The 270,029-nt window shown below is 45.9% G+C and overlaps 1 protein-coding gene across 1 annotated transcript; it reads right to left on the bottom strand.

The window, feature by feature from the left end:
* Nucleotides 1-68,408: 68,408 nt before the first annotated feature.
* On the bottom strand, nt 68,409-212,035 carry F13A1 (coagulation factor XIII A chain). The gene is made up of 15 exons (XM_086370908.1): nt 211,963-212,035; nt 209,836-209,983; nt 196,463-196,651; nt 165,231-165,482; nt 149,953-150,071; nt 147,646-147,753; nt 131,549-131,723; nt 128,689-128,827; nt 109,891-109,994; nt 108,253-108,341; nt 98,414-98,567; nt 92,515-92,802; nt 86,496-86,656; nt 75,145-75,281; nt 68,409-70,173 (listed from the first exon to the last, which is right to left on the bottom strand). Exons 2-15 carry the CDS (start codon nt 209,963-209,965, stop codon nt 70,020-70,022), a joined length of 2,199 nt encoding a protein of 732 aa, XP_086227034.1. The 5' UTR covers nt 209,966-209,983; nt 211,963-212,035; the 3' UTR covers nt 68,409-70,019.
* Nucleotides 212,036-270,029: the final 57,994 nt, after the last annotated feature.

The raw sequence follows: 270,029 nt of genomic DNA, 5'->3' as shown, positions 1-270,029 counted from the left end.
GCTCCCGCGCCCAGCCCAGATTGCTGCGGGGCCCACTGTGGGGGGCGGCGGGAAAAGGATGTATTTGTCCTCAACGTCCTTGCCTTTTTTCCTGCCCACCCACTCAGGAGCTTCCAAGAGTGCCCTGGGATTTCCCCCACCCTGCCCCCTGTCATCAGAACTTGGGGCGCTGGGGACGTATGAGCAGGCAGAGCTGAAGGCCTAAATAAAGCAGAGTGAAGTCGGGGGTGCGGGCGGTCTGCGCATGCGCACAGCCGCCAGCGTCAGGTGGGCGCGTGCTGAGGGGGGAGGGGCGCCGCCCCTGGGACCCCCCGCGGGCCTTCTCTGCACTTTCGTCCACTTGCAGCCCAGCGTCCCCTCGCTGCTGTAGGTCGTTTGGAAAGTGAGAGTAGAGTCAGTACCACGCATAAATGATATGGGGTGAATGGCTGAAAGCAGATGCTGTTTTGTTTTATTTTTAAATTATTTTTATTTTTAAAAGTCCAGGTCGTTCTGCAATTGGTACTGCTTGCGAGGTTGTTTCCCCCTAATCCCTTAGTTAAAGGATAATGAAATTCCTAGTTACCAACGCATGCTGGCTTTTTGCGAACATTGCGGGCAAAACCCATGGTTGAAGGTGGACTTGGAGAAAGTTTACTCCTTTCTTTTTTTAATTTGAAACGTCCACTCCACATCATACTTGAGGCGAAAGAACGGTGGACTAGAGTGGGAAGCGCAGGTAACCAGGCCTTGTGTTGTCAGTACTGTGATGACCGGCCCTTGTCGGTCCCCCGGCCCCCCTCCCCCACCCCTGCTTCTCTGAGTTGAGGTCTGGTGATCTGAAAAACAGAGGAGATCGGACTAGGTGATCTCCAAGATGGTTTTCACCTTCGGGGTTTTGTGAACAGGAGGTTTTCCAAAATACTGTGGAGGTGCCGCCCAAGGAATAAACGATGCTAGTTCCAGGCGCCTTCTTGCAGAGGACATGTTTCCTTTTGATAAATCATTTCATTTAAACTTAAAGAAACAAATACTATTCAGGATAAGAGAAAAAAAAGTCAGTGGTGCTGTTTGGATCTACATATCAAATTGAACCAGAGGTACCCCTGGAAGCCGGTCTGCATAATTAAGATGTGAATATACAAAACTCCTTGTCCCCAAGTCTACCAGGAAGAGACCATGGTCTCTAAGTCTGGTTGGCACTGCCTTTCCTTCTCGGTTGGTGGTCCTGAAGCCCCCATCTCAGCGGCAGGCAGTGTTCCACATACACGTAGGCACCTGATGAGGGTGCATGTGTTCCTGCATTGGCAACAGGGCAAAACACGGAGCAGTCCATTTCCCAACTCTCTCTACCAATCCATCCTAAGTGGGCCTTCAAGATGCTGCCACTTAAAACAAACAAAAAAAGCCTTTGAAATTATTTGCAAGAGCAATTGCTAGGGCTAACTAGGAAATACTACCTTTTCTTGGGTCAGAAAAAAACCCACTGCTATACTAAAATGGATTGGTCTAACAATACCTGCCGCTCATAAATTTAGTCTGTCATATTTATGCTGTTTGCTGTTGCTTACTCGCTAAGTCATGTCTGACTCTTCTGCAACCCTGTGGACTGTAGCCCGTCTCTGTCCATGGTATTTGTCTGTAGGCTCCTCTGTCCATGGGATTGATTCTCCAGGCAAGAACACTGGAGTGGGTTGCCATTCCCTTCTCCAGAGGATCTTCCTGACCCAGGGACTGAACCCCTGGTCTCCTGCATTAGCAGGTGGATTGTTTACCACTGAGCCACCAAGGAAGCTTTGTCATTTTTATACCTTCAACTAAAGTCCCTAATTAAAACACAACTATGAATGTATCGAAATAGGAAAAGGAGTACGTCAAGGCTGTATATTGTCACCCTACTTATTTAACTTCTATGCAGAGTACATCATGAGAAACGCTGGGCTGGAAGAAGCACAAGCTGGAATCAAGATTGCTGGGAGAAATATCAATAACCTCAGATATGCAGATGACACCACCCTTATGGCAGAAAGTGAAGAGGAACTCAAAAACCTCTTGATGAAAGTGAAAGTGGAGAGTGAAAAAGTTGGCTTAAAGCTCAACATTCAGAAAACGAAGATCATGGCATCCGGTCCCATCACTTCATGGGAAATAGATGGGGAAACAGTGGAAACAGTGTCAGACTTTATTTTTGGGGGGGCTCCAAAATCACTGCAGATGGTGACTGCAGCCATGAAATTAAGACACTTACTCCTTGGAAGGACAGTTATGACCAACCTAGATAGCATATTGAAAAGCAGAGACATTACTTTGCCAACAAAGGTCCGTCTAGTCAAGGCTATGGTTTTTCCTGTGGCCACGTATGGATGTGAGAGTTGGACTGTGAAGAAGGCTGAGCGCCGAAGAATTGATGCTTTTGAACTGTGGTGTTGGAGAAGACTCTTGAGAGTCCCTTGGACTGCAAGGAGATGCAACCAGTCCATTCTGAAGGAGATCAGCCCTGGGATTTCTTTGGAAGGAATAATGCTAAAGCTCAAACTCCAGTACTTTGGCCACCTCATGCGAAGAGTTGACTCATTGGAAAAGACTCTGATGCTGGAAGGGATTGGGGGCAGGAGGAGAAGGGGATGACAGAGGATGAGATGGCTGGATGGCCTCACTGACTCGATGGACGTGAGTCTGGGTGAACTCTGGGAGTTGGTGATGGACAGGGAGGCCTGGTGTGCTGCGATTCATGGGGTCGCAAAGAGTCAGACAGGACTGAGCGACTGAACTGAACTGAAATGATGAATGTATATGTCTTTTTTATTCAAAACGTCGACACCTATACCATATTGAAATATGCATATGAATTAAGAGGGGGAGGGAATTTTTGCAGTCTTCTGTTGCTAGGGGTCCTAATAAAAATCAGCTTTGAGAGGCTTGACTCTCCCTTTGCATCTACTGCTTGGTAAGGTGATTTTTCATGTTTGATCACCACTTTAAAGTTAGTTGAAACGTCTAGGGCTTAAATATATGACTGGCTGAAGAAATTTGACTTTAGTGCAGAAATCTGAATCCCGGGAGCAAATGTTATGTTTGAAATGTATGCGTGTGATTAGCTTCATACTGAATAAGACATTTTATTTTTAAAAATCAACATTTTTATTATGAAATATACACACAGAGCCATGCACAAAACAAAGATGCAGAGGTCACAAAACAAAGGTGTGCTTGATCACAAATTGAATTATCTATGTGGTCCCCATTCACACTGAAACAGTACAGACAACCAAAATGCAAGCTGTCTTCCTAGGTACGATCCTACGTCAAAAAAGTCAGAGACATTGTTGGGACAGTTAGCAACATTTGATTGCGGTTTGTGAATTGGACATCAGTTGGTACTGATGTTGACTTCCTAGTTGGAGAGTTGTGTGGTGATCACAGACAAGATCGTCCTCGCTTTGGGGGGTTCACACACTGGAGTACTTAGGGGAGATGAGACATCATATCTGTAGCTTGTTCTCTTAAGGTTCAGAAAAGGAATCGCAATAATGGGGATGAATAGACAGTCGTGGAAGAACACAGCCAAGTGTTAAACCCGGGGATCTTTGGATGAAGGCATGTGGGAGCTTTTTGTAATGCTCTGGCAATTTTTCTTTATGTCTAAAGTTATTTCAAATTAGTTATTTAAAAAATCTATTCTAGGTGGTTTAAGGACTTGAATAGTCTCCCCCCAATCTTTTAAAACTAAATGAAATATATAGATGAATATTCTTAAATTTTTATTTATGTATTTAGCTGCATCAGGATCATAAGTTGCAGCATCTGAATGCTTAGTTGGAGCAAGTGGGATTTAATTCCCTGGCCAGGGGTCCAACCTGTGCCCCCTGCACTGGAAGCGTGGGGTCCTAACCACTGGACCACCAGGAAAGCCCCTCCTGAAACTTAAATAAGCGTACAAAGCGTGGACTGGAAGAGATTCATACATTTGACCGTAATAAATGAAAAACTTGTGTTCACAAAGTAACGCCTTAAAGGAAATGAAAGGATACATTACCAAAATCATCAAGATTGGTATCAAGAACTAAAGAATTCCCTAAACCAGTTTTTCAAAGCCTGAGTGTGCTCACGTGCACGCGCGCACACACACACACACATACACACACACACACACCCCTTGAAATAAAACCGAGCAAAGGACATGAAAAGGCATTTCATAGAAGAGGAAGCCTGTATGGTTTATCTCAGGAATGTAAGCCAAACTGGCTTAATGTCCAGAGTGCTCAGTGTCTCTGGGCCTTTGGCCTCCTGAGAGCCCTTCCTTCTGGGATGACCTCACGCTGGTCCATCTGATGTTTTCTCACCACCGCACTTACACCAAACAGTTTTTTGGGGGGCACCTCAGAAACGAGGGGCCTTCTTCTCAGCGAGTCTTCATGGGGAGTGACAGCGTGTGACCCGTTCCACCCCTGGGGGATGTCAGCCTGGTTTGCCTGGCTGGCCAGGTGACTCTTCCTCAAATTCATCGCTCCCAATTTGTAACTGGTGAGTGTTTGGGGGGAAGCATTCTCAGAGTACGTGGACTTCCTAGCCCTTCTCATGACTGCACAGGAAGGCCCTAGCGTCCACCGACCACTCCTGTCTAAGTCAGCCACCTGAGTGGTGGTCGGCAAATGGTGGGTCTCTATTTTCTTCATTTCTTCTACACTTGCTACTTGACGTTCTACAGTAGGAAGATCTCCTTCCTTCCCTTCTTTCCTTGCACACTTCCTTTCCTCCTTCTTTCCTTTCTTCCCTCCTTCCCTCCCTCCTTCCTTATTTCCTTCAGTGGAATATGCTTTGGCTCCATTATTTCCTTTTACACCTGGAGGAAGGAATGTTTGAAAGTGACATTTACAAGGTAGTTATTTGTTGTCAGAGAGAGAACGCTCCACCTGCCCGTTAGGACCTTGTGCCCAACACGAGAAAGGCCAGCTCTTTTCCCCAAGGCCTCTGGCTGTCACCTCTCCTCCTCTTAAAGTATTATCTGATTTTTAAAAACTGTGTTCAATTAGTTCATCTGTTTATAGTGTCATTTTACCAGATGCATATTTTTGCCAACTGTGCTTTTGAACAATGTGGTTTTGTCAAGGGTTCAAACATGGAGACAGCCCTGACCTGGGGGCGAGGCTGGCTGCAAATGTCATCCGTTATTTTGTGAGCTCACTGGAGGGGCGCTTGGCTGGCAGCCTGCACAAGCGTCCTCTCCTCGTCTCCATCCTGGTGAGAGGCTCCAGGACGCTGTTTATGAGCACACTTTTGGATAGACTTCCTTTCCGCTTGTGGGTATAAAGAGGCTTCTGGCGATAAGCTTTTCGATGTCAATCTGTCTCGCCCTGACAAACCAGCAAATCCAGCCTCATGGGTTTCAACCAGTAAGTTCCTGATGATCGTGAATCATTTATTAACAGAGTGGAAATGATCACACTGCAGGTCACTCTTGGAGTCAGACAGATCGACGTGGGATTTGCATTCTGGCTTCCTTCCTGAACTTATTTGCTGTAAAAATACGGTCCAGTAATTTACTTCCTTAGCTTCAGTTTCCTTATCTTTAAAATGGGTGTAAAAATATTGACCAGATGGGAGTTGTTGAGAAGAAAGCGCAGTGTTGTATTTAACCAGCTCACTGTGGGGAAGCGGGGCATGGAACCTTTTCTGCCCCCTGGGCTCCTGTTTTCAGACCATAGAGAGAGATCTTACCCTCCTCCTTTGGCAGGGGTGTGGTTTGGGGGGTGGCGGATGCTCTGGAGTGGCACTGCATCTCCATTTCCTCCTAGTTCTTCAGCGCCTGTTTTCCTGGAGTCACTTCTCCCCCGTGGGTCTAGTCACTGTGCTGTCAGTCACCTCTTACGCTGGACGACGCCTTTGTCTCTAGGAGCCTCTGAAGTCGGTCTGCCTCTAGGAGGCTTGCTGTGTTCGTGAACTTGGAATCTGCTCTGGACTCTTCTTACCCCTCTCTCCTTCCAGAGGCACGTTGGCCCCAGGACCTAATTTGGAGAGGGAAGTGGGGGACCCATTTTAGCCTCAAGATTAAGCCATCTTCGTGGCTACAGGGATGTATTATACAGCACAGGAAATATAGCGAATATTTTGTAATTACTGTAAATAGAGCATAAACTTTAAAAATCGTGTAAAAGTTAAATAAATTTTTTAACAAAGCACTACATGCAGAAAAAAGAGATTATGCCATCTTCTCTACTCAAGTTTGACCTCTACTCAACTTAGAGGTTGGCACCCCACTCCAGTACTCTTGCCTGGAAAGTCCCATGGATGCAGGAGCCTGGTGGGCTGCAGTCCGAGGGGTCATTGGGAGTCGGACATGACTGAGCGACTTCACTTTCACTTTTCACTTTCATGCGTTGGAGAAGGAAATGGCAACCCACTCCAGTGTTCTTGCCTGGAGAATCCCAGGGACAGTGGAGCCTGGTGGACTGCCATCTATGGGATCTCGAAGAGTCGGACACGACTAAAGCGACTTAGCAGCAGCAATTTAGAGGTTTGCTCTGAGATGTCAAGCATTTGCTCAGATGGATAAAGCTCTTCTCTGTTTCTCATCAGATTTGTGTTTCTGTGTGTGCTCTGTGCAGAACCTTGGGCCAAGGGAGGGGTAACCAAACCCCTGATATGTTACAGATAATCACTGATCAAAGCATCATGTGTGTGTGTATTAAACACATAACCCTGGGTTAACCTGGACCCCAAGCTTTCTTGAGGGAGACTGAAGAATTTGAATGAGCTTGAAGCAGACAAAGCTGGATTGTAGTTGATAAACCTTTACGTCAAAATGAATAACGCACAGTCTGAGATGGATGTTAAGCTGCTCTGTGGTTGCCTCATTGGGATTATAGGTTATAAGTTGAATCGTGTTCTTCCAGAGAGATGTGTTGAAGTCTTAACCCCAGGACCTCAGAATGGGATCTTATTTATAGAGGTAATCAAGTTAAAGTGAGGTGGTTAGTGTGGGCCTTACTCTAATACCATCCCTACCTTTACAGAAGGGAAAATTTAAATACAGCGACCGGCACGCCCAGAAAGAAGATGGTTTGAAGACAGCCGTGCGACGATGGAGTCAGGATTAGATGTGACATCTTTAAAACAAGAAATTCCAAGGATTTCTGGAAAAACCACAGTCTCCCTCACAGACCCTTCCTCAGAAGGAACCACCCTGATGACACCATGAGCTTATACTTACAGCTTCCAGAGTGTTGAGACAATGAATCTCTGTCTTTCAAGCCACCCAGTCGGTGGCACTTGGTTATGGCAGCCTTAGCAAACTAACCCACGGGACCAGACGACACTGGTGGCGGTGGGGTGTTTCCCTAGAGGGAGCAGAATTTGGGGCAGAATCAGCCTTGGATCAGCAGGTGAGGTGGGCCTTAGCCTGAGCTGAAGGAAGGGCTTCCCACCTTCTCTGGGACCAGAGGTCCACTGGGCGGAGATGCTGAGGCCTGGGGAAGCCTGGAGTGCTTCCTCTCCTGGTGGAAGTCCATCGGCTGCTCTGACCGCAGGAACAGCGGGAGCCAGACAGAGCCCAGGACAGTAGCTGGCGGCGCCATGGTTGCATATTGTGTTCTGTGTTGTAGTTCCCTTCCATAACTCCTGATCCTAGGAGGGTGTCACAGGAGTCTACAGCTGTGTTGTGAGCTGCGATGCTCTCCATCCAGGATGAAGGAGACAAGAGGTGCATAGGAGGTACCACCAGAGGCACAGGTGCTGTCCTGGGGCCCCGGCAGGCCCCTGGACGGGGTTCGAGCAGGCAAGCTTGAGGGCCTTGTCCCTGGCCCATTGGGGGGTGACCTTTCGGGAAATGCTCAGAAATATCTGGGGGAACTTTCTGAGGATGGATAATTCACAGCGAGAAATCCTGCCACATTTGAAGTGAATATAACTGGTAGTGGTGGTTTAGTCGCTCAGTTGCGTTTGACTCTTTGCAACCCTCTGGACTGTAGCCCACCAGGCTCCTCTGTCCATGGGATTCTCCAGGCAAGAATACTGGAGTGGGTTGCCGTTTCCTGCTCCAGGGGAACTTCCCGACCCAGGAATTGCACCTGGGTCTCCTGTATTTCAGGGAGAATCCGCACTGCAGGCGGATTCTTTACTTACTGAGCCGCCAGGAAAGCCCATGTATAAATGAGACATATTCAGTTGAATGAGGGCATGTCGCATGTCTTTGCCCAAATGATGTCCAAGGAGAATGATTCCAGGCTTACACTTCCCCTATTCTAATTAAACAAAGCTGCCCCCGAGCAGTGGCCAGATTCTGCAGCTGAAGGAGGGCCACCTTCACACCCTCAGGCAAGGAGGTCGAAGCCAGTCCAGGGCGGCTGCTCAGGAGCAGGAATTACTGGCCACTGTGAGGAGTGACAGCTGGCCGCACGTGCAGGAGGCCCAGTTTCTGCACCTAAAAAATCCTTGGGGGCCGGCAGTAGTGGGGAGCTGGGTGATTTCTAAGACTCTTTTCAGCACTATAATTCCAAGCTTCTGGGAGGACAGAACTAGTAGATATCAGACCAAGAATCTGAGGCTATTCGATTCGAGGACAAACCACCCAAAACAGTAAGAGCCCAACAGAGGATAAACATCCGTGGGTAAAGTCAGAGAGCCCTGGGGCTTCCCTGGTGCTGCAGTGGGTAAGAATCTGCTTGCCAGTGCAGAGGACACGGGGGGCTCAATCCCTGGTCTGGGACCCCCCACACGCCGCAGAGTGACTAAGCGCTGTGCCACAACTCCTGAGCCCTAGTGCTGCAACTGCTGAAGTCCATGCGCTTAGATCCTGCTGATTCTCCGGAAACAAGAGAAGCCATGGCCTTGAGAAGCCCAAACACTGCAGAGAAGAGCGGCCCCTGCTCACAGCACCCAGAGCAAGCCCGCACGGCAACGAAGACCCAGCCCAGCCAGAAGTAACTAAATAATGAAATAAAAAGTTATTTAAAAATATTTTCTGCTAAAAAAAAATCACAGAGCCTTTACAGAGCATCTTCTATAAGACAGCTGCCCTCCAGGTGTAACAGGGGAGCAAAATGGACCTGGTTTCCAACCGCAGGCCTCTTAGGGTTTAGAAAGACACAGGCAAACACACTGAGGAATAACTCTGAGCTGTGAAAGGACCTCACACTCCTGGCGTGGGAAAGAAGCAGTCGCAGAAGGAACCTACTCTACATTGGGGAATGTATCAGTCCCCTAGGGCTTCGGTAATAAACTACCACAAGCTTGGTCTGTTGGCTCACGGTTCTGGAAGCTAGAGGCCTAAGGTCAAGGTGTCACAGGGCCGTGCTCCCTCTGAGGGCTGACAGCAGGTCCTTCCACACGCTCTCCTGGCTCCCGGTGGCGGCTGCATCGCAGGCAGGCCTTGGCCCGTAGTTCCCCTCCACCTCTGTCTTCATGTGGTAGTCTTCCCTCTGCGTTGTCAGATCTCTCTTTTTTTATAAGGACTCTCATCATTAGATTTAGCAACCACCCTAATAAAGCACAAGGGCCACCCTGGTGGCTCAGATGGCAAAGAATCCTCCTGCAATGCAGGAGACCAGGGTTCGATCCCTGGATCGGGAAGATCCTCTGGAGAAGGGAAAGGCTCCAGTATTCTTGGCTGGAGAACCCCATGGACAGAGGAGCCTGGTGGGCTACAGTCCACGGGTTTGCAAAGAGTCAGACACAACTGAGTGACTAACTCTGACCCAGCATGACTTCATCTTATCTTGATTATATCTGCGAAGGCCAAATTTCCACATCCATGAGTATCTGGGTTAGGACTTGAACAAACCCTTTCTTGAGACACTTCAGCGATCAAGGATGTTTTCTCTGAGGAGTTGATACTTAGGTTGAGACCTGAAAGAGAGACAGTGACAGCTGGGCAAAGAACCAGGATAGAAAATAGAACTTGAGGCAGGAAAGAGCTTGCATGTGTGAGTCTCGGTGAATCCAGCTGGGGAAGGTGGAGTAAAGCGAGGAGACAGCGGTACAAGGTGAGTTTGGACAGAGGTTGTGGCTATGTAGGCCACCTTCAGGAATTTGAATTTTATTCCAGACATCCTGGGAAGCCACTGCAGGGTTTCAAAGGAGGGGAGTGTCCCAGGAGGGTGAGGTGGTGACCTGGTCTGGACAGGACCTGGTCTGTGCATCATAGAGTGAAAGGGGCCAGGAGGAGTGGGGAGTTGGTGCAGGCAGCTCTCAAGGTGGCAGGTGAGACAAGATGGAAAGAAATGGATCCATTCTTGAGACTTTAGGAGAGAAAATCAACAGGATGGATCTGGATCGATTGACTTCTGATATAGGTCCTTGTCCAGAGGCACAAAGTGAGATTTTAGTGACTTGCACATAGGTTAAGTTAGGTCATCAACTTGACTTATAAAAATTAAGTAGTAGCCACATTAGAGCTTGAGTCCAACACCTTTTACTCACTGTTGACAAAAGATGGTCTTAGGCCTCTCAGATGGTTTGACCTGAGATAATCTTTGTGTATATTCTGCACAGTGTGTGAATAGCGGGGATAGGTCACATGACCACCTAGAGCTCCAGTTGCTCTTGCAAAGTCAGGGAAGCTGGCAGCAAAGGGGCTTGCAGACTTGCCTGGTCCAATTATCTGGAATTGAACACAGCATGCCCTTCAGACAGACTGCTCTCGGGTCTCCCAGTCTGCTACTGGGTTCTGATATATAGCCAATGTTGTTGTTGTTCAGCTGCTGAGCTGCATCCGACACTTTTATGATCCCATGGCCTATAGCCTGCCAGGCTCCTCCATCCATGGGGTTTCCCTGTTGCCACTTCCTTCTCCAAGGGGTCTTCTCAATCCAGGGATGGAACCCGTATCTCCTGCACTAGAGGCAGATTCTCTACTGCTGAGCCACCAGGGAAGCCTGTGCATTTTATGTCCTTCTCTTATTACCTCCCTGGCCCCTCTGGGGCTTGAGTTGGCTCCTCTGCTGATTATAATATACAGAGTGGTTTTGCTTTGTGTGGCCCTTGTGAGCTTGTGTGGCAGTGGGCGGGTGGGTGATAGAGTATTTGGGATTCAGGCTCAACGTCTTCCTCTCTAGAGACGTTGTAAACTTGATGAGAAGTATGACAAATCCAGAAAGTGGTCTGACTGATTCTCACATGAAGATTCAAGGACTGAATCTGATGACTCTCTTGCTTCTCCAGGTTGTGGTCCTTCCCCCAGTGCTATCTGGAATTGGTAATGCCAGCCTTTCAAATCACCAAGGACAGTAGACACATTGCCTTCTGTTTAAGAAAGCAGGCAAATGTATAATATATTTTGAGGGGATTTTCACAAACATAATGAAATCTTAAAAAAGAAAGCTTGTTTACAGCTCCAGTTTTCAAGGAGATTAATCTTGGTAGAACACGTTTTTTTCCCCAAGTATTATTGGAAAGAAGGCATTTCAGTAATTATAAGTGCCTTAGAAAATTAACTTGGACATCTCCCCCATGAACTGATTACTAAATTATGAAACCTCGAGGGACTGCACATTGCTTAAAACTTCAGCATGGGAACAAATGGCTTCTTAGCAAAGGCCACCCAAGGTCTAACATTTATTTCTTTGAGTATGTCTAAAGCTGACATGAGATGATCTCTTACCAGGCTTTTACAAGCGTGCTGGCTACATAGGTAAGTGGGCTTTCGTTCACAGGTGAGCAGCTAAAAGGGAATTCTTGTTTCTGCTCATGAAGAAGTAATGACCAGCTCCAGGAGAGTCGCAAAAAGGAAATCGGTGTTTCCACTTACATGTCCTCCGAACAACAATAAAATATTTATCAGCCGCCAAATAAAAGGACAGATTATTCTGTAAATTCTGAGAACCTCACTGAGCTTTCCTCCCTGTACCCTTTGGCTTAATTGCTTAGTGTCTTGTCACAAAACAAGATAAAAATGTTCCAGACACATACGACAGAGTGTTCCTAGTTCGAATATGCCTTGAATCAAGCCTGAAGTTGAGGTGACATTTATAGTCTCCATGAAATGAAGGCAAAAGTTGGAAGAAGTTGGAAGGTGCTTGTTATTAATGTGTGTGTCTCAGTTTGGTTAGAAGCAGAACTCCTTCCTCATATTTATGTTGGAAGACAGGATCCGTCTGGTTGGAGTCCCTTGCTTCTCAAGGAGTTACGCGGACAGAAGGTGGAGATGGTATGACTTGCCCAGCGGTTTATCTAAGTGTCTTTCATTCGTTAGAAGCCAAGGAGTTGTTGACGATTCTGTTTCCAGCCTGAGTTGGTTGTAAGGAAAGGTTTTTCCTTCCTCCTTCCCTTCCTCCCGTGTTCTCTCCCTCCTCCTTCCCTTGCCTCCTTCCTTCCTTTAATATAATGCTTGAGTTAATTACATTAAATACACACATAAATGGATGAATAAATACCAGCTACCGGGAAGTCTCCCTGTAACCTAGAAAGTTGTCTTTAGTAATACGTCATGAAATTCGGCAGCCGAAGAATAATTTATAATGGAGTTGACCAGTCAGTGAAGGTGCAACCTTGGGTTAGGCAGGGAAGAGAATATTCTCGGACTTGTCCGTGAAAAGTCGGTGTTCGCTTGACATTCAAATCCAAAGACCCACTGTGAGTGGCCAGAGATTCCCTCTCCTGCCTGTGGCATTCCTGTCTGAGTCCAGGCACCTACCCCGGCACATTTCACTGGTTTTTCCCAACCATCATCACCCCATCTGCCGTCTGGAGAGCCAAAGAGGTGATTTTGCATCAGTCTACGCCCCCCGCCCCAACCAGTGCCAGAAAGTTGCTGGCGCCCTAGGCAAGCTGCTAAGGCAGTGTGCGGTGTGGGTTGCCTGGGTCCTGGGTTTTCCATCACATCACACTGAATTTAACTGAATAAGAAGGATGGTCTGTTTTCTCTCGGATCCTGCCCACCGGTCACAGAATGGCCTTTGAAATGCTGTCCTCAAGCCATCTAGCACACCCTCAGAGTAGATTAGGGGTGGAGGGAGGAAAGGGGTGGTGAGCGCCGTGAGCCTTGTTCTTTCCAGAGCTGAAGACAGATAGGGTTTTCCTCCACTTGGCAGTGAAGGTGTATGGATATATTGGACTCTTAAGCCATGTTTGGGGGTGTTGGGGAAGCCTGGTAAATGAGACTCGAGTTCACTCTTATCTCTATTAATCAAAAGTGGACACGTATGCCTGCTGGCCTGAAAGCATGGACAGCAGACTCGGGCCCACCACTGAGCATGTGCTCAGAGGCCATTATGAAACAACTGGAAAACGAGTGGACACCCCTAGTCTGGGGGAGGAAGGCTGCTCAGACAACTTGTATTTACTGCACTCCTTTTTTCTGCACTTCACCTACTGCCCAGAATTTTTGATGTGTAGGAAAATGATGCTCTTTTCTTTCCTCCTTTTGGTGATGCTAAAGACTGACGTTTTACATTTTTTTAAACTGTTTTCTGATTACTGGCAAAAATTAGCCATTAACAGGAGAAAGGGTGTAATTTAGATGATACAGAGTGTTTAATTCAGAAGAGAGAAAGCTCACAGTAGGCCCTTGGAGTTGGAAAGACCTTCTTCTCCAGATATTTTCTCCTCTCTTGCCACTCGCTGGGTAAGATGCTTATCCTTTGGGCCCCAAAGTCGTCCTGGCTCATGACACCCCTCCACTTGCCACATTTTGTAATGAGTGTAGCTAGGGCGACTGGACGTCCTGATTTGTCCAGCACAGTCCTGACTTCTGTCTGCTATTCCAGAATGATTATGAACGGCTCTCCCTTTTGCGTCCCAAGGTCCAAGTTAGATTACAGACAGCACTGAAATGTAAACTGAGCACAGCATAATCCAGGGTTTTTATGCCCTTGCAGTCAAATAAACATGATCTAGTAACTAAAAGTAATTTAAAATGTTTCTTGTGTCTCAGGAGGAACGTGGAAGACTATCTAAATTGCAATCTACCAGGACATTCTTCCTCTCCTTTCTTCCCTAAGTGCCCCCAGGACAGTGCCTGCTCTAAAAATTTGCAAACAAAACAGCCCGACTTTCCTAACACAAATGTGCACCTTTTATTTTATCTTCTCTCTCCCTCTCTGTCTGTGTGGTTTCCCTTTTCTTTCTCCATTCCCTTAATTCTGCTTCATGAAGCTGCCGAATGCAATGTGGCAAAGGGAGAACTCTCTTTCCTGGGTGAGGCGGGGTAAGATTCCTAACCTGCCAGAGCCGTCTTGAGCAGCTGGAAGCGAGAGGAGGGAAGGCTGAGGAGTCTTGTCGGCGACTAGAGGTCGTCTCTGTCACAAGTTCTCTGAGAGGCTGGCTGAGTTCTGCATCCGTGCTCGGCACAGAGAGCTCCTCAGGATGTATTCGATTTGCTGAAGTAGATCCAGGAGGACTTTACCTGGCTGTGAAGGAAAAGCAATATTTGAGTGGGGGTGGAGGCGGTAGGAGGAATTCCAGGGAAATAAGCATTAGGGTGCGTGGTTGCGGTTCACGTGTCGTGTGGTGGGATGTGACGAGCCGGGAGATGGCATCGGATGCTCACGGGCGGTAAAGTGGAGAAGTCCATGGGCTCAGACGGCTCCGGACGTGCTCCTGAAGCCTGGGGGAGGGCGGTGCTGCAGAGAGCCGGGTTAGGCTCACGAGCTAGGGCGAGACAAGGTGGGAATCATAGTTCAGATCGACCCGCCAGTTTCTTCTGGGGGAGGTTACTATGTTTGCCCTTTGGATGGCAAGGAGGTCAAACCAGTAGATTGTAAAGGAAGCCGACCCTGAATATTCACTGGACGGACTGTTGCTGAAGCTGAAGCTTCAATCCTTTGGCCACCTGATGTGAAGAACCGACTCATTGGAAAAGACCCTGATGCTGGGAAAGATTGAGGGCAGGAGGAGAAGGGGGTGACAGAGGATGAGATGGTTAGAGAGTATCACCAACTCAGCGGAGATGAATTTGAGCAAACTGCAGAAGATCATGGAGTTCAGAGGACCCTGATGTGCTGCTGTCCATGGGGTCGCAAAGAGTTGGACACAACTTAGTGACTGAAGAACAACAACAGTTACTGTGTTTGGTACATTGGATGGCATTGTAATGGATAAAGATGAAAGTGAAAAGTGAAAGGGAAGTCGCTCAGTTGTGTCCGACTCTTCTCGACCCCATGGACTGCAGCCTACCAGGCTCCTCCATCCATGGGATTTTCCAGGCAAGAGTACTGGAGTGGGGTGCCATCACCTTCTCCGAGCACATGGAAGGAACTCTATAAATGATGGTTAACACCATCACCGTCTTCCTCATTGTCATCATCATCACCATAATCATTTTGATTATTGGGAAAGTCTTGAGGTGGAGAGACACGCTGGTGGATTAAGACAGGTGTTGTGGAAGGAAACAAGGGAGTTTCTCTGGGAAGAAAGGAGGCTCTGTGCATAAGGGCAGAGTAGTAGCAGAGGAGGAGATACTTTCCTCAGTGCCCCTTGGGTGAAGTTAGGACGGAAGCTTATTTGTGCTCAGCATTAAAGACGTCCTCATATTCAAAGTGCCAACCATTAAAGAGACTGTGTCGAGAGGAAGTGAGCTCCTGGTGTCTGAAGAGAAGCGAAATCCGGATGATCACCCGCCGGGGATGTTGTTGTTGTTGTTCAGCTGCTCAGTCGTGTCCGACTCTTTGCAACTCCATGGACTGCAGCATGCCAGGCTTCCCCGTCCTCTACCATCTCCTGGAGTTTGCTCAAACTCATGTCTGTTGAGTTCATGATGCCAGCCTACCATCTCATCCTCTGTTGCCTTCTCCTCCTGCCCCAAGTCTTTCCCAGCATCAGGCTCTTTGCATCAGGTGGCCAAAGTATTGGTGCTTCAGCTTCAGCCTCAGTCCTTCCAATGGTGGGAATGTTACAGGGGCTTTAATAAACATGTGGAAGAGAGGAGTCATTTCCTTTGAGATCTCTTCCTGCTGAAAGATTGAGGATTTGTACACCTTTAGAGCATGGGCCAAGTTAGTAGCAAATAAAATGGCACAGAGAGGTTGTGGTCTGCACCAGTGGTTCTCAATTGTGGGCCCTTTCATCCCCAGGGAACACTTAGCAATGGCTGGAGACATTTTGGATCATTAAAACTCAGAGGAAGGTGCTATTGGCAACTAGTGAGTAGAGGTCAAGGAAGCTGTTAAACGCTATAATGCACAGGTCAGCCTCCCTCCAACAAAGGACTATCTGGCTCCAATTTCGCTATTGGTGAGGTTGAGGAACGCTGGCCTGTAGTTTAACTTCTTCTGTTGAAGAGTGGTGAGAGTTGCTGAATGGATAAACGCTGACTCTCATTCACCGGGTAGTATTTTCCTAAGCGATGAGCCAGAAATGCTGCCAAATATGCCCTTTCTGTTGTGGTTTTCACACACATCTCAAAGGTTCTTCTTTTTTCTTCAAAGCTTCTTTGAAGTCAGTGAAACTGGTTAAGAAATGCAGTGGGCGATAAGGACAAATGCTCTGTAAGAACTTGTTTGAAACCTAATTCTGGCTCCCATCCAGGAGGCTCTGTGGAGTGCAGTCTTGTATTCATCATACTTTCTGGAGGGTAAATGACTTCCCTGAAGGCTGAAGATGAATAAAGAAGGTTCAGGTTTCACAGATTTTTTTCCTTGGTAACCTGGTCATTTCTTCATTTTGTACATGGCTCACAAATGGCTGTGGTGACCATAGGTCCAGATTTGCTGTAAACAGTCACGGTTTGCCCATAATGTATTGGGGTGATTATTAATAGTATCTTTTTTTTTAATCAACAAGTGTCCTAGTTTAGATAATAAATTAATATTAATATTATAAACTTAATATTATTTGACCAATGGGTATTTTAACCATGCATCCACACCATTTATATAATATGCGTTACTCAACTTCAGTGCTACCAGTTTAAAAATAACTCCTCAATAATGGCTAGTTTGATTATCACCATCATCACGATAGCTACTTTGAATTACTTGTCTCAAATGGTGATGACCTCTGTCCTTCAAGCCACATCCCAGCCCACTTCCCGCTGTGACCCACTACCCACATTTATGACTTGCTTGGGCAGACCATGGACCCGAAATCAGTGGCCACTGGGAAAGGTGAGTCACTTGCAGAAGGTCAGCTGATCTTGCTTTGATCAACCCAGGAACACGTTTCTATAAGACACACAGCCCTTCTCTAAGCTGTTAAGCAAATCCTTTCTAAATCATGACCCCTCTGTGTTAATTTTAAATCCGCTTTTGTCTTTTATGTCCACTTCTCAGATCCATTTCCTAAACCACTGGCTTTTCCTCAACTCTGATTTCCAAAGAGCTGGTTCTGAAATGCGGTTTCATCGGTTTCCTGAAGAAGGTAAAAACGATAGGTTTGATCAGGCAAATCTGTGTTTTACAAACACAGTGCACAGAGTCTCAGCACTGAATACCTAAACAGAGAGTGATTTCTGCTCCATGAAGCTTTCTGGCCAGAAAAGCCACAGACTCCCTTCTACTTGGCTAAGATTGTATTTTTCCTGCATTGTTTTGTCCTATATTGTACTTCCCTCAGCTCTTTGGGGGAGAGGAATGTTTGTTCAGCAGGTGCTATGTATGGTAAATTGCCAGATGCACTCACATTGCTGTATAAATAATGAACATTTCTGCATTCACAGACACTTTGATAGCAACAGTGATAATATATCTCCCTTATTTTAGCAAAAAAAACCCCCAAAACCATGTAGGTAAGAGTTTTACCTTGCTTCAGCAGATAAGACATATCGGGCTGGCACATGACCTTATTTTTCTTCGTCAAAACTGTTAGTGGAGCAGTCCATGAAACTGTTATCGAAAGGTGTGGGGTCCGCCTGCTCACTGCTCAAAAACCAGTAAGCAGACCAAGCTGGTGGAAAGGAAATTGGCTTTATTTCAGATGCCGGCAACTGTGGTGGGGGACATCTGTCCAAGGGCCGACTCCCCCACACTGGCCACCACTGGGGCAAGAACGTTTATACACGGAGTGGGGGGGTACATGCAGAAACAGCACAGTCATCTCTGCCGGTCGTCAGTGGTCTGCCCAGAGTCATCTTGGTTGTTTTAGGTTCAGTTAATCTTCAGTTCCATGGTTCGTTTGTTCCATTCTCTGAGGCCCGTTCTCAGAATTGTAGCAGCTCATGTCACGCATACAGTATGGTCATCGTGTAGTTAATGTCTCCATTTGATGTTTTAGTATCTATATGACAGCTCATAGGATATGGCTCTGACTATTATCTATAGCCCTTGAGAAGGAGCTAAATGTCCTTGTTTATGCTTAATGACTACATTATTATTATTTGGTCTCCTTTGACTGTTTTCCTTTGTTCCTGCATTTCTCATTTCTCTGATTAAGCTTATTCTTCGACTAAAGCTTTCCATAGACAAAAGAGAGGCAAAGGACGTTGAGGGGGTAAGGACCACAGGGTCCTGCTCTTTTTCGAGACTGCTCCTAAAATATGCCAATTGCTTAGAATGCGAAGCTCACTGGGCTCCATCTGAGCACAACCCATCCGCCTTCCCAGTTGACTTCCCACTGTGGGATTCCCAGGTTGAGTTATCAGGGTGCTTCTTTTCCTGTGCCTTCTCCTTGCCCTCCCAGCATAACGCGTGACAGCACCTGTGTGGTCAGAAGCACGGACTTGGGGCTCTGTTAGGAAACCAGACCTCCAGCCGTGTGGCCGCCAGCAAGTCCGCTGATCTCGGTGGGTCCCGTACGCGTCACTGTTGTCTAGTTGCTCAGTCGTGTCCCACTCTTTTCGACTGTGTGGACTGTGCCTGCCAGGCTCCCCTGTCCATGAGATTCTCCAGGCAAGAATACTGGAGTGGGTTGCCATTCCCTCCTTCAGGGGATCTTCCTGACCCAGGGATCAAACTCAGATCTCCTGCATTGGCTTTTGCAGCAGAGCTTCTTGACGGAAGTAATGGTGATCTCCTTGCACACGCGCTCGTTGGTGTGGAAGTCGTCGCTCGGGCACGTGCAGTTCTCCTCAGTGATAACCCGGGCCGACTTCGTCACGGAGCTGTGGGAACGCAGCCCATGTAGGTGGGTCCCTGGTACGAGAGCAAGGCGGCCATTCTCCCCTGTAGGCGCCCCTGCATCCCTGCCGTCACACATCTCGGGGTCAACAGTCATCGTGTGTTCCCACGGTCACCCTCCCAAGAGACAGCGAGCAACTTAAGGGCAGGGGCAAGGCGTCTTCATCTCTGCAGCTCCACAGTCGGCTTAGAAGATAGTAGGCGCTCAGTACATATTTTCTGAATCAATCAACTCGGGGAAGAACTTGACAGCTTCCAAGGGTAGCAGTTTATTGTTACCCTCTCTTCCTACTTTAAAAAAAAAACAACTCACAAAATTCTCAACTGGGAAGCGCTGTGGCTCTCCCGCGAGTTTGAGCACAGGGTTCGCGTTGGCCTTGGGAGGATGGTCCCTCTGTCCCCACAGCCCTGGAGGAGATGGGCGGCAGCCTCTCTGGGGCGGAGGCGTCGGGGCTTTGCCCGGGTCATGGTACTGGGCAGGGCCTCCAGCATCTGTCGTCTGCTGACGGCACACGGCTACAGCCTCGTCTCAGCCTTCCCTCCACTGACAGGAGCCCCTTGTCCACAGATTAGGGACAGTATGTCCACCCTCCCTGCCAGCTAACCTGCTGCTGCCAAGTCGTATCCGACTCTTAGCACGCCAGGCTTCCCTGTCCTTCACTATCTCCTGGAGTTTGCTCAAATTCATGTCCATTGAGTCAGTGAAGCTATCTAACCATCTCATCCTCTTCTGCCCTCTTCTCCTCCTGCCCTCAGTCTTTCCCAGCATCAGGGTCTTTTCCAAGGAGTCAGCTCTTTGCATCAGATGGCCCAAGTGCCTCAGCAACAGTCCTTTCAGTGAATATGCAGGGTTGGTTGTCTTTAGCATTGACTGGTTTGATCTCCTTGCTGTCCAAGGGATTCTCTAGGTACAGGGATGCAAAAGCATGGCGCCTGTGGGATCATAATTATGTGAAAACCAAGTCCGATTGATGGCATTGTAGATCTGGTCAGTTATAAGACTGTCAATGAGGGGGTTGTATGGCTCAGTCTTCAATCAATACACATATAACAGGACAGAATCAAAGCCTTTCTGCAGAGTTTTTCTTTTTTTAATTTAATTTTTTTCTCATGAAGCATGTGAGATCTTAGTTCCCCAGTCAGGAATCAAAACCAAACTTCCTGCTTTGGAAGCACAGAGTCTTACCCACTGGACCACCAGGGAAGACCCTAGAGCTTTTTTTATAAGGGGCCTGTCCAGTGAGAGTCTTCAGACCCTTTGCAACTTTGGGCAGGTTCCCACTGCTATTCTTAGTACTTTGTTCACATTTGTAAAAGATAGGTCATATTTTAGTATTTCAGATTTGAAGCTTATTAGACTTATCAAAATTTTCCAGTTTATGGCAAAGGATCAAAATGAGTTTCCTGTGAATGTTTAATAATTCTTGACATTTGATAGGGAAAAGCTTATTATCAAAAAGTAGTCTTAAAGACCTAATTCCAGAATGCCAAAATGTTCTAATTGCATCACTGATAGAAGTACAGGTTAACTTATTTGTGGTAACTAGCTGTTTTCCAGAATCCTTAAAATAAAACATCCTGATAGTATAGAGAAGACAGAACTGATCTTCCAAAGACCATATTCAAGTCTAACAAAACTAAACTGAATGTATTTTCCCCCTGACCATGTCAAGATTTTGTCGTGCTTCAAGTTGGAAATTATGAACATTTGTTAACTTAGCATTAGAGATATGTAGAAAAAGCCCCCTAATAATAGAGATTGTTTACTTATTACGACAGAGAGCTTGAGGGCAACGCGTAAGCTAAGTTGACTTGGTTTGCACGTTGTCCAGAAGTTTCCAGAAATGGGTCCTGTGACCACACACAGCATCTTCACTCACAAAAAGGTCCGTGTGGGTGGTGTTGGAAATGATATTAAATATCATTTATTCTAATTCACTTATTTTATTTTGCAGAGGAAGAAACTGGGGACTGGGAAATGGAGTGGTCATGATTGCCGTTGGCCCTCAACTTCAAGAGTGTGAGTCAACTGCTAGGTGGATTTTTTCAGTAGTAAACACCACAATACCATGTGGTCTGGTGTTGGTAGAGTCTGTGGGTGCTGCGCTGTGGATACCAGGGCCTTCGAGAATTTGCATGCAGAGTTTTGACAGCATGGGGGGTCGGCACCTCTAAGTTTGGCAGTGTTCAAAGGTCAACTGTATACATTTAAAAAACGTGTAGCAGCTCCTTTCATTGTGCCCTTGAGCTGGAAAGGCTGCCGCAGCCCCTTGCCGCCAGTCGTTCTGCACTGGTCAGCCTGAGAACGAGCCAGAGGGGACAGCAGGGTATGAGGGCATCGAGGGGCATGTTTTTGCCCGTCTCTGCAGTTGGAGGGAACAGCTGTTTTGCAGTCGTGGCCAATGAGAGGGGAAGTGGGCTGTGACCCGACCTGTTGGCAGGGAGTGCCCTACACTCCGGCACCCCGGCTGGTTCTCGATATTCTAGGGCCACCTGCGGCTGCTGGTGTTCCCATTAGCCCATATGAGGCCAGAAGTGGCCTGGAGTAGGGGGAGAAGCTTGTGTATGGGTTATGAACACCTCTGAGAGGTGTGTGGGTGTCACATTCTCCCCTCCTTTCAGTCTCAGGGGAGCCCATCATTATTTCAGAAATAAGGAAATGTGGAGAAGGTTCAGAATTTCAGAAATAAGGAAATGAGGAGAAGGTGCAGAATTGGGGTTTTTAAGGGGGCCCTGTGCAAGGAGACTGGGCATCTTGAGTGACTCCAAGTGGATGTTCAAACCGACTGAAGGCTTGAAGAGGTGGGGACCAAAGCCGAGTGGGATTCACCAGACCCTGTGGGTGGACCCTGAGCAGAACATGGGCACTGGAGCATCGCTGTACCGAGTCATAGACCACCAGGCACTGCTCAGACCTCAGGCGCAGCCCACACCAATGATCAAATTATTTTGGAGGACTCAGAACATTCAGGGATCATTGACAAAGCTGGGCGAGGCAAGGCGATGAAGACGGAGGAAGATAAACTGAAGGCCAGTGTGGTTCTGTGTGCAGACTGGATCCTAAACTTAGCCCCCCATTTGCTTTTGCTATTGGCAGAGCTGCTTACTGAAGTGCATCTATCAGGAGATCTGAAATACTGCAGAGAAGCAGCCTCCAATGGCTCTGGCACCAGGGACTGGTTTTGTGGAAGACAATTTTGCCACGGACTGGGGAGGGGGTGCGATGGCTTGGGGATGACCCAAGCACATTGCATGTATTATGCACTTTATTTCTATTATTATTGCATCAGCTGCACCTCAGATCATCAGGCATTAGATGGCGGAGGTTGGGGACCCCTGCTGCAGAGGGCTGTTCATACAGGCAACACGTGTGTCACAGGGGAGCTGAAAGGAAGGGCAAAAGAGTAACCGATAAATAAATCACCCCCAAGCAAAGAAACAAACTCCCCCGTCACCACTGCTTGAAATGGCCTCATTTTTAAAAACAACAAACACAGAAGTGAAAAAACAAAACAAACTCTTCCTGTGCCATTTTTCTCTCAGGAGCTCTAAGCAGCTGGAGGAGATGGAAAATAGATTGTGTTGGTAACAAAACAATTGCCCATGACATTTTCAGGAGGAATGGAATATTAGCTGAGAAATGATGGAGACGGTGGTGAGAAAACAGTGCTTAACGCCTTACGTTTATTTCATAAACTTATTTTTAATCCCAGCAGAATGCTCAGTTGATTTATTCATGTCTGACTCTTTGTGACTCCCATGGACTGTAGTCCATCAGGCTCCTCTGTCCGTGGGGATTTCTTGGCAAGAATACTGGAGTGGGTTGTCATCCCCTCCTCCAGGAGATCTTCCTGACCCAAGGATCGAACCCACACCTTCTGCATTGCAGGCAGATCCTTTACTGCTAAGCCACTGGGGAAGCCCTATACCAGCAGGCAGAGATTTAACAAAAATGGCTCTACCCTTCCTAAGCTCTGAAGTCACCCTGCTTAGGATTTACAGCTATTGGTGATCAGGACGATCACTGTTGTCACTGTGGGTATTTGGACGGGGGGCAGGTGGCACATGGATCCATGGTGCCTTTTCCCCAAGTCTACAGGGAGCTGTTCCACCACCAGATTCATAACTAAGGTCAGATCAAGGGCTCCCTCTGGGCACAAGCCTCCAGTCTCTGTAGGCAAAAACCCAATGTGTGTGTAATCCTTTAGAGGATCTTTAAAGCAACTGCTTTGATGCTGCAATGTTGGCATTATGACCATATATTGATGGAGGGAAAAGAACCGTAGAATTTCAGCTTTCTAGAAGTCAGTCATGGAACTGGTACCAAGGTCAAGATGCCAAATGTGTAGCTTTGACCTCTGCTTGTTAGACTAGCAGCAGTTCTGAAGCCCCCTCCCTTTCTCGGCTGTGTATATGTGATGGTGATGGCACGCATTGCCATGTATCCTTCTGGATTTTGATGAATCCCCACAGAATGTTGCAGAGAAGTAAAGCAAATGACATCACGTTTCTATGGCCTTCGTAAAATATGTTGTATAAGCATGTGAGTAATGAATCAGTCTTTTCAAGATCTCAAAACTTGTCCTTTTACAAAGAAAATATGGCTTATCTAATTTTGAAAACAGGACTGAATTTCTAAAAAGAGACTTTAAGCGTCCAGATTGTCTCACTCCGTAAGTAATTTTAACAAAATAGAAAGTATGTGTCATTAAAGAATAAGAACAAGTAAAAATTGTTTCACGCAAAAGTTGCCGGAGAATTTATTAATTTTCAGAATGCTCTTATGATGATGATGTCACTGACCATTTCATTCATTTCATCGTTTGTCTGCCTTTGACTCTGAAATAAGAGCTGGCGTATGGCTGGCCAGCGTGCGGGTGGGACCCTTCTCCCTGGTGTGCTCTGAAGAGGTGGGCACGCCTGTCAAGCATGTTTCTTTACCTACAGCTGCATCCCTTCCTCCTCAGGCCAACAGAAAAATCTAACAGCATGAACTGTGAAACTGCAGCCTGGAAGCACCACAAAACTGCAGAATCTAAATGCATTTTATATGGGATCAAATGTTGTCTTTATTACAAAACACGGTACATGTTTATTGTATAATCTAAGGACAGTATATGAAGAATGAAGAAAAATGATTCCCCCCTAAAGAAACACATCCACAAAGAAAACACAATTAACAGTTTGGAGACTCTCAGATATATACTATATACTATGTAATAGCATATACCGTAAAATATAATATGCAGCATATAAAATATAACATATACTATACATTACCTACCATATAACATATAATATATTATACATTATCTATCTCTCTAAATCTTTTTTTCCAGTGGGATCATCCTGTTCAGTTCAGTTCAGTCGCTCAGTCATGTCCGACTCTTAGCGACCCATGGACTGCAGCACGCCAGGCTTCCCTGTCCATCACCAGCTCCTGGAGCCTGCTCAAATTCATGTCCATCGAGTTGGTAATGCCATCCAACCATCTCATCCTCTGTGGTCCCCTTCTCCCACCCTCAATCTTTCCCAGCATCAGGGTCTTTTCAAACGAGTCAGCTCTTCGCATCAAGTGGCCGAAGTATTGGAGTTTCAGCTTCAGCATCAATCCTTCCAATGAACATTCAAGACTGATCTCCTTTAGGATGGACTGGTTGGATCTTTTTGCTGTCCAAGGGACTCTCAGGAGTCTTATCCAAAAGTAACCTGCTTTTAAAACTTGGAAACAGCACGAATCAGTCTCTGTATCAATATATACAGAGCTACCACATCCTTTGACTCAGCTCCAAGCACAGCAGTTTGAGAGGAGGCCATGGCGGCAGGTGGGCACCAGCTCCTGCAGGGCCTGGTAGCAAGTCTGGATTCTACTCTAAGAACAATGAGAAGCCACAGGAGGAATTCAATCAGAGGAGGCACAGGATCAGATCTACATTCCTAAAGCCGAGGGCCACCATGTGAAGACTGCGTGGACAGAAGACAAGAAGGAATCTGGGGAATGAACGGGGCTCCGGGTGTTTCCACAGCTTAGACCAGCTGTTCCTTGCTGACTTGAAATGCAAAAATGCCTATCTGAATTCAAGTTCTCTAAGGCTCTGAGCGTTGTTTGGTTTATTTTTTAGAGAATGCATTGTTTGTACATTTTGCTTGTGTTTTTTCCTTCTCTTCAGGTGTTTATTTTTTTCTCTTCTTTAGTATAGAGATTTATGCATATCGAGTTAAACTCTTTGTCATCCAGGGGATGTTTTCTCTTCTGCCACTTGTTTATTCAATTTGTTTATAATATGTTATGAAAATATTTTTTCATGTATTTACTTCTCTAATTTTTGAGATGGGCAATACACTGATGGAATTCAAAAATTAAAAACAAAGTGAAATTGTATAGTGAAAAATCTTTCTCCCAGTCCTGCCATCCCCTATTCAGAACCTATTCACAACTCCCAAGTTGTAACAGATACTATTATTAGTACCTTAAGTTTTTTTCCAGAGTTTATTTTTGTGTGTAGAAATGAATGGGCTTTCTGGGTGATACAGTGATAAAGAATCCACCTGACAATGCAGGAGATGCAGGTTTGATCCTGGGTCGGGAAGATCCCTGGAGGAGGAAATGGCAACCCACTCCAGTATTCTTGCCTAGATCCCAAGGACAGAGAAGAACTATAGTTCATTGGGTTGCAAAGAGTCAGACATGACCAAGTGACTTAGCACACATAGAACCAAACAAATATAGATAATAGAGATGTCTATTTTTCCTCTTTTTATACACAAATGGTAGTAAGTTATATACATTATTCTGTACCTTTTTTTTTTTTAATTAACAGTACATCTTGGAGTTCTTTCCATACCAGTACATAGAACCTTAAAGCTGCAGAGTGTCTTGGTGAGAAAAGATTTCCATCTTTTAGAATTATAAAAATAACTTCTCATATTTTGAGAGTTTTAACTTTTGTATTTGTATATTTAATGTCTGGAAATTATTTTTGCAGAGGATTGAATTTAACATTATTTCTTTCTCAAAAGGAGATCCAGTGGTACCAACAGGGCTGATTGAATAATCCATCCTTTTTCCACTGATTTGAAATGCCATCTTTACTCTATAATAAATTCTTATAAATGACCGTGTCTCTTTCCAAAATCTCTGCTCTGTTTCACTGCTGGATTTGTCCAGGCCAAAACAGCACAGCGCCACTCTAATTTCTCCAATGTCGCAATGTATTTTGTTAACTGGTAATTCAAATATTCTTTCTCCTTAATTCTTTTCCAAAAATTTCTCCTCATTTTATCTTTTATTTTATAGGTGAACTTTATAACTAATTGGTCCAGTTAAAAAAATCTAGTTAAATATTGATTGGAGTTGTATTACATTTATAGATACATTTGTGGAAAAATCTTTAAATGGTGATGTCCCATTTGGAGCATAAAATGTCTCTTTATTGATTAAGCTCTTCTATGTTTTTCCCTCATAGGTCTTTTCTACTTCTTAAGTTAATTTCTAGATGTTTTATATATATATTTATATATATATTTATATATATATATATTGCTACTACTAAGATGGCTGCCTCCCTTTCTCATAATATTACCCAAATGATAATTTGTGGATTAGTATTTGTCTCTGATTTTTAAGAATTTATCTATTTTTGTTTTTCTGATTGTTTTTAACATAGAAAATTCCAAAGATACACAGAACCCAAGTGGCTCAATGTATAAAGAATCCACCTGCCATACAAGAGATGCAGGAGACGTGGGTTTGATCCCTGGGTCGGGAAGATCCCCTGGAGAAGGGCATGGCAGCCCACTCCAGTATTCTTGCCTGGAGAATCCCATGGACAGAGCATCCTGGTGGTCTACAGCCCATGGGGTCGCAAACAGTTAAACACGACTGAAGTGACTTAGCACACGTGCAATTTCAACACGTGGTGATTATTTGGTGTTTTTTAATCTATAGGTTCACCCCCACTTCTTTTTTTGTTTGTTGCTGTTGACAAATTCACCCCCTTTTCTATGGAGTTCCCGTATCTTGATTTTTATGTTTGAATCCAATGGTGTCATTTACCATGTTCCTCTGTTGCCTGCATCCCTTCCAGTCCCGTCGTCAAGGTCTCGTGAGTCATTTTTGGTTGATAGTAGCTCATTGTCCTGTGTGTTTCTAGGGAGGGATCATGGGAACGCATACCAGAGTTCCCAAATGTACACAGCAGCTTCTCTGCAGAGTTTATGTTTGAAGGTCAGTTTGAATGATGGCAAGTTCTTGGTGACTGTGGTGGCGTTCTTCTGTTCTGAGGCTGGCAGACACCTGTTCCCTCCCTCTGGGTCCTTCTGCACAGTTGCTGATGCCACATGGATCTTGTGGCCCTATTTGTTCCCACTGGCTCCTGCTGGAGGTTCTTGGGGGTATCATATCATCTAGTTTTGTTGCACACGTTATCACTGTCTTCTTCGTTATGTGATCCTTGTTTCTCTTTTTCTGTGGTGGTGGGGAGGTGGGATTCAGGGAGATTTAAAAAGCTCTATAATCACCTCTACTCAACAATTTGCCAAAACACGTGACTTTAAAAAGTTTCTTCCAGCTAGCCTTTATGATTCTTCTAGGTGGAAAGTCATACCATCTGGTTTTCATTCTGTATTCCCAAGAGTTTGTTCTTGTTCTCATATTGTTTCTCTGTTGATCTTGTTTCGTCTTCCCAACTTCTCAAGTCTCACTGTGGGTTCAATCTGGACTGTTTCAGAAGTTGTGTCCATCACTGCTTTAGTTCAACTTTGGAGGGAGCCAATTGTCTCCATGACTCAGATGTTTGAGTTTTAAAGATTATCATCTAGGTTGGCAAGTTTTGGAAGATGGCGTGTTCTCTGTTGGTAGTTATGGGGATGACTGTCTATTTCCCAAAGGGCTTCCTTCCCTTCCACATGCCCAGCAGTGGCAGGCAGCACCTTGAGCCTATGGTTGGCGTCTCCCTCAGATGTGGGGGCTGTGAGAGCAGCTGGGAGCTGCTTTCCTTTGGGGCATACTAGCAAGGACCAGCAGGTGAGAGACGGCCTCCTGGATAAGATGGTAATTAGAGGAGCTCGTTTGAAAGTATTATTGGAGGCAATTACAATGGTCGCTGACCGTTAGTTATACTCCTTTTTGACTCAATAGTTATTTCTCCAATATCACTCTTTTCTCTCTCTTTTTTGAGCAATTCGAAGGGAATATGTATGGGAGTAGTGGCATTAGAGATGCACACACACACACACAAATGGTAATTTATAAACATGGCCAATATACAAGGCAAATTACTTAAAAACCCAACTAGTTCAATAATCAAAATCACAGCATCTTGCACGAACATAAGTGATTTCATACGACACAGCGCACTTTCCATAACACATTTTATGTGTTGTGTTGCGACACATCGACATAAATGCCATCAATTAGAGAACGCTTGAGATTCTTCTGTGGAACTTGAGTCTAGTCAACATCAAGTAAAAGTTATAAGTGTTATACCTTATGACTGACTTATTTAACAGCTCGCTAGTTGGTTTGCTTTGAATTTGATCAAATATGATTAATCACTAAATCCTCTTTATTCATGCTATGCATGCAAGGTTGAACTAGGAGGAAATATCTTTATGGCTTTTGTGACATCTTTGTGACTTAGTGACTTCTGTGGGGAGGACACTTTTAAGGACAGAGCTCATTTTAAATGAATCTGTTACAATGAATGACAATCAAGTTTATTCTCTGTTAAATTAGGAAAGACCTAGTTAGGGCTTTTGGCTGTAGAAATTCTCTCAGCTTTAACTTGGTGTTATAACCTCGAATTATGATCCACATTAGTTAGAGTATTTAGAGGCCATGGTGGAAATGGGATCTAAAAATAGCTTAGTAGGTGTTCTCAAAGCCAAGTGGGAGATTATTTCACAGGCAACGGCAGAGGAGGGGACTGTACCCGTGCTGCTTCTAGATAAACTGATTTTCCAGTGACCCATGAGAAGGACACATTCTGACCATCAGCTCTTTCTCTGGAAAGGCTGCTGAAATGAGGACACTTTATTTGCCTTTTAACCAGACAGCATGCCAAGCGCCGTTAAAGATGGTTCTGCTCCTGAATCATTAAAGGGCAGTGGAGAAGCAGCCGTGAAATATGCCGTTTGCTGACATTCCGTAGCACTGCCCTTCAAGGCAGCTGCCAACGGCGAGCAGCTGCCTCTCACATTCCCCTGCCACTTCCTCGCTTTGCTGAAAGAGGTCAGCTCTGTTTCCTCATTACCGATCTTTCTACTGGCTGGACATCTGGATCCACAGTCCTCGTGTATCCTAACTCAATATTTTCTTGGCTTCATAAATGACATGGTGGACAGCTTGGGCAACCTATGGCAAGAAGCATCTTTAGTTTGGTCCCAGTGACTCAGCCCCAGCAAGTTAAGGCGAGAGATCCAGCCCACGTGACGCAAGAATCGCTGTACTTTTCCACTGAGCTGAGTCGGAGGAGTGCTCTGGAGGACACAGAGAGAAGGAAGGTGAGGGAACAGAGGGCAGCTATGTGTCCCTGCTTCCCCAAGCCTGAGCACCTTTGGCAAAAGTCAAGCACTTAAAGATGAAGAATAAACAGAGGGCCTTCCTTTCGGTTGTAGCAAAATCTGACGTTCTAGAGTTAGAAGATTTCATGTAGAGGGATTTCCTCTAGATTAGGGATTTCCTCTAATTCCCTCTAGAGGGATTACCAGGCAACTTGGTAAACATAAGTAAATAAATTTGAGATTGAAAATTCCCATCCTAAATGGAATGAATTTATTTGGGTTGAATGACAGGCATAGACCCTGGAAAAGACCCTGATGCTGGGAAAGACTGAGGGCAGGAGGAGAAAGGGGCAAGAAAGGATGAGATGGTTGGACGGCATCACCAACTCGATGGACATGAGTCTGAGCAAACTCCGGGAAATAGTGAAACACAGGGAAGCCTGGCGTACTGCAGTCCATGGGATTGCAAAGAGCTGGACATGACTGAGCGACTGAACAACAACAAACAGAGATATAATATCCAACAAGGCATTAGATGCCCTCATAAAACCAACCCTGAGTTGGCCTGGGGTCTGCTTGGACCATGGTGACCCAAGGCCAGGTTCTAGGACACTCTGGGGCAGAGGCTTCTTCTGGGGTAGGTGTGAGGGGTTCTACACCACAGGAGAGTCTAGAAGGAGACTGAGAGATGCTGGGATGGACGTTCCCCGGACCACTGCTCCCCTCTGGATGGGGTTTGAAATCTCTACCACTGGAGACACATGCTCTTGACTTAGCTAACATCTCCTTAGGCTGTCATTATTGACATGTGAGTGAGTTAGATTTTCATCCTGGAAGATGTTTTTGTGGGGTTGGGGGTCGGGGATCAGGATTGGAGAGGGTTCAGATGAAGGACAGGGGCAAGGCTGGGGGGCACAGATGATGCAGAGGAGGAGATGGGCACCATGAGACAAGGAAAGGGTGCCCAATACGAGTGAGTTCAATGCTCTACGTAAACACCTTTTTTATCAGTTTGCTTATGGGTAGCCTTGGTGAGAATCCAAAATCAGATTTGCTTGAACAATTGTGTAGGAAACTGTGATGACCTGTAACCCACGTGTGGGTCTAAGAGAATGCGTGCATGCTCAGTTGTTCTGACTCTTTGTGACCTCATGGACTGTAGCCCTCCAGGCTCCTCTGTCCGTGGGATCTTCCAGGCAAGAATATTGGAGTGGGTTGCCATTCCCTTCTCCAGGGGATCTTCCTGACCCAGGGATCAAACCTGCATCTCCTGCATTGGCAGGCTGATTCTTTACCACTTGAGCCTGAGAGATGTTGGGGACAAAAGGAGATCACCACACATTTCAGACACTCCAGGGTGATTCAACATCTTAATTCTCCCGGCTTGACATCTCTGTCACCACTGACACATCTCAGAAACACTGCTGTCTCAGTTTCTGAGTATGTTCTAAGGCCCTGGGGCCCCAAGGGTGGCCTGTGGGCCCACAGCACAGGCCTCACTGAGAAGCCTGTTGGAGACGCTCAGGCCCCGTCCCAGACCTAGTGAGTGCATGTGAACAAGAGCCCCTGCTTTCCAGAGCGCGTCTCAGGGAGGGCTGCACAGACATGACTTGTCAGAGTAAGACTGGGTAACCTTTGTAGAGAGATCCAGAGGCAGTTGTAATTCTCACTACCAGAGTTGAACTCCTTCCTGACGTGGCCCTGAGCGGGCTCTGGCTAATGTGGTTCATTTAGGCTACATCTGGCCTTCCTGGTAGAGGGATTAAGAGCTTCAGAAGGGAAACAACATCACAATGTATCTGCTATGGAGACTCCTTAGTGCTTGGATAAAGATATTTCCCTCTAAATTCCGGAGCAAACCCAAATACTTGTTTGATTTGTGATGTTTTTGTTCACGAGCAGAAAAATGACTGGGCGCATTTGGCAGCTGGGAGGTCCTAGTCCAGCCCAGCAATGACTCACAGCCCCCTTTCCCAGCCAGAATAGCTGGGAACTGACCCTTCCATTGGCTCCCTTGATGATGCGGATGACTTTAGGTGAGTGCCTATCAGGGCCCCATGACAGTCTACTGTAGAACTTAATATGACGTGCAGAACCTTTTCATAAACATATCAGGATTTCCTTGTACCTAAAAAAAAATCACAACACACCTTGTGTCTTTAAGATCTTAGTAACTCAGTCTGTTTCATCGTTTAACACTGAAGAAGAAAAAAAAAGGTTGATCAAGTAAGCATTGTGGTCAATATCATAAACAATATCTTGAAAGATTACATCTTGCCTTTCAAGAAGCTACTATTTTGGTTTGAGCTTTTTATTTTGTTTTGGGGGTATAGCCAACTAACAATGCTGTGATAGTTTCAGGAGAACAGTGAAGGAACTCAGCAGTATATATACATGTATTCACTCTCCTCCAAAGCCCTCTCTCATCCAGGAGGCCACGCAACACTGAGCAGTTACCTGTGCTGCACAGCAGGCCCTTGTTGGTGACCTGTTTTAAATACTGCGGTGAGTACGTGTCCGTCTGAAATTCCCTAACTATCCCTTCCCCACTGGCAACCATCAGTTCATTCTCTAAGTCTGAGACTCTTTCTGTCTTGTAAGTAAGTTCACGCGTATAATTTCCTTTTAGATTCCACATATAAGGGATATCATATCTCTCTGTCTGACTTACTTCACTCAGTATGACGCTCTCTAGGTCCATCTGTGTCGCTGCAAATGGCATCATTTCATTCTTTTTAATGGCTGAGTAATAATATATGTGTGTGTGTGCACACACCACATCGTCTTTATCCATTCCTCTGTCAACAGACAGTTAGGTGGCTTCCACGTCTCAGCTCTTGTAAACATGCTGCAATGAGCACTGGCGTGCATGTATCCTTTCGGGTCATGTTTTTCTCCAGATACAGGCCCAGGAGTGGGATTGCTGGGTCATATGGTAGCCCGATTTTTAGTTTTTAAAGGAACCTCCATACTGTTCTCCATGGTGGCTGTACCAATTTACGTTCCCACCAACAGTGTAAGAGAGTTCCTTTCCCTCCACATGCTCTTCAGCATTTACTGTTTGTGAGTTTTCTGATGATAACCATTCTGGCTGGTGTGATGTCTCATTTAGTTCTGATCTGCATTTCTGTAATAATTAGCAACGTTGAAGGTCTTTTCATGAACCTACTGGCCATCTGTATGACTTTCAAGAAGCTATTATGGTTTAAATTGAGCAACCACCTGGGAGAAGAAAAGAACTTAGTGCATCTGAGTTTCGCCCCCAAGTAGCTGGACTCACAGTGTTTAAATTCAAAGCGGGTGAAGCTCTTAAGATGAAGACTTTCTCACCAAGAGGAGGAAGATACGAGTCACGGAACCGTCCACCTGAGCCGGGACACCCTGTGGTCAGAGCAGTCATCTTTCTGGGTTGTCCTGGACACACCAGGCTTGTGTCTGCTATGCTGGAGTAATAATTATGAGGCCCATCTCTTCTTTCTACCAACTTGGGATGGACCTTAAATTTTTTAATAACCATAATTGATTTAGTCACATTTCCAAAGACTTTTAACAGAAATGCTTTAATAAAGAAAACAGATTTGTAGTGAGAAAATGACTCATGTCCAAGCTGGGATGATGCTGAGTGCTAGGATGCTTCAGATTATATGACCAGAATGTATACAGATATTTTGAGTATTGTCTATGTTTCAAATATAAATTAAAATTTACTAAATTTTAGACTTACAAAATTGTGAGTTTTGTAGCTTTTGAAAGTCTCAGTGGTCATTTCTACACGGTTAATAAGATGGTCACTCTTTGACCCACATGGTCCTTCATGAGCTGGTCCTGCCTACCAGTCCAGTCTAATTTCCAGGAACTCCTTCTCAGAAGACGGCGTGCTTTATTTTCTGAGGCTTTGTGTGGGGCTCTTCTCTCCTCTGAAGGGAGTTCATTTCCTTAACAATCTGCTCAGCCGATGGTCCTTTCTTCCCGTCTCTTCTCACGCTAACCCTCGTGACGCCTCCCTTGGAAACCTCCATTCTTTGGTGCGGCCCCAGCACTTTGATGCATTTGTGGGGTATGTGGGCAGTGTGCCCTCAAGCCCAGAGTGCCAGGCTGTACAAGCACGAGCCAGGGGGAGGGGGACGGAGGGAGGAAGACGGAAAGAAGGGAGGGGGAAGGAAAGAAGGTGGGGCGGAAGGAAGGAAGGGAAGAAGGAAGGGGTAACGCAGGTGTAGAGTCAACAGGTGATCAAGGGAAAAGCTGGATCGGGGGCACATTTACATGCAGCTGAGATTTCTCTCTAGTTCTGAGTGCATGTTTATCCCCCCTGTCTTTTCCTCAGTGTTACTTGCTATAAGCCTTCAAGGAAAGCCTGCGACGTCTTGTGCACTTTTTCAGGGACATTGTCCGGTGGGGAGGACCCACGTGCTTTCTTCCTCTGCAGCACTTCGAGGAGAGGACTCTGGTCAGAAGGAATAGGTGGAGACAGTTTTAAGGAAGGAGCAGAAAACCCAGTTCCTGAAACTGGCGCATAAAATAAAAGGGGCTAGTCGAGGGCTCAGAAGGGTTTCAGGGGTTCTACATGCTTGTGTGTACTGTCATAAGGTTGAATCTCAAAGTAATTGCTACATTTATTATAACACTGCTTATGTAAGGACAAAAATGAGTCTGAGGGGGTTCTTATTCCACGAGGATCTCATTAAAATGTGGATGCTCGTAAGCAGAAGGTCTTAAGATGTCAGTGCATTTGGCTAACTGTACGTTTCCTCACTTCCTGAGGCAGTGTTTCTAACGTGTGGTCCAGGGACTGCTTGTACCAGAGCCACCCGGGCTGCTTGCTAAAATGCAGAGGCTTGGGTATTTCTCCAGCCTCAATGAACCAGAGTGAGGGGGCTTCTTTGGACTTTCCGGGGGCAGCTGTGGACTCCAGATTTTTGCACCAGTCCACCAGGGGATCCCTATACTCATGGGAGGGTGAGAACACAACCCTGGTGGGGGTCGTGGCCTGTCCTCACTGTTTCTGACCTTGGACAGAATTGAGTTTCCTAGGAGAGTAAACACTTTGATGTGATGGCTGGAGTAAAGCTAAAAATAGCCCATGTGGCTGCCTGAGCCTCCCTGGGAAGCCTGGGTGGGTAGGGGGCAACCTCACCGCCAGCCATGGATCTTCTTTCGGGCCCAGACTTCTCCTCTGTGTTACTAACAGGTCCTCTCCCATGTTTCTGAGCATCAGAGGTTGAAAGCTATCTGCCTGGCGGTGGTGGTGGTGTTCAGTCAATAAGTTGTGTCCGACTCTGCGACCCCATGGACTGACGCACGCCAGGCTCCCCTTTCCTCCACTATCTCCTGGAGTCTGCTTAAATTCATGCCCACTGAGTCAGTGATGGACATCTTTTCCTCTGCCACGCCCTTCTCCTTTGCCTTCAATCTTTCCCAGAGTGGTATCTTCTCTTTAAATGTCCTGCATCTAGTTTTCCAGCTAGCTTATTCTGGCTGGGTTTTGAACTTCCATAGCAAGCTCTGTCCAGCTTCTGAATATCTGCAGAGGGTTAACCGTGTGGAGCTTTGCCCTCGGTGGCCAGGAGATGAGATTCAGGTCAGGACAAGGGTCTCCTCCAGAAAAAGAAATGTTGGCAGTGGAGACTCTTACAGGGCAATTGTAGCCCCTGTGTTTTAAGAATCCTTCTGCTTCCAGCTGGTCCTCAATGTTGCATGCATGTTAAATTGTGGAGTTTTTGAAACTATTCTTATTTTAAAATAATCTTTCTGTGATTTTTAATGGTTTCCCACAAACTTCTAAACCCATCATTAGTCTCAATTTTCAAAAATCCATATAAGAGATTGGATTGCTAGTTTTGAGGAGCAGATGTGTCTTACCATGGGGTCTCTGTGCTACTCAAGAACAAATTATTCAAAATGATGATTTCTGTATTATTTAAGCTGTCTGGATAATGTTGCTTTTAAACCAGTACTTCTCAATTTGCCTAATGTCTTGAGTTGTTCAACTTTTAAAAACATTTATTTTTTTCCACTTTTTAGAGTCTATTCCAGTAGAAGTCATTACAGAATATTGAGTAGAGTTCCCTGTGCTATGCAGTGGGTCCTGTTATCTATTTTATATTTTGTAGTGTGTATATGTGGAGAAGGCGATGGCACCCCACTCCAGTACTCTTGCCTGGAAAATCCCATGGATGGAGGAGCCTGGTGGGCTGCAGTCCATGAGGTCCCTAAGAGTCAGACACGACTGAGCGACTTCCCTTTCACTTTTCACCTTCATGCATTGCAGAAGGCAATGGCGACCCACTCCAGTGTTCCTGCCTGGAGAATCCCAGGGACGGGGGAGCCTGCTGGGCTGCCGTCTATGGGGTCGCACAGAGTCGGACACGACTGAAGCGACTTAGCAGCAGCAGCAGCAGCAGCAGTGTGTATATGCCCATCCCAACCTCCTGTTTACCCCTCCCCACCATCCAGCACTTTGGACATGGACACTGTGCTTGAACCCCTCTCTGTCTGGTTCTTAAAGTTACATCTGATTAGTTCAAGTAGCACACACTAAAGAAAGCTTGTGTTTGGTTTGGGACTCACAGAGCCTGGATTATCTGCTTAGGTGACTCAAATCAATTAGTCAGATTTCCCCTGGCTTTGTCCTGTGCACTGTTCTGTAGACATCAGAGAGAGTCACACAAATGCACCTTTAGCATAAATTTGAATACCCTTTGTGAACCTAAGGCGTTGGGACACAAAGCCTGGTCAGCAAGCATCGTTAAGACAAGCAGCATGTGAAAGGCAGTTTTCTTGTTGCTAGTATGAGCCAGGGAGGAACTGCCAGATGTGAAGAATCACTAACATTAGGGTTTATATTCTGGTGTTGATAGTCACTTGGAGGAAAAGTTACATTAACTATTTCAAGGGAGGGGTTAACCTAGTTGAATTTGATCCAGTAGAGGGCACTGTATCTCTGTCCTTATGTATATACATGTACGTGAATATTACATACTATTAAATATGCCCTGTATTGCAACATTGTAAGATAATATGGGGCATATGTGTATATTTTACATTTTCCTTTAAGAACCTCTTTCCCCCAAGGATGAGAGGCTGCTAAGACATGAAAACATGGCCTGTAGATGAGTGGTACATGGTGAAGCGTTTAAATGAAAAGCGGGCACTGCAGTGCTGTATGTATACTTACCATCCTTATTAACGCACTTCTGCAGTCAGATATATATTTTTTCTTGTCAGAATCACTGTTTTTCTTGATTCTGGCTTTTAAGGGAAGGGATGACTACATTTTCTTTATCTTCAAGGAGAAGGTTAATTTCTTGAAAACGACTTCACGGCTCAACATGTCAGGATAACTGCTGATTTTAGGCTTTGTTTTTCGCTTGCTGCGGCCCTTGGAGCACTGCCGGTCAGCCTGGGCGCAGGCGCGGGAGGTCCGCGGTGCCGCGCTCCCCGGCCTGCGCGCAGTGCAGGCGCGCTGACAGGTGCTGGCGAGGCCCCAGAAGACATCGCAGGGAGATGCTGCGGCAGAAGAACGCCCCCCGCCCCTGCTCAGGCTCTTTGTCTTGGCGATCACTGCTGCCCCCTCCTCCTTTCCAATCATTCCTGTTCAAATGCGCAGGCTGCCCAGCAAGTTGAAACAGCCAGAGTACTCCGCCCAGCCAAGCAGCTCCTTAGAGTTGAGGACTGGCTTCTAAAAGCAGGGCAAGGAGGCTTTGCAGTGCTGGGCTCATTTAGCAGCAGGCAGCACGGAAGGGAACGGTCCTTTCTCTCCAGTTAACCTGGAACAGGCGTTATTGCTCGCCCGGTGGTAAACATTATGGTTTCTGCAGAATAGGAGTCTGAATTTCAGCCCCACTGGAAAATGAAGATGTCTTCTGTCTTTGTTAAAGGCGAGCTTGCTTTTTAATTCTTCAGGAAGAGTTTGCTAGAGAAATCTGCTGCTGCAGAAAGGGCTATCCATTGTGACAGTGTGCTAACGTGTAACAAGATACAGGAAAATATTGGATGTCACCGATCTTGATATGTATTGAGGGATATTTTGTCGCCAAAGTTCTCCTGGCCAGAGAGCATTGAGGGAAGGCCTGGGAGAGAGAGGAAAGATGTAGGCTGGACTCCACGGAATGCTAGATATTCCAGAAAGTCTGCAGAAGGGCACTCTCCTTCCTGGAAAACTGCCAGCTTTTAAAAGAAGCATCCCCCCTCGTTTCTTCTTACTTTATAAGGAATAAAGCTTTGATTAGTTACCAGTATACTTTTTCTTCCCGTTTTATTGAGATACAGGTGGCATACCGCACTCTGTAGGGCGCACAGCAACGTGATTTGACTTATGAACATCGTGAAATAATTACCATGATGTGTCTAGTGAACATCCATCACCTTATGTAGATAAAAAAAGAAAAGTTTTTTTCTTGTGATAAGAACTTAGAGTTTACTCTTAACCACCTTCATGTATAACATACAGCAGAGTTAATCGTCCTAGTCACGATGTGTATTATATCCCTCGTGATTATTTATCTTACAGTTGGAAGTTTTACCCTTTGACCACCTTCATCCAGTTCCCCTTCCCCCACCCCCTACTTTTGGCCACCGCAAATCTGATCGCTTTTCCTATGAGTTTGTTTGGGTTTTTTTAAGTCTAATGGACTGACCTATGACACTGTTAGTTCCTGGTATACAACATAGTGATCTGATATTTCTGTACATTACAAAATGATCACCACGACAAGTCTAGTTACCGTCTGTCACCATGCAAACACACTACATTGTTATTGACTATTTCCCCCTGTGCTGTACATTCCATCCTGTGACTCATTTATTTTGTAAGCTACAAATATATTTTTAACTAATGCCATTAATATCCATTTAAATACAGAGGCTCTGGGCAAATAAATATTTGCTAAATGAGTGAGCTCTGGTAACACAGGACTAGAGAAATAAGATCATTTTCCTACTTCTGTGCCTTTGGTGCTGTTTCTTCGGCCTTAAGGGACCTCCCCCCTTGACCAAGCCAGGTTCAATCCTATTTATCTTTCTACATCACACTTATAAGAGGTTATTTTAAAAGACAACAACCCCGTGTTGGCTAAAGTGTGTGTGGTGGAGAAGGCACGTTGCTCACTACTAGACAGGATGTACCTGGTCTTGTATTCTTGCTCAGCCACTCAGTCATGTGTGACTCTGTGAGATTCCATGGACGGTAGCTCTCCAAGCTCCTCTGTCGATGGGATTTCCCAGGCAAGAATACCAGAGTAGGTTGCCATTTCCTACTCTAGGGGATTTCCCCAGGTTTTACCTTTCTGAAAAAAAATCAGTATGAGCAAGAAAGTACCCTTAAATAAACTTGTTGTACCAAGAAGCACAGACAAAGATTTAGGTACCAGTGAATTAACTGAAATGCTAGTTCTTAATGGATTTTGGCTGGACTCCACCTAGACTAGGAAATGAGTGGAGCTTCGCCCAGGTAAGCAAGCCCTGTCTTGGTGTCTATTTAGCATCTGATGAAATGGAAATTCAGAGATTTTCTGAAGGAGCCGTGTGCATAGAATTAAAGAAAGTCATCATGAAAAATTTCAAACACACACAGAAGTAGAGTAATAGAATAAAGTTCCATATACCTCTCACCCAGATTTAACAACTCTCAGAATTTTGCAACTTTTGTGCCTATTCCTTCATGTTTTTGCTGAAGTATCTTCAAGCAAATCCCATTTATCATGCCATTTCTCCCAGCGCAAATTTAATATCTTTCATATTTTATTGAGCTTTCATGTTATTTACCTTTGTTTAGCCTTATTATAAACCATTTGGCAATATCTATCAAGACAGAAATTCATATGTCCTTTGAACAGCAATTCTACTTTTAGAAACTTCTTTGGAAGAAGTACTCACGTGTGTAAGAAACATATGTACGTCTTTTTTGTTCACTGCAGCATTATTTGTAATAGTGAAAAATAAAAAGTGTTCATTAGTGACCACTCCATGCTATGGAGTGATGCTAAGCGATCATTGAAAAGAACGAGTAGGCCTGCATGTCCTGGCTTAGAATGATCTCCAGGAGTTATAGATAGATGGGAAAAAATAAAGAAAAAAGAACTTAGCTCTTCAATGTAACTTCTAATTTTCAAATTTTGTTTTTGATGTCTCAAAACATTCTTAATAGAGTAGTAGTAGCTATATTATATGCCCAAAATAATAAAAAATAATAATTTGCTCTGCTGAATGCCTTTCATCTCTAGATTTCAAAGAGCATATATTATCATACCATTGAAGCCTTAATAGACTAAATATTTATTACATGCACAAGATAAGATCATTTAAAAATTTGAAACTAGACTATTAATTTTATAAAGGGATTTTTGAACCAAAATCTATCTAATCTTTCAGAATTTTTTGAGGGTTAGATAATTTCATCCACTGTAATATTTTCCCTAAAGTCCTCAGAGACTATATACTTTTTACAAAGGACTTTAATTTTGCCTAGCATTATGGCTAACTTTTGAGTGACTACACTAGAATAATTTCTTCTGCTAAACATTTTAAGATTATTAGCATAGTGAAATCCAGATGCCATATTATACCTACTGGGAGGAAACGATATTTAGTTAGGTAGGTAGGTTAGGTATTTAGTTAGGTAGATATTTAGTTAGTTAGGTAGGTAGATAGTTAGGTAACTAACACTTGGAAGGAGACAAACAATCTCTGTTCTCTAGGTAATTGTCATGTAACTAAAGGAAGTCATCATGAAGTATGCAGAAAATTTTGTGGAACAGTTTGATTTAAAAGAGAAAGAAATGGGAAAAGATGCAATCATCTTGATTTTTGTTGTTGTTGTTCAGTCATTAAGTCATATACATCTCATTGCAACCCCATGCTGCTGCTGCTAAGTCACTTCAGTCGTGTCTGACTCTGTGCCACCCCATAGACAGCAGCCCAGCAGGCTCCCCCGTCCCTGGGATTCTCCAGGCAAGAACACTGGAGTGGGTTGCCATTTCCTTCTCCAATGCATGAAAGTGAAAAGTGAAAGTGAAGTTGCTCAGTCATGTCCAACTCTTCTCGACCCCATGGACTGCAGCCTATCAGTCTCCTCTGTCTATGTGGTTTTCCAGGCAAGAGTACTGGAGTGGGGTGCCATCACCTTCTCTGATTCTAATTCCTGCTGCTGCTGCTGCTGCTAAGTCACTTCAGTCGTGTCCGACTCTGTGCAACCCCATAGATGGCAGCCCACCAGGCTCCCCCATCCCTGGGATTCTCCAGGCAAGAACACTGGAGTGGGTTGCCATTTCCTTCTCCAAGGTGTGAAAGTGAAAAGTGAAAGTGAAGTCACTCAGTCTTGTCTGACCCTCAGTGACCCCATGGACTGCAGCCTTCCAGGCTCCTCAGTCCATGGAATTTTATAGGCAAGAGTACTGGAGTGGGGTGCCATTGCCTTCTCTGTGCAACCCCATGGACTGCAGCATACCAGGCTTCTCTGTCCCTCACTATCTCCCAGAGTTTGTTCAGACTCGTGTTCGTTGAATCGGTGACGCCATCCAACCATCTCATCCTCGGTCGTCCCCTTCTCCTCCTGCCTTCAGTCTTTCCCAGAATCAGGGTCTTTTCAAATGAGTCGGCTCTTCAACTCAATATCAAAAGCCACTCTGGCCAAGGTATTGCAGCTTCAGCTTCAGTATCAGTCCTTCCAATGAATATTCAGGATTGATTTCTTTAGGATTGACAATCTTGATTAATCACCTTTGAACAGATGAAACTAAATATTTTAACTAGACACCCAGAACTTTTGATAATAAGAAAGGAAAAAACCACTAGATTGCTATTATTATGAGAGAGAAACTAACAGTTTTGGAATGAATATAAATTTGAACCAGTTTGTCCCTCAATGAAAGTCATATTGAACAGTCCCCTTCTTTAATGTGTCATGTGAAACACTAGTAACCTGAGAAGCGCAGAACCCTAATGAAAGTTCCGTTTACACCTGAGTGGGACTCAGTGCTCAAGAGTGAGAGCAGCGTTATCAGAAAGAGTTAAGAAACTCTCAACCTAGTAATAACACAGGCTGATAATAACTCTGTGACACTTCCATGATTGATTTGTATAGAATAACACTGGCAGCACATACATCAGAATATACTAACAATATTGTCCATATTAAGTTTAGTTTTATAGCTTCTCCAGTCTCTAGCTTTTGAAACCATTTGGAGTGTCCCCTTTTGACTTTTCTAGGTTCAAAAACTGCTTATATAGTTTGGGAATTTTACTTCTTAAACATTTGAAAACCTTAATTGTCAAACATTCTGAGCCTGAAGTCTTTTGAGGAGATGCTTCCTTTTCCCAGATATCCCCAAAGCTCCTAAGTTATGCTGGTTTCGACGTCTTCTTGTGCCATTTTGGCAGCTTTCATTTTTTGCATAAAGTGGTTTATTTTGTTGTGATTTTAATTTTTTAAGCAAAAACTCTACATTGTGCTCCATTATACTTTTAGTCTCTTCCGTACCTCTGTTTTGTGTTTATTTATTTACACTTTTGTGGGCTTTTTTTTTTAACACTTTCGCAGAATTTTTATTTAAATATAAGTAAGGGATGGTGCAGAGTACATCATGAGAAATGCTGGGCTGGAAGAAGCACAAGCTGGAATCAAGACTGCCGGGAGAAATATCAATAACCTCAGATATGCAGATGACACCACCCTTATGGCAGAAAGTGAAGAGGAATTCAAAAGCCTCTTGATGAAGGTGAAAGAGGAGAGTAAAAAAGTTGGCTTAAAGCTCAATATTCAGAAAACAAAGATCATGGCATCCGGTCCCATCACTTCATGGGAAATAGATGGGGAAACAGTGGAAACAGTGTCAGACTTTATTTTTTTGGGCTCCAAAATCACTGCAGATGGTGACTGCAGCCATGAAATTAAAAGACACTTACTCCTTGGAAGGACAGTTATGACCAACCAGATAGCATATTGAAAAGCAGAGACGTTACTTTGCCAACAAAGGTCCATCTAGTCAAGGCTATGGTTTTTCCTGTGGCCATGTATGGATGTGAGAGTTAGACTGTGAAGAAAGCTGAGTGCCGGAGAACTGATCTTTTTGAACTGTGGTGTTGGAGAAGACTCTTGAGAGTCCCTTGGACTGCAAAGAGATGCAACCAGTCCATTCTGAAGGAGATCAGCCCTGAGATTTCTTTGGAAGGAATGATGCTAAAGCTGAAACTCCAGTACTTTGGCCACCTCATTAGAAGAGTTGACTCATTGGCAAAGACCCTGATGCTGGGAGGGATTGGGGGCAGGAGGAGAAGGGGACAACAGAGGATGAGATGGCTGGATGGCATCACTGACTTGATGGACGTGAGCTTGAATGAACTCTGGGAGTTGGTGATGGACAGGGAGGCCTGGCGTGCTGTGATTCATGGGGTCGCAAAGAGTCGGACACGACTGAGCGACTGAACTGAACTGAACTGAAGGGATAGTGAGGGCTTCCCTGGTGGCTCAGAGGTAAAGTGTCTGCCTGCAATGCGGGAGACCCAGCTTTGATCCCTGGGTTGGGAAGATGTCCTGGAGAAGGAAATGGCAACCCACTCCAGTATTCTTGCCTGGAAAATCCCATGGACAGAGGAGCCTGGAGGGGGACAGTTCATAGGGACTCAAAGAGTCGGACATGACTGAGCAACTTCACTTTCTCTCACCTTTCAAGGGATAGTGCATATACCTGGATAGGTATCCCTGGGTTGTTGGATTATGAGTGAGTCCTTCTTTACTCATATTTTCAATGCATTGTGAATGCATTAATTTTTTTCAGACTTCACATTTTATTAACCCTCTTTCAAATTAAAAAGGGAAGTCCCAGACTTTGAAATGATTGCTTTGGAGGTTCATTCAATCATTTTATTTGATAAAGCTATGCACTCCACCTATTATCCTGGGCACTTTTCTCTTGTCAGTGGTGTGGATTTTCACAGAACTGAAATTCTTCAGTAAACTTTACTCGTATCAGATTTGAGCAGTTCCTCATGAGACTGGCATGAGGGAAAAGTGCTCCAAGCCCCAGGAGCCAGCCTGTGCTTCTGCAACATTCTCTTAGAGGTGGCCTCTCGTGGAGTCTCCTTCAAGAGTTCCTTTCAACTACATTTAGAAATATTATCATTATCCATTATTATTTATTATCCATTTCATTAACTCTATCTTCATAATGGTCATAATTATTATTTTATATATACAAAGAGGGTTTTTTAATTAAGTGGCTATATCATTAAATTCTAGAACTTGAATTAGTACCTTTGCAAATCCGCTTTTTCACTTCTCAAGCACCGATAGTTTTTTTGTTTCTTTTACTATTTTGTGCGAGTGTGCTCAGTTGTCTCTGACTCTTTGTGACCCTGTAGCCCCCCAGGCTCCTCTGTCCATGGTATCGTCCCACAAGAAAACGAGCAGGTTACCATTGCCTCCTCCAGGGGATTTCCCCTACCCAGGGATCGAACCGGCTTATTTAATGTATATTGTTTCTTGCTGCTGCTAAGTCACTTCAGTTGTGTCTGACTCTGTGTGACCCCATAGAGGGAAGCCCACCAGGCTCCCCCGCCCCTGGGATTCTCCAGGCAAGAACACTGGAGTGGGTTGCCATTTCCTTCTCCAATGCATGAAAGTGAAAAGTGAAAGTGAAGTCGCTCAGTCGTGTCTGACGCTTAGGGACCCAATGAACTGCAACCTACCAGGCTCCTCCATCCATGGGATTTTCCAGGCAAGAGTACTGGAGTGGGGTGCCATTGCCTTCTCCGATATTCTTTCTTAGATCATCTATTATCTTATATGCTTGAGAGTTCTAAACCTACTGTCTATGTCTGCTGACTCTTGGCCATGATGAATTACTTTCTCATCAGCTTTGTAACTTTTATGTGGACTTATTTTATTTGGACTTTTTCCCTGTGAAACACCCCGTGGTCTGGCTGTGGACACACCCTTCCAGAGTGATTTTTGGGTTTGGCTCTGGCATAACTTGAGGGGTATCTGTATCCCAAGATGAATTTTGTCTTATTATATCTTGGTTTGGCCTGAGGCTCTGACCACAAGGATAGTGAAACTGGAGTCTCCAACTTGTTTGGTACCCAAGGTTGGGTTTTAGAAATCTCAGAAAAGACTTTTTTTTTTTTAGTTGGAACCCATTAGGTGCAAACAAGTTTTATTTTCCTGTTCTAATTCACACTTTAACTGAGGCTGCAAATCTTCAAAAGTTCTAATTCAGGCAAAAGAAGTTGAATCCAACAGTTAGGGGTGGTGTGCAGGAGCAAAGATAAGTAAATGGAAAACACGGGGTTAAACGTGGTCTGTCTCCACCACAATAGCAATATCAGACGTGTCTCGGTGGCAGGATACAGTCGTCGGCTATCGCTCTGTCTACCGAATGTTACCTGGAGGTCATTACCAAGCAGTGAGGTTGGACACTGGAACACAACACATAAAGGCTGAAAAGGAAGCAGGAAACTGTTACTTTTGCTGATAACAAATTTCTATGGAAATTCAAGAAACTCTACAGGTAAACTCTGGGAACTCATAAAAGCATTTGGCAAAGTTGTTAGATACTGATCAATATGCAGAAATCAACAGTGTTCTTCAACAGCACTACCAACTGATTGACAAGGTGAATTTAAGAAAGACAACATTTACCTATTATCCCAAACTGTAAGGCTATCAGGAATACAACCACAAAACATATGACATTGTCATGGAGAATAGGAAAAACATTTACTATAAGACATAAAGGAAGGTGTAAATAAATGTCAGAACACAGTACATCTCTGGGTGAAAAGCTAATGTTGCAGGAGCTTTAATTCTTCCCAAACAATTTATAAATTCAATATAATTCCAATAAAAATCTAACTCAACAATAAAATGCTCTTAAAATTATTTGTGAAATTCAATATGCTTTTCCTAAAATTCATGTGAGAAAGTAAAGAGCCAAGAACAGTAATTTTTTTTTTTTTGAAAAGCAGTAGCATCAGTGGTAAAAGTGAAAGCAGAAGCTGAAAAAGGAGGATGGAGATACAAGAGAAATGGAGATGTTATGTAACCATAGTAATTAAAATGGACACAAGACTTTCCTGGTGTCCAGCAGTCAAGACGCCACCTTCCATGGCACGGGGCACAGGTTTCATCCCTGGTGGGGGAACCAAGATCCCACGTGCCTTGGGGCCAAAAAGCCAAAGCAGAAGCAGTATTGTAGCAAATTCAATAAAGACCTCAAAAAAAAAAAAAAAAGGTTCACATCAAAATACTCTTTAAATAAATAAAATGGACAGTAATGTAAGCGGGTGTCATCAGACAAAACAATCTAGAAACAGGCACACAAGTGTTAGGTAACTTAAAGGACAAAGATGGTATTACAAATCACTGGGAGAAAAGATGGATCCTTAATACATGGCATAGCTACCATGGATTATTTACATGAAAAAGGATGCAATTAGATCTTAACTCCTTACTAGGCAGAAAAACTACAAAGAAAAAAAAAAAAAATTCCTGGTGGGTTAAAGACCTATTGTGAAAAATAAGCTGTAAGCATTGTAGAAAGAAACCCAAGATGTCTGTTATTTTTAGTACTTTTCTATAAGCTTAAGATATTTCATAGTTACACATTATTTAATAAAGAAGTAAGTAAACCAGATATTTGGAGAATTATACTATTTGCAGGGGGAGGTTTCAGAAAATTTAAGGGGCAAAATATTTATGATGACCATAAAATAAACATTTTCCAATTTCTCTTGATTTAAATGGCCCTGAAGACCAACCCGAATATTCTGGACTGCCAAAGAATATTACTTGGCTTCACTAACTCCCCATAAAATGGAGGGAAATAAAGCCTGCAGCGCAGGGCTGTCTTTTATGCCTTTTATGATCTTTATAGCCAGGTCTTTTATGGAGAGAGGAAAAGAACCCAACTCAAATTTCCTTCAGCAAATAGAGGAAGTTTGGCTCATGGAGCTGGGAGGTTCAGGGGTCATGAGAGCAAACCCATGCAGGGCCAGACATTGGTCTGAGGGCATCACACCCGTCTACCCACTTAAGCCTCATGACAACCGCAGTGAAATGGGTTCTGTTTCCTGCTCTCATCTTGCAGATGAGCAAAGGGATGCAGAGAAGTAAACAGATCATTGAGTGATAACTTGTGTCTTCATGGACATGGCCTAGAAAGGAGCTGGGAAACACAGTTCTAATACAAATTTCCATATGTTTGTTCAGCGGTGTGCAGGGTTAACTGTCGTTCCAAGTCTACGAAACCTTCAAGGTCTGAATTGCTCAATAACACTTCGGAATGTTTGGGGAAGATGCAAAGAAGGGCTAAATGTTTAACCTGGTTTGATCCGGAGCAAACACAGAGACTGCCTACCTGGAGGAAAGAACCCACGGGAAAAGGGCAGGATGGCCTCTGGGTCACACAGCGGTCTGGAGCGTACTCTGTGGTTAGGGAGCCCACCTCAAGTTTATGAGCAGAGGCTGATACTAAAACAGCGAAAAAAGCCTGGTGGGCATTTTAAGTGATAAGCCCAGGAAATAAAAGGTGGAAAACTTGAAGGCAGGGCCAGCAGGTAGAACACTGTGCGGTGCCTTAGGATGACCCTAGATAAAGTTAGACTAGCTCAGAAGCACAGGATCGTGGCTGTAAAAGTAACAAGAAGAGACAGAGGAGGAAGGTATCATCGTAGAACAACCAAACTGCATCTGACGACACAGTGGCGCAGGAGAGTGGGCGGGGGGGGCGGGGGGGGGGGTGGCAGTTCTGCAGTTTCAGGCTAGGCGCTGGTGAGAATGATGCCACTGGAAAGCAGAGTTCCAATAAATAGCAGGTTCTAGGGGGAAAAGGCCAGAATTCAATTTTAGACAAGTTGAATTCGAGATGATGGATAAGAAACTGTATCAGTTAGGATTCTTCCTTGGAAGCAACCAAAATCAATTCTGACTTAAGTGGACAAGGAACTTTCCAGAGTAGGTTTGGGTAGTTTTCGGAGTCTTCAGGAGATCTACAGAACCAGGCTGAGGCCCACCCTGGGACAACGCCCCAATTCAGGGTCCCCATGGCACTGCCCCTCAGCCCTGCGGGTCACTGACGCTGGGTTCTGCTTTCCTTAGTCTCTTTGCCACTGCTTCAGTCACTAGTGCGGCCTGCTTCTCAGCCCCTGCCTCCCTACACCCCAGGCTCCTGACTCAAGGGCAGCTGGGAGAGCAAGCGTCTGGGTTTTCCAGCTTAAGTGGATATAGCCTCTGTCCCCTACTGAAGCTCATTAGGTCTTGCAAGTTTCCCAAGGTATTAATAGGAAGAGAGTCATATGCTAGAAACCAAGAGAGCAAACAGGTACAAGTTCCTATAAGGCAGTGGTCCTCAATCTTTTGGGCAGCAGGGATCAGTTTTACGGAAGACAAATTTTCCACGGGTGGGAGATGTTCAGGGGATGCAAGCAATGGGGAGTGATGGGGAGTGGCAGATGAAGCTTCACCTGCTTGCCCACAGCTCCTCTCCTGCTGTGCACCCCCATTCCTAACAAGCTGGAGACTGGCACCAGTCCACGGCAGACTGGGGGTTGAGGACCCCTGCTATTAGGGGTTCAACAAGTTTGGACTGGAGCTCAGGGGAGAGGCTAGGGTTAGTGATATAGAGCTGAGTTTTTCCCCAGAGTAGAGCATCTTGGGCATGATGTATTAGATAGATAGAAGAAAGGAAGAAAGCTGAGCACGGAAAAATTGATGCTTTTGAACTGTGGTATTGGAGAAGACTCTTGAGCATCCCTTGGACTGCAAGGAGATCCAACCAGTCCTGAACATTCATTGGAAGGACAGATGCTGAAGCTGAAACTCCAATACTTTGGCCACCTGATGCAAAGAGCTGACTCATTGGAAAAGACCCTGATGCTGGGAAAGATTGAGGGCAGGAGGAGAAGGGGATGACAGAGGATGAGATGGTTGGATGGCATCACTGACTCAATGGACCTGAGTTTAAGTAAACTCTGGGAGTTGGTGATGGACAGGGAGGCCTGGCGTGCTGCAGTCCATGGGGTCACAAAGAATCGGACACGACTGAGTGACTGAACTGAACTGAGATAGATATATGATAGATAAAAAGATAGATGATAGATAACTAGATAGATGGATGATAGAAAATAGATGATCAATAGATGATAGGTAGATAGATGATAGATAGATGGTAGATAGAAGACGGCTGAGAACTGAAACTTGGAGAAACTTTGGAGGTGTCTGGAGGAGGGAAAAAAAGAGGTATCAGGTAAGTCGGAAAATTCATCAAAGGGAGAGAGAGCGTCTGTGGAGTGGAGTGTGCTAAGCAAGTGTGGCACAAGGTGGGAACCACCACTCCCCGGGAAAATATCCAGATCTTTTCTAAAGATGTCAGAGTTGGCTGTCCCAGCCATTGAAACAGCTACAGAGAAGTAGTGAGTGGGTGGAAAAGAAGGAAGGAAGGGAGTATGGTCAGCCCATTAGTCTGCCCTATGGCGTACACACTGCACAATCCCAGACCATGCTATTTGTGCTGTAAAATGATTCACATGGAGAGCCCAGCTCTGGAGTGCTGCTTAGCAATTAGCTTTATGCACTTTCCTGAATTCTTAATGGTTTTTGGCCAGGGCCTGGGCAATGAGGGGGCAGCCTCTATCAATACATGAGATCTCTGGTTAAGTATAGAACTTGTGCATGAGCTTCTGCTGATGTCTGCCTGTTGGTAAACCCTGATCGTGGCTTGTTGGAGGCTGGTTCCCAGGGGAGGCACCCAACATGCAGTCAGGCGGATGGACTTCTTCACGGTCCAGGGAACTGGGTCTAGTTCTCCTGGATTCTGGTTGAGTCAGAAATTTCATTTGAACCCAAGATGTGGCAGTTAGCTGTGCTCTCTGGAATGGGCCAGAAAGGGGATGAGGTCCTGGGGACAGACTTCGATCCCCTAGGGGTTTTCTGTTCATAGGACAGAGGGTGTGTCTGGGTCTGAGGTTTGGCCAGGATTTTGACCTTTAACTTGATATTTGAAGACTGTTCCTCTAACAAAAGTGGACCAAAATCTTTTTGTTATCTAAGAGGACCTGGAGAGGTGCTGAGTCCTGCAGGAGATTTCATCCAGGGGCCAGGAACACACTGCTGCTGCTGCTAAGTCGCTTCAGTCGTGTCTGACTCTGTGCGACCCCATAGACGGCAGCCCACCAGACTCCCCCGTCCCTGGGATCCTCCAGGCAAGAACACTGGAGTGGGTTGCCATTGCCTTCTCCAATGCATGAAAGTGAAAAGTGAAAATGAAGTTGCTCAGTCGTGTCCGACTCTTCCTGACCCCATGGACTGCAGCCTACCAGGCTCCTCTGCCCATGGGATTTTCCAGGCAAGAGTACTGGAGTGGGGTGCCATCGCCTTCTCCGAGGAACACACTAGCCCAGGGTTAGATTTGAGCTGCCCTTCAAGGCACAGTGGGAGAAGGAAAAAAACTCCCCTTGCCTGGAAAATCCCATGGACAGAGGAGCCTGGCAGGCGGCAGTCCACGGGATCGCTAAGAGTCGGGCACGACTGAGCAACTAACACTTACACTTACTAACTTAAAGGCACAGTGGGAGGACGAATACGGTTTTCTGAGGGGACCCTATAAAAGTGCCACCGGCTCAGACAAGTGGTTGCCACAGACTCCTCAAGGGCGGGCAGCATGTCAGAGTCAGCTTTCTATCCTTCATTGCCAGAATGGATAGCTCTTTTTCTAAAATTATTTAATGTGTTTATTCAGCTGGGGTCTTAGCTGCAGAGCTCAAGGGCTCAGTAGCTGTGGCGTGAGGGCTTCGTTGCCTCTCGACACGTGGGGTCTTAGTTTCCAGACCAGAGCTGGAACGCATGTCCCCTGCATTGCGTGGCAGATTCTCTACCACTGAGCCACCAGGGAAGTCCCGAGAGTGGGTAGTTCTTGAGGGGACGATCTCGTGGCTGAGCCCTGGGCTTTGCGTGGAGCGTGTAGGGGGCACAGAGAACGCAGCTCCGCTGGGCCCGCGCTCAGAACTGCTGATTCTGCTGTTCTGTGAGCTCTGAGGAGGGGGCTCTTGTAATGGACACGCTCTCAGCTGATGCCGATGCTGCTGCTCTGGGGTCCACACTCGGAAAGTCCTGGCCTAAAGGAAAGAGACCAGGGAGGGCAGGGAGGTTCGTCAATGAATGTGTCCATTCACAGTTCTTGAACTAGCTCGGCCAGTGCTCGCGGCAGCCAGTCGTGTGCTCTGGGCCCGGGACCACCCATGTACCTGATTTGCTGGGTGACCCGCAGCGTTCCCGCCCGGCAGGAAGCAATGAGCGAGCTCGGCTCAGAAACGCTCCTCCGTCACCCTCACCTCCGCCTTGCGGGGTGGTTTCGGTTTCCTCGCTTGGCCTAGTTCTGGTTGGAATTGAAGCCCTGCTTCATATTTAATAGAGGCTTCTGTTCTCCCTTCACACAATATATTGATTCTTATAATTGGGCCTTTTTGCTTTCTCCCAAACTACATTACCCGCATTAACAGCTGGCTTAAAATGCCATTAGAAAACCATACGGGCCTTAGTGGAGGAGAAAAAAGGGAAATGCAGCTCGGAGAGCGCCAGCCCTTCCCGTAAGACACTCACGGATGGGGAAGTCGGCAGGGCTGGCTTTTCTGCCTCTCGCTGGCTGCCACCCCCAGAGCTCTCTATCCAGCAGGCCAGCTGCTTATTCAGCTCTGCTCTACAGACCAGGACAGTCAGGATGCAGTCGGACGGGGGGTCCCCCTATGTTCTTAGTCTACTCTTGCTAATGAGACGGCCATCCTGTGAGTCTGGGTACACATCTGTGTACCACCCTGGGCCTTAGCTCATTGCACTGCAAAGTCAGAAAGGCTACACAGCCCTGTGGAAATTCTCGGGCTCCCAAGTCAGATCTCATTTTCGTAGCTCTCTCGTTATTCAGCCTCCCTGGACTTACTTGTGGTTTAGTCGCTCAGCTGTGTCTGACTCTGCAACCCCATGGACTGTAAACCTGTCAGGCGCGTTTGTGCATGGGATTTCCCAGGCAAGAATACTGGAGCAGGTTGCCATTTCCTTTTCCAGGGGATCTTCCCGACCCAGGGATTGAACCCACCTCTCCTGCTTTATGGGCTACCCTGATAGTTCAGTTGGTAAAGAATCCACCTGTAATGCAGGAGACCCCAGTTTGATTCCTGGGTGGGGAAGATCTGCTGGAGAAGGGATAGGCTACCCATTCCAGGATTCCAGCCTGGAGAATTCCATGGACTGTACAGTCCATGGGGTCACAGAGAGTCTGACATGACTGAGCGACTTCCACTCCCTCCTGCCTTATGGAAGGTCCCCACTCGCTATCTACTTTGCACACTGTGGTGTGTGGACATCAGTCCTACGCTCCCTATTTGTCTGACCCTCACCTTCCCTCCTCGGCGTCCATACGTTTGTTCCCTGTGTCTGTGTCTCTGTTCCTGCCCTGCAAATGGGTTCATCTGTACCATCTTTTCTAGATTCCACATTTATGCATTAATATAAAAGATGTGTTTTTCTCTTTCTGACTTACTTCACTCTGTGTGACAGACTCTAGGTCCATCCACATTTCTATAATAAATAAATAAATAATCTTCAAACTAGAAAACAATAAAAGCCCCTGGATGACTCTAGTGTGAAGCCCTGGTTGAGGCCCATCGCTTTAGACCTCTGCTGTCCAGTTTGGGAGCTGGACATGTGGCTGTGGGACAGCTGGTATGTGGCTGGTTGGAACTGAGATGTGCTCTAAGTGCAAAATACACTCCGAATTTTGGAGTAGGAAAGCAAGACTGTAGAATAATATCTCATGGATGAATAAATGGTCAGAGCTCATTCTCAGTGACAGCTTCCCAAGTTTGTAGACACTATGAAATAGGCCCATTCAAATAAATTATAGAGTTTTTGTGAGAAATAAACATGGATTAGCATACCTGTTTGCTGTGTGTGTGTGTTAGTCGCTCAGTCGTGTCTGACTCTTTGTGACCTCATGGACTGTAGCCCGCCAGGCTCCTCTGTCCATGGGATTCTCCAGGCAAGAATACTGGAGTGGGTTGCCATGCCCTCCTCCAGGGGATCTTCCTGACCCAGAGACTGAACCCAGGTCTCCTGCATTGCAGGCAGATTCTTTACCATCTGAGCCACCAGGGGTAATAAATTTCATATTTAGATAATAAAGATGGTTGCTTTTGCTTTAAGCAAACACAAGAAAAGTCAACCTACAACCTCTATAAGGGGAGAGATTAGGAGTAAAATCAGAGGAACAGCAAGCCTTGATTCCTTAGCACCCTGTCCTGGCAAGAGAAAGGCAGGGGGCTGCATAGAGGAGTAAGAGTCACGCCAAGATGGACACGGCAGGGCCCCTCAAGCACCCAGGGGACACTGTGAAAGAAAACCGGGGGGAAGTCGACACCCTGAGGCAAAGAGCCTCCACATTTTCATTTGTCACGAAATAATGGTTGCTTCGGAAGATGCAAACCTAGAGTGTTGCAGAGGTTGTAAGAGCTCTGAACCTTCACAATCAGTGTTACTGCTTCTGGAGAGTCTAATGCCAACGCTTGGAGCCATTTCGGGAGTCGAAGGATTTAGTCCCGGGGAAAACAGTCCCCAACACACGTGAAGTTCATAGTGCGAAATGATCACGCCCCTGGGAGTGAGGAACCGGCATGCGGAGCACCACCTCTGTAAGGCTCCGCCCTCGGGGGTCTACTCAGAATGCCTACTAGTGTCCTGCCATTGGATGGAATCCGGGAAACGAGTCTTCCAGTTTCAGCTTTCCCCCCCACCCCCCACGTCCTGATTGTGCCGTGTGAAACGGTGAAGCAGGGCAAGATCAAGGTATGCATCATCCCCACGGCCGCGTGCCAGGACACAACACCCTTACGCCACGTGCTGTACGTTCCTGGCCAACCCCTGCAGCCCACTTCCGATAGATTTCTGAGCCGTCCTCAGGGTGCACGCCCTGCTTCCGGCACCAGCAGTGACAGACGTGTCCTCCACGGGTAACGAAAGCAGCAAGGTGATTGGGACTCTCTTCGTAGGAGCTCTTTTGATGAGCAGTCACCATACCAGGGACAGGAGACATCTGATGGTCTCAAGCCCTAAAGGCGTCTCTCCAGCGCGGGGAAAGTACCTACGATGAATGAGCGCTTCTCCCCTAGAGACTCCTGCCCGCGTGTCTCTTGCTGGTTTTGTGTAAGATCACGGTGCTGGACCTACCGGGTATATCCGCGGCGCTTTAATTTCCCAGCTTCAAGACGCCACCCAAACTCGAAGGGCCTTTCAGGGGCGTGATGTTGAGCTTGATTACCTTCCAGCAGTTTTCTCTCCCTTTCCTTGTAGCTAATGGGTCAGTGCTGCTCACAAAGCCCGGCTCTTCTTCTAGGGTCAGCTTCCTAATGGAACTGAGTCATAGGATTTCCTTTCATCCTTCTACACCCTTCTGGGAACATCTCTCCTACTTTATAAGTCACCTTCCTGACTCCCTTTGGTTAATTTTAGGAAACTTTTCTCTCCTTCTGAATTCATGGGTCCAGAGGAGGCCAGTGGAGTCCCGCCCATCACCGAATCATTCCTCCGACTCCCAGACCGTCATGTGTGAAGAAAAAAGTGCTGCCATGTCGGTGCATCGGGCTGTTCGGCTAAAAAGACAAGTAGAGGTGAAGCCATGATTCTTCACATTTTCTTTTTCTGCTTATCCTTCTCATTTTTGCATGACTTCTTGCCAAGAAACAAGGTAGACTTGCTTTGATTTTTTTTTTTTTTTTAGTTATTTCCTTCCTATGATAATTTCTTAACTGATGTGTATAAACTTGAGGGCCAGAGGCTGAAGCAATGACATCTCCAGTCAAACCATGCACTCTCATTGCATTTGATGAGACATCATTAGTCTTCCTGCATCATAAAGAGGTTATTATGAGGAATTATATGCCAAAAAATTACACAACCTAGAAGAAATGGATAAATTCCTATAAACATACAATCTACCAAGGATGAGTCATAAAGCAACAGAAAACTTGAACAGACCACCAGGAGTTAATAAAAAGAAAAAAGAAGCATATCTTTGCCACTGAACTTTGAAATAGCTTTTCACTCATCTTTTTTATGTCTTTTCTTTCTCTCCATATATGAGACAGAATTAAATGTAACAGAATCAGGGGGAAACGATCATAAAAGTCAATGAAATCAGGTCCCGTTAAGAGGGGCTGCAGGCTTCCCAGGTGGCACGAGTGGTAAAGAGCCCACTTGCCAGTACACGAGACACGGAGATGTGCGTTCAATCCCTGGATCCCGAAGATCCCCTGGAGGAGGGGAGGCCATGGCAACCCACTCCAGTATTCTTGCCTGGAGAATCCCATGGACAAAGGAGCCTGGTGGGCTACAGTCCATGAGGTCACAAAGAGTCAGACACAACTGAAATGACTTAGCACACACACAAGAGGGACTACATCTCCAGTTCAGTTCACTTCAGTTCAGTCGCTCAGTCGTGTCCGACTCTTTGCGACCCCACGGACTGCAGCACGCCAGGCCTCCCTGTCTATCACCAACTCCCAGAGTTTACCAAAACTCATGTCCATTGAGTTGGTGATGCCATCCAACCATCTCATCCTCTGTCATCCCCTTCTCCTCCCACCTTCAATCTTTCCCAGCATCAGGGTCTTTTCCAATGAGTCAGTTCTTTGCATCAGGTGGCCAAAGTGTTGGAGTTTCAGCTTCAACAGCTCCAGAGAGAAGGACTATTGTCTTTATCTTAATCCCTAAACCTGGGATCCTTTCAGTGACCTCTGAAGCTGAGATGCTTTGGTGTTCACACTGCCCACAGTTTAATTTGGATTCCAGACCACCTGACCTGCCTCTTGAGAAACCTGTATGCAGGTCAGGAAGCAACAGTTAGAACTAGACATGGAAAAATAGACTGGTTCCAAATAGGAAAAGGAGTACATCAAGGCTGTATATTGTCACCCTGCTTATTTAACTTCTATGCAGAGTACATCATGAGAAACGCTGGGCTGGAAGAAGCACAAGCTGGAATCAAGACTGCCGGGAGAAATATCAATAACCTCAGATATGCAGATGACACCACCCTTATGACAGAAAGTGAAGAGGAACTCAAAAGCCTCTTGATGAAAGTGAAAGAGGAGAGTGAAAAAGTTGGCTTAAAGCTCAACATTCAGAAAACGAAGATCATGGCATCCGGTCCCATCACTTCATGGGAAATAGATGGGGAAACAGTGGAAACAGTGTCAGACTTTATTTTTTGGGGGGGCTCCAAAATCACTGCAGATGGTGATTGCAGCCATGAAATTAAAAGAAGCTTATTCCTTGGAAGGAAAGTTATGACCAACCTAGATAGCATATTGAAAAGCAGAGACATTACTTTGCCAACAAAGATCCGTCTAGTCAAGGCTATGGTTTTTCCAGTGGTCATGTATGGATGTGAGAGTTGGACTGTGAAGAAAGCTGAGTGCCAAAAAATTGATGCTTTGGAACTGTGGTGTTGGAGAAAACTCTTGAGAGTCCCTTGGACTGCAAGGAGATCCAACCAGTCCATTCTGAAGGAGATCAGCCCTGGGATTTCTTTGGAAGGAATGATGCTAAAGCTGAAACTCCAGTACTTTGGCCACCTCACGTGAAGAGTTGACTCATTGGCAAAGACCCTGATGCTGGAAGGGATTGGGGGCAGGAGGAGAAGGGGATGACAGAGGATGAGATGGCTGGATGGCATCACTGACTTGATGGACATGAGTTTGAGTGAACTCTGGGAGTTGTGATGGACAGGGAGGCCTGGCGTGCTGCGATTCATGGGATCACAAAGAGTCAGACACGACTGAGTGACTGAACTGAACTGAAGGATCAGCCGCTGAGAGGCCTTCCGTCTACTTTCATCATCCTTTCCTAGAATTCGAGCTCTAATGTCATGTGCACCTGTAAATGAGCCAAAGTAGAGAGGGGATGAGCAGGCAGGTGAGGATGCTGAGGGTCTCTGAGGGCCGGTGGGGGAGAGAGGAGAGGGCCACGTGAGCCTGGGGTGGGGTCTGCAGAGGGCCCGGAGTAGTCGTGGGTCAGTCCTCAAGCCCTCCCATCCTTTCTGATGAGTTGGTGTCAAAGCTATAACTTTACTATCAGGAGACTCGGTGTCAGCACTGATCTTTTTCAGATCTAACACATTTTGTTTTTTCATAGCATCATTTCTTTTAATTCATATTTCTCTGAGAACGTAGGTTCTCATACATGTAGAGCCCTAAGAATTTGGAAATGATCAACACCTGTATTTCATTCTAAATCGGAACTCCACGTACCTGGAATGACAGGCTTTTTCTTTTCCGGAAAAATACTTCAGGGGCGGCAAAGAGACACAAGAATGGAGTTTGAACATCACTCTCTTTTGTTCTGGAGCTGGTGTGTTTCCTGTGCCCTGTTAAGACGAGTGACGCAGAAAGTGGGAATTGTGTCATCAACCCAAATGCCTTGTTCTTTGCAGAACAGATCATCCTAGTTTTCTGCCCGCTTTGGTGGGACTGTAGATGGTGGGGACTGAACCACTTCGGACCAAGAGCCCAGCCCAGCTCCGCAGCATGGGAGACTCTTTACCGCCCCCTGGTGGAAGAAGTAAGAGGAACATGGTCTCGAAGGGCTAAGGATGAAAAACCGACAAATGAGTTAACTGGTCCCAGGGTGGAGGCTGGGACGCTGGGAGGAGGGGCATTATGGGGTGGACGGGGCGCAAGGAAATAGGGGGTAAAGTCGGTCTCTCCCTTGTCGGACCCAGGTCTTTCACAGTCGTGTTCACTCCTTTGGCCTTCCACTTTGGCATACCCTTCTTACCCCAGGATCCCCGGCACCTCCACGTCAAAGGACGGGTTCCTCTCCCAGTTAACCGATGCGGGATAAGCCTCCAGCTCGTCACACGTGGTCCAGCTGTCTTGCTCCTGACAGCATCGCCTCCCAGGCCTGTCTTCCCACTCCCAGCCATCTCACAGCTTATCCGTCTTCTGGATGGTGGTTGGCTAGGAGAGTCAATGAGCTTCCCAATGAATTTATGTCTCTCTCTATATATGCAGTGTTTCTTGAAAACTTGATCTCTTCCAACCTTCTGATATAATTGTCATTTTTGGAGCCTAGATTACTCATTGCTGAGTCCTAAACATATCTTTGCTTCCAGATCTTTATTTACCTGCTTTTATAATATCCCATTGATGTTAACTGGAAGGCAATTGACATTAAAAATTGGGCCTCGGGTGCTGTGGAAAAGCCTGGGATTCCAGCTAATAAACTGGTAAACCTCTCTTTTTTTGGGCACTTTTACCCTCTTTCATTACCGGCAGGCAGTCCAGGAGCGTGTTGTCTTTATCTGATAAAAAGCACTGGCTAGAACGGTGTCCCGATGAGGCTCAAGTTATGGGCTAAGAATGAAGTAGTGACATTTTTATCTATGGACACACTGCTACACGCAATGCATATAACTATCTCGGTCACAGGAAGGACAATGACACAGTGAGTGTTTCAGAGTAGTTTATGGGGAAAGTCAGGTGCTACATCAAACGCAGATCTTATAATATAGATGCTTAGATTTGGAACTAACTTTAGAAATTGCAGGGCTTCCCTAGTGGCTGAAACAGTAAAGAATCTTCCTGCAATGCAGGAGACCTGGGTTCAATTTCTGGGTTAGGAAGATCCCCTGGAGAAGGGAATAGCAATCCATTCCAGTATTCTTGCCTGGAGAATCCCATGGACAGAGGAGCCTGGCGGGCTACAGCCCGTGGGGTCGCAAACAGTCAGATACTACTGAGTGATTATCACTTTCATGTTTTAGAAATCACCTTATCTATTCTCACTTCTAGTTTAGGACCTCATGCAAAACTCTTCCTGGTTGGGGTCTGGCCACCCAGCCTCCACTTTGGGGACCAAGTTGAGGGCTCAGCTCCTTGGCTGGTTGTTCGGTCCATTGTGGGAAATTATATTTTAGGGAAGGAAGTGGCAACCTACTCCAGTATTCTTGCCTGGAAAATCCCATGGACGGAGGAGCCTGGTGGGCTACAGTCCATGGGGTCATAAGAAGTTGGACACGACTGAGCAACTGAACATGTTCAGCCCATGGGGCCTCATTTTGAGACAGAGAGCAAAAGCTCATCTTTTTCTCCCTTCTGTAACCATCATCTCTGAATTCCCTAAACCCAGCCTCATCCTGAACTCCAGCAGCAGAAAGCGCTGTAGGGTGACTGATACTTTGAGTTGTTTCAAGTCACTTTGGCAGTAAGAGGAAGAGGGAATGGGGCTATTTCTGACTCTCTGATTATTGTCTTGAAGGCGCTTGTATACGGGAAAATGGGAGGCGGTTTCTGGGAAAACTAGGTTAGGGCAACTCAGGTTTGAATGCTTCAGATGCTTCATTCCCAGGAAGAGCAGACAGACAACGGGCTATGCTCAAACAGGCTGTGTTCAACGGCCGAGTTCTAAGCCCTGCTCCCTTTAATATTATTTTGGCTTTAATGCTTATGTCAACTCCAGAAGGTGAAATGGCGAGAAGGAAATGGACTGCCTGGAGACAAAGCACGTTAGGATTTTACTGGCAGGAAAAATGAATAGGAGTAACAGAGATGAGAGGGGAGCCCGAACTCTGAGCATCAGGGAAGGTAGCTCTGCCTCCTTTCTCCGCTGGGTGGCCATTGTCATCATTCATTCATTCATTTAACAATGCTTATTGACAGATTATTCTGAACGAGGTACACAGCGATGTATGCCACGGAGTCACAGAGCTCCTTTTATAAGATGAAAGTGGACGGTTGCCTAGATGGGATCTATTTTAATCATTTGAAACTGTTAGTCATTTTTGGCAAAGGAAATCGTCGTGATGGGTCAGCCAGATACTACAGCGTCTTTCAACATTTGGTAGAAATTGTCAGGGAAGCCATGCCAAGGCACAACAGAGATGGAGAGAGAGAAAAATCTACTTTAAGCTTAAAGGTTATCCTTTTCCCATGTGTTAACATATGGTCTGCCATGCGATCTCTACTGTATCTGTTGCCTTCGGTGTACAATGACGTGAACCCCAGTTGAGGTGGCCCAAATATTAACCATGAAGGATGTTGGTTTTCCAGGGTATTTTCTAAGCTGTGTCTGTAATGTGAGATCGAAGTGAAAACAGCAACTCCCCCTGTCTCTGGCATCCAGATCTTGCCTTTGCAGCTAGAGAAGGAGATGAGTGAGCAGGTTAAAGGTGCTCATTTGAGGGACTTCCCTGGCGGTCCAGTGGTTCATGCTTCTACTGCAGGGGGCGTGGGTTCAATCTCTAGTTGGGGAACTAATATCCTGCATGCTGCATGGTATGGCCAAAGAAAGTTAACAATTAAATTAAAAAAAAAAAGATGTTTATTTGGGTCTGATCAGATAGTGGTCTGTCAAGAAGTAAATCTGGAAGCTTGAAGTCTTCCATTAAGCAGGAAAAAAAAAAAAAAAAACCCTAAAAAACTGAATTAGAATGTAAGAAGTATTCATGGACAGCTTCTTAGGCCAAAGAAAAAAGACAGCATGAAACCAAAAAACCTTGTGTATTTCAGGCCCTGTGACTCCACTTGGCAGTTCTAAGAATAGGTTTTTATTTTTTTATCATAGATTATATTATAGCATAAGATGGCCCCAGTGATCCTTACCTTCCGATAGTTACTTTCTATGGGATTCCCTCCCCTTGACCTTTGGCTAGACCCAGTGAATTGCTTTTTACAGATGTGACATTTCTACAGAAATGGTGGGTGTCTCTTCAGAGGTTAGGTTCCAAGGAGAGTCGGACTTCTGCCTTGCTCTCTCGTGTTCTCATCACTGTGGAAGCCAGACGTCCAGGTGTGAGCTTCCCTGCAGATGGCCCAACGTAAGGAGAAGCCAGAGGAGGCCAATGGCCAGCAAGGAACTAAGATCCGCAGGCCGGCATCTGTGAGGGGCGCCCACACGAGCTCGAAACCAGAGCCTCTGGGCTGAGCCTTCGGATAAGACCTGAGCCCTGGCTGACTTTGACGGCAGCCAGTCCTGAGCCGAAGCACCCAGCTAAGCCTTGCCTGGCCTGCTGAAGTTATCTGGTTCTGTGGCTGCTGTGGGCATTTTTGAGCACTCATCTTTTGGTGACTATACGCATCCTGTCTCTGTTCAGTATGTACCTACGGATGGCATTGCCAGGTCATGGCGTGTATTAAGATTCAGGAGACGCTGCCCAAAGCTTTCCAAGGGGCCAGCAGTACCCAGGGCCGGGCTCTCATCTCACTGTTTCGGCAGGACTCTGCTGCATTTCGGTTCAGCACAGGGCCAGGTGTGCCGTGAGATTTTAATGGCATTTTTTATTAATAGTAATACTAATAGGAAGAATAATAACAGCAAAGGTAACCTTTTGCATACCTAATTATCTGATGTTTTAATTTTCAAAAAGCAATATATAGCCAGAGCTTCATTATGCATTAGCATTTTATGTGCGGTTAGCACTAATAGAACAAAATATTAAGCGCTGCTGAGAATGCAGAGGTGCTATGGCTGTCCTTAAATTAGATTTCTTAGGGGATAACCAGGATTAACGGAGAGAACCGGTTGAAGTAGAACACTTTTATATTATGCTTTCAATATTTAGGCTATTTAAGTGAGCTTGGGCTTTTTTTTTTTTTTAAGCTTAAATTTCCCAGATAATGGCCTTCATTTTCTGCTTAACACTGCTGGTCAGGAGATCCTGGAAGCCTATTGTTTCTCATCACAGACAGTGCTGTTCTCACATTCTACCTGTTTTTCAATTTTATATCAGTAATAACATTTTGTTGATCTATATGAGTTTTTAGCATTGTATACGCGATAAAGCTAATTGGGATATTATCGAAGATATCTAGCATTTCTTTTAATGATCTGCGTAAAAGCAGATTTCTTTATTAGAGTCATATTTTGTGAATTCACGGTTATAGCCAAGAAAAAGAATTACACTCATGAGCTCAGCCTTAATAAAAGCAGTGCACAGAAAATCAAGTTTGGCAGCGGTGGTCAAACACTGCGGGCATTTCAGCCTGGACAGGCCTCGTCTGGGCACCGAAACACTCGGTGGGAGTGTGAACCTGTCACTGAACAGTCCCCGGGAGAGGGGACTGCCCTGGTGATCCAGTGGTAAGACTTCACTTCCAACGCAGCGGGTGTGCGTTTGATCCCCGGGTGGGGTGCCTTGTGGCCACAAAGCCGAAACAGAAGCAATATTGTAACAAATTCAATAAAGACTTAAAAAAACACAAAACCCTGCAAAATACAGATGTTCAAATTCGAAATAGGGCAATGTAAGCCACGAGAAACTAGCCCCAGAAAACAGTAAAGGAGAGGCAAATGATAAAGTATCACTAAAAGCAGGAGCACATTAAAAGTCAAAGTGTCGGTCGTGTCGGACTCTTTGTGACCCTTTGGGCTTCAGCCTGTCGGGTTCCTCGTTCCCTGGGATTTTTTCGGGCAAGAATACTGGAGTGGGTTGCCCCGTTTCCTTCTCCAGGGGAATCTTTCCAACCTAGGGATTGAAACTGCGTCTCCTGTGTCTCCTGCACTGGAGGCAGATTCTTTACCCGTTGAGACATCAGGGAAGCCCCTCCACAAAATGTAAAGGAAAAGCAAATGATGAAAAATCATCCAAAGTAGGAGACGAAGCATGTCATTATGGTAGGAAAATAGTCAAAATCCACATTAATGCCATGGTTTGTAACATAAGGGCATGCTCTGATAAGTTTAGGAATCTTTTCTGGGGAAAGGTATACACAGAGACACAACGATGTCCTCTGCTTTCTGAGGAAGTGGTCGTGTGTGGGGTTGGGGAACGTGGCCAGGACCTCCCAGACTGTCCCGCCAGGGACCCTGAGGAGTCACCTGGAAATGGCTGGGTTTTGGATGGTGCTTTGATGCAAGATTCTGCGCAAAAACCCGGCACCCAGCTATGGCGCAAAGGCCTTTGCACACAAGAGTCTGGACAGGAGGAAGGCCACTCACTGTGACCACTGGTGGAGTCCTCAGGACACAGCTCTGGGAGGCAAGAACGGTCCAGAGCCACCTACATCAGCTGTGGCAAGAGAGGGACATTCCTTTCTTCATGGATAATTTCCAGCTCATCTTGGACAAGATACTCCAGGTTTTAAGCTGTTACTGGACTTAAACCTGTAACAGTGGCCACAAATTTGGGGTTTAGGTATAGCTGGAATAGGAAATGGCAACCCTCTCCAGTATTCTTGCCTGGAAAATTCCATGGGCGGAGGAGCCTGGCCGTAAACGGTGGGACACGACTGAGCAACTAAGCACATAGCTAACAGAAAAATGAGTTACTTTATTCCACGTGGTTAGAGATAAATCAGTACAGATCTGTGTGCAAATCAAGGCATTTTTGAGTGTTCAAGGGGAAAAAATGGCATGTAGTTTCATGATCAGGCTACTAACTGTCCCTGGTGCTTCATGGGAAAGATGGGTTCGGAGGTGATAGGGAACTGACGTCTCGTTGAGGTTCTCCGTGGAATCGTCTTATTTCCCAAGTTTTTGAGAAAGAACAAAGCCATCCTCACCTTCGTGACTTCTCTCTCAACTTCAAGTTATCCCTAATGGCATCCAACCAAATGCTGATGGGATGAGGGTGAGGAAGGGCCTAGAAAACCATAGCTTGAAAGTCCAGGTCACCTGCAATGCAGCATCACATAAGCAGAGCACAGTCCAACAGTCTCAGAAAGGAGAGCAATCGACGCCCTTCCTGCTGGAAGGAAGTGCTCGGTGCTGGAACTTCATCTTTTCTACCTGAAAATTGTGTAGAGTTGCACAGTGTGTTGTTAACAACCTCTGTATATTTGAGGAGATCTAGCATGTGTCCTCTCAGGTCTAACAGGTTAAATATTGCCGATTCCTTTAACTCTTCCTTTTAGGCTATGATGCCTTTGTTTTCATGTCTAGGGCCTTGGTGGAAGGACCTGGAAGCTGAATCCAGCTAGGATGGTTGACAGAAACATCTGCTTGTGGCTTCTCCAGTTCGGCAGTCCCAAAGAAGCTGAGCTTTTATACAGAAGCTCACGACTTCTGTGGAAAGGATTTCAAGAGACAATGAGTGAAAGCTGCCCATCTCCCTGGGTCTGAGAACCAACAGAGCTCTTACTACCACACTCCATTGGTCAGAGCACCAGAGAGCTAGCCTAGAATCAAGGGGAGAGAAGGAAAGACGACCAGCTTTGATGAAAGGAGCGGCAGTGATCTTATGGCTATTCATAGTTCACTGCTTTAACATAAGGAATTCTAAGTCTGATTGTAATTTTCATCGTGTAGTACTTTCCACTGTCCAAACTTTTTTAAACCAGAAAGAAGAGGAAAGAACCCTTTCTTGGGTATTCTAGGCACATGCTTTAGTAATAGGAAGTACTCATTAGTACCTCTTACGTTTGAATTAGTTTGGGGGTGGTAAAACATTGCTTAGGTAATTACTGAAGTCCTAGAACCATGATTAGCTTGAAAATTAACGGGAGTTCACGAATTGTATTAGCAGCACGCTTACCAACCATCTTCTAAAAATGTCCATTGTCTTTAAAGCTAAAAAATGCTCCCGAGCTCTTGACAAGAGGTAAACACAGTCTCCTAGTAACTTTTCTTGTTGCAACTGAGGTGCTTTGTCTTTCTTCTCACTTATTTATGTGTTGTGGGTTTCTTGTTTTCATGCTTCTGTAGAGATTTATAAAGGCAAAACCAAGTCCAAATGAGGTGGAAAGCTTTGCCTGTAAGAGAGAGATGAGCACAGCGCTAGGAATAAGCTCCTGGGTCTTTAGCAGTCCCTGCCCATGGTAGTTGGATTCTCCAAGTTGAGTTTCTGGGAGCTTGTCTGTCCCCCACTGGTATCTGTTTGTGTGAGAGATGGCTCCCCTGGCCTGCTTCCTCTCCCACTTTATCTCCTGGGAACTTGTTGTTAGATCACTGAGTTGTGTCCAACTCTTTGTGACCCCATGGGCTGCAGCTCACCAGGCTTCCCTGTCCTTCACTATCTCCAGAGCTTGCTTATATTCATGTCCGTCGCGTCAGTGATACTATCTAACCACCTCATCATCTGCTGCCCCCTTCTCCTCCTGCCTTCAATCTTTCCCAGCATCAGGGTCTTTTCCAAAGAGTCAGTTCTTCACATCAGGTGGTCAAGGCACTGGAGCTTTGGCTTAAGCATCAGTCCTTCCAATGAATATTCAGGACTGATTTCCTTTAGGATTAATTGCTTTGATCTCCTTGCAGGCCAAGGGACTCTCAGGAGTCTTCTCCTGGGCCCTAAAACATTTCATTTCCGGTCCCTGAACCAACCATAGGCCCACCCTCATCATCTATCCTGAGACTCAACCCCTTAGTTAGGCACACTACTCTCTTGTCCCTCCTGGATCTGCCTGTAGTTTTCAGTTCTGGATCCAGTTTTAAAATCAGCAGCCACTTTTAGCCTTTCTCCACCACACAGCCTAGAAGAAACAAATTCTTGTTCCTGGAAGTGCTCCAGCTCTGACTCATACCTGCACTTCTGTGGCTAAAGTCTCCATAGATACTTTCAATGAATGATCCCACGAATCATTCTGATGGGGACTACGAAGAGCCGCCCCTCCTTGCTGAATACTCACCATGTCCTCAGGCCGCAGCAGCTGCAGTTGCCCGGGAGGGCTGGCCTTTCTCTCCCCTACACGAGCTCGTCTCTGTCAGATGTTCTCCACCTTACCTCCCAGTCTCTTCTTCAAGATGCACCTTAAATCTTCCCTCCAGTATGCTTGGAGAATTACGGGGGGCTTTTCCAGGCATCTTTTTCTTTTTATTTCCATGGTACTCTGGACATACCTCTATTAACATACCTATCCCCATCTAATTGCAGATTTATAAATACATACTTTATGCATACTTTATTTATATATCTGGCTCTGCATCTGGCTTGTGAACAGGGAGCAGAAACTTTTTATCTTTGAATCTCTACTATGATGCTTAATGGTCAATAAATACTTGTTGAATTCATGCTTGCATACAATCATTAATTAATGAATAATGGATGGTTAAACAAATGGCTGGAATAAAGGATGGATAGATGGTTGGAAGGCTGGCTGGATATTGAGAGAATGGAGGGGGTAGAAAAGCTGAATAAGTGATTGTGTGGACTATTACTTTTTACAAATAACATTGGAAGGATATTCATAAATGATGAACTTATATGTGGAATTTTATGACTTTTGATTGCCAATGAGTCTAGCACAAACTCCATTTTCCTTCATATTCCTATCATAAATCTGTATAAGTTTTGTTACTATACTGCACCTATACTGCATACTATATATATAGTATAGTATATTCTATACCGTACTGTGGACAATTCTTCAAGAGATGGGAATACCAGACCACCTGATCTGCCTCTTGAGAAATGTGTATGCAGGTCAGGAAGCAACAGTTAGAACTGGACATGGAACAACAGACCGGTTCCAAATAGGAAAAGGAGTACGTCAAGGCTATATATTGTCACCCTGTTTATTTAACTTCTATGCAGAGTACATCATGAGAAACGCTGGACTGGAAGAAGCACAAGCTGGAATCAAGATTGCCAGGAGAAATATCAATAACCTCAGATATGCAGATGACACCACACTTATGGCAGAAAGTGAAGAGGAACTCAAAAGCCTCTTGATGAAAGTGAAAGAGGAGAGTGAAAAAGTTGGCTTAAAGCTCAACATTCAGAAAACGAAGATCATGGCATCCAGTCCCATCACTTCATGGGAAATAGATGGGGAAACAGTGGAAACAGTGTCAGACTTTATTTTTGGGGGCTCCAAAATCACTGCAGATGGTGACAGCAGCCATGAAATTAAAAGATGCTTACTCCTTGGAAGGAAAGTTATGACCAACCTAGATAGCATATTGAAAAGCAGAGACATTACTTTGCCAACAAAGGTTTGTCTAGTCAAGGCTATGGTTTTTCCTGTGGTCATGTATGGATGTGAGAGTTGGACTGTGAAGTGGGCTGAGCCCCGAAGAATTGATGCTTTTGAACTGTGGTGTTGGAGAAGACTCTTGAGAGTCCCTTGGACTGCAAGGAGATGCAACCAGTCCATTCTGAAGGAGATCAGCCCTGGGATTTCTTTGGAAGGAATGATGCTAAAGCTGAAACTCCAGTACTTCGCCACCTCATGCGAAGAGTTGACTCATTGGCAAAGACTCTGATGCTGGGAGGGATTGGGGGCAGGAGGAGAAGGGGATGACAGAGAATGAGATGGCTGGATGGCATCACTGACTCGATGGACGTGAGTCTCAGTGAACTCCGGGAGTTGGTGATGGACAGGGAGGCCTGGCGTGCTGGGATCCATGGGGTCGCAAAGAGTCGGACATGACTGAGTGACTGATCTGAACAGAACTGAACTGATACTGCACCTCTTCAAAGAGTCTTGAAAATAAAGTGAAAGTTGCTCAGTCATGTCCAACTCTTTGTGACTCCATGGACTCTACAGTTCACAGAATTCTCCAGGCCAGAATACAGGAGTGGGTAGCCTTTCCCTTCTCCAGGGGATCTTCCAACCCAGGGATCAAACCCAGTTCTCCCGTATTGCAGGCAGATTCTTTACCAGCTGAGCCACAAGGGAAGCTCTCGAAGAGTCTTGAGTTGGTTTTAATTCAGCGTTCTTTAAACTCTGAGAGACATAATGAGATTTAAAGAATGCACAGCAAAGCAGAGACTGACTTCCTTTCAACTCCTACCCACTTGATTTACCCTGATGTGTGGCTACCAGGTCCCTTTAGTTTCTTCATCAAAGGTTGGAAATGATTATTTATTTTAAAGGGTTGATAGAGTAAAATTATTTGAAATACACATATTTATACAATCTCTTTCATCTCTTCCTCTCTTGCTCAACTGTCATCTCTCTCTATCATCTGTCTATATATCTATCTATTATCTATCTCTTTGCATGTGTTGTTATGTCTTGCTTGAAATATCCCCAGAAGAACCTTGTGGACATAAAAGTACTGTTACCCCTCTTTAGTCATCAAAGATTAACACCTATAAACACACATAAGGATTTGTTCAAAGCATAGAGGGCCTGCACAGGTGAAAGCTGGACTTCAGAGTCTCTGCTGCTGCCTGGGATGTTGCTGTTTGTTGTTGTTCGGTCGCTCAGTCGTGTCCGATTCTTTTCGACCCCATGGATGTTGCCCACCAGGCTCCTCTGTCCATGGGATTCTCCAGGCAAGAATACCGGAGTGGGTTGCCCTTTCCTTTTCCAGGGGATCTTCCTGACCCAGGGAGAGAACCTAAGCCTTCTGCACCTCCTGCATTGGCAGGTGGCTTCTTTACCACTGAGCCAGCATGGAAGCCCACGTTGTTTGTTACCAGTGCTAAACTGTGATTTTTTAGAGCCGTGGCATCATTGCACAGTCTAGAGTCTCAGCTGTCAATGGGCGTGGGCTGACTCAAACGTAGGTAGAATAGGTTTTATTCTGAATGCCAACTCCATATCAGTTTGTAACAGCTGGTTGGAGTTCTGCGTGGAGAAGGATTGTGAGGCCCTAAGATGCAGTTGCTCAGTGATGTCAGCCATGAATCTGGGACCTCCTATACATATTTTTCATATAGTTTCCATCTCTGTTCTAAGATGACAAAAGGTGTTCGTCATGATAGGTGTTCATGCTGGCTTGTCCACTGAGTCATTATAATGATTCATGAGATTACTCATGAAAAAAGTGTCTGCACAGATTTTGAAGTTTCTGGAAGCTGATTTTTGAACCAAACTTCCTCCTTAGTTGAGTGAGGTTAATAAAATGTAGAGAGAGCCATGAGGAAGGCTAAGTGTAACGTCATTCCCCATTTGAGTTATTTTCCCTCAAGGAGAGATGCTTGTTTCACTCTCCAGGGTGAACCACCTGCTGCCAAGGAAGGGTGGTTTCTCAAGCAGCCGTGGTTAGTAGTATGTTGTATTGAAAAGCAAAAGCCTTCACTTCTGTACAGGTGCAAATACAATCAGATTAGCTTTATTTTAAGCTTTGATTACATTCTAGTTAATAAGAATATACTACAGTAAGCCGGTTTAACAGTCCAGCAAAATGCATTTCATTTTAGAACTGAGCATTGGAAGCCTTGGCAAATGCTGGGAGATTACTTAGTAGAGTTAGGTACGAGGCGTCTGTGAAGGGGACTGGCTAACCCTCATGGATTCCAGTGCCGAAGGCTCAGGAGCCGTCTCAAAGGCCTAGAAATGTGGTTGTAGAGACCACACACAATTCCATTCTGGCGTTCCCCCGGTTCCTCCTCGCTATTCGTCTTTCCTTTCTTCTGCTAAGAATCACAATTTACCGACCTAAATCACACTCTAGGCATATCAGTTTGGTAATCTGGACAAAAAAAATCAGCCTTGCAGATAAATATTTGGTCGCCTTGCCTGTTGGAGCCTTAGAGCCGAACTCCAGTGGCATCCGCGTCCTCTGCCATGGGCTGCACAGCCCCACTGGCTGTTTGCAGGGTGGAGTCTGTCTCAGCCTCTACCACTTGTGTGCGGAGCTGAGGTCTCAACCCGGGGGATGTGAAGCGTGAGAGAAGTAGTGGCTGCCCTTCCACATCTGGTCACTAAATCTGCCAGCGTCTCCAGCTTGTTGGGTTTATTCTGTCTCTAAAACTGTACCTGGACCTGGGTCATTGTGCCAAAGAGATGCTTCCAGGGAGACAGGTGAAGTACAATCACTACTAAAGGAGGTTAATTCCTCATCCCCACTGTCTTAAGTCGGTCTGGTTAACTTCTAATACTACAGCCCCCAAAGGGTTAAAGTCAGGGCCGTTGGTGCCTCCCGTTCGGGCCATGGTGTGACACCTCCTAAAAAAAGCACTATAAAACTACATTATTTAATAGATCTGAGATTGCACCTGCTTTCGTATCTCGTCTTCGGGGATTAAGTTCCCCGCAAATGCAATTTGTTAATATGGAGCCACCTCTTCTCACAACGTAAATCTGTGAAATTTGGCAGGCGGTCGCTTTGCCGCAGGTGCAAGATGGAAGACCTTTCCCTGGCTTTGCCAAGAAGAAAAATGATGCTGCACTCAATTCCTGGGGAAGATATTCTGATATGGAGGCTGAAACCTGATTCCAAGAAAGGGGAATGGAATTCTAGGGCCCAAATCATGTCCTTCCCTCCCATTTGGGGAGTATGTGATCCCCAAAAGGCTGAGTAGGGGGATGAGAAGCCCTGTTTTACATGAGGCCACGTATTGAGCAAATCCCCAGGCAAGGGAAGTCCTCTGATGTTGGAGCTGCAGCCATTTGAGATGATAAATGATGACTTTTACTCTTATGAGCTCCGAGAGCCTAATTAGGGCTTAATTAAAGCTAATGCTCAGAATCCTTTGGAAGGTGGGCTGATTAAAAACTACCTTGCGCATTGAATAGCCACACTGAAAAGCGTGTCTTTGAAATACACGCCGTCACCACTCTGGGAGCCTATCCAGTCCTGTCCAGGGCTTCACAGCTAAGTTAAAGCAAGAGCTGACTATTTTTGCATTAGAACTTCCTCAGCCAAGACTACAAGAGGCCAGGTGCCTGGGTCCAGCTCGGCCCCCCGTGCGTCTACATCGAAGGTCGTCTCTGAATCTGCAAGTCCAGCTCGCCGTACACGTGCCTCAGGGAGTCGCTGGTCAGGCTGGCGATCAGCTTCCGGGGGCCGGAGACCCAGGGCCGACACAGCTCTTCCCACTGCACGGTGGAGTTGGGCCGGATTTCCCTGAAAGGATGGAAGAGGCAGGAAAGGTTTTACTCCCGAGAGGCAGATCGCGTTTCCCACTGTGAAGGTCTGGGTCACTGGCGCTCTTTCTCTCACTTGATGGTGATTGGAAGACAGAAGGGCCTGGTCGGCCGGTTTCCCAGTCACCACCCGATCAGGGCTCCTATCCGAGGCTCGGTCAGCCACAGCCCCATGGGTCATGGTTCCTTCCGCTTGGATGCATCTGCCTGCCTCCTGGTGGACGTGGCCCATGCCGAGAACCCCCAAGCCTCTGCAGTAGCCTCATGAACATGCTCTCAGTTCATGTGGGGGCTAAAGGTCCCTCCTGGGATCAGACTTCTATCTGAATCCACAGCTTCCTATACTGAGGTCGTGATGCTCTTCACTCGTTCTGGCCCATCCCCTTGGGACAGACCTGTTCTTGGGCTCGGGATCTGGCCCGCCCTGTTATTCTCGACCCTGCCTCACCCAGCGTGGGTCACTTGCCCACGCACCTTCCTGCTGTGTGTTTGTCATCTGTGGCCGGTGACCTGGGAAATGCCTCTGAGGCTTGGGGGCGTCTCTCTCTGGGGCTCCTCTAGGCATTGGTTTTGAGAATCTCGGTGTCTCCATTAATCTGGCATTTGTTCTTTAGAAATGTGGCTATATACATGATCTCACTGAGTTACAGAAAAGCCATATTATGTGACCAGTGCACGCATATAGCCTACATATGGGAGAATTTTTCCAACTCGGTAAATTGATTTTATGATTGAAGCTTTGAAACACACTGACCTCACCATGGGCTTCTTCACCTGTAAACGGTGGGCACTATGAAATATTGAAGAGGATGTGGAGAGGGTGAGCGAGTTGGTACTCATGTTGCACTTGGAACGATGGCAAGATATGGCTAAATGCCACATATTAGATATATGCTGCTGCTGCCGTGTAATTACTGTTTTACTATTTACCATCAGCTTTGGTCATCGTTTGCAATGCCTGAGCTCTCTGTAACATAACTGAGGATGGTTCTCCCTGCCTGGATGCAGAGAAACAGTTCTCTACCCTTAATTTAAATAGGCGTTTCAATACGAATATAGGTTTTTAGATATTTGTTTCTCAAGAGCAAACCCTGATTCATTCATTCCCTTTTCCTTTGTTTCCCCCAAGTGATCCATCAGGAACATTTTGTGAAACAGCTGTCTGGTTTAAGGATCTGGCCGACGGCCATAGAAGGAAGGTAACTCCCTCAAACAGAAACAGTACCCCCGAGCTTTACTTCATTGAATGAATTGTTGAACGTTAGTCGCTCAGTCGTGTGCGACTCTTTGCAACCCCATGGACTGTAGCCCGCCAGGCTCCTCTGTCTGTGGGATTTCCCAGGCAAGAATAGTGGAGTGGGTTCATTATTTGCTCTAATTCATCAGCTCGCCCCCATAATGGTATTCATCCATGTACCCATGCCCGCTCACGGGTATCATCCAAGATACCCACAAAGAGACACATCCATGTCGAAGTATGCATTTTCCTACAGATAAAGGCCTGCATGCAGAAAGAAGAGCATCATCTCCCCATCTGGGTGAGTGGAGTGACACTGGAAGAGCCCTGTGTTCCCAGGGATGCGTGTGGTGATAAATGACTCTCAGTAATGTGCTGAGCTATCAGGATGTGCCGGCCATTTATCATCCTGAACGCAGGCGGGCTTAAGGGATTATGATTACAGTAAGCTGCAACTGCCTTGCTCGTCCTCCTCGTGTCCAGCCCCCTGTCCTACTTGAGAGACTCAAAATCTCAAACCACAGCCCAAAGTCGGGGAACTTTCCTCTTAAGATAACTTACTGAACCTGATCGTTTTTTAAAGAAAAAAAAAAAAAGCATCTGGAAGAGGAATTATTTGATGTTCTGGAATTATCAAAAGCAGAAACTTGACAGCTATGGGTCTCAGGGGGCAGCACCTCTGAGCATCCAAGGACGGCAGGAGGAAGCACAGAGAGAGCGGTAAGGTGAATCGTCTCGGAGTAGAGTCAGCTGTGCCAAGTAGGCCACGGACAAGGCACCACCTATTCCCCGTTCAGCTCCCTGCTCGCCAGCACCCACCTACCAGAGCCTCTGCTTGGAGCTCCAGACTCCCTGCCACCTAGGGCCCTGGCAGGGGTGTGGATGCCGAGTGGAGTGGGCACTCTCTTGACTATTCAAGGTGTGTATCTGAGAAAAGAATACAGCCCCGTGAAGGGTTCTGGTTGGTCCCAAAGAATTGCACTTGAAGAGTCCAAGTTGTTACACGGACCTGCCACTCTTTGATTGGGTTTTCACAGGACAGGGTACACAGCTGTGTATCAGTCGTCTGACAAGATGGACGTGGGTGCTGGCTGGCTCCTGTCTTGCTTGTGAAGGTGTGAGGAGGAGGAATCAGGAGGAAACAGGGAAAGCAGTGGTCTCCCTAAAGTCCCAAGCTCAGCATGGATCATAAAACACTTCCTGTGTTAATTTATTTCCAATTCCTGGCAGTCTCTGAGAAACAGAGCTTCCCTTGCTTTGCAGAGATCGACCCTCTGGACCTGTACCCCCACAAGAGACTGCGGACCGGGCTCTGTTACTGATGCGCTGGAGATCTGTGTGTTGAAGCGATTACTGATGGAGCCTAAGGCAGAGTGTGGGTGGGACACTGCCTTGCATCCACCATGTAGGGAATGGCCTCCTCCGTCCTTGCCCCAATTCAGCTCCTTTTACCCTTCCCCAATGTCAGGTATTAACCATAAGCAATGCACCTGGACTTCCCAGGTGGCTCAGTGAGAAGAAAGAATCTGCCTGCCAATGCAGGAGACCCAGGAGACAGGGATTAGAGTGCTGGGGTGGGAAGATCCCCTGGAGGAGGGCATGGCTACCCCTCCAGTATTCTTGCCTGGAAAGTCCCATGGAAGAGGAGCCTGGTGGGCCACAGTCCAGGGGTGGCAAAGAGTGAGACACGACTGAGCGCACACGCACCCCTAACGGCCCTGGACACTCAGCCCCCCGAGTCGGTGTCTCGCCAGCGCTGGGCCTCTGCTCGCCGCGGGGCCACCTTTTCCTCTAATGCACAGGTTGCCTCTTGCGTTGGCTTGCGACCAAGGTGGGATTCTTGCACAGCCACGGTGTCAAGGTGGCAGGAGGTTCTGGTACCCTCAGATGAAGCTTGTGGGGTTACTGTTGGAGGAGGAAAAATTGGCTCCAGCAGGGGGCTGCTTTGAAGAAGAAACGTGTTTCACTTCGCCTGAGCGATTCTTGCATCTGAGTCGAGTGGGAAGGTGTGAGAACGGGTGAGCGAGACTGTCGTTTCTGACGAAAGTGGGGCACGCTCCTCTGACCTCTTCCGCTAGCTGGAGTTGATTTCTAATTTAATTCCTTTTTTTTTTTTTTTTCCCCGGCAGCTTCCCTATTAGCATAGAAGTGTTGTTATATTTTGTGCTTGTGGTTTTTTTTTTTTTCTTTAATTAAAGCACTCAAACTATTTTCTCTGTTGTTTCTTGCATCTGCCGGCATCAGGCCCCTCTTAAATGCTCAGATGCAGAAGCTGTGAGTGCTGTGATTCGACAGAAATGCAGTCTTCAGGGGGCACATCGTCTTAAAGATGTCTCAGAGAGGGTGAAGGAGGGCCTTGCTCTTGTCTTACAGACTCAGAGTCCTCCACAAAGGGAGCTGGGGAAATTCCTAACGTATCTGGGTCGTAAGGCGGTTTCCACATACCTCCCCCTCTTTCTCTGTGCCTTAGAAGGTCACCCCACAGGAAATACGCTGGACTGATTGATGCTGACGGGGCCTTATTTGCGGTAGAAATGAAAGTGATAAACCTCCGAGATTGGGGTCCATTCTGGGTGTCACACTTTAAGAGGAGCCCTGATAAATTGGAGGATGTACGTGAGGGAGTGAGTTGAAACTGCATTAGGGGTGAGGGGAATGAAGCTGGGGAGGAGTAGGGAAGACGCGGGAAGATCAGACAGCGGTTTGCAGACATTTGCAAGCCATCAGGTGGGAGACAAATGTACCTTCTTCTCTGTACGGGTCCAGGTTGCAGACTAGGCCCACTGGTGGGACTGAAAGGTGGAATTGTTTTCCAGCCACTAGAACTATCTGACCATGGAATGGGCTGTCTTGTCTATGACACTCTTTGTCACTAGAAGTCACAGAAGCTGAGACCTGTAGGCACAGTCTGACGGTGTGAAGTGTGCCAAAAGCAGACCTTCAAGCAACGGGCCTGGAACGGCTGTTGGTCCCCTAAACAGGAAACCAAGTCTAGAACTCTCCACTGTTGTTCAGTCGTGTCTGACTCTTTGTGACCTCATGGACTGCAGCAGGCCAGGCTCCTCTGTCCTCCACTCTCTCCTGGAGTTTGCTCAAATTCATGCCCATTGAGTTGGTGATGCTATCTAATCATCTCATCCTCTGCCGTCCCCTTCTCCTTTCACCTTCGATCTTTCCCAGCATCAGGGTCTTTCCCGGCATCAGAATTCTCTAGGCTCACCTTTTTTTTCTACTGAAAGCAACAATTCTAGAGAGTGCTCGGATTGGTAAGATCTTGGAGTAGGGTTGGAAAGAAAGGACTCCTGCCAGGGTCCTAACTCATGACACCTGACTCATAGTGGGTACCCTGTAAATACTAGAAGAACAAGGCAGTTTGCAAAACTCTTGACTTTGGGGATCTGGAATCAGCCATCCTACTTCTGGATGCAGACTTATTTCTACACACTGTACAACTTGGGACAAACCAGTCAGTCTCTCAAAGCTTCAGGTTTCTCCACTGCCAAAGGGAGCTAATAATAGTACCCACCTCATTAGAGTGGTTTTAAGAATTGATGGTGCTGGTCAAACCAACACCCCAAGCCCCAGAGACTTGTAAATAAGGAGGGAGCAGCTTCTCAGACATGTTCACCGGGGCTAGATGTGAGTTGGGAAAAGATGGAGAAAGAGGAACGTCCCACGGTCCTACCCCAGGTCCCCACCTCCCCCAGCGCTCACCGGAACATCTTCCTCAACGGTTTCGTCACTCCGGGACCATCCAGGCGGATCCAGACATTGCGAAGCGTCTCTTTTAAAGGATTGGTGAACTCAACCGTCACCACCATGTCGGAACCCACGACCTGAGCACCACGGACCTGAGGAGTGAGTTGGAGGAGAAAGAAGCATGTTAGCCGCACACAAAGCCTCTTTCTGCACCCTTACATCTTTACCCATCTTTGCTTTTCCTTCTGTTTTACAGTGTGGCCATTTTTTGGCAAAGGAGCCAATGTGATGAGGATATTGCTTTGACTGGGGGATACTTGTTGAGAAAAAGACGGAAAATTGCTAATTAGAATCACAGTCTTTTCCTCATTATGAAAACCACCCTAATTAGAGTTCAGGTTATCAACCTCGGCCACTGGCTGTTCCCGGCAGCAGGAGGTGGAAGTGCATTCAGGGTAGCAACAGCTTTCCGCGGCCAGGGAGGACAGGTGGACTCTGCTCCTGGAAAGGGTTCAGGTTTCCTGCCAGGACGGGAGGGATCCCCGAGTTCAAGAGGAAGAAAACGCTCCTGGAGGTACTTGAGAAAGAAATACATCCAAGGAGGGAGTCCTCATCATTGAAGAAGAGGAATCTGAATGCTAAAATAGGCAAAAAAAGACTTTTCCTCCCCAGTCTGGATATCTGAAGCTAGAAGGCTGTTTGGGGTGAGTTTACGTATCACAAGCCTCAGATGTACCGGGTGTGTTCCAGACGTGTACGCACTGCTATATTCAAAATGGAGAACCAACAAGGACCTCCGGTACAGCACCGGGAGCTCTGCTCAATGCTATGTGGCGGCCTGGATGGGAGGGAGTTTGGGGGAGAATGGATGCATGTACATGACATGTACGTACACGTATGTACATACATGTCATGTACATGTATGGCTGAAAGCCCCTTCGCTGCTCACCTGAAAGCATCACAACATTGTTAACTGGCTACATGTCAATACAGAATAAAAAGTTTAAAAAACAGAAGCACTGGGTATGCGGCAAAGCGGCCAGAGTTCAATGACAGCTTCGGGCCTTACTAGCTGTGAGGTCTTGTAAGGTCTCAACCTTTCTGAGACTCAGTTTTCTGAAACAAGGTGGATGTTCCTATGGGGTAATTGTTGTAGAACACTATTATTAGGGTTGCTATTAGTATTATTTCGGTCCTTATGCTATTCACGATGTATAATACTGCACGCTTGGGACTATCTGCTTTCCCAGCACTGACACCAGGTGCTAGGAAATGGCTAGGAGCATTTGTTTGTTGGTTTCGGGGCTTGGTATGCCAGACAGATGGATCTGTGCAAACTCTGAATTACTGGGGAACAAGATAATAAAACTAGTCCTTCCCTCCTAGGAAAGGATCAGGATGAGACAATACATATAAAGCAGCTAACGCAATGGCTGGCTCAAGACATTACAGGCTCAACTACATCATTTGGATTAGCAATACTTGGGGTATTTTCCTTTATTCACTTCGTTTTAGCCCGCTTTCAACTCCAGCATCTAGCTGGTGTCCAGTAAATATGTGCTCTATTAAATCGACTGCTTAAAAAGGAAATGTATTGGTTGTTTGAGTTTTCCGTGTAGCAACCCAGCTATTATACTACATTATTTCTTTAAGCAGTGTATGACATAGGAAAAGTCAAATGGAAATGAGCCTTGCTAGAACAGAGAGAAAAAGGAGGGACTTTGCCCCAAGAAGATTCTCCCTTATTGACTCTGCTGCTGCTGCTGCTAAGTCGCTTCAGTCGTGTCCGACTCTGTGCGACCCCATAGATGGCAGCCCACTAGGCTCCTCTGTCCCTGGGATTCTGCAGGCAAGAATACTGGAGTGGGTTGCCATTTCCTTCTCCAGTGCATTAAAGTGAAAAGTGAAAGTGAAGTAATTCAGTCTAGTGAGTAGTAATAGTGAAAGTGTTAGTCGTTCAGTCATGTACGGCTCTTCTGTGACCCCATGGACTGTAGCCTGCCAGGCTCCTCTGTCCATGGAAATTCTCAGGCAAGGATCCTGGAGTGAGTTGCCATTCCTTTCTCCAGGGGATCTTCCCAACCCAGGGGTTGAACCTGGGAGACTCTAGAGTGAAGGGTAAAACCTTATGACTTTACTCTTTGGGACACATTGATAACTAAAACTATAACTAAAAATCTATAAGAAAAAGGAAAATTATAGCCAATCGTCCATGGTTATTACTGTCAAATCTCGACCCCCTAAGGTGGAATGGGTGGAGAGCTGGAAAGAGGAGTCAGGGGTGGAGTGGGCGTGGGTGACGGTGGAGAGGACAGCAGGTGGTGTCACCTACGAAGCAAGGACTGTGTGCCAAGCAGTGTCTCCTGAGTGGTCCTCAACCTGGCGTGCACAGCAGAATGCAAAGCTGGGCACATCTGGGGATGCTTTGATCTCTGCAGGAGTCTGGAGCCAGTCCCCATGGTACAAGGGATGGGTGTATAAAAGTCCATTATTGGGATACTTTACATAGAATCTTTGGCTTAATTCTCAAGTTCATCCAACATATTTTTCCTAAGGAAAAAAAACCTCAGAACACTTTTTGGTTTCTAAAAATAGAGGATAAAGATAACATTTACAAAAGCTGTCTAAATTGAAGACAGTAGAACTGCTTCAGAGACACTACTGGCCAAAGCATTTGCTATGATCACTTTGATTTTGAAGGAAAAATATTTTGGAGCCATCTGCTTTCTTCATGGCATTCTACTGCAATTACAGGAACCTTAGAGAAACCTGATAGCAGCTACTGACCTTTCCTTCTACAGACAAACACAGTGACAAATGCAGGATGCATGCACACCTTGCATGTGGCTTCAGGGGGTTCATTACAGGCCAGGACGTGTGTGGCCCTCAGGGGCCTGGTGGTTAAGGATCCTTTACGTACGGGTAGGCTAGCTCTACAGGAAGACCCTTCTGCTGTGGAAAGTGGGTCACAGGTGACTGATGGCAGAGATAGGGGGATTTAGTATTTGAGAGATTGGCCCAGTGTCTGGGCCTTCAGAGACGGGCTGTAGGTCTGAGTATGATTAGGATATGAAGTCTTAGATAATTTCATGTATTGTGCCGAATCAGTTTGCTCCTAGATATGGTCTCTGTTACTAGCTGCTGGAGGGGTACATAAGTAAGTACTTCCCAGCCTTCCCTGATACTGGAGCAGGGAGCAGGCTGCGATGAAAGGGGGGCCCTTCTCAGATCGTGGAGAGTTTCTTCTGCAATTAACAAAGATCCAGCATCCCTTTCCTGACATTTGTCTCCTGCCCCTGGAATTTAAACGTCCTTGGCCTGACTGCTGAGAAGACAATGAAATTTAGAAACTCAAACCAAACTGAACATTAAAAACCCAACATTCAACATCACCATCTTCTGCTTAGGCAATATTTCCTCCTTCTTTTGAGGAAAATGGAGAATATACATAGGATCTTCAAAGTATATGTTGGTTTACACGATGCGCCACGCACAGCGTGTACTCACTGAACAGACGACCAGCCGTTACTTGGACCAGGGGACAGGATGAAACATACATCATCCTCAGGGACAGCAAACACTTCTGCGCTCCGATTTTCCCCAATATTCCATTTAAAGTATTTCCGTTTTTTTATATTGACATAAAATATGATACTTTTTCAAGTTAAACTATCATTCACCAATATTGACGTACTGAGTCCTTGTTTTTTTTCATGATAAAGATCAATATTCTGATTCTTTGGTAAACAAGAAAGTTACTAACACGCACACACACACACACTTTTAGGAAAGAACTGCTTTTTAAGAAATCACAAGATCTTCCAATGGAGTATATGCTTTACAATATATATATAGCTATATTCAAAATCAAAACTGAAATGAAGGAAAAGTTTGACAAAGAATGAGCTTAGTTGTCAATATAATTCACATGATTTATTAGTTCACCTCACAGTGCTTATTTCAGGGGCTGCCAGTCATGTCTTCCGTGACTTATCACTGGAAAATGAACTTTTCCCTCCTCCCACTACGGGGAGCGTTATCACTGCTGGTAACGAGCAGTTGCTTGTTTGTGAATCATACTCACCAACACCACCACGGCTGTTTCTCTCTAGCCCAGCTGAATTGGCATGGACTAAATAATGCAAATGGTTTTACAACAGTCAGCCACTGTTCCAAGACTGTCCAGTATGGTATCTGCCAGCCCCATGGGGCTATTTAAATGTTTAAATGAATTTAAATTAAATTAAGTAAAAACTCAGTTCCTCACTTGTACGAGCCGCAGTTCAAGTACTCAGCAGCTACATGTGTCCAGTGGCTCTCGTACTGAACAGTGCGTATTTAGGGTATTCCAGTAATTAGGGAACATCCTACTGGGCTTCCCTTGTAGCTCAGTTGGTAAAGAATCTGCCTACAAGGCAGGAGACGCAGGTTCGATTCTTGGGTTGGGAAGATCTCCTGGAGAAGGAACTGGCAACCCACTCCAGTGTTCTTGCCTGGAGAATCCCATGGACTGAAGCCTGCCAATTCCTCTGCCCATGGGATCGCAAGAGTTGGACACACCTTAGTGAGTACCACCACCACCACCTCCTAGACAATGGTGATGTAAGGGATTTACTCACATTAACTCATTTAATCCTCACAACCCTATGAAGTAGATGAGGAAAGTGAGGCCCAGAGAAGTGAAGTGACCTGTTCCAGGTCACACAGCAAGTGGGGGAAGGGAGACTCTGCACCGACCCTGACTAGTAATGGCAGGGACAGCAGCTCATGGCACGTTCAGGGTCCGTACAGTGATGCAGGCGCCCTGCTCACCGCTGTGCTCCCTTTATCTTGGGTGACCCTCTGTGGACTTGGCGGAGGGCAGTAACATCATCCTCATTCTACTGACACGAAATGAAACATTGAAGATAAACAAAATGCCCACATTACAGACCCTGGATGTCGGCAGGATCCAGATAGGAATCTAGGTCTTTCTGACTCCAGGGCATTCATCTTTAAACGCTGCACACCCTGTCATCTCTGACAGCAGAGAGGCAAAAATAGTAACTTCCTTTTTCGCTGAAAGGAGTCTATTTCCTGAAATCCACTGAAGAGTCATTTGCAGTATTAGCTTTCGCCGTCGCTGAACGACCAGTGGAGCTCGGTGACTACAACTTGATCCTGAACTAAATTTGAAAACATGTATACAACTCAACTCCTTCTTTCCGACTTTACAGGGAAAGAATCAGATCTCTATGCCAGAGTCAAACGTGGCAAGGTAACCCTGGGGCTCTGACACAGCTGTCTTACTTGACGATAACAGTCTTCTCTAAGTGGGGTAAAGATAGAGTTATCGTTTCAAAGGAGATCTAGTAGCTCAAGCACAGCGTGGTCATATGACGAGGTAGACGAGATTCGTTATCCTTGATGTTCTACTTTGCCTGCGTGTTTGTTTTTAAGAATAGAAAATAGCAAGCAGGAATGCAGAGGGAACACGTCTGAGGCAGCCCAATTACCCGCGACTCTCACTTTCCTTCTCACACCTACGCCAAGAGGGAGGTGGAGAGGCGCGCCTCACAGTGGAGCCCTGGGGGTGCGCGCTCCTGGCTGTGGGGTGCAGACGGCCTGACCCTCCGGGACCGGCAGAGGATGGAGAGAGACGCAGCTACCTGAGCAGGTGAAGCCACGGCTGGTCTGGACCCTCCCGGGTCCCAGAATATTGATCAATCAGAATATTGATCTGGGCTTCACCTGCTCGGAGCCCGTCAGGGTGGGCCTTCACATGGACTTTGGTCTCTCGCTACAGGGGGTTCAGGGCAGTGCTGAGGAGACCCCTGCGGGGAGGAGCCAGAGACAGCGAGCACAGTGGGCAAGCCGAGGGGAAGGTGGGCTGCCCTCAGCATCTGAAGCCCGGTGGCCGCTGCTGTGCATCCCCAGGCCAGTCACTTGACTTCTCTGGGCCTCGGTTTCTCACGAGGCTCCTGGGAGGATTCCGCGTGATACCTTGCGCAGCACAGCATCCGAAAGACGGCCTTTCTTGACTCTAAATGTTGTGGAGGTTCAAAGGGAGACCGCGCTGCCAGGGTGACCAGGGGAACTTTCTCATCCGCACGTTCCCCCGTGGGGAGTGACGTGGGTTTGGGTTCTCAGGGGCCGAAGCCGAGAAGCGCATGGGAGAGAAGCCAGCAGCTTCCACCGGCGCCTTCCAAAGAGACGCGGGGAAGCCCACTCCAGCCGCCTCGCCCTGCCGCCCACTGCAGGGCCATGGATGCGGCAGGGCTGCGTCCTGGTGACCGGGACCCGTACCGACAGAGTCGCGGAGAAACATTGGGAGGCTGGGAGGAGAGAAGGTTTAGGGTTTGGGGTTGGGAATAATTAGAGCTCAGAGTTTTGCTCTTGTTTTTTTTTTCCTTTTTTTGCCTTGATGGAAATTTCCAGGTATTTGGGCTCTCACAAGAACAGAGTGAAATGGCAGTTGAGTCTCACAGTTTGCCTGGTGGCCGTCCAGCACCTGGGGGACACTAGTTAGTCCTCAGGAGGCCCCCAGTTTGGATAAAGGGTATGAACTGGGATGTTGGGGTCCCGGCCTCAGCAGCCACCACGGCCCCAGGCCCCCTGGCTCTTCTCTGGTTACATTCGGGGCTTCCTGGAGCACCGGCAGGAGGCGGGCGAGGAGGATGCTACAGGTGGCCTCAGGTTAGTTAGGCCCCAGGGGGAGCACAGGGGTTGTTAAGAGAAACCAAGAAAGCGTCTTGATTCAGGAGCCATCTGGGCGAGCAGCCAGCCCCGAGCTTCTGTGCTTGTTAGGAGAGGGAGCCCCTCTTCCCTGGCAAACGCGTTCCTCATTCACAGGAGGAAACAGGTTCTGCTGGTGTTTGAGGATGTTCTACAGCAGCTGCAGGACGCTCCTACGAGATGGACGCGCCTACGAGATGATCCTAAGGAGGCGGTGGAACCTGAGCTGTTTTCAATGGCACTGGGAGGGGTTCGTTGCCCAGATACTGAGAGGAGGTCTTAGTAGGAGGTCTGAGGTGTGTGACCACCTCTCCTCGCCCACCCCCTCCCCAAGGCTCCTCCAGGCTCTTCGGGACGGGCCTCCCCCTCAGGACAGTCCCATAGGTAACCGTGCACATGCTCAACACCCAGGGCGCAGGTCCGATGCCGCCAGGCGAGCATTACCGTCCCTCTAGCCCGTGGGCCCTGCTGCCTGGAGCACTTCTCGGTGCAGGATCCCAGCGCAGAGAGGATGGGGCGGGGCGGGAGCGGACTCTTGCCGGCAACCACCAGGTCCTGGGCCAGGCTGAGCGCTCAGAAACAGCACACGTTCAGTCCCCGACAATGCGTTGTTTTACACATGATTACGATTAATAACGGGGCGAGTATTAACGATTGTTGTTCAGTCGCTCAGTCGTGTCAGATTCTTGGCGACCCCAGGGACTGTAGCCCGCCAAGCTCCTCTGTCCATGGGATTTCCCAGGCAAGAATACTGGAGTGGGTTGCCGTTTCCACCTCCAGCGGATCTTCCCAGGGATCAAACCTACGTCTCCTACCTTGGCAGGTGGGTTCTTTACCACTGGGCCAGCCCACTGGGCATTCACCATGACAGAGGTACCGTGTTCAGCTCTTTGTGAGAGTTATTTCTATTATCCCTCCCAGTAGCCTACAGGTCAGCGATACTACTGGACCATTGTACAGCTGAGGTGTTGAGGAACTGACCCAAAGCTGCCCAGGTAGGATGAGGAACCCAGGGGGCCCGGCCATCCAAGCCCCGTGCTCTGGGGCTTCTCTACAAAAGGTATTCTTGCTCTGGTTGACCTGGGTGAGGACATGAACCTTGGGACCCTTCTCTGCTCTCTGAGACCGGGAGGAAAGCCCCTGGCACAGTGCTCCAGGTCCCGCACCAGCCTCCACCCTGTGGGCCAGCTGAATCCCTGTGTTGTCCTCTCCTCTCCCCCAAATAGCCCTTCATTAACCATCAAGATCATCAGGGCTTCCCTGGTGGCTCAGCTGGTAGAGAATCCGCCTGCAATGCGGGAAACTTGGGTTCGATCCCTGGGTTGGGAAGATCCCCCAGAGAAGGGAAAGGCTACCCACTCCAGTGTTCTGGCCTGGAGAATTCCCTGGACTGTATAGTCAGTCCATAGGGTCACAAATAGTTGGACACAACTGAGTGACTTTCACTTCAACCATCAAAATGCTGAAGAATCTTTTCCTGACTTAAAGCCTCTTACAACAATCAACACATGGGAAGGCAGAGAAAAATTCTACATCTGATTTTAATAAAATATATTTTTCTCATCAAAATATTTTGATAGCCTGGGAAAAGAGATATGTGCTCATTAAAGTTTAATGACTCTCTCCTGCCGTTTTCCATATGAGGCTCACACACTGTGACTCACGCGTGGTGGGTGCAGGGAACAGTTAACTGGGAGCACAATTTAACCCAGTTCCCATCTCTGTGGTCACAGGAGACATGCGAGATATGGTCACATGCGAGGTGGGGTTCTTAGGTGGCAAGGACGTGTCCACTGGCCTGAGCACTTTGGTTGACTTGATGTGGATCCAGACAGGTGGGCCCCATCGTGGTCCAGGTTGGTCTCTATTCGCTCCAGAAAGGAGGGGGAGGCCAAGAACAGCTGCAAACTTGCACTCAGGCAGCTCCAGCCCTGAGGCTGAGCCAGGGTGCCCAGAAGACAGAGCTCTGGGCACAGGCTTGAAGGGAAAAGAGAAAGGCAGGAGGCTCTGGGACCCCAGCCAGGCAGCACATTTCTGCAGTCAGGGCCTCTCACAGCTCAGGGACCCCTGGTGGCTTTCAGGGCGCCAGGCACCTCACCCAGGAGCACGTCTTCACCTGCTCCCGCTGAGCTCATCTTCGGGGCTGATGTGGTCAGTGAGGTTAGTGGTTAGGGAATGTATACGTGACCACGCTCCTGCCTCCTTTCCTGAACACACCTGAACGGAGGCCAGGCTTTCCCTCTCTCTCCTGCTGGAGTCCAGCCAAGTGGCCCTGTCGTTGCTGTTCAGTCACTCAATCGTGTCCAATGCTTTGCAACCCTATGGACTGTAGCCCTCCAGGTGCCTCTGTCCATGGGATTCTCCAGGCAAGAATACTGGAGCGGGTTGCCACGCCCTCCTCCAGGGAATCTTCCTGACCCAGGGATTGAACCTGTATCTCCTGCATTGCAGGCGGATTCTTCACCACTGAGCCACCGGGGAAGTCCTACCTCTAAATAAGTTTCCTCTAAGAACTGCATTCCTGATGTGCTTACAGAGATAAAAGACAAAACAAATATAAGAACAAGCACCCCCTGCAGCTCTTGGTCAACTATACCATCCCGGCCCAGGTCACTCGAGCTGGAAGAGAAGGGATTTGGGTTCTGCCCCTGGGGAATTGAGCTGCCATCTAAGTACACTCGGAAGACGACTCACCAATAATCCTTCAATTAATAATGTCTAAGAGATGAAAGTTATCAGCTTCCTTTATACGCCCAGTTTATTATCAGCGGTGCAATTAAATTCTATTTTGTGCTGCGGTTTGAGCACTTCCCATCTGGGAAGTCTCTCTCCTGAGTCCTTCACGGGGACAAGCTGTCGGTGCCTAATTAGGTGAGCACGCGGGCCTTGCCTCTGGTGGGCAAGGTTCGGAGGTGGAGTTCTGAACAGGAGCGGGAAGGGAAGCCTCGCCGACCCCTGGGAGGGGCCTGCAGGGGACCGCGTGGCTTCTGGGAGAACTCACCAGGAGGGGGGCGCCCCGTGCGTGGTGAGCAGGCCGCGGTCACAGCACCCCCGAGTTCCCGTTCTCAGGGGGGTGGCGGTGCCTCTGGAGGACCCCCAACACCACCCCTCCGTTTTGTATATTCTCCTGCTCTGCCTGCAGAGCCTGCAGCCCTCGTTTCTGTTCTGTGTCTTCAGGCCTCTGGTGGGATGCTGCTGTGACGGGCCCAGAAGAAGGGGCTGAGGTGGAAGAACCAAGGAGGTGTCAGGATTCCAGCCTTTCTAGAAAAGGAGGGTCCAGGGTTCTCTGCCTCCGGGGGCCCAAGTTTCAGCCTAGCGGCACCCATCGCAGGGTAGCCCTCGGATAGATCACCATCCACAGGGCATGGACCCAGGGGAGGCTGCCATTCTGAGCGCTACACAACAATGACCAGCTTTACAAGTGACTCAGAGCAGGAATTTGTAAGACACAGGGCTTCACTGCCCCTCCCCGCCCGCCCCCTCCAGAGGCTTTAAAATACAGGTGACTCCAAGACTTTGATTACCCACCACGTTAGAGGAACGCACCTTGATTTGTGCTCATCACTCTTAATAGCTTGGGAAGGTCTCTGAGCCCTGGACAAGGCTGACATGAGATGTCACGCCCAAGGACCCCGCTGGAGGCCCAGGCTTCTGCTCCCAGGGCAGGATGGGTCTCCGGGATGTGGGTGCCGAAGCTGCTGATGCTCCTGAGACGTGGGAACAGCAGGCCGCCACATTTATTTCTCCTCCCACCTGTGCCCAGCACCCCTCTGCCAAGTGCCTTTAAGTCATCTGGGCAGAGGTTTCCGCTGAGACAGATGTTAAATGGTGAAAATGGAGAGGCAAATGTTACAGCTACCAGCGGGACTTCCCTGGAGGCCCAGTGGTGGAGAGTCTCCACTTCCAATACAGGAGCTGTGGGTTTGAACTAAGAGCCCACATGCCATGTGGCAAGGCCAAAACCACACATAAATAAAATAAATAAAAATAAAAGAAAAAGGGACTAACAGCTAAATTAAAAATTATTTTAAAAAATGAACTACTAGCCAAACAGGCAATACGTGGGAAAGTCAGAAGAGCGGCTGTCCTGGTGACGGGGGGAGTAATTGACTGGAAGAGGCGTGCGGGAGCTTCCTAGGGAGCCGTGTGGTGGAATCCTCCGTGTCCGCCTCTGGCCGGTGGTGGCCAGGTGTGTCACAAATGAAACGCCGTGGCCGCCAGGCGGACGTTCCGGTCTGTGTGTTCTGCTGTACGCAGTGAGCACCCCACGGGCAGCAGCACACGTGGGAGGGGATCCAGGCAGCTGCTGAGGCCACGCCTGACCCACTTGATTCTGGAGACACTGAGTTCTATCTGTGCCCTTTACACATCTCCATCTTCCCCCACAAGTGTGTTTATACCCACAGGCTATATTTATATCTGCAGCCACATCTATATATTTAAATCTGGAGAGGAGAGAAAAGTGTTACATGTGCACATCTATTTATAGGGCAGTTCACTTCTTTCAAAGAACAGGAGGATCCTAGCTCCTCTTCTCTGCAGGGGGAGCAGGACACAAGACACACGCTCGCACACGCACATTCACAAGCACGAAGGCCGGGGGCCTCAGCAGCAGCCTCGCCTTCCTGCCTGGCTGAGATACAGCAACTGACCTTGATGACGACCTTGGGGACCGTCAGCGCAATGGACTTCTGCTTGGCCAGAACGTCCCTGGTCTCGTTGACTCGAGCCGTGACAAAGAAGTGCAGGAAGGCCTGCTCCAGCAGCTGGCCCATGTACTCGCCCGCTCCGATCAGCACCTCCTCTCTCTTGACTGGAGAGAAGAAACACAAACGTGCCGGTGTCAGAACCTGGGAGGAGATGCTCCCTGCTTCCCCGAGGGCCCCGTCTTCTCCCAGTTGGCACAGCCTCCACCAGGGGAGGGCGAGCGGAACACAGAGTCCCTCAGGGACAAGGAGCACTCCGGCTTCTGGGCAAAGCACGTGCTGGAAGTGGAACACTCAGTCAAGCCTTCCTAGAGAAAACGTGTCCCATCTTCCCAGCAGTGCTTTTGCTCTTGCATTAATAAAACGCAGCACGACAAAGAGGTTTAAAACCAAGGACCGGAAGGCTTTAGCTGCGGCTGCTTGGACCTGTGCACGAACAGCTCCGTGACAGCAGACGGGGCGGGGATGCCCACGGCCCCGGTGCCCAGCGCCCTCCTGAGATAGGAAACGTCTCACGGCAGCCACGGGCCATGCTTGAGCGCAGCTGCTGACTACTTGAACCTTTTCCTTGTTTCCTTGGCACCACACTTCTTCTCCAACTCTTGCCGTTCCAACCTAATTTGAGTTTTCTATTTAAGAGAAAGAAGTGGTGGAAACCTATTTCACACACACGTTCAACTGTCTCCCACCCCCTCTGCTATCTGCAACTTAAAAGATCTCTGTGCCAAATGTATGTGAGCTCTTGGGGACAAGCCAGGGAGGATGGCATCTGCATCTGGACAGCGGGGTGCCGGGAGCCAGCGTGAGGACCTCCGCCCGTGGCAAAGGTCATGAGGAAGGAGGCTTGGCATACACAAAGGTGGGATCGAGCCTCAGGAGTCCCCCTGGAAATTCTCGAGCATCTACCCCCAAAACCAGAGTCTGCCTACTTTACTGCTTTGTGCTCTCACCTAGACCTCTGGCTTTACAGGGGCTGTCCCCCACCACCTCTCTCTGAAAAAGAGTTAACTTACAACTCCAGTTAATAAAGTTCCTGGGCATGACAAGAGTGTTTAAACTGTCTAAATACAGATTCCTTTGAGCAGTTAAAAGATTGATTAGAAATTGTATTGGTGAAGGGTTTTTCACTTGTTGGGCCAATGTTTGCTGCTAAGTTTCCATATCCCTTACCTACTGTGTCCCTGGCAGTGTATTGATTAATATAATTGGTATAAGTAGTAGCTTTAATGTTTGTAACCTGGGACCCTTGAGTTAATTCTTTTCTTGTTACAGCCCACCACACCTTTGCCCTATAGGAATGCAACTTTATCTAATGCTTTCGGAGGGTGGCTCCTGACTTTAGAATAATCACCTTTAGAGAAAAATAAGTTTTCTGAAGAAAGGATCTTAAAATGTTGACAGGCCCCCTGGCCAGAAGATGATGTAAATCACCTAAACTTTTGCATATGATAAGTTTGCAGGAAGAAAGCCTGGCTTACTGAATGACTCTACCCCTTCCCCCATTATCCTCTATGCATAACTTAGGTATAAAAACTACTTTGGAAAATAAAGTGTGGGCTTTGTTCACCGAAACTTGGTCTCCCCATGTCGTTCTTTCTCTCACCTTCTGGCTGAATTTCCACCTGGGGCGTGGAGGCTTGTCAAGCCTACTAATTATGCCTGGGCTTCTAAGATCTGACCGGGGAGGCCTTAGTGTCTCCTCTCCTTCGGGAGGACGGGAGGACACCTGCGGCCTATGAAGGTGACGTAAATTCCTAGCCTTGGAATTTTATTAGCTTTCCACATAAACCAAGTTATTCAGCCTCTTTTCTCCACTGAATTTTCTCACTGAGCTATCCTTATTTACCCACTCTTTATATCCTTAATTAACGTTTAATTAAGCAATTGTTTCCTGATCCTCACCGTCGCCGTCCCCGCTTCGAATTCCCTGGATCCACCGGGGCTGGACCCCGGCAGCAGGGAGTTGGTCCCAGCTCCCCTCTGCTCACCATCTGGGCCAAGGAGGGGGCTTCTGTCCTGTGGCTCTACCGCCGCGGTGGGCTTCTGCCTGGCTGCCCTGCACACTTCCTCCCACTCTCGTTTTCCAGAGCACAGGATTCCAGGGGGCCAAGGGCTGCTGTCCTGCAGGCCGAGCCCATGCTGGGCAGAACCAGTGCCCCTGCTGTGTGGTCAGCCGCCGGGGCACGGGGCACTCACGCCTCCTTCCCCCTGCACGGAGTTGAATGTCTCCTCCATGGCTGGCCTGCTCACTGTCTGCTTTTGGCCAAAGAGTCCTCCCCTCAGTGGAAGTTGTCAAAGGAAACAATTCCCAAAGTGGAGAGTGCTCTACGTGCATGTCTGCATTATGTATATCTGTGCACGTCTCTGGTATATATACGTGTGTATCTTCTCGTTGGCCCCCCATTGTGAGCGGGTGAACTGGACCCGGGGCCGGAAGGCTGTGTGGGGTGAGCACCGATCAGAGCACAGGGAGGCCTCCTGCCTTGTGGGCACCCAGGTGATGGAGCGCCAGGCTATGCCTACCAGCTGCTTCAAGGTCTCTACACGGAGGACTGGGCGTTGAGACGGCCCAGTCTTGGTTCCACCTCGAAGTCACTGGGGGACACTTAAGAACCTACCCTGCTGGATCCCACCCCAGACCATCTCAATCAGAGTCTTGGAGGTTTGGGGTCTAGGTCTTGTTTGACCACTCTGTAGCTGATCCTTATGTACAGCAGGCCTGAGAAGCACTGCTCGACACCCAGGGGGCCCTTCACCCACTGGAATCAGCCCTCTAAGAACCTCAGTTCAGTGGAAGGTTGGGTGGGCCTCCCAACCCAGGTCCCTACAGCTAGGCTGTGGCCTGCAGACTAGCAGGAGCTCTGCCGCCTGGGAGCTGGTTGCAGATACTGGTTGTTGGCCCCGCCCTCGTCCAGGGAATCAGAATCTACATTTGAATACAATGATGCGATGATGCATATTCTAGGCTGAAAGGCTCCTGAAGTCCCAGGAGGGGTTCTACAGGAGATGGGGTGGTGTTAGGGCAGACCTGAGTGGACTTGGATGGTCTGTTTTGAAACTAAAAGTCCTGTCCCCGGAACATGGGCAGTTCCTGATGAAATGGGAAGGATGGTCATCTGGACCAGTGGTTGTCAATGGTGTGTGTGTTGGGGGGCACGTTTTGACCCCAGGGAATGTTTGATAATGACTGGAGACCTTTTAGGGTGTCACCGCTGGGTGGTAGATGCTGGTATCTCCTGCGTGGAGGCCAGGTGCTTAGCTGCTCATGTTCAGTGTCCGACTCTTTGCAACCCCACAGACTGTAGCCCGCCAGGCTCCTCTGTCCATGGGATTTCCCAGGTGAGAATGCTGGAGTGGGTTGTCATGCCCTTCTTTAGGGGATCTTCCTGACCCAGGGATCAAACCTGTGTCTCCTGCATTGGCAGGTGGGTTCTTTACCATCTGAGCCACCAGGGAAGCCCATGTATGCTGCTAAACATCCTACCACTCACCCGACAGCCCTGCAACAACGGTCAGGCCTGAAAGAGAACGGTGCCTGGGCTGGGAGTCAGCCATGGGCTACACAGAGTTATTAGAAGGTACTGGTCTGCCCTGGACGAGCAGTCAACAACTCAGCCTGCTTCCTGGAGCCGTCCTATCCTACTGAGGGCCGCCTTTTGAATCCGTGAACTTGCCTTGACTTTGACCCTTGAATTCTGCCTTTTTGGGTGACACACACCTATTGCATTCTTTGCATCTGAGCATGGACCCTGCTTCCCCCATGGCTCCCAGACCAGTGACTTGTCCAGAAGACTAAAACTCTGTCCCTCAATTGGAGACAATCTCAGAGGAGCACGTGCGACCTGTGGCCAGATGGGCCAGATGGAGCGGCAAAGTGAGCGGCCTTCAACATGCATTTTGCCTCTAGCAGCCTCCCGTAATAACAGTAATAATAATGCACATCCTCTGGTATTTCTAGAGGGCCGTGTTTGACCACGGAGATGTCTAGGCTACTGAGATGTGCCTGACAACTTTACAGAGACTTGCTCTGCCTTGATCCTGTTGGCCTCGGGTCTCTTTATTCTCTGAGGTGGAATATCCTCTAAATCTTAGCACTGAAGAAACTGGGCTGTGTTTCTGAGCCCCAGAGACCAGGCTCCTAAAATAGTACGTTATGTAAGTGCTGTGTTTTGCCACTGCACAAGAAATTGTTCTAGATAAAGTTTATTAAACGTGGCAAGAGAAAGAAGAATAGGTTTTCATTCTCTGAGTGGTGGAGCTGGGATCCTGCCAGCACCATTGACGGTGTCTGGGGAAAGCCAAGGGAGACACAGACAGGGGCTGCCTTGTCTCTTTTCCCAAAAATGCAAAGAAAACTAAATATAGCCGAGTGGAAGGCATAGCACCCTGGAAGATACTGAAAGGTTTAAGTTATTCACATCTTCCCAGCTGATTCTAGCTCACAGATCCCCTTTAATCGTCAATCTGGAAAATATGCTCCTGATTGACTTGGAAAACTTTCTCTGCAACAGACCCTCTGACAATAGACCCTGACCTGCTTGATCAAGGTCTAGAATCCTGTGTTTTTTTTGCAGTACACTGCAATGTACGTTCAGCTGCAACGGGCAGTTTATTGCATGCAGTTAGTGCCACCTGCTTGCAGGGTAAAGCAAAAAACAGTCTCCGACTCCCTTCAGGTTATTCAGGACAAGCCTGGGGTGGGCTGAGTGGTGGGAGCTGTGTTGATACTGAGTCGGGCCCCACCTCCAGGGGTGGATGACAGACGGCTAAGGTCTCATGCCGTTCTAGTCTGCTAGCTCAGGTGAGCTCATGCTTTTGCTGGATCAGGGAGAGGAGGGGAAGAAGTCTGAGATGGAACTCTAGTGGTCAGGAGAGGACGGTGTACAGTTCCTAGTCTGGGGGATTGAGGGGCCACGGGACCCCAGGTAACAGGAACTAGCCCCCTTAGGGCCCAAGGATGCCTGGAGCTGGCTCACCACCCCTACCTGAATGGCATGAGGCTTCCGGTACCCACTTTACTTCTAACTGCTACGTGTGGCCTTGAACCCTTCAGCTCACCCTTTCTGGTCTCAGTTTCCCGAAGTGTGAACATGTTGAAAGTTAGCACGTGCTGACAGCCCACCCGCGGGAAGCCTTCCATATATATTATCTCGTTTAGTTTCCTCCACAGTCTCCTTCTCTCACGTCGTACACCCAACCAGTCAGCCGGTCCTGAGAGCTCGGCCTTCCGAACACGCCCAGACCGGACGGCTCTCAGCGCCGCGCTCACTCTCAGCACCGTCTCTCTCGGAACTATCACAAGAGCGTCGTAACTTCTCCGAAAGCTCAGCTCCACGGCCCCATGGTCTGTTCTCAACACCGCAGCCAGAGTGATCTTTCAAACCCAAGTCGGACCAGGGCACGCTTCTGCTCACAACCCCCTCGTGGCCCTGCAGCTCGCTGGAATCAGAACAAAGTCCTCACAGAGTCCTCTAGGCTTGGCCTGGTCGGTACCCCCATCCTTCTCTAGACGCCTTTGTTTCTGACCCTGGCCCCCTGCTGCTCATGAACACATCGCACAAGCCCTGGCCTCAGGGCCTTCCCTCTTTTTTTTTTCTTCTGGCTGGAAAGCTCTTTCCCTTCTGTTAGTTTTCTGTGAAACGTCACCCTGTCAGAGAGGTTTTCCCTGGCCACCCCGCCCCTTACTGGCGCTTCTTGTCTTCCTTACCCTGCTTCGTGTTTTCCTATTCCACGCAGAGCCGTGTATATTCGCTTATTCAATTGTTTCCTGCCCAGCCCCCATCTTTCCTCCAGGAGACCATCAACTCCATGAGCAACTCTGCTGTGTCACCAGCACAAAATAATATCTGGACTCGTAGGCACTAAATAAAGGTTTGTGTGTGTGTGAGGGGGTGGATCAACAGCCTAGTGATGCGTGCGGTGTTCTTCCCACATCCTGGAGGGAGCAGACCCCCCGTCAACTTACAGGACAAGGGCTCCAGGGTCACTTCGAAGGTCTCGTTCTTGAATTCCGCCTTGGAGACCCCGGTGTAGAAGCTGATGTTTCCGGAGAGGTAGGCTGTGACAGTGTAGCGGGTGGAGCCATTGTTCCGGAAGGTGATGATGACCTTCAAGTCCCTGCCCAGCACGGCGTTCTCCACCTCGAAGTTCATGCGGACATCAGACTTCGATTTGAGGACGCCCTCTGTGTTGAGGGCCTTTTTGGCCCCATACATCATGGCGGTTTCCAGGGCCAGCCTCTCTTCTTCTTGACCTAGGAGAGGTGCAGAGATGAGGACAAAGGCACGCCAGCCACCCACGAGAAAGTCACCCTAATGAACAGAGGGCTGGGGGTGCACATGCGGGACTTGCTGGGTTGCCTCTGCAAGCCACACAGCTTCCCTTTATGGGCGTCTTCACCATCCTATGTTATGAATTCTGCAAAGTCAAGTTCCCGGAGAGTCAACCTGCCCAGGCTGCTGGGTGCGATCTACCTGAACAGGGGTTGCTCCAGAGCTTACTCTACGGGTTGTTTTTCCATGGCCACTGTTTCAGGGCTCATCAGGCAGAACTGACAAAACCTAACTCTCTCACACTGTGGAATCTATTTGCTTCCCTCCCAGATTCCTAGCCACGCCGCTGGAGGACTTGCATCTTGCCTTTCACCGCCTACAACGTGAGTTTTCTCCCATTCGTGGGTCTGCCTGGCGAGATCTCTCTTCCTCGCGTATCCTTCCATCTGGGCCTGCCCCACGTGCTCCCGCTGACCCACCCTCTGGCCGATGCTGCCCCGCCCCGCTCTCCTTTCTCTGCTGTCACGGGCCTCCATCAGGGTGCAGAGGTCATGCTCCCCGAGCAGGACCTGGCCCATACACTCAGCTCAGTGAGAACAAGCCTCTCCCGCAGAAGGCTCAGAGGTCAAGTCCCCACAGGGAGCTATGCCGTGGTGTCTCCTGGGTGTCCACAGCATTCATTAACCTGGCCAAGGTTTTGAGATGGAGCCCAACTGTGGTGAGATTTGATTACTTTTATTTTAAGGCTATTTTTTTTTTTTAATGTGGACCCCTTTTAAAGTCTTTATTGAATTTCTTACAATATTGCTTCTGTTTAATGTTTTGATTTTTGGCCCTGAGGCATGTGAGATTTCAGCTCCCCGACCAAGGATCGAACCCTCACCCCTGCATTGGAAGGCAGAGTCTTAACCCCCTGGACTACCAGGGACATCTTGAGAATTATTTACTTTCACATAAGGTTTCCCAAACTCATATGACACCGAACACATCTTTTTTGAGGGACACCTTTTGGTATCTGGTGGGAGAGTTTGAGACGTGTGTGCTGTTTTTAGGAAAATGTCTTAAGTAGGGTTTCCAAAGTGGTGGTGGTAGGAGAGATGGGAAGAAAGTGGAAGATGGAAGAATCAAACAGTGGCGCTATGCACGTGGGGAGCTAAGAAGGCACAAGTTGGGGCTCAGAGCCCCTGCTGGTGACTCTCGACTGGGCTGACCCTCCTCAGTAGTCTTTACTGTCTGACTTCCTCTGGATGTATCTTGGTGCCTGTGTGACGCAGAGGCAAATTCTTTGGCTTGTAGAAACTCATCCTGGGGCTTCCCTGCTGGCTCAGTGGATAGGAATTCACATGCCAGTACAGAAGACGTGAGTTCGGTCCCTGGGTTAGGAGGACTCCACGTGCCTTGGGGCAACTAAGCCCATGTGCCACAACTGCTGAATCCATGTGCCTAGAGCCTCCGCTTCGGAACAGGAGAAGCCGAAACTAAGACAGGAGCCCCTGCTCTCTGCAACTAGAGAAGCCTGTGTGCAGCAATGAAGATGCAGTAAATAAATAAATGATATAAACCTAAAAAAAAAAACCAAAAAAAGCCAGTCCTGCCAGTGCCTAGCAAAAGAAGAATCACTTTGAAATAAAAATGCTGACTTTTATAGTTACGTTAATTTTTAACCTGTTTTCTCCCACTTTACCTAACAATGAAATGCAACAGAGATGAAGAGGTCAATGATGATAACAGTTATCATTAAGAGCTAACTCTGTGATAGGTAGCAGAGACAGCACTTTGCTGACAAAGATCCGTCTAGTCAAAGCTACGGTTTTTCCAGTAGTCATGTATGGATGTGAGAGCTGGGCCATGAAGAAGCTGAGTGTTGAAGAATTGATGCTTTTGAACTGTGGTGTTGGAGAAGACTCTTGAGAGTCCCTTGGACTGCAATGAGATCAAATCAGTCCATCCTAAAGGAAATCAACTCTGAATATTCACTGGAAGGACCGATGCTGAAGCTGAAGCTCCAACCCCTTGGCCACCTGATGTGAAGAGCCGACTCATTGGAAAAGACCCTGATGCTGGGAAAGATTGAGGGCAGGAGGAGAAGGGGACAACAGAGGGTGAGATGGTTGGATGGCATCACCAACTCGATGGGCATGAGCTTGAGCAAACTCCGGGAGACGGTGAGGGACAGGGAGGTCTGCATGCTGCAGTCTGTGGGGTCACAAAGAGTCAGGCACGACTCAGTGGCTGAACAGCAACACCTGTGACGGGTGTCCTGGCAAGTGCGCGCTGCGCACTGTCTCATCTAATCCTCAGAACGACTCTGCAGGGCAGTGCTGTCACTGCCATCGCTTTCCTTGTGTGGCAGGGTTGGTAGGTGGTTTAGAGGCAGGATGTGCATGCGAATCGGAAGCTTCCAGGACCTTTCAGAGACAGAGAAAATGCCAACAGGTGTTGCCAACCAAGTGAATGTGCATTTCTCTCCGTGTGTGTGTGTGTGTGTGTTAGCAATTTCCCTGCTTGTCAAGACTACAAGAATGAGCCAGAAACAACTGGTCCAGGACAAGCATTGGCTAGGCCACATGTTTACAATCGATTAGAGGGAGATAATTCTAAAGGGAAGGGGGGGCTGTGACAAGCAAAGTGCAGTGAAATATTTTAGCAGAAAGCATCTGGCAAAGAGCTCCCCAAGACAGAGAGCATTAATGATTATCGCTTTGGACGGGCACCAAATACGCATTTAGGCAGAATGCAGGAGGTGAACACCAGCAGTGGGAGCATGGTCATGGGCAGAGAGGTGCCTCCATGGGCAAAGGCTGGGCTGACCGAGTGGGGGAGGGGCAGTGGAAGCTTCTGGCAACAGGAGGGACTTCACGGTTGGAGTCACATCCGTGACTGTGGGTCACCGATGGAGGAAGCTCTGGCTTCTCTCTGGGGACCAGCTCATCCGCATGAGCAGAGAGGCGGGCTGGGGTTGCCAGGAAGTGCAGGCCCAGGGAGGAGGCAGGAGCCGCAGGGCCCCCCCACTTGGGCAGAACGCCTGCTCTCTGCAGTTCTGTTCTGTGCTCTGATGTTGCACATAACGCAGGGCCATGAACTGGGGGCTGAAGGAATGATCTAAAGCCAGGTCACATTTCCTACAGCTCCTCTGTGGCTCAGAACCAAGGTCAAAACCACCTTCTCATGACCTAGGTGTCATGAGAGTCCCCTTTATGTCTAACGAAGCCTCTTCTCATCGTTTGGATCTCAGCTCAAATGTCAGCTTCTCAGGGTGCCCCCCAATTCCATGACCCTGGTCCGCTCATCTCTCACTAACACATGACCTGGTCTTCTTTCCTTTTCCCTGTACTTGTTGCTTTGTGACAACAAGGAGGGGGAGGGGCAGCGTGGAGCAGGGATTAACAAGTCCAAACTGTTATGTGTAAAATAAGCTACAAGGATATACGTACAACACAAGGAATATAGTCCACTGCTAACGTCCCCGTGGTCCCCGGGCATCTGTTCATCCACCCCTGTCCTGGGCACCCACCACCCGGCAAGCTGAGGGCTCACTGCCTGCCCGTCTCTCCCTTAGATGGCGAGGCAGGCTGTGGGAGTCTCCAGGTGGACAGTGTTGGGAATGCGGCGGGTGGCTAACAGCAACTTGTTGGAAGGATGAATGAATGCATGAGTGGATGTTGCAGCCGGTTTCTTTCCCTTCTTTCGTGGGCTGCTTTTCCTTTCCAAACCTTTTCGCCTGACACTCTGTCACAAAAGGGCATTGCTCATCTGTTCTGTTTCACTGTGTTTATGTTTTTTAAAAACACTCTTTTTAGAAAAAAAAAGTCAAAAAGAAAAGAAGTCTTTTGTATCTGTCGTGCAGTGAATGAAAGCCAAGGAAGAGAAGAACCAACCGTTTCAGGAGCACAGCACAGTTTCACGGCATCAGGTGACACAAATCCTGAATCTCTAATGCTATGCAGAAGAGTTCTCAATTCAGCAAACTTTCTCTTTATAGTGCAAATTGCTTTTGTAAACAAGAGTAGGGAGCAGATCTAAAATATTTAAAATGCATTCTGCACTCAGCATTTCAGGAATACTGATGAATATTTAGGTGTATGCTAATTATTCTTCATTTTTTATCCATTCACTAAAATAAATGCCATTCCTAAGAAGCTCTGGTGGTGAATCATTTGTAACATATATTCCATGTCCCCATCAAGACCCCCAAGCTCCTTCACCTCCTGTCCACGACCGACCTTGGGGAACTTTCACTCCAGCCTCTGGGTGCTCGGAGCCTGGTGCATTAGTAATGCCTTGTTGTTCAGTTGCTAAGTCATGTCGACTCTTTTGCAGCCCCATGGACTGTGGCCCGCCACGCTCCTCTGTCCATAAGATTTTCCAGGCAAGAATACTGGCATGGGTGGCCATTTCCTTCTCCAGGGGATCTTCCTGACCCAGGGATCGAACCCGAGTCTCCTGCACTGTGGGTGGATTCTTTACCTGCAGGACCCTAAACACACTTGCTGCTTCACACCCCATGCCTTTATCATGTTCCCATCTCCTAGAAGCCTGAGTCCAGCTTCCTTTAACTGAGGTCTGTGACTTCTCTGATCATGCTTTGCTTTTTCTGAATCTCCTGGTTGGACTGAGCGTCCCTTTTTGTTTTCAAAGCCCCTTCAGCAGAATGAACCTATCGCTTGTCCGGAAACAGAAAGTGGGTCCTTCTCACTGTGGGGATGCCCAGCACAAAACCAGCTTCAGGCGGACAGTAGACACTCAGCAGTGACTGAGATGGGGCTGAACTCAGCAGCACTGCATGAAACACTCCACACTCCAAAGGTGAACAAAACCACCTTAGCGTTGTTTTATGGTTGAAGCAGGACTTCAACCTAATTGGCCTGAACCAGTGAAGTTGTCATGTCCTATTCATTTTATATTATCTACCTCCATTTATATTCCCTATACTTCCTATCAAGGAATTTCCAAGTCAATGGAACAATGCATATGAAAAAAGCTCACAAGGTTCTAAACAAATGTGAGGGCTTCCCAGGTGGGTCAGTGGTAAAGAATCTGCCTGACAATGCAGGAGACATGGGTTCCATCCCTGGGTCGGGAAGATCCCCTGGAGAAGGAAATGGCTACTCACTCCAGTCTTCTTGCCTGGAGAATCCCATGGACAGAGGAGTCCGGTGGGCTACAGTCCATGGGGTCGCAAAGAGTCAGACATGACTTAGCGACTAAACAACATCAAGAGCAAACAACTGTGAATAGTTATTTAAAATTCATCATTGAACTAAAATTACATTAGTTGTGTAATTTTTTTCTATTAAGATTAAAATTAAGATTCTTTCATATTTTTATGAATAAGAACGCATTCTATATTCTGTTAAAATAGATGCGACTTTAAACCAATTATTTCAGAAGCCATGTAAAGGGGAATTCTGCTCAAAGCCAACAAACAAGTAAAACTAAAACGAAATGGAGAATTGTGGTGCGAGGCGTAGCTGCTCGAGTTCTAACTTTCGGATGCCACGGAAGGCCACGCCTCCTCCGGAACGTGTTTCACGGTGACAGCGACTCTCACAGTGACGCGGACAGAGACCTCATGCGGCTGCAGCCGCTTACCTTCCTGGAATTTGTAGGTGTCCGTGATGTCCTTCATGCCATCTCCTCCAATTTCTTTGGTCACAATTAACTTCCCAATGTGGGTGGTATCAAGGGCTTCAACCACATGAGTGCCATCTTTCTTAGCTGTAACGTAAACAAGGTCACTGTTGACCTAAAAACGGGAGAGGAGGCCGTTAGCCATCGTCAAATGTCCTTGTCCCCAAAACCTCTAACTCTCAATAGTGTAGCGTCTAAGAGCCCTGCAGATGACATTATCCACCGTGCTAAGTCATTCAAGCACCAACCATTTCTTTCATTCCTTTTTCTTGCTGGCAAATTCTACCTCCTAAGGCAGAATGGAAAGCACCCTGTCTATTACTCTCTTTCTCAAGCTTCTTTTAAGCTGACAGTAACAGAGTGACCTACTTCTAGAGAGAAGAGGCAGTCTGCTGGGTGGCTTCTGGGAAATATTTTTTTTCCGGGTATATGCGTATGTTCAAACCCATCAAGATGTATACACTAAATGTCTGCATTCTGAATATCAATTTTGCCCCATTAAAGCTTAAAATAATTAAATAAATGGAGAGAAGGAAGCCCGTGATAGGCCGAGAGACCAGCAGCTACAATGCATGGGATCAACTGCAGAGAACATGGGCTCTGATCTTGGGTGTGCGCTGTTAAAAAGTACACACCTTATCCTCGGAACCTCATTCCTGCTTCCAGAAAATGAAAATAATTACACTTGCTCTGCCAGTTTCGTAGGAACACTTTGGGACTGAGCGAGGTAAAATCTATGTGGATATGATTCTCACCTAGATTAGTAAACATCAAAATCAAGTAAAATGCAACGATCATTACCAGGTGCTGGGAAAACTTGATGAGGTTAAGAGGGCAACTTTTCTCTACTTTCTCACAAATTTCTGAATTTACAAGAAGTCTGACTTCTGCTCAGGGGAAGGTAAACAATCAACATTTATTGACCCATAATGTTTCAGGACGTTTTAAATGATTTAATTTAAACCCCACCACAACAATCCTGTGAGTAGGTACTATTATCTCTGTTTTATGGATGAGGCACTACGAGCCAGAGGGTCAGCAGAGTGGTTGTGCTCACAGGGTGGGGAGGTGGTGGAGAAGAAGTGCAGACGTGGGCAGGTGCAAGCCCACGGCACACGCCCCGACTCTTCCTCTGGGTGGGCATCGCACAGGCCCTGATCTTCACCCAGGGTGGTCTGAGCACACAGCCTGACCTTCCTGCTGGGTGGCCCATATTTGTTCGCTGGATTATCACAGGACACCGCCTCTCCTGCCTGACCCCCAAGGACCACCGCACCACGCAGTGGGGGTCCCAGGCTGGGGTCCAGGTGGTCCTGCACTGCCTCAGGTTTCTGAGGATGAAGGCATGGGCCCTGCTCCTCTGTGCGGTGCCCAGGGCTTGGCGGTACTCGGGACATGGTGTGAAAGACTAAATGTTGAATCAGGAATCAGGACGGGAGCAGACAGAGCAGACACCTGAGGAGTATTTCTCATTTTGGGCAAAAAAGTTGAAGGAAACTTTCAATGAGCTTCCTGAGAGCTTCAAGGTTCCTCTGGAGGAGGCCACGCAGGCACAGACCGCTCCCTCCTCAGTGCAAGTGACAGCAACAATGACGACAAAGCCCTTCTTAATAAACAGCCCTCACGGCCGCTTCCAGTTTTCCAGGGAGACAAGGCTGCACGTGGAAGTGGCTAGATCCTTGTCTTCCCTTGAGCAAAGCTTAGGAAATTTTTCATTGTTGTTCAGTCGCTAAGTCATGTCCAACTCTTTGCAACCCCATGGACTGCAACACACCAGGCTTCCCCGTCTTTCACCATCTCTTGCTTGCCTTCAAACGTTCCCAGCATCAGGGTCTTTGCCAATGAGTAGGCTCTTCCCATCAAGCAGCCAAAGTATTGGAGTTTCAGCTTCACCATCAGTCCTTCCAATGAATATTCAGGGTTGATTTCCTTTGGGATTGACTGGCTTAATCTCCTTGCTGTTCAAGGGACTCTCAAGAGTCTTCTCCAGCACCACAGTTCAAAAGCATCAATTCTTTGGTGCTCAGCCTTCTTTATAGTCCAACTTTCACATTTGTACATGACTATGGGAAAAATCACAGCTTTGACTATATGGACCTTTGTCAGCAATGTAATGTCTCTGCCTTTTAATACACTGTCTGTAAAAAGCCTATGTCATAGTTTTCCTCCCAAGGAGCAAGCATCTTTTAATTTTGTGGCTGAAGTCATGGTCAGCAGTGATTATATCCGCTGAAACCTCAGGCCGGCCCACCACATTGTCCCTTGTGGGAAGAGGAGAGGAGAAACACACACACGAAGTGACTTCTGCACATGTAGGGAGGGGGTGTGTTGGAGGGAAACGATTCTTTCCAGGAGACGTGTGCAAGCTTTCTTCTCAGTTTTAGCCACTAGTGTGATGGCTCTCCATCCTGACTGCATATGAGAAGCACCGAGGAGCCTAGAAAGTTTGTCCAAGACCAGTTGCATCTGCATGGTAGGACAGTCACAAGTGGAAGAAATATTGGACCTAGGCTGTGTGATTTCGGGCAAGTTACTGAACGTCTCTGAGCCTGGGTTTAATTATACCTTCCTTGCAAGGTTGGCAAGTAGATCAGAACCACCTGTGAACGTCCTATGTTTAATTTCTTCTGAGTGGAAAGGAGTCTTAGAGACCATCTAGTCCTGCACATAGATTTGAAAGGCGATGGTCACACAACACAGGCACTTCCAAAGTGGAGTGGGGAATAATGGGAGAGCTTTCCTGGTGGCTCAGATGGTAAAGCATCTGCCTGCAATGCAGGAGACCTGGGTTTGATCCCTGGGTCAGGAAGATCCCCTGGAGAAGGAAATGGTTACCCACTCCAGTATTCTTGCCTGGAAAATTCCATGGACAGAGGAGCCTGGCAGGCTATATATCTAGATATCTATCTAGATATCTATATATCTATATCTATCAGCCTGGGGTCTGGAAGAGTCAGACATGACTGAGTGACTAACACTTGACTTTCCTAGTAGGAGGAGCAGTGTGTGTAAGACCAATACGAGGATGTGTTTGGATGTTTCAGCACCCTGGGGGGCTCAGCTAGGGTGGGCCGGGTCCTCAGGCTAGAGGGGCCCCTCTGCAAACTCCCGCCCGTGCCCACGGGCTGTGAGCGTGTGTCCACTGCTCACCGCTCCCAGCGGAGGCCCTTGTTTTCAGGACCTAGGACAGAGTCTGCTCTGTTTGTTCCCAGTGGAGGAGGCTGCATCACAGGCGGTGCTGCTCCCAGGGCTCACAGGGTTGGGGGCAGTGGATGCCTGCCTGTCTGGGAGCTTTCCTGGCACAACGCCAGACGTCCACCCTGTGCTTGCCTTCCTTCATCCCGTAGGGGCTCCTGTGTGTGTGCCCTGTGGCTCATACGTGAGCTCATCTCGCACCAGGACTGCCCGTGTGTGAAGGTGCCATCCGGCCCCCGTCTCGCTGAGATCCTCTTCTCAGCAGTGCGCCGTGCACACGCTCTTGTTTCTATTATTCACTCATGTGTTTACTGGTGGCTTCTGTGTGCCAGGACCTGCTTTCAGCGATGAGAGTCCAGCAGACCCTATCTCCGAGGAACTTATGTTATAGAAGGGAGGGAAATGATAACACTAAGTCAGAGAAGAACAGAAACAGCGGGACGGGTAGGGACGCTTCGTGTGGGAGATGCGGGGAGTGGAGGTCTCTTTGTGGAGGTGGGCTGGGCATAGACCTGGATGCAGCGAGGGTGCAGAACATGCAAAGAGAGGGAGCGGGGGGACAAGAGCTTTCATGGCCAAAGGAACGGTCTGTGTAAAGACTGACAAAAGAATGTGTTCGATGTTTCCAGAAGAGCACGGGGGTCTATGTGGCCGGAGAGAAACGAGCAAGGGATGGGGGCGGAGGGGAAACCAGGGGCCAGATCACACAGAATCTTGAAAAGATTTATGCTTAATCGTAAAGGTGATGGGCATTCAAAGGTTTGGGGCAGGGGAGTGGCATGTTTTTATTTACATTTTAGAGGGTAATTCTGGCTGCTCTGTGGAGAGTAAACTGGAGAGGGGCAAGCAAGGAGGAAGAAATGACTTAGGACGTGATGTCCCAGATCTCAGAGCTGTGCAGAGCTCAGAAGGTCATGATGGAGGCGCAGGCATGAATGGATCTGGGATAATTGGAAGGTATTTCTGGCAAAATGCTTAGGGGAGGTTAGAAAGAGAAACCAAGATGATTCCAGAGTTTTATATGTGATTTGAATGAATGGGTGAATTATTTTGAGGTATCCCCAAATGGACTAATAATAATAACTGGCATCTAATAACTGGCAGAGAAATAAACAACCTTGGACTGAGACCAAAGAATCGGCAGAGGAGCTGGTGGGCAGTTTGAGTCCAGAGAACTGCCGACCCCAGACTAGGGAGGGTGCGGCTGCTGGAGCCATGGGGCAGCAACGGCGACCCCAAGGGGCCCGTCCCTTCTGCTGCAAGAACCAGCTCATTGCCAGGAGGGAAGGTGTGCCTGTGTGTGAGTGTGTGAGACAGTGTGTCTGTGTGTGAGTGTGTGAGTGTGTGTGCGTCTGTGTGTGAGAGAGTGTGTGTGTCTGTGTGTGAGTGTGAGTGTGTGACAGAGTATATGTCAATGTGTCTGTGTGTGTGTGTGAGTGTGTGAGAAACTGTGTGTCTGTGTATGTGTGGAAGAGTGTGTGTGTCTATGTGAGAGTGTGTGAGTGTGTGTGAGAGTATTGTGAATGTGTCTGTGTGTGTGTAAGTGTGCGAGCATGTGAATGTGTGTGTATGTATATGTGTGAGTGTGTGTGTGAGAGTGTGTCTGTGTGTGAGTGTGTGATAGAGTGTGTGTGTGAGTGTGTGTGTGTATGTGTGTGTGTGAGAAACTGTATGTCTGTGTGAGTGTGTGTGAGAGTATGTGTGGATGTGTCTCTGTGTGTGAGTGGGTGTGTGAGTGTGTCTGTGGGTGTGTGAGAGTGTGTCTTTGTGTGTGTGAGTGTGTGAGAGTGTCTGTGTGTGTGTGAGAAACTCTGTGTGTGAGAGTATGTGTGAATGTGTCTCTGTGTGTGTGTGAGAGTGTGTGTCTGTGTGTGTGTGTGTCTATGTGTGACTGTGTGTGAGAGTTTGTGAATGTGTGTGTGTGTAAGTGTGAGCATGTGAATGTGTGTGAGAGTATGTGTGAGTGTGTGAGAGTATGAGTGTGTGTGTGAGAGAGGGTATGTGTGAGTGTGTGTGTGTGAGTGTGTGTGAGTGTGTATCTGTGAGTGTGTGTGTGTGAGTATGTGTGTCTGTGTGTGTGAGAGAGTATGTATGAGTGTGTGTGTGAGAAAGAGTATGTATGTGTGCGTGTGAGAGTGTGTGTAAGTGTGTGTCTGTGTGTGAGTGTGTGTAAGTGTGCAAGCATATAAATGTGTGAAAGTATGAGTGTGTCTGTGTGTGTCTGTGAGTGTGTGTAAGTATGCAAGCATGTGAATGTGTATGAGAGAGTATGTGTGTGTGCGTGTGAGAGAGTGTGTGTGTGTAAGTGTGTGTGCGTGTAAGTGTGCAAGCATGTGAATGTGTGTGAGTGTGTCTGTGTGAGTATGTGTGTGAGAGTATGTGTGTCTGTGTGTATCTGTGTGTGCATGTGTGTGAAAGTGTGTGAATGTGTCTCTCTCTGTGTGTGAGTGTGTGTAAGTGTGCAAGCATATGAATGTGTATGAGAGAGTATATGTGTGTGCGTGTGAGAGAGAGTGTGTGTGTAAATGTGTGCGTGTAAGTGTACAAGCATGTGAATGTGTGTGTGTGTGTCTGTGTGAGTGTGTGTGTGAGAGTATGTGTGTCTGTGTGTATCTGTGTGTGCGTGTGTGAAAGTGTGTGACTGTGTCTCTGTGTGTGAGTGTGTGTGAGTGTGCAAGCATGTGAATGTGTGTGAGAGAGTATGTGTGAGTGTGAGTGTGTAAGAGTATGTGTGAATGTGTGTCTGTGTGTGTGTGTGAATGTGTCTCTGTGTGTGTAAGTGTGCGAGCATGTGAATGTGTGTGAGAGTATGTGTGTGTGTGTGAGAGTATGTGTGAGTGTGTCTGTGTATGAGTGTGTGTGAGTGTGTGTCTGTGTGAGAGAGTGTGTGTCTGTGAGAGTGTGAGTGTGTGAATGTCTGAGTGTTTGTAGTGTGTGAGCGTGTGCATGTGTGAAAGTATGTGTGAGTGTGTCTGTGTGTGAGTATAAGTGTGCGAGCATGTGAATCGTGTGAGAGTGTGTGTGAGTGTGTGTGTGTGTGAGTGTGCGTGTGAGAGAGTATGTGTGAGTGTGTGTGAGAGTGTGTGTGTGTGTGTGTGTGAGTGTGAGAGAGTATGTGTGAGTGTGTGCGTGTGAGAGAGTATGTGTGAGTGTGTGTGTGTGTGAGTGTGTGTGTGTGTGTGAGTGTGTGAGTTTGGCGGGATGATGTGAAGAGGACAAGAGTTAGAAGAAGCTGAGACAGAAGAGAAGCAGCAGCTCCTGAGTGCTTAGTGACCCGGGAACCGGGAAGGGAGCCCCCGACGCTGAGACCTCTCCTCTCTTTGGGAACCTCCAGAGCAGGCCGAAGCAGCCCACCACAGGCCTGAGGGCAAGAGGATGGAGGAGGGCAGAGAAAGAAGCCCGGATCCCAGGAAGGAATCTGGAGACGGGAAAAGCGCAGCGGTGGGCGCTTCCTGTCTCGGCTTCTGCTTTCACTCAGGGAGGGAACCAAAAGCCAGTCTGCGAGCATGAGGCCTGATCCGGCCCGGAAATGAGTCAAGAGTGACCAAGAAAGTCAGCCTGCTGGGAGGCGAGAACAGGCACGTTCTGGCTGACATAGTGGGGGTGGCGGGAAGCAGGCTGACGCAGCAAGGAGGCGGGAAGAGGCGAGCACAGTGGTCTGGGACCTGAGCCATGCAGACGCTCATTAAAGTCACAGACTTCGCCCCCCATGGAGCCCTGCTTCAGGACCCTTGAGAAGAAAGTGTGCTCACTCCTCACGTACTTTTAAGCCATTGGAGCATCTCTTACAAAGGGCTCAGCCCCAGAGCCCAGCCCAAACCAAAGCAACAAATCCCATGCTCTGTCAGACAAGTCTGCATCGAGTGGCAGAGGAGTCATTACCATCTGCAGGTCCCGATGACACTCACAACACCCCGATCTATATTTAATAACAGCGGAAAGCGTTTGCATTAGCAGCTATTAGGCGTTTTGCTCCTGGAGGGAGTCTGTTCCTCTCTCCTCCGCGGCAACAAAGCATAATAAAACTACAAAAGCAAGGCTTGGTGAGTTTTAGAATGATCTCCCGTTAAGAAGTCCTCGTGGCATCAGAAACGATCAGATGGCAGTTGGGGAGGAACGCACAAATCTTGAAATCTCAAAATGAAATCCAGCAGGTGAAAATTCCGAATACAGTCTGCCTGTTCTCCCAAGGCTTCTAGAAACTGCGACAGCAGGTACAGCGGAGGAGGCATTGTCCCTTTCATGTAACTCACATGTTCGGTCTTGGGGTCTGCGTGTTTATTCTTATTTTATTTCTGAGACATTTCCCAAGCTGGCCTTCTCCTCTGCCTGTCGTCCTTCACCTGGTTCAGGAGAGGAGTGAAGTCACAGCTGCCCCGGGCTTCTGCCCAGAGGCCTTCCCCTCCAGCCTGGGCTGAACAGGCTCCGTTCCTTTTCCTTCCCCTTGGGAAGCCTCTCGTGTCCACTCTCAGGTCAGAACATCCCACGTCTTGGTTCTTCAGCTGTCATCATCTGACACCTCCCAACACATCCCTGTTTGTGAGCCTCGGTGGTTTTCATTTTTATTTATTCATTGTGTATGTTTTCTTGGCCATGCTGCAGGGCATGTGGGATCTTAGCTGCCTGACCAAGGATCAGACTCACACCCCCTCGCACTGGAAGCTCCGAGTCTTAACCACTGGACTGCCAGGCAAGCTCCTGAACAGTTTTTAATTGTCTGCATGTACCTTTTGGAAGCTCAAGTTTTCTCCTCTGTCTGAAGTTTCTCCCTTCCTCTGGCTTTTTTTGTCTTACCTCTTTCGCCTGAGTACTGTCTTGTCTGCTCGTGCTCAGTCACTCAGTTTTACGACCCCATGGACTGTAAAGCCCACCACGCTCCTCTGTCCATGAGATTTCCCAAGCAAGAATACTGGAGTGGGTTGCCATTTCCTTCTCCAGAGGCTCTTCCTGACCCAGGGATCGAACCCATATCTCCTGCATTGCAGGTGGATACCACTGAGCCCCCAGGAAAGCTGAATAACTACTAGTCACGCGTCCAGACTCGGTTTGGGCTCCACTCCCTCCAGGGAGCGTCCCCGGCCCTCCCCTCGTGGGCTCTGTGATGCTCTGCTGGACCTGCTGTGGCCGTCGCACAGCTGTGCCCGTGTCTGTTCCCGGTCACCCTCTCTCCCAGGACAGGGTCTGGTGGCCTCTGCTGTCCTGCCGCAGCCCGAGCTCATAGCTCTCGATTAACATAAATGCCAGTCATTTATCACCTACATCGCTCGTTTGACCTTTGGTTCCATCAACACTTGCATCGTCGTTTTTTAAATGTTGCTGTGTTTATGTACCACTACCTCCATCTGGAATCAAGTTTCTTAAGGACTCGGGCTTCTGAATTCCCACAGTGCTAGATGCGCGCTAATAATACATACGTATTCCTTCTGAAACAGGAGCAGAATGTGGTGGTTACTAGCGTGAGGTTGGGTGCCTACGTGTGTGTTCCTTCGTTCAGTCGCTTCTGACTTTTTGCGACCCTATGGACTGTAGCCTGCCAGGCTCCTCTGTCCATGGAGTTTTCCAGGCAAGAATACTGGATGGGTTGCCACCTCCTTCTCCAGGGGATCTTCCCACCCCAAGGATTGAACCTGGTGCTCGCTCATCTGGCTTTAAATCTCACCACTAGTCTTTATTGGTTAGATGATCACAGAAAGGTTCTTTAATCACTGTTTGCCTCACTTTTCTGTAAAACGGGAAGAACTACAACACCCATTTTAAAGGGTTGCTGAGAGCATCAAAAGGTAGGCAAAGCGATTACCTAGTGATAGACATTATTTCACCGCGTTTACTGGTGAAATCATACCCGGGGTAAGTCCTGCCTGTCAACCTCTCTTGTTTCTCTGCTCCTCCCCCTTTCCCCCAGCAGCCTCCCACCTGGCCTTCTCCATTACCTGGTACTTCTTACATTTACTCTGACTTTCAGAGCTCCCTTTGGAGCACCTTTGAACTGCCCTCTCTGCTTCCAGCCTCCACCCAGTTCTTCCAGAATTTCAGCCTCTTCCCAAAGCGTCCCCAGCCACCTGTCAGTGAGCTGTGTTCCAGATCTGTTTTCTCCCATCCGTATTGTAACAGCTTACTCTGTCCCCTCCGGCAGAGGATGGCTTGGAATAGCAGGAAATGGACTGGAGTTTCCAGACTAAGATTACAGTTGGGGTGTGTTTGGATTTTATGTTGTGTGGGCCACTGGGCTAGTCTCAGAGTGCAGTAGGGCACTCTCCCGTGTCAGTTCATCGATGGTCTCCACCAATTTTTAGTTGAGTGATTCACTTAATTTCTTGGGAGCAGTTGGTACCTACTTCCTGGGTACAGAGACCTAAGCTAAGGTGACTAAAGCAATTGCTTTCAGGCGGGGAAATCTCAGAACATCAAGGGGAGAAAAACGTTAAGAACTGCCTTTAGCATGTGGCACCCGGAGGTTAGAACGATGTCTGCCACGTTTAACTTTGTAAACATGAAGCACACACCATGTTCCTGGGAAATTGAGACCCAACAGCCCAGTGCCTTATTCTCTGATGAGTTCAGAGCTTGGGGAGGAAGGAGGCTCTTTCCCGCAGCTCTCCACTTACCTCTGCAAAAACAAAGGGTGCATCAAACTGGAAGCAGACGTGGCCATGCTTGATGGCTTGAACAGAGGCGGGGCCGCACCGATACATCCCTGGACCACACAGAGAAAGGAGAGTGTGAGTTCCCCATCTTTGAGTCTTTCCAGTTACAGAACTGGTCCGCATACAGGTCACAGCCCTCAGCGGGCTGCAGGGGCAACCGCTCCTCAAGGTCATCATCAATGCGGTCCCAGTTCTTTCCATGGCCAGAGAGGGTGTCACCCGCATGCACCATCAACAGGGAGGGACATGGTGGAAATGCTTCTGCAAGCCCCAAACCAAAGTCACGAAAAGAGCAGAGGGCACACCATTCCTGCATCTACTCTTCCAACTATAAACAGCCTCAGGCGTGTGGGGGCCGAGCAGTCGGCTGACACAGGGCTTATCCTATTAGAAGTGGCATCTGGAGTGCTGGAAATGGTGACATGTCCCAGGACTTGTGGTGCTTATTTGTTTTCATTTTTGGACACTGTGGACATATGTCAAGTTTAACCGGAGAATCTGGACACTAGCCACGCTACACGGACCGTGTGCTTTTGGGAGGTTAGCAGGCCCACGCTGACTTTTACAAAATATTTTGCATTTTAGTCAGCTCTCTCTCTTGTTACTAAGAGGCTAGCTGTCATTAGTCACTCAGATACCTCGTCATGACATTTAATCCAGAACACCAGGAAGTGTTGAACTTTCTCTCAAAACTCAGTATTGTAACAATGTTCCCTCATGAGTATGTAATGAATGTTTGTGTATATCTGGATATGCACACATCAATATCTTTTTTTAAAGAAAGAAATGGAAAATTCCATTTGAGCCTCATTTGAGGACTATAACCCAGGAAGGTCATCTCAGCTCTAAGAACTGTTCCATCCACTAGAGGCCAGGACACAGTTATGTAAGTTTTTTGAAACAGAGGGCTGTACCTCAAAGGATGTATTATTAACACTTCATGCATTCCAGATCTAATTGCCAATTCATCAATATCTTACATCAATACCTGGGGAAATAAAAATAATGTCCCATAGCACTGATTTTTACCATCATATTACAGGAAAATGGAGGCTTATGAAAAATCTGGAGGTGAGGGGGTGTCATAGCTGCCAGGCTGAGTTTGCAAGTTAGAAGATGAGCATTCACATACTCAAGCTTTGAAAGAAATCACACAACCTGGAAAGAAGTCAGGTTCTGAAAAGATGGCGATTTACAGAATGATCCGTAATTAGTTTCTGAGTTCTTTATTTTCTTCACCGCCTTCTATCTTGGCGCTGTGTGTCGGGCAGGGCTGAAATATACTTATAGCCAAGTGAAAGTGCTTACACAGATACTTTTCCTCTTGTCTTCAAAACTGCTTATCAAAGCAATAGTCGATGAATTATATATGTTAAGTCTTATGCTTTTTTTTTCCCTCCTAAAAGTTACAAAGTAATCAGAGCACAGACAGCCACTGAAATGAAATTAAACCCGACTGGCGGGCAGTCGATGCTGCGTGTCCAGGAAGCACACGGCTGATATTGGTTCCCACCAGGCGGGCGTGCTTCCCACACATCAGATGCGATCATAATAGCAAAGTGTAAAGACCAGGAATATAAAGAGAGGATGCAGCTTTACCATCGCTGTTTTCCTGGGGGGTGCTGTCCACGACTTGCCAACCTCCAAACCCAACGGGAAGGTCCGGCCTCGTCATCCAGGCTTCATTCCAGCAGTGGTAATTCCTTAGAAAACACCCCCCCAGTGAGTTAGGCTTCCCGCCACAGTCAGTGCTCCAGGAAATCAAAAAGGGATCAAAATTCCTGTGGATATGCTATCTATAAAAAATCGGAAACCCCAGCAAGAATACTGGGATGGGTTGCCATTTCTTTCTTTCTTTCTTTCTTTTTTTAATATTTTTTTTTTACTGAAGGATAATTGCTGTACTAGTTGCCATTTTTCCTCCAAGGGATCTTCCCAACCCAGGGATCAAACCCGTGTCTCTTTCGTCTCCTGCATTGCAGGCAGGTTCTTTACCACTGAGCCACCAGGGAAGCCTATAAATTATTGGAATGGCTTAAGCTAAATGGAAGCCTCCCAGAGACATACTGAGGATCTGGATGCAAGTTTCCTGGGCAGGTCTGTTTCCACTGGTACCCCTGGGGGCACTCGCATGGTGGCACATGGCTGTCCCCCCAGCTTCAAGGCCACCCAGAGAGGGTCTAATCAATGCCTTAAACAGTTTCAATCTTACCCATTGCCTGCTGCCTAGTGAAACAGAATTTACTATGGCCTCAAGAGATATGGGAGAGAAGACAAGTTAATTAAAATCGAAACACATATATCTTTGAATTCCATATACATATATATAAGACTTATAAAAAGCACAGCCTTTTGTAACAATTAAGCAATAAAATGCTTTTGTTTACGGGCTTAGACTATCAGCCTAGAAACTATAACATTGTGCTGAATTTCCATTTCCTGTCCAACAAGAAAAAAAGGTTGCCGAGGTGTGTGTCTCTCTACGTTTTGTCAAAGGTGAGCGACCCATGAGCTCAGGGCCCTGCAAGACTTTCAGACTTAGCATGGGACCCGTGAAGCGAGGACACGGGATAAGCTATCATCAGGAATCGCATGATTATGTCCTTGGGAAGACCTGAAATTATACGACGCTACGGGAACAAATGAGAGCACATTAACCTGTCACACTACAGCAAATATTCAGATAGTAATAGCAGTTTAGCGGTGGCGTGAGGCAATTACAGCCATCTCTGTTTATAGCACTGATGAATTTCGGATCCAGCTACCAGCCTTCCTACCCTCAGTGTCCTTCAACGTCAGGGATTCGTGCACGTTCCCATCCCTCTCCGAGTCCCGCTCATCTTTGATTGACTCAGCTCAGAAGCATTTATTTAACTACGCATCACCCACCGTGCACTGGCTTCCCAGGTGGAGCCAGCGGTAAAGAATCCTGCTGCCAATGCAGCAAACACAAAAGACCCTGGTCTGATCCCTGGGTTAAGAAGAGCCTGCACCAGTATTCTTGCCTGAGGAATCCCGTGAACAGAGGGACCTGGCTGGCTGGAGTCCATGGGGTCACAGAGTCGGACACGACTGAGCGACTGAACACACGCGTGCGTGCACACACACACACGTCCCGCACCAGGCACCATGCTGGACCCCCACCCTGATCAGAGCACAGGTTCCCGTCCGTAAGGAACCCCATGATCAGGGAGGACAGACAAACACAGAAGCCAACCGTTAGAGCATTTCACAGGTTCTCTGTGAAGCTTAAGGCACTTGGAACAAGACCTGGCGTAGGATGAGCGCTCAAACACGGTAACTCTCTGACTTTAACAATAATTGACTGAGGGGAAGTTCAGTGGGGTCAATGGGGTCTTAGTGGGGAAGCCCTGGGTGCAGGAGGGACAACTTCACGGCCGAAGTGATGCTTGAGCTGAGTCCCCCAGACAAATGAGAGCTCGGCAGGTCAAAAAAGGACTAAGAGCCAAGTTGTGGAGGCACGGAGTGTTTGGCGATCTGTATGCTGTTCGTTGTGGTGGGTGGATAGCGTGTTTGCGTATCTGGGGGAAGAGGGGTTGGCAGGTAGTGGTGGGCAGTGCGTGACAAGACTGACAAGTACACACAGCACTTCCTGTGCGCCCAGCACTGTGTTAAAGCCTCTGTGTACATGAGCACACCTGATGTACCCAGCATGCCAGGAGAAAGGTGCTGTTATTATTAACCCCTGTTTACAACGGGCGGAACAGAAGCACAGAGAGATTAAGAATCTTGCCTGAGGTCACACAGCGAGTTACAGCTACAGGATCCACACTTTGAAGCACCGAGCTATGGTTTAGTGAGAATGAGATTGCGAGATCCTTTTATCCCAAGTTAAATATTTGGGATTTATCCTTAGGTCAGTTAAATCTGCAAATCTGTACTTGAGAGAGCTAGGCGAGGACTGGGGACTGAGCTCCCCATTACTGTAGAGAAGGAGAGGAATGGTCAGGAAGGGACTGTGCCTGTGAGGAAGCTTCCCAGTTTCCAGGGAGCATGATGGTTCCGTTTACCAAGACCACTGGAGGAGGAAGAGAAGGTTTGTGTTGGGGGCAGGGGCGGGGTGCTAGGTGGGTGACAGGTTCGTTTGGGAGATGATGGACTCAGGGCCTGTGAGAAACCCTAAGGATGAAACCCAAGAGGCATCTTTATATACACAGGTGACACTCCGGATTTGACAAGGAGGGAGCCACTGGCGTCTTTACTGTTGACGGAGGGGAGTGAGGAGGAAAAGGCCAGATGGGGAGGGTGTGGGTGGGGAGATGCGCTGAGTTGAGTTCTATACCAAGAGTGATTCGGGTTGTAAGTGGCAGACGAGAAGACAGGCCAGTGCCTGGAGAACAGCGCAACACGGGAAGATTGTTCTGATTATTTTCCATTAGGAGGGAGTGTCGTGTCTACGGAGGAGGAGCCAGTGGGGAGAGAGAGAGCGAGAGTAAGGCAGAATAAAGGGAGAGATGGAATCAAAAGAGGCTCAGATACCAAAGGCGCAGGGAGCGTAGGTCAAGAGCGGCGCCGTGGACAAATACGGGGAGCGCATCACTGCCTGCCGGGGAAGGACGCACAGATGGAGGTTGCAGTCCCGGTGTGGGGTGTCGGGCGGGGGCCTGGGGTCAGCTCTCACCTGAGAGCCCCTGTCTTTGCTCCGAAGCTGGAAGGAAGGTCACCGTGATCACGTATTAGACAAGGCGAGCCCCCCTCCAGATGGTGAAGGTTACGCCAGCAGGCAGAGAGGCCCAGAAAGAGCAGCAATGAAATGTTTGCAATCGTGCGTCCCTCACACTGCAGCGTTTAGCAAGCCGGCGTTCCCCGGCACCGCCCTAGATTAACAGGCCCCAGACCTCCTCCTTTAAATTCAAATACCGGGGCCAGGTTAGCCTTGAACAAGATAAGTGTTGTTCTCAAACCTCAGGTAAAGACTTTGCCTTGAGGATTTTCTTTCTTTTCAAACGACCAGGAAACGGGGTGAAAGTTTCTTTTCTCTGAGTAAAATATTTAATTAGCTACTCACATCTCTTCCAGTTTCGGGACGGAAGGCGGAAGTTTAAGGCGCATTTAGGGTGGAAGAGTTTGATAAGAGGCCAGGCACGTGTAGCAGTGGCCGAGGTGATGACTTGCTATGTTCCGGAGGTGCTGGGCCTTGGTCAGCAGGCGGCAACGCTAGTGGCTGGGCTCGCAGAGTGGACACGGGCAGGCGGCAGGGCTGCACCCTCTGCAGCCGCAGGGCTTGTCCCACCACGCCTCTTTCTCTGCTCAGGAATGGCCAGAGGAAACGCGACCTGGGCCACCACGCCATCACAGTCCCCTTTTTGTCTGGGTGGTCAGTATTTCTGGGTACACGTGCCTGCCTTTTCTATCTGAAGTTCCACTGTAAAAGGAACTGATATTTACAGACATGGCCGAATTCCATTTACCTTTATCCACGTTAGAAATAGATATGCTTCCTAGAAAGTCTTCTTTTTTTTCAATTTAGAGCTTTTTAACCTAGATCTCTATCTAGATAAATACACCTTTCAGTTTCATCATGCACTCTCAGAGTGCATGATTCATTCTGGGGATGCGGCCTGCCTATTCACCATCACGTTCCCAGCACCAGATCTGGCCCTTAGCAGCTGCTCACCAGGTACTGTTTTCTTGAAAGGCAAGAGGATCTCTCAGAAAGGCAGGCATAATTAAATCTTTGTTTGTTTTTAAGATTCACGGTTTTGTATTTTTTCAAAGCCTTCACTTGGAACCCGACTTCCCACTATACTATTGAAATATGCAGTGTCCTTTTAAAGTTAAAAAGATTATAAACCTTCTCTCTGATCTAACATCCATGTTACATCTTTCTAAAGAAGCAGTGTAGACATTAACATAAAGCCCCTGTTTTGTTGTGAATTATTTAATCAAATTGAAAAGGACTTCTTTGGGCAGATAATATGGAGGCCAGAAGTGAAAAGCACATCGTTTCTTTACGTCACTTCCTGTATGTTTCCTGCAGTGGCAGCTAGTAATTTCTAGAACTCCTTTCAGTGATGCTATCAATAATGATTCAGTGGTACAGGTGCAAAGGACTCAGAGGTCTTCACCTGAAGCAGAACCTCACCGTGCCCGGCTGGAGGACCTGGAAGGGACATCACAGCATTGGCTTAGTTTATCCTCTGATTTGGTAAACCCCGTTCCTTACAACTGTGCATGGGAAATAATCATGCAGATGCAAAGACATGTATACGAGGATGTTCATCTGTCCATAATTTTTAAGAAGGAAAATCAGAAACCATCCAATATGCAATTAACTATTTTAAATCACAAAGTAGAATACTCTTCAGCCTTAAAAATCTTATTAGGTAGGAAAAAAATAACCAGGGCATATCCATTTTAAAAATCACGCTACAGAACAAAGAAAAGTGTTCACTGTGAATGTCCATTTGTGTGGAAGGCAGAGTTTCAATGAGCCCCACACTTGTATGAGTCCCTCCCCCTTGAATATGGGTGATGCCTATGAATTGGATGGATTGTCACTCCTGGGCTTATGTTACTTTACCTGGCAAAGAGGATTTTGCAGATGTAATTAAGCTAATTAATCTGCTGATTTTGAGTTAATTAAAAAGGAGATTATCATGTGGACCTGACCTAATCACGTGAGCCTTTAAATCTGGGTCTAGAAGTCTGAGACAGAGCAAACCAGAGACCCAAAGCAGCTAATACGTTCCCCTGCTGGCCTGGAAGAAAATGGCAGCTTCCGAGAGTTCTGCAGCAGGAAGGAGCTGGATTATTCCAGAAATCAGCGTGAACTTGGAAGAAAGCACCAGGCATCAGAGGGGCCCACAGTCACTACCTTCATCGCCATCATTTGAGACCCTAAGCAGAGGACCAGCTACACTGTGCCCAAAGTCCTCACCTACAGAGCCTGCTGGATAATGCATGTGTGCCGCTCTAGCTGCCAAGGTTCTGGCAATTTGTTATGCAACAATAAAAAATGAATACAGTGCACAAAGGGACCTGTTAAAGAATGCTTAACAAAATGTTGCAAATATTCTGAGTAGCTAGAAAGGGGATGACTCTTATTTTTATACTTTCTTCTGCAACATTTGAAATTTTTGTAATAAATATATACAGAAAAAAAAAACATTTAAGAGAAGTACATTTTATTAAGGAAGAAAGAGCACAGTTCAGAGTCTGTCCTGGTTCCAACTGGCTAAGGTCACATCCAGAGTGACAAGAGCTCGTGGGAGGTGCAGAAGTGTACCAAAAAGACAGCTGAGACCAAGATGGGCTTCTGAGCTCTGCGTGCTGTTTGTTCAAATGCAGTGAATAGTTTAAGCAAGGTGTCCTTTACTGCCTTTAACTTGGCTAACTGCTTAAACATTCCACAGGGTCATCTTTTCTGCAATCTGTGCAGAAAGGTTTCCTTCCCTAAAAAGAAGGAGATGTGGGATTGCGATTCTTTTCTGCAGCTTTATTAGAGCTCAAGGGAGAGCACAAATAAGATCAGGAGAAAGTCCTGGAAGAGCTGTCTTGGACCAACTTCAAATGTAAATCAAGTACTCGAATTCATTTGAAAAATGGCAGCGGGTTGGAAAAAGCTACTGGTCTGTCTTGCAAACTACTTGTGTTTGTAGGAGACAGGCGTACCCCCGTCTCTTCCCTGGTGGCTCAAACTGTAAAGAATCTGCCTGCAATGTGGGAGACCCAGGTTCAGTCCCTGGGTCGGGAAGATGCCCTGGAGGAGGGCATTGCAGCCCACTCCAGTATTCTTGCCTGGAGAGTACCATGAGTCCATGGGATTGCAAAGAGTCGGGCACGATTAGCGAATAACACACACACCCCCCTCTAGCCCTGCTGATACACTCCTAACACAGGCAGCGATACTGATGACAATAATGGCAGCATGTCTTGGACTTGCTGACATCTGGTCTTTCCAGTAATGAAGGCGTGGGGAGGGCTGGGGGTTGTGGGAGAGAAGTGGAGACGAGTTGGTGGACTCTGAGGCTTGACTATGAGACATTCCAAAGTGGAGACAAGGGTCTGGACCAAGAAAGTCCTTGTCAGTTGGGAAAGGTAACGAAGCCAGATAACAGAGGGGAGTTATTCAGAGGAAGGGGCATGCTTCAGGGATCTTCTGTGGAGCTGGGGGAACCGCGCTTCTTCAAATGCAGCTATTCACGCTTAGGGGATGTTGGAGTGCTGAAACCAAGAGGGGCATTTTGAGTTTCTCTGGGGTCTTGTCCACCAAAGGCTCCCAAAGGTCCAACTGGGTGGAGGTCAAGCCAATATCCCCAGGAGGAACAAATCGCCCATCAAGAAAAGAGAGAAGTAATGAAGGTGTTTGTTTTTGCTTGTTATACCCAGGGAGGGAATCCTACAATGCTCATTAAGAAGCTGCAGTTTAAGCACCATCTGATGTAGCATGAAGAAAAGTGAAAGTCACTCAGTCGTGTCCGACTCTTTGCTACCCCATGGACTGTGCAGTCCATGGAATTCTCCAGGCCAGAATACTGGAGTGGGTAGCTTTTCCCTTCTCCAGGGGATCTTCCCAACCCAGAGATGGAACCTGGGTCTCTTGCATCACAGGCAGATTTTTTACCAGCTGAGCCACCAGGGAAGCCCCTAATATAGCATGAGAGACCCCAGTCAAGGGGGCTGAAGATGGCATGGCCTTGGGGATGTGGTGTAACTCCCAAAATGAAATTATGAAGTGCATTTATAGTAGGGGTGATAATTAAAATAGTTAATAATTGCTCAGACACAGACATAAGCCAGTTGGAAGCTGCACCCGATCAGAATGTTGTTGTTGTTGTTCAGTCACTAAGTTATGTCCAACTCTCTGTGCCCCATGGACTGCAGGATGCTAGGTCTCCCTGTCCTCCACTATCTCTTGAGAATCTGATCACTGGAAAAGACCCTGATGCTGGGAAAGACTGAAGGCAAAAGGAGAAGAGGGCAGCAGAAGATGAGATGGTTAGATAGCATCACCAACTCAATGGAAGTGAACTTGAACCAATCAGAGAGTTGGTATGGTCTAAACGCTGGTATGGTCCTCCCAGGCTCTACTGGATAAATGCCAGCCTAGATGTATTCAGTTACACATACAGTATGCTAATACTTAGCAAGTTTGTTTCTGCTTACAACTTTTCCTGGAAATGTGTTTTGCCTAAGTCCTGAAAGTATATAGCCTTTCCCCTCTCTTTTCAAGATTACCTTCTCAATCCCAGGTATTGAGATCTTGAATATTTATGGAGAGAATTTTACAGCAGCTTTATTAGCAATGATTATTAGGACATTAGGAGATAATCATGTAAAATTTATTTTTTCTCCTCTTTTGATAGTTTTCCCTCTCTTGATTATCTGTTTTGTTAACTGTGGCACCAGAAATGGAAGAGACCAAATGAAACCTCCGAAATGTTCAGGAGGTAGACAGCACCCCCTCAGGAGCCACATCTGACACCACTACTTCGCAGGGGGTCCTCTGTCATTGTGCTGAAGTCCCCCTGCTGGATTTACTGTGACAATACGACCCTGGGCGCCTTTACCGCTCTCTTGCACAGCAAATTATCAATTAATATTCCTGCGGAAAATGGAGAAGAGATTGGATTTTGAGAATAATTTTAATATCCAAAAAGCTTTTTATAATAAATTCTGACCAAGCTTATCCATAACTATTGAGAGGAGTTTTAAAAAATATAGCCAACAGTCTTAGTAGTCATCAGAATTACTTTTTTCCATTATACAGCTGTTTATGAGTATGCTCTACCGAAAACTCTTATTTATATGAAGTTTTTCAAGAGGTCTTATTAATTATCAAAAGAAATTAAATTTCATTCAGTGTAGCTTAGGTGGTACATATTGTATTAGCTTTTAATTATTTGAAAACGGGTAACCTTTGGTTTCTGTATAAGATGACTCTCTTAAGCAGAATTTATGACTAATCAAGACATGACATTTTCCTTGTTGTGAAAGATACCTTAGTACTTTCTAGGGGTTTATCAGACGCTTCCGTCCTCTTCTTTCACGCTAATCTCGTGAGAAGTGTTTGTGACGACCTCTCATTTTTTACTCCCAAAGTCGCTCTTTGTCACTCTTTCGTGAGACTTGAGTAGAACAAGTATTTGGGAGATAACTTTGGAGACATTATTGCTGCAGGACCAGGATAGAAATATGAAAGGAAGCGGGGGAGAGTCCTGTGCAGTGATTTTCAACCTTCAAAAATTAGTGTCCCTTCGTAGTTTTAGAATAAATGTTTCGTAACACCCCATTTATTGTACTGAAACTAAGTCCACCGAATTCTATACACAATTCCTAAAAGATAATATAATGCCTTATAATGTACAGAAGACTCGATGAAATAAAAAATACATAATATAATTTGTATTTCAGCAGATGTGTGTCAGGAAGACGATATTAGATCCCAAACTATTCCTGTGCTGTGCTTACTTGCTCAGTCATGTCCGATTCTTTGTGATTACACGGTCTACATACAGCCCACCAGGCTCCTCTCTTCATGGGATTCTCCAGGCAAAAATACCGTACGAGTTGCTATGCCCTCCTCCAAACTATTCCTACAGAATGTAAAACCCTCCGGGGGTCTGGTATGCCCCAAGTTTCTAACTACTTGTCTAGTGGTTAAAAGTGTGCTCTGCAGAAAAACTCCCAGAATGGCAAAGGAAGGGCTCCCAAAAATCTACTCCTTCATGAAAATAATGAGAATCCTAACAAACATGATCAAAACCAATTTCTCAAGAACTCTGGAAATGAACCAAAGATTTGCAACAATATAAGGAGGATTTACTCAACAAAAACAAAACAATCTCAGTAAGAACTGCGAGCTTGGGGGCCTGTTAATTTCCCTTATTTCTACTCCTCTCTCTGTAGCTCCTTGAAAATGAACAACCTTACAACCACGGTGGCTATAAAAACATGCAGCTTATTAAAGAACAAAGAAGAGAAAATGGGCTTGGCACTCCCTAAACTTCAGCAAATGAATTATCACTATTAACCCGTTTGGCAGCCCTTTGAAAGCAATGTCTAACCAAACAGAGAATATCAATGAGGAGATAGAAATTATGGATAGGAGTCAAACAGAATTTCTGGAGCTGAAAAGTATAATGGCTGGAATAAAAATTTCAAAAATTCACTAGAGGGTCTCCAAAGCAGATTTGAGCAGGTAGAAAGAGTAAAGAACTGGTGAACTTGAAGAGAAGTTAACTGCAATGATCTAGTCTGAAAAACAGAAGAAATACATGAAGAAAAATGAACAGAGCCCTGAGGCACGTGGGGTACACACATAATGGGCCTCTCTGAAGGAAACGAAAGAGGGAAAAGCAGCAGAAAGAATATTTGAAGAATAGCTGATAACTTTTCCAAATTTGATGATAGATAGTAATATACACACCTTAGAAGTTAAAAGACCCAAAGAGAATGAATTCAAAGGGATATGTACGTAAATGCCTCATAGTCAAACTGTCAAAAGCTGAAGACAAAGAGACGGTTCGGAATACAGCACACGAAAGAGTGATTTATTATGTACCATGGATTACCAATAGAATTAAACATGATTTCCAATCAGAAGTCATGAAGCTAAAGGCTGATGACCATGGTTAAGTTACTGTGCCTCGATTTGTTCTTCTAGAAGTGGGGACAATAACAGCCATTACCTTATTGGGTTGTCAAAAGGATTAAATGAGTTAATAGCGATACATGTCACCCACTTAGCTTAAGTCCTGGCACAAAGAAAGCGTTCCATAAGCAGGAGCTATTTTGATTCTTGGAGGTGGCAGATAAGTTTCTCAATCCTTCCTTCGAGACTTTGGAGTGGATTCACAGCATATATTCTTAGGTCTCTAATGACAGCTCTCACGACCTAGCTCCAGGTAATTTTCCCCAAAATAATTTGGCTGACAAGAGTGTGGTTAACTCGCTAAGTTATTTGAAAATACATGTCTTTGGTAGCTGTTCAAGATTGGTAACTTGGATACATCACAAGATAATTTTGTGAACTCTAAGCATCATAAACAGTTTGGCTTATATTCAGAATTTTTCTTCTGTTTTTCTTGGAATTCATTTTTGGATAATTCTTTTTGCGTATCATGATTAAAAACTCAACTACAATATAACATGTGAAAGTCCAACTATTAGAACATACTGAGCTTCTAAAAACAATATGCAAAGTGGATCAGTCTGCAGAGATTTTTCTTTTTCTTTTTTAAAAATTTGATTTTATTTTTTGGCCATGTAACATGTGGGATTTAGTTCCCCAAACAGGGGTCAAAACCAGACTTACTTACAGAAAGAGACTCACAGACTTAGACAGCAAATTTATGGTTGTCAGGGGGAAGGACGGGGGAAAGAGATAGGGAGTTTGGGATGGACAGGTACACGCTGTATTTAGACTGGATAACCGACTGGAACTGTACAGCACAAGAACTGTGCTCAGTGTTATGTGGCAGCCTAGATGGGCGGGAGGCTGGGGAAGATCGGATACATTTACATACACAGCTGGATTCCTTCACTGTGCACCTGAAGCTATCTCAACCTTGTAAAGCTATACCTCAATGCAAAGTAAAAAGTATTTTTTTTTAAAGTGTATCAGTCTGAACATCAAAAATGCACCTATGATGGGCACACCAGCATAAGTACAAGACCGCAGTGAGATTAGGCTCTGCGGGGTGTGTGACATCCAGGGCTGGCTCCCCAGCATGCAAGCTGCTGAATTTCTGCTCTAAAACTTGCTTAGAAAGAGCTTTATTTATAGATTCGACACTACCCATTGCAGTAGAGGTGTTGTTTTTTTTTTTTTTCTTTTTTGCATTTGAAGTGAAAAACAAACAAACACCTGTGCTCTTTCCAAAAAGTATGGAGTGAAGTTAGGGTTTTTTTATTTTTTAAGAAGCAGATGCATTGAGACCAGCCAAAGAATTACAGAAATTTTCTGTGGCATGCTTGATTTCTGTGTCTTTTTTCCCTGGGGAGCCAGTTTGCAGAGCAGCACCTGCATGTGGGTGAGCGGAGCCCAGCCTGGCCTGTGCAGATGAGCAGGGTTCCTGTGGCAGAAACCACTGACCGGGGGAAGAAAGGCCTGGCTGGAGGAACAGTGACGTTCATTTAAAAAGTGTTCATTTTGGAGCTGGTGGCGGCAGAGGTTTCATTGCTAAGTCCCGTCTGAATCTTGTGACCCCATGGATGGTAGCCCACCAGGCTCTTCTGTCCATGGAACTTTCCAGGCTACAATACTGGAGGTGACCCTATACCTTGTTAAATTCAAAGTCATATGAAAAAATTAAGGCCCAGAGAATTCAAGCAACTTGCCCAAAGTCACTCAGCTAATTGGTGGCAGAGCTAATCATATTGCCTTGAATCATGGAGAGAAAGAGAGGAAAGAAAATTATAAGAGAAGTTTGACTTGATCTGGCATTTTTCCATGAGATCCTAAGAAAAGCAAAATAAAACTATACTTTCTTTCCACGTGAGTCACTGACTAGTTCTTAGATTGTCCCAACTTTGAGCTGAAATTGATAAATACAAATTTGCTAACTCACAATTCTTTTAAAAAGTTAAATTGAGAAAGCCAGTTTCATCAAACCTACTTAATTTCAAATGAAAAGGCAATAAAGGAAAGACTCTTGCTAATGTTTTAGCATTCATCATCTTTCCAATCATCTTTAATATCATGAGATGCTTAACCTCTGAGCTATGCCATTTTCTACATCTGACAGCTGGTCCATCAGCTGGCCTCTGGGAAGCAGATGGGTGGGCTCATGGGCCTAGGTGAGCACACAGGTACACAGACCCTTCTCTTCGCATCCCGAGGGCATGAATAGCTCGTGCTTTCACCAACCCCACCTGGAACTCACTGTTTAGAGATGAAGACCTTCCCCCAGGAATGTGAGTAGAATGGAAGGGGACACCTGAGGCAGAGGCTCGGATGGGCTGGGAGGAGTCCCAGAGTCTAGAAAGCTGTTGTCTCCAAGAGGGCCTCTGGACACTGGTGACTGTTGGGATCTCTGCAACTCCGAGTGAGGGGTGAGCTAGTCTTAAAGGAGCTAGCACCTGGGGTTGGACAGTGCCTGGCAGATGGAGAAGCGGGAGAGGTGCTGATGGTAAAGGCAACCCATCCCCATCCCCAGAGAGTAGTGAGTCCATCAGTCTCTCATGAATGTGCAGCCTTGGGGGCATTAGCCCCTTCGGGAAGAGGGCAAAGGGTCAGAGGTTCTTGAGATTGTCTATGAAGGAGTGGTGAGGGGCTGGACATATGGAGAGTGAGTTTCAATTTTCAACAACCATAGTCATAATATATGTGTGCATATGTGTTCAGTTGCTTCAGTCGTGTCTGACTTTTTACAACCCTATGGACAGCAACCTACCAGGCTCCTCTGTCCATGGGATTCTCCAGACAAGAATAGTGGAGCGGGTTGCCTTTCCCTCCTCAAGGGGCTCTTCCTGACCCAGGGATCAAACCTGTCTCTTGTGGCCCCTGCACTGCAGGCGATGTCTTTACCTACTGAGCGACCTTCCATTCCTTCCCACTTGACCCTGAAGCAAATTGATCTCTGGTCGTCTCACATCAGCCCCTGAGACTTTTACCTTGAGTTTCAACTGTGGGTCAAGGGCATTTCCTGGGCATTTCATCTTTGAAGAGCACGACCAGAAGATCGCAAGGGGACAACAGCTTTGTCCACTGACCATGTGAACACCTTCTGCTCCACCCCTGGGTTTAGGGTGGAAGCCCCTTCGCTCTGTCTCCAGGACTCCTGCTCACACCCCACCCACCTCACACTTCGACAGTGTACTGTGTGCGGTTGTCTTGCTGGTGAACACCGGACGGAGCGTCTTGAGGGCAGTGACCTGGTTAATTCCCCCTGAATCCTTAGCATCTGACATTTGGACGTATTCGTGTATCATAGCGTTTGTGGAATGGATTAAATGAGATTAATCAGCTAAATGAGTACCTAAAATGTTTTCCAACCAGGTCTATGCCCTGCACTGTGTTGGCAAAGCCAAAGTAGAATACACCAGACATGGCTCCCCTGCTGAGGCCGCATTCTGATGGAGACAAGTCTAGAGGTGGGCACAGACCCTTTACCCAGAATCATCCTGTCTGACCACTTCCTCTCCAGCAGTGGGACCCTGGATCACACTTCCATTTGGAAGGAGAGGAGCCTCCTACTGAAATGCCTTTCATGACCCTAATCAGCACCACCATCCCTTTCTTTTAAAATTGTTTCCATTTCCGATACATGTCTGTGTATGGCCGAGTCCCTTTGCTGTTCCCCTGAAACTGCCACAACACTGTTTGTTAATCAGCTAACCCTCAGAAGAAAATAAAAAGCTTTTACAAAAGTGGCATCATGTAATCACCCCAAACCCATGAGAACCGATTGGAACCCAAACTATCATACATTCACCCTTTACTATGTTGGAGCCCTAACTCCTGTAAAAAAATTGTTTCCATTGATGCTGTGACTGTGGAATGATGAGGTGAGCAAGCTGAGCTCGTTCAGGATGTGGACAAATGGTCACTTTACTCCTGCCCAGCGTGAGCCCCTCGTCCCTGCTCACTGCCTGGATTGCAGCGGGACGTGGCACCAGCATCTTCATTAAGCTGTCCTCGGTGATACATGGATGCCTTCCCCCAGAGCTCAGGCATAATTCCCAACCCATCTACACACTGGGGGCAGGCGGCTTAAACCGCTCCTTCCAGGATATGTTACCTTGCGTTGGCCCTCCCGGAATTTCATTTGTGAGCCAAGGTCCAATTACTCCGCCCAGCTGTGCCCTTGTAAGGGCCCCTCCCTCTCCTGAATCCACAAGAAGCCCACTCTTCCCTCCAGGGCATCAAGAGGACGTCCACTCAGTGCCAAACTGCTGCCCCTAGCGAGCTGAGACTCTCTGGAAGGGGGGATCCACACTCAGGGACCTAGGCTGGCAGAGCAGGAAGCCGGTGGGTGAACGGTCAGTGCTGGGTGGTCTGCGGGGGTAAAGGAGGTCAGAGCCCGGGGGAAGCCCGACTTAGCCCTCTTGGCTCTGAACCGCACAACACGCCTTCACACCCGTCTTCCATTCTCCCTCTGACCCTCCGTCTGGGCGTATTTCTGCTTCGGGCATGTGGGACTCGACAGCCACGGAGAAGAGTCAGCTGGACCAGCTGGACCAGCTGGACCCTGATTCGCCACCATCAGCACCTCAGTGGTGGAGAGATGGTGGAGGCGCTGAGAAAACCAGGCAGTCATTCTCGTGGTCGCCGTTAGAAAGAGGGCACAGGGCCAGGGACAAACCGGCAGCCTGTCTGAGAGGAGCCGGAGGAGGGAAGCGAGGCTGGCGGCTCGGGGCGGCCGACGGCTGCGAGACCCCCATTCGGAAGTCCATCGGGCCGCGTGCGGCCCGCCGTGCAGCCCTGGCCTCTCGGGGTCGGCGGGCCGCGGGCTCCTCCCTGCCTGGGCTCGGCCTCTGTCAGCCTCCTGCCCCCACCCCGCCCCGGCTTGCCGACCCTGCAGGCGGGCCCTGCTTCTCACCAGCGGGCATCGCCAGTCCCATCGGCAGGCGCCAGCCGAGCCCTGTGCGGAGCACTTTACTTGCCTCGCTACATTGTCGTTTAATCAGTAACTACTAAGTTAGGCTCAGTCTATGGCTAAGGAAGCTCAGCAAGGTGAAGCTGTCTTCTCAAGGTCCCGCGGCCGGTGACTGCCCAAGTCAGAGCTTGACTCAGGGGTGGCCATGGTGACCCCGTGCTGGTGGACGTGTCCAGGGACAGTCTCCACCAGCCTCCTCGACCAAGGAGGGTCTCAGAAATACTTCTGGCTTTCCAGAACGTTTATCACTTCTAGGGTTCACTGGTGTTTGTACTGAGGAGGCAGTTTCTGGCTTTCATTAAAACAAAAACACACACACACACACACACAAAAAACCTAGAGTGACAGAAATAACGAGTCATCATAGAACACTGGGCACCCCCTCTTCCTGACTCCTTCAGTGTGCCCAGGTCAATGGCAACATATTGCCTCCATGAAATTCCAGCTGTGCGACTAGTAATGAACGCAGTCACAGCAGCTAACTCTCATTAAGCACCTGTTATGCTTGGAAATGTTGTCAGCGCCACCCTAGGGGGCAAGAGAGACACAGAGAGGGTGTGCGGTGCCCAAGGTCACACAGCCTGACCCAGGGCTGACTGGACCCCTTTAATCCCTGCACTCCACAATCTGGCATGTTCCGAGCTGGGTGAGCAGCAGCCGTTCAGTTAGTCAGACTGTGAGCCAAGCAGAGGGGAGACGGGGCGACTGGGGTGGTGATCTGCTCGTGGAGGAGGCGGGAGGGTCCCAGACCAGAGAACATGGTCCCATGGTGGTGGGATCTTCGGGGACGACAATGAAGGAGCGAAAAGCCCAGGAACACCCGGGCTTCCCAGGAGGAGCTAGTGCTAAAGAATCCGCTGTCTGAGCAGAAGATGCAGGAGGTGCAGGTTCGACCCCTGGGTCGGGAAGATCCCCTGGAGTAGGAAATGGTAACCCACTCCAGTATTCTCGTCTGGGAAATCCCACGGATACAGAGTCTCTGAAGAATCTGACACAGCTGAGCACAGTGAAGGAACGAGAGTTGGAGAAACTGAGAAAGGAATTCGGAGCAGAGAGCTGAAACAGGAAAGGGTTACCAAGGAAAGGTCTGTCAGCTTCATGCTTTTGTATCAGTTGAACAAGGGGTGTCATGAGGTTATTTGTTGGGTGCCTGCGGGGATTTATGGTGGGAGGCATTTGGGTTAAAGAATTGGAAGGAATAATTCTGAGCTGCAGTTGGCTACCAGGGCATTGAGTGGTGTGTGTGTATGTGTGTGTGTAGAGAGAGAGAGAGTAAGGAAGAGATAAGCAGTGCAGAATGCCAAATAATTCTTTGAAACAATCGGCGTATAATTGCTTTATGAGGTTGTGTTGGTTTGTGCTCTCCAGGAAGGGGATCAGCACTCTGTGCGCGTACATCCCCTCCCTCGGGGGCCTCCCACCCCCTAGGTCATCGTGGAGCCCCGAGCTGAGGCCCCTGTGCTGCACAGCAGCTCCCCACCAGCCGCCTGCGTTACACGTGGTCGCGTATACTTGCCAGCGCCACCCTCCCAGCTCGGCCCTCACCCGCGTCCATGGTCTTTTCTCCAGCACTGTCTCTATGCTTGCTCTGCAAGTAGGTTTATCTCTACCATTTTTCTTATCTGCCATGTTCAAATGTCACCGCAGCTTCGGGGGTGGCTATGTGGGTCTGGCTTTTTTTTTTTGTCATTCCATATACACACAGGGCTGCTCTACTGGGATTCCAAGGGCTTAAATGGTGCTTTCAATTGCCGTTCAGTTTACAGAGGAGAGCTTTTGTCTTGACTTTAGTCTCCAGCTTGTCATTGCTCAGCTCGCTCCCTTCAAGTGAACTGCAGTGTTTTTTTTATTCATACGAGCATTTTGCCACTAGTTCAGCAATTTTGCTTCTTTTCTCATTCTCAAATGAGCGTCTGCTGGGACTGCTGAGTGAATTCTGCCCTGCATCTGCGCTCCATTCCTGTGACATGGGGGAGTTAAGACACTTCTAACTTTTAATTTCTTCTAAAATGAGCTTCCAACTTCCTCCCATGCCCACTCAGATGTTTTCACCGCTGACAGTGTTTTAGCTTTATTACTTATAAAGAACAGCTCTAGGAGACATCTTTTTGGCTTGGAAATTCCACTGAGTTCATGCCTGGCAGTTTCCCTCCATACAGACCTTTGTGAATACCCTTTACATTTGGATTCTTGGGATTCCCCCCCCACCATCTTTTTAGAATACTGTTTTGGAGTGAGTGGGTCCCCATGGATAAAGGAAATTTCTTTGGAATCCTAAACTCCTTGCAACCAGCTTATGATACAGCTGTTCAGGGCAGTGAAAACACCATAGGGCTGGTACTTGGTAATAATTCTGACTTTATTTCCACTTCTATCTCTGAATAAAAGATGAGGTCACAGATCAGGAGAACCATATCTTTACATGCAAAGGGCAATCCTATTTATATTGCAAAGGCCAAAAACAAAAAGGTTGTGGTTAAGGGTAAGATCAGAGAAGGCAATGGCAACCCACTCTAGTACTCTTGCCTGGAAAATCCCATGGTTGGAGGAGTCCGGTAGGCTGCAGTCCATGGGGTCAGGAAGAGTCGGACATGACTGAGCGACTTCATTTTCACTTTTCACTTTCATGCATTGGAGAAGGAAATGGAAACCCACTCCAGTGTTCTTGCCTGGAGAATCTCAGGGACAGGGGAGTCTGGTGGGCTGCCATCTATGGGGTTGCACAGAGTCGGACACAACTAAAAGTGACTCAGCAGCAAAAGGGTCAGATGCTCTTGGTTTTATTCTTAGCTTACCAGATGTGTGACCTTGAGAAAAGTATTTTAAGCTCTCTGTGCCTCTGTTTGCTCAGCTGTAAATGGAATGGTAATAAACTCCTGTCTGATTAAACCTAAAAGGATTAGATAAGCTTATGTACACACAGAGACTGGTACACAGTAAGTGCTTAATAAAAGTTGGCTATGTTGCTCTTACCGTAGAGAACACAGGGCTTCTGTGTCTCTGCTGTTCACCATAATAGTCATGCGCTAAGCTAGAACTGTTGGAGGAGGAAATGGCAACCCACTCCATTGTTCTTGCCTGGAGAATCCCATGGACAGAGGAGCCTGGTGGGCTGCAGTCCATGGGGTCATACAGAGTCAGACACGACTGAAGTGACTTAGCAGCAGTAGCAGCAAGCTAGAACTGTGGGGCTGCAGAAGACTCTTGAGAGCCCCTTGGACTGCAAGGAGATCCAACCAGTCCATCCTAAAGAAGATCAACCCTGAATGTTCATGGGTTGATCCTGATGCTGAAGCTGAAGGTCCAATATTTTGGCCACCTGATAAGAAGAACTGACTCCTTGGAAAAGACCCTGATGCTGGGAAAGATCGAAGGCAACAGGAGAAGGGGGTAACAGAGGATGAGAGGGTTAGGTAGCATCACTGACTTGACGGACACGAGTTTGGGCAAACTCCGGGAGATAGTGATGGACAGGGCAGCCTGGTGTGCTGGGGTTGCAAAGAGTTGGACACGACTCAGTGGCTGAACAGCAACAACAACAAAAGCTAGAGAAGAACTGGTATAGGCTCTGGCCACTAAAGCTGTGGCCTCTTCCAGGAGTTGCTGCTGTAATGGGTGATCGATCTTTATTACTAGAAGCCCAAACTGCTGTTCAGTAACATTTCTCATTCATTAGCTAAAAACAGTCTCTGACAATCAGACATTTGTGCCTATGGTATTGAATAGTCCTTAAAATAGAACAGAAAGAAGCATCAGACTGACTCTGTCTGGTGGTAAATGTGTTATGCACTTCAATTTGATATCAGCCAGTGCCCTTGCAAATCAAACTCACCACACCGAATCCTTGGTGAGTTTGGAGTTCACGTTCCCATCTTCTTCCAAGAATATGTCCAATTGCAAGTTGGCATCATTGTCATGGGCTGAGAAATAGTTGGTGACAACTCGCGCTGGTATCCCCAGGCATCGCAAAACTGCAAGAAAGAAGGATGGACCACAATTAAACAGATCGCCAAGATCTAATAAACATAGAGTGAGCAATCCCTTCTCAGGAAGGACTTTCTTCTTGACCAACATGCACATGTTGTTCTCAGGTGTCCAAAGCCCAAAGGGGCCTGTCGCCAAGGATCAGAGAAGCAGACAGAAGCCTTTCTGGGGACCGGTGGGCGCCAAATGATACCAGTGGGAATGGGATCTTAGTAACAGGGTTCCAGTTGTTTAGTTGCTAATCACATGATCATCAAAGTAGGATTATTTTAATTTCGCTAATGGCCTGTGTTTCTGGAAATAAAAATTAAAAAACCCCAGCTAATAGGAAATCAGGAATTTACCAAGCAGACCCTCAATGTGGTTTGTTTTCCTGGGTGGAACTTGCTCTTGTGACACTTGGTGGAGGGTGACACCACAGATTCATTTTAATTGTTAGATAATAAATTACCTGGATGCATCTCTTGCCATATGTACCTATTGATCAAACTTAATCCAATGCCCTTTCTGGCTCCCAGGACGCTAGACATCAGTGCTCATTGAAAATAATTCAGCTGACAATTTTAAGATTAATGACTTGCCTTTTTCTTTCCCCCCTCTCAGAATTGTTTAGCATTTTTAACCAAAGACTACCCACCCCCTTCAATAGAACAACCTTGGAAGTCCAAGCACGAGTCTGGTAGAGACTCAAGGGTCCTCATTAAATGACTTAATCTTCACACCCCAAGTGACACCACCTGCCTCCCACTCCCATCTTCCTCTCTGGATTTACAACCCTGACACACACTGCAGTTTCACCAACACAGTGATGGGCACTCTAGCTCTGTTCCTACCTTAGCACCAATTCATGTGATCACAGGGTGAGGTTTGTCCCAGAGTCTGCTGAACTCGTAATTTTAAGCCAGATGCAGCTTGATACAGGGCATCAGGACCTCCTCCCCTCCAAATTCCCTTTTCAGGTTTATCCTCATGGTGGCATCCCTACACTGGGCCTCTGCCTTATCACCAGAGTCGGTTTTCAGGAATAGATCTGATGATCCTTTTATACAGAAGGCATACTTGGGTGGAGGGCTTCCCAGGTGGCTCAGTGGTAAAGAGTCTGCCTGCAAAGCAGGAGGCTCACTTTTGATCCCTGAGTCAGGAAGATCCCATGGAATGGCTACCCTCTCCAGTATTCTTCCCTAGAGAATCCCATGGACAGAGGAGCCTATCGGGTTACAGTCCATGGGTCGCAAGAGAATCGAACATGACTTAGCGACTAAACAACAGCAACAATACGTGGATGGAAATTGTTGACCATTTTATCTGTTTCTGCACCTAAAGAATCACACTGGGATAGTGAAACTGCAGGCATCAGGGGGATGTGGGGAGTGCTTTGTGTTTTCCTGGGAACATTTCATCAGAGAGGCTGTCTCCGCCAAGCCCCTGGCACACAATCTTGGCTTGGGAACCATGGAAGAGGGGGCCTTCCTCCCAACTGTTAGCTTTCCTAAAGTTCAGGCTTCCATGGGGAACTCCACAGACCAGGCTTCCTAGGACACTGATACCTTGGGTCCACTGCCCTTCATTGCTCCCAGGAAATACATGTTCCTGTAGCTCTTAAGTATATGGGAATGGCTAAGAAAATAATCCTACTCAGTTTGATGCCATAGAGAAAAAAACATGCAACACAACACTTATGGTTTCTTCCCACGTGGACCTCTGACTGGCTCTCAGATGGTCACAACTTTGAGCTGAAACTGACAGTCTTCCTGATCATTTATAAAAAATTATCTCATCCTGGCTTCCAGCCTTCAGACTCTCCTTGATTTTTCTGATTAAAAACCATGCTAACTGGATAAAGCAGTCTTTATTAGTGAGTAAGTAGAAAGGACACTTTGACTTGAGTTTCATGTCTTTCTTGTAGGGTCTGGCAATGGCATGAGAATGATTATCATTACCAATGATGAAGACATACTGAAATAAACGTATTTTTTAAAAACTATTCACTGAATTAACAATAACATTGTCTGGGCCAGGACAGACAAATGCCATATTGGAAAATAATGCACGAGGTGGAAGAGAATGGTTCTGTTCCCGTGTGTTTTCCTCTACGGTTTGGATGTTGGGTAGATTAAAGGCAAGAGGGGATGCCAGGGAGTAAAGATCGTTCATTAAGTTCTGGTGTCTAATTGCTCAGGGGCATTGAGACTCATATATAAGAATTGAGATAAGCCCTCCTGCCACCCACCCTCCACAGCTAGGGTAAAAACTAAGTGGGCATATTTACAAAATTCTCAGGGATACACAATAAGCAAATAAGCATATTTGTAAACCTTCTGAATAACAAATAAGTCTACATCTTATTATTTTAAAATTTGCTAATTTAACTGTTTTTAAAATGTGGAGGTTACTAATTAAAAATTGTATATCCTTCCCCCACACCCTTTCCTGGCCCCAAGACTCTCCATTTTGCTGAGGGTTGAACGATGGATTATGTAGGAAATTGTCTCTCATTCTTTCTATAAAGGTTCTGCAGTCAAAGAGAAATTAGGAGCATACTGGCCCCGTATGATTTAACTATGCATTGACTATATCCCAGAGTAGCCATCCACAAATTCTATAGATCCAACAGAGATTGCTAGGTCCCTTCACCAGGTTATAGACTAAATGTCTTGAGGTGACACTTCCTTTACATTAAAAAAATGTATACTCAACTGGATACTTACATGTATTAAAGACACCAGCAAAAACCCAGCACTGACCATAGCGGACTGGTTTCTGAGAACTCTTGTATTCTAGGAGGATGTCAACACTTCCGGTCCAAGCTGATGGGGGAACACCATAAGCGTAGACATTGTCCCAGGAGCCAGCAATGACGCCTTCGTCGTCCTTGGCATTGATCTAAACGAGACCATGACAGGTGAGAGGAGCCAAAGTCCTTTAGAAGAGTCCTCTCCAGACTCTGACTCTGGGCAACCTAAGGCTTCCAGCGCCTTCTGTGTTCCTGCATGATGAAGAGTTCTACTTCTGTTCAGTTCACTGCTACGTATCAGGGAAAGTGGTGTGATGACTAAGTGTGTGAGGGTGAACCAGATGGCCAAGGCCACCTCTTAAACAGCGTATGATTCTGGTGAGGTGGTGCTGAGTAGCAGGCAGGAAGAGTTATCGTGGCTTCTCAAGCACTTGGGCCCTTGGTCTGGGTGGAACTGTGCTGGAGAATGTGTGAGGAAAAGAGGAAGAAGACTTACAAAAGAAGATGGCTCAAGGAGGGATCTTGTCTTGATAGAAGGAAAGCTAAAAATTGACAAACGATGTTAGATGTTAGCATGGGGGCCCAAAGTCTGATGGTCTAATGAGGTTCGACTTTGATGATGAGTAGCTGACTCTAATAAATTGAAAAAATATGTAGGTGCTGTCATAGGAACCATTAAGAGTTAACAAGAAATTAGATTCCCATGGGTACCTTGCAGAGCTTGTTTTTTTAAAAATTGCATGAACAGAAGTATTTTCTTTATAATTGTTTAAGGTGATTATAAAATTTTGTTAATAGATATTTCCAGTTACATTAAGGACCTGGGGTATTATAATTTAAATATAAGGGAGATGTAAGCAAAGAATGGCAATCTTGAATATTTGGGAAAAAATTACTACACACTCAGACGACAGTCATTTGGTAGCTGCTGCTGCTCCTGCTGCTAAGTCGCTTCAGTCATGTCCTAGTGAGACCTCATGGGATTCTCTAGGCAAAAACACTGGAGTGGGTTGCCATTTCTTTCTCCAACGCATGAAAGTGAAAAGTGAAAGTGAAGTCGCTCAGTCGTGTCCGACCCTCAGCGACCCCATGCACTGCAGCCTTCCAGGCTCCTCCGTCCATGGGATTTTCCAGGCAAGAGCACTGGAGTGGGTGCCATCGCCTTCTCCACATTTGGTAGCAGGAGACCTCAAGTGCAGGGAAAAAATATTTTATGTTTAGATGATAAAACTGGGGCCAGGAATGAACAGTTTCAAGGCATCCTGTCAGTTTCTTGGGGGTCACTGCTGAATGTTAACGTCTCTTGCTGTAACTTGCATCATGTTTAATCACAGTCAGAGAATGTCTAGGTGGGGAGCACTAAGAGTTTTTCCAGAAACTGTTGCCCCTTTAACAATGCTTGCATGTTGACATGACCATGGTTTATAGCCTTGCTCCTCAGTGTGTGGTCTATAGACCAGCAGCAGCGGTGTGCCAGGAGTCTATTGGAAATGCAGGCTCTCAGGCCCCTCCCCAGGCCTGTTGAATCAGAAACTGCAGTTTAACAAAATCCCCAGGTGATCCGTGTGCACGTGAGTTTGAGAAGCATAGGTTCAGATTATACTGATGAGACTTTAGTAAACAAAGTGGAACATGTGATTAAAGCAGGTGCATTCAGATTATGAAAATCATAGAAGAGATACTAAAATATGATGAGTTTTTATGTGTTCCTGGCCTTGCCAATTACCAGCTCAGCCTCAGCACTTCCCCAGACCACTTTCTTAGGCTTACTGAGTTTAGATTTATAAGCGTTTATTCCCCAGTGGGTCATGAGCATATTGAGAACACAGATAAAAATCTATGCCTTTCTGACTTCTAACAAGTATTGGCAACGAGCAGGTGTTCAATAGTTGTGGAATAATCCGTTGTATATCCAACAAGCATGTAGGCATTGTGCATCTGAATAAGACTAAGATCTTCTCTGTGGAAGGAGATGGAAGAGGAACCCATCAAGCAGAAGGAAAGGTTCCTAATGCAGAAAGACGTCCAGGGAGAGTGGACTCCCAACAGAGGGAGTCATCAGCTTTCTTAGATTGGAGGGTGATGGTGGCTGTGGTGAGCCGGGGAGAGAGAATGACATGAAAGCCAGGTCTTGAGAGGCTGAGGTTCAGCAAAGGTTATCTACATGGAAGAAAGAGTTTGGATAATTGCTTGGTACCATGAAGAACTATGACAAGTTCAGGGACCTGCAACAAGAATTATGTAAGTAGGCAATATTGGAGGAAGTAGAAAGCACTAGAAGGAAACGCTTAAGAAGTGCAAGCACACGCAACTTCTACTGTTTTTCCCTTTTGACTCTGTACCGTTGGGTTAACGTGAAGGGAAATACCCGGCCACCGGACTCCTCGGTGGCTCAGTCAGTAAAGAATCTGCCTTCAGTGGAGGAGACCAGGGTTTGATCCCTGGGTCAGGAAGATCCCCTGGAGAAAGAAATAGCAGTCCACTGCAGTATTCTTGCCTGGGAAATCCCATGGACAGCATATTTTAGAGGAGCCTGGTGGGCTACAGTCCATGGGACCACAGAAAGTTGGACAAACTAAGAGTCTAAACCGTCACAAATACCCAGTTAATTTGTTCAATATACAAAAAAATTGAGTCTTTAGACCCAACTAATTGCAAACTCATGCCTTTGACATTAACTTTGACTTTATCCTGTAAGTCCATGAAATGACTGGCATGCAGCAGCGTTTAGCTGACAACTTTGGTTCTATTCATGATCAATAACTCTCCTTGCAGTTGAATTGATTATCTAAATCTGCATCTATTATAGTGAAGCCTGAAGAGTGCTATGATGTAGCTTGATATTTGTAAGTGGATCCAGCTTTAACTCACATTACCAGTTATTTATCCTTATCATTAATAAATAGAGTAGGGCAATGAATCTCAGAGGTAAAAGTTCCTAAACTAAGGTTCTGATGACTGACTTTCAAATAGCCATTAATTAAAAGTATTATTTATAGCCTATAGCTGAGACCAATCAGCCAAAGGGAAGAGAAAGAAAAGGAGCTCTCTCCTCTACAGTCCTTTTAATTGTTAATGCTGAGCTGTTCCCCCATTCTAGACAAATCACACTTCTCATTTATTAGCATTTGGCCAGATTAGCTACTGTTTTCTAATTAGGAAATTGATTTCTAGGGAGCCCAGATACTGAAAGAGATAAGTCTTAAGTGACATGTGTAAAGGGGTAAAGTCACGTTCTCCTCCTGAGACAACAAGATTGGCGTGGGGGGCAGGTCAAGGGCACGTTGGTCCCTTTTCCTGCCACAGCTGACTGTTGAAACCCTACCACGAGCTCAGAGTCGGACGAACGGCAGAATGAAATGTCTTGGTCCTGAATCACTGGTGGTCAAGGAGACAAGATGAGCCCAGAACTTTGGACATTATTCAGCCTCAGCAAGGGTTTACTAAATTGTCCTTTCATAATACCTACGATATTGGAAAAAATTTAAAAACCAGACCCTTCAAAAGTCACTATCAGCAGCCTCAGTGGCAGGACATAATTCAGGGACATTTCAAAAGCTGGTCCAAGAAAAGACAGAGGTTTAGAGGTGGACAGAGGGGCAGCATGGCTCAGCTTCAGCAGCAGGACTTCAGAAGCCTAACTGTCAAGTCAACAAAATCCTGAGACTATACATTTGCATTTCAAAATCTGGAAAGAAGCAAGCTGAATTAGAATGCAGATTTTTTTTCCTTGTTCTGGTGGGATTCATGGAAATAATAGCTGTGTAGAAAGGGGTGGAAAAGGGTCTATAGCCCTAAAAAGGTAAGAGTCTGGGACTGCAATGGGGAAATAATGGAAATCCGGAGTCATCCCCTCGTGGGAACGAGATCTGCCTCCAGGTAGGTGGAGTGGATTCTGGAATGAGACATTTAACAGGATCCTCAAAGAAAGAGCAGAGACCAATAATGCCCTTTTCTGTTCCAATCTGTGTCAGGGTACAAAAGGGTAGAATGAAACACACTGGCCTCAAACAGTCATTCAGAGGTGAAATCAAACTAGTCTTGGACTGGAGAGTCAAGATTTTATCTACAGTTATTAATTACAGCAAATAGAACACTTGGAGAAGAGTTTTGCAAGTATGATTTTTTTTTTGAATTTTTATCTTTAAATTTTTCTTGATTGTTTGAATTCTTTTTTAGAGAGCATTATTATCTTTTTAACCAAAAATTATAATAGACTTTTCATTAAAAAAAAAAAACTGGAAGCAGATATGCCAATATGCTGTGCTCAATTCTTGCAATGCGAATACACATAATTGCTATTTTCTTCTTTAAACATGTTTAGAATTTTCTCAAATATTTACCTGAGAGGAGAGAATAGTTAAAATTCCTTTTGTGCCCAGCAGGGTGGGCTGCCTCTCTGAATTCAGGCTTAGGTCCATTGCATTTTGCATAATTACTATTTTTTCTGCTTCTTTTTAAATATGTAAAGGTATTTTCTTATCCTGTGAGCACATTTTATATGGCTTTGATAAGGTGACTTTTCTCTGTTATAAACCTATTATATTCTATTAAATTTCACTGTTGAAGTTATGTTCTCATAAAGGGTAAGATTTCTGTAATTCTTGCAGAATACCTGATTTTGCCTGTAATCGTTTTTCGAAGACCATTGGATATAAATTTTGGACAACTTGAGCTAGTTTCAAAGGCAGAGAGTTAAATTTGGGAGGGAGAAGAGCTTTTCCTTGAAGAAGAACCCATGCAGCTTTTGTGAACAGCGCCCACGTACAGTCTGGTGAAGGTCAGTCTTAATTGTGGGAGGAGGTTGTACAGTGTGTGTCTAATTGCGTCCATGACGCTCCAGGGTTCCAGTCACTTTGGAAAATGGACAGATTCTTATAAAGTGAAACATATACATGCCCTATGATTTAGACATGCCTGCTTTAACCGCTTATCTCAGAAATACAAAAATATACGTACACAAAGGGACTTGTACAAGAGTCTTCTTAATAGCTTAATTCACAACAGTCCCAAATTGGAAGCATCCCAAGTGTCCATCCGCAGGTGAATGGATGACAGATTGGGAAATCGAGCTTGGTGAAACACTGCTCAGCAATACTAAGGAACAAGCTGAAGCATGTGTAAGAACAGACTGAGGAAAGAACACCAGCCCCAAATAGTGACTGGGGTATAAACCCGTTATGCGAAGTTTAAGAACAGGCAAATCTAATCTATTCTAAGAAATCAGGATCATAGTTGTTTCTGGGGATGTGGGTTGACTACAAGAGAGCACAAGGGAAATTTCTGGGCTGGTGGTAATGTCTAAATTTGGGTTGGGGTGGTGATTATCCGAATCAAAGCTCATTGAATTTTACATTTAATATCCATGTTTCATTGCATGTAAATTTTAATTCAACAACAACGACATCAACAAACCACAGGAACTAACCCTAACCTCTGCTGTGAAGCACACAACCACAATTCAAATGTGCTTTGCTTTGTATATTTGACACAAGCTCTGACAGGAGTGGGGCTTCCCAGGTGGCTCAGTGGGTAAAGAATCCACCTGCAGTGCAGGAGATGCGGGTTCGATCCCTGGCTTGGGAAGATTCCCTGGAGGAGGAGATGGCAACCCACTCCAGCATTCTTGCCTGGAGAACCCCATGGACAGAGGAGCCTGGCGGGCTACAGCCCATGGGGTCCCAAAGAGTCAGACACGACTAAAGTGACCGAGCACGCACGCACGCACTGACAGGAGTGGGTAATGAGACTCATTTTTCATGAAAATCATTACAACTAGAGATTATTAATCTTGTCTTCCTTAGTAACTAAGGATCCTTATTTGGTCCAAACGTATTTTACTTATGACTATCATGAGAGAATAACAAAAGGTGGACCGAGAGAGACAGAGATACTGAGATTTTAAGCTGTCCAAGCACTGCTTCTTTTTCATTGCTTGTCCACTGCTGCGCGGTGCAGGGCTGGTATGCAGAACAGGCCTCCCGAAGTGTCTGAATGAAAGCGTGGATGGATGAACGAATGGGTGCATGGATGGATGAGCGGGAAAGGGAAAGAGTAGAGCAGGAAGCAGATGGGAAAGGACGTCAAGAGACAGGACAGGGGAAGGAGGGAGGGCAGGAAGGGATGCAGAGTGCGTGCCCTGAGAGGGCCTGTCCAAAGGGGGATGCTGGCTTTGCCGCACTTCTGTTCGCCCCTCCAGGGGGTGTCTGTCCCAAGAGACCAGAGCAGCCCCCACTGCAGAGCTCAGAAGGGCCGCTGAAAAGTGTCCCTGTGTTTCAGAAACAGCCGATGTGATTACAAAATAGATGCAGCGTTGAGACCTCATTCCAGGAAGCAATTCAGGGAAAGCAGACATTTAGATTGACTGTGATCATCATATTCGAGAGATGGCTTATAATAAATGTCTGTTTTTCTCCCAAAATATGGGGAGCCCGGGCATAAGAAATGCAACCTTAATAACGGAGAGACCAAGCTGTTTGCGGACAAATGGAAACTTCATTACATTGCTGGCTTTTATCATAGGAGGGAAAAAAAATGATGTCTGAACAGTTCATTGTCTCATCAACCTCCTCCACCCCAGGCTAAGAGCGAAGGACTGAAAAAGACAGGACTTGTAAAAGGATGGCATCTGTATCCAGGGAGCTCACATGACGCAGGCAGAGGACAGGCAGAGGACAGACACAGGGGCGTGCAGCGGCGTCTGTGGAGGAGTGCCGTCCAGGACCCCGAGATCCTTTCATTTGACCAGCGACCTTGGACAAGTCATCTGACGTCCTGCTACTCCTGCTCTTTGCTGCACATCGCTTACTTACAAAATGGATACGATTTCTCAAAACTGGCTATGAAAACAATTTCTGTTAGGGAAATTCAAATTTTCTACTGGCTTCCAGTATATTTGTCACTTGTGTCAAGGTCTTCCATAAACACAAACGTAAATCCCTGGTGAATTCGTGCACGCTCAGTTGTGTCCCACTCTTTTCGACTCCACGGACTGTAGCCCCCCAGGCTCCTCCGTCCATGGGATTTCCCAGACAAGACTGCTGAAGTCGGTAGCCATGCCCTCCTCCAGAGGCTCTTCCCCACCCAGGACTGAACCTTTATTTCCTACATGGCAGACACATTTTTTACCCACTGAGCCACCCGGGAAGCCCTTGAATGACGTGGCATTACGCTTAGTTTGAAAGGTGCTGGAGGTGGTCTTGACTCAGTACTCCCCCGTTCATCACTGGATGCCCTTGGCCATTCCTGAACCACAGGAAGGCCTCCTGCGCTTGTGGGTACCTTGAATCCAACTTTAAGAGTTAAATAAACCCTGACTAGAGTTAGTATTTCACCCTGTTGGACTACAATCAGGTTTTTCATGAATCCTAGCTGGTAGATTCTCCAAAGCTGCCGCCCTCAGGAGCTCCTGGTTGAGCTGTGTCGCCACTGGAAAGGTCGCCGAGTCACCCGAGGCCTCTAGCTCTTCCTGCTCTCCCTGAATGAGGAGCCCCATTCTTGGCATCCCCAGGCACGAATGGCAGAGAGAGAAAACAACACTTTAAGAAAACAGATAGGGTCAGAGCTCCAGAAACTCTGGATCGGAGCAGAAATCCATTGAGAATCCTACATCTGGCAATGGTCACCAGCCTGGAAATTTTAACTTAGGCATCTGCAAGACTCTGTGGGTGTGTGAGACATTGCCGTCCTTCTCAACACCAAAGGGAGCTGTATCCTGACCTTCACAAAGGTGGTACCGGGTCTAATGGGAATGGTGCCACTCCCATTAGAAGTTTTGATTGGCAGTTAGATAAACCTCTGACACAAGAATGGGGAAACAAGTTATTTTTAATAATCCTGGTGGGGTTTTTTTTTTTGATAGATGAAATTTTTCCAAATATAAGATTCATATGGGGAAATGTGAAGCTCCTCAAGGGGAAATGGCTGAGGACAAGGACCCTGGAACACCCCAGTCCTCAGATTTCTCCAGGACAGTTCACACCAAGAAAAGGATTTTAGCTGCTTATAAACCAAAGGAGCAGTTATATAGTGCTTTAACATTTTAATTTTTTTAAATAAAACTTTTAGGGAGCTGCACTGTGGCTGGCCTATATATATATGACCAGGGACTAGACTTCATGTATTTACTTGTGATTTGAAAGTTCATTTGAGGTAGCTGCATGGAATTCCCGATCCAAGTGAATTTGTAAATGTGGTCTGAATACTTGAGATAGTTTGCTGCATGAAGAGGTTTGCTGAATGTGAAGCTTTCCATGAGATGGCCGAGCAAACAACTGGGGAAGAATTAAGCAGGGTTTTGCAGTAGCTTTCTGTGGAGCTGCTGAGCAAAATATCAAAGCAGTAATGTTGTGACTGTCTTTTTCATGCTTAGAAGGGGGAAAAAAGAAAAAAACTGTCGAAGTACTGGGACAAGATGAAGAGGAAGAAAGATGGACAGAGTGAAAAGTAGCTTTATTTACAGTTTATCTGTGAGACCACGTAAGCTTGGGGATCAGAAGCCCTGAAGTCCATTTCGTCCCCAAGGCCTACAGTCATTTATCTTGTGTTGGGCTCTGGGAAACTCCAGGACCTACTCCACTTGTGGTCAGTTTGATTTAGTAGCTGGGGTTCAAGATATTTTTTTTATAACACTAAAGAGTATACTGAACATCGATTGGCTAAAAAAAAAAAAAAGTCCAATCTTGAGTTAGTTCCCAAAAGGCACAGCTAGAATAAGGTATTAATGGGGATTAATGATGGCATTGTGGTTCGATATTAGCAAAAGTCCAGGGTCAAAAATAAATGTGTACACCTCAAGGGAAGCAGGCAAGTCCAGGCTGGCAACAGTGCAAAGACTGGAATTTAAAAATACCTAACTAGTATATTGATACTTTTTCTTCTCTCTCCTTCCAGATTTTCCTCTTAATGTCACCTTTAAAAAAAAAAAAATTGCAATTGAATCAAGTAAGTCCCCAGAGAAGAAAGTTTCCTTCTGACTACGTTTTCCTGCAGTGCTTTTGGGGATGGCTATTTGGGTATAATTCCCACCATGAAAAAAGGGTTTTTATGAATAATCACGTGGCTTATCATTGCTATGGGTCTTGGTTAATCATTCTGCCTTTTCACTCTATGTCCCAACACTTGTCAGGATACTGCTTTGTGCTGGGAAAACTGTGAGCAAAGCTTCAGGGGTTTGCTTTCTCCTACAACCCTATGCTTATTTCATCAGAGACTTTGGTATACTCTGTTGACAAGTTCTACTTTCAAGTCTGTCTCTTCTATTAGACTATTAGCTCTGTGGAGGCAGAAACTATTTTGTTTACAATTATAATTAGACTTAAGGTGATGCTAGTGGTAAAGAACCCGCCTGCTAATGCAGGAGATGACATAAGAGACACTGATTTGATCCTTGGGTTTGGGAAGATCCCCTGGAGGAGGAAATGACAACTCACTCCAATGTTCTTGCCTGGAAAATCCCATGGACAGAGGCGCCTGGTGGGCTACAGTCCATAGAGTCGCAAAGAGTTGGACACGACGAAACAACTTAGCATGCATGGAATCTGAATACATGGAATCTGGACGCAGGTCAAGAAGCAACAGTTAGAACTGGACATGGAACAACAGACTGGTTCCAAGTCCGGAAAGGAGTACGTCAAGGCTATATATTGTCACGCTGCTTATTTAACTTATATGCAGGGTACATCATGAGAAACGCTGGGCTGGAAGAAGCACAAGCTGGAATCAAGATTGCCAGGAGAAATATCAATAACCTCAGATATGCAGATGACACCACCCTTAGGGCAGAAAGTGAAGAAGAACTAAAGACCTTCTTGATGAAAGTCAAAGAGCAAAGTGAAAAAGTTGGCTTAAAACTCAACATTCAGAAAACTAAGATCATGGAATCTGGTCCCATCACTTCATGGCAAATAGATGGGGAAACAGTGGAAACAGTGACAGACTTTATTTTCTTGGGCTCCAAAATCACTGCAGATGGCGACTGCAGCCATGAAATTAAAAGACACTTGCTCCTTGGAAGAAAAGCTATGACCAATCTAGACAGCATATTAAAAAGCAGAGACATTACTTTGCCAACAAAGGTTCATCTAGTCAAGGCTATGGTTTTTCCAGTGGTCATGTATGGATGTGAGAGTTGGACTATAAAGAAAGCTGAGCACCGAGGAATTGATGCTTTTGAACTGTGGTGTTGGAGAAGACTCTTGAGAGTCCTTTGGACAACAAGGAGATCCAATCAGTCAATCCTAAAGGAAATCAGTCCTGAGTATTCATTGGAAGGACTGATGCTAAAACTGAAACTCCAATACTTTGGCCACCTGACACAAAGAACCAACTCATTTGAAAAGACCATGATGCTGGGAAAGATTGAAGGCAGGAGGAGAAGGGGACAACAGAGGATGAGATGGTTGGATGGCATCACCGACTCAGTGGACATGAGTTTAAACTGTGGGAGTTGGTGATGGACAGGGAAGCCTGGCGTGCTGTAGTCCATGGGGTCACAAAGAGTTGGACAAGACTGAGTGACTGAACTGAACCGAAATGAACCTAGACTGGAGATTCTCAATAAATATTTGTTGAATGAATGAGTTCATATTGAGTGCTTTCCCACCATCAACGTCTTTACAGCAATTACTCCTCCCATCACCAAACCACAGCACCACCATCATCCCTATTATCAGCATCACCACCGTCATGGCATCACAACCACCTGTGCCACCATCAAACCGCATTTGGTGCCTAGTCTTCTTCGGGAACTCTTTCCCAGGGGCTCAATGCCTCTGGCTATTTGGGATTCTCTGATTTATGCCTATCTTCACTTATCCCTTACTTCAAACTTCACCTCTTCCAGAACCCATTCCCTTGGGCCCTTCTTTTCTAGGAGATAGCTACATAACTTGATGTAGGAATTGTGTTATCAGTGTGAGTGTGCTGGTGCTCACCCCCTAAGGTCTAATATGACTTGAGAGCAAGGACAATATCTAACTCCGTTTCAGCCACTTACTGGCCATGTGACCTTGAATGACATCATTTCCAAGGGCCTTCACTCCTTTACCTACAAGACCCCCGGAGAGTCCTCCAGATCTCACATACTGGTTCTATGTGCATTTTGACACAGATATCCTGTTAATAAGTCTCAGCTCAAAGGAGCAAACCCGCGAGGACTTCCACGGGGAATAAGTGAGCAGTGTCTGCAAGCATGGTGGCCACGGCTGGGGCAGCGCGCCTCCCTGGAGAGCTCTGCCCATAGCTGCTATCAGATCCAGTCACTCATGGGGCAGAAACAGGCAGGCCCAGGGCCCACCCAGCAGTTAAGGAGCAGGCTATTTTCCTTTCCCCCAGGACCCTGCAGTTCTCGTCACGAGGCGCAGCATACCTGTTTTGATAATCTGACCCGGGCTCAGATTCCATCTCAGGCCGTGTGTGGGTGCTAAGTCGCTTCAATCATTTCCAACTCTTTGCAAAGTTATGGAGTGTATCCTGCCAGGCTCCTCTGTCCATGGGATTCTCTAGACAAGGGTACTGGAGTGGGTTGCCATTTCCTTCTCCAGGGTCTTCTTTCTGACCCAGTGATCGAACCCAGGTCTCCTGCATTGCAGGCAGACTCTTTGCCATTTGAGCTGTCTTTAGGTTGGCCATGTCAGGTTACTTCTCAGTAATTCAGGGCCAAGGATGGAATACTTTATTAGTGGGCGTGAGCAAAATAAGTTTTCGGATGGCACAAAACATTCTTCTAAAATTTTGCTGGCACATCTCCTGGCTATTGTCTTGGTGGGGACGGTCACATCAGATACGAGGTGGAAAGCAAACAGCCAGCAAGCAAGGTGATTTAAAGGAGGAAGTGTAATTTGGGGCAAGTTTCTTCTGTTTTCCCCTAATCTCTTAAAAACAATTTCCTCCCTTGAATCAATCTGCAGTGTAGCTTTGGTAAAATGCTCCACTCAGTAGTTAGAAAAGCCTAAATAAAAGTTCACTTATGTAAGGTTACAGATCTCAGGACCAATCCCCAGACAATGAGATCACAGGAGTTTTAAACTTTCTTTCTCCTGGGTAAACCCAGTAGCCCAAGGCTGTCCAGATTGTCATAAACTTTTCCGATTTTCACATCAAAGTGGAGTAACAGCAACTCAAAATAAGAACCAAATAAGATACGGAATGTATAAAGGAGAAAAAATAGAAGAAAAAGGAACACTGTTTTGAAGAAGAAAAGGATGTTCTTGCTGCCACCGGGAATAACAAATGTGATCTGAGGACAGAGACAGAATTCCATTTTAAAGATGAGGTGAGGCCTGCAGAGGTTGAGGACTGGGCCCCGGGTCACACAGGAAGTGGGAGGAAGGGTCAGAACCGAGAGGCCCGATGTGACCTGGGCCAGGCTCCCCCGGGGATGCTGTCTCCACCTTCTCTTCAGCAGAGAAAGGAAACGCACAGGTTTTGAACAAGGTCGGAAGGTAGATCATCCACGCAGGCCAGAAGAAAAGGCTGTGATCATTGCACAGGCAGGGAGACTGAGCCTCGGAGGGGCTTGGGGCCGTGACTTAGACCTCAGAGGCCATTTGGAAATATCAAAAGACCTTCTTGGTTGTCACAACTGGTGAGTTGATATCTCTGGGGTAGAAGCCAGGGATGCTCCTAAACGTCCTCTGGTGTGTAGGGCAGCCCCCACGCCAAGGAACCACCAAGGGGGACTTCCTTGGCGGTCCAGTGGCTAAGACTCCCAGCTCCCAGTGCAGGGGGCCTGGGTTCGATCCCTGGTCAGGGAACTAGATCCTATATGTCATAGCTAAAAGACCCAAAGTGCCATGACAAAGGTCCAAGATCCTGCATGCCTCAGCTAAGACTTGGCACAGACAAATAAATATTTTTTAAAAGAACCATCCAAGGTAATAAATACTAGGCAATAAAGATTTTTATCTGGGCACTGTACAGCCAGACTGACACCGTCATTATCATCATCATCATCGTTAGAAAGACCAAAGTTATTTATTATCTGTGCTTAGATCGCACTGAGCACCCATCTTCTTTCCGCAGATTCCTGGCTCGTCTTCAGTGCCAGCCTTGGCCGTGACCACAGGGAGCAAATCTGTCTCTGGGGCCCCCGTCATCTGTTCTTGCCTCTACCCTCCTCAGGGGCCCAGCCAGCACCGGGCCGCTCATCCACTCTGTCCTGGCAACGGCTGACCCCAGGAAATTTCTGCCTGCCATCACTTTCATATTGGCATGAACTGTGGCCCGTGTGTTATCCCTCCCAGAGCGTTTGCATGTCATGATGCATCTGGTTCCAGAATGTGTTTCCTGCGAGAGGGTTGAGAAGTTTGAAAGTGACCACACACAGCTCCCTCTGTTCTTCCGGTGGGCGGGACCAACTCCCTAGAAAACATCTGCTCAGAAACGGGCCCATCTGCTCGGACCCAGGGTTCTGGCTAAACTCAAGCAATTTCACAACACTTTCTTTCTGAGCTCCCTAAATATGTCTTCTCATATTTTAAGGCAAATCTTTACTGAGAAATTTGAGGTGGTTTTGTTTTATTTATTTTTCTTTCGGTCTTTGCCTGACTTCCCTCAGCAATTTCATGATAGATTTCCAGGACTTGTGAACAGGAGAGGAGCTCCCAGAGTAACCAGAAAACAATTGATTTCTTGGGAAAGTTTCATGTTTTTTGTTGATTTTTAGAGGCTCAATGCTTTAATTTCTAAAATCACTAGAACTGAATGGATTTTGGAGCTCTTCTAAGGATTAAAGGAGATAGTAGATGTAAAACGATTTTGAAAACTATCAAACATCCATTTTGTGGATGTAAACAATGGTGGTGGTGAAGAAAAAGATACTGCCTAGAGTTGGGGGGGGGTGTTCTCCCCTAACACCCAAGGCCTCCCCCTCCAGAAAGAAAACCAAACCAAACCCCCAAATAGATCCTGCCTAGTTCTGTATCTTGTAAGTGGGTTATAGATCTTCAAAATCAGAACTTCATCGGCCTTTTATGATTAGTAACATTGCAAGGCAGTTTGCATTAGGATAGAGGTGCTTCGTTCAAGACTCAGCTTTCACTTGGCCAGGTGCCCCCATAGGAAGTACCGGGTTCATCGCTTCCTGTTCACCTCCCGCTCACTTTGCTTGTGTTAGGCAGTGATCTCTACACTCGTAAAAATACACATGATGTGTGAGTAAGCTCGGGCTGGTGAGCATCATTTCAGAGTGCTTAAGGAATTCATTTATATCCAACCACTGCCAGTAACTGCTTCCTTTCTCACTGCAAAACTGTCAGGGTAACTTCAAAGAAGGAAAAGGGGTTCTTATCTGTGAATCAGGAAAAACAGTGACCGAAGGTCTCATGTATGTTGTTATAAATAGTATTAAAAAGAAATTCCTGAATTCTTTAGAATTCATTGTCTTTCCACTTGCATATTTTATGTCACAGACAAAACTAACAACAACAAAAATAACTGCCTTTAGATGTTCGTTTTTACCTTTCTTTCCTCTTTAAGTTCCACTTTTCTTAAATTTACACATAGCCTAGTTGTTAATTTAACAATCTTTGTTCTTAAGTGCTAACCAGAAATTGCATTTCCTATTATTTTCAATCTAATATTTTTATAAAATTGATATTTGATTTTATTTCACTCAAATCAGACTCAAAGATAGCAGTCTTTCAGAGAGATATTTTAAAAAATAAAACTTTAGGATATTGGGGGCCTGCCCTGGTGGCTCAGTGGTTAAGATCTTGCCTTCCAGGGCAGGGTGTGTGGGTTTAGTCCTCGGTCGCAGAGCTGAGATCTCATGGCCACAAAACGAAAACATAAACCAGAAGCAATATACTAACAAATTCAATGAAGACTTTAAAAATGATCCACATAAAAAAAGTCTTTAAAGAAGAACTTAAGAAAATTGGTAGCAAAAGGAGTATTTTTTGCTTAGTCTTTGATTGAATGAAGTAGCAACAGCACCGAGCTTGGTGTTTTTTTCAGGAATGTTCTGCTTATATTTGGGCTCCCCAGGTGGCTCAGTGGGTGCAGGAAACACAGGAGATGCAAGTTCGATCCTGGGTCGGGAAGATCCCCTGGAGGAGGGCATGGCAACCCACTCCAGTATTCCTGCCTGGAGAATCCCATGGACAGAGGAGCCTGACGGGCTATAGTCCGTAGTGTCGCAGGGTCGGACAGGACTGAAGCGAATGAGTACATGTGCACACGCTGCTTGTGTCTGACACGTGTGACTCGCTTTCATGCACCACGGGCAGGATCTGTGTGTCCCACACGTCAGTACAGTCCAGGGCTGCCCAGGACCTAGACAACACGTTTAATCCGCTGCCCACCCCGGACTCCCAGCCTCCTGGCCCATGAGAGTAGTGTCTCCTCCCTCAGGAAGCGGTTCCAGTGCAGGGTCTGTGTGTTCTCAAAGATGCTTCAGGATCTCCTGCCGAGACCAGCAAGGAAGGTGGAAAATGCCAAGGTCTGGAGTCAGCGGACCTGGGATCCAGCTGAGGACTGAGGCTTCGTCACTGCCCAACTGTCAGCACACCGCTTTCTAACTTGCAAAATGGCGTGAGTGATGCCAGCCCTTCCCCCATCTCATGCGTTTACTCTGAAGAATCAACACCCATTTCATAAACTGTCAATACACAGTCCTGTGGTGAGGTATCGTTGGAGTAGAATAGCGTTAGTCATTTATTTCTTCACTCTTACTGTGGGTGTGAATGGAGATAAATTAGGCTTTACAGTGTGTGTGTGTGTGTGTGTTTTGCTGTTCCTTGGTGTTTGATCAATCGATTGATTGATCAATTGATTACAGATACTGACATTTCATCATGGTCCCTCTCACTCCCCAGGCCAAGATACTTAAGAATAAGCGGGCTGTACTATCATGTCACCTATTAGCATTTGTCTGAAGCCAAAACCACATACAGTACTGAGACAAGAATTTAGTTTCATGGCACATGACAAGCTCGGGGAATTACAGACTCTTCCAAGGAAAACTTTATTGACTGTAAGTCACCGTTTCAACAGCTCTTACTGAACTGACACGCATATGGAGGCAAATGACTTATCTAATTGATTTTAACCATCAGTAGTTGTTCTTACCATTGCAGACCCAACACGGCTGACTTTGATGGGATTCCCTCTGCCGGAAAGGTCCATATTCGCTTTGTCCATCACAAACAGGCAAGCGTCAAGGATGCTATCCTCAAACTATTTGGGGGAAAAAAAATGAGAAACTACTTAACATCCAATCTGCAAATAAGACATTCTCTGCCAAAAAATAAAATGAGACCACAGCCTAATGTTTAGAAATGTGTATTTCCTGTGTGGAAATCACTCATGATCTTTAGCGTGAAATATTTAAGGTGGAAGGAAAGAGACAGCTTCTTTTATCTTTCAGTAAAATGGATAAGAACTTAAAAGCTAGCTAGAACTATAAATAGAACTACTCTCGAGCTGCTGTGCTCAAGGATCATGAACTGGGACTTCCCTGGCAATCCAGTGAGTAAGACTCCATGCTTCCAGTGTAAAGGGTGCAAGTTCAACCCCTGTGAGGAACTAAGATCTCACATGCCAGGCCATGGGGCCAAAAAAAAAGGGAAATAGAATCAAGAACTGGCTTGATGTTGTTTAGAAAATTGTTGGGTTCATTGTAGGGTTAATTCAGAGGATCTCTCCTATATCTTGGTTCTTGGGATATCAGGCAGTGGGATGAACCATTCACTGGGATGAACCATAGTCAGGCCAGAGTCTCGAGACCTCAAAAGTAACATGAGTGTTTATGCATCTCAGAAATAAATGGCTCTCAGGTCCAGCTCCGGGAGGCACTTAGGTCTGCAGCGCGTGCACCGGGCAAAGCTGGAGACCTCACGCAGCGAGCCTCTGCCTATGGTTCCCTCTCTCCTGAGATGAGGGGGACTCCAGGGTCAGAGAGGTCAGGAAGGTTTAGAGAAAGATTATACTACCAAGTCTGGTAGTCGGTTCAATTTGCTTAGAAAGAACTCCTAACTACACAGAACACCAGAATTTTCCAAAAAAGGAGCAAAGACAAAAATAGTTTTTTAAAATGGTAAAATTGGAAGATGATACCCATACTGCACCTCATTGTACAGGAAATTTCCCTGAATGCAGAAACCTTGTATGTTATCCAGCCAAGTGGTCAGGACAGACACCACTGTCTTAATGGCTGATTACATGTAATTCTCGATTAAAATCCAATTAGAATACAACTCTGGGTATATCCTAAACCGACGTGACGGCTGCAGGCATGGGTAATCGCACTAGCTCTCCACGTACGTAAAGAACTCATTACTCTGGTTCCTGTGAGGCAGCATCTTTCAGCTGTGTCTGTGGGGTGTGACAGTGGTCAACAGGAATGGTAAAGACATCGTCAGAGAGCTAGTTACACTGCCTCATTGCAAACTACTGGCTTGGCTGGTTGATTGAGCTGAAATACCCAACTTGATGGACTCGAATGAGAGCAGAGATAAGTGGCAAGTGTGCTCCGGGGCGTCTGTCCATGCTGGCTAAGGGCCCCCATCATGCTTGGCACCCTTTCCCAGGCCTCCTTGCTACCCAACTGTATGAGTTTTTGTTCCTTGTTAGCTCTCTCTCTCTGTTGTCACACTGGGGGTGTAAATATAATCATATCTAAAGGTTAGGAATTATTAGGGACCTAAGGCGAGGACATCAGACAATAAGTGATGGTCACGGGTTGTATGTCACTCAGGAAGTGGAGGGCTTGGAACTGGGGAGCCAGGCAAGGATCCCCAAACAGGGGAAGAACATTGATCCTTAGCCCGGTGGGACATCAGAAATGCAGGTGGGCAAAGCTGAACAGTGGGTGTGTGATTCTCAAGAGTTAGTTAGAACCAACCAGGATGGAGAGCCTGCTCAGGTGGCATTAGTTGTATAGAACCAGTCTGCCTAAGCAGGAGACATAGGAGACATGGGTTTGATCCCTGGATCAGGAGAATCCCCTGGAGTAGCAAATGGCAGCTCAGTATTCTTGCCTGGAGGAGCCTGGTGGGCTACAGTCCATGGGGTCACGAAGAGAAGGACGTGACTGAGCACAGCACAACAACAGCAGGAAAGCAGGTTGGATACCAGAATCTGAGCTCATGGAATTTCACTGTTCTGAAGTGCCAAAGCACTTCTCACTGGAATGCCATGCCAACCACACAGGCTCCAATCTCTGTAACATTGTAATAACTGGAAATATGTGATTTCAGCTGATAAATTAGGCAGGTGCCCTTCTAAGTCTGCACCCAGGCTGTCTTAGAGCCTCAGATCCTGAAAAGCAGGAAATTGTGCTTGTCCAGCATTGACATACACCACCCTGCAGTGATACGCAGGACTGAAAGCATGAGTAAAGATGTCCTTGACAATGACAAATGTTGCGTGGCTCACCTGACCGTAGCTCCAGCTTCTGCTCTTGATGTCGTTGAAGTCTCCATAAAAAATAACCCCGATGTCATTCAGGACGCACTCTTCTCTTTCTTTTTCATTTTCCAGATACACAGCATCCTCTGCATTGGAATTTAAACATAATGACTATTAACCAAACCAGAACGTTTCTATACACTTGAAAGTTTATTCTGATCATAAATTGCAATTACTCAACCAAATGGGAAAAAGTCTTTTAAAGGCAGCTCATTTCACAATATGTAATTTTAACAATGGTGAACAGAAGTGGCCAAGATCAGTCTGTAAATGATGACATTTGTCATCAAAAAGCTGACAAGTTTTGGCTCTCTAAGTTCCAAGTAGCACAATTAAATTGATAAGTCTCATGAAACATTTTAGGATTCTGGTGTCTCAGTAGTTTCAGAATCAGAATTCTATAATGCAGATAAAAATCTGTAACACGGATCAAAAAACTAATTTCCAAAGTATTAACGTTAAAAGAACTAGAGATGATTTTATAACAAGTCTGGGGCACATTAGCAGGCTGGAGCCTCATGGGTCATGCCTGGTTTGTGGCCCATTGGGGAGAAGAGGGAGGCTGGGCGTTGTCTCCTTTCAAGGAACAATTTTGGTGTGCGTGTTCGTGTTGGTAAGAGTGTGTCCAACTGGCCTCTCTGATCATCTTCCTCCATTGCAAGGACTTTTCTTATTTTTTAAAAAAACAATTAGTTTGTTGATTTTTGGCTCTGCTGGGTCTCCACTGCTGTGTGGGCTTCTCTCTAGTTGTAGAGAGCGGGTGCTTCTCTCTAGATGTGATCGGAGGGCTTCTCAGTGCGGTGGCTTCTCTTGTCATGCCTCCCCGGGCTCTAGGGCACAGGCTCAATAGCTGCGGCTCCTGGCCTTAGCTGCTCAGCAGCAAGTGGATTCCTCCCGGATCAAGGATCGAGCCTACGTCTCCTGCATTGGCAGGCAGAGTCTTTACCGCTGAGCCACCAGGACGCCCACAGGGACTCTTCTTGCCTGCGGCTCTAATCTCAGGAAAACCTTGCTCCCCATCTGCCTGCTGAGGCACCAGTCTGGTACTTACTCCCAGGCCAGGCATGAAAGCAGCAAAAGCGTCTTTAACGCACACGGGACCGCACACGGGACCGCACATGGGACCGCACAGGTCTAAGTCCCACTCAGGTCAGCGTGCAGCCTTGGCAATGGTCAGTTTCAGTTCTGAGCGGGGACGTGCTCATCACATTTCTCTGGCCCAGGTCGTCCTTGCCATTCTGCTACTTTATCAGGGATCATTCCTTCCCATTTCCTGGTAAGGCTTTTGACCATCCCTCTGGAGTTGTTGCTCAGTTGCTCAGTCGTGTCTGACTCTCTCTGACCCCATGGAGCACAGCACGCCAGGCTTCCCTGTTCTCACTATTTCCCGGAGTTTGCTTAAACTCAGGTCCATTGAGTCGGTGATGCCATCCAATCACCTAGTCCTCTGTTGACCCCTTCACCTCCTGCCTTCAAACCTTCCCAGCATCAGGGTCTTTTCCAATGAGTCAGCTCTTTGCATCGAAGGCCAAGGTATTGGAGCTTCAGCTTCAGTGTCAGTCCTTCCAATGAATATTCAAGGTTGCACACTAGAATCATTCAGGTAGATTTAAAAACTGTAGATTCCTGAGTTGAACTCTAGATCAATCGGATCAAAATCTCTGGGAGCGGGAGTGAGATCCAGGCATCAGGGTTTTAAAAAGTGAATTAATTAACTAATGAGTTAATTTTAAGCTCTCCAGTGAGTCTGATATGCAGCCACAGTTGAGAACAAACGTCCCAGCCCCCTGATGTTCACAGAATGGTGGAAAGGCCAGCAGCGTCAGCACCACCTGGAACCTTGTGAGGAAGGCAGTTTCAGGCCCCAGCTCAGACCCAGTCAGAATCTGCATATTAACGAGGGCACCAGGGACCTGTGTATATATTAAACTTTGCCCAGTGCTGCTCCATCCGACCAGCTTGGATCCGCATTCTGGGCCGTATTATAGCTTTGATCAAATCTTCTGGAGATTTCATGGTCTGGTCTGTACTCCAGCACTTTCTTGTAACTTCCTTTCTGTTCTTTGCCTCTTGGTTACCTTTGCCTGGTTTCGTGCAACTGTTAATACACGCGTGCACTGACACACGCATACACACATTTACATATTTACTACTGTCCAACAAACTGCACACATTTAAAGTATATAACTTCACAACCAAAATAATAAACATATGCACGTGTGTGTGCTAAGTCCCTTCAGTTGTGTCTGACTCTTTGTTATCCAATGGACTATAGCTGTCCAGGCTCCTCTGTCCAAGGGATTTTCCAGGCAAGAATACTGGAGTGGGTTGCCATGCCCTTCTCCAGGGGATCTTCCCAATCCAGGGATTGAACCACTGTCTCTTATGTTTCCTGCATCGGCAGGTGGGTTCTTTACCACTAGCAGCGCCTGGGAAGCCCAACAAACACATATGTCACCCAGAAGTTTCCTTGTTCCTCTCTGTAATTCTTCCCTCCCAGTCCTGTCTCAGGCCTCCCACCCTCCCAGGGAACCGTAACTCTGCTTTCTGTCACTCTAAGGTATCAGAGTATCAATAGAATCAATCAGATTCTATTGATCTATTAAATGGCAGATCTTTCCTTTTTCTCTTTGGGACTCAAGAGAAAGAAGAACTTATTGAATAAATAAATTCAATAAGGTCTTTCCTGGTGGTTCAGTGGTAAAGAATCCACCTGCCAATGCAGAAGACGGTTTCAATCCTTGAGTTGGGAAGATACCCTGGAGGAGGAAATAGCAACCCTCTCTAGTATTCTTGCCTGAAAAATCCCATGGACAGAGGAGCCTGGAGGGCTATAGTTCATGGGGTCACAAAGAGATACGACTTAGTGACTAGATGGCAGCAGCAAATTTAATTTTAAAAAAGCATATTAAATAAGTCTTTAAACAGCATAATTTATTCATTTATAGCTTGCCAGGATAAATGAAAAGAACTTTCATCTTAAAATACTATGGGGAACCTATTATGTCAATGTAGATATTTTGTAAAATGACCTTTAAACTGTAAATTGACACGTGTTTGGTCAGGTTGTGTCAAGTTTAATTTGCTTTTTTTTTTCTCTTTTTTCATCTGAAAACTACTTTAGCAATAATTAATTCCATGATTACCACATTCTGCCATTAAAGGATGTTTGTTAGTACCCTAACACCGCAGAAATCTTGATGAGTATGAACTCATTCTATCCATCCTTGTCAATTAAGCTGTTTCTTTCTTGACAAATAAACCCTTTGATACTTTCAGCCAGAAATAAGTCTCAGAACTATTTCTGAGTACAGTTTGTATGAAATAGAAGATGTTTAGATTTGGTAACAACTTTCCCAAGCTGACCTCTCTCGAGCAAGATACCTTTTCAGTGCATTTGTTTTGTTAGACGACACTTTTCCTGAGACAGTTTTGTAACACACATTTTTTTGAATTTTTGTCATTTGAAAAAGTTGTAGTGCAGCTGGTCTGCAATTAAGTCACAAATTTAAAGCTATTGCTGCCTTTGTAAGTCAAAATATAGGTGATTTTGTCCTGGTATATTGTCATCCCATCTGCTACTGGACCTAGAATCCCATGGATCTTCCAGCTACCATTCATTTCTTCACAGTCCACAAAAGAAGAATAGGAACTTCAGTGAATGATCTATTAATCTTGTTGGGGGGTGAAACTCATTCCACCAGAATTATTTTCTAATTTTTCACTAAAATGATTGATACAGATTGAAGACAAATCACTCTGAAATTGGAAGACATTCCCACTTAAGGCTCCAAAGTGCCCTACTCAGCTGAGTTTCAGGTTACTACTCATAATTTTATTCACTCATTGGAGAATTTGATTCATTTAAATGTTGGGAGATGGCCATTTTAAACTACTGTTGAATATCTCTGTTTTGGGAAGTTACAGAAAGAAAATAAGAAAGAATATATATGAAGGGAGAGGCTGGTTATTTTTCCCATACACTTGTGCTTTTGATAAATTAATTTTTGCATTCACTGCTTCCCCGGTGGCTCAGACTGTAAAGAATCTGCCTGCTATGCAAGAGACCTGGGTTCTATTCCTGAGTTGGGAAGATCCCCTGGAGAAGGGAATGGCTCCCCATTCTAGTATACTTGCCTGGAGAATCCCATAGACAGAGGAGCCTGGCGGGCTACAAAGAGTCAGCCATGACTGAGCGAATAACACTATTATTTTTCACCAGCAAACATTATTATTAACAGATTTTCCTATTTCCACTGCCTTTGCAATACTTTGAAGTGTTTCAAACAGGGTGTACTATAATAATCAAAAACTTAAATCCATTATAAGAAAATATCAAATAAAAGGATCTTAGCAAAAAAAAAAAGTAGAGAGAGCATAAAAACTCATGATGCATTTTGTCACAATTTTTCAGTCTTTTCTCACTGAAAAGAACTAGAAAAAACAACCAGTGTAATAGCAGCAAGTGCCCTTGAGCCTGATTATGATCTCTGAGTACCATTCTCCTCCTTTCCCCTCCCATTAAAAGGTATCTGGGCTCCTTGAGAAAAATGATCAGAGGTCTGGGTCAGGAAATGTACAAGCCTAGCCTGAAGTGCTTCTTCCTGCCAGAAAACAAGAAGGCTGTTCAAGATTCTAGGCCTCATGACAAAGAAATCAGAAATCAACTTAAAGAAACTCCCACTGGACAAGAATGGGACAACTAAAATACCAAAAATAATGGTCACTGCAAAAGATTAGGACACATGAAATATTTTAATATTTGTAGTTTCAAGGTGATTTAAAAAAATGTATTGGTGGTACTACGAATCAACCCATTATTCTAAGAACTTAGAAATAAGGAAAGAGCCACGTATCTAGACTTGCTTATATGAATACTACCTCAAGGCACCGAAATCACTGATGCTAATAAATGCAAAATGAGTGGGAGATGAGACTATCACCATTTTGCAATCCCTAATAAATTTTTGGATCTAGGCTAAAACCATTTTTAAAAGGCTAATGGGGAATTCCATAATGGATGCATGAGAGTGATAACCCTGATCCCACTGGTAAATCTGAACATCACAAAAAATCAACAAGCAGACACTGAGTTTCCTGAGAGGATGAATGCGCCAGGAAGCACACAGCATCTGACTTAAGAAGTAGATGCTTCTTCAGTGCTCTCTCCACACCTGCTCCAAAGAAAAAGGAAATGATTCACTTACAGATGAATCTGAATGAGTCTCTAGTCATGTCTGACTCTTTGCAACCCCATGGCCAGAATACTGGAGTGGGTAGCCTTTTCCTTCTCCAGGGGATCCTCCCAACCCAGGGATCGAACCCAGGTCTCCCACATTGCAGGCAGATTCTTTACTGTTTGAGCCACCAGGGAAGCCTCTAAGTAGAACTAACAGCTTAATAGAAAATATAGGGGTTAGAGAAACATGATACCCTTGCAAATATTTGCTATCTTTTGTCTTTTTGGTGATGGCCATTCTAACAGCTGTGAGATAATATCTCATTATGGTTTTAATTTGCATTTCTGTAATGACTGTGGTGGTGGTGGTTTAGTTGCTAAGTCGTGTCCTATTCTTTTGCGACCCCATGGACTGCAGCCCACCAGGCTCCTCTGTCCATGGGATTTCCCAGCAAGAAAATTGGAGTTGGTGGCCATCTGCTCCTCCAGGGGATCTTCCCCATCCAGGGGTTGAACTGGTGTCTCCTGCATCTCCTGTGTTGGCAGGCAAATTCTTTACCACTGAGCCACCAGGGAAGCCCCCTTTATATATATACATATATGTATATTTTAAAGAATAGTGTATTCAATTAACGGTCAATTAAATATAAAACTTGGCTTCCCTGGTGGCTCAGATGGTAAAGAGTCTGCCTGCATTGCAGGAGACCTGAGTTCGATCCCTGGGTGGGGAAGATCCCCTGGAGAAGGAAATAGCAACCCACTCCAGTATTCTTGCCTGCAAAAACCCCATGGATGGAGGAGCCTGGCAGGCTACAGTCCATGGGGTCGAGAAGAGTCAAACACGACTGAGTGACTTCACTCACTCTCACAAAAATAAAACTATACAAAAATACATTAAATGGATGGAAGTGCACCAAAATGGTAACAGTGACTTGTAAATCTCTGAGTTCTTTTTATGCTTTCATTATTTTTTGTGTCTGTAATAAGACTTTCATCATGAGAAAAAAAAAAGTTATTTTAAAAAATATGGTTGCATTTACATGAAACTACCTGTTTAAGAAGAGCTTAACAAGTTCAGGGTTTTTTTGCAGTACTTTTTCTTCAAGAACAATATGGTGTGCTCTTTTTATTATCAATGTCCTTATCATCAGTAGATGTCTTTATACAATTATAACTCTTCCCCCTTCTTTAGGTTTCCTACTCGGTCCTTCCAGCACGGGCGGGATGCAGCCTCGTTCTGTAGTGCCCTATGGGTGTTGCAGTGACATGCCCCACTCCACTGACTCTGTTCTGTGATTTCATTATTCCTGGAACAAGTATGTGTACAGTGTTCATTCCATGCCATGAACTTTCTAATGTGGTGCAAAAACAGACTTATTAAAACTCATAGTGAGGACTTTCCTGGTGGCTCAGTGGTAAAGAATCCACCTGCCAATGCAGGAGATGTGAGTTCAGTCCCTGATCCAGGAAGATCCCACGGGCCTCAGGCCTCAGAGTGGCTAAGACTGTTCGCCCCAACTACGGGGCCTGTGCTCCAGAGCCCAGGAGCTGAAACGAGAGAAGCTGCTCCGCGAGAAGCCCGCATACCTTCAGGAGGAGTGAGCCCCACTATCCACATCTAGAGAAAAGCCTGAGCAGCAGCAAAGACCCAGCAGGGCCAAATAAATAAATATGTAAAATTGTTTCTTTAAAAACACCTCATAATGTCTCCCAGAGGAAGGCACTGTATTTTCCCCACGTTACAGATGAGGAAACTGAGGAAGAGAGAAGAAAAGTATCTTTCCCAAGGTCATTTTGCAGCTGAGAGGTGAAGCCAGGGTTTGAATACCAAGCTGCCCCCCAAATAGACTATGATGCTGAGTCCGAGGGATCCACTCACTGTCTGCACAGCGCCCGGTGCACTGTGCCTGAAAACACGGCAAAATAAATGCCGACCTCTAGAATGAGAGACGGGGATGGATGTCCAGGGCTCGGAGAGTGAGAGAGAAGTCCAAGAAAATGAAGGATTTACTTTTGGGCTCTGGCTTATTGTTGATGAGAAGTCATAAATTTAGGTGGCAAGTCATGAATAGGAAGGAGTACTGTAGCTTGAGTGCAGCCCACCCGTTTCCTTCCAGCCGCTGAATTAAAACTCACCTCAAAACAGGCAGGCATAATCATGACTCCACAACAAGGCAGGGGGATCAAATGCGGAGCCTCGATTTTCATTTTAAATTTATTTATGATTTTAAAGGAAGATTGAATGTGGAAAGCAGAGCTTTCTTTCCCCTCTTTTTATTCAGATCTGTCACTTTAAAATATAGTTGTCCAAAGCTAGGATTAAAAAAAAAACCTCATCACCATGGAAACTCCGAAAAACTCTCTGTGTTTGATAGGCTGACAAAAACAGGAAAACTCAATCATTTGCCTCTTGAGATGTTGTTGGTTTCGGGGGGTGTTTTTTTTGTTTGTTTAAAAAAATTTTATTTATTAGTTTGAAAGGCGTAGTGAGGTTTTCTAGATCCGATGATGGAGGTGGGAAGAGATTGGTTCTGCACTTTAGTAAAATGAAGGATACTATTATTTTATTAAAAGAAAAAACAAGCTGACAAGCAATTCACTGCTCTAGTCAACCAACAATCTGAACTGTGAGAAAGTAGAGTGTGTGTGTGTGTGCACAAGCGTGGGGACTACACTTCTCAACCGTGTGAGAGCTGATAGAAGAAACCGGGTCCAGAGGGCTGCAGAGTTGGGATGGTGGCACCACAGACCTGCTGACAACCTCCTGATCCTAAGCGACCTCTGGCCAACAACCAGCAACCATCAGTGAAACCCAAGGGAAACACGGCGCCATTGCTGAGATGTTAACGCCTCCGTGCACTTTACCCAGAGCAGACCTTCAGCATGCCTTGTGAACCACCGCTCCTCCTGGGTGACTACCGGGAGGCAAGGGGTAAAGAAGAATGGCCTCCCTGATTTTATAATTCCTCCAGTGGGAGGAGTAGGGCAGCTAAGAAAAGCAAATTGTGAGCTGAGAACTGCTAGGACTCACTTCTAGGGCTGATTTCTGGCCCCTGTGGAAATTACCACTGGCTTCCCCACCCAGAGAAAGTAAGAATTTATAACAAACATGTAAAAATAAATGCTAAGCCTATTGATTTTAGTATCTGTTTAACCTCAGAGGGCGAAGGAGGGCTATTCATCACCACCCGGGCTGAAAATTTCCTTTTGGTTATTTTCATGCGATTTTAAAGTTAAAGCAAGCCCCATTTCTAAGGTCCTTAAGTCAAGCCTGGCAAAGGGATCAGAGAAAATTGTGGAGCTAGAATGCTGTCCCATATTTTATCTCCAAAGAGACTCTTGAACAGCTCAAGTCACAGTCTGCTTCTGTTTGAGATCCTTTAGAAGCAATGGTGATTTGACCTCTTCAAAAAGGTGAAATGGCTCACCTTTTTGGTAAAAGGAGAGATTTTGAGTGAAGAATTAGAAACAACTTTTGGGGTTTTCCCAGTGGTTCAGATGGTAAAGAATCTGCCTTCAATGCGGGAGACCCAGGTTCAATCCCTGGGTTGGAATGATCTCCTGGAGAAGGGAATGGCAATTCCCTTCCAGTATTCTTGCCTGGAAAATCCCTTAGACAGAGGAGGCTGGCGGGCTGTAGTCCACGGGGTTGAAAAGGGTTGGACACGACTGAGTGACTGACACTTTTTACTCCCCTCCCCTTCATACAAAAGCTGAGTGCCACTAAATAAAGAGGTAAGACCTGCCGGGTGGGTGTCATCAGCGCTCTGGGGACTGACCCTCTCTGTGGAGCACTTGTGACTCCAGATTGGTGTCATGACTATATGTTTTTCCATCTCAAGTACATCATATGGGGTGGTGACCCCTGAGGCTGTGCTCTAGGCAGATGATTCCCACCTATGGGATCTGGGAAACACTGGCATATATTTACTGCTCAGATTGCTCAGTCGTGTCCGACTTGGCGACCCCATGGACTATAGCCTGCCAAGCTCCTCTGTCCATGGCATTCTCTAGGCAAGAATACTGGAGTGGGTTGCCATTTCCTACTCCAGGGGATCTTCCTGACCCAGGGATTGAACTCGTCTTTTGGGTCTCCTGCACTGGCAGGAGGATTCTTTACCACTGTCCCACCTGGGCTCAATCACTAAGTCGTGTCTGACTCTTTACGACCCCATGGACAATAGCCCACCAGGCTCCTCTGTCCATGGGATTCTAGAGGCAAGAATACTGGAGTGGGTTGCCGTCAAACTCACATCTCTTATGTCTCCTGCATTGGCAGGTGGGTTCTTTACCACTGAGCCACGAGGAAAGCCCCTGGAGTATAGTCAGGACTGGCATTTCCAGCATCTGCACTTTATTTCTGGAAGGGTCCAGAGCCACTGTCTTCCTAAAACGGTTCAATTCAACCTCCCTAGGGGCATGCCTTTGTGCCTGTGAACTCTGGAATGAAACCAGCCCAGGAGACACCGGCAAGCGATTTCTCAACTGTTGGGCCTGTTCCCTGCAAAGACACTGCATCGTATCACAGCTCAGGCCAGCTTGGGAAGTTGAGTTGATTTGTGCTGTATTTCCAGTTTTGCTGGTTAAGGACTTTTTAGTGTAAAGTATCTTTAGAAGATAGACTATTATTCATGAAGCAATTCTACAAAGAAAAATGTCAGATATTCTTTACTTAGCACATATTCTCAAAGGGAGCCTGTGCCCTTGTTGGGATGTTTAAATTTTTTCTTTTTTTGCAAAGAAAACTTGTTTGATCTTTTAGCTATCAACCTGGTTTTGTTTTTATTTATTTATTTTTAACAGTAGGCTTTTCCAGTGTTGATTAGAACATCATAGACGTTTCCCAGCTGGCATCTATTTCCTGTTTCTCTTATTCCACAATACCGGGTACCAGTGGTTCTGGTTCTGAAAATAAAAGAGCCTGTTGTTGTTCAGTTGCTCAGTCGTGTCTGACTCTTTGAGACCCCATGGACCACAGCACGCCAGGCTCCCCTGTCCTTCACTGTCTCCCAGAGTTTGTTCAGACTCATGTCCGCTGAGTCGGCTGATGCCACCCAACCATCTCATCCTCTGTCTCCCCCTTCTTATCCTGCCCTCAATCTTTCCCTGCACCAGGGTATCCATGTTTTAGCCCCAGCTTGTTTCCTGATTTTCTGGATGACCTTGAAAACTTTATGTAATACCACAGAGTCTGATTTTTCTTTTGAAATATGAGGCTAATACTCCGCTCCCCGCCGCCCCTTGGAGTGGTGGTCATCAATTCAGTTCAGCATTGACGAGGCTTACCTCTGTGCCATGTTGGACTGAAAGAGAGAAGGGTCCTGCTTTCTGAAACACAGAATGCAGGAAGACACCAGCTTTGAGCATCCTTTGAAGGTATGTAGGAGGAAGGGTGAAGAGGGAGGGGACGTATGTATACTTACGGCTGATCCACTTTGTTGTACAACAGAAACCAACACAGCATTGTAAAGCAATTGTACTCCAATGATAAAAAAAAAAATGAATCACCCAGCTAAGGAATTACAAATGCTCCCTCCAGAAACAGCTTCAGACCTTGAATCTGGGGTCATCTATGTGCCACTGAAAATAAAGTCTACTGAGAGCTCCCTGGGTTCCCTTCTGATTGATGCCACACCAGATAACTGTCACTTGCTGTGAGGATGAATGGGCTCTACCAATTCAGACACTTGCAAGAGAGATATGCTATTTCATTAAATACAAGGTCTGAATGCATAAGGGCTTCAAATTGTCACATAAGCTCTATTAAAACTTCCTTGAAATTCAGTTAGCCAAGTATGTGACTGCTATCGTGTGCACACACTATTCCAGGGGCTGCATGGGGTGCAAAGGTAACCCGCTAACCCATTCCCCCCACTCCCCAGTGAGGCCGGTGCCCCTACTGCATGTTCTTGTTCTGCCACGACTCCTTTCTGTGCTTTTCAGTGTTGAAATTCATGTTTATTAGCAGCTCATTTGTGAAACCGTCGCCAGATGCTCTTTGAGGACGAAGATTGTCTTTTTCACTAACATATTCCCAGTGCCTACTTCAGCATTGATCCTTAATATGTGTGAATGAATAAATAATAGTTCTGTAGTACCCATGGGTAATTATGCTGTCATGAGCATTGTGGGAGATATACTATTACTATTTGTGGATTGATGAATGAAGGGCTCTAGCCTGAGGGTGTAAATTCTGGTCTGGGCTCAACGGTCTCCAAGAGGAAGGGGTGTTGGTCATGGTTACCCTGGGAATACCAGGCCTGGTACATCACTCCATTCTGTACTGAAGGGTCTAAAAGACCATGTATAATTACGAAGCAAAGAGTATAAGAATGAATGTCAAAATACTATACAATTTGTTCATACTAATTACTTCCTATTAAAAGCATCCAGATAGTAGAAATTGATTTCTTTACACTAAATTTAATTGATTTCTCTGTTTAAAGGAAAATGCCAAAGTCATAGTGAATAAAAAGTTAGAGGGGCTTCTTTGGTGGTTCAGTGGTTGAGATTCCAAGCTGCCAAAGCAGGGGGCACAGCTTCAATCCCTGGTCAGGAAAGTAAGGTTCCACATGCTGTGCAGTGTGGCCAAAGGTAAAAAATAAATAAAGAAACAAGGAAAGAAATCAATCACTTGGGGGAAACGTTAGAAATACCAGATGCTAGTTTAGCATCAGATGCTAAAAGAGAGAGACGTCTACACACACACACCACAACCCATGTCCCCCATGCACTGTATACGACTTTGACTTCCTTCAAGTGGTAAGGTATGGGGTGACACAGCTGATCTGTGGTGATAGGTGCAGTGAACCTAGAAAGCATTTACTTGGAATGATTAAATCAGTGCAGCAAACATTTATTCAACATTAAGTATCTACCAGACCACAGAGCCACCTGACAATGCAGGAGACACAGGAGAGGCAGGCTTGATCCCTGGATCGGCAGGATCCCCTGGAGAAGGAAATGGCAACCCACTCCAGTATTCTTGCCTGGACAATCCCAGGGATGGAGGAGGCTGGTGGCTACAGTCCATGGGGTCACAAAGAGTTGGGCATGACTAAGTGACTGAGCAAGCGTGCGTGTACCAGATACTGTGCTAGGATGAAGTCTGGATGAATTCAGGTGGCGTCAGTGATGGGGAATGAGGTGGGAAGTGTGGTTAAGACAAGACGAGCCCCATGAAAATGACTGATGCCCTATCAAAGAGAGCTGTCAAATGTTGCCCCGAGGACTAAGCACAGGCTGGGACGCTGACATCTTTCAGGGTACACGATCTGGCACGAATTCTAGATGACCAATCTGGAAAGGTTTGAACTGAAACAGGAAAATGCATTCAACAGTTCAGAGTTCCTGAGCGCTCAGACAGGTGAGAGGACTTCACACTGAGTGCCCGACTCACTCCTGCTGCCTTTGTGGGTTCGGTTATCTCTCCAGCACCCAGAGAAGGGCTCCTTTCTGGGATAGATCTGAAGCCTGGTTAGCACAATCAAATTAAAAAGCTAACCAATAATTCTCCCTCCACCCACCCCTGGCCTCAGTAATGTGGTATGACTATTGATCCCCACTAATGATTTAGTGATTAAAGAGGATAAATTGCCTATGAATGCAAAGCAAGCTAAAGGCCCCCAGCCACACAGCAGAACCTTCTTGATCAATCAGTGCTGTACTTGCCTGCGTAATTTTCAGCCCGGTGTCCTGAGTCACCTTGGACCTCACTTCCACGGCGCGTGTGTGGTATTGGCAGCATCTTGCCCACCTGGCTTTATTTGGACAACTTCTGACTTCCTCTTGTGTAATCTTTTCCAGTTGGGCAGTGGTCTCTTTCTGAATCTCCTCTGTAGTTGCCAGACCATATCTCCGTGAGCCCCGTGTTATCACGTGTGTTATGTTCTGCGTTAGTGCACACGCAAGCAGAACCCTGGGGAGTGTGAAGCTACAGCGTATCTGGTTGTGTGTGGGGTTCATTATACAGCATCCGAGTTGGACTGTGCTTTGGGTTCTAGGCTGGGGAAACCACAGGCTGTTACCATCAACCTTGAACCTTGTCTCATAGATAAGGATTAGTGGGTATAGGAGGACGGAGGGGGCAGGTGGGGAGCATAGGATTAGCTCGAATACTGGAATAGGTCCTTCAAATAAAGGGTCAGGAGGATCCAGGTTTATGTTAACCCGAGCAGAAAACCTTGTTCACTGATTACCTGTGTGTAAGTTCATATCCACCCTGAATCAAGTGCAACTTCCACGTTCAAAACCAGCGCTAATATAGACTCATTTTGGAAGATATTGGAGAGCAATGTATATGGGACAGGACGGTGTGAGAAATCTTTGGTCTTATGTCAGCTTTTATATGTTCCGTTACCTTACTTCCTAAGATCTAAAAGTGGACTCTCCCCCGAGTGTCACTGCAATGTTCGCATCTGCCCCTGAAACTTAAGACCAGCCTCACACCAAGTATGGAGGCAGAAATAAGGAAGGGCAGAGATGGGGACAGGGAAAAATACTGTGTGTGATGGAGTTCTTAAATTGGATTGGTAGAGAAATTCTTGGACTTGACTAAGTTTATTTGAATATAACTAGATTAAGCTTCTGCAGCAGCCAGAAGGAAAGACTCAAAATAGCAGTAGAGATTAAGCTGAATTATATTAAAGTTACATGTTTGCATATCCAGCATTATGATTTATAAAGTTTGCACCCACTGTGCATTTAAACAAATTTACAGAATTCATTAGACTTATGCTTTCTGTACTTGAATTAAGGAGATAAAAGTTAGTTTCACTATAGACAAGGTCAACTTTATTTTATTTTTCTGAAGCCAGATTATGAATCTTAATAGTTTTTTAATTTAATTATATTTGCTGTATAATATTATATAAATTAGAAGTGTACATATATGATATAATAATTCATGATTTTTAAAGATTATACTCCATTTATGCTGCTACTGCTACTGCTGCTAAGTCGCTTCCGTCGTGTCCGACTCTGTGCGACCCCATAGATGGCAGCCCACCAGGCTCCCCCATCCCTGGGATTCTCCAGGCGAGAACACTGGAGTGGGTTGCCATTTCCTTCTCCAATGCATGAAAGTGAGAAGTGAAAGTGAAGTCGCTCAGTCGTGTCTGACTCTTAGCAACCCCTTGGACTGCGGCCCACCAGGGTCCTTGGTCCATGGGATTTTCCAGGCAAGAGTACTGGAGTGGGGTGCCATTGCCTTCTCCGACTCCATTTATAGTTATTATAAAATATTGCCTATGTTCCTCGTGCTGTACAATACATCCTTGTAGCTTATTATACCTAATTGTTTGTACCTCTTAATTCCCTACCCCTATTTTGCCCCTCCCTATTCCCTTTCCCCACTAGTAATCATTAGTTTGTTCTCTGAGAGTCTGCTTGTTTTTTGTGTATTCACTAGTTTGTTATATTTTTTAGATTCCACATATAAGTGATATACAGGATTTGCCTTTTTCTTTTTGACTTATTTCATTTGGCATAATGCCTTCCAAGTCCATCCATGTTTCTGCAAGTGGTAAAATCATGTTTTTTTTATGGCTGCATAGTATTCCATCATATCCACCTGGAGAAGGGAATGGATACCCACTCCAGTATTCTTGCTAGAGAATTTCATGGACAGAGGAGCCTGGTGGGCTACAATCCACAGAGTCACAAAGAATCGGACACAACTGAGTGACTAACATCTAGTATATTTATATGTCTTATCTTCTGGATCCTATCAATTTTGAAAGTCAAGGCAAAGAAGCCCATTTTGTTAATAGAGCAATAACATACACAGAGGTAATACCATCAGCATATTAACTTCACAATTAACTAATTGTGCATTTTTACGCAATCTTCAATTATTTCTTGAAGTAAATTTATAGCAGCATTAACTTCAAGTTATAGCCTCATACACTGAAAGCAAATTTTGCGTCATCTTCTGTCCTTAAAACATGGAAAGTGGATGTAGGAAGGAACACGTCTTCTAGCATAATTTTTCTATTGACCCAAAAAGAGATGTATTAGAAATATATGAACTATTTTTGTAGTGAGATAATAAATACCAGGCCCTTACCTTCGCACCAAGGGTTGAAGAGAATGTATGTGTCCGTTTCGGGGTTTCGGCTGGTGCGGATGACCCCATAGGGGGTCCAGACAGCCACGTACATGCGGAACTTCCCCACAATGCAGTCTGCAGAAGACTGGACAGACAGCCGGACAGACCTGTCCTCTCTCATGACCACCTTCGCCCCCCACTTGCCACTCTGCAGCTCAGAGACCAAAGGGACTGGAATGTAGGTTCCTTTATTTTCCTGGGGGTAGAGACCTATGGGAAGAAAGAAGAAACACAGCCTTGAGATTTCACAAGCTACCTTTGTTCTCTGTCACCTTAATAGCTGAAGGTGGAAATAATTCATTAGACTTGAAATAGTAAAACTTGGGTTTGAATTTCACTTTTGCTGCCAACTTGCTGTCTGATGGCAGTTATTTTTCAGAACTTTTTGAAGGTCATATTCGTCTGGTCTATATTTTTTAAAAAGAATGACAGTACTTACAAAGATTTTTGTTGGTTGGTCAATGCACTCAAATAAGGTGTAGAAATACTAATCTTGGATGCAAAAACAAAACAGCTTACAGGGTGATGTGAAGTCATCAGTACCAGAAATTCTGCTCTCTAAAGACTTAGAATGGCTTTAAAAAGCCCTAAAAAGGGACATAAGGGCTCCCCAGGTGGCTCTAGTGGTAAAGAACCTGCCTGCCAATGCAGGAGACACAAAAGACCCAGGTTCAGTCCCGGGGTCAGGAAGATCCCCTGGAGGAGGGCATGGCAGCCCACTCCAGTGTTCTTGCCTGGAGAGTCCCATGGACAGAGGAGCCTGGCGGGCTGTAGTCCATGGGGTTGGACACAGCCAGACATGACTGAAGTGAATTAACACACATAAGGGGTATAAGGCAAGTGTTTTTGTGTATTTTGAATGCAATTTCATTATTTGTCATACTACCTAATACAGCTCCATTTATAAGTTGTCCATATGTAATTAATCTTCTATTTAACTGAAACATGTTTATTGCCAATGTCATATTTAGTAAATTTAGGCTTATGTCTTGGGCAAGAATTCAGGCTCCAGAGGCAAATTGTCTAGGTTTGAATCTTGGCTATGCTACTTATTACCTTTGCAATCTCTGGCAAATTAAAAGAAGGTGCGATGGCATGGGTTGGGAGGGAGGCTTAAGAGGAAGGGGAGATGTATGTGTGTGTGTATATATACATATATATATAGAGAGAGAGTACTCCTAGAACAAAGTTACCTGTTACTCCAGGTATCTCTTGACCTCCTACTTTGCATTCCAGTCATGTCTGACTGTTTGCAACCCCATGAACTGTAGCCTGCCAGACTCCTCTGTCCATGGGAACTAACACCAAAAAAAAAAAAAAGATATCCTTTTCATCATAGGGGACTGGAATGCAAAAGTCAAGCAAGAGATACCTGGAGTAACAGGCAAATTTGGCCTTGGAGTACAAAATGAAGCAGGGCATAGGCTAATAGAGTTTTGCAAAGAGAATGTACTGGTCATAGCAAACACCCTCTTCCAACAACAGAAGAGATGACTCTACACATGGACATCACCAGATGGTCAATACAGAAATCAGATCGATTATGTTCTTTTCAGCTGAAGATGGAGAACTCTATACAGTCAGAACAAACAAGACTGGGAGTTGACTGTGGCTCAGATTATGAACTCCTTATTGCAGAATTCAGACTTAAATCTAAAAAAGCAGGGAAACTACTAGACCATTCAGGTGTGACCTAAATCCCTTACGGTTATACAGTGGAAGTGACAAGTAGATTCAAGGGATTAGATCTGATAGAGTGCCTGAAGAACTATGGTTGGATTCTTGTCATTGTACAGGAGGCAGTGATCAAAACTATCCCCCAAAACAAAGAAATTCAAAAAGGCAAAATGGTTGTCTGAGGAGGCCTTATAAATAGCTGAGAAAGGAAGAGAAGTGAAAGGCAAAGGATAAAAGGAAATACATATCCATTTGAATGCAGAGTTCCAAAGAATAGCAAGGAGAGAGAAGAAAGCCTTCCTCAGTGATCAACGCAGAGAAATAGAAGAAAACAATAGTATGGGAAAGACTAGAGATCTCTTCAAGAAAATTAGAGATACCAAGGGAATATTTCATGCAAAGATGGGCACAATAAAGGACAGAAATCGTATGGACCTAACAGAAGCAGAAGATATTAAGAAGAGGTGGCAAGAATATACAGAAGAACTATACAAAAAAGATCTTCATGACCCAGATAACCACGATGGTGTGATCACTCATCTAGAGCCAAACATCCTGAAATGCGATGTCTAGTGGGCCTTGCTGCTGCTGCTGCTAAATTGCTTCAGTCATGTCCGACCCTGTGTGACCCCATAGACGGCAGCCCACCAGGCTCCCCTGTCCTCAGGATTGTCCAGGCAAGAACACTGGAGTGGGTTGCCATTTCCTTCTCCAATGCATGAAAGTGAAAAGTGAAAGTGAAGTCGCTCAGTCGTGTCCCACTCTTAGCGACCCCATGGACTGCAGCCTACCAGGCTCCTCCATCCATAGGATTTTCCAGGCAAGAGTACTGGAGTGGGGTGCCATTGCCTTCTCCAGTGGGCCTTAGGAAGCATCACTATGGACAAAGCTAGAGAAGGTGATGGAAGTCCAGTTGAGCTATTTTGAATCCTGAAAGATGATGCTGTTAAAGTGCTGCACTCAATATGTCAGCAAATTTGGAAAACTCAGCAGTGGCCACAGGACTGGAAAAGGTCAGTTTTCATTCCAATCCCAAAGAAAGGCAATGCTGAAGAATGTTTAAACGACCACACAATTACACTCATCTCGGGACAGGGGAGCCTGGTGGACTGCCGTCTGTCTATGGGGTCACACAGAGTCAGACACCACTGAAGTGACTTAGCAGCAGCAGCATGCTAGCAAAGTAATGCTCAAAATTCTCCAAGCTTGGCTTCAACAGTGCGTGAATCAAGAACTTCCAGATGTTCAAGCACGATTTAGAAAAGGCAGAGGAACCAGAGATCAAATTGCCAACATCTGCTGGATCATAGAAAAAGCAAGAGAGTTCCGGAAAGACATCTACTTCTGCTTAATTGATTATGCCAAAGCCTTTGACTGTGTGGATCACAACAAACTGTGGAAAATTCTTAAAGTGATGGGATAACCAGACTACCTTACCTGCCTCCTGAGAAATCTGTATGCAGGTCAAGAAGCAACAGTTAGAACTAGATATGGAACAACAGACTGGTTCCAAATTAGGAAAGGAATATGACAAGGCTGTATATTGTCACCCTGCTTATTTAACTTATACGCAGAGTAGGTCATGTGAAATGCCAGGCTGGATGAAGCACAAGCTGGAATCAAGACTGTCAGGAGAAATATCAATAACCTCATATATGCAGATGATACCACCCTTACGGCAGAAAGCAAAGAAGAACTAAAGAGCCTCTTGATGAAAGTGAAAGAGGAGAGTGAAAAAGCTGGCTTAAAATGCAACATTCACAAAACTAAGATTATGGCATCCAGTCCCATCACTTCATGGCCAATAGATAGGGAAACAGGGCTGACTTTATTTTCTTGGGCTCCAAAATCACTGCAGATGGTGATTGCAGCCATTAATTAAAAGACGCTTGCTCCTTGAAAGAAAAGCTATGACCAACCTAGACCTCATATTAAAAAGCAGAGACATAACTTTGCCAACCAAGGTCCATCTAGTCGAGGCTATGGTTTTTCCAGTAGTCATGTATGGATGTGAGAGTTGGACTGTGAAGAAAGCTGAGTGCCAAAGAATTGATGCTTTTGAACTGTGATGCTGGAGAAGACTCTTGAGAGTCCCTTGGACTGCAAGGAGATCAAACCAGTCAATCCTAAAGGAAATCAGTCCTGAATATTCATTGGAAGGATTGATGCTGAAGCTGAAGCTCCAATACTTTAGCCACCTGATGCAAAGAACTGACTTGTTGGAAAACACCCTGATGCTTGGAAAGATTGAAGACAGGAAGAGAAAGGATCAACAAAGGATGAGATGGTTGGATGACATCACTGACTCGATGGACATGAGTTTGAGCAATCTCTGGCAGTTGGTGATGGACAGGGAAGCCTGGCATGCTGCAGTCCATGGAGTTGCAAAGGGTCAGACAGGACTGTACACCGAACTGAACTGATATATACATATACTTATGGCTGATTTGTGTTGTATGACAGAAACTAACACAGCCCTTTAAAGCAATTATCCTCTAATTAAAAAATAAAATAATCACAATAAATTACATGACCTTTACAAATCTCTATTTTCCTCTTTTTCTCTGTCATTAAATGAGAATAATACTACTACTCAATGGTGAAATAAAATAAAATATTACATGTAAGATGCTTTGTACATAATTTCTCATATATAACAAATTTTTAGCAATTATTTCAATAGAAAATTAAACATCAGAGCATTTTGCCATATGTCCAGGCTTATCAAACTTTATGTATAAGCTATCTCAGAGCAAATCTTTTTTCTCTTTATTGTTGCCATTTTGGACCAAATTCCTACTTCATGATCAACATCAAAACTAAATTTTACCGATGGGTTCCTGGAAAAACAGTCTTTGCCATGTATTCAACCTCACAGCATTCTTTAACTCTTTAGCTTCCAGTTCACTGTATAGTCTGGTTTACCAAATAGTCAAATACCTAGGTATTTTAAACTGGAGCAAATGTTTCATTTACAAACTTTACCAAAATGCATCAGACATTCTATTCTAGACGTGGAGAAAATTACAAATCAGGCTAACATGTCTGAAAATTATTTTGATTGTAAGCAGAAGAAACTTACTGAAAACTTACTTCAATTGTTTTACATAAACCAGGTAGAGAATTCTACATTAAAACAAATAAAAACAATGCTTCTTTTTGGCTTCTCCAATTACTGGGATCTTTAAAGGATTCTTTGGCAGGTATATTGCTGCAGACAGCATCCTAAGGAGGTAGCTGCATAAGTCGCCACTGTGTAATTCAGTGAGATGCTTAATCTTAATGTAAATAAATGCATACAGCACAAGCCAGGGAGAAGAGTAGAACCTTGGTGCTTTGCTGTTGTAGGAGTATCTATTTATCAACACCCTGAATAAATATCATCACAAATCCAATAAAGCTTTGAAAATGGTTTTCTGCCAAGGTATGACAGTTGTCTAGGTGGTATTCTTGGGAATACATGGGGCTCAGCTTCTGGGAAGCTTGGACATGACCCACCTGCCAAAGCTGTTTGTCCCAAAGGTCCCATACTTCCTGTATATGCTCCTTTCTGTACAAGCTCAGCCCCGGGAAATAGGTTGCCCTTTCTCTGTTGCTCTTGGAGACCCCATTGGTGCTGGAGTGTGGAAATCGAATGCAATCTTGCCAGCTAAACAGGGCCGTAATTCATTTATTCCAGTGACTCCTGGCAGCTGTTGCCACTAAATACTGACTTGGATTTAGAATACAAGTATTAAATATGACACAAGTTTGGTAAAAATAAACTTTCGGAGAGAAAATCTATGTCATAATGAGAGACTTAGATTTTTTTAAAAAAGATGAAAGGCATTTTCAAATGAATTATATAAGCAGCCTCCTTTAAGAACAGCAAAAGGAAACTATGAGAGGGTACCTAAAGCTATGGGCTTCCCAGGTGGCTCAGTGGTGAAGAATCTGCCTGTCAATGCAGGAGAAGATTCCCTGGAGAAGGAATGGCAACCCACTCCAGTATTATTGCCTGGAAAACCCCATGAATAGAGGAGCCTGGTGGGCTACAGTCCATGGAGTCACAAAAGAGTCAGACATGATTTAGCAACCAAAGAATAACAACAATGTAAAGCTATGTGCTGTGAACTTCAGCTTCATCTTTGTACTAACATCCACTATTGTTTAGGAATATTGAAATACCAATGATCACTCATTTCCATTATTATACTTCAAGCTATCATTGCAAAGACTCCTATTAAATTTTACCTAGCAAATTCAAGTTATTAAAATGTGAAGGAAAAGGAGAGCCATGTTTGTTCACGCTGGCCTTGAACCCAGTCATGATTTAATCTAAAGCCTAGTTTGTTTGAAGCTCTCTTCTTCCTGCAACAGTACTGCCTGCTCTGTGCTAAGCACGAATAGCATCATTCAGTGCTAGAGACACAACAGTCAACAAAGCAGACTCCTGTCCTCGCTGAGCTTACAGTCTACGGACAAGCCATGGATGCGCTGCTTAGGATATTCCTCTTGCTGCTTCACCCCCCAGAGCAGCAGTGAGAGGAGAATCATTGTCATCATCCTAATCTGACAAATCAGGAAATGAACGCACAATAAGATGAAGCCACTTGACCAGGGTGATGCAATGAGATCTGGCGTTGAGATTTGAACCCAGTTTGGCTTGAATCCTTACAGTAAAAATTTGTCAATCTCTGCCTTAGAGAATTTTGTATTCTATTGAATCAAGGGGTTTCTGTGGTGGGTCAGTGGCAAAGCATCTGCCTGCTGATGCAAGGGACACAGCTGTGATGCTGGGTCTGGAAGAATCCCCTGGAGAAGGAAATGGCAGCTCACTCCAGTATTCTTGCCTGGGAAATCCCATGGACAGAGGAGCCTAGCAGGCTACGGTCCAGGAGGTCATAAGAGTCAGACACGACTTAGCAACTAAAGCACCAGCAGTGTCTGAGACTTGGGGTTAAGAAGAAAATACGATCACCTCATGTTTCCTTCAGAGAGAACTATGTTTTCAAACCAGGAACAAACATCTACACTGCGATTGGGTCAGCGTTTCATTTCGTTAAAACCGTCTAGTCAAACGCCTCAGTCTCAGAGTGTTGAAGACACAGGAAGTTGGTTATAACTTTTTATTGGTTTCACTGGACTCAGCTAAAATGTTCAATTTCAGTTTTGTAAAAGGTGTTTTGTGTTGCCAAGGCACTTCACACAGAGATGGAAATAGTGTGATAGAAATGAAGCTTTATTTCCTGGGGTCCCTGTGAGGAAATTTTTACAGAGGGGCAACTGAGGTCCCGTGAGGTTGTCACGCCCGAGACCTCTGTATCACCAGGCGGTGGACACGGGGCACGGGCTGAGATCTTTGGGCTGGAAGTCCGTTCTCTTTTCGCTGCATGTCGCTGCTTCTGTGGAGGTGGCGGGGAGGGTGCTGGAGGGACTAAGATGAAGGAAGCCAAGAGAACAGTAAACCTGGAAGATCTGAAGGGACTGGAGGCGGAAGGACAGCTGGGGGTGCGCGTGGTGGACTGCAGGGATGTGAGGCGGAAGTGTGAGTCCAAGGGCTTAGTAACTGGTGGCGAGAAAGAAGACCTGGTAGACGGGGGCTTCCGGAAAGGGTCTCTGGGCTGCAGTGGACGTGGGTTTAGAAGGTTTTAAGGGGACGTCAGGGGCAGAAGGAAGAAAGGAGACGTGTGAGGAGCTCTGCAACTTGGGTCAAGCCGGGTGGCATCAGACCAGCACGTGGAGACAAATGGGGAACAGAGAGCAATTCCATTCATTCCAAAGGGAGAGGAAAGAGCCCTGATTTACAGGCCTTTTCACATGCGCCGCATGCAAAAGCTGATTATTCATGTAAGACCTGGCCTGTCGATAGTACCGCAGGGTCTTCTCTGCTGCTCCCTTATACCATGTTTAATTCTGAGTGTAATGATTTCAATGACAGCGCTGGGGAAGAATTTTCCATGATTGAACCGCGAGCGAGGAAGTTGTGACAGAGTAGTATTTCATTTCGCTAAATAGCCCTCTCACCTCCAGGAGGTAGCACGTTTAAGAGACCACAATCAGCCTACGCTCCTGAACACCCATCCGTCAACACCCCTGACTGCCCGCCAGCCTCCCTCGGCCAAATCTCGGTGCGAAATTCGACCCTCCAAAGGTGACCACCATGGACACGTTTGCTAAAAGTGAATAATGCCTGGATAGATGTTTTGTTTTTACAAAGCTGTGTAACTTTTGTGTTAAAAAAGAATCTAGGCAAGAAAAATAGAAGCAGGAAATATAATACCCCAGAAAGGATTCTCATTTTGTTTTTAATAACACAGTCTTTGCAATTGAACCACTTACTAACCATGAAAAAAATATAATTACCAATTGCATTCCTTCACACTTAACTAAAATTGGTGTCAAATTCTCAAGTGATGTAGAAATTAACATATGGTCTTAGTCTAAACGTTTGTTTACACCTGTAAATCATTTTTGAGGCCACACGAGTACTACTCGCAAGGCAAAGTTGGCCAGAACTACATGCCTGTACTCACATATAACCTGACTCTCTCTCTACATGTAGCATATACGTGTGAATACAGAGAAACACACCTGCCTTAACACCCCACTGCTTGGAACCAGGAGAAAGAGGATGAAAATATTTCATTCCTTTACGATTTTATTCTTTACCAACTTTGGCTCAAAGGGCCTGAGCTTGTTGCATGGCCTCTTTCTTTTCATCCACATGGTGGGCGAGAGAAATCCACCCCCAGCTCAAAGTCAGCCCTCTTTGACTTCGGGGGAGATTTTGTCTCAATCATTCATTCTCTAGATCTGGGAGCACACTGCATGCAAAGCCCTGCATAGGCAGTACCCCACAGAGCAATGTGCTGCGTTAAAAACATTAATGTTTTGGAAAGTGGATGGCTTGGAATATATTTCCATCTAAATAAAACATCCTATGTGGTGATGAGTCCCAGGCAGTTGAGGAAGCCCACTAATTCACCTGCAGCATGGTTGATGTAGTTGAATGAGGTTGCTAATGTAATTATTCTGACTTCGCCTCACTCTGACCTAGAGCCTGGGAGGACACAGCAGGGAGAAGGAGGCGGTACCTGTAAGTGAAGTAGGCACACGTCAGTCACTTTCCCTGGTGCTCTGAAATGAAGACTCATGAGCCTCAGGGCACCCCTGTTTCTCATCTCTTGGGCACATCATCTGTAAGTCAAGTGGCCACAGCTGATGGTTCTTCCTGTGCTGTATTTAATAATAATACTTCTGATCATGAGAGTTTTAATTAATCACCAGGAAATCCCAAATAAAACCTTTCCTCCTTATGAACTTAAATACCTAATTTTCTTATTAAACTGAGCTGAAGATGTTATTTTATTGTCTTTTTAACTCCATAGAATATCCCTGTGCCTTGTACTGAGTAGGTGCCCAGTAAATGTCACTGGAGAGAACTGAATATTTTGCAGATACCAGGTCCCATTAAGAGCATCACACAGGCCTTAGAAGCCCTGGAACAAGACACCTGTGGCCACCAGTTGTCAATTCCATGCACCCCTCACAAGAAACAAACGTTCATGGTTCTAAACTTTTTCCTTCGAGGGATGTTTTCCATTCATGTATAAATACACTGCAGGCTGAGCTCTGACTCCGATCACCGCAGACTTTTTTAACAGTGAATTCTTATAAGAGGATTGTCCCTAAGGAACGCATGCATATATCATATCTCCAGCTGGGAAGGTAAATTTCATGATGTTAATTCATTTTTCCATTTGATTCATTTGTTTTTCCCAGGAAATACCTTTCATGTTCAAAATAATCCATCTCTTTCCAAACGGGCCCTGGAAGTATTACCATGACAGCATGATGCATGTGGCAAGGCTGGAGGCGTGAGCGCAGCAGCCTGGGAAAGGGAAGCAAGCCTCGTGTTAACAGTCTTAGAGTGGAACGAGAATGCATGGGGGCAAGGCCGAATACGTCCCTGAATAACTTTTAGAAACCCCAGGTTACTAACTACAAAGACAAAGCAACAGCACCAGAAAAGAAACATCAAAAATGGCAAAAAAAAAAAAAAAATCTTGGATGATGTCAATTAAGACAAGAGAAACACAAACGTTCAACAGAGAATCATTCATTAAGGACCTTGGAACCTATGCTTTCTATTTAATACCTTGCCAGTGAGGTGTGTGTGTGCGTGTGTGTGTGTGTGTGTGTGTGAGTGTGTGTGTGTGTGAGTGTGTGTGTGTGTGTGTGTGTACACATATGTATGTTGTTATTTAGTTGCTTAGTCGTGCCTGGCTCTTTGCGACCCCATGGACTGCAGCACACTAGGCCTCCCTGTCCATCACCAGCTCCCAGAGTTTGCTCAAACTCATGTCCATTGCCAGTGATGCCATCCAACCATCTCTGTCGCCCCTTTCTGCTCCTGCCTTCAATCTTTCCCAGCATCAGGGTCTTTCCCAAGGAGCCAGCTCTTTGCATCAGTTGACCAAAGTATTGGAGTTTCAGCTTCGGCATCAGTCCTTCTAATGAATATTTAGGAATGATTTCTTTAGGATTGACTGGTTTGATTTCCTTGCTGTCCAAGGGACTCTTCACAGAGGGAAAGCATCAATTCTTCAGCGTTCAGCCTTCTTTGTGGTCCAATTCTCACATATATATAATTTCCTATCTGTATTTATTTATTTGGATGTTTCCTAAAGGAAGAAAGCTTCCTGGTGGTGCTAATTCTGTGGCTCTCAGTTCAGTTCAGTTGCTCAGTCCTGTCTGACTCTTTGCGACCCCATGGACTGCAGCATGCCAGGCTTCCCTGTCCAGCAAACCAGAGAAGCAAGGGGAATCTTCTTGAGGACAGGAACTGACATTTGTTCTAACTTTGTACATCCAGTGCCTTGTATTATCTTGGAACATAGCAAGCTTAATAAGTCTGGTAATTTCTTGATAGTTATATTCTTTAAGGTGTCTTATCTACCTCATTCCACTTTCAGTCCTTACTAAGACTCTTAAACTATTTTTGGAGTAAGGTGTAATTCTGTGAAATAGACACGAAACCAGCACTGGGCAAGGCTCTTGGAGTGATTCAGAAGAATAACAAGGCCACGCCCAATGAGGACCAGCATTACGAAATACACACCATAGATGACCACCAAGGTCATGATCTGGACATAAGAAGGCAGAGGGCCCAGGGTGTTGCCAACAGCACAGAGGGGAAGAAAGGACATGAGGCAAAAATCAGAGGGAACATCAACAACATGGAGAGAGGATCATCTCTTTGTTGGTGAAACAAGACCGACTCCTTCAACAAAACTGCTTACATTTTAAGTGCGCCCCCAGCATGCTAAGCTGTAGTTGGGATCACCCACCACAAGGAAGCGGGTGTGGCGAGGACTTCTATAAAACAGATCTTCACAGCTGTCGGCTGTGACAGAGACCCAGAAGTGGTGGTGGTGGGTTAGTCCTTAAGTCGTGTCTGACGTTTGCGACCCCATGGACTGTAGCCCACCAGGCTCCTCTGTTCATGGGATTTCCCAGGCAAGAATACTAGAGCGGGTTGGCATTTCCTTCTCCAGGAGATCTTCCCAACCCAGGGACTGAACCTGGGTCTCCTGCACTGAAGCCAGGTTCTTTACCAACTGGGCCCCCCGGGAAGCCCTGAACCCTGAGAAGGAAGCAGCTAGAGGTGCTACAGAGTTGTGCCTCGCTCCAAGTGTCATGGAACGATTTCAGCTCATCTCCCTGGTTCTGCCATCCTCAAGCTGGGCTCCAGAAGCCCAAGGAAGGTTTGGAGGTGGGTTGTGGTGGGAAACACACTTGGGAGTGAAAGTAAGAATCACTGACCAGATGCATGGCCAGGCATAAGCTCAGGTGCTTATCGTTTCTCAGCCAGCTTCAGGAAGCAAGCCATAAGGAAGTCTCTCTGATAGGACCCGAATCTCCTCAGCAAATCCCAGTTCTGTGAAGCTAAAGTTCTGTTTGTTTGCACTATATCCATCACGCAGGCAGCCTGAGGCTTAAGGGTCTTAGCAGATTTAAGAAGCAATGTCATTAGCCAACAAAGACAAGATCAAAAGTTTAGCTGAAAAGCCAAACAGAACTCTGATAAAATTTTCACTAAAACAGTTGGTTCTTGTTAATAATTTAATGGCAACAATAATAGGAATAAGAACAAATCATTGGTAATTCTAAACAAAATACGTGCCTGTCTTTGGAATGCAAATATGAATGTGATACATAACAAGAAGTGTTAAATGATGTCACATCTCCAGAGAGAAAACCAATTGTTGGTAGAGCAAAAATCAACATGGAAAGCTTCTAAGAAATAAGAGGCAGTCTTACTATTGGTATTAGTCTGTAGTAGGATATCTACAATACGTGCTCAATAAACACTTATTTAAAGAGATATTTACTAATTCTTAGTATAAGCAACGGAGAAGGCGATGGCACCCCACTCCAGTACCCTTGCCTGGAAAATCCCATGGGTGGAGGAGCCTGGTGCGCTGCAGTCCATGGGGTTGCTAAGAGTCGGAGACGACTGAGTGACTTCACTTTCAGTTTTCACTTCCATGCATTGGAGAAGGAAATGGCTACCCACTCCAGTGTTCTTGCCTGGAGAATCCCAGGGACGTAGGAGCCTGGTGGGCTGCCGTCTATTGGTTGCACAGAGTCGGACACGACTGAAGCGACTTAGCAGCAGCAGCAGCAGCAGTATAAGCAAAGTCATGTCACTTAACTTGATGGTGATGAGGGTGAGTATATAAGATGTATATGATATACTCTGTCCTCAGTGAGTTCATAACCAAATATCCAAGTCGAGACTATAATTCAAGTCGGAAGACTAATGCGAGACTAATAAACCAGAGCAGTGGATTGCTACTGGAGCCAAGGATGATTTTATTAAAGACATAACAACAAAGAAAGGACCTAAAGGATGAAAGAGTGCCATGCACGTGTATTTTATTAGTTCATGCCTGTATTTATGTGTGGGTGCTCATTTGCTTACAATAGATGTTTGTAGTTGCTTTATGAACTGATCACTGATTACATGGAAAGGCGTCCTGAAATGTCCTGTACTCAAGCCAAGTTTCCACAATGCTTGCTTGTGTGTGTCCACGCTCATTCAGTCGTGCCTGACTCCTTGTGACCACACAGACTGCAGTCCCCCAGGCACCTCTGTCCCTGGGATTTTCCAGGCAAGAATACTGGAGTGGGTTGCCATTTTCTCCCCCAAGGGATCTTCCCAACCCAGGGATCTAACCCGAGTCTCCTGCGTTTCCTGCTTTGGCAGGCAGATTCTTTACCACTGAGCTACCTAGGAAAACCCAGTGGATATACATCAACTACCTGAGTGACCACGTAGAAGGCCTTGTTTCGACACACAGACATAAAGGAGTCACACCCACTTGCCCCAGCCAGGGACTCCTTGTGGGCAAAGGAGATTGTTCTTCTTGATATTTCCCCAAGGCTTTAAGGAGTATTTCAAGTTTCCTTGATTTCCTCCAGTAAACTTTTTAAATCAGTAAAACCCCACCGATTTGCCTAACATCTTTTTAAATAGAGATAATTGTAGAGTACCTCTTTATTTGCAGACTGAGGTTGTACAATTTGGTCTTCCATGAATGACACCAAGCCCAGTCCTTTGGAAAATGGCACAGTGAGGGAATTTCATCTTAAACACCTCTCAGCGCCCTAAGACTCCAAGTTCAGAGCATGCACTCTGCAGTCTCACACTGTTTGCTGTGTGACCGAAGGACCCTCCCTTTGGTGCCTCCTGGGCGTCCCTTCCCCGGCCACACATCGGCCATGTGGCCCCCTCTAAAAAGGCCATTTGGCTGCTTATTCTGAGGGAACTGATATCAGCTAATGGTTAACAGCAAGAGTCTAATAATCCATTCTTCTTAAAATTTTAATATCTGATAAGACATTGTACTTCCTCTCATGTCCATACTTACTCTTTATAGGGAGTAATTCCCTAGCATCTTACATAAATAAGTAGTCATAGTTGAATTCCATTCGTTGCATCAGTTTGGAGAGGGGATGGATTCCTTTCTCCACTTCTCATTCAGTGGGGTCAGCTGAGGCCTTTGCTGGTACTACTTGAAGCTCAGCTTCTTTCTCTGCCCAATTCTGCTCCCTTCACAAAAGTTAATCCCAAGATTACTTCCTAGTCAACTTCTTGTCTGCTAATTTCAAAATCTCCTATCTGGGGGAACCCAGCTATTATAGACAGAATATTTGTATTTGGACATGACTGAGTGACTTCAGTTTCACACTTTCCACAAAATTTATATGTTGTAGACACAAACACTTCACTTATACACACTGCTAGAATATTGTGCTAAATACTGCTTCATGGTAGCTTATAGAAACTCAATACTAGTATTACAGCACTTTAAACAGCTCGCTACAAGTCCCACATATTTGGAGGTGGGGCCTTTGAGAGGTGACTAGGTTATGAGGGTGGAGTTCTCATGAGTGGGACTGGTGTGCCTATAAAGGAGACCCTGGAGAGACCCCCCACCCCGACCTTTCTCATGTCAGTACACAGTGAGAAGACAGCTGGCTGTGAACCCGTAAGCAGGTCCTCAACCACACACTAAATCTGTCAGTGCCTTGATTTTGACTTCCCAGACTCCAGAACTGTGAGAGGTTTGTTTATAAGGACCTAGTCTGTGGTATTTTGCTCCAGCAGCCAGAACAGACTAGGACACTGACCTAGAACTCTGCCATAAACAAGTAATCAACATTAAAGCCACCGGTAAGGAGATCTACAAAATATTATGTGCGACTGGGTAGGATTCACCAAGAAGATCATGGCACGACTTCTGTGACATTGCTGTCCAAGGCACATAACCTGACTGCAATCACAGGGAAGCATCAGGCAAAGAGACCCAAACTGGGAGTAGCTGTAAGAAATCAATGCATTATGATCTTCAAAGGTGTCAAGGAACTGGAGTCAAAGAAAGACTACAGAAGCGTTCCAAATTGAAGAAAACTAGAGACAAGCCATGACAACAAAATGCAGCGTATGGTTTTGGACTGGATCCTCCTGCTATACAGGATGTTATTAGGACAGCTGGTGACACCCAAACGGGGTCTGAAGATTAGATGATCCTAACGCATCAATTACAATGTCTTGATTTGGTGGTTATACAGGAGAATGTCTTTGCCCGTAAGAAATACACATTGAAGTATTCAAAGAATTCAATGATGATGGAACATTGAGTTGAAAACTCTGAAGTGGCTCTGGAAGAAAAACAGAAATTCTCTGTATCACTTTTGTAAATTTTCTGTAAAATGGAGTTTCTTTCAAAATTAAAAAAAAAAAGTTTTAAATAGCAAACAACAGGGCAACATGGCTGGCCATCATTTGTACAATTGTCTTGTATATATACATTCTCCTTTTTACATTTTTAAATTTTATAGAGCTTAGTATCCCCTTTAAAAAAAAAGAAAAGAAAACGTCACTGATGCAGGTCTTTAAGTTTCTTAAGATGAGCAGTGCTTTTGAGCTTTCTGTCTCTGGACACCAGTGTCAACTCTTCAAAAGTATGTGCTAAGAGGAGGCCTCCTCGGTGCCTCACACTAGGCCACCTCCTGTCTCTCCAAGGGCAGGATACGACTGGACCTTTCAAGAAGCAACAGGTGCAAGAGGATATAGGACCGACATGGGGCAAAATGTTGAGGAACTCAACCCCTTGCACAGTAACGCAAACGGAACCCAAGTTTGAAGAAATCGATATGGCGGTGACTACTCAGTAAATCCTCGAAGCAGGGACGACCGCGCTCCCCCAAGGCCAGGTTCCCCGTGCCGTAAAAATCTAGGGACATGAGGCAGAGCAGAAAGAGGCTTCCTTCTAACCTCCGAAGATGACTACCTTATGCTGTGCCCTAAATTATCAGGACTGTGATTTCTTTCTTGAAATTTTACCATGATGGTTATAAACACAAATGCTGTCTTTGTGAATCATCTTTATTTTTAAAATTTGGCTAACACTCCACTCAAGTGTCTTTGACATGTTTAAAGCAATTTGTTTCACAAATATGAAAGTTAGAAAAGATTGAGATGATGGAAAGGAAGTAATGGAGACAGTGTGTCATTTTCTATCACTTGGAAATATGCTGCACAAATAAAAAAAAAAAGTTGTCTGATGGAAAATGCCGCCCTAGCTGTCTCTCCACTGCTTCACTGCCATCATTTTCGTCAGAGAAGGGCTGTTTTTGTCTTGTTAATTGCTTCAGAATTTCAGGGGCTCTTGTCTACTCTGTGCACTAATTTTTCCAGTGAACTTACAGTGTATACAGCAACCTAACTTTGAGATGTTGGACTTCAAATGCAGCTTGTTCCTTTGGGAGCAGGTTATGGGGCTGAGAAGGAAAGCTAGTTTGTCTCCGTACTTTTCCGGTCAAGGAAATATCACAGAAGTTCTTGCAAGTCCAGATGGAAGCATGGCACCTTCACTGGAAGAGCTGAGAGCGTTGAGCTGATGGCTGCTTTCCCAAAGAATCCTGCACACGTGTTTCTCCCCAGGTCAAAACATAGCATGAAGTGCTGCACACACTCCCTTTAGCTGCTTGACTGCAAGAAGCATCAGGCCCCAAAGATCCTCCTTCTCTGAGGTCTTAGTCTGTGGGGGATGCTGTAACAAAATGCCACTGGCTGGGTGGCTTAAGTAACAGACATTTGTCTCTCACAGCTCGGAGGCTGGGAAGTACAAGATCAGGGTGTGGGCAGGCTGGGCTCCTGGTGAGAGCTCTCTTTCCGGCTGGCCTCCTACTTGCTGGTCCCCACGCGGTGGGCAGAGCAAGCTCTGCTCCCTCTCCCTCCTCTTAGTGTGTGCGTGCTCAGTTCTGTCTGACTCTGCAACCCCATAGACTGTAGCCCGCCAGGCTCCTCTGCACGTGGGCTCTCTCAGGCACAAATACTGGCGTGGGCTTCCATTTCCTCCTCTAGGGGATCTTCCCAACCCAGGGATTGAACCTGCGTCTCCTGCATTGGCAGGTGGGTTCTTTACCACTGAGCCACCTGGGAAGCCTCCTTCCTCCTCTTAAAAGCATACAAATCCCATCACGGAGCCATATTCTTGTGACCTCATCTAAACCCAACTGTTCTCCAAAGCTGCCACGTCCAAATACCAACACATGTGAATTTGGTGGGGGGCGGGGAAGACAAAAACATTCAACGCATATCAGTGTCTCCCCCTTCTCCATCCCCTCTCCCTTACTAAAGGGAGGGACTGTCCTGCCAGGGTCATACCTTAACCCAGCCCCTCCTACCGAGTCTGTTTCCCCAGGGAGGAACCAGTGGAATTCAGATCCTGATTACTGGCTGGTCCTAGTATCCCCGACTGGATGCTGGACCCGAGCTCTTAAAAGGTCTCAGAAGCATACAGGGCCCACTGAATGGGAAGCCAACCCATCCCCTCTCCAAACTGTAGGTAATGAATGGAATTTAACTATGGCAATTTATTCATTTGAGGTGTTAGGGAATTATTTCCATAAGGAGTAATTGTGGAGGTGAAAGCAAATGCAATTAGTCATATCAGATATTAAAATTTAAGCAAGAATCAATTAATTAGAATCTTGTCATTAGCTGTTCGCCCTGGAGAAGGGAATGGCTACCCTCTTCAGCATTCCTGCCTGGAGAATACTTGGAGGAGCCTGGTGGGCAACAGTCCACTGGGTCGTGAGGAGTCGGACACAATCGAAGCGACAATATGCACGCATTAGCTGTTAGCTAAGACCAGTCCCCGAATAAGTTGTCAAAGGTTTTTTACGGGGTGCAGTGTGGAGATGTTCAGCGTCACCAGGGAAGGCAGGTCCAGAGGATGTCCCAGCATCAGTGTGTCTGAGCCACTCAGTGGGCAACGCAAAATTCTTGATACATTTGAAGACCACTGTGTCAGTTTCCTCATCTGATGATGTCAATTATGACTGTAACTATTACCTACATCTGAGAATGACCTCGGACCTGGTTTCCAGGCTGGTTCAGCCACTCCGATTGGACTTTGGCTCATTTATTCTCCCATTTGTTCCAAGTTTCTTTTAGTGCCCACCCTGTCGCCCAGGGCATCTGATTGAACACTCAGCTAATTCCACCCATCTTATTAACAGTCTACACATTACTTCCCCGAACTGTGAAGCTGGTTTCACCGTTCAAAGTGTGAGAGTCTCTAGATTAGCAGGAAAGCAGGGTAATACATCTCTTCTCTCCCCTCTCCCCACAGGCGTTTTTAGTGAATAGATAAAGGGGGTGGGTATCATTTCTTGATCTCCCAAGTGCCGAGACCTGTACCATTTGTCGAGCCCCCTTTAAACTGTTCTCGAAAATGAATGGTGACTTAATTGCATTTGATCATGTTAATGAGATTCTAATCTTTGACAAAAGCTAGGTTTTCAGGGCTCATGACGTGATGAAATGGGCTGTTGAGGAAGGAGGGTGACTCTGCTGTGGAGAGATGCAGAGACTGCCTCCACAGTGGCAGAGGACCTGAGAGCTGAATCCCAGCTAGTGAAGACTGGTTCCTTAAGGCAGGCGCATCCCTCGCAGTCCTGCCAGCATGGGTCTCCCATACCGCTGCTGTCTCCATATCACTTCAGTAACCTCAAGAGTGAGCAGGGCTCAAACCCCAACATAACGGGGAGGTCAGACTCAGTTAAGGATTCCTGTTCATTAGGAACACGTGGGGATTTCCCCGGCAATGCAGTGGTTAAGACTCCCCCTTCCAGGGCAAGGGGTGCAGGTTCTATCCCAGTCAGGGAGCTAAGATCTGACATGCCTCGTGGCCAAAAATCCAATACATAAAATAGAAGCAAAATTGTAACAAATTCCATAGACTTTAAAAAATAGTCCACATGAAATTTTTTTAAATAAAAAAAGAATATGTGTACATCAGCAGTACAATAAGCTCTATGCACACTTCCAGTCCCTCTTGTGAAACTGCCAATGCCTCAGGACCCCCTCCTTAGGGACTCTTGCCTGGTCCTGAGACCTTACTTTTCAACTCCATCCTGGGTCCCTCCTGACTGTCCAGCCGACCAGCATCTATGACATACTTCTGGTAGATAATGGTACAGCCCAGCTCTAGAACATGTACTGTACAGTTATATTCACTAACTCTTTGTAGAATTCTCATCCCAGCTCTAGCCAGCTCTTTACAGATGGGAATAGCATCTTATATCCCGCTTCGCACGGTGCCAGATACAGCAGAGGTTTCTGCATCAGAAACTCACTGGACCAGACATGAGATGAGGCCTTATAAAGGCACTTTAACAGACTTGGAAAGGAGGTCGACATAAAACTGAAGAAGCTCCCACAGGACAGCAAAGACCCAGGGCTACGGCAAGCTTCAGCCAGAGACAGGACCGTGTGTGTAGAGCATCCAGCCCGGCTCCCTGAAGTGTGAAGAAACACCTCCAGACAGAGAGAGATTGCTGCTCCCACCTCCTGAGGGCAATAGCTCCTGTTACTCTCCTAACTAAAGGAGAAATACAAAAATGTTCACCCCCAGGACACTGTACGTGTATACAGAGAGACAGCAAGAGCAAGAGAGAAACGGAAATGGAAGTGAGAGAAATGATAAGAAAGGGTAGAAAAGATCAGAGAGGCTGAGATGATGAGAAGAAAGCTTTTCTTGTCTAAAGAATAACAAACAGAGGTGTAGCTATTTATGGGTTGTCTTACGGTCCCCTGATACCCATTTGGCTCTGGCTGCTGTTAAGCAGGACTTCATAAAGGTTATACTTCCTTACGGGCTGCTGTGAAGACTGAGCTTTCCCATGCAGACTGGGCTTCCCTGGGGGCTCAGATGGTAAAGACTCTGCCTGCAATGCAGGTGACTCAGGTTTGATCCTTGGGTTGGAAAGATCCCCCGGAGAAGGAAATGGCAACCCACTCCAGTATTCTTGCCTGGAGAATTCCCTGGACAGAGGAGCCTGGCGGGCTCCAGTCCATGGAGGTACAAAAAATCAGACACAACTGAGCAACTAACACTTTGACTTTTCCTATAGCTGCAATATTCAAAATAAGGCTGATAACTGGGTCATCTTATTAGCAACCAATATCACTAAGGAGCTCCAAGAGCTTTCCAGTTATTCCCTCATTAGCTCTTACAACACGCTCAAGGAGAACGAGAGGGTGCGGATTATGAATAATTAGTCCACTTTCATCCTTTCTTCAGTGGGTTTTAATTCCAGTTGGTTGCTCTCTCTTTTCACAGACTGGAGACTGAAGAGCAAGGTATGGCAGTGGGCACATTCGTTTTCGTTACGTTTTTTTCATGCACTTTTGACAGCCCTAACTTCACAAACTACAAGAGTTTCTTAGGATTTCTGTGGAAAACCAGGGAGGCCCACGCTGTTCAATCCCTGAGTTCAGATCACCCGTGCTGGAAGAGGACAGTTTCAATGATGTGGGTGCTAATTAGCCAAGTCTGTGAATTCTCATAAGTGAGAGAGGTTAATGTTAAGACACAACAGAGAGGAATGGAGAGAGAAACAGAGGAGCAAAGGGGAAGACAAAGTAGGGGAATGAAAAGGAGACAGGGAAAGGAGGGAGGGAGGGAGTCAGGCGTCTGTGAGGTTTCTCATCTCAGCATCCGTGGTCCTTCGTACGTGTGCCCCTGAGTACCCTGGCTGCCATGAGACAGTGCTGGTTCCCTCCGGACACGAAGGTTTGCTGAGAATCTCAAGCTCTGTAGGATGGGACTGGGTCACAACACAGGGAAAGGGGGCTCCCTGTAGGTCTCTGGCACCGAATGCAGATGGCAATCCATCCTACTTTGAGACTAAACAGCCTCTGTCACTTCAGCTAGAACTGCGGGCAAATGATTCTGGGTGGAACTCGGTCTGTGGTTTGTCAGGGTTCCCGTTTGACTAATTAAGCTGTCAGCATGGATGCTGCAGACACTGGCGAGTTTTGTTTAGCGGTTCAGGGACTGTTCCCTTTCCTCTGCTATCAGGAGAGAGAGGACAGAGCCCAGCGGCCTCCTCTCGGCCTTCCTGACAGCCTTTCCCGTTTTGTTGCAGCGTTTCATTGGAGAACCAAGCCCAAGGCGGCTGGTTCTGGCTAAGGTCACGAAGGGCTCACCCTAAAGCGGAGAGGTGGGAGCCTTCTCTTCCATTGTCCTCCCTTCAGACTCCAAATTGGGTGGGGCATCACAGAGGGCATATTTAGAGTTAAAACAGAGAAGTGGATCTCACAGAATACAGCTGAAAGAGTCAGGCCAGTCTGACGTCTCAGCAAACGTCTCCACTTACAGGTGGACAGTCAAGGAGATCACAGCAAAATAAATGGATTAATCCACCAAACAGCAGAACTAGGATTGATTTTACCCCTTTCTTGCAAGCTTGGCGCAGTGTGTCTGTCCTCTTTTAGAGGGCCAAGGTGGACCGCCCACCGGGCCAAGGTTCTGATGGTCTTGCTGGGAGGGGGCGCGGGGGGCCTCCCCACCACTGTGCCACCCCACACGAACCCTTCACTCCCTGCGAACTCCAGTGTCCAGATGTCCAGCAAGGTTTGCTCCTATCCACCCTGCTTCTCAGTTGTGCTATGAGAATGAAAATGCGCTTTCATGGACATTATCTCCTGCAATCCATGAGGAACTGTCTCAAGTACTATAATCCCTGTTTGCCTTGAGGAAACGGCCACCCAGGGGGTCGAGTGAGGCCGTCATGGCTCCACGTGGCGTAACTGGGATTCTGACTCCAAAGCTCTCCCTGTCCTCTGGGCTACTTCCCAGCCCTTTTATCAAAGGAGCTGTCACCCCCGAAATGACTCTGAAGGGCCAGGCTCTGCTTCCTCTGACCAAAAGGCATCACTGGATTGTTGTTGCTGTTTTTAAGTTGCTCAGTCGTGGCCCACTCTGTGACCCCACGGACCAGCCTGCCAGGCTCCTCTGTCCATGGAATTTTCCAGGCAAGAATCCTGAAGTAGGTTGCCATTTCTTTCTTGAGGAGATCTTCCCAACCCAGGGATCAAACCCTCATCTCCTGCATTGGCAGGGGGATTCTTGATTGCTGAGCCACCCAGACTTTACTATTAAAGACTTGACTATGCAAAGAAAAAAAAAACAACTTACTAGAGGAAAAGTCATACAGATTGGTGCATCACACATTCACCTTGGCATCTGTTAGTAAGATTGTCCCCTTGAGTCTCTTACTTATGTCCCTGACAATGACCTCACATCTCCAATTTATCTTCCTTACTCTGCCACAGTAATCTAGAAATTAGAAACTTAGATTTTTTAATACTTGGCTTAATACTCTTCCATAGAGATTTATCTGGGTATACAAGGTTGTCAATATACTTCCAAGGCTTTTTTCTCCACTGACCTTTCCCATTCCACTGGGTCAGCCTCTATTTATCCTTTGATTGTTGATATTCAGTCACTGAGTCGTATCTGACTCTTTGTGACCCATGGACTGTAGCACACCAAGCTTCCCTGTCCTTTGCTATCTTCCAGAGTTTGCTCAAACGCATGTCCATTGAGTCGGTGATGCCATCCAACCATCTCATTCTCTGTTGTCCCTTTCTCCTTCTGCCTTCAATCTTTCCCAGCATCAGGGTCTTTTCCAGTGAGTCAGCTCTTCATGTCAGGTGGCCAAAGTTTTGGAGTTTCAGCTTCAGCATCAGTCCTTCCATGGGTTGATTTCCTTTAAGATTGACTGGTTGGATCTCCTTGCAGTCCAAAGAAATCTCAAGGATCTTCTCCAACACCACAGTTCAAAAGCATCAGTTGTTCAGTGCTCAGCCTTCTCTATGGTCCAATTCTCATATCCATATATGACTACTAGAAAAACCATAGCATTGACAATACAAATCTTTGTCAGCAATGTAATGTCTCTGTTTTTAATACACTGTCTGGGTTTGTCATAGCTCTTCTTTCAACGAGTAAGCATCTTTTAATTTCGTTTCATTTCCTTTGATATCCAGCTCAAATAGCACTTTCAGGGCATCTCCTCCAACTAGCCACACAATCTCTCTCTCCCAAGGTGCTTTCCAGGCATCTTGCCCAAGAGGCTGGCATTGAACTCCACCTCTAGCGTTCATGCTGTCCTCTCCAGACTCTTCAAGGGCAAAGTATAAAAATGTCTTAATACTCTAATTCCAGTATAATGCTTTGCACATGCAAGGTTATCAATAAGGGTTCAATAAACACATTCAAAAGGAAAGCAAATTGGCTTCATGATAAAAGAAGCCAAAATAAAGCGTGGAAAGTAAATATATAAATATGAAAAGGGAAAGTAATCATTTTTGAAAAGTTACTGAATATTAATGCCAAATTGACAGAGTTATTTTAATGTTGGCACAAAATCTAAAGTGTCAAAAAGAAAAAGAAACAGATATTCTGCTAAGTTGCCAGAGCACACTGACTACAAACCCATCTATCCATCTTCCTCAGTATTCTACAGAATATAGGTTATTTTCACTGTAGTTCAGCATTTCCTGGAGTTCTGCATTTTACTAAAGGGTATTGTAAAAATAAAAATATGATGGAGTAGTGTTTGGAGTCAAACAATGTTGGGAAAGTTAGGCTAAAGAAGATGCTTGCTTTCTTTGACTATGTGTCTCCTCAGAGCCTGTGATACACTGATGTGTGTTGGAGTTCTCCAAGAAGAGCCATGAGATACAGTGTGACCCAAATGCGTTTGACCACAGAACCTTTTTTTTTTTTTTTCAAAGAACATCTCACACGACAGGTATTCATAGAGAGCACACTCTGGGAGATAGTGTCCTAGATTCTTAGCTGCCATTATCAGTCACTTCACAGAGGTGCCTGAGAAGGAACATGCTGACCATCCATGCAGTAACACGCGGCAGCAAAAATCTGAAATGACATCTCATATCAGCGTTGCCTTAAAATGATGGAACAGGTAACCCATTCTCATAAAAAAATGCCTCATAAAATATTGGGAAGAGCATAGGCTAGGGAACTTTTCTCCACATCTTACCAGCTGTGTGATTTGGGGCAAAACATTTCTCAGCAGAGAAACTGAGTATGTCCATCCCCACCAAAGCTGGGGATATCTCCTAAACTGTCTGAACCCCAAGTCCACGGGGACATCTAGTCTTAAAGGACTTGGGTGATGCCCTCTGATATGGGAAATGGTCCTTTGCCTCCCTAAGTTCCTGCAGCACCTGCTCACCTCCTAGGTCTTTGAGAAAGATGAGATCATCAGGCATGATAATCAGCTTTCTGTCTCTCTACCAAATATAGTAACAGCCACCCCCAATCTCTTTTCCAACATCCTCAGAAGATAAGGAATTCTTCTGCCAATCAACCCTTCAACCAAGCCACTTCAAGATGCTTCTACTTTTTCCAGCATTCTCCAGAATCTTTAGGACTCTTTCTCTACTGGCTCCGTCTCTTCTGCCTACATGCAAGTTCAAGTACCTTCAATCCTAAAACAGACACCCAAAACAAAATACCCCACCTCTTACCCACAGTCTTCTCTAGATATTATCTAAATTATCTTCTTCTCTTCCAAAAGCATCAAACAATTCCCTCTTTAAGCACCCGATTTTTTTTCAGGTTTAGTGATACCGCACTTCTTTGGTGTCCCTTCAACTTATCTAATCACATGGTCTCTGTCTCCTCCAGGGGTGCCAGCTCCTGGACTGACTCCTTAAAAATCGTTTTCCCCCAGAATTTGAGCCTCCGTCAATTTCTCCCTTGATTTACTTTTTCTAAATGATCTATGTATGACTGATATCCACATTTCCATATATCAACCCAACTTTTCCCCTAAGCTTCCGATTCATATATGGGATCATCCATTGGACAAATTTTACCTGGAAGTCCCTTTAGTATTACTACTTCACACTCAGCAGGAACGAACAGAATCTCACTTACACGTCTACTGTTTCGGTGGCACAGGTCCTGTGCATTGTGATTAGGAGAGAATGCCTGGGTTCGCATTACAGCCCCAGCACTTTCCAGGTGTGACGCCGAGTAAGTCCCTTAATCACTTCTGAAGAAGACAGAGATGAGCACCATCCAGGGCAGCACCTTGCCCAGTACCTGAGCCTGTAAGCGAGTTGTCAGTGGGAGTCACTAGCATCAGTATTATTTCCCACTCAGGTTTTCTCTCCTGAATTTCCTCCATTTCTTATCTCATTTGGGCTTCCCAAGTGGCAGTAATGGTAAAGAGCCTGCCTGCCAGTGCAGGAAATATAAGAGGCTTTGGTCCATAGGATCATAAACAGTCAGACACAACTGAAGCGACTTAGCATGCAAGCACTTATCTCTCTCCTTTGGAGATGCCAGCATCTATCATCAGCAGCATGCAGGCCAGCAACCCAGGAGCTGTATCTGACTACCTCCCTCTCACTCCACCCAGACTACCAATTACAAGTCCAGTAGGTTTCTGTCTCCGACACATCTCCCAAGTCCCACCCTCCTCTCCGACTCTTCAACCAGTGCCCGAATTCAGGCTCTCGCCCTCTCTCCTTTGAGCACCTCCTCTCCAGCCTCAAATCCCCTAAGAGTCGTTCAAGTCACTCCCATCCTGAATACACACCAGTCTGACACCCTTGATGACTTAAGATAAAACTCACGGGCTTCCCGGATGGCTCAGTGGTAAAGAATCTGCCTGCCAAGCAGGAGACACAGGTTCAGTTCCCAGGTTGGGAATATCCCCTGGAGAAGGAAATGGCAACCCACTCCAGTATTCTTGCCTGGAAAATCCCACAGACAGAGGAGCCTGGTGGGCTACAGTCCATGGGGTTGCAAAGAACTGGATATGACTGAGCACACACACACTCAAGATGAGGGACTTTCCTGGGTCCAGGGGCTAAGACTCTGCTCCCAATGCAGGGGGACCAGGCTTAACCCCTGGCCATGGACAGAGGGGCCTGGAGGGCTACAGTCCATAGGGCACAAAGAGTTGGACATGACTGAAATGACTGAGCATGCACACACAGGGAACTAGATCCCATCTGCGGTCAAATAAATAAACAAATACATGTTTTTTTAATTAAAAAATAGATGAAATAGAAATATTGAAGCGTAGAGATTATTTCAGTGTTTTAATGGGACTAATAACAGAATATGTGTGGTGCCTAGGGTCCCATTCTTGCTCGGGCACGTGATGACCATGACCATGAATGACCTCCGTCATTGTCCTCAAGAAAGGCTGCACTTTTGGACTCTTGGGCTGAAGGGACTTCCAGCAAACACCCCTGGGCTTCTACAGCAGCCAAGCTTAGTTGTCTCTGAGACTAGTTTCACAGCTCTTCTTACAGGGAAGGGTAGTACATGAGCCATAAAAAGCTTGCTGGGGCTCCAGGGGAAACTGCTGTTCTGATAAGAGGAATAGGCTTTTTGGACACCATCCTTCCCCTCTTCTTTCTGCGGGGCCCAGAAATATGAAGCCTGAAGCTGTGAGAGCTGTGGAGGGGCTAAAAAGGTCAAGAGAGCGTCCAAGGTGCTGGCCTCAATGCCCCTGTGTGCTTGTGACTGGACTCCAGGGAGAAAGAAATGTGCCCGAGGACCTCACAGTCAATCTGGAGGGCTCACTGGGCAGGGTAAACTTTTTGTTTTGAGGAGGGAGAGCTGGAGAGGAAGACAGCTGCAAATTCTCTCCTCAAAAAACACCGATACAGTATGCTAACACATATATATGGAATTTAGAAAGATGGTAACGATGACCCTATATGCGACAGCAAAAGAGAAAGAGATGTATAGAATAGTCTCTAGGACTCCGTGGGAGAAGGCAAGGGTGGGATGATTTGAGAGAATAGCATTGAAACATGTATATTATCATATGTGAAACAGATCGCCAGTCCAGGTTCGATGCATGAGACAGGGTGCTCAGGGCTGGTGCATTGGGATGACCCTGAGGGATGGGATGGCGAGGGAGGTGGGAGGGGGTTCAGGATGGAGAACACATGTACACCCATGGCTGATTCATGTCAATGTATGGCAAAAACCACCACAATATTGTAAAGTAATTAGCCTCCAATTAAAATAAATAAGTTAAAAAAAATTCTCTCCTCGGAATGACTCTGTCGTAAAGAAGTCTCAAAAAATTAGGAAGCCCGAGCTGAAGTCACAGCATATTAACACCACACACTCTTCCCAGGTTTTCACAGCTCCAGCTCCAGACTAACAAAGCCTATAATTAGTGCTCTGCCCCATCAGTCCTGGGTGTTCATTGGAAGGACTGATGTTGAGGCTGAAAGTCCAATACTTTGGCCACCTGATGCAAAGAGCTGACTCATTGGAAAAGACCCTGATGTTGGGAAAGAGTGAGGGCAGGAGGAGAAGGGGACGACAGAGGATGAGATGGTTGGATGGCATCACCGACTCGATGGACATGGGTTTGGGTGAACTCTGGGAGCTGGTGATGGACAGGGAGGCCTGGCGTGCTGTGGTTCATGGGGTCGCAAAGAGTCGGACATGACTGAGCGACTGAACTGAACTGAACTGAACTGAACCCCTGCCTTCCACGATGTCTGGTGGCTGCAGGCTCAGAGGTGGAGAGAGGGAAAAGGCCCCATAGATGACCGGGCACATGTTCCACACATACCCACCTCCTCCAGGTCATTAACACCCCCCACGTGACCCTCAGAGGTGGCTGTGCACTGCCAGCCTCTAATGAATGAGCTATCAGAGCTCTGAGTACAAGCGAGGGACGCGCTGGCCCAGGAAAAGCAGCAGCCCCATGCTCACCTCCTTTCTCTGCCTGGGGAAGCCAGCATGCAATGGGTTAAATCTGGGACCATCTGAGAGGCTATTTAATTAAATATTTAAAAAGAAAGAAACTCAATTTGAAGGCGGAATCACTTATAAATAAATCCCATGACCCTAGGTTCTGAGGACAGCCACGGAAGAAATCTCCAGGGTATTAAGGCAACCCAGCTCAGCTTATATAAAGTCACAAGGAAAGAAAAAGGAGCAATAACAAAGAAGTGCAAACTGGAAGCACATATGTGTGGTTATTTTCTCTGTATTTTTAATAAGACAATAGGTCTCTCTATAGTTACACTCTTGGAAATAGTATATAAATTGATCTTTGTTGATAAATCTGGTTTAAACACTCTAAGATAAATATTTGAAGACTCTTATGAGTCCCATATTTTTTATGAAGTATTCTCTTTTCTGTTTTTTAAATCACTTTGTCACATTCTAGGTTTCTTGAAATTGAAGTACACTTGCATATACAAACCTGTGCACTGAATTGCATTTCTGATTCATGTTCAATACTTGTCTCTTCTTATTATAGCAATTATTGTTTTTAATTGAAGTGGAGTCGATTTACAACACTGTGCAAGTTACAGGTATACTGGGTAGTGACTCCCTGTCTTTGCAGAATATACTCAATCAAATATTACACGATGGTGGGTATAATCCCCTCTGCTACGCAGTAAGACCTCGTTGCTTGCCTAGTTTATATGTAGCAGTTTGTTAATCCCATGCCCTTCATTTGTCTCTCTTCCCTCTTCTCTCTTCTCTTTGGCAACCACAAGGTTTTCTTTTTTTCCATGACTCTGTTTTGCATATCCATTCGTCTTATTTTCTAGATTCTATATGAGTAATATTATACAGTATTTGTCTTCATCTGACATTTAACTAAGCATAATATTTTCTAGGCGCATCTATGTTGCTTCAAATGGTAGTATTCCATTCTTTGTATGGCTGAGTAATATTCCACCATCACACACACACACACACACGCACACACACGCACACACACACACACACACACACGCACACGCACACACACGCACACGCACACGCACACGCATGTTAATTCTATCATTTGTTGATGGGCGTTTGGGTTGCTTCCACATCTTGCCTATTGTATACAAACAGCGCTGCTGAAGCCCTGGTGAGTATGTATCTTCTTAAGTTAGTGTTTTCGAGTGTTTGGGGGTTACACATTCAGGAGTTGAACTGCTGGATCACTTGGTAGTATTCGTTTCAAAAATCTTTTTAAGGAAGCTCCATACTGTTTTCCACAGTGGGTGTACCAACATACGTTCTCACCAACAGCGTCAGAGGGCTCCCTTTTCTCTACATCCTCTTCAACACTTACTTGCAGATTTTTGATGATGGCCACTGTGATAGGTATAGGACAACACTTCACTGTGGTTCTGATTTGCATTTCTCTAATAAGCAGGGATGCTGAGCTTCTTTCCATGTTCCTATTGACCATCTCTATGTTTTCTTTGGAAAATGTCTGTTCAAGTCTTTTTACCCGTTTTTGATTGAAGTCAGTGCTTTTTCTTGACATTGACTTACGTGAGATGTATTGTTTTTTAAAACACGCAGATTTTTATCTCAAAGGTAAATCTGCTATTCTTCCTCCGCCTCACCTTTCTGCTGAAGGAACAAATGTAGCACTGTGTCTTTTTTTTATAAAAAGACAAGACTGAGCGCTTACTGCAGTGGAAGCTGTGGTCTGCTGCCCAGACTGTCTGCGCTTAGGACGGAGGCATCCTTGTCCCCGATGCTGGGAGCATTGGCGGCTCATGGCCCTCAGGGGTTTATCCTCAGCCATAGAGACTCAGCTAACTAGGTACCCTCTCCCTGGGGGTAGCCTACGGTCAATGACAGTCCACGTTAGAATATAAAGGGCCTATGCCCTTGCCTCAAGACTGGCCAACCCTGAAGGCACGGTCCGGCTCCAGCGGGCACAGTGGGACCCCCTGATGCCTTTGCTCACGGAGCTCAGCTCCTCTCTCTGTCTGACACTGACCCCTGCACTCCTGCTCAGATGGTGACCCCGAGATCGCGCCCCAGAAATCTCGTTTCACACAGCTCTCCTTCTCAGAGTCTGTGTCCTAGAAACCTGATCTAAGACAGTCATCTTATTCTTCCTGAGACTTTCATTATTATAATTCTTTTATGAGTGATTGTGGGAGAAGATCTGAGACCTCAGACATATCCAGTTTAGGGACTAAGCTTCCCTATCACCCACTCACTGCCCGAAATATTTGGTTATAAAGATGAAGGCAAAAAAATCCCCATTAAGTTGAAACAAAACTGGGTATTTATTGACATGTGTGGAGTGATCCTTTTATTATAAATGTGTCAAGGAGGTTTTATTCATATCTAGTTCACACAAGCATGCACAGTTCAGTTCAGTTCAGTCGCTCAGTCGTGTGCGACTCTTTGCAACCCTGTGAATCGCAGCACGACAGGCCTCCCTGTCCATCACCAACTCCCAGAGTTCACCCAGACTCATGTCCATGGAGTCAGTGATGCCATCCAGCCAAGCTTTCACACATACACACAAAAGAAACTGAATGAACTTAAGGAAAGAAACAAAAGTAAATTTTCTTTGTATTTCAAAATATTGTTTAAAAATTAGCTGTGGATTCTTCTTTCACCTGAAGTACCCGTTATTAAAAAATATTAACAATAAGAGTCTACTCCCTAAATGTAATTAAACAGTGTTATTTCACTTTGCCTAACACGCGAGAACAGTTAAATTAGTTTTCCCTTTTCTCATTGCACAATTGGGATAACAAACAATTCTGTGTAGAACTCAATCGCCGCACTGATATTTTTTATTCTGACTGAGGGATCTCTTTTCTCCTCTCCCTCTTCTCTTCTCTCTTTAAACAATTTCCCCACATTTATGTGTGAAATCATGTTGTAAGCTCAAGTAAACACAAACTGTATTCCTCAAGTGATCAGCAGTCTTAGATTTTTTTCCCTAGGGCAGTATGCATTTTTAGTTGTGATTTTAATCCTTTTAATTATATTTATTCCTACAGATCAGTGATTTTACATCGATGACTCCATGTTGTGCTCACTTTTCCCCCCTCCTTTTCCTGCTTGGCTCCCTTTCATTTTGCTTCTCTTGGCTTCATTTTGCCCATATTTCCACCATGGATCCCACATCAACACCAATGTGTGAGCTTCATAGTTTTTTTCTGAACTCACAATACTTTACTGATCTGTGCACATGCACATTTACACACACATATATGGATTTTGCATACACGCTTCCGTATTTTGTTTTCTCACCACCTCTCTTGAAGTCATCTGGTTTAGGTCAGATTCAGTCCATTATGTGACTATGTCACAGTATCTCCAGCCCTTCCCCTACTGAAAGTTGCTTACTCTTAGGACGTTTTTGTCACCATACACAATGCTGCAGTAAATAATGCCCACTTTTTAAAAGTGGATTTTAAGATTTTAAATATCACTGGTATAGATTTCTAAAGGTGAAATTGCAGGGTCAAAGGACATATGTCTTTTTAATATGAACAGATACGCCAAATTGTTTTCCAGGTTATCAAGTTGCATATATATCAGCAATGTGTGTTTTTCTCTACATCCATTAACATTTTATGCCAACTGGGCTCACTTTTATTATACCAGATCTTTGCCTGACTAGGCAAATGATTTATGGATGTTTGGCATTGTGTCACACCCGCCTTAGCCTGTAGAGTGGTACAGGGACTGTATGTGATTAATCCCAGTTCCAGCCAACTGTTAAAGTACAATTCCAGGAAATACACCTGTACCACTTTGCAATTATAAGCCATGGTATCATGACTGTCATGAGCAGAGCTTGCACATGGCACTCACCAATGACATACTCCACCCTGAAGAGATCCCTTCTGGGGTCATAGGGACGATTGAAGTCGATCTGAATGTAGAAAGACTGTCCTCTACGAACGATCAGCTTGTCGTTGCTGTATTTGTCGGTATGGTGATCCACTTTGTTGCTGTCCCACCTCTCCTTGAACAGGTGAACATTCGTGACATTAAGGTAGTCTGTACACAAAGAAACAATCAAGGAAAACATTGAGTAATTTTGGTTTAAACACACACTCAGACAAACAAGATTATTTTTCCCAAAGATGCGAGGTAATAGGTTTATTAGATAAAACTCTATACAGGGGGCTGGTAGATCTCAGAATCGGTCTCTTGTGGCATCCTTGCATTCAAAGAAGATTTTTAAAAAGCCTTTTCCCCTTCCGACCCTACTTCAGATCCCACTTCGGGTGTAAGAGGGCAGTGATGGTGATGCCTAGCGTACAGGTCTAGATACAGAGAAGCCAGGACTCAAGGCAAGGCTTCACGCCCGAGTCTCACACTGCTGTTCATCCAGTCAGCTGTTTCCCACAATGACTACAGCGTCTCTACGGTGGAAAAAGCAGGGAATAACAGGTTTCAATTTTTTATCTTTAAAAGGGGAGGGATCAAATCTGACAAAGCTTCCAAGGGATGTTCTAAGGACAGATCAGATCAGATCAGTCTCTCAGTCGTGTCCGACTCTTTGCGACCCCATGAATTGCAGCACGCCAGGCCTCCCTGTCCATCACCAACTCCCGGAGTTCACTCAGACTCATGTCCATCGAGTCAGTGATACCATCCAGCCATCTCATCCTCTGTCGTCCCCTTCTCCTCCTGCCCCCAATCCCTCCTGGCATCAGAGTCTTTTCCAATGAGTCAACTCTTCGCATGAGGTGGCCAAAGTACTGGAGTTTCAGCTTTAGTATCATTCCTTCCAAAGAGATCCCAGGGCTGATCTCCTTCAGAATGGACTGGTTAGATCTCCTTGCAGTCCAAGTAGACCATTAATCCAAAATTCTCCTCTTATTCAGGAAGGGTAAACCTCCTTTTCCATAATTCTAAAAGGAGATCTTGTCCTTCAAAAGCAGGAAACAGAGGGAACAGGCGTAGGGGAAGCATGTTAGTGTTTCTATGAGGGAGGTAGGATTGTTTCCACATTGCACAGGCAGAAACAAGCTTCGCATTTGCCTGGCTACCAACCGACCAATCTGGAAGCAAACCCTGGTGTGATGCCAAAATCTTCAGGTTTTTCCTCTGATGTGTGGAATCGGGAGTGTAAATGTCAGTTATATATTTATCTGAGACATGATAACACTGGATGAAAGTTAGATCTCCTTTAGGTTTTTTTCCCCATTTTGTCTGCAACGATTATTGATGTGATGGTAACTCCAGTTACCCAACTACAGTGCAGTTTAGAAGATCTAGTCTAAATATGGGCTTCCCTTGTGGCTCGGTGGTAAAGAATCTGCCTGCAAAGCAGAAGACCTGGGTCCAATCACTGGATTGGGAAGATCCCCCTAGAGAAGGGAATGGATACCCACTCCAGTGTTCTTGCCTGGAGAATCCCATGGACAGAGAAGCCTGGCAGGCTGTAGCCCATGGGATCTAAAAATAGAGTTCTGTGTATGCATTTGGGGTTCTAAAGGGCCACAGGGGAGAGAAAACTGGGTGAGGGGTAGGAGAGGGTGTCCTGCCATCGTGACTTGCCTCTCTTTTCCTGACCATGGGGGGAGGGAGTCCTGCCATCTTGACTTCTCTCCCTTTTCCTGACCGTGCCAGCTACATGGTTTGTGCTCACTCAGTGTAGACAGGGTGCTGGGGCTTCAACCCTGTAAGACTCAGTGGCTTCCTTTGCTTTTACACAGGAGTCTTGAGCAGGATGTCTGGTCCCCTCTGAGCTCATTTTGTCTCATAGGCAAAACAGAGAAATTGGGTTCATTAAGATACTCTATAGTTCTGAAGTCTAGGAGTCCCTGAAACACCTGGGATTATTTCAAAGTCCAGGTAATCCTGAGTTTGATCTCAGCTCTCATCATTACTTAGGTCAGGGAGGTTACCTCTCAGAAGCTGAGTTTTCTCACCTTTAAAACGAAGACACTAATTTCTTGAGAATGCCTACAAAGATTCATCGTCCTCACAGGAGAATGACGTTATGCCTGGGACCAGAGGCTTCTCTGTGGCTCGCTGACTATGAACTGTGATGGAGTTATTTTGTATTTCGCATGGTGTGGTCCTCAGCGAGCTATTCTGACTGTGACACTGAAGCACACGGAAAGCCCAAGGTGCAGTTTTGCATTTGCAGCATCTCAGAACCCTGCTGTAGTGCACAGTCCCCGGAAGTGCAGTTTCGTTCCTTTAGGAGGCTGTGGGCTGAAGACGTTTATTTCTACACGTCTCTCTTCCAAGCTGCCTTCCCCTTAAGTTCTCTGGTCTTATTAAGGTCAAAATCCCCAGTGTAAAACTAGCTTCAGAAAGAGCTGAAGAATCATGAAAGTCCCACTTGAGAAGGACCTCAGAAACCAACTCATTTGGCCCTCTTTCTTAGCATCTTGACTTTTAATAATTTTTTTTTAATGTCTAAAAATCTAATTCCTCAGAGAAGAGTTTAACCGCTCTCCATTCATCAGCACCAGTGGAAGGAATATACTGATGTTATAGCATCACAGACTCTCAGAGGGTAGAGGTATTGCTAGGCCATCTGGTAGACCTGCTGTATTAAACACCTCCATGAAAACCCTCATACTTAGGCTTTGAGTCTCCATCTGAACAGGGAACCCAGTATCATATAAAGCAAACAGTTTATTTTTATATAATCCAGTTATTTGAAAAATCCTTATAAAATGAACTGACATCTGCTTCCTTATAATTTTTGTAACTATAGATTCTGGTTCTAACTTCTGCATAAATATAGAATATGTTCTATTCGTTTCATCTGGCACTCTTTCTGTATATAAAGACTACTGTGAGTGTTCCTCTGAGTAAAGCATTCTCTAAGCCTTCAGTGTTCTTTAAGAAATTATTTCTAGACCTTTTACCTGCTCTGACATATATATGCCCCATTTTATGAAGTTCTCTCTTGTAGTGTTTTTCCTAGAATTAACTACATCTTTGGTTAGGGTTTTTCCAGTGAAAACCAATGAGGCCACTGCATCTTCCAAAATAAACTTCTGTGATTTCAGTCCAAAATACCATTAGTGTTTTGGATACTCTTATTGTTGATTTACATTAAGCATGTGGTGAAGCAAAACTTTAAAAATACATTCTGATGTCACTTCCGTCAGTAGTCGATTAAAACTCAGTCAGATTCCTATAAGTCACTTACTTGTGTTGTTATTTAACCATTTCTATCAATGCAAATTTTTTTTTCTTTTTAGCCTAATTTTAGGGCCTTACTTGTTTCACATTAAATTTTATCTTATTGTATTAGGTTAATTGTTCCAAATTCTTAAGCTAATTTTAGACCCTAAGTATATATTCAATTCTTTACCATCTTAGCCACCCAGAAGGCAGCCACTGTAGGAGACATAAGAGATGCAGGTTCGTCCCTGGGCTGGAAGATCCCATGGAGGAGGGGATGCAACCCACTCAAGTACTCTTGCCTGGAGAGTCCCATGGACAGAGCAGAGGAGCCTGGCTGGCTGCAGTCCACGGGTAGCAAAGAGTCAGACACAACCGAAGTGACTTAGCATGCAGGCATATATACTCAATACATTTAATGTCCTTCCTAACTTCTTGTCCTCCGGGAGTTTAACAGTATGCAATTTTACGCTGTCAGTCAAGACATGGATATAGATACATTAGGTCACTGCTAAACAAATACAAATGCACAGTGGTAGATACGGAAAAGTGAACAGGTAATTATGATACAGTGTCATGAAAAAGTAAAACGCTCTGATAAATGAAAGGAATGATGAGTGGGGGAGGGTTTCTGGCCAGGAGCCCCTAACACAGACTATGGGGGACTCAGGAAGCTTTCTGGAAGAACTGAGGTATAAGCAGGGGTCAGAAAGTTGAGCGAGTTTTCCAGGTAGAAAGAGAGGTGGGAGAGAAAGGAGGATGAGCGGAGACTGAGGGGAGAGAGTGCATGGTTTACTTTGAAAGTGGAAAGGTGGAGACGTCCCAGATGGTCCGGCGGCTAAGACTCCACGCTCCCAATGCAGGGCCCCAGGTGAAGTCCCTGGTCCAGGGAACTAGATCCTGCATGTGGCAACGGAGGTCTTGCACGGTCAAAATCAATGTTTTTTTGAAACAAAGCTGAAAAGTGATTGGTTGACTGGAGGGTTGCAATGCGACCACCGTGGATGAGAAGGCAGCAAGCCTTGAAGTCCCTGTCAAGGAGTTTGGACTCTTAACTGCACTGGGAATCCAGTGAAGAACCTGAGCTAGCAGATGCATATGGTTAGATGGATGCAGAGACAACCGGAAACCGCCTCTTCTGGTGACAGAGAGGAAAACAGACTGGAGGGGGGCGGTGCTGGAGGCAGAAAGGTCGGCTGGCAGGCTGTCGGGGCGGCCTTCCAGGTGAGGTGGGGAGAGTCCAGTCTACGTGTAGAGTCACACCTGATCCCAGAGCACCGCCAGGATCTGCTCAGCGCTTGCCACCCCTCCCTGCATGATGACCTGCCCCTAAAAATGAGTGGTTTCCCGAGCAGCTCCGCCTGTGTGGACAAACAAAGCCAGAGAGAGAGATGCAAGTCCTTCTTTGCTACCAGGCTCTCGGTGGCTCTCGTTCTCATTGCAAATGAAAACCCTGGCTTTCCAGTTCCACACCCCAGTCTGAAGAACCTGGTTAGTGTCTAGTGAGTCTGACTGAAGTCAGTTCATCCTTGCGTAGCATCATGAAGTTCTAGTTCTATCGGATGTACATGTGGGATTGAAGGAATAGCCAGGGTTAAATCCGTTTGGGAAGTGCTGATTTAACCAGAGTTAATCAGGATTCTTGAGCTTCCCTGGTGGCTCAGTGGCAAACAATTCGCCTGCCAATGCAGAAGGCATGTGTTCAATCCTTAGGTCAGGGAAGATCCCCTGGAGGAGGACACGGAAACCCACTCCAGTATTCTTGCCTGGAGAATCCCAGGGACAGAGGAGCCTGGTGGGCTACAGTCCATGGGGTCGCAAAGACTCAGACAAGACTGAAACGACTTAGCACGCACACACAATCAGGGTTCTTGCAAAATTTGTGCGGGACTGTCGTAGGCTGCTGTGTACTGCAAACCTCCTACAGGCAGACTGCTTTCCGAAGTTGAGTGGCCATGGGAAGTATTTTTGTGTGAGTGGAGGATTTTTCAGAATATGTTTTGGGAGATACATCACTAGTTGTGCAACGCTGAGAAGTTATTTAATCTGAGTCCAGTTTTCTTATTTTTAGAAAGGCAATGAAATGCCTCATAGGGTTGGTGTGATCACTAAATGAAAAAGAAAAAGCACATATAAAACACTTTAGCACAGTATCTGGCACATAGTAAAATCTCGAAATTATTATTATATTGTTATTAGTATACTCGGAGAAGCAGAATAGCACAGTGGATAAGAGCATGGATTCTGGACCCAGACTGCCTCGACCCAGGTCTCAGTTCTGACACGGACTATCTCTGTGACTTTGGACAAGTTACATAGACCTGTGCCTCCGCTTTCTCATCTGCAGAATGACGGCGGTGAGGAGATTCAATAAGACGATGCTCCTCAGCAGACAGGCCTGCCTTTCTTTTCTTGAATTTCTACATGTGGAGGGAGTCATTTTCTCGTCCAGATTTTCAGAATATGTTTTTCTTCTTAAAAATGTCTATTATCACCAGCCACTTAGTATCACCCTAATATAGGTGATTTTATCTAGGGGTCTGTAAGCCCCTTAAGGACCAGACTGTGTCTTAATCATCTTGTTACTGAGCCTGAAAACCTGAAGTCACTCAGTCCTGTCCAACTCTTTGCAACCCCATGGACTATAGAGTCCACGGAATTCTCCAGGCCAGGATACTGGAGTGGGTTGCCTTTCGCTTCTCCAGGGGATCTTCCCGACCCAGGGATTGAACCCAGGTCTCCCGCATTGCAGGCAGATTCTTTACCAGCTGAGCCACAGGGGAAGCCCTACTGAACCTGGGGTAATATTTTAAAATTTCATAGCAAATATTCCACTTTTCACTTTAAACCAATGTAATAATACCTAAAAATCTGAAACCAGGAGCTGGCTACTCATTTTAAAATAGATCATTCCATTTATCATAGTATTAACCATACGAGTGTTTTAAATGTCATTTATCAGACAGTTTCATTCTCACAATATTCAGGGTGATATATAAATACTGCCAAAGATAATGCAGGGGTTTTGAAATAGGAAGCCTCCAGACCAGCAGTTTTGTTTCAGATTGGAATAAAAATGCCCTGTCTTCACAGCTCACTTAGACCACTCATTACAATGGGTAAAAAAAGTGCGAATGAACTCCTTTGCGTCTGCAAAACTTCAGCTCCCATCCCCACCAATCGTAGTTTTATACCTTTTTCACAGTGAAAACAAGTATATATACTAAATATATGCTAAGAGATACATGAAGAATTTGTTTTAAAATAATGTAGCCCACATTGTTGTGTAATTGACAATGTTTAATTCAAAACATGTCGTTTTTAAAAAATATTGTCCTTTCTAAATGATCTTTATCTTTTCTATTGCAATATCACTCTAAGTCAATGCCTTCAGAAAGAAAGAAAAAAAATTATAGGGAATCACAGTGGTACCCTACGTGGGAAAAAATGAAGTCAATGGTAAGTAAAATTTTCCTATACAATCTCTTAAAAGTTCATGCTAAAATCACTGAAACTAAGAGAAACCTTCCGTTTAAAAAATAAAACAACTAAGCTATGGAATATTAAATGCTCCACTGAAAAGTTGAGAGTTTAAAGAAATAATTTTCTAAAAAAAAATAATAAAGAAATAATTTTCTAGACTGTAGTCAGATGTGTATGATGTGCAGAAGGGCAATGAGCAGGAGAATTTTATTTAGAAGGAGAAGGAAGTGGTAGACCTGTTACTCTCTCTCCAGTATAATCTCCTAATCGGTGGCAGATTTTAGTTTCTTGGGCTCAAAAATCACCGTGGATGGTGAAATTAAAAGCTGCTTGCTCCTTGGAAGAAAAGCTTTGACCAACCAACACAGCATATTAAAAGACAGAGATATCACTTTGCCAACATAGGTCCATATAGTCAAAGCTATGGTTTTTCTAGTAGTCATGTATGGATGTGAGAGCTGGACCATAAAGAAAGCTGAGCACCAAAGAATTGATGCTTTTAAATTGCGGTGTTGGAGAAGACTCATGAGAGTCCCTTGGACAGCAAGGAGATCCAACCAGTCAATCCTAAAGGAAATCAGTCCTGAATATTCATTGGAAGGACTGATTCTGAAGCTGCAATACTTTGGCCACCTGATGCGAAGAGCCGACTCACTGGAAAAGATCCTGATGCTGGGAAATATTGAGGGCAGGAGGAGAAGGAGATGATAGAGAATAAGATGGTTGGATGGCATCACCGATTTAAAGGACATGAGTTTGAACCAACTCCAGGAGATAGTGAAGGACAGGGAAGCCTGGCGTGCTGCAGTCCATGGGTTGCAAAGAGTCAAACATGACTTAGCAACTGAACATCAGCAATCTATAGATTTACTAAGGGTTACCCCACGTCTTGGAGAAGGAGATGAGGTCCCCAGCACCACTGAATGAACCCCTTTTCTTTTACTGCTCACAGCTGGTCACCCACAGACCAATCAAGTATTTTTTTCTTTTAATACCTCATAATTGCAAGGACTCTGCAGATGGTTGTCTGCAGATATGAACACAGGTTGTCATAAGATATCAAGAAAGTGGTATATTTTTCTTGAACCTTTTGCTTGGCATTGCTCCTTCGCACGTAGCAGGGCCTCCGTGAACACTTATTAAGCTGGCATACTGATTCTTGCTTTGTCTACTGGCTTAACAAGACACAGTTTAGATTGAAGGAAACTTCTCATCACCTAGGCTCCATTCGCCACAAACAGGAAATGAATTTGCTTATCCCTGGCCCACTTACTGGCAGAATGGAGCAACTCATTGCTAAGCCACATTTTTTGTCTTTTAGAGAGATATTGTAGCTGGAAACGTGGCAGTTTTCTCTTTCAAAGTGACAGCTTTCAAAAAGTCTACCTAACACAATTTAGCCTAATTCCAAAACATCAGAAAATGGACTGCTAAAAAAAAAAATCTCTCCTCATGAGCCAGCTGCCTCCCTGTCCTCCTACCCTCCTCCTAATAAGAAAAAATTGGATTAAAAGTAGATTATTTTCTCCTTAGTTTGTAAAAATATTCTTCAGAGAATGATTATACCTGTCACAGATGGAACCCTTAAATAAGTTAAGTGTTTAGGTTCATATTCTAGGAATTCCCTAGCGAACTGAGTTCTCCATGCAATCTCTGATAATATAAACGATAGGTATAAACACTGTCTATGAGGAGGTAGGTCTCTTTATTGTGAAAACAGCAGGATAAAGTTTCCTTTCTCATATTCCTTTTGAATACCCAGAATTTTAAACCATCATTCATTAGAATCATTAAAACATTTTCTTAAACAGCTTATTTTTTTTAACTGTGGCTATTAATATTAAAATGTCCTGTACTCTGAGGGACTTCCCCAGTGGTTAAGACTGCATGCTTCCAATGTAGGAGACATGGGTTCAATCCCTGGTTGGGGAACTAAGATCTCACATGCCGTGTGGCATGGCCAAAAAAAAGAAAAGAAAGATGCCCTGTATCCTGAATGTGTAAAACATGCTCAGCAGAAGCTAGAATGAGAAAACTGAGTCTAATGCTCTCTCCAGGGACTAAAACCCCTCTGGTCTGTTTCTCCTCTGGCCTGAAGTATCTCAACAGCCCCCAATGTGCCTCCTTCTCCTCATTTTCTCAACATTAGCATTTTTTTTAATAAACATAATTCTGATCGTGTCACTTGCTAATTAGAATCCTTGGCAAGTGTCCTGTGTCTGGAGGAGGAAAGGTAAGGTCTTCAAAGCCTGTTAGAATGTGATTCTGGCTTACTTTTCCCAGGCACCTCCCCCCTCTATTGTCCTCACTACTTAACACACACTGTTCCCTCTGCTAGAAATGCCCTTCCATGCACTCGTCTGCCCAGAACGCTCTTACTCATCTGCTAAGCCCCAACTCAAGTGTCCGTCCATCATGAAGTGCTCTTCAACCTCTTCCCCAGTCCACTGACACCACTGGTCACTCCTCTCACCTCTTTGTTTCAACCACTAGGTGGACAGTTGCTTGAGGCCAGGGGTTGACTTGTTCATTTTTGTGTCCCCAGAGAGATCTTGGCGTAGTTCCTGACACAATCATTGAACATTTTCCCACAAATCAAGAGAAGTGTGAACTGGTTCTACACAGCATCATCTCTTAATCATACACTGAAGGTCTTTTTTATTCTTTCAGTAATCTTGAACCCAGAGAGGTTTCCTCTGCACGAAGGAGAGACGACCTACTAGTCAATTAGTTATTTTAGTTCTGACGTGGAGGGAGGGGCAGGGAGAGGGGAGATGATCAGAAAGGCACAGACCCCGTTAGCCTGAAAATACCAGATCCTGCCTGCATTTGATTTTCTTTTTTTATAGATTGAGCTTGCTTTCCAGTTTGAATTCAAATTGCATTAGACCTGTCAAATGAGAAGTATAATTACTGCTGCAAATGATCCCTATTGCTGCCAACAGAGAGTTGAACCAGAACAAGAATACAAGCTTATCTTCCGGAACATTAGATCTCCTGCTGAAATAACCTTTGAGACCGGGAAAGCTGTGGAGCGATTTTCAAAAACACCAAATGAGCACGCGGCACAGCCTATTAGAAATAGATGTAAATCCAAACAAGCTGAGGGGATTTTCAGATATTTCTCTCAGCTACAATTGAGTTCAAAGGGGAGCCATGAAGGATCCCTAGAAACACCAGAGAACATCAAACACCACCACGGCCTGGGCTCCACTGTCAGCTCAAACATCTCAGTGTTTCTTACAGCACATGCCGCCATATGGGAGGAACCTTATGTTTGTTTTGAAATACAGGCAAAAATCATTCTTAACCAAATATGCACTGAAGCCCTGCATTAAAAGTGTTGTTGTTTAGTCGCTTGGTCGTGCCTGACTGTTTTTGCAGCCCCATGGACTGTAGCCCACCAGGCTCCTCTTTTCAGGGGATTTCCCAGGCAAGAATACTGGAGTGGGTTGTCATTTCCTTCTCCAGGGGATCATACAGACCCAAAGACTGAACTCGCATCTTCCGCATTGGTAGATGGATTCTTTACTGCTGAGCTACCTGGGAATCCCTATTAAAGGTATTACATACACTCAGTATATATTGTCTACATCCGCTGCCACAGGACTATGCAAAGGGAAAAACTCAGTCCATCTCACAAGAGCAGTTTGCTAAAGGGACACTTTGGAAAACTTCATGAAGCCAAGGAAGAGAGTGAGGCTTAGGACTTTGTTATCCTGGAGGCAGACCCTGATGCTGGGAAAGACTGAGGGCAGGAGAAGGGGTCAGCAGAGGATGAGACGGTTGGATGGCATCACTGATTCAATGGACATGAGTTTGAGCAAACTCCGGGAGATAGTGAAGGACAGAGAAGCCGGGCGTGCTGCAGTCCATGGGGTCACAAAGAGTCGAACACGACTGAGCACCTGAAGATCAACAGTCCTGGAAGCAGTCGTTCTCAGATGGGATGGAGAAGACACAAGTCCTCCACCGGTGGCCGAGAAACCTACAAGAAGCTGGCACTTAAACCCACATGACCAGGTCTTAGCAGGGACTTGGGGAAAAGTAGACATATTTAGTCCCAGATAACCCACTTTTAGTACAATTAAACAGACTTTTGAAATATGAAGGATATTGGGAACTGGCCCTCCTTGATCAGACGATATATATATATACATACTTTTTTTTTTTTTCTGTTCGACTCATCTGGGACTTACTTCTATGCCTCCTGGGCTCACAGGTCCCTCCTCAGTGCATGCAGCACTTAGCTCATCTGTAGAGCTACTAAATGGATACATGTTTATGAAATCAGAAACCTGTTATTAATAAGAAGGTTACAATGACTCTGGGACTGATGAGTCATTCAGTTCTCAAGGGACTGACTGTTCACTGGACACACCCCCCCATACCAAGGCCTGTCATAAGTATCCCAGAATGTCACCCGGGCTGTGGACACATCTGACTGCCAAGCAAATAATGACTGATCTTTCCAAATAAGTCAGTTCAAAACAACTCCCCACCCCTGCCTCCAAAAATAAGCAACCAAAAAATTAGTATTTCTAGATTTTTAAAAAATTGAACTACCCACTCAACTTCTCTGGCAATTTTCTTATTGGCAACATTTTGTTGCATTTTTCATATCTGAGGGTTGCAGGCTACACATATTACCCTTAGATCAAGGCTCCCATGTGTGGGTCCCAGACTTTGCAGAAGTGTGATAATCTACACCTTCTGAATCAGTGAGCACGAATTAATCAAGACTCGCACAGCCACTGGTCATTGAGCCTCATGACAACTGTGAAGTGGATATTGCTCCATTTTGCTGATGGGAAAACTGAGGTTCTGGTCGTTTTCATGACATGTCCCATGGCCCAAAAGTGAGCAAGTGGAAGATGTTGGACAGGACCCTGGGTCTTCTGAGTCCTGGACCAGGGGACACTTTGTGACACCTCACTGCCTCCGTGGCATCTTGCACTTCTTCTGTACCCCTTTCACTTTCTGTTCCCCCAGCCCACTTCTTCCACACCTTGCCCCCTCTCCTGGGTCCCAGAGTCTTCTCTGCAGGAAGGGAATTTTGCTAGAAAACTGAAACAAGATAACTTCTTTGGTTACACCAAGATAACTTGGTTGGTAATTTAACATCTGCACGCTTTCCAATTTTATCTGCATTTAAAAAGAAGAAAGAAGGAAGGAAAGAGAAAGGAAGGAAAGAAGGAAGGAAGGCTCCTAGACTAAGCAGTGAGGATGTGACAAGTGCTTGCTTTGGTCTCAGTCTCCCAACCTATAACACTGCGATTTCGATGAGCTGATTAGCAAGTCCTTTCAAATCAGTTCTGTGGCTCTAACGGTGGCATTTTGGAGTGTGCGGCACCTGGAAGGGAGACAGGGCTCAGCACTCCAGGTTAACACCCTGTCTCGGCCCCTGGACTCGGCGGAAGATGCCCTTCAGTTCTGTGAACCCAAGCTCCCAGTCTGGATGGAGCCCCACGGGTGGTCCTGGGGTTTCTCTCCGTCTTCACAATTAGATATCACGTCAGCTGGACATGATACTAACACAATCAAACCTGCCATCATGCCCAGCTATTCTCCAACTTGCTGGGTTTGTTCATAACCAGCATTGTCCTTGCCCTTCTCTTTCAACCTCTGGTCTCTTTCGGGCCGAGCAGGTTAACCACACCCCACAGGGTGATCGTGGACACCTCCCCTAGAAGGGGGTGTTCACTCCCCGGGGAAACCAACACAGAGCCCCTTCAGGAGCAAAACGGGTTTGGGTCCCTGCATGTTCCCTGCGGGTTTCTGCTCAGGGACATGAGTCTGAGTGTCCCTGCTGTTCCCGAGGGAACGGTGTCTGTGTCACCAAGCCACCGCTGGCATCTGGGCCCCGTGACAGTGGCCAGGGCTGGGAGGGGGTCAGAGCGGCCTGTTGCTCCCAGAGCAAGTCCCTCCGGACGGGCAGAGATGAGAGTAAGGGGCGCAGTCGCCTGCGCCAGGGGCCCCCATCCCTGTTAGACCCCAGCCTCTCTCTCCAGTGAGACGCACAGCAGTGGACACGCGGCCCGGGGTAGGAAGGAGGCGGGAACCAGACAATCGAAATGGCCACGGGGTTTTGGAAGTGGAAAATTCCAGCAAGAGAACATTCTTGGAAACAGACCAGTAGGGCAGCAAGAGGCCTCACCAATGGCCTGCTTCGCAGAGCTGGCCTCCTTGGCATTGCAGCTCTGGTGGTCTAGTCACTCCGTCGTGTCTGACTCTTTTGCGACCCCATGGACTGTAGCCCACCAGGCTCCTCTGTCCATGGGATTCTCCAGGCAAGAATACTGGAGTGGGTTGCCATTTCCTTCCCCAGGGGATCTTCCTGACCCAGGGATCAAAACCTCCTCCCTTGCATTGGCAGGGTGATTCATTACCACTGAGCCACCAGGGAAGCTCTTGACATTACAAAGCGATGAAGTAGCAGAAGTGGGATACAAATCCTGATCTTTGGTGCTTCTACCACTCAAGAGAGGGTTTTGGAGGCCCTTCCTTAAACCAGAGACTGGCAGGGGGCCGCTTTGGTAGGAGCTCAGTGGAGACAGAGGGAGCTGACCCAGCACCCTGGGGGCCAAGGCAGGTGCCCGTACCTTGCGGGTTGAAGCCCCGGGGCACCAGGCCCTGCAGCTCCACAGTGGGGGGGTCGTTCTCTGCTGCGTTGGAGGTGTTGGGGGGGATGGCTCTCCTGCCTCCAAAAGCGGCCCCGGAGGACTCCGACATTCTCAGCCTCACAGGTTCCTTGGGGAGAGAAAAGGAGACACAGACAGGAACGTGAAGCCAGTTACTTTTGCGACAAGGATGCAGAAGTGGAGAAACAGACGTATCTGTCCGTGACGGCTCTTGAGCAACCCATTTTGAGTTTTGCATAAATAAACACTGAGATGTGGCAGGAAGGATAGGTCTAATGACAGAGAACAGCTCCCCAGGGATCTCGGGGGGGGGGGGGGGATTTCGTGTTTGTGAAAACACAGGGAAAGCAGAAGAAAGAGGGCTTATTTGGAGAAATGAAAGCTGTAAAAGATTTTGGAGAGCACGGTCTTTCTCTCATTCCCCCAAAGGGTATCTCTTGGAAGAAACGTTTATGCAGGTGTCTGTGCCCATTTTCTATAGACTGGTGAGGTGTCCTCACTGGAAGAATAAACTCATACACTCACGTCCAAATAAGTGGCATTCTTTCAAACATTCATGCCTGCAAGTTAATGCAGCCAGTATTTATCGAGAGTCCCCTCTGTGCCAGGCTGTGGTTTGGCCAGTTGGGATGCGCAGAGAAGCATACAGAAAGATGCTTGCCCTCAAAGTTGGAGCCTAGGGATGTTTACATTCGAGACCGACGTGGTACAGCAGTGAAGCCGGGAGGGTGTGAGAACGTGGTGGCCACTGCTTTGGAGCCGGGACCCCAGGGAGCAGGACGAGGGAGAGGAGAGTTTGGGAAGGTAACGGGGAGGCGCCTGCGATATTAGAGAGCGCTATAAATAGCCTGTTCGCTAAAAGGACTCCCTCCACGGGGCTAACACTGCCCTTGCCCCAAGCCTGCTTCCCCTTCCTTCCGAGTCCGTAGGGACAAACGCCCGGTTTAAACACCACACCTCCCCGTCGGGGTCCAGTCGGCACTTGTTGACCGAGGGGCCAAATGAAGGGAGACCTTGTCTCCAGCTTTTGGGTTACCCAGTCAGGACTCTGGGTTCTCTGGCTGTTTCCAAAAGCCAGGCACACCCTCTGAAGATGAAGAGCAGCCTTATGGAGGCTCCAGGGAAGGGTGTAAGAAGGTGGGAGGGGAGGGGAGGACCGGAGTCGGGGATAAGCTGTCCAGGGGCTGGCTGAGCAAAGACTGCACGCTGGAGGCCCCGAGCCCCTTCCCGGGGTGCTGGAGTTTGGAAGGAGACAGCAGTGTTTGGAAGTGCCAAGTCTGAGCTGGGGCCCGTAAATACCTGCAGTCCTATTTACAGTGTCTTGTGGGTTACGCGGTGGGGGAGAGGAGAGAGAAGAACTAACAGACGCAGGCAGGACAGAGGCATCCTCTGGTGGGGAGCAGCCGAGGGGGCTGCAAGGTGGCTGAGGGCCGGTGCGTGCGGGGGTGGGGTGGGGCTCCAGGAGAGGGGTGTTGAGCAGTAGCTCCTGGGGAGAGAGGACCAGAGGCTGGGGACCCCCAAGTAGCTGCCAGGTGAGAGAGGCCAGTGCAGGCCGGGCTGGGTGGGTGCAGGTGGGCACAGGCCCCGCCTCCTTGCCAGGTCCGGGGGGCGGGGGAGGTGCTCAAGTTCGGCTCTGCCTGCCGCCCGGGAGAAGGGACGAGAGCTAAGCCATGGACCCAAGTTGCAGCAGGAAGCTGTTCTTACCTGGCCCTCCTCCACCCTCCCCGACCCCTCTGCCTCCCAGCCATTTGCATCCCCTTTCCTTAGTCTGCTCCCCTGTCTGTTGAGGGGGAGACCCCAGAGGCCGTTTTCAGCCAGCAGCGCCTTTAGGGAAGCTTCCCAGGACGGCTACCTGAGAGAGGCCCTAGTTTAGAAGCCGGCGGGGCTGAGTGGATGCAGAGTTAGGGGCGAAGAACCAAGTGGAGCAGCGGGCTGCCTCCGTCCCGGCCCCCTGCTCTCTGAGCACCACCCGAGCATCGAGCATCGTTGGGGAGACCCAGGGGCGGGGGCGGACCGAGGAGGCGGCGGCCCGGGACCCCCGCGTGCAGGGCTGCGGGATGCCGGCAGGCGGGGCGGCGGGCGGCTTACCTGCGCTCCCTCCCGAGGTGCCCCAGCGCGGGCCGGCTCTGGGCGTCTCTGGGGTACTTCCTCAAAAGGACACAGGACCGACAAGAAAGTTGGTTCTTAAATAACTTCCTAAGAGCGCGCCCCCCTCCCGTCCCACAGCGATTTCTCCTCCCACTGCCTGACAGCTGGAGCCAGCGGCGCTCTCTGAGACTCTCTTTACCCCGCCGTCCTGCCGTCACTCCGGCATTGCCTCCCTGCGCCCCTTCTCCCCGTCCTGCTTCTCACCTCCCCCACCTACAATCTGCCGCCCCCTCCCCGGCCACTGGGAGCGGAGGGCCCTCGGGGCTGGGCAGACGGCACCCCGGCCCTTAGGTCAGAGGGTTGGGGCGAAGGGTCTCCCCACTCAAGGGGACAGTTTTGCCCTCCAGAATTCTAAGCTTGGCTGGCCAGGAGGAGGGGTCTGGTCACAGACAGCGGTGGCCACGCAGCATGTGTAAAACTGAAGGAACAAACATTGGAGCCCCCGGCCCACCACCCGCCACCCGCCACCCAACATCAAGCTTTCCTGCGGGGGCGGGGGTGGGTGGGGGGGTGAGGGGGGGGGGGAGCTGCCAGCCAGAAGGAAGGTGAGAACACCCTGAGGAGTGCCACAAAGATGAGAAAAAAACACTTGTTGGTTTGTTTCGTGCTTTCTTTTTTTTTCCCTGAAAACTATTTTGGTTTCTTTTGAAATGATGGGAGAAAAAAGAAAAGAAACATTTCCCTCTAAAAGTTTCCATGTATTTCCCCCCGAGTCTTCATGTCTTGCTGCTGCTGCTAAATCGCTTCAGTTGTGTCCGACTCTGTGCGACCCCATAGACGGCAGCCCACCAGGCTCCCCCGTCCCTGGGATTCTCCAGGCAAGAACACTGGAGTGGGTTGCCATTTTCTTCTCCAATGCATGAAAGTGAAAAGGGAAAGTGAAGTCACTCAGTTAAGTGTCCTTTGTGACCCCATGGACTGCAGCCCACCAGGCTCCTCCGTGCATGGGAATTTCCAGGCAAGAGTACTGGAGTGTGCTAACTATTGCCAATAATGGCAGGTGTGAACTGAACAACTTCAACTCATGAATATTTTAGCTTTTCCTAAAAATTGATGTCATCTTTACCTCATTAGCAGGGAAGTGAATATTTAACTTGCCAATAATTAAGATATCAGTCCTGAATATTCATTGGAAGGACTGATGTTGAAGCTGAAACTCCAATACTTTGGCCACCTGATGAGAAGAACTGATTCATTGGAAAAGACCCTGATGCTGGGAAAGATTGAAGGTGGGAGAAGGGGATGACAGAGGATGAGATGGTTGGATGGCATCATCGACTCAATGGACATGAGTTTGAGTAAACTCCGGGAGTTGGTGATGGATAGGGAAGCCTGGCGTGCTGCAGTCCATAGGGTCTCAAAGAGGTGGACACGACTGAGCAACTGAACTGAACTGAATTGAAGATATTTTGGAGTGTGTGTGTGTGTGTGTGTATGTGTGTATAGGTGAGGAGGTCATCAGCTGCACTTGTAGTTTTCAGTCCAATCAGTCTTTAGGAGTTATATTTGCAGTTCACTCTAGTCAATGGGAGATTCGATTTGTGATTGACGGGTTGCAAGACTCTTGAGAGTCCCTTGGACTGCAAGGAGATCCACCCAGTCCATCCTAAAGGAAATCAGTTCAGTCCTGAATATTCATTGGCAGGACTGATGTTAAAGCTGAAACTCCAATACTTTGGCCACCTGATTCGAAGAACTGACTCATTGGAAAAGACCTTGATGCTGGGAAAGATTGAAGGCTGGAGGAGAAGGGGACGACAGAGGATGAGATGGTTGGATGGCATCATCTACTCAATGGACATGAATTTGAGTAAACTCGGGGAGTTGGTGATGGACAGGGAGGCCTGGCATGCTGTAGTCCATGGGGTCGCAAAGAGTTGGACACAACTGAGCGACTAAACTGAATTGTGTATGTGAACATATATATATATATGGGTGTCTATCTTTTTTTTAAAATTATTTTGTATTGGGGTATTTTATTGTTTTTTTATTTTGTATTCAGCTATTGTTATGTCTGATAAACAATGTTGGGATAGTTTCAGGTGGACAGCAAAGAGACTCAGCTATACATATATATATACATGTATTTCTTCACCCCCCACCCCCAATCCAGGCTGCCACATGACACTGAGCAGAGTTCCCTATGCTGTTCATGAGGCTGCTTATCCATTTTAAATACAGCAGCGTGTACCTGTCCATCCCAAACTCCCCAACTATCATATGGGTGTCTTTCTAAACGAAGCAAACGAAAACCCCGCCAACACAAGGAAGATGTCAGGGGAGTGGGTCAGAGAAGGATCTGAGATGAAGTGAGACAATGAATGCACTGTGAATGCCCGCTCTCTTTGGAAGCCTGCATCCAGCAGGTAGGTCGAAGGCCCACCTCCCTGGGCACCTCACTGGACTCCTCTGATGAGGCCTGAGGATGCAGCCCGTGTGACCCGGTTCACGGCAGTCACTTGCCCAAGGGGCCCACCGCTTCCTGATGTGGATGTCGACGAGGGCACACGCCAACATCTGCTTGGGGATGAAGCAAAGCACCAGAACCAAGCCTGAGGGTGATTCTGAAGGGAGCAACGTAGAGACAAGTAACCGCGAAGACTGGAAGTGCTTCCGACGAGGTCGGGCCGGAAGTGGAGACGGACGTGACGTCGTGCAGGTCCGCGCCGCAGCGGAGTTTCTGGACCAGCTCAATGAAGCTCTGAAGCGAGCCGGAGGCCAGCGCGCCATGGAACGTGTGGGCACTAAGATGCCACCCGAGAATGGAGCGCGCTCTCCTTTCCTCGATGCTCACTGCGATTTCTGCAGTGAGGTTTGCAGGTAAGTGCGCCAGAGTCCTCCCTGTGAACGCGTGTCTTCTCGGGGCGGCTTTCCTATCACGATGGCAACTAGAAGTTGTGAAAGTAGCGTCTGAAACAGTAGCTGTACCATATGGACCCATAGCATGATCCGCCAGAAATAGTTCCCAAACTCATTTTAACCTAAATAAAAACACTTTATATGTATGTATTTATGTATGTGTGTATATACATATATATATATATACACACATACACACACACAAATATATATATATATGATTCACTGTCAATAAATTCAAATATTGTGACTTACTTAGAACATTAGAGGTCTTGAGTGGTCCACCCTACCTCCTGTACTCTGTGTACAATGTTAGTAATAATCTAGAATCACTCTGAAAAGAAGGCCTCTAACCGTTAGACTCTAACAGCCGTGATGTATTTTACAGTCCTGGAGTCGTGGCTCCCAGGCTCTAGAGCTCGGGCTCAGTAGTTGTGGGGCCTGGGCTTAGCTGCTCTGCAGTATGTGGGGTCTTCCTGGACCAGGGATCAAGCCTGCATCTCCTGCATTGGCAAGTGGATTCTTTACCCCTGAGCCAGCAGCGAAGCCCCAACCTCACCTGTTCTAAGTTCCCTCGAGCGTGGGTCCTGTCCTGCTCCTGGAAGACACCGCCGCCCGAGTCCAAGTCCTCTGAGTGGTGACAGTTGCCTGCCCAGGCTTCAGGGCAGCGAGTAAGAGACACGCGGTGAGTTGGCCAGCCCGCACCTGGGGGAGGCTGTCCCTGGCGGGGGGGGCCTCAACCCACCCTTGTCAGCCAATAAACTGGTTTTTATTGGGTGTCCGTATGGGCCAGGGGTTTGCTCAAAGCCACTAGGAATTCTGAGGGGAGCCGGAGCAGGACTGCCATTTCCCTCAAGGGCTTCTGAAGTGAAAAAGGGAAAGTCACTCAGTCATGTCTGACTCTTTGTGACCCCGTGGACTATACAGTCCATGGAATTCTCCAGGCCAGAATACTGGAGTGGGTTGCCTTTTCTTTCTCCAGGGGATCTTCCCAACCCAGAGGATGAACCCCAGTCTCCTGCATTGCAGGCAGATTCTTTACCAGCTGAGCCACAAGGGAAGCCCAAGAATACTGGAGTGAGTAGCCAATTCCTTCTCCAGTGCATCTTCCTAACCCAGGAATCGAACCGGGGTCTCCTGCACTGCAGGCAGATTCTTTACCAACTGAGCTATGAGAGAAGTCAAGGCTCATGCTCAGCCCCTAAACTCACCAGTTTAAGAGCAGCATTTACCCTGAGTCCTGGACCCTTCTACTCGGACACTCCCTCCCCCAAGAGCTCTTTCCCGTGGGTCAGCCTCATGGAATCTGGCTCATTTCTGCTCATCTTCTGGACCCTTAGGCACACAGAGTAGATTAGAACAGCCTGTTATGCTGAGGACCCTGGGCCAACTACCACCTTGCCTCCAATCTCTCTTCCCATCTCTTCTTTTCTAACTGAAAAATGCCTTTCAGCACAGGCAAGAAGCATGACAGAAGAACGTTCCAGCCTAACAAATGCTAACAGAAAATGTTCTTCGCCCCTGGGTCTTGGCGATCAAAGTGCACGGCCCGTGTTGACCAGCTGCAATTTAGATGCTCTCTATTTTACCCTGCATTAAATTTTTATGAACCCTCTCTGGGGCCCAGGGGACCTGTAATTGGCTTTTAGTTCTTTATTCTGCACTGTCCTGTCTAATTGCTGAGATGGTTTCTTGATAAGACTCACATTTTAAGGCGGTTCTGATGTATTTACTAGCCATCTCATCTGAAGGCCGCCTCACATCTGTGTGCGGAATTTTAATGTTTTCCCTTTGGAGGGGAGAAGGAATTATTGGGCGATTAATATATTTGCTTTTTTCAAATATATTTGCTTTTTTTCCTCAGTTTTCCACACCAATATCATAACATAGAAAGTGCTGCCAATAACAGACCTCAGACTCTAGTCTCTGATTTCAATGTGATTCTTAAGATGAGCAGGAAATCTGTGCAACAGAGGCCAGGCCTGTTTAAAATGCAGTTTGCTTGGGACTTCCCTGGTTAACACTCTGGGCTCCCAATGCTGGGGGCACAGGTGTAATCCCTGCTCCAGGGAACTAAGGTCCCCGCAAGCTGAATGGCATGTGGCTGAAAACAAACAAACAAAGTAAATAATAAATAAACTGAGGCCTGGGAATGACACGTGCTTCTGTGGGCAGGTGACCTGAAGTCTGTTGACCCGACGGATGCCTTCGGCTCCCTCAGCGGCAGCTCTGATTGTCTCTGGATCCTTTCAAGCAACCAGCCAACAGCTCTTACAATCTGGCCCTGAATCCCTTCTGCTGTTCCCTGCCCCCGTCCCGTGCCACCAAAGCGCCCCATGGGCAATTTAAAACACACCATCATGAAAAAGGGGCTTCCTAGATGGCACCATGGTAAAGAATCTACCTGCCAGTGCGGGAGACTCAGGTTCAATTTCTGGGCTGGGAAGATCCCCTGGAGTAGGGAATGGCAACCCACTCCAGTATTCCTGCCTGGAAAATCCCACGGAGAGAGGAGCCTGGTGGGCTACAGTCCATGGGGTCCCAAAGAGTCGGACACGACTGAGCAACTGATCACTCGCATGCACACACTTGATGTAAAAAGGAGAGGCTTTGAAGAGTCGCCGGTTGCCAAGGGTCTACACACTGGCTAGCACTACCGTCTCTTTCTCTAATTTCAGACGTCCCTTTTCTTACCCGCTTCATACGCTTTCTGAAAGGTAAGGCGGAAAAGCCCTGGTCGTCTGGCCTGCCTTCCTTTCGGTGAAGCTCCGAGGCACATGGGGACCTGCCTCTGCAGCTGGTTCTCTCCTGATGGTGATTGTAGCTGCAGACCCTGTGCAGCCTGCAGGCAAGGTCCTCCTGAAAGAGAACTTCACGTCCTTGACGTCTCCAGTTGGTTTCAACTGTGTACAGAGTCCAGATTTGGCAGAAGTGGGTATTTTGGGGAGAAAGACCTCATTTGGGGCAGTTTTGCCTTGCTGACAGCACTCCCCCATTTCCTGACTGCTCCCTGGGGTGAGTGGACCTTAGGTGTCTGGAGATGCCCCCTTCTCAGGCAGTGACAGCTTGAAGGCACTGGGACTTCATCCCCTTGAGTCTTTTGATCCAGCCTCTGGTGAGGACCAGTCCTCTCCAAGGTCATTAGGCTGCTTTCTCTGAAAGCACCTCCCCTCCGGTGGGCAGCCTCAGCACCACTAAGTATGAATTTGCTGGTATTTAACTCGTTTATCACAGATCATGAAAACCTCTGCTGTGTGAAGACTCTCAAGTATGTGAAGGTGGGATGCCCGTGGAGGGACTGCCCACGAAGGTGTGTTTTCAGGGCAAGGAGCTGTGTTTCAACTGCATTTGTTCCGTCCTTGAAGACGAAAGGCAGAGCTTCTATTTGAAGCTTTGGTTCATTCAGAAGGAAGCGGTCAATTCGGTTCTGCACATATTCACTGAACACTTCCTGTGACCTGCGAGCAGCGCCAGAAGCTGGAGAGCAGCACCTCCCGGACTGCCGTGTGCATGAGAGAGGCCCAGAGGGACTCAGAACGGACAGGTGGGGGCACGTCCGACCGGTTTGCATTTCTCCAAGCTGCCGGTGTGGTCTGCAGACCCTGTTAGAGAGGCGCTGCTCTAAGAGACCATTCAATGAACGTGCAGGGTTCTGGGGGAAGACATCCAAACATGTTCGGATTAGAGAACATGAACAACCAATTATACAGACTTGAACAATCCAAGTCCCCAAAGGCACTCTAGAGACGGGACGCCAAGCGCCTCCCGGAGGTAAGAGAATACGGTGGCCTAAAGGTGTCAGATGGAGAAGGCGATGGCACCCCACTCCAGTACTCTTGTCTGGGAAAACCCATGGATGGAGAGGCCTGGTGGGCTGCGGTCCATGGGGTCGAACAGAGTCGGACACGACTGAGCGACTTCATTTTCACTTTCCTGCATTGGAGAAGGAAATGGCAACCCACTCCAGTGTTCTTGCCTGGAGAATCCCAGGGATGGGAGAGCCTGGTGGACTTCCGTCTATGGGGTCGCACAGAGTTGGACGCGACTGAAGCGACTTAGCAGCAGCAGCAGCAAAGGTGTCAGACAAGGGGCCTCTAGTCTTAGAGGTGGCAGGGTTTTGAGAAAGGGCATAATATGGATGGATGGAGAAGAGAGGGAAAGGCTTTCCAGAAGAGGAGAATAAAGGTGATAATTAATGATAATAAAGGTGCTGATTTAATGGGAAGCTTGCACAGAGAGCTGATGAGGTTACTTTTGCAGGGTTCACAGTTTCTGCAGAAATAAATGAAGACCAACCAAATGAGAGCAGAGTGGGTCATTTGTTTTGAGCTTGCTATGGCAAGGGAGTCAGCCCCCATCACTTGGGCTTTTCCAGAGCCTCAGAGGCAGGCAGAGGAGTGAGACAGCTGTGGAGTGGAGGCCTCAGGTGAGCCCTGCTCGGGGGCTATGGGCATGAGGGAGCTGCAGATGGCCAGTTAGAAGCGTGGCATCCTAGGTGACTTGCTAGGGATGCATATCTATTTCTCTGTGTTTATTCCTAAGCTGGTGAGTGTTAGAGGGCGTTCAGTCATGTTTGGCTCTTCACAACCCCATGGACTGTAGCCCCTCAGTCTCCTCTGTCCATTGGATTTTTCAGGCAAGAATACTAGACTGGGTTGCCATTTCCTCCTCAAGAGGAATCTTCCCAACCCAGGAATCAAACCCAAGTCTCCTTCATTGGCAGGTGGATTCTTTACCACTGAGCCACCAGGGAAGCCCCCTAAGCTGGAAGTGGGGACAAAAATTAGTGATGCTAAGACTTCCCTGGTGGTCCGGTGGTTAAGTATCTGCCTTCTATGCTGCAGAGCAACGGAGCCCGAGTTCTAGACCCCACATACCACGACGGAAGAGTCCATGTGCCCAACTACTGAGGCCATGTGCTTACATGCGGCAGCTAAGACCCGATGCAGTCGAATAAAGTACTTGAGTATCTTTGACAAAGAAACATTATTAAAAATTAGAGAAGCTGCCTCTAATTAAGTCCTGACCACTTGGGGCTGATAGTCGCAGAAGCCCTTGTTTGCCTTCCTGGATTGCTCCTCAAGATGACCATCAGACTTCCTGCAGGTCTGACTTCCAGCCACTGCCTTCCTGGGCAGGTCCCTGCAGATAAGGGGCTGGTTTCCTGGGCCATTTGCTGCTGGTCGTGGCTCAGAGCTCTATTTTTATGTGTGGTCTGGCCATTGCCCGTTCACACATTCAGTCTCTCGTTTCTGTTTTAGACTCTAGGGCTTTGTGGATGGTCCTGATGTCATCCACCCCTTCATTTTTTTCCCCCCGTTCCTATTTTATGAATATGGGCTTCTGTCCTCAATCCACTTGGGTGGTGACTTTTGGGAGCCCCTTTCCTTTTGTTCTGAGTACTCAGGAGCCTTCTCTATGTTCTGTTCATGCTATAATCCCCAAGGCTGATTGCCCCCAAGTAAAGCCCAATTTTTGGGCTGCATTGCTGCTCATAGAGTGAAAGCTATGGGCTTCCCAGGTGATGCCAGTGGTAAAGAACCCGCCTGCTAATGCAGGAGCATGATAGATGCGGGTTCGATCCCTGGGACGGGAAAATCCACTGGAGAAGGAAATGGCAAACCACTCCAGTATTCTTGCCTGGGAAATCCCATGGACAAGGGAGCCTGATGGGCGACAGTCCATGGGGTTGCAAAGAGAGTTGGACACAACTGTAGCGACTTAGCACACGCACTCATGTGGCTTGTCTCTGCAGAGATGACTGGGCTGCTGGGGTGGCATCAGGGACTAAAGGTCAGGGTTCTCTCCTTGATCTCGTGGGAAAAGACATTCAGGTTCTCTCTGCAGAAGCTCCTGGGCCTCCAGACAGAGGGGAGTCCCACGGATTCCTGTAGGGTGGTTGTGGCCACAGGCCCATGCCTCTGCTGATGGGAGGAAATGACAGTCCCACAGGCAGGTCCTCTGCTGCCCAAGCCAACATCCTACAGTTCTGCAGGCCCCAGACAACCACGAGGTCACCTGCTTTCCCGGCAACCACGGCAGTGCCCCGCCGACACCACACTGGGGCTTTCTGGGAGTTCCCTCTGCTCTCACCATCCGTGGGCAGATGCTTTGGCCTCAGAGTTAGGCTGTCACTTTATATCTTGCAGCAGAAACGCCCTTCCTTCAGGTTTCTTGACTAGCTCTTTGATGATGGTACACAGCATCTTAACTCTGGGAGATAATGGAGGACAGAGGAGCCTGGCAGGCTACAGTCGATAGGGTCTCAGAGTCAAACATGACTTAGGAACTCAACAACAACAAGAGCATTACACATTAGCCACCGGCCTGCTTCTGCAGGCAGCTCCATCATTGTTCTTTATCCCATTGCCTTTTGCTCCCTGCTTATTTGCAGCACTTAGACTCAGTTTCATGGAAAAATTCAACAGGTAAATCCATCAGATATTAGATTAATCCAGTAAAGAAAAATGGCCCTAGGCACTCACCATAAAGTACTTTAGCATTTAGAAAATCCATAGCAAAGATTTATTCTTCACTATGAACATAGATATTTTCAAAATAAATAATACATCTGGAAACTAGGGCTTTTCAGCTTTGACTTCAGACGTGTTGAGTATGTTTGGACATAGGTTTTTTTTCAGGGAAAAACTATTTTTGCGTTTGTTCCATAAGATGAAAAGGTAAGGTATAGACGTAATGATTCTGTGATATATATTGAAATAGAGATTCCTAGCTATTCCTCAATACCCATTTTCCCTTTCTTCTGCAGTAATTAAATCTCCAACTTTCATCTAAAGCATCCTATTTCCCAACTTTTCTTGCAGCTGGTTATGTCCAGGTGACTGAACCCTGGCCCATGAGAAGTAAATGCAGATGTGTGTGAAGTACTTTTGTGTGAGTCCTTAAAGGTGCAATGTACCCTTTCTTGCTCTAGCTTCCTTTTTGCTGGATGGAATGTGAACGTGATGGCTGGAGCCAAAGCAGCCTCATGAATCACAAAGCAGAAGCCTTCAAGGTGGCGAATAAAGCTGCCAAATTAGAAACAGTCTGAGCTCCCGTGGCTCCTGCTCCAGCCCTGGAGCACCTACTCAGACACTTAAAGTGAGAGTAAAATGAACAAGTGTCCAATTTAAAGTGCTGTTATTATTTTTTTAATCACTTGCAGCCAAACCTAACCCTAGCTAATACATACACTGAAGTAATAAAAAGCAAGAAACAAATCGGCATTTTCCTTAGAAGGATGGCAGGAGCATTAATGCTATCTATGTAAGACTGTTCTCGCCTTTGTCAGACTAAATCAACCCAGAAGCATATTCACTGGAGTTGCAGAGAGTAAGTCCTCATGCTGCTGCTGCTGCTGCGTCCAGTCGTGTCGGACTCTTTGGGACCCCATGGACTGTAGCCCAACAGGCTTCTCTGTCCATGGGATTTCCCAGGCAAGAATACTGGAGTGGGTTGCCATTTCCTTCTCCAGAGGAAGTCATCACACTCATAGGCTTTAGTGATAGACACCCACAGGACGATACAGGTATTTGCCAAGAATAAAGTCAAGTCATATTAAATATGTGACGTGGTCACAGCACCAAGAAAACCTCAGGTTAGAAATGATAGAAGGATGAGTTCTCTTTAAAACAAACAAACAACAGCAAAAACAGAACAGGGTTAACATAAAATACTTGGATGGTAAATGCCAGGCTTCACCATTTCAATCTCAGATACCTTCAGGGACAAGCAGGTAATATAAATGTGGTGTGATTTAAGACTGCTGGAGTGGAGGAATTCATACTCAAAGCGTGAGAATCCATGCTCTGCCTAAAGGCACTCAGGTTTCTCTAAAACATGTTTTTGTTTAGTTGCTAAGTGGAGTCCGAGTCTTTTGCGACCCCATGGACTCTAGCCCACCAGGCTCCTCTGCTCATGACATTTAGCAGGCAAAAATATTGCATTGGGTTGCCTTTTCCTCCTCCATGGGATCTTCCCGAGCCAGCAATAAAGCTCTCGTCTCCTGCGTTGTAGGTGGATTCTTTACCACTGAGCCACCAGGGAGGCCCTCTCTAAAACATGCTCTGGTCAAATACAGGTCTGTGGGTTGATCCTACAGCTGAGCCTTGTGTGCCAGGTCACTTCAGTCGTGTCTGACTCTTCACGACCCTGCGAGCCGTAGCCTGCCAGCTTCCTCTGCCTGTGGGATCCTCCAGGCAAGAATACTGGAGTGAGTTGCCGTGCTCTCCTCCAGGGGATCTTCCCGGCCCAGGGACTGAACCCATGTCTTTTGTGTCTCCTGCACTAGCACGCGAGTTCTTTACCACTAGTGCCACCAGGGAAGCCCCAGGTGTGTGCTGGTGAATTGCAATCATTATTTGCATCTGGTTATGATAGATTCTGGGCTTCCCTGGTGGCTCAGGTAGGATAGAATCTGCCTGCAATGAAGGAAACCCAGGTTCGATCCCTGGGTCTGGAAGATCCCTTGGAGAAGGGAATGGCAACCCCTTCCAGTATTCTTGCCTGAGAATTCCATGGACAGAGGGTCCATGGGGTTGCAAAGAGTCAGACGCTACTGAGTGGCTAACACGTTACTCTCATGCTAGATTTCATTCTTGGGGCAAGACATGATCTTAGGCTTCAAGGAGTTTGTAGTTGAGGGGAAGAAAGCAAGATTTCCATCTGTATGATGATTCCACCTGAAATGTCTCCCTAGAATGAGGAGCTATCATTTGGGAAGGTTATCTTTGAGATTAACCTGAAACGTGGAGGCTGAAGGAGTGACCACATCAGAAACCAAATCCTGAGTTCCAGACAAACAAAAGACAGGCACAGTCAGGGCTGGAAACAGGGATACTTAATTTCAAGAACTAAAGTTTCAAATCCAAACAGCAAGCCATCAGGTTTTCCCATCCCTTCCCAGCTTTGCTGAAATATAATTGATGTACAATATTATGTAAGTTTCTGGAGAAGGAAATGGCAACCCACTCCAGTATTCCTGCCTGGCGAATCGTAAGTTTAAAGTATACAAAGTGATAAGTCATCAGTCTTTGAAGCATAGGACAAGGAGTAACCTGAATAAGAAACAGAATTAATTTTTTTAAGTGAGGCGAAGTGAAATTAATGTCTGGTGTGTTATATACCAAAATCCGGAAGGATAATAGCTAGAAATGATATGCTGATTGTCATTCCTCCCATCCGTCTACTCAAAAATAGAAGGCTCAAAATAATGACATAAAATCAGAATTTATAACAAAGCCTCATGCTGATGATCTTCTTGGTTCAAGTCCCCTTTAATTTAAATCAGTGATGTGTGTGGGTTTGATCCCTTCGTCAGGGAGTTAAGATCCCACATGTCTCAAAGCCAAGAAACCAAAACTTAAAACAGAAGCAATATTGTAACAAATTCAATAAAGACTTTAAATACGATCCACATCAAAAAATCTTTAAAAAAATAAAAATAAGTCAGTGATGTGATCTTGGAAATTATTAGCAATGCATCTGGTCCCTTCAATCTCTAACTACTGGCCAGTATACAGCATATTGCACAGACTGTTGTTAAGACAGTCTAGATCCAACTCCTCACATGAGAAAACAGACAACAGTTTAGAAAATTAAAACACTTTTTCCTTTAACATTATTCCTTTTTCCAGTCATAGTACGCAGAGTAACATTACCTAGCTAGAAAAAAAAAATAGTTTAATTTAGCATAGTTAAGAGCTAGAGTATAGGAAGATACTATAAGAGAGACCGTATACTAAAAAAGAGGAATGGGTCACACGTCTTAGGCTCCATCCTTACGGGCCCTCTTCACTATCGGTCCATCTTTGCTCAGGTGAAGGGAAAGAGCATGCATGAAAAATTGCCAAAGAAGCTCATACACAGGAGTCAGCACGCTGACACCTAAAAGGCGGAAACACGGCTCCATCGGTCTGATTTCCCACATCTGCATCGTGAGCCAGATGGAGGAAAAAACTGACTTCTGAAAGGTCACTGATTTTGAAATTCCTAGGACAGAAATGCTTCCAACTGGGAGTAAATCCACCAGTCACTGATGTGTGGCAGGCTAATCCACTTTATGGCCTTCATCAAATATTTAGAGCTGGTACGGTACTCAGTGGAAAAACATAGAGGATAAGCAAGGAATATTTAGTGCCTACAGTTTAAATATGCACAAGCTAGACACTTTATTAAAACATCAGAGCCATTTTTCTTTGAAAACAAGAACCTCTTAGTGGGATGTTAGAAACAGAATTCATGAGACTATATATCCATCCATCCTAAAGGAAGTCAGTTCTGAATATTCACTGGAGGGACTGATGCTGAAGCTGAAGCTCCAATACTTTGGGCACCTGAGGCAAGGAACTGACTCAGAAAAGACCCTGATGCTGGGAAAGATTGAAGGCGGGAGGAGAAAGGAATGACACAGGATGAGATGGTTGGATGGAATCACCGACTCAATGGACATGAGTTTGAGCAAGCTCCGGGAGTTGATGATGGACAGGGAAGCCTGGCATGCTGCAGTCCATGGGGTCACAAAGAGTCAGACATGACTGAGCGACTGAACAACAACTCTTTTTGAGATTCTTTTCCAGTAAAGGTCATGACAGTGTATTGAGTAGAGGTCCTTGTGCTCCGCAGTCAGTTATCTATTTTATAAATAGTAGTGTGGGGATAAATTGGGAGACTGACATACATGCACCTTCCTGATTCTTCAGGGTTTCTTACTCTGAGGTCACCTGCTATCTGGTGGATTCATAAATGGAATAAAACTGTTAAATATTTGTACAACTTTCTGGAGAGAGAGTCTGACTCTAAAGGGGCTGTTGACACCCCTCTGACCTGCTTGCCCGCGCAGAGAGAGCAGTCCACTGTGCGGTTTGCATACTGAACCTCTTCCATGCATGGGTTTATGAAGGCATGTATATTTAATGACACTTTTATGAAAATAAGACAAATGAATAAACAGGGGTGGCATAACCACAAAATTCTGTGCCATGGCTTCAGAGTGTGCCCACGCCTTTTCCATTCACCTTGCTAGTACAGGGGGGACTGGGCACAAGATTTGGGAACTTTATAGCAAACCTTTCACCTTCATGAGAGAAAAAAGTAAACGCGTGTCTTACTTTACCTGGGTCAGTCAAGGAAGATGGCAGATTTGAATTTCACGTGGAGATGGCTAAGTGAAGAGGGTGTATGACTTAAAACAAAGCTTGGAAGATACAAAATGTCAACTGGGAATTTAGCTCCTTCTGTCATGAAACACATCGGGCTTCTGCATAAGATACGTTTTCTACAAGCTGAAAGAAAGCTCTCTTAATTTTTCAGTGATGGTGGACACGATGCCATCTCTGTTCCTCCTTCAACCTTTCCTTTGCTTTTTCTTTAAAAACTAGGTCACTCGTAAACATATAGTAGGATACACCCGCATCTGTACTTTGCAAACAAATAAGGAAATTAGCTTGTTTTATATCAACTGTACTTTTCAAGACAGAAGGTGTACATTAAATAACAAATCTTAACTGAATTTTTAAAAATGTAATTTTTGTAGAGGTAAATTTAGATAATGATTAATTACAGATTTTAAAATTCATTTGGCAAGTCTTATATCTTGATAGAGACGTTTGCAAATACGCACAGTGGGTTAGCATCAATAAACTAAGCACTAAACAGTTAAAACCATCCTCCTTTTTCACTGTCAGTCATTAGCTACCAAAAGCTTTACCAGGTCACTCTGAGTGCCTCTCCATGGTCACCCCTGATGTTTTCTGACTTGCTTCCCAGAACTCGGGACCAAGGAACATCTGGTGCCACATTTATGATTTATCATCACACAGACCAAAGACTCTGAGAGTGCCCACATGAAAGGAGTGTGTTGTGAACACGTTCAGTTTCAGTGATGATCAGTATTTGATCCCTGCTGTTAACCTTTCAAAGAATTTCCACCAGTGAATAATGAAATCACATTTAAGTAGCACTTTTTCATCTACAGAGCCCCTTTTCTTTTTAACTCTTCATTGTGTATTGGAGAATAGCCAGTTAACAGTGTTGTGATGGTTTCAGGTGGACAGCAAGGGGCCTCAGCCATATATATCCATGTAGCCATTATCCCCTAAACTTCCCTCCCATCCAGGCTGCCCCATAACATTGATCAGCGTTCCCTGTGCTGTACAATAGGTCCTGGTTGGTTCAGTTCGGTTCAGTTCAGTTCAGTTGCTCAGTCGTGTCTAACTCCTTGCGACCCCATGAATCGCAGCACGCCAGGCCTCCCTGTCCATCACCACCTCCCGGAGTTCACTGAGACTCACATCCATCGAGTCAGTGATGCCATCCAGCCATCTCATCCTCTGTCGTCCCCTTCTCCTCCTGCCCCCAATCCCTCCCAGCATCAGAGTCCTTTCCAATGAGTCAACTCTTCACATGAGGTGGCCAAAGTACTGGAGTTTCAGCTTTAGCATCATTCCTTCCAAAGAAATCCCAGGGCTGATCTCCTTCAGAATGGACTGGTTGGATCTCCTTGCAGTCCAAGGGACTCTCAAGAGTCTTCTCCAACACTGTTGGTTATATATATTTAAATACAGCAGTGTGTACGTGTCCATCCCTTACTCCCTACTATCCCTTCCCCTTATCCTTCCCCCTGGCAACCGTAAGTTTGTTCTCTAAGTCTGTGAGTACTGAACACCCTTTCCTGTGTATTATTTGTCATTGTAAAGAATTCTGTAAGATAGAAAGGACAAAGACTCACACCCACATTTTTTCAGATGAGAAAATCTAAGTTCAGAAAGTTAAAGGGATCTGACTAGGCAGCACAGCTAATAACGAGTAACACTAGAGGGTTTTCAGTTCTCTTTTCACCGTACCTCAATGTAACTTCTATTTAATGCCTGTTATTGATCTTACAACCATCTTTTCATGTAATTAGGTAAGATATTACAATGAATTTCATAATTAAACCAATTCTGTAATTAGAATGTAGTCTCTGGTTAGGTAGTAATTTGGCAGTTGAATCCTTTACCCCTGAGCGCAGAAAGTAAAGAATCTGCCTGCAGTGCAGGAGACCCAGGTTCTCTCCCTAGTCCAAGAAGATCCTCTGTAGAAAGGAATGCCAGTCCATTCCAGTATTCTTGCCTGGAGAATACCATGGGCAGAGAGGAACCTGGTGGGCTACATTCCGGGGGGTCACAAAGAGCCAGGCAAGACTGAGTGACTAATACCACAGTACGCAGGGGAAGCCCTTTATTACTGAACATAGTAATAGTCTTTAAGTGTCTGTACATCCACCTGTGGTCCAGACAGACTTCCATCTAGTACCTCCTTGATGGTTAAAGGACCCTGGAAGCTAAGTGCAGTCCCCATCCGCATTTCTTATCCTTTGAGTTATTGGAGAATCCTCTCCTAGTTGTTTCTCTTCTATTTCTGCATATGTATGTGATAATGAGCAGGACCCTATGGGGTGTCCTGGGAACAAAAGCCTTTGTGTGTACCCCATTTCTTGATTACAGCAAACGGGATTCACTCAGACTCCATTGACCTTTCCTGAGTCCAAGGAGCAAGTTCAAATGGATGCTAATTAGGGGAGGGAGAGGATGTGGAGACTAGGGGAGGGCAGTGAAGAGAAATGCCAGTGCAGCTTTGGGAAGGGGCTCGTTCCCCTTCAAGGGATACGTGTGACAATATCTTAGGGCTGTTTTCAGACACTGACCCCCCATCAGGTGGGAGAAGTTAGCTGCATGCTGTTCACAAGCCTGTAGACCCCGGACCAGTGGAACCAGAGGGCTGGGGATGCTGACTCCTAGCATGACTCTCCACCAACCCATCAGAACAGTGTCCATGAGCTGATCACAGCCTCTCTGAACTATTCCTATAGAACTCCTCACTGACTCCTCCAGGCTGGGACACCCAGTCCTGATGGCATTACTTGCTGTGGCCTCCTTGGCCTTGCAAAGCAGTAAAGCTATTCTTTTCTACTTCACCCCAAGACTCTGTTTCTGAGAATTCAGTGTTGAGGTACTAAGGCTGGATTCGGCTGCAAACGCTGCATTCACCAAATATGCAGTTGGCCCAGAGTGGTTTTTGTGAAAATAAAGGGTTGTTTAGTGAGGGTCTCTTGGCCTTTTGCTTATTTCATTGCTACCAGCATGGGACTAAAACAAACTGTTTAACAAAGCAGTCATGGACTTTAAGTGATTTAAGGATTTAAATGATTGCTCAACCAGCTCATCGAAATGATCTAACAGAGCCTCACAGAGCAAACTACCCTTGCGCAATCCTTTATTACTAGCTGGCCGTTAAAAAAGGAACAGCCGCACAGACAAGCCCCCAGTAGCAATAGCTCGAGAATGATGAAAGTGGAAAATCAGTAACTTTACAGTGAGGAAATCTGGTGGACACCCCCTTCATCAAGGGATCAAAGTAGAGTCCAGAAATAGGACAAATCAACACTGTACACCTGCTAATATGATACTCAGAACACGTCAGCTTTGGGGTATTGCTGCCAAAATAGACCTCATTGTGAGGCAACTTGAAGCAAGCTCAAAGTGAAGGACACAGCCCGCCTTTCAGAACTGTCAAGGTCATGTTTCCCGTATATCCCTGCCCCACAGGTGAGAGTGTTCCTGATTACCAAGCCTCTGTAGCGGAGCCAGCATGCCGTGGGCTCCTTCCATCCGTGCTCACGTCTGACTGGTCCCACTCATACTTTTGGGAAAGGACTTCAGTTGACTGCGGTATGTACAGAAGTGTTTGAGGACACTCGTCCACTCCTGGGCAAATCACATGTGGCCTAAGCGAGAAGAGGCAATCACCTGGTCTCTGGGCTCTTAAAAGAGAGTTGCAGTCTGAGATTGTCCTGGAGTAATACGTAGGGTGAGAAGTGGCTGTGATTTCTGGTATAGTACTTCAGATAGGCTGAAAATGGGAAGATACTTCAGAATACGTTTCCCTTGAAAGAAAATCCCAAAATGGAGATGACTTGGTCCATTCATTTCCAGAAGTAAAAAAAAGTGCTAAGATTCACCTTGGGAACAGCAAATCAAATAGAATGAAATGCCACAACGGCCCTTTTGCAAAGCCCTTTCCCCAAGAGCATTTGGATAGGAATGGGTGGGGCAACAGGCCGTTAGTCCAGGCATCTGCAGTGAAATTAAAAGAGAACTGAAACCTGTGAGGTTTCCCCTCCCTAGTCAGCTTTCTGCCTTTCCTTGAATCTTTTTTCTAGACTCAGAAGGTCTTGTAAATCTGGCAGCTGTCACAAAATACCATCTGTCCTAAGAAAATGGTGCAGAGGTGGCTGTAACTCAGGGGATTTTTCCAAACGCTGTCAGCACGCATTTCCACTGGTACAGGAGCACGCTGATGTTGCTGACAGCAAAGCAAAAATCCTACGCAGTAAATCCCGAAGGTTGCACTTACAAGGGAACAGGTGCAGTTTCGTGTACGGCTGGGGTGATGGCTACCGGCCTGCGAGGAGGGGAGGGTCCACACAGTCCATCAGGCAGGAGAGAAGAGGAGTGAGAGGCATGCAGGTTGCATAAGGTGGGCAAAGAGTTGGCCCTGTGAAAATCCATCTATGTCTGTTTTGTGTAAGGACTAGTCGTACTGGGCAACTGGTCTACCAGCTGAGCGCTGCTCCCGCCCCCAGCTGGGCTGACATTTAAATGCGAATTCAGTGGCAGATTCCAAACTGTCCTCATAAGCCCTCTTTAAAGTCAGCCAAGCATTAGAGGGAACCCTTTTAGCCTCATTCTGCCATCATCCATCCATAAGAGGTTTTTTCCAAGTTGCAGGGGAAGCCATCTACCTATACTTAGGAGAAACCTCAAAGGGCTGATTCTTTCAGGTGGGTAGGCAGGACGTGGGTCTGCAGCCTCGATTTTGCAAGAGTCAGAGCTCCGTGATTGCTCATATTCTCCCTACAGAGCTGTGTCTGTGAGGACTGTCTCTCTGAGATCAGCCCCGGTGCTTCTGTAACCAAGCCCCTGGACGCTGCTCAGAGCTGGTATCAGGACCACCACAGACTTGCTGATGAATAATTCAAACCTGCTGTGCGTGCACTGGACGTGCCCCAAACAAGCAGCACGAGCTCCTGATTCCACCAGGTGTTTCAGAGAAGCTGGGGAGACGCCTCTGGAAGCTAAACCTCAGCTAGGCAAGGCCAGCTGCTCACAGAGGAGAAAAGCACAGATATACGTGCTGAAGAAACACCCACACACCGTACCTCCACCACACACGCCACACACGTCCTGCGCACACATCTCATACTTCACACACACCGTACCTCCACCACACACATCCTACACACACACCCATACACACACACACACACACACACACACACCCCACCCCTCTACCTCACACACCTCACACACCCTACACACACATTACACACACACACACACATATACATATGCACTCACACCATGCACATCCCAGATCACACACATCCTACACACATTTCACACACACACCCCCCATACCTCCACCACACACACCACATACATCCCAGACCACATCCACACACCTCCTACACACACATCACATATACACACACACCCACAACATACATCTGCCTCACATACTATATACACCATACACACACATCACACACACACACACACAACATACCTCCACCACACACACCACACACATCCTGCACACACATCACACACACACACACACACCACACCTCCACCTCACACACCACACACATCCCAGACCACATTCACACACATTCTACACACACACCACATACACACACACACACATCACATACATTTGCCTCACATACTATATATACCATACACACCCATCACACACACACACACACATACCTCCACCACACACACCACACACATCCTACACACACATCACACACACACACACCCCCCACACCTCCACCTCACACACCACACACACCCTTTTCAGTCCCACACAGCGCCCCAGGAGGCAGCAGCGATGCTTTAGCCCTTCTCTCTCACACGAGGCGGCTTGGATCACACTTCTGGAAAGCTGTCTGAGCTGCAGCTGACGAGCGCTCTCACCAGCCCACAGGGGTCAGCGTCCCGTGGCCCTTCTGCACCGAAGGGGCTGCGGTGACCTCTGGGTTGGGAGCAGAGCCGCCTGCAGAAGCTGCCTGCAAACACCATCAGTCTGAGGCTCACTTCGCACTGTGCGCTGAGCCCTCCCGGGTGTGAGCCCGACTGAAAGGAGGGCAGTGCCCTGCTTGTGGCAAAGGCATGTGGTCTGCAAGAGCTGGAGGCATTTAGGCCATGTGTCTAGGCAAGTGCATTGTCCCTTAGCTCTGGTTGTGTCCACCACGTGGCTAGTGGTGCTCCTCTGTAAGATAGTGACCAGTCAAAGCGTCATATGCCGTGCCGTGCTAACTCACTTCAGCCGCGTCCAACTCTGTGCCACCCTGTGAAAGAGAGCCCCCCAGGCTCCTCTGTCCACGGGATTCTCCATGCAAGAACACTGGAGAGGGTTGCCATTTCGTTCTCCAGGGCATCTTCCCGACCCAGGAATCGAGCCAGTGTCTTACGTCTAACCTGCATTGGCAGACGCGTTCTTTACCACTAGTTCCACCTGGGATGGGAATGCGGAAATCTCTGTTGTTACACTGGATCCTGCATTTCATTTAAAAATAAACTTTATATATCTATATATGGATATATGTATGAATATGTAAAGTTCATATATATATGAATAATCAGGGTTGATTTCCTTTAGGATTGACTGGTTTGATCTCCTTGAACTCCAAGGGACTCTCAAGAGTGTTCTCCAACACTAAAGTTCAAAAGCATCAATTCTTCCATGCTCAGCATTCTGTTAATTGTGATGCAATTTATATGAAAGTGTATGGAAAGTCATACGAAATCTACTTCCTCAAGATTTCGTTTCAGTTCAGTTCCATCACTCAGTCATGTCCGGCTCTTTGCAAGCCCATGGGCTGCAGCACACCAGGCTTCCCTGTCCATCATCAGCTCCCAGAGCTTGCTCAAATTCATGTCCATTGAATCAGCGATATCATCCAACCATCTCATCCTCTGTTATTCCCTTCTCCTGCCTGTAATCTTTTCCAGGATCAGGGTTTTTCCCAATGAGTCAGCTCTTCACATCAGGTGGCTAAAGTATTGGAGTTTCAGCTTCAGCATCAGTCCTTCCAGTGAATATTCAGGACTGATTTCCTTTAGGACTGACTGGTTTGATCTCCCTGCAGTCCAAGGGACTCTCAAGAATCTTCTTCAACACCACAGTTCAAAAGCAAGTTCAAGTCTTTGGTGCTCAGCTTTCTTTATGGTCCAACTTTCACATCCATACATGACTACTGGAAAAACCATAGCTTTGACTATGCTACATTGTCAGCAAAGTAATGCCTCTGCTTGTTAATATGCTGTCTAGGTTTGTCATAGCTTTTCTTCCAAGGAGCAAGCGTCTTTTAATTTCATGGCTGCAGCACCATCTGCAATGATTTTGGAGCCTAAGAAAATAAAGTCTCTCACTGTTTCCCCATCTACTAATCATGAAGTGATGGGACTGGATGCCATGATCTTAGTTTTCTGAATGTTGAGTTTTATGCCAGTTTTTTCACTCTCCTCTTACACTTTCATCAAGATGTTCTTCAGTTCCTCTTTGCTTTCTGCCATAAGGGTGGTGTCATCTGCATATCTGAGGTTATTGATATTTCCCCCTGTAATCTTAATTCCACCTTGTGCTTCATCCAGCCTGGCATTTCACATGATGAATACTGCATATGAGTTAAATAAGCAGGGTGACAATATACAGCCTTATCATACTCCTTTCCCAATTTGGAACCAGTCTATTTTTCCTTGCCCAGTTCTAATTGCTGCTTCTTGACCTGCATACAGATTTCTCAGGAGGCAGGTCAGGTGGTCTGGTATTCCCATCTCTTTAACAATTTTCCACAATTTGTTGTGCTCCACACAGCCAAAGGCTTTAGTGTAGTTAATGAAGCAGAAGTAAATGTTTTTCTGGAATTCTCTTGCTTTTTGCTATGATCCAACGGATGTTGACAATTTGATTTCTGGTTCTCTGCCTTTTCTGAATTCAGCTTGAACATCTGGATTTTCTCAGTCCATGTACTGTTGAAACTTAGCTTGGAGAATTTTGAGCATTATTTTGCTAGTGTGTGAGGTAAGTGCAATTTTGTGGTAGTTTGAACATTCTTTGGCATTGCCTTTCTTTGGGATTGGAATAAAAACTGACCTTTCCCAGTCTTGTGGCCACTGCTGAGTTTAGAAGATATTAAGAAGAGGTGGCAAGAATGCACAGAAGAACTATTCAAAAAAATTTCTTAATGACCCAGATAATTACAATGGTGTGATTACTCACCTAGAGTCAGACATTCTGGAGTGCAAAGTAAAGTGGGCCTTGGGAAGTATCACTATGAACAAAGCTAGTGGAGGTGATGGAATTCCAGCTGAGCTATTTCAAATCCTGAAAGATGATGCTGTTAAAGTGCCTCACTTGATGTGCAAGATTTCATTTAAGCTATACATTTATTTACCGCAGGTAAAAATAGAAATGGTCTAATTCAGTTTTAAAATGTTGCCAAATAGTGCAAAGACATCACTTTGTTGACAATGGTCCATGTAGTCAAAGCTATGGTTTTTCCAGTAGTCATGTATGGATGTGAGAGTTGGACCATAAAGAAGGCTGAGCACCAAAGAATTGATCCTTTTATACTGTGATGCTAAGAAGACTCTTGAGAGTCCCTTGGACTGCAAGGAGATGCAACCAGTCCATCCTAAAGAAATCCACACTGAATACCTGTTGGAAGGACTGATGCTGAAGCTGAAGCTCCAATACTTTGGACACCTATGCGAATAGCTGGCTCTTTGGAAAAGGCCCTGATGCTGGGAAAGACTGAAGGCAGGAGGAGAAGGAGGTGACAGAGGATGAGATGATTGGATGGCATCACCGACTCAATGGACATGAGCTTGAGCAAACTCCAGGAGAAGGTGAAGGACAGGGAAGCCCGGTGTGCTGTAGTCCATGGGGTCACAAAGAGCTGGACACGACTTAGTGACTGAACAGCAACGACAGCAACAATAGCCCTTCGGGGAATGTAATATGCAATGTAAATAAAGTTGCGTTTGTGATATCGTAACTGAAATAAAAATACCCAAAGTGTCAAAATCATGGCATTATTTTTGTCATCTAATTCCTACAGAGCGTTTTCTGACTGTATACCTCTCTGAAATAAAATTTCCCCTGCTTTCTTTCAACTAAAATTCAAAGTGCTGGGGAATCCTATATGCAGTGTAGCTTAGCAGTTTGGAAGGACGTTGGGTATTTAAAATGTGTCTTTTCTTCTGAAGCTGTGAGCTCCTCGAGATGCCGTTGGTGTGTGCAGACCCACCCTCTGGTAACTCAGAGCTGGCTTTGTGAAGCTCTTCATCTTTCACATGCAGAGCAGCTTGTTAACAGTGCCGACAAGTGACAATTACAGTGCAATTCAGGCCAAGAGGTGTCGTAAGTCAGAGGAAAGTGCTTTGGCAAGAATCACTTAGTGGAAGCAATCAAGACGGCTCTGCGCTGCAAATGTCACTCCCCACCTCGAATAGGTCTCCGCTGAGCAGGTAGGGGTCCTCCTTACCTTGAACCTCTGAGCAATTGGAAGCCTGACTAATATTTATTATTCATGAGACGTGGAGTCAGAGCATCTCAGACATTTGCGAGCTTTGCAGTGGTTAATGAGGTGGGGGAAGTGATCTGTTCCCTGGTGCCCCCCCCCCACGGTGTGATCATTAGACGACACCAGGCTCCCTGGCACTCGGTGCCCCCACAGTGCATTATACCCTGGAGAATGTGAAAACACTTTAATTAACAACAGGAGTGGGCAGGCCTGCTGGGCGCCTTCTGTTACCATCTTCAGGCCTGGAAAGTCAGCACTCAGTCGTCACCCCCACCATTGTTATTACCAATGTAAAAGAAAGCAGTAGGCAACAATTTCATTTAAAATTGATTTGGAGAGACCACTAAATATAAGATATTTCTCTTTATTGCTTCCTCTGGGAAGATTTATTAGTAATCAACATCACGTCAATGCATACGGATCCACTAGCACACTCACACATACACACATGTGCTTAAGACTTGATATTCTTCTGTATTCCACATCCCCTGCAAACAGCACAACACTCTGGGCTGTACAGATGGATAATAGGCAAACTGGCTTAGAATATGCATTCACTCGAAGGTGCCAATTTCCATCAGTCAATTAGATATATGATTTGATTCACTAATTTAAATAAAATGCTGGCAAATTCCTAGCACACCATGTAGCTGAGAGAAGATAAACTTCTGCTGTTGACTTGCTGGTTTTTCAATGTTAGGTTTGTGATTTCTTCCTGAACTGGTTATGTTTAAAGTGGTGTCATACCCGACCAAGATTCCCCGCCACGTCCACTGTTCAAAGCCAAGCTTGTTGGATTGTTGAATCTTCCAGGACTGGACATGGATGTGAGCAGAGCTGGCTGTGGGCAGGTGTGCAGGCTGACCCCGGATGTTGACCCCATGGCTCAGTCTCTAGGCTGGCTTCTTAGAAAATTGTTATTCTTCGGCAGGAGCTCTGTTTGACCCGGATTCACAATTCACTTAAAGAAGACTTAAGTATCGTATCACTCCATCAATTAAGTATTTATTGAGCATCCACTGATGTCCCTCATCCACAATGGTTCCCAAAACAGTGAGCAACCCAGACGGAGCAGAGAGCCTGAGACGCATTCAGAGAGGATCAAACACTCGTATGTGGGGTTGGGACGCTAACCTTCTCGAAAGCACACTGTTCTTTCAGGCATATTGGAGAAGTTTTATTTTTGCTTTTTAGGGTAGCTAGTAGGAGTGGTTGGAGAAGGAAATGGCAACCCACTCCAGTGTTATTGCCTGGAGAATCCCAGGGATGGGGGAGCCTGGTGGGCTGCCGTCTATGGGGTTGCATAGAGTCAGACACGACTGAAGCGACTTAGCAGCAGCAGCAGCAGTAGGAGTGGAATGGATGGCGATCTAAGAAGACTTTCTTATTAAAAAAAAAAAAGAATAAACAATATTTTAGAACAGTTTCAGATTTACAGAAAAAGTGTGAAAGTACAGAGAATTCCCATATGCCTTGTATCTAGCTTCCTCTACTATTAACATCTTACATTGGAATAGTACATGTGTTACAATTGATGAATCAATCTTGATACATCGTTATTCATCAGAATCGATATTTTATTTGAATTTCCTTAGTTTTCGCCTCTGGTGCTTTTCCTGTGCCGGGATTCTATTCGAGATACCGCACTGCATTTAGCCCTCCTGTCTCCTTAGTCTCCTCTGGGCTGTGACAGTTTCTCAGACTTGGCTTATTTCTGCTGACCTCAACAATCTGAGCAATACCGATCAGGTATCTGGTAAAATTAAATTGGGATTTGTCTGATGATTTTCTCATGATCAGACAGGGATTACGAGTTTTGGAGAGGAAGACCACAGAGGTCAAGTGTCATCTTCCCTATATATGAGCACAACTTCTCATATAACCCATACGTTTTCCTCCACCAGTAGGCTATGACCTAAAAATACATGAGCCCCTTCTGGCAAAAATAGTTCTGCAAGGGATCAGTCACTGCCACAAGCTCCCCAGTCCACTTCTTGGACTAAAGCTGGAGTCTTATTTCACTTCATTTGTTTATGAATCCTAATATTTATCCTGCAGGCTGCTCTTTTCCTAGAAAACATCTTTCATTATAAACCTTAAATATTCAGGATGCACAGAGGTTGTTTACTCTCATACAAAGAATATAGTTTCAAACTCATTCTAGAAAATCAAGTACATCTTCGCATACTTGTGTCAACTGAAAAAAGATGCACAGCATGAGTGTTGCAAGTTACGCTATATTGGGAGCAAAATAAAGACTTCAGCCTGGGAGACAGCACTGCAGATATTTCTGAGAAACTGCTCCAAAGAGGTACTGGGGGAAGGCCAACACATAGGTTTTGGTGAAGGGGGCATTCAGTGCAATCAAGCACTTGGTTTACAAGAGGTTTTCTGCTAGGCATGAGGAGATACCATGGTTGCTTTTCTGGATATGAGGAGATGCAAGAATTGGGATCATGAAGTCAGTTCCTGAAAACTTCTATCTAAAGACCTGTCCCACCAGTTTCCCTGGAGTGCAGGGTGCCTCCCTCTTCACCCTGAACTGCCTTCAGTGCATGTCGAAGGTCAACAGCCTCAGCAGCACGGGATCCAGTCTCTGCAGAGGCAGAAGGCAGATGCCCTTCGCAAGCGCATATTGGAGTTGACTCTTGATACCAAGCAGGACCCTGTGGGGTTCCTGGATACAAAAGCCGGTCTGCATCCCCCATTTCTTGTTTATAGGAAACAGCCTCCTTGACCTTCCCTGAGTTCCAGCAGACAGGTTCAAACAGTTGCTAATTAGACAAGGAAGGTGGTGCTAGACAAGGGAGGAAGAGTCAAGAGAAACACCAGTGAAACCCTGGGTAGAGTCCTGGTTCCCGCCCCCCTCCCAAGGGACACATACAACAATCTCTTTGAGACGTTTTGCAGATTCTGACAGCCCCATCAGGTGGGAGAGGTTAGCTGTATGCTGCCCACGAGCCTGTAGACCCCAGACCAGTGGAACCAGAAGGGTGGTGATGCTGACTCCCACTTACGTCATCACCAACCAATCAGAAGAGTGTCCACGAGCTGATCACGCCCTCTTTGGACCATTCCTGTAGAACACCTCACTGCCTCCTCCAGGCTGGGACACACAGTTTTGAGGGCATTAGCTGCTGTGGCCCCCTTGGCCTTGCAAAGCAATAAAGCTGTTCTTTTCTACTTCACCCAAAACTCTGCCTTTGAGAATTAATTTGGTGTTGGGGTACAGAGGCCAGATTTGGCTTCATACTTATGTGTGAAGATTCTTGACATTTCAGTGTTTTAAGAAAAAGCTGCTGAACATTGACATTTGACTTGTTAGTGATCTTACATTTTCAGATGTCTCTGTCACAGCTGAGTAGTTATAGGTACAATTTTTCTTTAACAAAACTCCTGGGGCTGGGTGGGAGCACAGGTATTTAATGAGTATCTCCTCTGCATATTGTACCCAATTTAATAACCACAGTAACCCCACAAGTCAGGTATAATCATATGCATTTTGCACATGAGGAAGCATTCTGGGACACCAGGTCACAAGACTGATAAATGATGAGCCAGAAAGCTTGAATGGCCCATTATTTCTATGATACGACCCACACCTGCTGGAGTTGAGAAGTCTATGTACTCAGGGAAGGTGTTCCCCTTAGAGGTGCAAGACTTCTGCCTTGGAGAATTTCCAGGCTTCAAGAATCTTCTAGAAAAATGTATGTTTTTTTATTCTTTCTGGCATTGTCATAGCCTTTGCACAAAAAAACCCTTACACTTCTTCACTTGATTTATGTTTATACAATCATTCTTGCTCCTTTTTTGATAATAATGTTAAAATAAATGTCTTTATTATATTTTCTCACAAAAATATACAGGACATTCCCAGAAAGCCAGGTGAGGGTGACTTTGATAATAAAGTGGACTAGAAAAATACTTCATTGTAATCAATAACTGATCAATATGAAAATAGTTACAACAGTGTGACAAAGCTGTTTCTTTCTGTAATACGTAAGGAGCGCAAACGACTTTATGAGAAAAAGAGCAATCCAATGGAATCCTGAGCAAAGCTCATGAGTAGACAGTTTTCAAATGAAGCAAAAATGGCTAGTAAATATATGGAAAGACATTCAGCCTCTTTACTAATCAAATAAATGCAAATTTAAACAACAGTATGGTTTTGACATATCAGATTGGCAAAGATTTAATATGTTAATACCCAGAGTTGGCAAGAATGTGAAAAGGAACAACTTTTAGTGATACCTATTATAGCTTTAATGTATGTTTCCTTCAAGCCAAAAATTCCACTTACAGGAATTTTTCCTTTAGAAATATTTGTCTGAGTGTGCAAAGATATGTTTCCCAGGATGTTAAATGTCATTGTTTACAAATTACATAAAAGAGAAAGCAACTGAAATATTAATTAATCGAGGTTTGTTGAAATAAATTACAGCACACACATACAGTGGAAAGCTATGCAATCATTAAAAAAGATAAAATGGAGTCCTGTACATCCACATTAGATGGCTTTACTACATATTTTCACACCTCTTTTGAATGTAGCCATGGAGGAGCTTTGTAAGAAAGAGTATCCTAAACTCAGCATGCTGTCAACAGAGAAAAAAGAAAGCACAACCTTAAAATTGAGAGTTGTGTTTTATCTGGCAGAAGTTTTTTCTGACTTTAAGCCCAGAGGCAGCATCTCAACTAACCCTCAGAAAACTGCTCCAGGGAGGTGAAGTGGGTGGAGCAAGACACAGAGGAGTTTTGTAAGAAAGGGTAGGTGATCTCACAGTCAAAAGGTTATTGTTAATTAAAGAAAACTAGAAATCTCAAGTTAAAGAATTTAGCACTTTGCTATGTATCAGTTCAGTTCAGTTCAGTCACTCAGTCATGTCCAACTCTTTGCGACCCCATGAATCGCAGCACGCCAGGCCTCCCTGTCCATCACCATCTCCCGGAGTTCACTCAGACTCACGTCCATCGAGTCAGTGATGCCATCCAGCCATCTCATCCTGTGTCGACCCCTTCTCCTCCTGCCCCCAATCCCTCCCAGCATCAGAGTCTTTTCCAATGAGTCAACTCTTCGCATGAGGTGGCCAAAGTACTGGAGTTTCAGCTTTAGCATCATTCCTGCCAAAGAAATCCCAGGGCTGATCTCCTTCAGAATGGACTGGTTGGATCTCCTTGCAGTCCAAGGGACTCTCAAGAGTCTTCTCCAACACCACAGTTCAAAAGCATCAATTCTTCGGCGCTCAGCCCACTTCACAGTCCAACTCTCACATCCATACATAACCACTGGAAAAACCATAGCCTTGACTAGAAGGATCTTAGTTAGCAAAGTAATGTCTCTGCTTTTCAATATGCTATCTAGGTTGGTCATAACTTTTCTTCCAAGGAGTAAGCATCTTTTAATTTCATGGCTGCAGTCACCATCTGCAGTGATTTTGGAGCCCAAAAAGATAGAGTCTGACACTGTTTCCACTGTTTCCCCATCTATTTCCCATGAAGTGATGGGACCGAATGCCACGATCTTCGTTTTCGGAATGTTGAACTTTAAGCCAACTTTTTCACTCTCCTCTTTCACTTTCATCAAGAGGCTTTTTAGTTCCTCTTCACTTTCTGCCATAAGGGTGGTGTCATCTGCATATCTGAGGTTATTGATATTTCTCCCGGCAATCTTGATTCCAGCTTGTACTTCTTCCAGCCCAGCGATTCTCATGATGTACTCTGCATAGATGCAAAAGTCTGGCTACTGACATCGTTTCTTTGATATGAATTTCCGCTCTGGGGCCAGCCACCTGTGTTTTCACATCCTGAGTTCCCTCAGGACTCACCCGCTCCCCTTTGGAGGTGGCTGCAGTCACCGATGACCCCGACGTCCTTTGTTTACCAATACACAGGGAAACATTCCATTTCTCTATGCGCTTAGTTCTTTGGGTAAAGCTGTGAAGTCATCTGCGAGCAGATGAGAGATTTAAAAAAATATCTGTCAGTAGAGTGAGGGTATTATGACCAGAAAGCTCAGACATTCATTGAAAACACATTGGATTGAAGTCATTTGTATTAACCATCTGTGGTGACTCCAGGAAATACCAAAAGCAGAGAAGTTATACGAAATAGGTCTTTAAATATGGAGATTGCATTAATTGAACGGTTACTAAACTGATTTCTTTACCACATACTAAATACTATATAATAAAAAATGCAAATATTATATAAAATGCTCCTGTATGATTCAACTTTAAATAATTGCTCTTCAGCTCTAACCCATTTGAAAAAAAATGTTGGTCTGAAGTGTTTCCTGAGGCTTTGTCTCTAGATATTCAAAGCACTTCATATAAGTTCCTGTGCCTGATACAGAGGGAGGCTGGACAAAATGAGAAGTCAGAGTTTGGAGCAGAGAAAGGGTTATTACTGGGCCATGGAAGTAGACAGGTGGCTCAGGCCCTAAAAAACCTCAAGCTCCCCAATGGGTTTTGGTAAAGCACCTTTAACAGCCAGAGGAGGGAGGGCTGGTTGCAGGGTATGTGATCAGCTCATTTACAATTCTCTGGTTGGCTGACGGTGAAGTAGTGGGTGGCGTCACAGGGTGAACTGTATCAGTCCTTAGGCTCCAGGAGACCTGGGGCTCTGTGCTCAGGGTCATCAAGTAGTTAACATCTTCTGTTTGGTGGCATGTTTTTTATATCTGCAAAACAGCTCAAGAAATGTGCATCAAACATTATTATCTAGGTACTTCATAGAGGAGCTAAAGCAGAGGATATGGAGGAAAGTCTGTCCCGGGAAAGCCCCTTAGGGTCCTGAAAGTGTTAGTCGCTCAGTCGTGTAAGACTGTTTGCAACCCATGGATGGTATCCCACCAAGCTCCTCTGTCCATGGGATTCTTCAGGCAAGAATACTGGAGTGGGTTGCCATTTCCTTCTCCAGGGGATCTTCCCGATCCAGGGCTCAAACCTAGATCTCCTTCATTGCAGTCAGATTCTTTACCATCTGAGCCACCTGTTAGGTGACCACAGGGTCCTGCTGTGCTACAAATGCTTGTTTAAAGACAGGCTTATCACAGCTTCGCTCAAATAATTTGCTCCTCTAGAAATATTTTGGTCATGTAACACTGATGAAAGTAAAGATGTGAAAGCAATGACTGCAGTCAGTCTAAGACGGAAACACGTCGTCTGGAAGAGCACTGGATGACGGAACATGAGAATTAAGGCATGTGGGGAGTGTGGAGCTGACCCAGACTTTCAGCAGAAAAAGAAACTTCTGGTGTCCAGAGTGGAGGTTGTCCTCTTGATGTCTATGACATTTCAACATCCTTGCTTTTGCCTCAAATCTTCTGAACTAAACCTATAGTAGTAATACCCCTGGATTTTCTCACATAGTTCTAGGGCTTTGAGTATACCATGCATCTTACTGATGCTCAGCCTAATTTGGGACCAGAAAAGAGTGATTCCAGTCACTTCTAATGTAAAAGGCTAAGACCTCAGTTCAGTTCAGCCGTTCAGTCATGTCCGACTCTTTGCTATCCCATGACTGCAGCACGCCAGACTTCCCTGCCACTCACCAACTCCTGGAGCTTACTCAAACTCATGTCCATCGTGTTGGTGATGCCATCCAACCATCTCATCCTCTGTCATCCCATTCTCCTCCCACCTTCAAACTTTCCCAGCATCAGGGTCTTTTCCAGTGAGCTGGTTCTTGGCATCAGGTGGCCAAAGTATTGGAGCTTCAGTTCAGCATCAATCCTTCCAATGAATATTCAGGACTGATTTCCTTTAGGATGGACTAGTTGGATCTCCTTACAGTCCAAGGGACTCTCAAGAGTCTTCTCCAACACCACAGTTCAAAAGCATCAATTCTTCTGCACTCAGCTTTCTTTATGGTCCAACTCTCTCATCTGTTAAGTGACTACCAGAAAAATCAAAGCTTTGACTAGATGGACCTTTGTTGACAAAGTAATGTCTCTGCTTTTTAATATGCTGTATAGGTTGGTCAGAGCTTTTCTTCCAAGGAGTAAGCATGTTTTAATTTCATGGCTGCAGTCACCATCTGCAGTGATTTTGGGGCCCCCCAAAATAAAGTCTGACACTGTTTCCATTGTTTCCCCATCTATTTGCCATGAAGAGATGGGACCGGATGCCGTGATCTTAGTTTTGTGAATGTTGAGTTTTAAGCTAACTTTTTCACTCTCCTCTTTCACTTTCATCAAGAGGCTCTTTAGTTCTTCTTCACTTTCTGCCATAAGGGTGGTGCCATCTGCATATCTAAGGTTATTGATATTTGTCCCAGCAATCTTGATTGCAGCTTGCGCTTCATCCAGCCCAGCATCTTGCATGATGCAATCTGCATAAAAGTTAAATAAGCAGGGTTACAGTATACAGCCTTGACATACTCCTTTCCTGATTTAGAACCAGTCTATTGTTCCATGTCCAATTCTAACTGTTGCTTCTTGACCTGCATACATATTTCTCAGGAGGCAGATCAGGTGGTCTGGTATTCCCATTTCTTGAAGAATTTTCCACAGTTTGTTGTGATCTGCACAGTCAAAGACTTTGGCATAGTCAATAAAGCAGAAGTAGATGTTTTTCTAGAACTCTTGTTTTTTCAATGATCCAACAAATGTTGGTAATTTGATCTCTGGTTCCTCTGCCTTTTCTAAATCCAGCTTGAACATCTGAAATTTCATGGTTCACATATTGTTGAAGCCTGGCTTGGAGAATTTTGAGCATTACTTTACTAGCGTGTGAGATGAGTGCAATTGTGCAGTAGTTTGAACATTCTTTGGCATTGCCTTTCTTTGGGATTGGAATGAAGACTGACTTTTCAGGTCAGTGACCCTGCTGAGTTTTCCAGATTTGCTGGCATAGTGAGTGCAGCACTTTCACAGCATCATATTTTAGGATTTGAAATAGCTCAACTGGAATTCCATCACCTCAACTAGCTTTGTTTGAAGTGATGCTTCCTAAGGTCCACTTGACTTCTCATTCCGGGATGTCTGGCTCTAGGTGAGTGGCCACACCATCATGATTATCTGGGTCGTGAAGATCTTTTTTGTACAGTTCTTCTGTGTATTCTTGCCACCTATTCTTAATATCTTCTGCTTCTGTTATGTCTATACCATTTCTGTCCTTTATTGAGTCCATCTTTGCATGAAATATTCCCTTGGTATCTCTAATTTTCTTGAAGCGATCTCTAGTCTTTCTCATTCTATTGTTTTCCTCTATTTCTTTGCACCGATCACTGAGGAAGGCTTTCTTATCTCTCCTTGCTATTATTTGGAACTCTGCATTCAAATGGGTATATTTTTCCTTTTCTCCTTTGCCTTGAGCTTCTCTTCTTTTCTCAGATATTTGTAAGGCCTCCTCAGAGAGCCATTTTGCCTTTTTGCATTTCTTTTTCTTGGGGCTAAGAACTGGCTCATAATTACACAGGTCTGGGAAGACATCAGTAAGATACCTGATCATTATCATAAGGATTGGCATTGAGTAGAAAATGTGGGCACAGAAATACTTTAATGGGGGCACACAGAAATTCTACCTCAGACAGAAGTCAGTAAAGAGAAATGAACAAGGAATGAAGCAACGGTAAGTAATAAATCAGGGAAATACGGCAGTCTGGTCGCACCCAGGGAGTGCTCTAACTAGCAGCCAACTCTGGGAATAGTGGCAGGATTTAGCCCTGTCACACACGCAGTCTGCCCTGTGGGCTGCTGTTTATTCAGCCTGGTCTTTTGAGTAACCTCTGCTCACAAAGGTGGAGCTCAGTGGGACAAGCCATTTTGAGTACATCTCTCAATCTGGTATTCATTTTCAAACTGTTGCATAATATTTACACGGAATGAGCCACACACGTTATAAATGGTAACAAGCAAACCCTCAAAGTCACCAAGACTTGGCTCGGCTTTCAGAAGTTCCAAGTTGAATGAATCACAGTCTCTTTGATCTAACATCTGGATGGCAATCTCGTTAAGGATCTTATCCCACGTACATTCATTTGTCTTCCTCACATCACAAGATCTAGCTTTTGACACACAGGCCAAATCCAGGGGACAATTTCAGAGTCTAAACTGACAATTTGTGTTTTCTTTCCAAACATTACGTGTGATTCAGCCTTTTGTTTTCACTCAGCAAAAGAAAATTTGTTAACAAATTAGATATCTTTTATTACTGTAGTCTTAATGTATCATGTATTGCTTGGGACATGTTGACAATAAACAGTTAAGGAAGAAATAAGGGAAAGCGGGGAAATTGTTTATTTGACAGATTTCGGACTTAGTTATCTGTTCATATCTTTAATTCTCAGATTTCCGGTAGCATGAGTCAATTAGTTGCCCAGCAAACACGGAAAGTTTCACAGTATTTAAAGAAAGGAAATGGAGTAGTCTTATTTCAACTCGGTAAAACCAACAGGGTCAGACTTTATTTTGGGGGGCTCCAAAATCACTGCAGATGGTGACTGCAGCCATGAGATTAAAAGATGCTTACTCCTTGGAAGAAAAGTTATGACCAACCTAGATAGCATATTGAAAAGCAGAGACATTACTTTGCCAACAAAGGTCCATCTAGTCAAGGCTATGGTTTTTCCAGTGGTCATGTATGGATGTGAGAGTTGGACTGTGAAGAGGGCTGAGCGCCGAAGAATTGATGCTTTTGAAGTGTGGTGTTGGAGAAGACTCTTGAGAGTCCCTTGGACTGCAAGGAGATCCAACCAGTCCATTCTGAAGGAGATCAGCCCTGGGATTTCTTTGGAAGGAATGATGCTAAAGCTGAAACTCCAGTACTTTGGCCACCTCATGCGAAGAGTTGACTCATTGGAAAAGACTCTGATGCTGGGAGGGATTGGGGGCAGGAGGAGAAGGGGTCGACACAGGATGAGATGGCTGGATGGCATCACTGACTCGATGGACGTGTGTCTGAGTGAACTCCGGGAGATGGTGATGGACAGGGAGGCCTGGCGTGCTGCAATTCTTGGGGTCGTAAAGAGTCGGACACGACTGAGCGACTGAACTGAACTGAAAACCAAGGGATAGCCACAGTAGAAAGATGAATAGAACACAACTTCAAGGCTAAGGGTAATGAACTAAAACTCCTTGCTTATGAATCCACACGGGGAGAGATTTTAAATAGAAAGGACTTTTCATAATTATCTTTCTAGCATACCTGTATGTTTCTGAGCAAATCTATCTGGGCATGAGAAGAGGATGTAAGCAACCATTTGTGATATTGTAAAGAATGTTTCTGGGTTCCCACCCCTCCATTCTCTAGTGGACTTCTGGCTGCACTCAAGCTCTTCATGGAGAGCTACTGATCATTTTCAACAAGTATCTACTGAGGCACTGTGTGGAGTCCTGCCCCAAGGCCACAGACACAGAGTCCAGAACCAAGATCAGCTCAGAATTAAGCCCGTTTGGAGTCGTTGCCCCAAATCCCCTGACCATCACCAGCCCACCTTCCTGATGCCAAATTAGGCAAAAATGCCCATCCCAGTAGTCACCCTACAGTGCCCTAACCAATCACCTATTGCCAACCTTTCAGCAGAAATTTTCTTTGTCTTGAGGCCATAAAAATTGGCTACTGACCCATGAAAAGCATCGGCTCTCCCTGCTGTGTCAGGGGGTTTGCCCGCTGTTTTTGCAGTGCCCACATTATCTCTGCTGTTTGTTCTTAATCAACTCACTCCCTTCTGGAATGCTCTGTGTGTGGAACTTCTTTTCCGACCTGCGCTTAGACTGTTGCCACAACTAGTATGCACCTATCATGGTGTGAACATTCAGTTCACGGTGTGAACTCACGGTGTGAGCAGCATTGTCAGCAGTCTGCCCCAAGGAGCTAACACCCTAGTGCAGGGTTCTGGGTTCTCCTAGGGCTTGGCTTGGCTTGCCCACCCGAGGGCTGGTTCTACTGACTCCCAGGACAGCTACATTCCCCCCTTCCTGTCTGGTTTGCCTTGGAGATGAAGGCTACCAATACCTACACAACCAGCTCTGCTGCCAGGGCCCGGAAGGCGCACTGCTGCTCTGAAGGCGCTGGGGGCACACCTGTCAAAGTGGCGAAGGGCCTTGCCCAGGCTGCCATCCTCTGAGGGTGCTGACACTACTGCTGTTCATATGGCCCCCTCCTCACTTGATTCTGTCTCAGTTCAAAGGTCACCTTTTCCTAGCAGCCCTTGCTGACAACCCTATTTAGAGGACTATTTCTACCATTACTCTCTGGCTGTTTACAGAAGGGGATGTTATTAATATTTATGCCCAAACAACTAATATAAACAAGGACCATCTCAGGCAAACAGAGACCTACGTTCATCCTCATCTGGTGGCTGAGTGGAACGGTTTCAAGAGAGTGGAGTGATAGCAATGAGAACTATACCAGTGAAATTCAATCCCAAAACTCTTGCTCAAATGCTGAATGAAAAATGACCTCTTTTCCCACCTCTTTCTGCTAGGCTTGTAGCTGCTAGAATTGTGAATATGACTGACAAATACTTTGCCATTAACTTGACGTCAACCAATAAAGGCAACAGAGAACGCTCTATCAAGAGATGGAAATTCCCGATGGTAACATTGAGCACTTGGATCCAGATAAGCCTTAAGCTCATGCCCGATGGTAACATTGAGCACTTGGATCCAGATAAGCCTTACGCTCATGTTCACTGGAACATCATGACATTTCCCCCCACCCACTTTAAAAAACTTAAGTTAGATTTCTCAAATTTACCATCCCCAAATAATCCAGATCAGTCTTTCCCTTATGTAAGTAGATCCTTGTGGACCACAATCCACCAGTCTCCTGGATACATCCAGACATGTCTGGGTGAGGGGTAACCTAGACAGCATATTAAAAAGCAGAAACATTACTTTGCCAACAAAGATCCATCTATTCAAAGCTATGGTTTTTCCAGTAGTCATGTATGGATGTGAGAGTTGGACCATAAAGAAAACTGCACACTGAAGAATTGATGCTTTTGAACCGTGGTGTTGGAGAAGACTCTTGAGAGTCCCTTGGACTGCAAGGAGATCAAACCAGTCAGTCCTAAGGGAAGTCAGTCCTGAATACTCATTGGAAGGACTGATGCTGAAGCTGAAGCTCCAATACTTTGGCCACCTGATGCAAAAAACTGACTCACTGGAAAAGACCCTGATGCTGGGAAAGACTGAAGGCAGGAGGAGAAGGGGACAACAGAGGATGAGATGGTTGGATGGCGTCACTGACTCTATGGACATGGGTTTGAGCAAGCTCTGGGAGCTGGTGATGGACGGGAAAGCCTGGCATGCTGCAGTCCGTGGGGTCACACGACTGAGCAACTGAGCTGAACTGAGCTGAGCTTACCTGAAAGGTAGATTAAACTCAGTCTGCTCTCCCTGTCACACAGGAAGGCTGTTCAAGTCAACGCCTTGCAGAGCATTTACTTATACTAGCATATCAACTGGTGACTAGGATCATATGGTGGATTTCATATGTATTGACAATGAGTTGGTATCGATATTTGAGCAACCTGTAAAAATCAATCTGCAAGAAAAGCAATGCCACAGCTACTTCTTTAGAAATTAGCTTTGCTTTTATGAAACACTGGGGGCTCTTCTTGAAATCAATCCAACAACAAAAGCTTTGCCTGGGGACTTCCCTGCTGGTTCAGTGGTTCACTGGTTAAGAATTCGCCTGCCAATGTAGGGGACATGGGTTCGATCCCTGGTCTGGGGATGAAGAACCTGCACGCTGCAGGGCCGCTAAGTGCGTACGCTGTGACTGCTGACACCTGTGCACCTCGAGCCCGCAGCATGAGAGGACAGCACAGCAAGAGGCCTGTGCGCTGCACCTGGGGAGCAGCTCCCGCTCGCCATCATCAGAGAAGGCCTGTGCGCCACAGTGAGGACCCAGGGCAGCCAGAAACAAACAAGTGAAAAACAAACCAAAATAAAAAGAAAAGCAGAGGTCTTGCCTGTAAAAGTGCTGTCAGCAGAATGGCTGGGCCATCCATCCAGAACCAAACTGAGGAAATGAAGATGTTTTCAAATTCCATGCTAGTTGCTTTCTCTTCTCTCTTTTTATTTTTTTTCTAACCTTCCTTCAAAATCTTGTTTCCTTCCATCAGCAGGCAAGAATAGAACTGGATTTTCACATGGCCTCTCAGGAGTTATCCTACTTGGAGTAAACTTATTTTAAATTTGGGGGAAAAAAATAAAAAACAACTCTGGAGCTAGAAGGATACAGAAAAGAGGCTAGAAATGAATAGTAAAAAAATGGAAAGGGCTGAAACCAGCCCGTGGGCTCTCTGTGGCAGAAGGAACATCCCACACTGGTGCCCTGACCCAGTGCCTCTTCAGAACGCACATCCAGACGCAGGACCAGGAGTGAGCTGTGCATGCAGAAGACTGAATGTGTCCATCCACCCAGCAAGTCTGGGTAAAGTCTCATTCTTGTTAGCAAAGCAATTGGTCCTCACGATCACTGGAGCGTTGAAACAGGCAGTTGGCTGTCACTTGTCTTACTCCCCCAGAGTAGCCAAACATGAAACCCTTCCCAACTGAGACAGAACAAACCTCCTCAACTGTCAGTGACCACCTCCTTCCATTTTGGAGACAGGCTGAGGAGACAGAGCAACGTGGAGGTGGCATTTAATTTCAAGATCTCCCCACCACTGCCACTCAGCATCGGCAGGCTCCTTTCAAAGAGCACAAATGTTTCCTGAGCATCTACCAGACACAAGGTGATTTCTGACACGTGATGTCATTGAAACCTCCCACGTAGGATTTGCACCAGCCTATCTTGAGGAGGCACCGCTTATAAGGAACACGTGCATATGCTAGAAACGTTGGCGATGGGCAAGAGGTGCAGATGGGTCCACCTGGAGCCAAGAACCAACAGAGCCAATCCCTAATCCCAGGCCCACCACTGCCTTTGCAATGTGACCTCAGCGTTACCGTCTGTCCTTCAGTTTCCCTTAAAATACGACGTAGAACACTAAGATGATCAGAGGAGTGGTGTTCCTGCCACAGAAGTAGCACTCTAATCTTCTTCATAGAAACGTGTTTCAGAAGACTCGGCCTGATAACTATAGAGGAGGCATTTCACACTCAGACTTACCCAGTGGGGGTGTGGAGGAGGATGTAAATTGATCCCACTGCTCTCGCCATGGAGTTCAATGTTTCCAGATGGTACATTCAATTAGAGTTCTTCTCAGCATCTTAAATGAAACCTATTGAGAAATGGTAGTTCATTTTAATAGTGTACACTCTACACGGGGGGACAAGCATATCGACATGCTATTCCTGACATGCTGGTACTCCTCTGTATATCATGGCATGGGACCCACCGTAACTTCCCCCAGTCAGACTTATACAAGGAAAAAGACAGCGTTATTCTCTGTGGAGTACTGGTTTCTCCCCCTTGAACAGGGTTTCTCTTTCTTGGCCATACTGACACTTGGCGTTGGATAGTTCTTTATTGTGGGGGCCGTCTTGCTCACTGAAGGCTGTTTATTAGCATCCATGGTCTCTACCTGCTCCGTGGCAACCCCTCCCCCAGGTTGAACAACCAAAACCATCTCCAGACATTGCCAGCTGTTTCCTGGGAGTAAAATCACCCCCAAGTTGAGAATCATTGCCTTAGCAGATGGATGTAAGTGACCTACAAAATGTTTGATGTATAAGGTCTAGAGGGCTGAGTGATCATGTATGTAATTATCCATTTCACAGATGAAGAAATGCCAGAGAAACCAGGCAACTCGCTTCAGGTTAACACAGGTAAGCAGCACAGCGAGCATTAGGAACCTGGTCTTATAACAACTCCCTGGTTACCTTATCTAGTTCTTGGGAGTGGTAAAAGAATTATATTCTCCTCTACTAGGTCATATTAACAAATAGAACAATGGGGCTTCATTGGTGGCTCAGTCAGTAAAAAATCCACCTGCCAATGTTGGAGACAGAGACGTGGGTTTGATCCCTAGGTCGAGAAGATCCCCTGGAGAAGGAAATGGCAACCCACTCCAGTATTCTTGCCTGGAGAATCCCATGGACAGAGGAGCCTGGAGGGCTATAGTCCATGGGGTTGCAAAGAATAGGACATGACTGAACGACTAAATAATAATAGTATTTTACCACAATTTAAAAGCAAAATAAAAGGAAACAAAAAAGTAGGCTCCTGTTCTCAGAAACTGACTTTATTGGCATATCTCCTATAGTCTCATCAGGAGACAGAATTTGACCCAGATGGCTCCAACGAAGGAACTAAAATGAAGGACTGCGTCCCTAGCTGTGGACAGGGCTGTTGAGGCATGCAGAGACCAGCGACAGCAGAGGGATGTGACTGCTCCAAGGGCTGGTGAGACAGGACGGAGATGGCGCTATCCAAGCTGGTGCGCGCTGGAGTCACGATGAAGCCCAGCTCAAGATGACCAATGCCCACGCCTGCTACTGTGGGAATGCGAGGACCGGATGGCTTTGGGGCAGTCGTGAACCTGAGATTACGGCTTTCCTCAAGGCAGAAGCAAAGCGAGAGGGAAAGTCCCTAGTCGCGGCCGACTCTTTGTGACCCCATGGACTACACAGTCCATGGAATTCTCCAGGCCAGAATACTGCAGTGGGCAGCCTTTCCCTTCTCCAGGGGATCTTCCCCAACCCAGAGATCGACCCCAGGTCTCCCACATTGCAGGCAGATTTTTTTTACTAGCTGAGCCACAGGGGAAGCCCAAGACTACTGGAGGGGGTAACCTATCCCTTCTCCAGCGGGTCTATCCAACCCAGGAATTGAATTGGGGTGTCCTGCGTTGCAGGCGATTCTTTACCAACTGAGCTCTCAGAGAAGCAAGGAGACATGTGTAAATGTTGTTGGCTTCAACTTCTCCCCTCAACAAATGTCCAAAAAGAGCCAAGTTAAATAGATAATGTCCCCTTCACATGAGCCAAAGGACCCAGAAAGTTCTCTCATGTTTCATCACCAAAGGCAGCCACTGTCTCATGACCTATGCTGAGAAAGCCATCACAGGTGCCATGACATCCACGGTCTCAGGTGTTTCCCAGCCCAGCACATCGGGAGAGGGCTGGCTGCTACTTCGTCTCTCCCTCTCCAGAGCTTTATGAGCCATTATCCTTCGTGACTTCAAGGTGAGATCTCAGCATGCCGTAAAAACTGCTCATTTTCCACTGTTTCTCACATAACAGGCAAATTTATTTCCCTTATAAAACAGGAATTGCAGGTGTAAATGCCACCTACACAGCTATTTCACTGCAGGGGCCACCCCTTGAAAAAGGAGTATCTTATCTGTGGGACGAGTTTTCTGTGGTTTAAACCAAGTTCAAAGATAAACAGCCACAAATTTAGTTTGCTCTTTCTTTCCTAATTCTTTTTTATTCTGTTTGTTAAATATGTTTTATATTTAAGTCAGCTGTTACAGAGCACAATGTTATTTTTTTCAGTTTTATTGACTTCCAATGCACAAATAAAATTGTACATACCCTTAAATGTACAGTTTGATTATTTGCTATATGTATACATTATGCAAGGATTCTCAACATTTCAACATTTCATTAACACATCCATCACCTCACATATTTAACTTTGTGTGTATGAGGGAACACATAAGTTCCACTCTTTTAGCAAATTTTCATTTTACATTACAGTCTATAGTTAGAGTATCTGTGCTAATACTTTGGATTCTCAGAACTTATTCTTTCTTTTTTTGGTTTGTTTTTCATTTTTACAACGTGTTGGGTTTTGCTGTACAGAAAGGCAAATCGGCCGTAGTCATACATACATCCCCTGCCTCTAGAGCTGCCCTCCTCTCCCCAATACAACTTAGCAACCCTGCTACCAAGCATGTGCTCAGAAAAAACCACAATCTCAAAAGACACGTGTACCCGGATGTTCATTGCAGCACTATTTACAATGGCCAGGACATGGAAGCAACCTAGATATCCATCAACAGACGAGTGGATAGAGAACTTGCTGCCTTAAGGGAAAGTCTGTCCCCTTTTACCAACCTCCCTACTGCTCCCACTCCCGGGCCGGGCACCACCAAATTCTCCTCTTTGTTACTTTATATTAGACTTCGTATTAGGTTCCATGTATAACAGCGTTTGTCTTTGGCTTATTTCACTTAGCATAATACTTTCCAGGTTCATCCACGTTGCTGCCCAAAACAAAATCTTCTGGAATATACATTACCTTGTGTGAAATAGGTGACTAGCTGGAACCTGCTTGTACAGCACAGGGAGCTCTGCTCGGCGATCTGCAATGACCTGGGGAGGTGGGATGGGGTGGGAGGGAGGCCCTCGAGGGAGGGGACACGTGCACACACATGACTGATTCACACTGTCGTACAGCGGAAGCCAACACAGCAGTGTAAAGCAATTATATTCCAGTTTAAAAAGCTGAATACTATTCCCTTGTGTACTCACACCATGTTTTATCCATTCATCTGTTAACAGAGCCTTAGGTGGCTTCCAAACCTTTGTGAATAATGCTGTAATGAATGCGGGACTGCAGCTATCTCTTTGAAACAGTGACTTTTATTCTCTCTGGATACACGCCAGGAATGGGATTGATAGATCACGTATTTGTTCTATTTTTAATTCATTGAGGGATTTCCATCCGGCTTTCCAAAATGGTTGTACCAGTTTACCTTCTTTCTATCAGATTACGAGGATTCCGTCTTTCTTCACATCTTCCCCAGAATGTGTTATTGCCTGTCTCTGATGATCGCATTCTAGCGGGTGTAAAGTGACACCTCACCGTGGTTTTGATTTGCGGTTCTCTGATGATCAGTGATGTCTTGCACCTTTTCTTATACTTGTCCGTTGTCCATATGACTTCTTTAGAAATATGTCCAGTCAGGTTCTTTGCCCATTATTTTTAAATTTTATTTTATTTTTTAAACTTTACAATATTGTATTGGTTTTGCCAAATATCGAAATGAATCCGCCACAGGTATACATGTGTTCCCCTTCCTGAACCCTCCTCCCTCCTCCCTCCCCATACCCTCCCTCTGGGTCATCCCTTGCACCAGCCCCAAGCATCCAGTATCGTGCATCGAACCTGGACTGGCGACTCGTTTCATACATGATATTATACATGTTTCAATGCCATTCTCCCAAATCTCCCCAGCCTCTCCCTCTCCCACAGAGTCCATAAGACTGTTCTATACATCAGTGTCTCTTTTGCTGTCTCATACACAGGGTTATTGTTACCATCTTTCTAAATTCCATATATATGCATTAGTATACTGTATTGGTGTTTTTCTTTCTGGCTTACTTCACTGTATACTAGGCTCCAGTTTCATCCACCTTATTAGAACTGATTCAAATGTATTCTTTTTAATGGCTGAGTAATACTCCATTGTGTATATGTACCACAGCTTTCTTATCCATTCATCTGTTGATGGGCATCTAGGTTGCTTCCATGTCCTGGCTATTTTAAACAGTGCTGCGATGAACACTGGGGTACCCGTGTCCCTTTCCCTTCTGGTTTCCTCAATGTGTATGCCTAGCAGTGGGATTGCTGGATCATAAGGCAGTTCTATTTCCAGTTTTTTAAGGAATCTCCACACTGTTCTTCATAGTGGCTATACTAGTTTGCATTCCCACCAATAGTGTAATAGGGTTCCCTTTTCTCCACACCCTCTCCAGCATTTATTGCTTGTAGACTTTTGGATCACAGCCATTCTGACTGGCGTGAAATGGTACCTCATAGTGGTTTTGATTTGCATTTCTCTGATAATGAGTGATGTTGAGTATCTTTTCATGTGTTTGTTAGCCATCTGTATGTCTTCTTTGGAGAAATGTCTATTTGGTTCTTTGGCCCATTTTTTGATTGAGTCATTTATTTTTCTGGAATTGAGCTGTAGGAGTTGCTTGTATATTTTTGAGATTAGTTGTTTCTCAGTTGCTTCATTTGCTATTATTTTCTCCCATTCTGAAGGCTGTCTTTTCACCTTGCTTATAGTTTCCTTTGTTGTGCAGAAGCTTTTAAGTTTAATTAGGTCCCATTTGTTTATTTTTGCTTTTATTTCCAATATTCTTGGAGGTGGGTCATAGAGGATCCTGCTGTGATGTATGTCAGAGAGTGTTTTGCCTATGTTCTCCTCTAGGAGTTTTATAGTTTCTGGTCTTACGTTTGATCTTTACAGAGATCTTTAATCCATTTTTAGTTTATTTTTGTGTATGGTGTTAGAAAGTGTTCTAGTTTCATTCTTTTACAAGTGGCTGACCGGTTTTCCCAGCACCACTTGTTAAAGAGATTATCTTTTCTCCATTGTATATTCTTGCCTCCTTTGTCAAAGATAAGGTGTCCATATGTGCGTGGATTTATCTCTGGGCTTTCTATTTTGTTGCATTGATCTATATTTCTGTCTTTGTGCCAGTACCATACTGTCTCGATGACTGTGGCTTTGTAGTAGAGCCTGAAGTCAGGTAGGTTGATTACTCCAGTTCCATTCTTCTTTCTCAAGATAGCTTTGGCTATTCGAGGTTTTTTGTATTTCCATACAAATTGTGAATTTATTTGTTCTAGCTCTGTGAAGAATATCGTTGGTAGCTTGACAGGGATTGCATTGAATCTATAAATTGCTTTGGGTAGTATACTCATTTTCACTATATTGATTCTTCCAATCCATGAACATGGTATATTTCTCCATCTATTAGTGTCCTCTTTGATTTCTTTCACCAGTGTTTTATAGTTTTCTATATATAGGTCTTTAGTTTCTTTAAGTAGATATATTCCTAAGTATTTTATTCTTTCCATTGCGATGGTGAATGGAATTGTTTCCTTAATTTCTCTTTCTGTTTTCTCATTATTAGTGCATAGGAATGCAAGGGATTTCTGTGTGTTGATTTTATATCCTGCAACTTTACTATAATCATTGATTAGTTCTAGTAATTTTCTGGTGGAGTCTTTAGGGTTTTCTATGTAGAGGATCATGTCATCTGCAAATAGTGAGAGTTTTACTTCTTCTTTTCCAATTTGGATTCCCTTTATTTCTTCTTCTGCTCTGATTGCTGTGGCCAAAACTTCCAAAACTATGTTGAATAGTAATGGTGAAAGTGGGCACCCTTGTCTTGTTCCTGACTTTAGAGGAAATGCTTTCAATTTTTCACCATTGAGGATAATGTTTGCTGTGGGTTTGTCATATATAGCTTTTATTATGTTGAGGTATGTTCCTTCTATTCCTGCTTTCTGGAGAGTTTTTATCATAAATGGATGTTGAATTTTGTCAAAGGCTTTCTCTGCATCTATTGAGATAATCATATGGTTTTTATTTTTCAATTTGTTAATGTGGTGTATTACATTGATTGATTTGTGGATATTGAAGAATCCTTGCATCCCTGGGATAAAGCCCACTTGGTCATGGTGTATGATCTTTCTAATGTGTTGTTGGATTCTGATTGCTAGAATTTTGTTAAGGATTTTTGCATCTGTGTTCATCAGTGATATTGGCCTGTAGTTTTCTTTTTTTGTGGGATCTTTGTCAGGTTTTGGTATTAGGGTAATGGTGGCTTCATAGAATGAGTTTGGAAGTTTACCTTCCTCTGCAATTTTCTGGAAGAGTTTGAGTAGGATAGGTGTTAGCTCGTCTCTAAATTTTTGGTAGAATTCAGCTGTGAAGCCATCTGGACCTGGGCTTTTGTTTGCTGGAAGATTTTTGATTACAGTTTCAATTTCTGTGCTTGTGATGGGTCTGTTAAGATTTTCTGTTTCTTCCTGGTCCAGTTTTGGAAAGTTGTACTTTTCTAAGAATTTGTCTATTTCTTCCACGTAGTCCATTTTATTGGCATATAATTGTTGATAGTAGTCTCTTATGATCCTTTGTATTTCTGTGTTGTCTGTTGTGATTTCTCCATTTTCATTTCTAATTTTATTGATTTGATTTTTCTCCCTTTGTTTCTTGATGAGTGTGGGTAATGGTTTGTCAATTTTATTTATCCTTTCAAAGAACCAGCTTTTGGCTTTGTTGATTTTTGCTATGGTCTCTCTTTTTTTTTTTTTTTTTTTTTGCATTTATTTCTGCCTTAATTTTTAAGATTTCTTTCCTTCTACTAACCCTGGGGTTCTTCATTTCTTCCTTTTCTAGTTGCTTTAGGTATAGAGTTAGGTTATTTATTTGACTTTTTTCTTGTTTCTTGAGGTATGTCTGTATTGCTATGAACTTTCCCCTTAGGACTGCTTTTACAGTATCCCACAGGTTTTGGGTTGTTGTGTTTTCATTTTCATTCATTTCTATGCAAATTTTTATTTCTTTTTTGATTTCTTCTGTGATTTGTTGGTTATTCAGCAGTGTGTTGTTCAGCCTCCATATGTTGGAATTTTTAATAGTTTTTCTTCTGTAATTGAGATCTAATCTTACTGCATTGTGGTCAGAGAAGATGCTTGGAATGATTTCTATTTTTTTGAATTTACCAAGGATAGATTTATGGCCCAGGATGTGATCTATCCTGGAGAAGGTTCCATGTGCACTTGAGAAAAAGGTGAAATTCATTGTTTTGGGATGAAATGTCCTATAGATATCAATTAGGTCTAACTGGTCTATTGTATCATTTAAAGTTTGTGTTTCCTTGTTAATTTTCTGTTTAGTTGATCTATCCATAGGTGTGAGTGGGGTATTAAAGTCTCCCACTATTATTGTGTTATTGTTAATTTCTCCTTTCATACTTGTTAGCATTTGTCTTACATATTGCTGTGCTCCCATGTTGGGTGCATATATATTTATAATTGTTATATCTTCTTCTTGGATTGATCCTTTGATCATTATGTAGTGACCATCTTTGTCTCTTTTCACAGCCTTTGTTTTAAAGTCTATTTTATCTGATATGAGTATTGCTACTCCTGCTTTCTTTTGGTCCCTATTTGCATGGAAAATCTTTTTCCAGCCCTTCACTTTCAGTCGTATGCATCCCCTGTTTTGAGGTGGGTCTCTTGTAGACAACATATGTAGGGGTCGTGTTTTTGTATCCATTCTGCCAGTCTTTGTCTTTTGGTTGGGGCATTCAACCCATTTACATTTAAGGTAATTACTGATAAGTATGATCCCGTTGCCATTTACTTTATTGTTTTGGGTTCGAATTTATACACCGTTTTTGTGTTTCCTATCTAGAGAATATCGTTTAGTATTTGTTGGAGAGCTGGTTTGGTGGTGCTGAATTCTCTCAGCTTTTGCTTGTCTGTAAAGCTTTTGATTTCTCCTTCATATTTGAATGAAATCCTTGCTGGGTACAATAATCTGGGCTGTAGCTTATTTTCTTTCATCACTTTAAGTATGTCTTGCCATTCCCTCCTGGCTTGAAGAGTTTCTATTGAAAGATCAGCTGTTATCCTTATGGGAATTCCCTTGTGTGTTATTTGTTGTTTTTCCCTTGCTGCTTTTAATATTTGTTCTTTGTGTTTGATCTTTGTTAATTTGATTAATATGTGTCTTGGGGTGTTTTGTCTTGGGTTTATCCTGTTTGGGACTCTCTGGGTTTCTTGGACTTGAGTGATTATTTCCTCCCCATTTTAGGGAAGTTTTCAACTATTATCTCCTCAAGTATTTTCTCATGGTCTTTCTTTTTGTCTTCTTCTTCTGGGACCCCTATGATTCAAATGTTGTAGCGTTTAATATTGTCCTGGAGGTCTCTGAGATTGTCCTCGTTTCTTTTAATTCGTTTTTCTTTTTTCCTCTCTGATTCATTTATTTCTACCATTCTATCTTCTAATTCACTAATTCTATCTTCTGCCTCTGTTATTCTACTATTTGTTGCCTCCAGAGTGTTTTTAATTTCATTTATTGCATTATTCATTATATATTGACTCTTTTATTTCTTCTAGGTCCTTGTTAAACCTTTCTTGCATCTTCTCAATCCTTGTCTCCAGGCTATTTATCTGTGATTCCATTTTGATTTCAAGATTTTGGATCAATTTCACTAACATTATTCGGAATTCTTTATCAGATAGATTCCCTATCTCTTCCTCTTTTGTTTGGTTTGGTGGGCATTTATCCTGTTCCTTTATCTGCTGGGTATTCCTCTGTCTCTTCATCTTGTTTAAATTGCTGACTTCGGGGTGTCCTCTCTGTATTCTGGCAGTTTGTGGAGTTCTCTTTATTGTGGCGTTTCCTCGCTGTGTGTGGGTTTGTACAGGTGGCTTGTCAAGGTTTCTTAGTTAGGGAAGCTTGTGTCGGTGTTCTGGTGGGTGGAGCTGTATTTCTTCTCTCTGGAGTGCAATGAAGTGTCCAGTAATAAGTTATGAGATGTCTATGGTTTTGGGGTGACTTTGTCTTTGCCCATTTTTAAATTGGATTGTTGATATTTGTGGGTGTTGTGTTTTGGGTTTTTTTTTTTTTTTCTTCTTTTGCTATTGAGTTCCTTCTGTATTTTGGGCACTGGCTTCTTATCAGATACGTGCTTTGCAAACATTATGTTCCATTCCATAGGTTGCCTTTTCATTTTGTTGATGGCTTTCTTTGCTGTGCAGAGCTTTTTGGTTTGAGGTGGTCCCACCTCTTTATTTTTTGCTTTTGTTGCCTTTGCTTTTGGTCTCAATTCCAGAAAATCATCAAGAAAGCCCCATGTGAGGACACAGCAAGTGGGAACCATTGGCAGGTCAAGGAGAGAGGCCTCGGGAGACCCCGACCCTGCCCACACCTTGATCTCAGGCTCGTTTCCTCCAGAACCATGTGCTCCATTTTTGCTGCTATTGTTGTTACAGCCCATTTTAGGGCTTTCTTCTTGAATGCCACCCAACAACTTCCACTAGCATCTCACCAGCCAGTACCACATGACCACCTGTTGAGAGAGAGGCTGAGAAATGAATATTTTACCGAGGTGCTGGGCTGCTCACCCCTCCAATAGAGTTGAGAAGGAGAGGTGGAAAGGAGACTGGATTTAGAGAAAGAGGATCAAATGCAGGGCAGAGAGAAAGCATTCATCCAGGGTGCCTTATGATATGGTTACAGGGGATGTGGGACACGAGCTGCATCCTTAGACCAGGGTGGAGGGGAGGAAAATTTATGTAGGGGGGTCCTCAGAGCAAAGACAGAAAGTCAGAGACCATGATTCTTGCAGGAGCCAGCGAGGTCAGGGCTGAGGGTGTGGGTGGGTGAGGCGAGGTGCTAGAAGGTCAGCAGGAACACACAAGCTGGGGGCGAGCTGGGAGGGTATTGGTTGGCTCAGGTGGTCATAATAAACGCTGAGGGGCTTAAACAACAGAAATGCATCTTTTCACAGTTCTGGACGCTAGGAGTTTGAGATCAAGCTGTCAGCAGGGGTGGTTTCTTCTGAGGCTTCTCTCCTGGTCTTATAGATGGTCTCTTCTCCCTGTCTTCTCACGTGATCTTTCCTCTGTGTGAGTCTGTGTCCTAATCATCACTTCTTATAGGAGTGTGTGTGCTTAGTCGCTCAGTCGTGTCTGATCTTTGTGACCCCTGGACTGTAGCCTGCCCGGCTCCTCTGTCCATGGGATTTCTCAGTCTAGAATACTGGAATGGGTTGCCATTTCCTCCTCCAGGGGATCTTTCCAACCCAGCCATCAAATCCACATCTCTGATGTCTCCTGCATTGGCAGGTGGAGTCTTCACCACTGGACCACCTGGGAAGCCCACAATGATACCAAATAGCAGCTGAATTCCGGGCCGTGGTTCCCACCTGGCTTCCAGGACTGTCTCCCTAATAAGCCAATTCAGGGTCTTCATCCTGCCCTTTTCCGGATTTCAGATGATGTTTGAATGGCTCGCAATCGTTGCTTTCCCCCTTTGCACTCAGGTTTCAGTCGAGCATTTGTGTACAGGCTGCCCTACCTCTTTCAGTGGAAGTGAGAGCATTCTGGGGTTGTCAAGCTCAGATTTGGTGCTAAAGTAATTCATCAAGTTTTTCATCATTGTTAAATGGACAACACGGCTCTACAAAAGGAAAATTGCATTCTCAATCTCTGCACAGCCTAGTATAATAGCAATTATCCTCGTGTGACAATTTAAATTTAAATTAATTAAAATTTGTAACATTAAAATTCAGTTTTTCAGTCACAGTAGCCACGTTTCAGCCACACGTGGTTAGTAGTTACCATGTTGAACAAGCAAACATAGAGTATTTCCAGTTTTGTAAAAAATTCTACCAGATTAGTTCTTAAAGAATCACTGAGTCAGTTATTGCCTTCCTGCCCTTTGATTGTAAAACATGTGTTTCCACTGTGGTCCTCCCACCACACGCATGAAGTTGGTCTGATAATGAAAGATCACTGGTTACCAGGTTTGCTTCATTTCCATTAGTGTTTTGGATGCTCTTATCAAGTTGATTCACAAAATAATACACCTGCCGGGTTTTTGACTGGTGTCTTAATTATTTCACCAATATAATTTGCTTGTATGGTTAATAGAACCTACGTCTAAGCTTTGTTCTATATCCAGCTGCTTGCCAGTTCTTGACATTCATCCATTTCAGTTCATTTCAGTCGCTCAGTCGTGTCCGACTCTTTGAGACCCCATGAACTGCAGCACACCAGGCCTCCCTGTCCATCACTAACTCCCGGAGCTCGTTCAAGCTCATGTCCATCCAGTCAGTGATGCCATCCAACCATCTTATCCTCTGTCGTCCCCTTCCCCTGCCTTTGATCTTTCCCAGCATCAGGGTCTTTTCAAATGAGTCGGTCCTTTGCATCTGGTGACCAAAGTATTGGAGCTTCAATTTCAGCTCCTTCCAATGAATATTCAGGACTGATTTCCTTTAGGATGGACTGGTTGGATCTCTTTGCAGTCCAAGGGGCTCTCAAGAGTCTTCTCCAGCACCACAGTTCAAAAGCATCAATTCTTCGGCCCTCAGCTTTCTTTATGGTCCAGCTCTCACATCCATACACAACTACTGGTAAAAACATAGCTTTGACTGGTTGGACCACTCTTCCTTTATTCAGCAGGCACTCACGGAGGGTGTGCACTCCATGCTTACGGAGTGTGATGTACAGACAACCTAACGTGATGCTGAGGATCCGGACTCCAGTGTCCCCTGTCTGGTTCCATCGCTTTCTAGCTTGGTCTCTCATTTTCTCAGCTGTAGGTAAGTACAATAACATAGACCTCGTGGGGTTGTGAAAATTAACTAAGCACCTGCTGTAGAGCACAGGGAACTCTACTTAATGCTCCATGGTGACCTAAATGGGAAGGAAATCCAAAAAAGAGGGGCTACATGTATACTTAGAGCTGATTCACTTCCCTGTACAGCACAAACTAATACAACAATGTAAAGCAACTGTGCCCCAATAAAAAAATAAAATAAAAAGATAGAAAATTAAATGAGCTAACATGTGCAGTTCTTAACACAAAGGTTATCATACACTAAACAGTCAGAAACGTTATTTTAATAGTCAGCCTATTTATGTTCATTATCATTACTAAGGGTGGTATTTAGGGTCCAAAAATATGAAAGAATTCCTTTCTGCCTTTATTCTCAGTGCCGTCTTGTCTTTTCTGGCCAATCATTCTACAAAGGAAGTGAAATGGCAGGACCAGGACTGTGGTTGTGTAAAGATGTAGCTTCTTGCTTGGATAACCAATTTGACAGTTTCTGCCACATGGTGAAATTTCCTGTCCTTTCTTTCACTGCTTTTCCTCCATAGTTAAAGACTATGAGTAAGCTGAATAGCAGCACACAAGCAAGTAAGAAATTAGATTCAGACAACACTTGCTCTTCTTTTATAAAAGAACAGAGCCTGTTTTAGGACACCAATCTGAGATAGAAGTAATTGAATTTATGTTGCTCCCTCTGTCTCACCCCTTTCTTTTTAAAATGGCTTTCCTTTAGCAAGAATCAAATTGGTGATGAAAAGTAACACCACCTTTATTATCTGGAAGCACTGTGGATTTCATCCAGACTCTTTCAAGAATTCCAAGCACATGAAGGACCAGCTTACTTCTAAAGTCTGTACTCATATGTGCCTGGAAATCAGAATTGATGGAGTGGGTTCACAATGAAGGATTTCCAGTGCATTCAGGGGCTTCCCAGGTGGCTCAGTGGGAAAGAATCTGCCTGCCAACGCAGGAGATCCAAGAGACTTGGGTTCCATCCCTGAGTCAGGAAGATTCCGTGGAGAAGGAAACAGCAACCCACTCTGGTATTCTTGCCTGGAAAATTCCATGGACAGAGGAGCCTGGCAGATGATAGTCCATGGAGTCATAAACAGTTGAACACGATGATTGTGCACACACGCACACAGTGTGTCCAGGTGGCCGTCTCTCTCCACCTATTCTTGCCTTCACCCCCAGGAGTATGGCTTCTGCTCCACCCATCCTGATGAAACTACTCTTTGGACCTTCCCAGGAATATTACAATTTGACTTCTCTCTTACGTTTGCCATTGCTAACCAACTTGAAAATTCGTCTTCTGTATTCACAGCTTTGTTTCTGCTCCTGGCCTTTAGAACCTTCTAGATTGGGTTACATAAGGATACTGTCCTTTTAAAATTTAATAGTATTTCAGATACAAGATGTTGAGAGTAGGCTAGTCACGTTTTTGGTTGCTGTAAAGCTAAGGAGGTTCCCTAAAGCGATGGATTACACAATAAGGACAATGAGAAGTCAGAAGATTGGAAAAATAAGCCAGTTGCAAAATCTTCATCTTCCCTGCCTCCAAAACAAGGTCCAAATTGAGGATGGGGAAAAAGGGAAGTGGGTAAAAGCAATGTAAGATGGTGGTGAGTTTAATGAGGAAAATTACGTGAGTGAAACTGGGGGTTTGCTAAGAGAAGTTTAGGATATAGAACAAGGGAGTCTGACTCTTCTTATCAGATGAGATAATGATGGATTCAGTGGCTGGGAAGCAGCCAGTGAATCAGTGGAGTGTGTGCCCGTCATGTGCATCCGATGCCAGGCAGTTGTCTCTTTCCTCACTGGCCAGACCAGAGCCACAGCTCCGCAGACCCTTCCTGGGCGAGCACTTCGAGATGGACAGTGGCGAACTTCCCTCGCCGTCAGCGGTCAAGACTGCCCCTCCAATGCAGGGGTGCAGGTTCGCTCCCTGGTTGGGGAGGTAACATCCCACATACTTTGTGGCCAAAAAACCAAAGCATAAAAAAAAAAAACAGGAGCAATATTCAATATAGACTTTAAAAATGGCCCATGTTAAAAAAATAAAATAAAAAAAAGATGGATGGCCAAGAAGAGGCTCTCCGAGGGAAGCAGCAGGATGGAGAGGATCAGGAAACCCGTGGCGTGGAACGCGTGGGGCGTGCCGTCTGTCTGTCCTCATGCCTCCAAGGGCTGTCAGAGGGCCTGGTTTAGTGCCTCCCCAGAGTGGGAAGGCCTGCAGCCCACCGGGAGGGGTCAGGCTGGAGCAGAGGTACCACTAAGCCGTCAGATGAAGGTTGAAATGAGTGGCCTGTGGACTGGCTTCCACCTCTGGCGTGTCCGGATCTTTGATATTTTCAATGAGTTTAGACTGTAAGTTCCACGAGAATGGAGCCTGTAACTGTCTCTGAGCTGGCTGTGACTGTGCCCGCATCTAACGTGGCACCTGGCACATAGTAAGCACTCGCGTACCAGTGTGTTGAGTTGAACTGAAGGCTATTTCTCCCCATAAATATGTGTGTTCCTATGCTGAAGCTCTGGAGCCCCCGAGCTTCTCTCTGAGTGCTCCCTCCTTCCGATATTTTGTTCACTGACGATTTCAACCTTCGCTTCCGCATGGGGAAGCTGCCTCCAGGACAGACTCTTCCTGCCAGGCCCATATTTCCAATTCCAGGCTGGAACTTCTAACTGGAAAGTTCAGTGTCTTTCAACTGCAAAATTGCTAACCCCAAGCCCCCCATCTTACCCTCCAGACCAGCCTTCCCTCCAATTCCTCTGTTTCAGTGGTTTCACAACCACTTCTGCAGTCTCCTGGCTTCTCGATGATCACGCGTAAGCTGGCACTTGGGACTCTGAACGTGAGATGAACAGGGTAGGTTGTGATCAGCCAACAAATGAAGCGTTAAGCCAAGCTGGTCAGGGAGGCTTATAAAGACTGAATGTACAGCCTGGTGTACGTACCCCACAGGTGACGGAGAAGTCAGTTTGGGTCAAATGCAAATTTCTATGTCCATTTAATGAATACATGCATGATTGTCACCTTCTCCTCATCAATAACAAAGAAATGAGATGAAGGCATGCCAGCTCACTCCATCCAGTGTGGGTTTTTACCCCCTAGTCACCAAGACACTCTTAAACCCCAGCTCAGTCACTGCTGTTGAAGTGACTAGTCCATCTGGGCACCTAGATGGACTAGATGGTTAATAACTACATGTTGCATAGATGGAAGTAAATTTATTTTCAGGGAGAGTGAAGTGATGTCGCTGCTGCTGTTGTTGTCGTTTAGCTGCTGAGTTGTGTCTGACTCTTTATGACCCATGAACTACAGCCCGCCAGGCTCTCTGTCCATGGGAATTTTCAGGCAAGAAGACTGGAGTGGGCTGTTATTTCCTTCTCCAGAGGATCTTCCTGACCTGGGGATTGAACCTGTGTCTCTTATGTCTCCTGCATTGGCAGGTGGGTTCTTTACCACTAGCGCCACCTGGGAAGCCCATTTAAAAGGACATTAAGCCTCAATTAGCTTATCTATTCATTTTCAACCTACAGTGTCAGACAAGCCCTCCAGCCCAGTACCTGCATGGGTCCAGAGAGGCCACTGGATGAGGTGCTCCTGAGGTCCTCTCCCTACCTCTCCTACCTAACTATCTAGGAATCCTCGATTCCTGCCCTGCTCCTGCTTCTGCACAACAACCCTGCAAACCCCTGCAGGCAGCCCCCGGATCTCCCCTTAGTTTCTTTACCAGCTTTTTCCAGCTCCTTGGCGCCTCTGAGAGTTTCGCAAAGCATTCTCTTCACAGCATAGTCATAAAATATCTGGTCGGAGTCAGTTTGAGGGGGAGGCGGCTCACGAGGCTCCAGGGGAAGCAGATGCTGCCTCCCGCTTTGGGACACATCCATACCACCTCGTGCACGAGGGAGTCCCCAGGAGGAGCTCCAGGAAGCCTTAGCAGAGAGGATGCTCTGGCTCAAAGAAAGGAGGTGCACCCATGGCTTCAAAGAGGGGAAATGAGCATCTTGCTACAACATCCCTGGGAGCCTTACCTGAGCAGCCCCCTTTGGCAGAATGGCTTCAGAGGGTATTCCCCACCTAAAACGTCAAATGTTGTTTGAAGTTGCTGTTTAGTTGCTCAGTCATGTAGCCCGCCAGGCTCCTCTGTCCACGGGATTCTCCAGGCAACAATACTGGAGTCGGTTGCCATTTCCTCCTCCAGGGGCTCTTCCCGACTTAGGGATCGAACATGCATCTCCTGTATTGGCAGGGGGATTCTTTACCACTGAGCCCTCAGAGAAGCCCCCAGAATGTCAATTACACAGCCTATAATTATACGGCCATGGCTTCATTCCTTGGCTCCTGAGGACTTTTTTCTTCAATTTTTTGAGGGATCTTTAAAAATAAAAAGATATCCCTTAAAGGGATCTGGCTGTAAGCCAGCATCAGTGAACTCCTTCATTACCAGGGTATCTCTCTTTTAGGAGTTAGCCAGTGCTCAGCTTGGCAGTACTGCATTTGTGTTCAGCTGTGCATTGAGGACAGTTATCTACTGTAGATGTGTCCTGTTGCCATGAAAGAGCACATTTCCTTATTTCCCACTCACTTAAGGAAAAGGGCAACACCCAGCGACCAGTGCTTTGTAAACCTGTTCAACCGTGTAGACTCTCTAGTCCAGATGATCTAATCAGATGCTCTGTGCAGTCAGGGACCATGTGTCCACTCCTCTGTGTTCTAAACACCACTGATCTGCCAATAACGTGTTTATTAAGTTAAGTAGAATCAATATCAGAGAAGGCAATGGCACCCCACTCCAATACTCTTGCCTGGAAAAATCCCATGGATGGAGGAGCCTGGTAGGCTGCAGTCTGTGGGGTCGCTAAGAGTCGGACACGACTGAGCGACTTCACTTTCACTTTTCACTTTCATGCATTGGAGAAGGAAATGGCAACCCACTCCAGTGTTCTTGCCTGGAGAATCCCAGGGATGGGGGAGCCTGCTGGGCTGCCATCTATGGGGTCGCACAGAGTCGGACATGACTGAAGTGACTTAGCAGAATCAATATACGAACCTGGACTCCACTGCTCCTATACCTTAGCCAGGGGTAAAATTCAGCATGATCTGTGTGCCTTTTAGTAATTAGCTTAATATTTGTTGTATGCTCAGTCATGTCCAACTGACCCTATGGACTGCAGCTCACCAGGCTCTTCTGTCCATGGGATTTTTCCAGCAAGAATACTGGAGTGGGTCACCATTTCCTCCTCCAGGGCATCTTCCCAATCCAGGGACTGAACATGAGTCTCCTGCATTGGCAGGAAGATTCTTTACCATTGAGCCACTTGGGAAGCCTAATTTAATATTCATTTGCCCACAACATACCAACTGCTATCACTGGAGAGCTCGAGCAGTGAAGACAAGTAGCAGGCAATCACAGCCCTGCGTGGCGCATGCTGCATTGGGACGGCACCTGCAGGGCACCCAGTACCTCAGCACCATGACTGCCACTCTGATCCTTTATGGCTGAGGTTCATTCTGACTGACCTACCTGGTGAGCAAGGGGCAGCTGGCCTGTGATCCAACAGGAGCAATGCACGCACACTTTGCGCACTGGACTTAAAGCTACACACCAGGTTCAATCCCTGGGTTGGGAAGATCCCTTGGAGACATGAACAGCTACCCACTCAAGTATTCTTCCCTGGAAAATCCCATGGACAGAGGAGCCTGGTGGGCTACAGTCCACCAAGTGGCAAAGAATTGGGCATAACTGAGCAACTTTCACTCACTCACTCAGTCCTGCCCTCCTGCCTTCTGATTGACCCTCTGCTCTCTGAGTTGTGGGGTCCATCTCTGTCTTCTTTCCCCTGACACTGCTGGCCTCCTCACCAGGCCCTCCCAGCTTATCCTCCACCGTCATCCCAGCTCCTCCTGCCCAGCAGCCATGAATGCCCCGTTCAGCATCTCTTTTCCTCTGGGCGTGTTTCAGGAACCTGGAGCTTCTTGGCAGGCTCATGCTCCAGTTGGAGGGAGACCGCGTGGTTCAGAGAAGGAGCCCTGGCAGGGGAAGGTGAGATCTGAATCACAGCCCCACCTATCAGAGCTGCAGGAACTCGGGCAACTCATTCATTGTCTTCAGCCAGAAAATGAGGATAATAGTGTCTGTCTCAAAAGGGACATAGAGAAGGCAATGGCACCCCACTCCAGTACTCTTGCCTGAAAAATCCCATGGGCGGAGGAGCCTGGTAGGCTGCAGTCCATGGGGGTCGCTTAAGAGTTGGACACGACTGAGCAACTTCGCTTTGACTTTTCACTTTCATGCATTGGAGAAGGAAATGGCAACCCGCTCCAGTGTTCTTGCCTGGAGAATCCCAGGGACGGGGGAGCCTGGTGGGCTGCCGTCTATGGGGTCGCTCAGAGTCGGACACGACTGAAGTGACTTAGCAGCAGCAGCAAAAGGGACAGAATGAGATGACAGTGCGAAAGCATCGTGTAAACAGGAAAAATGCTGCCCAGATATAAGGGCCCCCCTGTGGCCCTTGGGAGGACCTGAATGGACAGAAGCTCTGCACTGGTGCAGTGGTCCTATTTCAATTCTGCGCATCAAATGACTGAAAGATTTTGAAACTGGAAAACTCCCATCATCTATTAAACATCTCCAGGGGGATGTTCCACAGACACCCCTTGAATCATTCTAGCTCACTTCTGCTTGTTCCTCAAGACACAACCGAAGCACTAGCCAACCTCTTGGAAGCATGTCCAATATTCCCCCTCCCTTCTCTGAGGTTCAAGATTGGATTCCTTGTTCCTCTTGGTGTGTTGATGGCACCAGAAAACAGCCCACACACGAGGCTGAGTTTTAGGTCTGTTCCCCTCTACACACCCCTTGATGGTGGAGGCCACACCATTTATTTCTAGACCTCCAGTACACAGTAAGTGCTTGGTAAACATTTCTTGAACAAATGAATGAATGGAATTCTGGCCTCACCTCTAACATGAACATTTTCTGCTTTCTCTGAGTAGCCTGTCAACACAATACAACCATAATAATTCCATTCCACCATTGGGATTGTGCATTCTGTTGCTGGATGCTGACGTGATGATGGTACAATACAGTAAGATGCAGAGAAGGATCCCAGGCACCTGTGGTTTCCCTCACATACTCCTTTATTGCAATATTCGTTTATTACACCCTTGGAGTCTGTGTTCAGAGATGCTCACAAAAGGACTGCATAAAAAAAACTCATAAATGAATAGGTGACGTGATGCCTTAAAGAACCCATTTCGGGAATTGCCCTGGTGTTCCAGTGGTTAAGACTCCACGCTCCCAATACAGGGGGCCCTGGGCTCAATCCCTAGTCAGGGAACTATATCCCACACGCTACAGCTAAAGATCCCTAGTCTCATAACTAAGACCTGGAGCAGCTCAATAAATAAATAATTTTTTTTTTTAAATTTTGGAATGGCTGGAGGGTCATGACCTCACAGGATATAATATAATGTAATGATTAAATCCTTCGACTTCAAAGTTCA

Source organism: Bos grunniens, chromosome 23 (genome assembly GCF_055505025.1).
Source record: "Bos grunniens cultivar Pamir isolate PY7600 chromosome 23, Bosgru_T2T1.0, whole genome shotgun sequence".
NCBI classification, from domain to species: domain Eukaryota; kingdom Metazoa; phylum Chordata; class Mammalia; order Artiodactyla; family Bovidae; genus Bos; species Bos grunniens.
Note: the sequence above shows the minus strand (reverse complement) of the source record. Positions and strands in the feature narration are given on the sequence as shown.

Coding starts and splice junctions, on each gene's coding strand:
- F13A1 (XM_086370908.1), bottom strand. CDS start 209,965: ATGTCGGAGTCCTCCGGGGCCGCTTTTGGAGGCAGGAGAGCCATCCCC. Junction 98,568..108,252: donor CACCCTTTGTTTTTGCAGAG/GTAAGTGGAGAG, acceptor TCCCGTTTTTAG/GTCAACAGTGACCTTGTTTA. Junction 75,282..86,495: donor TCCCCAAGGTCGTCATCAAG/GTCAGTTGCTGT, acceptor CTCACTCCTCAG/GTCCGTGGTGCTCAGGTCGT.